This window comes from Dermochelys coriacea, chromosome 3 (assembly GCF_009764565.3).
Source record: "Dermochelys coriacea isolate rDerCor1 chromosome 3, rDerCor1.pri.v4, whole genome shotgun sequence".
Taxonomy (NCBI): domain Eukaryota; kingdom Metazoa; phylum Chordata; order Testudines; family Dermochelyidae; genus Dermochelys; species Dermochelys coriacea.
In genome coordinates, this window is record NC_050070.1 from 15,325,663 (window position 1) to 15,569,854 (window position 244,192).

The following is a 244,192-nucleotide window of genomic DNA, read 5'->3' on the forward strand; positions in this document are numbered from 1 at the left end:
TACCTACATGGGGAACAGACATTTGACAATGGGCTCTTCAACCTAGCAGACAAAGGTATAACAAGATCTAATGGTTGGAAGTTGAAGTTAGGCAAATTTAGACTGGAAATAAGGAGTACATTTTTAACAATGAGGGTAATGAATCACTAGAACAATTTACCAAGGGTCATGGTGGAATCTTTATCGTTGACAACTTTTAAATCAAGATGGGATGTTTTTTTAAGAGATGCTGTAGTTCAAACAGGAAGTATTTCTGGGAAATTCTGTGGCCTGCGTTTAGACAGGAAGTCAGACTAGATGAGCAGAGTAGTTCCTTCTGACCTTGGAATCTATTAATCTGCTCACAAAAACATTCAATTCACAATAATTTGTTCTCAGGTTAGATACTAATGTCCAGGTCCTCAGCTAGTGTAAACTGACATAACTTTCACTGAAGGCAACTGAAATCAATGGAGATACGTAGATTTACACCATCTGAAGATATGACTGAGCATTCTCAGCATACAAACGTTTTCCTATTTAAAAATGTTAAAACTGTGAATTCATTAAAGAACAGAGGAAATGCCAAATCAGAAAAGCCAAATGGTCCATTACTCTGGAGGTGGCTGGTACAGGAAACTAAGTTAATAAAATAAACTTTCATTCTCTGAGTTTACACTGCACTCTGCATGGTCCGTCGGGGTGACACACCCTTGATAATTGGAGAAGACTCCGTAGAAAATCACAAACAATAAAAACCTGTAAATGTACATACAGATTAAGTTTACACAAATTAAGGTCAAAGCAGTGTAAAAGGCCCATAAAGTGGGAATAAATTACATTTGTACTTCATGGAGTGGTGTAAAGGTGCCTTAGTGTAATTACTAATAATACCTAGCTCTTACATAGCACTTTTCATCAGCAATTTACAAAGGAGGTCTGTATCATTATCCCCATTTGGCAGATAGGGAAACAAGCACAGAAAGGGAAGTTACTTGCCCAAGGTTACCCAGGAGCAAACTAGGAATAGAACCAAGGTCAGCAGAGTGCTGGTCCAGTGCACTATCTACTCTCTTACCCTGTAAGAACCTGTCCCCTTGGGATGCATTCTGCTCTGTTATATCGTCAAGAGTAACTTCACTGAGGACATGTAAAACCAGCATGAGATCAGGCCATTTATTAGTCAATCACAAGTTGAAGATATAATACATTTACATTCTGTTTTGTTTGGCAAGTTATTTATGTTCATGAACCTTTACTGAGTTTAATTTTGAGGGTTGGTGTCTGTTCTTTGATACCTTTGAAGCATAAGACTAACACTTTAGGTCAAAATTTTCAAACCTGGGTGTCTTAGAATTGGACACTGAAATCCCTATTTAGGATGACCAATAAAAAAAGGCCTGGTTTTCAGGAGTGCCAAACACTCACCTGGTTTTCAGGAGTGCCATTTTCACTGGAGTCAGTGTGAAATAGTGGGTGCCCAACACCTCTGAAGATCTAGCCATTAATCTCTGGTTTGTATAACCACAGTCTGACAGTGCAGCATTTTGAGGAACTTGTTAACAGTTCCCCATGACAAGGTTTGACACTGATTTTTAAATCCAAATCCATCTTTGGCCTACACAAGTTTGTTTCCTTACTGTAAATAGGGTCGGCTGAACATTTTCCTTCTAAAATCCTCATTAAAGCCTTGTGAGATCAATTCCCATCAACCCCCTCCATGCTGATTTTTCAACCTGGACACAGGCACATCCTCCTCCCCTGGCCAACAGAGGAGAAACTCTTTGAAAGACCCTGCCCCCTGCTCTTGGGCAGGACAGTGGTTGCAGGGTGACTAGGCAGCAGAGGAGGGAGAGGACACCCCAGATAATAGGCCTAACCCTGGACTGGATACCCCCAGGGGCCAGACTAGGAATGTTTTACCTTGAAATGTAACTCTAAGCCACTGCACACCTAGAGTATTTGCAACCCTTCCCTTTTCTGCCAGACCAGATAAATGTCCCTTCACTTAGACGTGTGTCTGAGTGCTTAGTGGGTAGGAGGCAGTGTGGCCTAGTGGATAGTGCAATGGACTGGGATTCAGGAGATCTGGTCCCAGATCTCCCACTCATGTCCTTGGACAAGTTGTTTCACCTCTGTGCCTTAGCTTCCTCACCTGTTAAATGGGGATAGTGATACTGACATCCTTTGCAAAGTGCATTGAGATCTACTCATGAAAAGTGCTATATGAGGGCTAGGTGGTTGTGTTCCTGGAACCTAACTGGGCTAGCACCTCTTGAGGCCTAGCCACTGAAGTGCCTTCTATACTTGCCCCCAGATTGTGGTACATGTGCTGCACTACTGAGAACCTCAAGAGGTTTGGTGCGGGACAGCACTGAGCAGTCAGCAATTCCGCTTGAATGCCACATTGCTCCAAGCATCCACCTGTATTAGCTGGCTAGATCCCTTGCTATCAGACAAAGCCTGTGCAGTCCGGGTACCCATGCTCCGAAAAGGCCACAGTGGTGTTGCCACTGAGTGGAAGGGTGGAGCTGTGGAGAAGTTGCACACTGTGAAGGGGAATGTGGGTGAGTCAGGAAGGTGGCCGGTTGGTCCAGACCCAACTAGATTGTCCGCATAAAGGACTGTGGGAATGGGCCAGCCTGTCCCGCTGACTCCCCCTCAGGGGGGACTCTGGCTGCAGGATTTGGCCTTATGTGTTTTGTTTATCATTCATTTTTTAACAAAATGATAAACATTCCAACTGAGGCCTGGTCTACACATTGTGTAGTAATATCACTATTTTTGGTAAGGATGTGATTTTTTTTTTTAATTATATAGTTATAGCAGTACGACCTGCAGTATGGATACAGTTATACAAGCATAAAAGTGCCCTATACCACATAATTTCATAGAATCATAGAATCATAGAATATCAGGGTTGGAAGGGACCCCAGAAGGTCATCTAGTCCAACCCCCTGCTCAAAGCAGGACCAAGTCCCAGTTAAATCATCCTAGCCAGGGCTTTGTCAAGCCTGACCTTAAAAACCTCTAAGGAAGGAGATTCTACCACCTCCCTAGGTAACGCATTCCAGTGTTTCACCACCCTCTTAGTGAAAAAGTTTTTCCTAATATCCAATCTAAACCTCCCCCATTGCAACTTGAGACCATTACTCCTCGTTCTGTCATCTGCTACCATTGAGAACAGTCTAGAGCCATCCTCTTTGAAACCCCCTTTCAGGTAGTTGAAAGCAGCTATCAAATCCCCCCTCATTCTTCTCTTCTGCAGACTAAACAATCCCAGCTCCCTCAGCCTCTCCTCATAAGTCATGTGCTCTAGACCACTAATCATTTTTGTTGCCCTTCGCTGTACTCTTTCCAATTTATCCACATCCTTCTTGTAGTGTGGGGCCCAAAACTGGACACAGTACTCCAGATGAGGCCTCACCAGTGTCGAATAGAGGGGAACGATCACGTCCCTCGATCTGCTCGCTATGCCCCTACTTATACATCCCAAAATGCCATTGGCCTTCTTGGCAACAAGGGCACACTGCTGACTCATATCCAGCTTCTCGTCCACTGTCACCCCTAGGTCCTTTTCCGCAGAACTGCTGCCGAGCCATTCGGTCCCTAGTCTGTAGCGGTGCAATTTATTCCCCTCCCTCTATGGAATAAGCTATATTGATATAACTGCATCTACGCTTTGGGGTGGCTGCACTGCTTTCACTATGCTGGTATAGCAGTGCAACTTTTGCATGTAGATAAGCTCTGAGGGTAAAAGATTTAAGTGTTTAAAGAAAATAGATGCAGATACTGACAGATGTTACCTGCTTTGGCATTGGGTCCAAAAGAGTAAACTGATATTTATAAAGGAGTATAATAATTAACATGTGAGTCTCCATTAGAGCAAACCACCTGAAAGAAAAAACTTATCCATCGTGATCCTAGCACTGTTTCTGTATAATTATATTCTATTGTATGTTTTTTTTTCCTGGTATCTTTTACCCATTTAAATCCTACTTCCTTTTCCGCACAAAGGGCAGAAGGGATAAGAAAGTTAAAGGTCTAAACAGAGGAGTTTTTTCAGTGTTACCTTAGGTGTTAATTTCAAATGACATGTAGTAGAGGGCTGGTTTTGGTTTAGTTTGTCACTTGGGGAGGGGTTTAAACTAAACTGGAAAAAGCCACCCCTAAGACCAGTATAACCTCCCCTGTGGACACTCAATCTGGTAAACCATAACTGTAAAACTTTCCCATGAAGAAAAGCCCTTAGATTACTGCATTATGCCTTACTCCAAGGGCAGAGAATGTTTTATAGCCACTCCAATGCCATGAGCTCAAACTGGCACATCCTGTATTTGAAATAACCTTCCACTGATGAAAAGACGCTGGGAGAACAGCAGAGCTGGGCTGACTTCTGACTCCTCTTCTGCAGAACCCTTATCTCCTGATCTTCTACGCTGCTTTTCCATCCATCAAAAAACTCATCTCTCTTCCTTTGTGTGCAGTCTTTTAATAGACTGACCTTGGACAGACCCCCAGAAATGGCATGCTACTGATCACTGGTGCAAAAAGAATATGTTATGGAGATAAAAGAGGAGTCTCCTCCAGTGGAGCTATTTTCCACAGAATTAGGAATAAAAAAAACCCAGCTGTTTCACTGACCTTCCTGGACACCAGTGCTTTCCTCTTCCAAATACCAAATAGCTGTTCAAGAAAGCATTCTTCTTTAATGTTGCCTCTTCCCAATGACCCTGTGGGAAGAAAACCATTTTTTTCCAAATAAGCCTTGTATAAATAGTCTTAACTTTATTTCTCCAGGCTAAAAATGACTTAACACAGCTAATCCTTGCATATGAAGCTGTATTGTTGCTGGGGTTTATTTGCAATCTGTTATGAATTCCAGTTCCCTCTCACAAGAGGAGAGGGATGGGTGGTAGCAAGGTCTGACCAATGAATTATTGGGGTATTGCAGTATTTTTCTTCATGAACAAGCAATATAAATTATGTTTTATACTGAGACTGTAGGTTCTTCCAGGGAGTTTACACACTTTACCATTGTTTGCTGGCTTTTCAGCCCTTCACATGGCTCCATTTTTCCAGCCCAGGGCAAAACAGAGCAAAATACATGTCCCAAAATAAACAACTTACAGGCTTAAATATTTCAGGCTCAGGGAAATATTTTGGATTCCTGTGCAACCAATAAGGCAATGCCATCAGCAAGTCACCAGGTGGAATGACAAAATTCTAAATGAGAAACACAAATCCTCAGCAAAGGAATACATAACTGCAAGCTCAATTGGCTACCAGAATGTCTTGTCGAATAAAAATTGTGCGAGGGAGGGAAATCCTGGGATGATGTGCAGAATATTTCATCTTGCTCCACTGAAGCCAAAGGCAAAATTCTCATTGACTTCAGTGGCAGTGGGATCAACCATACATGTTCTTGTTAGTGTTACTATAGTGAAGTGTGGACTAAAGACCATCTGTAAACAGGGCTCAAGTCCTGCTGGAATGCTCCCGAATGCCATTCTGGCACTTCTTGGTGGGGGGGCTGTAACAGTATTGCAGTAGTATCACTTACTGGAAATACCAGAAGTGTGTTCTGGCACTTCTTCTTTTAGGACTGAAGTGTTGCCGACAGGAGACACCCCATCTTAAGTGACTAATTAAAAGTCAAATAAAATAGTACTAGAAAACAAGGGGATTTTTTTAAAGACCTCCTTGACTTAAGGAAAAGTGGACAAATAATTCATGCATCCTCCTGTGTCTTTTGAAATGTGTCCAGTATTTTCATAAAGAACCAGCAATGTGTATTGACTGTTTTATACCCTTTTACGAGTAGACTGTAAACTCTTCCAGGCAGTTTGCACACTTTTGAGGACTTCAATAGTTCAGACATAGGTGAGAGGTTTATCGCAAAAGTGGATAGGTGAGATTCTGTGGCTTGCGTTGTGCAGGAGGTCAGACTAGATGATTATAATGGTCCCTTCTGACCTTAATATCTATGAATCTACTTTACTGCTGTACAGAATCTCAGGCCCCTGGCATACTATACAAATAATACCATCAACATGCTCTCCTTTTGTGTGGTTGACTCACCTTAACAATGAAGCTGATGCTGGTTAGGAGGTATGGAGTAGGTCTGAGGATATAATGAATACAAAAAATATAGAATGTGTGCATCTCGGAGCCATCTTGTTTGTACTTGTCAAGTAACAGCACTTCACACAATGGGATCCTTGATTGGCATTCCTACACGCTACCGTAATTAGAGCTGAGTGAATAAGGGTTTTTTCCATTTGCTGGCAATTCCAAAAATAATTTTGGGGGAGAACTTTTTGAAAAACTAGGAAACAGGGCAGATGAAATTTAATGCTGATAAATACAAAGTAATGTACATTGGAAAACATAATCCCAACTATACATACAAAATGATGGGGTCTAACTAAACTGTTAACACTCAAGAAAGAGATTTTGGGGGTCATTGTGGATACTTCTCTGAAAACATCCACTCCGTGTGCAGCAGCAGTCAAAAAAGCGAACAGAATGTTAGAAACTATCCCTTTCTTAATGGTTCCTATCTTATTATCTATCATAATGCCACTATCTAAAGCCACATCTTGAATACTGCTCGCAGTTCTAGTTGCCCCATCTCAAAAAAGATATATTAGAATTGGAAAAAGGTACAGAGAAGGGCAACAAAAGTGATTATGGGTACGCAACAGTTTCCATATGAGGAGAGATTAAGAAGACTGGGACTGGTCAGATTAGAAAATGGACGACTAAGGGGGGATATGATAGGGCTCTAAAATCATGAATGATGTAGAGAAAGTGAATAAGGAAGTGTTGTTTACCTCTTCACATAACACAAGAACCAGGGTCACTCAACAAAATTAATAGGCAGCAGGTTTAAAACAAATAAAAGGAAGAACTTCACCACACAATGTACAGTCAATCTATGGAACTTGTTGCCAGGGGATATTTTCAAGGCCAAAAATGTAACTGGACTCAAAAAAGAATTAGATAAGTCAGGGAGGATAGGTCCATCAACGACTATTAGCCAAGATGGTCAGGGATGCAACCCCATACTCTTGGTATCCCTAAGCTTCTGACTGCCAGATTCTGGGATTGGATGACAGGCAAGGGATCACTCAATAATTGCCTCATTTTGTTAATTCTCTCTGAAGCATCGGGCACTGGACACTATCAAAAGGCAGGATACTGGGCTAGATGGGCCATTGGTCTGACCTAGTATGGCTGTTCTTATGTTCAGCAAATTGAAAAGTTTGAAAAAAAAAATTGGAGTCAGGTCAAAACAAATTCAAATTTTTGGATTGTTTCACCATGACCCATTTTTGTCAGATTTTTTTTAAACTACAGCAGAGTTTTAAATAATGGGCTTGACAATTTGAATAAACTAGTGACATCTATTTCCAGAAGATTTACAAGAAAATACAAAGTCTATTTAAAATAATACAATACCTGAACTTTTAGTGGCTTCATTGCTTTCCTTATGATTGAACCGGAGGCCACTAGCCGGTAAGCCTTCCAAAATACACTGCTTAATTGATGGAAGTTTCTTAAGGTTGTCTTCAAAGACTTCAATCCAAGCTTCACCTGCTGAAACAAGATGGCATGATACAGATAGACAGTAGTACGTCAGCCTCCTTTCAATTTAGAAAATTGGGGGAATGGAAGTGATTTGAACCCACTTTGTACTCATGGGTGGGGAGAAGGGATATTTCACCTTGGTGCTGAGATCACTTTGCACTGGGGTACCTGGCCCAAACCAGTAATAATGACCCACTGTGGCTATCCCATTCCCTTGTTTGAGTTTAGTACCGCAAGGGTGCTATTAACTTCAGTAAGGCTAATGCTCTCAGAAATCCCTGAAAGTTCATGGAAAAGTCATGGAACAGCACACATGAAAAAAATGTCATTTAGTTGAAGATATTACACAAATATAAAGGCTAAATCATTAGATGCTAAATCCAGAAATATTTACCCTGATTTTACTCAGGCCCAGATTCTGAGAAGTATTTAGGTGCCTCACTCCCATTGAAATCAAGGAAAGTAAGGCACCTAAAGACTCTTCAGGATCTGGGCCTCAAGACCTTATTCAGGCAAACTCCCAAAAAAGCCAGTGGCCAAACACGCATGGACTTCAGTGGGATCAGGCTGAGTAACGATAGAGCAAAAACTGATTGAGGGTTTTGGTCATATGTTAACTGTGGTTTTACTTTCTGTTCCGTACCACTGCAGTCACTTATTTCTGGTTTATTACCTGCTTTGCCATAAACAGAAACTATGTCCTCCATGATGTTCTTGTAAACAGAAGGGTTGGATAGTATAAATGCCAGGGTCCAAAAGGCACCCTACAGAGACAAATTATCTCCGCAATATTAAATTCTGGTAAATTAAAACTAGGTCACTATAATGGATCAGAGCCTGCTTACCTTACTCACATGAGTAATCCCCATCTAGTTAACAGGGCAGGTGAGTAAGTTGGGCAGAGTTGGTAATGCAATTAAATATAACGTTATTGAAAATCTTTTAAAAGAAAGCAGCATAAGTTACGGACCTGGTTTTCAGAGGAGTTGAGAACCCACATCCCCTTTTACCTTCCCCTGGATTAGTGAGAGGCCAGCACCTGTGAAAATCAGGCATTCAGTGTCTACAAATGAGCAAAAGAAGAGGAATTGGCAGCTAGAACGGTGTTTTCACAACAAAGCACCACGTCACTTATCTGGATTCATAAGGTTGAGATGATAAACTATTGCAGAGAACCAGAGCCTGGTTTCAAATGAACCTGGGGTGGGGCAGGGGGCGGTTTATGGAGTATTTCAGTTTTTATGCTTTCAATGTGATATGAGCTGAAATGCAGCAGTTTGCTCTGAACTTTGTGGGCTGCACAAATGCAGAACTCAAAACAGAACTCGAAGTGATGCAAAAGCACAGGCAACAAAACCAAACACGGGGGCCAGATTCTCCAATTTGCTAAAGCTATTTGGGGATGCTCCTCTGACAGGGTTAGCAAGGTTTATGGCTGCTTTGCATTACTGGAATGGTGTAAAGCAGCCAGAGAGTTCTGGTGAATCTATCCCACAACGTTCCCTTGTAACAGAGGGGCTTGGCCCTTTGAGACCTAGAAGCCTGGGGCCAGCCATGCCTGACTACTGAAGAGGCACTGCCAGACATCAGGTGATTCCCCATAAGAGCACCAGGAGCTACAGTGAGTGAGAGAGGCTCCTGCAAGAAAGTCCAAGAATGGAAATTGAGGCTGGAAACTGCAAAGCAACCTCTGTCCATGAGCAGGTGCTCAGGCAGCAGCTGACCCTGTTCCAGCCTTGGGTAAAATGAAACTGCCAAGTTTTTGCACAGATCTGTGGATAGCAAAACTAGGTCCCATTCCTGCTCCCATTGAAATCAATAGCTTTACTGCCACCAGCTTCAACAGGAGCGGTTTATAGGCCCTGAATCCAATTAGGAAAGGCACCTACTCCAACACATTTATTTCAAATGAGAAGATTACTTGTACCTTCCAAAACTACTGATGGGCCTGAACCAAACAGCCCCAAACAAAATCCCAATTCAAGTATGTATTTTCCATATGGCGCCAGTCTTTTTAAGGGGTTTAACCAAAACTGAGAATCCAACCACCACTGAAGGTTGAGCTATTAGAGATATATATCTAATTAGAGTCCAATTAAAGACCCAGTTACAGCCCAGCTCAGAGATGGATCCCCCTTATTTAATTCCTGAGGGTGTGTACACCTAGCAACCAGATGAGAATAGTGTCAACACCTACATAAACAGACACTGATATCAAAAAAGAGAGAATAAGCAGCAACCCTCCCCAACAGGTGCTCAACTATCTACATTCTCTAATCTCCAAGAGACATGGGATGGAAATGTTATGAGCTGGATGAAACTTTGTTAGGGTTTGAATTAAAACCTCATTGAGATTGGTGGATGGAATGTATCCTTCAATTAACGTAAGTAAAAGGCTAAATTAATCACATGCCCCCATGTAAAACAAAAGGATTATATGATGCTGTCCAGAAGTTTTGGATGGTGTGGAGGGTGGGCTTTGGGCTGAATTTTGTTTTGGGAAAGGGCATGCATGCGATGGAGTGCGCCTGAAGAAATCCAAGCAGAAGTCTGTAAGCATGGCATGGCCCTGGAAGAAGCTACAGAGAGAGCTTTTTGGGTCTGGTGCTGGCTAAAAAGACCTGAGTTTGAAGAAGCAAGACCTTATACATTCCTTCAGATAAACAAGATTGTATCTAAGAAAATACCAGACTCCATCATCAATTTTTACTCCCAGCTGGAACATCCGCAGGGCCCGGAACTTTGACTAGTCATTCAGGTCAAAAAAGGGTAACAGAAAAATAGTGGCTGCTTTCAGTGAGGCTTTCACAACACCGACCAATGTGTCATGCGAGAGCGTGAGCATTCACTGAAATATCTTCCATGTGCTGCCAGCTACTAAGCAGGCCACGTTGTGCATTCTTTTTATACCAGCCATTCTGATGGCGGGCAGCATGTTGTTCTGCTCTGTGAGGCACTCTGCATAAGATGCAGAACGAGATTTTCAAGTTCGTGACCTGTGGAGCCACCTGTGATGTGGTGGAAAAATTGTGAGATGCCAGCAGCATCCTCCCTTCCGTGGTGTCAGCACTAACAATGCATTATGCAGTGCTCTTCAGCCATGGGTGGTGGGTATCATAGGCTGAGGGAGGCAGTGCCTCCCCAGACAGCCTGGAGTGGCTCTGCCCACACTCCACCCCTAGGCCCCTTCCTGCAGTTCCTTTCTGCAACTGGGGTTGGGGGCCTGTCTGGAGCTCTGGGGCAGGGGGTGCTCTGGGCTCCTGCAAGAGAGATGGGGCAGAAGAGGATGGCAAGGGTTGGGGCCTTGGGCAGAAGGGGAGGCACCAGAGGCTAGCCTCCCACAACAGTCAGTTCACTGGCCGCCCATCTCATCAGAAGTATTAGCACCATCAAAAGATAGGCCAGTGCTCTTGCCACTTTTTCCCCTGTCTCTTAGCAATAGTAAAGAGTCAGGTCCTGCCTTCACAGCACACAGATTTTCTGTTGCAGCTGTGTCTGGCTGGGGACCAGAGACCTCCTGGGAGATTTCCTTGTTGCCTGTGAGCGAGTTAGACCCTGCTCTACCAGGGGTAGTTGGAGAAGTGCTGAGTGTTTCCTGTGCACAAGCTGCCTGGCAACCTTTACTTCTTTGTACCTGTTACTAGCTGTTGAATGTGGAAGGTGCGAGGAAGAAATACATTTGGGGAAAAAATATTCCTTTTCCTTATCAATACTGAATTTGAATTCCTTTGTATCAGTTGCTGATGCTTGGTCTACACTAGAAAATTAGGTCAGCATAACGACGTCGCTCATGGGTGTGAAAAATCCACAACCCTGAGCAGTGTAGTTAAGCCGACCTAAGTCCCCATGCAGACTGCACTAGGTTGACAGAAGAATTCTTCCATTGACCGAGCTACCGCCTCTCGGGGAGGTTTATTGCTTGCGCTGACAGGAGAATCCCTCCCATCAGGGTAGGTAATGTGTACGCTGAAATGCTGCAGCAGTGCTGCTGTAGTATTTTTTGTGTAGACAAGCCCTCAATCCCTCTGTCGAGTGAACACATTACAAGCTTCTTCACTCCTTAATAAATCTGCCAGATATTGACCGTTATTTTTTCCTGTCTTTTCCCAACAAATCGAAGATGCGAGAAAGCATTTCTCAGCTAATGTACTTACCGAAATAGCATTAACTTGGGAAGCCCAGAACAAGAGCAGCAAATAACTGGAAGCTCCATTTCCATGCAAATTGTCCAGGAGATGCTGTATTAGTGTCTCTCATAAACAAGAGAATGAATATGTATGTTAGTTGTTGTCTAAAAGAATGGTTTGCTAACATACTCTGCCTACAGGATGATCACATTAGTTTATTGAAGAAAAAAGTCCTATTACTTAACAGTCCCGGGTCTGAGGCTAGAACCCTTTTCCCCCTCCCTCCTGTTCGGCTTGAGTTTTGTTACCATTCCAAAAGGTGCTATTTATTAAATCGGAGAGACCACTCACTCCAGGGCATATCCTGCACAATTCTCATTCCCTTTCATGAGTACAGGAATAATAATCAAATCATACAGAAATTCCAACCAAAGCAACAAAACGTGGTAGGTGGAATTACAGGCAAGCAACATTAAATTCATGTAATTGAAGTTGGTCAGAGCTGACTTTTCTCCTATAGAGGTAGCAGAGAATTCTATCCTTTTAAGTTGTCAGACCCTTCGGTCTTACAAAAGTGTCTCAACTTGAGCACCCTAAAATGGAGACACCCAAAATCACTAGTCATTTTTAAAAATTTTGGCCCATGTCCATAACTTAGCCCCTAACTACACCAATGCTAACCTGGCATTTTATAAAAAAAAATCTTTTGGTAGGTTTATCTTAGTGCCACTTTCTGAAGATTTGTCTTTCTTTATGTCTGTTAAAAGAAAAGGAGTACTTGCGGCACCTTAGAGACTAACAAATTTATTAGAGCATAAGCATTTGTGAGCTACAGCTCACTTGTCTACAGCCAAATGCGGTTATATCGTAGAGCTTGGCTGTAGACAAGTCTGCTGTAGCTCACGAAAGCTTATGCTCTAATAAATTTGTTAGTCTCTAAGGTGCCACAAGTACTCCTTTTCTTTTTGCGAATACAGACTAACACGGCTGCTACTCTGAAACCTGTCTTTATGTCTGTTGCAATCCTTTCAAATACATTAAGTAACCAAGTTTTGGATTTACCCCAGTTCCTGTGAGAGGACGAGATAATAAATGGAAATGGATTTTAAATGCACCTTAAGGAACAATTTATGAAGCATAAAACTCACCTTAAAAAAAATTCAGGTATCTGGGACCCGACTTCCAATCCTTCATCATAATTCTGAAAATGCCTTTCAAACTCCTCAGTTGTTGGACAGAAGCTTTTCCCAAACATGGTTTTCATTACTGCTGGATACATGATATGCCTATGAAAACAGAAGGTTAAAAGTCATTCATTCAAGCATTTTTTAAGGCAAGAATGTAATCTTTTTGGTTAGCAGTATAAGAGTATTTATTTAAGAGTGACTCTGGTGAGAAAAGTGACTATGTAAAATGGAATCTTCTCACTCGGCAAATCTGATGCTTGACAATAATAGAATCGGATCTGCTGACATGAAATACATTAACAACTTTTTACTCCTGTAAGGCCTGCAGAACCAACACTGCCATGGGAAAGTGAGCTAGATTCCAGAGGGTCAGCACAGAGGGCCTTGCATCACATCAGTCCCCATTAAGCCCCCAAAATCAGTCTTATGTGGGACTTCAGTGAGAAATAGAATTTTGTGCTGACCCTCAACACAGGTGAATTTCACCCACAATAAATAAATATTTATGTGTTTAATAAACATACTGGATATCTGTGCAATAGAGCTGGATTGTATATCTACGAACCTTATTAGGTCATTGAGATCCTCAGTTCCTTCTTTGCCCAAATGCTCCACGTGCTCATGGAATTCTTTACACAGAGTCTCAGAGAACTGATGCAGGTTAGAGGAACTCAATTGTTGTACCATCAATTTGAAGAACATGCTACAGTTCTGATGAAAGCTTTCTTTGGAGATTGAAACTTAAATAGAAAATATACAGCATGTTTTGGAAACCAGCAAGTTAATTCCCCACCCACCCACCAAAGCAGATGAAGAGGGAAAATGTAAGGAACTCAGCTATTATAGACCAGTCAGCCTAACTTTGATATCTGGAAAGATATTAGAACAAATTATTAAACAATCGATTTGTAAGCACCTAGAAGGCAACAGGGTGATAAGTAACAGTCAACATGAATTATCAAGAACAAATCAGGTCAGATCAACTTAATTTCTTTTTTTCACAGGGTTTACTGGCCTCTTGGATGGGGGAAGCTGATGTGATATATCTTGATGTTAGTAAGGCTTTTGACATAGTCTCACATAATATTCTCATAAGCAAACAAGGGAAATGTGCACCCACCTCACAGCAATTTCCTTTAGACCACAACTGGCTGAAAAATCATACTCTCAGAGTAATTATCAATGATTTACTGTCAAACTGGGAGGATGTATCTAGTGGGATTCCACAGGGGTTTGTCTTGTCTGCCACTAGTCAATATTTTCATGAATGACTTGGATAATGGAACAGAAAATATTGGTTATAAAATTTGTGGATGACACGAAGCTCGGAGGGGCTGCAAGAACTTTGGAGGACAGTATTAGAATTCAAAATGACCTTGACAAATTGGAGAATAGCTCTGAAATGAGCAAGATGAAATTCAATAAAGACAAGTACACAGTACTACATTTAGAAAGGAAAACTCAAAATGAGGAATAACTGGCTGGGTGGTAATACTGCAGAAAAGGATCTGGGGGTTATAGTGGATCACAAATTAAATATGAGTCAATAACATGATGCAGTTGCAAAAAAAGCTAATATCATTCTGCGGTGTATTAACAGGAGTGTCCTATGTAAGACACAGGAGGTAATTGTCCTGCTCTACTAAGCTCTGATGAGGCTTTAGCTGGAGTATTGTGTCCAGTTTTGGGTGCTACACTTTAAGAAAAATATGGACAAATTAGAGTCTAGAAACGCTGACCTACAAGGAAAGGTTAAAAAACACCTGAGCATGTTCCGTCCTGAGAAAACATGACGGGGGGAGAGGGCCTGATAAGTCTTCAAATATGTTAACGGCTGTTATAAAGAGGATGGTGATCAATTGTTCTCCATGTCCACTGAAGATAGGACAAGAAGTAATAGGCTTAATCTGCAGCAAGGGAAATTTAGGTTCGATATTAGGGAAATCTTTTTAGCTATAAGATTAATAAAGTACTGGGATAGTTTGCCAAGAGAGATTGTGGAGTCCCCATCATTGAAGGTTTTTAAGAACAGGTTAGACAAACACCTGTCAATGATGGCATAGGTATATTTGGTCTTGCCTCAGCATGGGAGGTTGGACTAAATGACCTTTTGAGGTTCCGTACATTTCTATGATTCTATAACGAGTGCTCAAAAGGTTAAATCCACTCCATGTAGAGGACCAGAACAAAACTCATTGGCAAACTGTGTCCTCTGTTTTTCAACATCTAACATCAAGGTTACGTCTACACTGCAATAAAAGACCCACAGCATGGCTGCAGCTGGCTACAGGTCAGCAGACTTGGGCTTGCAAGGCTATAAAACATCTACATCTAAAAATGTCTCAGAGTCTGGGCTCCAGCCTGAGCCCAAATGTCTACACTGCAGTTTTATAGCCCCATCAGCAGACCTGCTTTGAGACTCAGTGCTGCAGGTTTTTATCACAGTGTAGATGTACCCCATGAGGCCTTGATTGAGATTTTGGGCACTACTAAAATAATGGGTCAGAAGCCAATGGAGATATGCCAGTTTACATCAGCCAAGGATCTAGCCCAGTATTTTTGTGTACTGGATTCTTCTCCCTAAATTTGTGACTTGACCTTGGATCCAAATAAGCTTCTTAATCTTGATATGTGACTAGATTTGAGGTCTACATAAGAGAATATCCTGTACCCGTGTGTTGGACGGCTTGCTGCCCCACTTCATCCAAAACTGCTTCTTTAGACCTCAGAAATTCAAGAACATCTTCTGTCTCAGTCACAAAGGTGAATCGATTTCCCAGAATGTATACGGTGAACACTGGTCCATACTAGAACAAACAATAATAAAAAATCCTGACAAAAGTTGTTGTAGTATTAGTGTATTTTACAGAAGACCAAGATATTTCCCATAAATTCTGCAGCAATTGCCAATTAATCAAGAGTTAAAACCCACTTTAAATGGACACTGTCAAGACGAAAATTATGAACCTGATTCAGCACTCTGTTATTACAGTTTTACATAATAAAACGTGGTGTTAAAGCATTATGGGGCCAGATATTTTAGAAGTTGGCCTTGTTTTTGTAATTTAGGTCATTTAGATGACTAAACAGCAGACTGCATCCACAGATAATTGAGTGCAAAATAATGTCCACGGAAACATGATAGTGTTAACTCTATTGAATGGAACATTTTGTGTGTGAACATTTTCAGTGGAGTTGCACCAGTGTAAAAGCGGCTTATTCAGGACCGGCTCTAGGCACCAGCAAAGCAAGCACATGCCTGTGGCGGCACGACTCTAGGGGCGCCATTCCGGCCACCTTTTTTTTTTGTTTTTGCTTGGGCTGCATTCCGACCACCTTTTTTGGGGGAGGAGGGGGCAGTTGCGCTCTTGGAGCTTGGGGCGGCAAATTTTTTGCTTGGGACAGCAAAAAACCTAGAGCTGGCCATGGGTTTAATGGAATGGAGAATATTTAAAACCAATTCTTACCCATTAAAACAACAAGGAGTCTGGTGGCACCTTAAAGACTAACAGATTTATTTGGGCATAAGCTTTTGTGGGTAAAAAACCCACTTCTTCAGGTGCATGGAGTGCCTGGAGTTCTTACCCATGTTATTACTAGTAATGGGGTTTTGAATCAGCCCAGAATGCTTTGGGTTTACCTTCTACATTTCCATGGATAATGCAATAAGTCATGCAAGTTTCACTATTTGGTTTTCCTGTACTAGCACAATGCAGTTGTGTTTTGATTTCCAGCACTGGTCAATATGAATTGACCACATTAATACAGAGAAAGACCTCAGTTTTCAAAACATCCTCCTACACTGTGGGCACAATGATGAACTTGCATTTAAACACAGGTGTAAAGCTTTAAGCATAATTAAATTGAACCAGCAGATGTACTCATTTGGAAGCCTACTTAACTGACTGCATCCATAAATCAGAGTTGGGTATCTAAATGGGTCCAATTGTGAGAACAATTTAATTGCACTCAGAATTTTGGGCCAACAATATTTGAGACTTGGGTTGAGGGCTAACTTAAAAAAAAAAGTTTAAAAAGCCAAAATAGCTCAAATTATGCATTGCTACAACTATTAGGATACATTTTCAGCCTGATCTTAACGAGGCCTGTTTTTATGGATACTATTTTGTTTTCACAATTATTTGTAATGCAATCTGCTACTTCGGCCTCTAAATAACCTAAATTGCAAAAACAAGGATGACTTCTAAAAATCTAAAAATCTTCTAAAATTCAGAGTAGCAGCCGTGTTAGTCTATTCGCAAAAAAGAAAAGGAGTACATGTGGCACCTTAGAGACTAACAAATTTATTTGAGCATAAGCTTTTGTGAGCTACAGCTCACTTCATCGGATGCAACTAAAAATCTGGCCTCATAATGTTTTAATAACATCAGGTGTTTTTATTCTATCCATGTATACAGTACTGTAAGGTATGATACTAATACAAATTTGATCTGCTTCTGGGATCTGCTACTTGGACTTTCTGAGACTCCAGATAAGGATGTCAATTAAGAGGATAGTTGTTGTGATTTAAATACTTCTCAGCTAGCTGCTGAATTGCATTAATCCACTCCTTTCACATAAGTTGCTGAATGTAACAATTTTCATTCACTGCATAACTGGGCAGGATTTGACCTGACCCATAAGAACTTCTGTAGACAGATTTCAGAGCAAGAACAGTCTTCACCCAAATCTGCCTGCATTCTTTTGCAGAGTTTAAGAGCTCTGTAGGAGAAGATCCCCTGTCCTGTGGGACTCTGCTGGACATGGAGAGAAACTCTTCTCTTTCTTGTGGTGAGCCTGAGCTCCACAGAAAAGAATCTCTCTTTAACAGAAAAATTCAGTGGCGGGGAGAGGAGGAGTTGTGTCAGCCTACAGAACATTATGTGTGATTATATTATATCCTGCAAAGTTTGGGTGAGGCACAAAGTGGAGCATATAGACGGGATTGTGGTTGGTGGCAAAAGTCCCCAGAGACTTAAGTGCCCCCCCCTCAGATTAGCCTATGAGGTTGGGGAGGGAAAGGGCCTCTGTCCTCCCGCTGCGCCTGTCCCCCGGCATGCTCGGCCCCTATCCCTGGCAGCTGGGCCTGAGTGGGGAATGGAGGGGGCGGGACCAGCCGTTCCTCGTGTTGGTCGCTCTGGGTCGCGGCTCGGTGCAGCACAAGGGCTGCCAGCGGGAACCTCGCTGGGAGCAGCAGGCCGCTCCCTAGCTGGGCCTGGCTGCCAGGGGCCGAGCGAGCCAGAGGTCCCCCCCCCACAGCGTGTTTCCGGCTCGCTTGGCCCGTCCTGGGAGCGGGCCACCGCCAGGCTCTCTCAGGCAGCTGCTGCACTGCACAGAGCAGTGACAGAGCCCCTCCCCCGGAGGTAACGTGGAGTGGGGAAAGCGCGGTGGCAGGCTGGGTGTAGGACAGGAGAGTGGGGTCGCTGGGCGGAGGAGACACGTGGGGCGACCATGTGTCCTCCCCTTTAGAGTGTGTCCCCCCAATATGGAGGGGAACGAGTCATCTATGACTGACCTCCTGACTTCTAGCTAGGCAAATCTAAGGATGTGATGCCACTGGAAGATTTTATAAAGTCTGCCCAAATGGCTTCTAAGCTGGTCAGAAAACAGATTTTCTGTCCAGTGGGAAATTCCAATGTGTTGCAGGGGGAAAAATCATCCCGAATCAGAACAAACAGTTGAAAGCTCAAAATATTTTATGGAATGGAAATTTCAAACTATTTCAGTTTGGAAACATTGCAAAGACCTTATCAAAAGTTTTCATTTTGATAACATCGAAACATGACACTATTAAATATAATATATGCATGTGCCATTTAAATAATTATAATAACATTAAAAATTAAAAAAAAAATTAAAAGTCTAAACGAAATCAGAATTAGAGCTGAACTAAACAAGAATGTCAAAATGAAATGTAAGTCAAAATAAAATACTGTATTCTGATTTTGACGGTTTCAAATGTTTTCTGGTCAAAATGTCAATAAAAATTGACATGTTCCCTCAAAAAAAATTGATGTTGGCAAAACATCATTTTCCAATTGAAATTTTTTCAGCTGAACAGTTTATCAGCTCTACTTCCAACCTATATATCAGTGGTTTTCACCCTTTTTTCATGTGATGACCCCTTAAAAATTTCAAATGGATGTGTGGACCCCTTTGGAAATCTTAGACATAGTTTGCGGACCCCCAAGAGTTTGTGGACCCGAGCTTGAAAACCACTGTTTTATGATAATGACAACCTATTGTGGACCCTTTAGACACAGTCTACAGACTCTGTGGGGTCCGCAGACCACAGGCTGAAAACCACTGCTGTACAGGAAAAGGAAGCTGTTTCAAAGCCTGGTCTGTAAGATCTGCGGGAAGGGGAGCCTTGTATTCTTCTCAGCATTAATAACTATAAGCTTAAAAACAAAGTATAGAAATTAGAATAGAAAAGCTCAGCTAATGGTATAAACTTAAATGGTCAAAAATCAGGAAATGCAAAAATGAAGGTTAAATATTCAACCTGAAGTCTTCTTTCTTTTGCTTATACATTACAATATAATCTTCAGTAACATGGTAAAAAGAAAAGAAGTACTTGTGGCACCTTAGAGACTAACAAATTTATTTGAGCATAAGCTTTTGTGAGCTACAGCTCATGAAGTGAGCTGTAGCTCACGAAAGCTTATGCTCAAATAAATTTGTTAGTCTCTAAGGTGCCACAAGTACTTCTTTTCTTTTTGCAAATACAGACTAACACGGTTACTACTCTGAAAAGTAACATGGTAGTATCCCATTTCTCCAATAAGACATTACTTATTCATACAGTTATGTCTACAAGTTTATTACTTTGATTGTGGCTTGTTCTATAAACTTCAGAGGAGCTTTCCCAAACTGAAATGCAGCTCCAAACCAAGGATCCAACCACGGATAAAAGGTGGGGAATTTGGATTTTTTGGCTGAAACAAAAAATGCATGATAATAAGTCCAAGGACTAAAGACAAGATAGCAATAACATCTATGTCCATTTTCTCCCCAACACCAATGACTGATGATGCAGAGAAATGTTGCTGTTGATTCCAAACTGGTTTCTGCAGCTCCCTTATTGATGTACTGTAGTATTTATATAGTGCACAGGGGTGTACATAGGGCTGTACACAGGGTAAATGTGCTGAATGTATCTGAACTGAAGAACTGTTTTGTATAAGATAAATGAAGAATGGGGTGTGGCTGTTACTTAGCACATGTGATGGAATGGGTGAGTATGTGAAAAATGTTTGTGGCATAAAAGAGAAGGGTTGGTTGATCATTAATTCAGAAATTCTTCTATTTGTAATTGGGTTAGAAGAAGACATAATATTAGATGTGGATGCAGGATGGACATAGCTTGATCCAAAGCTCATTGGTGTCAATGGAGAGATTCCCTTTGAGTTCAATGTGCCTTAGATCAAGTCCAAGGGAGAAGCTAATAGTAGTATGGGTGTAGAAGGAAAAATGAGTAGGTATGTAATGAATTTTGTAGCCTGGGCAATGACGATGAAGAGCTTGGATTTGATGTGGAAGCTGGCGAAGTAAGCTAGAGCAAATAGAGGAAGGATGGCCAGTGGTTAGACTGCCAGCCTAGGAGTTGGAAGAGCCAGGTTCGGTTCCCAGCGCTCTCACAAACTTCCTCTATGACTTTAGGAAAGTTATTCAGTCTCTTTGTGCCTCAATTCCCCATCTCTAGCATGGGAATAATAGCATTTCCCTACCTCACTGGGGAAGGTAAATGTATTGAAGGTAAATGTATTAAAAATGGTGAGGTACTAAGACACAATGGTGATGGAGGCCACATAAGTACCATAAAGAGATAAGGTCAGAATGAGGAAGGTCAGGAGAGGAAGATGATTGTGTCAACCCTGTTTTGGATAGACTAGACTGGGGAGTATAGAAAGGAGGTTATAGCTGTCAACATGAGAGATGAACAGGGATAGAGAATAAAGGACAAATTTTAGATTCATAGATTTTTTTTTTTAAGGCTGGAAGGAACTATTAGATCATCTAATCTGATTTTCTGTATATTACATGCCATAACATTTCACCACATTACCTGTACTGAGCCCTGTATTTAGAGATGTTGACATTGGTAGCAGGGAGTATAAATTAGATAAGAATTTGGCACTATGTGTTTATCACTTTGAGGTGCTTTGGGTTGAGGAGTTTGGGGTTTTTTTTTATCTGTACAAAAGAGAGAAAAATGTCCTTTAGCAAATCTCAGCAAACAAGGTGTCAAATTAACTTTAGTGGGATTGCTATTCAGATAAGTGGAGGCATCTTCAACAGGACAGCAGAGGAGAATCAAAATGAACTCTTACAAGTACATCAAAATACTGTACACAGAGCAACACTTGAGGCGCAGAGTAATGATTACAGTCTACAATAAAACACTGCAAAATACATCACCGCATCCCTTTGACACGAGTAACCTTTTGCTAGTTTTGTTTGGCATTGCAGTGGGATTCAGCTCTCTCTGAAGTCATTTACAAACTCCCAGGGAATTCAGTGAGTGAAGGATTGGGCCAGAGTTTTTAAAACTAATTCCTTTAGTGTATACTCCTTTGAGCAGCAAAAATGTAATATTCACATTACGACTTTTAGCACACTTTTGATCTATGTAAAGCAAGGGGCTTTGCAGAACGTACTGGCGATACAATCTCTGCCCTGAAGCCACCACTGTAGCAAACACTTACGCATGTAAGTAACTTTTCACATGTGAGTAGATCCATTGTGTTCAGTGGGACTACGTGTGTGCAAAGCTCCTAATATATGTAAGTGCATGCAGGAACTGGGTGTAAAGGCAAACCGGCACATTTATTCTTTCTCCCATGCTGCCCCCCACGCTCAGGAGAAGCTCACTGTAAACATCCGTAAAACTTACTCATTGTCCTCCTTCAAAACCCCTTTAACTCTCCTTTGTCATGATCCCTACTAACGGTTAGGCTGCAGGAATGCTGAGATCACAGCCTATCATGCTGGCCAATATTGTCTCACTTGTTTACTTGTACTCCCCAACTGTCTGGATCCATCTGTTGTCTCTGCCTTATACTTAGATTGTAAGCTCTTCAGGACAGGGACTGTCTTTTTGCTCTGTGTGTGTACAGCACCTAGCACAATGGAGTCCTGGTCCATAACTAGGTTCCTAGGCTGGCTGGCTGGGCTACAATAAATACAAATGATAAATAATAATACAATTATTATTCTCCCACTTTGATGTGGAGTAACCTCTTATCCACCCATGTAATTCCAATGATATGAAATACAGGTTCATCATAGTAAGGGATGTAGAAGGAGACTGGTAGGAGCCACACCCTAATGTCATCAGAATGTTTTATTTAATCAAAGGCACGTAATTGCAAAGGGGTGGATTCTCCACAGTGTTTCTATGGCAGAAGAGGATGCAAAGCAAGGAGAACTCAGCTGGGGGCATAGAAAGGGAGAAGCGATTCCATGGCATGCCCCCTTTCTGGCTGGCTCCCTTGTATCATTTCTGCGAGGCAGGGCTGCCCCATTTTGGAGACAGGAAGGGGTGCCAGTGGAACTAGACATTTTATGCTTTCTGTAGCATGCTTACTTCTTGGGAAGCAGCATGGTGAAGTGCGAGGATGTAGTTGTGAGAGTCAGATGCCCTGAGTTGTTTTCCTGGTTCTACTACTGACTTGCTGTGTCACCTTGGGCTATTCACTTACCCTATCTGTGCCTCAGTTTCCCCATCTTTAAAATACAAATAGTAATGCTTACACTTCTGTGTAAAGTACTTTCAGATCTATGGCTGTAAAGTGCCATTTAAATGCAAAGTATGGTTGTTTATTGTTTTGCAGGTCTCCATTATAGAGTTTAGTCCAAGCAGATTGGCAGAGGCCCTGGGGTTTTTTTTTGACTTCCTCTGCAGCGTGGGGCACGGGCCACTTGCTGGAGGATTCTCTGCACCTTGAAGTTTTTAAACCACGATTTGAGGACTTCAATAGCTCAGGCATAGGTTAGGGGTTTGTTACAGGAGTGGGTGGGTGAGATTCTGTGGTCTGCGTTGTGCAGGAGGTCAGACTAGATGATCATAATGGTCCCTTCTGACCTTAAAGTCTATGATTCTATGATTCTAGTGTTGTCAACTCTTGTTAGTTTTTTCATGAGCCTCGCAATTTTGGGTATTTTAATTGAAGCCCCAGCTCCTGGAGCGGGGCGCCATTTAGGGAGGAAGGGGGGACCTGGCCCCCACCCCTAAGTTTTGTACTACATTATAATTTTACAAACAGGGGTGGTGCAAGGAGGGATTTGCAGGGACTATAGCCACCTGAAAATTTGCCTCAGCTCCCATCTATAGCACCCCTCCCAGAGCTGGTTGCCCAGCCAGCAGCCGCCACTCTCCGGCTGCCCAGCTCCCGTCACCCTGGCAGTCTCCTCTGGGAAGCTGATCCATGGCTGGTGCAGCACTGGAGGAGCTCATCCGATGCTAGAGGTGGCCGTGCCTGAGTAGGTCTCCACTGAGTGGGGAGGTGGGGACAGAAGCCTGTCTGTGCAGGTGCCTCTGACTCAGGAGTAGGAGCTGCTGCTGTTGTACTAAACAAGTGTTCAGACTCCTGCATGCTTGGCTTAAAGAGACAGTGTGCTCAGGGCCAGCTCACAACATTTTGGCACCTGAGGCGGGGAGCTCAAATGACGCCCCCATGCTCCCTCGCTTGGGCCAAAACTTTGAAAGGTCTCAATTCTGCCTTCTTCCTGTTCTAATCCTCTTATGGTACTGCACTGCTACCTACCCCAATAAAGGAGAACTAACAACCTAAAATGCTTTGTTCAAAAATGTTAAGTAACACTTAACTTTCAAATGCCTGAACAGCAAATGTAACTTTTCTTGTCTGCATAGTAAACACTGGCATTTTTATCTGTTTGAATAATCAAAGTGGTGCTTTCGGTGCCTTCTTGGTTGCAAAGATTTGAACTGCTTCCTGAAGGTCCACAGTCTGGGCCAGCTCATGCTCTATCGAGATGGTTGCAAGGCCGACCAGCCTCTCCTGTGTCATTGTGGAGCGTAGATGTGTTTTTATTAACTTCAGCTTGGAGAAGCTGCATTCTCCACTGGGAACTGTTACAAGAAGTGTTAGACGTATATGCAGAGCAAAAAAAAGGATTTGGAAAGAGGGTGGTCATCTTATTTGTGCACCTATATTCCAGAACAGCCTTTGGAGTTGATCCTGCTGAAATGTATCTTGAAAGGGTTTTCAGTTCATCACCTAAATCACTCGCATCAATATAGCGCATGTCATCATGGGTCAACACTGTCTCTAGAGCCCTGCATTGCTGGTGTAGGTCTTCTTCAGGGATAGTGAGGAGTTTTGGAATATCATACAACATCCCAAATATACTGCTGTGTTCTTTGAGCTGCATGAAACGTTCCTCAGGTGGCTGTATTGCACAAACTAGCACTTGGTTAAAGAATTCAACTTTGAATTGTTGTTTGGGGTCTCTTAAGGGATTATCACATGCCTCGTAATCAAAATGTCTTCTTCTTCGGTGACTCTTGTATTCTTGAATGGGTGGGAAAATAGCTTCAGTGTGAAGTTCCTCTGCCAACTTCTATGCACTCTTCAGAACGTTTTGAAATCCCTCATCTGACTAGTAAGACTGTAGGTATGACTTTGCTTTGTCCAATTGTTCCATTGCTCCAGATATATCAAGGTCAACACCTTGGAGTTTCTTGCTTACAACATTTATTTCAAACAGTATGTCATGCCATAACACTAAGCCACACAGAAATTTGAAGTTATGTATGTTTCTGGTGATTCCATTTCCCTCTGCCACTGTTCTCTCACAAACAGTTCCTGTCATAGCATTCAGAGTAGCAGCCGTGTTAGTCTGTATTCGCAAAAAGAAAAGGAGTACTTGTGGCACCTTAGAGACTAACAAATTTATTAGAGCATAAGCTTTCGTGAGCTACAGCTCACTTCATCGGAAGTGAGCTGTAGCTCACGAAAGCTTATGCTCTAATAAATTTGTTAGTCTCTAAGGTACCACAAGTACTCCTTTTCTTTTTGTCATAGCATTATCCTCCATAATGGCAACTATGGCATCATCTGTCTTCCCAATTTGTTGTTTAATAGGCTTTATCGCCTCCACTCAACTTTCCATCATGTGACACTCAGTGGTTTCAGTGTCAGAGAGGATGTTCCCAGATGTTGCTTCAAAATTTGCCATCGATGAGTTGATGCAGAGAAAAATACATAGATGCTTTGAATTACATTAAACAATTCAGCAGCCTCTCTAGAAGCCGATGCTGCATCACTGACCACCAAGTTCAATGAATGAGAGCTGCATGGGACAAAAAAACCTCGAGGCTTTAACTCTCGGATCCGAGTCTGCGCTCCTCTGTTCTTTCCTCTCATGTTGACACATTATCGTAGCCCTGACCTCTCATGTCATCTATCGCAATTCCCATATCTTCCAGCTTTTTAAGAAGCACATTTGTCATACCAGCTCCTGTAGTATCATCAATGTCAATAAATTCTAAAAAATGCTTTCTGAGTCACCATTGCAGGGACATTTTCACTAGGTTCTGTTGTTGTTACAAAATGTACCATTAAAGTCATTTGTTCCATATGGCTGAGGTCAGGTGTGCAGTTCAGAATAACAGAGTAATATCTTGCTGACTTCAGATCTGCCACAATCTTCTGTTTGACTTTTGTTGCCAGTAACTGTATGATCCCATTTTGAATTGTTTTTCCAAGGTAGTGGTGTGTGTACATTTCTTGGGTGGTGACTCTTCTTAGATGCTCCTGGAGTACAACATCAAACTCAGCCATCAGCTCCGCAATTTTAAGGAAGTTTCCATTGTTTGGCATATACAGCTGATCTGAAGTGCCACGCAGTGCTAGGTTTTGGGTAGCAAGCATTCTCACAATGGCAATGAGCCTTTTCAGAACATTTTGCCAGTAAAGAGACTCTAATGCAATCTTCTCTTGATGCAGATCATCTACGGTGGCCTTTAACCTTAGTCTCATCTCAAGCTCTTTCCACCTATGGAATGCTCTCTGGTGATTTCCTGCCTTCTCATGACATGCCAGATTTCTAGCCAGATTTTTCCAGTCCTTTGTTCCTGTAGAACTCAATGTGCCTGGAACATTAGACTGGAAGAGTTTGCAACAAAAATAGTATGCAGCATTCTGGGTTTTTGAGTACATAAGCCATGGCCTCTCCACTTTGTCACCATTGGGGATTTCAAGCCAGTAATGTGTTGATGGAAACTTCTATTTTCATTGTCTTTGGGGAACATAACATTTTTCACTTGCTGTGGCCCATGCAGTACAGAGAAGTCCCTCAGGCTACTGCTCAAGTGGGTCCAGAGTCCTGATCATCTAGACTTAAGGAACTAAACTCAGCAGCAGCTGTTTCTTGCGCTTCCATCACATTCTTCTCTGATCTACACTTTTCTGCAGGAATATGCATGGTTATATCCATTTGAGATGGAGATATGGATGCTGCAGTAGCTGCCAGGTCACCTGCACTCTGACTAACTGGACGATCAGACATCTCCTCACCACTCACATCCTCACTGGGGCTGGAAGGCTCACGTTGAACATTTGTGTCTATGTATCTCAGGAGAGCTCCTTCCTGCTTAGATAGAAAAGCTTCCTTTGATTGCTTTCTTTTTCTGAATGCTGCCCCAGAGAGGTGTTTTCTTCTTTCAATCATGACTGCTGTTCTGTGCCAGCAATAGTGGCTCTCAACACTCAGTTGAAGGGGACAAATAAACAGGCTGGTAGTAGGGCCTAAGTGAGGGAAGATATCAGCGTCTTAAGAGCCTAACTCGCTCCTACTACTTCAGTTGACTGCCTGTTCTTCTCAAGTGGGTTCAGGGAAGCAGCAGGAAACAGGAAGCTCCCTGAGAAGCTGGTGTCAAGACTCCTGGGGTGCTAGAGAGGTACTATAAGAGGCTCCTCCTCCTCTCTCTTCCTGCACGTCCTGCTGCTTTCTGTTGTTCCCTCTCACCTTTTTTCCTGCCTGCCTGTTAGATCTCTTGTATTCTCCTTCCTCCAGCACAGCACTCCACCATCTCTGTGCATCTAGAGCAGAAAGAATACATATGCACTAGCAGAAGACACAATATTCTACACTCTGGGTCCTAGTGGTGCCCCCCACCAGTCTGGCACCAGAGGTGGCCACCTCAGTTCACCTCACGGTAAGACCAGCCCTGAGTGTGCTGACACAATCATTCAGCACACACAATCTCACACATACACCCCTTCAGTCTCCCACACACTCTCCCCAACACACACACAATCATATAATAGTATCCTTCTAGAATTTAAATTTAGCTTGTACTCACCTTAGCAGTGCCAGGTTTTTGTTTTTTTTTTAAAAAAAAGCTAAATACAAAACTTTAGGCACTGTGCAGATAAAGGTTGCTTATTTTCAAATTATATTTTTATTATATCTGTAAAATAACTTAAAATTCATATGAAAATAAATGCAGTTCCAAGTCTGATACCAATACTAATAATGGATTCAAATATTAATGAGTCACATATATGATTGTGATCAGTAAACAGAAATGCCAAAATAATTAAACAAATTCCCATTCTTAATTAAAGAGGGGGAAAAAACTTAACTGTGCATGTTAAAATTAAGTAAATATCTTTTTAGTGGAGTGAAAAAACAATTGACTAAAATAGAGTGGATAATGGCAGTAACACAGTGTGTGTCAGAAAAAGTAAGCAGATATTAGGCAAATTTTATTTATTTTTATGTATCTCTACTAAAGGTAGTGTACAAAGTATCAAACTTGTGTTTCTGATATCTGTGCTAAGGCTCCAAAACTGATACAAGATATTTCCAAACCCAAGCATTGAGGTATTATCTCCAGATTGTTCTAAATTTACATATAAACTTAAAATATGACTTTAATTGGTGTTTTTTCTTTCTTTATATAGGAATTAGATACAGTGTTCCAAGCAGTTAATTTCTAACTTATCTACAAAACAAAACAAAAACAAAACAAAACACAACACAACACCTAAAGTTTTCAGGTGCCTAAGTAGCCTCTGAAATCACAGTTAAAATCTGAAATGGCACCCCTGTCCTGGAGTCCTGACTATGTGAGAATCTCAGTTTCATCTCCAAAAAAAAGTTTCTAGCCCTCATGATTCCAGAGCAAAGTTTGAAAACATGAACTCTAATCACTCAAATAACTGAAGGCAAATCTCTCTATCTATCTAGTCTCATTATGTTTAAGTCAATCTCAATATTTTGGGGACCTGTCTCATGATTTTTGAGTATCAGCGATTGGCAATAAATAACTGTGCTTAAAAAACAACTTTCACTACTGCAGGTGACAGGTTTCAGAGTAGCAGCCGTGTTAGTCTGTATTCGCAAAAAGAAAAGGAGGACTTGTGGCACCTTAGACACTAACAAGTGTATTTATTGTGAGAAAGAGATTAGATGAAAGACTACATTTCCCAGAAGCCTCTCTGTAGGACTTAGTTATGTCACTGAGCAGAGACTTTAGAGCCTACTTATCGGGGGACAGTGTGGGGTGAGTGCTCTTTGGTGCGGCTGGAACTTTAGGAAAATGACCTCAGGAGAGTGACTCACTCACTGACTTTTAATTCTTTTGGGTAGGTAGGTGAGTGAGTCTGCTATGTTACAGGCTCAATGCTACCCCCAGGAGGAGAGGAGTTTGCCTTTCCCAGAGAGGTGGCCCCGAGCCAGCAAGTTCACCCTGTCAGCCTGTGCAGCGGCTGTTGCAGAACTAGGTACTAGCCACTATGATTTTATTAGAGGGAAGGGAGTCGTGATTGACTGGGGTGGGAGGAAGGGAAAATACTCAGCCCCATTCCCCCAGCTCTCTGTTCACTGCTGCCTCAACGTTCAACAACTTCCCGGCACAGGGAACTTGTTACACCGGCCTCTCCTCTTTATACTTTTCTGTGTATTGCAGCTTGCAAAATATATTGCATCACATGGTTTCTCCGGGTCTGCAGCTTTGCAAACTTGGTGTTGCTCTGCAGTAGGTATTTCAGTTGTAGGGGCTTGTCTACACTGGCAGTTTACAGCGCTGCAACTTTCTCGCTAAAGGGTGTGAAAAAACACGCCCTGAATGCAGCAAGTTTCAGCACTGTAAAGCACTCATGTAAACAGTGCCCCAGCACTGGGAGCCATGCTCCTTATGGAGGTGGGTTTTTTAGAGCGCTGGGAGAGCTGCGCTGTGACCACACAAGCCATGTTGAAGCACTGCCAGTGTAGACTAGCCCTATATCTTTGCTGTTGAGAACAGTGGGATGCAAGAGTGAACCAAGACAAGTTGTGAGTGATTTAAATGTGCAATGTACTCTTATTTCTGATAGAACACCAAAAAAGAAGAACAATCAGTTGAACTTGACTGTGAGTAATTTGCCTAGAGTAGCGCTCCTCCTTCCCCCCAAAAAGAGATCTAATCTAGTTTCCAATTACAGCAGAACTGTCTTTAGAGACGTGTCAGTGCAACAAAGTGATAGCAGATATTTATGGAAGAGGGAATGCCTATACAATGCTGCACTGTGATAAATAATTTGATATTTTGTAATATCTGTGTAGTATAAACTATTAATTTGTACATGCAAACTTGATGCGATGTCCTAGTGATTTAAGGGTTCTCTTTTGTTTAAAGACAGGTTTCAGAGTAGCAGCCGTGTTAGTCTGTATTCGCAAAAAGAAAAGGAGTACTTGTGGCACCTTAGAGACTAACAAATTTATTAGAGCATAAGCTTTCGCATCCAATGAAGTGAGCTGTAGCTCACGAAAGCTTATGCTCTAATAAATTTGTTAGTCTCTAAGGTGCCACAAGTACTCCTTTTCTTTTGTTTAAAGTTACCCAGTACAAGAAATAATAACTTGTAATATGGGACTATACTGTGACTTTACTGGCATCCCTAAGTATTATTATTAGTGTTGTTTATTATTTATATTACTATAGTGCCTAGGAGCCCTAGTCATGGACCTGAACCCCATTGTGCTAGGCTCTGTACAAACCCAGAACCCAGAGACAGTCTGTACTACACAGAGATTACAATCTAAGTATAAAACAAGAGACAACCGATGGATACAGACAGCCTGGGAAATACAAGGCAGTGTTGGTTAGCAGAGGAAGCGGTGGTCTCAGCACACCAGCAGCCTAGCTGTTCTCAAGTTTTTTTTTTTAATGTAAGGGCAGCGTGTAACTGCACGGCCGCAGAAGCAGCATAGGGAAGGGATTGAGGGACACTTTCTTCCCTGGTTCTGCTTTGTTCCAATGGGGAAAAGTAATCTTCTATTAATCCACGCCAATAGAAGATTGCTTCCCCCTCTGCTCAAAGCAGCTTCCCCACATTGTGGTATGGAGCCAGTCAAACATCTTCCCATTTCATGCTCCCCTGCATGGGGATGGGGAGATTACTGGCTCTGCAGAGTGTGTTTTCCCTCTGGGTACAGACTGGAAATGCAGAGTGGCCACTTGAGAATAAGGGGGTGCCTGACCTGCCCAACTGCTTTGTACACACCAAAGTCTTGGTCACAGAGTATGTAAAAGGGTGGGAGTAACTGACAAGGATTTGACGTGCTCCAGCATCTTCCAGAAACTCCAAATGCTTCTCCAAAGAAACTTCAAAAGCGGGGCAGGTGGTAAGCATTGGATTTGGAAGGGGAAGAACTTGGGACAGAATGAAAGGCGATTTATGTATTTTTGCTATCTTGTCAAAAGGCACCATGAATAATGAGCCTTCTGCCTCAGTGAGGATGAGCACCTGCTAACAGCGCCTGCGGCAAACCAAGTGCTGCCAGCCTGTGTTTCGCAACATGTTCTGCAGGATATATCCTTGTTCAGCTGTGTTCCCTGTTATTTTTTGCTAGTAACCTTTCCCCTGGATCTCACGAAAACGCGGCTGCAGATCCAAGGTGAAGCTGCTGTTTGTCGGTATGGAGCTGCTGCCAGAAGAGCTGTACCCTACCGTGGCATGCTACGTACTGCAACAGGGATTGTTCAAGAGGAAGGCTTACTAAAACTCTGGCAAGGAGCAACACCTGCTGTCTACAGACACATAGGTGATTATCTTCTCCCATAGCAATGAGTCAGAATGCTGCATGCCAGTGGTTTTCAAACTTTTTTTCTGATAACCCAGTTGAAGAAAATTGTTGATGCCCGCGACCCTGCGGAGCTGGGAATGAGGGGGTTGGGGTGTGGGAGGGGCTCAGAGGTGGGGCAGAGGTTGGGGTGAGGGCTGTGGGGTGGAGCTGGGAATGAGGGGTTGAGGGTATGGGAGGGGCCTCTGGGCTGGGATAGGGGGTTGGGGTGTGGGAGGGGGTCATGGCTCTGGGTTGGGGGTGCAGGCTCTGGGGTGCGGCTGGGGTTTTGGGGTGCAGGAGGCGGCTCCAGATCTGGGGGGACTCAGGGCTGGGGCAGGGGATTGGGGTGCAGGGTTAGGGCATAGGCTTACCTCGGGTGGCTTCCGGTCAGTGGCGCATCAGGGGTGCTAAGGCAGGCTTCCTGCCTGTCCTGGCACTGTGGACCACCCTGCGTCCTGGAAGTGGCCAGCAGCAGGTGCAGTTTCTAGGCGGAGGCACGGAAGCGGCTCCATGCAGCGCTCACCTGCAGGTATCATTCCCCCCGCCCTGCTCCCATGGGCCAGTTCATGCCCAATGGGAGTGTGGAGCTGATGCTCAGGGCAGGGGCAGCATGTGGAGCCCCATGGCCCCGCCGCCTAGCAGCCGGACTTGCTGCTGGTTGCTTCCAGGGAGCAGGGTGATGTTGGAACAGGTAGGAACTAGCCTCCCTAGCCAGTCAGCACCACCAACAGGACTTTTAATGGCCCAGTCAGCAGTGCTGATCAGAGCTGCTGCGACCCAGTGCCTTCCATTCCGCAACCCAGCACTGGGTCGCGATCTGCAGTTTGAAAACCACTGCTGTGTGCTATGTCCCACAGCTATACTGTCTTGTGTCATAATCCTGCCATGTCAATTTGTAACTCTTCTGGCAAGTGCCAATGGCAGCATAAAGACTCATTCAATGTGCCTAGAGGTCCTCTTAAACTATAGCTTGAGCCCTCACCCAGAGCCGTATTCTAACTCTGGGAAGTTAAAGTAAAACCTCCCCATTTACCTTTTCAGGTCGTTGTTCCCCACTCACAGGCACTCAGCATCCTTGGGATGGCAGCACTCAGCACCACTGGTTCCTTTTATTTGGCGGGGAAAGAAAAAAAATCCTAAAGCATGATCACTGCATGTATATTTACATGCAACACAACAACCCAAACCCAATTAGTGTGTCAGTTGTTCACTCAACCCTGCAGACTCAAACAGTATAGACCAACTTACTGAGGACCCTTAATCACACAACAGTTCCCACCCACTTGAAACCTCATTCCCAGCTCCAGTTAGGGCTTGTCCGAGGGCTTGTCTATACTGGTACTTTACAGCGCTGCAACTTTCTTGCTCAGGGGTGTGAAAAAATACACTCCTGAATGCTGCAAGTTTCAGCACTGTAAAGTGCCAGTGTAGACAGTGCACCAGCACTGGGAGCCAAGCTTCCAGTGTTGGTAGCTATTCCCCTCATGGAGATGGGTTTTTTATAGTGCTGGGAGAGCTCTCTCCCAGTACTCTGTTGCGATTATACAAGCCATTGCTAGTGAAGACATGCCCTGAATGAGGACACTCAGGAAATTTAATCCAACGGATTTAAAGTAGATTAGTTAAACACTTGAGAGAACGCTCTTATTCAGAATTAAAGTGGTCTCGATTTGATTTAGCTTAATTCACTTTAGAAGTGGTCTCAGACTCAGTTGCTGTCAGGGTGTGGCTCTCCTCCATCTGTCTGCTCCCATCCAGAGAAGTCCTGCTCCATTGTGAAGTACCTAGTTCAGCTGCAAGAAATCAGCTTTTCTGCCACTGAGAACTTACTCAGTTTTGCATCCCTGCGCGGGTCTCACTGAAATGTGAGCTCTGTACCTTGGCTGCCACTGGTCTGGTCAGGCCTTGCCATGATGTCAGTTCTTGCACCTCCACTTGGATTGGTCCTGTTGGACCTCACAGTGTAGTCACTTCCACTGCCAAAAGCTGGTACAGTCGGGCCTTGCTGTGAAGTTAGTTCTTCACCACTGCCAAAGCTGGTCCGGTCAGGCCTTGCTGAGAAATCAGTTCTGCACCCCCCTGCCTCAGCTAGTCTAACTGGATCTCACTGTGAAGTCAGTTCTGCATCCCTGCCACAGCTAAGGTGGTCATTCACACGTCCCCAGAACGCTGGCCATTCCAGTACTTCTGGGTACGGCATGGGTCTTCCCCTCACCCCCACTTGCATGATTCCACCCTCACCAGTGTGACCTCACATTCATGGTGCGTGAGAAGTCATGCCAGCAGAGTGGGGTGGTGTGCTCTTCAAAATGGCATTCCCCATCTATGATACCAGTCAAAACCATGTCCAGTGTTGTCTCAGTACCAGACGGGACACACCATTTAAAAGCAGGGCTATCGGGCTTAACACTGGATGAATGGCCAACCTAACATGGCTTTACTATTAAGTCAGGTCTTGAACCCCTGCCACAGCTGGTTGAGTTGGGTCTCACTGTGAAGTCAGTTCCGCACCCCTGCCCCAGCTGCTCTAGTTGGATCTCCTGTGAAGTCAGTTCACCCTTCCTGCCAAGAATGCCGCTTACACAACCCCAGAAGACGGGACAATCCCCCGCCTGCATATCTCCACCCTCGCCAGAATGACTTGGCCTGCATGGTGCATGGTAGGTGATGCAGGCATGGGTGGGGAAGTGTGCTCTTCAAAATGGCATCCCCTTGCCGTGATACCAGACAAAACCACATCCTGTGTGGTCTCAGTACACAGTAGGAGACAAACAATTTAAAAACAGGGCTGTCTGACCTAAAACTGGATGAATGACCTGCCTAACATGGCTGCGCTGGTTGGGTCTTGCCATGAAGTCAGTTCTGCATCCTCACCGCAGCTTGTCCAGTGGGCCTCACTGTGAAGTCAGTTCTGGCACCCCTGCCACAGCTGGTCTAGTCAGGCCTTGCAGTGTGGCTTCATTGCCGTTGCCACTGCCATCAGTTCAGTCCTACAGAATCACTCTGCACAGGGTTTGGAATTTCCAGGTAGGGAATGGAGGAACACAAGACTCTGAGACAGAGTCATTCATGCTGGCATAAAGCTCCTGGTCTTTAGAGTGGAGTTCTCCCAACCCTACCTTGCTGAACTTGAATTGCATTCCCTAACCAGAGTGTACTACTTGTAATGTCTTACAATCTGTTATCATTCATGCAATCAAAATATAAACTAGTTCCAATACAGTATGTAGAACTATGAGTAAACAAGATTATAATTAAAGCTAAGATTTAGTCCTGGGTATTTTTAGTAAGAGTCAGAGACAGACCATGGGCAATAAACAAAAATTCACGGCCCATGACCTGCCCATGACTTGTACTATAAATACCCCTGACTAAATCTTAGGTGCTCTGGAGTGCACCTGTGGTGCCACTGCTGCTCAGGGGTGGGGAGGGCTCTGGGGCATCACTGCTGCTCAGGGGTACCTCTGCTGCTCTGGAAGGGAGGCAGCCCAGGGCGCTGCTGTTGCTCTGGGGGTTGGGCAGCCCAGTGAGGGGAGGTGCTGCCCCAGTGCTTCGGGGCAGCACCTGGGACTGCTGCTCCTCTGGTGGCTCCAGAGGCCAGCTGTCTGGGGCCACTTGAACAGCAGCCAGTGCAGCAGCAGCTGCTTGGGTGGCCCTGGGGTCAACCGTACTGGAGGAGTCATGGAATTCCCAGAAAGTCACAGAATCCAGGATCTCCATGACAGATTCACAGTCTTAATTATAGCTTCTAGAGGGAGCCAAGTGCTCCACCTCCAAGCCTTTTTGCTGTTACTTACATTCTTGCCTGAGTTGGAATGTGCAGTCAAATCATACAATCAAACATTTTCAATTAAACCCCCTATTTTTCCATTGAGGTCCAGGACTCAAAGGGCTTGTCTACATGGGGACATCCAAGAAAATTAATCCAAATTAACTAAAGGTTGGAATTTTGAAGTGGATAGTTATACAGCACTTTTCATCAGTAGGTCTCAAAGTGCTTTACAAAGGAGGTCAGTATCATTACCCTCAATTCACAGAAGGGAAGTGACTTTTCCCAGGTCACCCAGCAGGTCCATGGTGGGACCAGGACTTGAAACCATGAAATCTGAACTGCAGTCTAGTGCCCCATCCATTATATCACATTCCTTTCTCGTTAGCAGGAAGAGGTTCTCAGAGGTAGCTGGTTTTTATTTTTTTTTTAATTGGAAATACAATGACAGCAGCAAATCTTAAGGGATTGCGCCTGTGGGAGGGAATGCACATAGAGGATTCTTTAATGGCTAGTTTGCTGGAAATGAAGCAAATCTCACAGATTGATGGTGAAATGGCCGGTGAAGTGTCTTAAAGTGCTGAGACACCTTGTATCTGTGACAAGAAATACCACTTAGCAAAGAGATTCCCTTACACTAACAAGTTCATGGCTGGGGCAGATATTCCACTCAGCCTCTTCTTCCTCCCCTTTTGGATTATTTGTTATTACAGTAGCAACCAAATGCCTCAGTCAGAACCCAGGGTCCCATTGTGGTAGGTGTTTTACAATTAATCTCTTGGTTTTCTATTATAGTACAAACAGAGAGAGGGCTGCCCTAAACATTCTCTTGTGGTTTTGTTTTCTATAGTATACTCCGGAGTACGGATGGTTACATATGAGCACCTTCGTGACTCTGTGCTTGGTAGAGCTGAAGACGAGAGCTTTCTTCTTTGGTAAATATGCTGCTGCCTACTGTTGGGGTTATTGTTGTTGCAGCAGTTCTATAGGCCCTGGAAAATTGTCTCTCACAGGTTGTCTACACAAGAAAGCTGCACTGGTTTAACTAAGGTGTGAATTTAAATTGATTTAATTAATCCAGGGCAAACATCTGTGAGGAACTCTTTATTTCAGTTGAAGAGCAGCTTCCCTTGGTTTAAGTCAACTGGGAACAGGTTTGAGCAAAACTGAAATAGGAGTGTCCACACAGGGGTTTCCACTGGTTTGACCAAATTAGTTTAAAAACCTGTGAAACTTTCCTGTGTAAACAAGGGCCTGGAGTGAAATTCATTCATATGTAGTTGGCCAACACAAGGCTTATGCAACATGTAAGTTACTATTTGATCTCTACTTTGAAGATTTAAGTGGTGCATAGTCCTTGCACTGGTTGTTTGCACAGAGTGAATTTCACCCTAAATCACTAACTTGCAAGTCAGTAATTTGCAATGAATCTCCCTATTATTAAAGAGAGTTGGCAGTTTTTCAAAGAGACATTATTGAGGGCACAAGAGCAAACTATCCTACTGCATAGGAAAGATAGGAAGTATGGCAAGAGACAGCCCTGGCTTAACCAGGAGATCTTCAAGGATCTGAAACTCAAAAAAAGAGTCCCACAAAAAGTGGAAACTAGGTTATATTACAGAGGATGAATAGAAACAAACAACACAAGCATGTAGAGACAAAATAAGAAAGGCCAAGGCACAAAATGAGATTAAACTAGCTAGAGACATAAAGAATAACCACATTCTACACATACATTATAAGGAAGAGGAAGACCAAGGACAGGGTAGGCCTGTTACTCAATGGTGGGGAGCGAAGGGGAACAATAACAGAAAATGTGGAAATGGCAGAAGTGCTAAATGACCCCCAGATCCTCTTCTTCAGTACTAGTTGTGGTTTTTGATTTTTTCCTTCCTAAGTGAAGTACTTTGCACTTCTCTTTATTGAATTTCATCTGGTTTAATTCAGATTAATTCTCCTATTTGTCCATTTTCTATTTTAAACCTGTCCAACAAAGTGCTTGCAATCCCTCCCATCTTGGTGTCATCAGCAAATTTTATAAGCATACTCTCTACTTGATTATCCAAGCCATTAATGAAAATATTGAATAGTACCAGACTCAGGACAGACCCTGTATTTAACTCACTTTGTGTGTCCTCACAAGTTGACAGCAAACCACTAAAAACTACTCTTCAAGTATTATCTTCTGAACAGTTGTGCACCTACCTAATAGTAATTTCATCTAGACCACATTTCCTTAGTTTGCTTATGAGAATGTCATATGGAACTGTGTCAAAAGCCTTACTAACATCAAGGTATATCACTTCTACTGCTTCCCCCCATCCACTAGGTCAGTAATCCTATCAGAGAAGGAAATTTAAGTTGGTTTGGCATAATTTATTCTTGACAAATCCACACTGATTATTCCTTATAAACCTATTATGTTCCAGGTACTTAAAAATTGATTGATTAATTTGCTCTAGTATCTTTTCAGGTATTGAAGTTAGGCTGACTGGTCTATAATTCCCTCAGTCCTCCTTTTTCCCCTTTTTAAAGATTGGTACTGTATTATGTTTGCCCTTTTCCAATCTTCTGGGACCTCTTGTGTCCTCCAGGAGTTCTCAAAGATAATTGCTAAAGGCTCTGAGGTTGCTTCAGCTAATTCCGTAAGGATGAATTTCATCAGGCCCTGCTGATTTGAATACATCTAACTTATATAAATATTTTCAACCCATTCTTTTCCTATTTTGGCTTGCATTCCTTCCCAGGCTCAGATTTTGTCATGCATATTTTTAATAAAAGTCACGGATGGGTCATGGGCTTCCATGAATTTTTCTCTATTGCCTGTGACCTGTCAGTGACTTTTACTAAAAATATGCATGACAAAATGGGGAGCTGCAGGCTCCCCCCACCACTCAGGGGTGCCTAGCTTGGAGCTGCAGGGTCCCCACATCACCAGTGGCTCCAAGCTTGAGCCCCCCTGCCACCTGTGGTGGCTCCGTGCTCCCAGGCACCCCCGCCAGCTGCAGGGCCAGGAGCTGCGGAGCGGCCACAGCAGCTGGGAGCTCCCAGGGGCCCCAGTGCCCGCCACAGCCAGGATCTCGCAGAGCAGCCCTGCTGCCTGGGAGCTGCGGGGCACCCCTGCCTCCCTCTGCGGCTGGGAGCTTGGGTCCCATAGTTCCAAGCCATGGCGACCCTACAGCGGGGTGCTCGAGTCATGGAGGTTTCTGGAAGCCACAGATTCCGTGACTATTATGACATCTGTGACAAACTCGTAGCCCTAGTTTTTAGCTCTCCTTCCCTGCGAAGTAGATGACCAACTCTTTCCTTTGTCTTTCTCATGCTCCTAGTGTGTTTAAATGAGCTCTTCCTATTGCCTTTTATGTCCCTTGCCAGGTATAACTCATTTTGTGCCTTAGCGTTTTTGATTTTGTCTCTACATCCTTGTGGAGATTGAAGTGCTCTCCTACTGGTTTTTGAATGTTATAGTTCTTGATGTCTGATTTGTGTCCATTTATTCTTTTGCATAGAGACTGTCCGGTTTGGCCACTTACATGGCAGAGGGGTATTGCTGGCACATAGATTCATAGATATTAAAGTCAGAAGGGACTATTATGATCATCTAGTCTGACCTCCTGCACAATGTAGGCCACCGAATCTCACCCACCCATTCCTGAAATAAACCTCTCACCTATGTCTGAGCTATTGAAGTCCTCAAATCATGGTTTAAAGACTTCAAGGTGCAGAGAATCCTCCAGAACTGCACACGGTATTCCAGGTGAAGTCTCACCAGTGCCTCATATAATGGTACTAACACCTCCTTATATCTACTGGAAATACCTTGCCTGATGCATCCCAAGACCGCATTAGCTTTTTTCACGGCCATATCACATTGGCGGCTCATAGTCATCCTGGGGTCAAACAATAGTTCAAGGTCCTTCTCCTCCTCTGTTACTTCTAATTGATGTGTCCCAGCTTATAACTAAAATTCTTGTTATTAATCCCTAAATGTATAACCTTACACTTCTCACTATTAAATTTCATCCTATTACTATTACTCCAGTTTATAAGGTCATCTAGATCCTCCTGTATGATATCCCGTTCCTTCTCTAAATTGGCAATACCTCCCAGCTTTGTATCATCCACAAACTTTATTAGCACACTCCCACTTTTTGTGCCGAGGTCAGTAATAAAAAGATTAAATAAGATTAGTCCCAAAAACGATCCCTGAGGAACTCCACTGATAACCTCCCTCCAGGCTGACAGTTCACCTCTCAGTATGACCCTCTGTCGTCTCCCCTTTAACCAATTCCTTATCCACCTTTCAGTTTTCATATTGATCCCCATCTTTTCCAATTTAACTAATAATTCCCCATGTGGCACCATATCAAACGCCTTACTGAAATCTAGATAAATTAGAATCGCTGCATTTCCTTTGTTCAAAAAATCTGTTACTTTCTCAAAGAAGGAGATCAGGTTGATTTGGCACGATCTACCTTTTGTAAAACCATGTTGTATTTTGTCCCATTTACCATTGACCTCAATGTCCTTAACTACTTTCTCCTTCAAAATTTTTTCCAAGACCTTGCATACTACAGATGTCAAACTAACAGGCCTGTAGTTACCTGGATCACTTTTTTTTCCTTTCTTAAAAACAGGAACTATGTTAGCAATTCTCCAGTCATACGGTACAACCCCTGATGGCATATATCACATTGATAGATGTGCAGGTGAATGAGCCCCTGATGGCGTGGCTGATGTGGTTAGGTGCTATGATGTGGTTAGGTCCTGGCCATCATGTGCCAGCAATGCCCCTCTGCCATGTACATTGGCCAAACTACAAAAAAATAAATGGACACAAATCAGACATCAAGAATTGTAACATTCAAAAACCAGTAGGAGAGTACTTCAGTCTCCCTGGACACTCAATAACAGACTTAAAAGTGGCAATTCTTCAACAAAAAAAACTTTAATAACAGACTTCACTGAGAAACTGCAGAACTGGAATTAATTTGCAAACTTGACACCGTCAAATTAGGCCTGAATAAAGACTGGGAGTGGCTGGGTCACTACAAAAAGTAATTTGCCCTCTGATATTCACTCCTTGTCAACTGTTGGGAATGGGCCACATCCACCTGGATTAAATTGGCCTTCTTAGCACTGACCCCCAACTTGGTAAGGCAACTCACAGCTTTTCATGTGCTGTATATTTGTACCTGCCTATTGTATTTTTCACTCCATGCATCTGAGGAAGTGAGTTATAGCCCACGAAAGCTTATGCCCAAATAAATTTGTTAGTTTCTAAGGTGCCACAAGGACTCCTCGTTGCTTTCCCTTTGAAATATTAATATGTTGAATACCCCTCCGTCTCACCTGGCTAGTTGCATTACTTGCCTGTGCTCAGACTTCTGGGGGCTACCTCCAAAAATCTCAGAACTTGAGGAGGTGCTACAGATGGTGTAGCCATGAAAGTAACAACTTGGAATGCAATGGGAATAGCAAGAGTTTCCAAGAAGACCATTCTTGAGTCCCACACCCCACTGCTGTGCAAATTCACTTAAAAAAAACCCAACCAAACAAAAAAACAGAAAAAGACTATAAGTCTTTGATACCAATTTCTTCCCAAAAATGAGAAATCACAAAAGGAAAGTGCAATTAAGGGGAAGGGACTAACTTCTGGCTATTTCAATGTTTCCTGAGTGCAACCAGCACATATTGGTAATGTATATTACATATTTTATTTCCAAGTTACCTTTAACACTGTATAAAACTGATAAGAACATTATAGACTATATTAGCCATCTGGAGTTACTACAATCATTGATTAAGCTCTGGCTGTTCACGTGAGAAGTGGTTGTTTAAGATTCCATTTCTGAGTTCATTAGGTCAGGCATTTATTTTCAATGGGGAAACAGGCATTGTGACTTCATAGTTGTTAACATCTTGAATATATTCTGGAGAAAAATGGGAGTTTAGGTCCCACTTTACTTTTGTACAGGAAATCTGTAGTTGGAGGGATGGCAGCTGGTGCCATTGGTCAGTTTTTTGCCAGTCCAACAGATCTGGTGAAAGTGCAGATGCAAATGGAAGGAAAGAGGAGACTAGAAGGGAAACCATTACGGTGAGTTCTCAAGTAAGCTAATTTTAATTGGCATTTTTTTGTTGTTGTCAGTGGTCATTCTGTGGATGTTGACAAGTGCCATGCAGTATGGGACAGATTTTTAGGACTTTGTATGTGCAAAAATATATGCATATATATCCACCTAATTTATACATACCATTACTGCACAAAACCTTGTGGTTTAAGCAAGTATTTTTTTATTTTTTTTTACAGAAGAGAGCTTAAGTGATTAAATGGACACACAGAGCCTAGCTCTTCAGCTGGTGTACTTCAGCATAGCTCCATCAATGGAACTGTGCTTATTTATACCAGCTAAGGATCTGGCTGGAGACTGAACTCCCATCAAATAGTTTCTTGAAGTCATGGTTGAGGCACATTGGCGGGGCAGTGTGGGGAAGTTTGCATTATCACTGCCCTTAATATAAAGGATCTCTTCTGTGGATAAATAGAGGACTTCAGTCTTCAGGGCTGTGAGGTCAATAACCTTTACTAGCATTAAACATTCCTATGAATTTATTTTTTTGAAAATGTGTGCTACAGAAAGCACAAGAAGTCCTCCTGGCATGTGTACAACAGAAGTTTGTCCATCACTGAATTCTCTACTCATTAGCTGTAATGAATGAACGTTTGTAAAGACATATGAGATGCTAGAGAAATGTCAAATGTTATTTATTTCAGATTTCATGGAGTTCACCATGCATTTGTGAAGATCCTGTCTGAAGGGGGAATTCGGGGCCTTTGGGCAGGTTGGGTGCCAAATGTCCAAAGAGCTGCTCTGGTAAACATGGGAGGTAAACATAATAAAGTAGGCCTGAGCTCCTTAAGTGACTCTCTCTTCCTTTGTCCTTCCAGGACCATTGAGATAAGTTGGGTTGTCTTTGCCGTCTTTCCTGAGGTTTTATCTGTAGGATGGAGAGGTCGTCTGGGTTCAGGGATGTTGCCTAAGGAATTCCCTCCATAAGCATGTCCCCCAATGTCCCAATGCTCAGTAGAAGCCTCTTTCTCTGCATCAGTTTACTTTTGACCTTTTGTTATTATTTTGTTGGCCTGTTTCAATTTGCTTAGCAGAATGGCTGGTAATTTCTAGGCCACTGAACCCAAGGCTATTTTAAGTATTTGTTGCTGATGTATATAAATTCCTTTTTAAGATTGATGGGCCAGGGTCAGAGGTGACATAAGTTAGACATCACTAAGGCTAGGGAAAGGATAATAACTAACAAGAAGGTATAAAAGTTAAAGTATCCATTGTCACAGGTGAGACTGGTCCTTTAAGAACGTGTTGGCCTTGTCCACCTGTGACCAACTAATTACCTCTTATTAAGTTTAGAAGGGGGATCATGTGATAGTTATTAGGAAGAAGGAGGCTAGCATGATACTGGAAGGACCAGCAGGTTCGGCCTTGTGAGGGGCACCTGGAATCCCTGAGTGGGGAAAGAAAAGTGATCGGGGCTTAGGGAAGAAGCCTGCCTCTGGTGAAAGCCCTGGGAGGAACCACCTTATGAAGGGAGTCTGGATATACCGTTATTAAGAACTGGCTTTAAGACAGTTTTAAGAAGAAAACCCCAGGAATGGTTGGACTGGAAGAACTCTCTGCGGAAGAATCCACCTGTGATTGTGGGAGTAAGAAGGCAAAATTATGCCAATAAAAAAGACCAGGTTGGTTGTCAGAACAGCTAAAGACTGGTGGAATTCTTGTATAGAAACCCGCGCCTGTGGTTAAACTGAGGAGATTTATGCCTGTGTTGCTGAGGTTGGTCACTGGAGGGTGCTTATGTCTAGGGGTTTTATACACACACACACATACACACACTTTAGTCTTTCCATCTCTCAGAAGAAAAGCTATACCAATTCAGACTCTCTTACATTTAGTTACATCTGTTTACTAACATGTCACGTCTACCACCTTGCACATTTGGCCTGAAAAACACTATAAAGTAGTGTTGTTGATTAATCGCAGTTAACTCATGTGATTAATTCAAAAAAATTAATAGCAGTTTTAATCGCACTGTTAAACAATAGAATACCAATTGAAATTTGTTAAATCTTTTGGATGTTTTTCTATATTTTCATATATATTGTATTCTGTGTTGTAACTGAAATCGGTGTATATTATTTTTTATTACAAATATTTGCACAGTAAAAATGAAAAACTATTTTTCAATTCACCTCATACAAGTTCTGTAGTGCAATCTCTTTGTCAGGAAAGTGCAACTTAAAAATGTACATAACTGCACTCAGAACCAAAACAATGTAAAACTTCATAGCCAGCCCCTGAAATGGTGGTTGAAGCATGAAGGGACATGTGAATCTTTAGCGCATTTGGCACGTAAATATTTTGCGCCAATGCCTGTTCTCACTTTCGGGTGACATTTCAGGTGACGTTGTAAACAAGAAGTGGGCAGCATTATCTCCTGCAAATGTAAACAAACTCGTTTGTCTGAGCGATAGGCTGAAAAAGAAGTAGGACTGAGTGGACTTGTAGGCTCTAAAATTTTACAGAGTTTTATTTTTGAATGCAGATTTTTTTGTACATAATTCTACATTTGTAAGTTCAACTTTCATGATAAAGAGATTGCACTACAGTACTTATATTAGGTGAATTGAAAAATACTATTTTTTTGTTATTTTACAGTGCAAATACTTGTAATCAAAATTAAATATAAAATGAGCACTGTACACTTTGTATTCTGTGTTGTAATTGAAATCAATATATTTGAAAACATAGAACATAGAAAACATCCAAAAATATTTAAATAAATGGTATTCTATTAACAGTGCAAATAATCGCACAATTAATTTTTTTAATTGCACAATTAATTGTGATTAATTTTTTTAATCGCTTGACAGCCCTACTATAAAGTATTAAGGAAGTCAGCATGGTTCTGTAAATAAAGCACCACATTCAAGGTCAGGACACCTGTATTCTATTCCTAAATCTATCATTAATTTTCTAGGAGACTACTGGTCTTCATTTAAATCCTTAGTCACTTTAACTTATACTTCCTTCCAACCCTTTATCAAGTTATCCCAATTTAGACTCCCTTATGTCCTCTATTATCATTTTTGCCATTTGCAAAATGGGGATAACGGTGCCTACACAGAGAAAGAAAAGTGATAGAGAACTGGAAAAAAAATCCTTTTTAGAGTTATATGAATGTTTCCAATTTTGTTTGACAACATTTTTGCCAAATTTCCCCTTGGTAATTTGTTTTCCAAGTTACTGTTTTCATGTTAAACAAGAGGAAAAGTGGGTGGTTTCGGGAAGAGAGAGAGTTCAATTATTCTGTATGCATATTCCAATAATATGTTTTCTGATGGAGGAAGAGCAGAGGGAAAAGCAGAGAGGAGGCTCTAAATGTAGCTGATGGCAGTAGAAAAGGGAAACGGAGTATATGCCAGCCTGGTGCAACTCTTGTAGTCAATGGGTTACACCAGGGATTTATTTAGCACAGGTCTTTATCTCCTAAAATCAATAACAAGGAACCTGAATACCAAGTAACTTCTCATTTATGCTTATTTCCACTAATTACTGTCTTTACAGATCTGACTACTTATGACTCCGTGAAACACTTTTTACTTTTGAACACACCACTTCAGGACAATAGTGTGACTCACAGCATTGCAAGGTGCCTTATTATTTTATTATCCCCTCCCACCTCTCTAAGGAGATAACTTTTAGCCACAAGCTAATCACTCAGTGATGTTATAATTTTCAGGACAGTCACATTGCTGCTTCCCTCTGTCTTCCAATTATTATTTCTTCAGAGGTAGCCGTAACAGGGCACTCAAATGCAACTTGGGAACGTGGGTTCTATTCCCAGTTCTGCCAGTAACTTGCTGTGTAGTCATGGGCAAATCACTTTACTACTTGTTGCTTCATTTACCAGTGCTGTAGCTGGGAATAATGCTACTTACCCAATGTTGCAAAGCACTTTGAGATTGCATATGAAAGTGCTATGTGGTGGTGATAAATTATACACAGTATATTTGGAATTATGTGACTAAGTATTGTATCTGGAGATGGAGCAGACAGAGAATAGACAGTAGCTGACCAGTAACCAAAAAGCAAGAACTGAAAGGGAACTAGTAGAAAGAACATGAGATGCACCTAATGTTGATAGGTGTCTCCTTGGTGAAGAACTTGATCCTAGGCAGAAATAGGCCAGATGTAGAGAACAGGATGGTATACTGCCTATTGAGCACCAAGGCAAATCATATTCCAATAAAGGTGTCAGATATCCTAAAGGATTCTAAGGAGAGAGGAGGGAAGGGATGGACTTGCAATTTAGGCAATGGTCTGGGACTCAGGAGATCACGTTCTCCCCATCTTATTCCATCTGCTCAATGGGAAGAGTATTAAAATCAGACACACTGTAGATGGCAACTCTTCATAATAAGCACATAGCGCTTTATCTCTGGGACGAGCCCCCTCCAGGGCTTAGGAAATTTGTGGTTTCTTTTGCTTATTGTTTTACCCACCTGAAATTCTCCTTGGTGGGGAGTCCTCCCCAGTTCTTACATTCAGTGCTATGGCTGACCTAAGCAGAATTGTGTTATATATGTTTCTGTAATTAATTTGTGACCCAGGTATTAACAGGTTCAGTAGCAGCATGTTCCCCCCAATTATAGAAATTGTGAATGTCATGGAGGTAACTCTCTTTCCAGTTGATTATATTTGGTCCTTAAATCATTTTTTTTTTCAGTCCTGGCATAGTTTAGGTCCTAGAGCAGGGGTGGGCAAACTTTTTGGCCTGAGGGCCACATCGGGGTGTGAAATAGTATAGAGGGCCAGGTAGGGAAGGCTGTGCCTCAGCAAACAGCCTGGCCCCTGCCCCCATCTGCCCTCTCCCACTTCCTGCCCCCTGACAGGACCCCCGACCCATCCACCCCCCCTTCTTGTCCCCGACTGCCCCATCCCTAACTGCCCCCCCAGGATCCCACCCCCTATCCAACCCACCCTGCTCCCTGTCTCTTGACTGTCCCCTGACTGCCCCCCCGGGACCTCCTGCTCCTTATCCAAGCCTCCCTCCCTCCACTCCCTTACCAGGCCGCTCAGAGCGGCAGGACAGGCTTATTGGAAAGCCTGGGAGGTGGGTGGGCGCAAGCTGCACTACCTGAGTGGCTGCAGGGAACGGGGGACAGTGGGAGAGGGGCCGGGGGCTAGCCTCCCCCGTTGGGAGCTCAGGGGCTGGGCAGGACGGTTCCGTGGCCGTAGTTTGGCCACCTCTGTCCCAGGGTCATAGGATCACATCTGCAGTTAGTGCAAACTGGCATAGCTACACTAGTCTATAAGGTGCCACAAGTACTCCTTTTCTTTTTGCGAATACAGACTAACACGGCTGCTACTCTGAAAATTGACTTCAGTGTGGATATGACAATTTAAACCAGCAAAGAATATGGCCCATAACATAAAAAAATGAAAAAAAGACGATCTGTCCCACCATCTCTGACAGTGCAGGATTCTTCCCTTTTCTAGATTTTTTTCTAGTGCTTTGTCCAGTCTAATTTTAAATGTGCCAAACAGTGAGATACAAGAATATCAACCCTAATATGTCAGGATATAAAACAAACACTAACTCCCCGGGACTAGGAAGAAACTTCTGCCTCAGGCATGATATTGCATAATTGTCTGTTATGGTGCTTTTATATTTTCCTCTGAAGTATCTGGCCCTGTCAAAGATTGGCTCCTAAACTAGAAAGACCATTAATCTCGCAGAATATGTTACTTCTGGTGTTTCCAATCACTTCGACTGACAGAATCATAGAAATGTAGGGCTTGAGGGGGGACCTAGAGAGGTCATCTAGTCTATTCCCCCCTCTCCCTGCATTGAGGCAAGCCCAAGTATACAGAGACCATCCCTGACAGGTGTTTATCTAAGCTGTTCTTAAAAACCTCCAATGACAGATTCCGCAACCTCCCTTGGTCACCTATTCCAGTATTTAACTGTCCTTATTAGGGGAACATTTCTAACTATATCTCCCTGGATGCAGATTAAGCTGATTATTTCTTGTCCTACCTTTAGTGGACAGAGAGCATAGTTGATCACTGTTCTCTATGACAGCCCCCTAACATATCTGAAGACTTATCAGGGCCCCCTTCAATCTTCTTTTCTCAAGATTAAACATGCCCAGAGTGTGGTTGTGTTTTTTTCTTTTTAAACCATTCCACATAGGTCAGGTGTTCTAAATCTTGTATGATTTTTGTTGCTCTCCTTCAGAGGCTTTCCAGTTTTTCCACATCTTTCTTAAAGTGTGGTGCCTGAAAGTGGACACAGTATTGCAGATGAGGCCTCATCAATGCTGAGTAGAACAGAACAACTACCTCCTACGTGTCTTACACATGACACTCTATTAATACACTCAGAAAAATATTAACTTGTTTCACAACTGCATCACATTTTTGGCTCATCAGTTTGTGATGCACTGTAATCCCCATGGTTGCCTTAATTTCACTCGTCACACACATCCAAAATTACAAGACTTTAAATGGATTGGGCTTGCATTTTGGGAATTGTTCGTGATGGGCCAGATCCTTCGCTGTTGTAAATCAATATAGCTCCATTAAAGTCAGTGAAGCAATGCTAATTTATACCAGTTACCTTCCATTAGCCCATCCGGTCTTTAATCATTTTTCCTCTGTCCCAGTATAACCTACTGTTCTATTTTGTTGTATTCTTGGCTCCACAGAACTATTATGGTGTGATTCTACAGGACCTACCATACGCTGTATTTTCCCAGAGAGAGTTTCCTGGGGTTTGAGTATTTGTGCATGTAGTTCCCTTAAGAAGGTCCCATACGCCACAAGATTTCCAGCTGTACTTCAAGGACATTTGCCACCTCACAACGACTTGTGCCTTCTGATACTGCTCCCCGCCCAGGCCTGGCTGCCTGAGACAAGGGCTGAGTGAGCTGGAGCCCTCCCTTCCCCATCACATTTCTGGCTTGCTCAGGCCCTGTCCCCGGCAACCTGGCCCAGGTGGGGAGCAGAAGGAGCAAGGCGGGCCACTGTCCTAGCAGCTCTCTCATAGGCAGCTGCTGTGCTGCACAGAGTTGCCGGTCCTGCCATTTCTGCTCTCTGCCCGGGCCTGGCTGCCAGGGACAGGGGCTGACCGTGCCGGGGTGCAGACGCAACAAGAGAAGGGAGCTCCTCTCCCTTCCTCCACCAGACAGGCCAAGCAGAAATCTAGGGGGGGCATCTGACCCCACATATCCCCCTACACATTGCACATGCCTCACATTGTACCAATGAAGCCAGGGAAACTGGTTCTGAGTGGAAATATGTGAGAGCCAGAGCTGAGGCAATGCTTCCCAGCTCTGTCCTAACTGGGAAACCCACATTAAGTTATGAGGCATTAATCATGGTTTAATGACAACAGCCATAAAAATGTCTTTATTATTGAAACTCAGAAGTAGGTGGTTGAATTGGGATGATAAATCTTGATGTGTTTTTTTCTTCAAATAGTGTTTTTTATTGACAGTGTATGTTCTGGCCTGGTAGCTGCTATCCTGGGAACTCCTGCTGATGTCGTCAAAACGCGGATAATGAACCAACCAAGAGATAAACAGGGAAAGTATGGATATTTCTGAGAGGGTATTTTCCAACTTCAGTAGTAATTTGGGATCTGAACTGAGCTCTCAATGAAGTCAATGGAAAGAGTCACATTGATTTCTTCGATACAGCAGGCTTTGGATCTCTAGTCTACTCTTAATCTTTCTGCTTATTGTCTTGGTGTTTGTTTTTGCATATAAAAGCTATTTTTGTAGTAATGGTCCATAACTATATAAAGTTCTTCCTTAGTTTAAAGTATATAGTTTACTTCTGGGGCTGAATTAATCCCTGGTATAGCTTCATTGACTTCAGTGGGTCTATTCCAGGGATCTTGTTTCTAAATGTAACCTTTTATAGGAACTACCCTAATGGAAGATTTGGGGGTGTTATATTGGGTGGGGGTGATGGTGCTGAAACACTTTTATTTCCTACAGTCTACTTGTGTATTTGTAACACCAACTTCTTTTTGTTCTACTTCCTTGTTGTTAGGGGACTGCTGTATAAGTCTTCTACAGACTGCTTGATACAGGCTATACAAGGTGAAGGATTTATATCTCTATACAAAGGCTTTTTACCAACCTGGATGCGAATGGTAAATGACTTTTCCTCTTTTAGTATAAACGCTTTACAACTAAATAATTTGTAATGCAGTGTTGTACAACTACAGGGGTTCCTTCAATGCATTAAGACCCTTATCCTGCCAGGTGCTGAATGCTTTCACTTCCCATTGACTTTTCTGGGAACTGAAGTAAGGAGCGCTTTGTAGGAGGCACTCAGCACCCTGCAGGATTGGGTCCTAAAACAGAATTAGAGAACTACACAGAACATCTTACAGCAATAGTGATATTAAAGTATGTATTTCATAGTCCTTTGTTACATTTACTATATCATTAAACTTGGAAAATATTCATATGAGGTTTTAAAAATGAATTAAATTAGTGTGCATTCTTAGTACACTAGTCATTTAAATCTGGAGGCATGAACCCAAGTATTGCCTCCAGTTACATGGAAAGACTGGTCTCTGTGTTTAAATACCTTCATGATAGGCACTGTAACTCCTTAGCTAGATTAGAGTTCTCATTTGTTTACCTCACCAACCAACCACATTGGCTGACATGACAGTCAGTGTTCGCTCAGAAGAGGTCCCAGGCCTGAAGTAATAGGGATGTTGCAGTTCAAGATTGATGTATACTGATAGAGGTTTGTGTCTCGTTATGTGCCTGCCTTCACTCATCTTGAATTGTCAGGTTCTCAGATCTCATAAGCCACATGCTTATCTACACAGGGAAGTAGACAGGCATAGCTATAGCAGGATAATTATTCTGCTAAAGCTATGTCAGTGTAACTCTCTGTCTGGACACTCTATTCCAAAATTAATGTGACTTTTTTTACTCTGCTTGCCACAGTCTTCTTGTCCAACTACTCTCACCTCCCCCATGCTCCTTGTGCCAGTCTCCCCCTCTTCTGGGTCCTTGACCACTGTCAGTCTTCTACCCACTCACTTATTCTCAATCCCCTGGTTTCTTTTCCCCAGCTACCAGTCTCCTTTGCCAACCAGTCCCACTCCCACTGGCACCAATCTACTCCCTCCACTTCCCTTCCCCCCGGGTCTGATTCTTGTTCTCTGCATTCAAGTCAAGCAGCTTCCTCCTTCAGGGTGCCTGGGCACCAACAAAGAGATCACAGGAAAGAATATCTTTCTGCTCTCAGTTCCTGTGCCTGGTATCACAGCTGCTGGAAAGGAGCTGTTTTATATTTTCCTCTGAAGTATCTGGCCCTGTCAAAGATTGGCTCCTAAACTAGAAAGACCATTAATCTCGCAGAATATGTTACTTCTGGTGTTTCCAATCACTTCGACTGACAGAATCATAGAAATGTAGGGCTTGAGGGGGGACCTAGAGAGGTCATCTAGTCTATTCCCCTCTCTCCCTGCACTGAGGCAAGCCCAAGTATACAGAGACCATCCCTGACAGGTGTATATCTAAGCTGCTCTTAAAAACCTCTAATGACAGATTCCGCAACCTCCCTTGGTCACCTATTCCAGTATTTAACTGTCCTTATTAGGGGAACATTTCTAACTATATCTCCCTGGATGCAGATTAAGCTGATTATTTCTTGTCCTACCTTTAGTGGACAGAGAGCATAGTTGATCACTGTTCTCTATGACAGCCCCCTAACATATCTGAAGACTTATCAGGGCCCCCTTCAATCTTCTTTTCTCAAGATTAAACATGCCCAGAGTGTGGTTGTGTTTTTTTCTTTTTAAACCATTCCACATAGGTCAGGTGTTCTAAATCTTGTATGATTTTTGTTGCTCTCCTTCAGAGGCTTTCCAGTTTTTCCACATCTTTCTTAAAGTGTGGTGCCTGAAAGTGGACACAGTATTGCAGATGAGGCCTCATCAATGCTGAGTAGAACAGAACAACTACCTCCTACGTGTCTTACACATGACACTCTATTAATACACTCAGAAAAATATTAACTTGTTTCACAACTGCATCACATTTTTGGCTCATCAGTTTGTGATGCACTGTAATCCCCATGGTTGCCTTAATTTCACTCGTCACACACATCCAAAATTACAAGACTTTAAATGGATTGGGCTTGCATTTTGGGAATTGTTCGTGATGGGCCAGATCCTTCGCTGTTGTAAATCAATATAGCTCCATTAAAGTCAGTGAAGCAATGCTAATTTATACCAGTTACCTTCCATTAGCCCATCCGGTCTTTAATCATTTTTCCTCTGTCCCAGTATAACCTACTGTTCTATTTTGTTGTATTCTTGGCTCCACAGAACTATTATGGTGTGATTCTACAGGACCTACCATACGCTGTATTTTCCCAGAGAGAGTTTCCTGGGGTTTGAGTATTTGTGCATGTAGTTCCCTTAAGAAGGTCCCATACGCCACAAGATTTCCAGCTGTACTTCAAGGACATTTGCCACCTCACAACGACTTGTGCCTTCTGATACTGCTCCCCGCCCAGGCCTGGCTGCCTGAGACAAGGGCTGAGTGAGCTGGAGCCCTCCCTTCCCCATCACATTTCTGGCTTGCTCAGGCCCTGTCCCCGGCAGCCTGGCCCAGGTGGGGAGCAGAAGGGGCAAGGCGGGCCACTGTCCTAGCCAGCTTTCTCATAGGCAGCTGCTGTGCTGCACAGAGTTGCCGGTCCTGCCATTTCTGCTCTCTGCCCGGGCCTGGCTGCCAGGGACAGGGGCTGACCGTGCCGGGGTGCAGACGCAACAAGAGAAGGGAGTTCCTCTCCCTTCCTCCACCAGGCAGGCCAAGCAGAAATCTGGGGGGGGGGGCATCTGACCCCACATACCCCCCTACACATTGCACATGCCTCACATGCTCCTTGTCCCAACCTCCCTGCTCGGTCAGAGCCAGTCTCCCCCTCTTCTGGGTCCTTGACTACTGTCAGTCTTCTACCCACTCACTTATTCTCAATCCCCGGGTTTCTTTTCCCCAGCTTCCAGTCTCCTTTGCCAACCAGTCCCACTCCCACTGGCACCAATCTACTCCCTCCACTTCCCTTCCCCCCGGGTCTGATTCTTGTTCTCTGCGTTCAAGTCAAGCAGCTTCCTCCTTCAGGGTGCCTGGGCACTGGCAAAGAGATCACAGGAAAGAAAATCTTTCTGCTCTCAGTTCCTGTGCCTGGTATCACAGCTGCTGGAAAGAACAATTGCAAGGAAATTCCTGCTCAGCTACTGCATCTCTGGGCTGGACTATGTCCAGTACAGATGGAATCTTCAGAGAATTTAGCAGCCAAACTCTAACAAGTCTCTACTTAGCATGTGCCAACTGAGATTTTTTTTCAAAGATTTATAATTTGGCCAAATTTTGTGTTTTTTTTCATGGGGGGAAAAAAGCAAAAGCACATCTCTGACACAGACAGGCACCCTGTCAAATTTCAATTCCTTTCTCGAAAGTATGTTGGTACATAGGTGCCGACTTCCGCTCGCGCCAGTGGGTACTTGACCTCCTTCTGCCCCTGGCCTCGCCCTGACTCCGCCCCTGCCCCCATTCCAACTCCTTCCCCAAAGTCCCCGCCCCAACTCCATCCCCTCACTGCCCCTATTCAGACTCCAGCCCCGGAGCACCCATGGAGTCAGCACGTATTGTTGGTATGAGTGTTGCTGATCTAAGCAGTTGTAAGAATTTCTTTAACGTGGGCAAAACTATGTATTTTCCCCTAATTTTATTTTTGGAAACAGCTGAACGATTGTTGCTGAAATTTTCTGAAAATATTCAGCCTGCAGCAGATGCTTCACGTGGAAAATTTCAGCCCAAAGGGTTACGTTTTAGCAAAATAAATTGGAAAAAGGGTCTTATGAGAGAGGTTGGGCAACCTTAACTATAGGCAACATACGACACCCTCCATAAACTTCTTATAATCTAGCTAAGACAAAGACTTAAATATAGTTATGTATTTATCCCTGTTAAACTGGCTAACGAATACTTACTAAAATGTTACCTCTGTTCTAAGTTTGTAATAATCTGTATGGTTACTTTTGCAGGCTCCTTGGTCATTGGTATTCTGGCTTACCTATGAACAAATCAGAAGAATCTGTGGAGTTAGTTCTTTTTGAGATCTTGAAAGCATATACTAATAATCACATAACAAATAAAACAGAGTTGGAAATCCAGTAGATCATCAATAAAACACTCCATCCCTAAGGAAACTGGTTGTTTTAGGAGACTGGCAATAGTCTCTCACATTTAGGTCATCACTTCAAATTCAGTCTGGTTGATAGTGATTTAATATTACCTTCTGATTGCCACTTGACAGATTACAGCACAGTAAAACCTGCCAAGAGTGACCACTCATGGGAATTAGGGGCCACTCTTCAAAGGTTTGCACACGGGAGAGCATTGGCTGCTGGCTCGGTGTCCCGCTTGGCCATTCTTACCAGCAACAGTGCAGAAGTAAGGGTGGCATGGTATGGTACACTAGATCCCTACTGATAAGCCAAAATCAGCTTCTCCTACAGGTTTGTTTTTATACAAAGCTCTGCTGGTCCAAATTAGTCCTCACCTGCTAACATACCACCGGCGTTAGAGTAAGAAAATGTGGTCACTGGTTGCAGATGACAGGTCATTCCTCTTCACAGTTTCTTCGCAGTTAAATTATAGGGGGAAAACTTTCTATGGCCTCTACAAGTAGTCGCTTGTAACGGGGTGGTCTCTCTTTGGAGGTGGTTGCTAAAGCAGTATATAGAATTGGTGGTCTCCATGGCATAAGTGTCCATCACAAAAAGCACAATTCCAACTGGCAATAAGGTCAGCCGTGCTGGAAGATTCAGCAAAGGCAAAACAACTTACTGAGCAAATACACTAAATTACCTTTTTAATCCTAGAGAGGGCTTCTGTAACTAAGGATGAGACTTGATTGAGCTCTAGATAGTGCTATAGAACGTACCTTTTTAATCGTGCATTATACATGTTCTATGGATAAATAAGAGTCAAGTGTAAATTTTGCAGCCTTTCATTAGAATTAGACAAACATACAGATGTACACAATAAAGGAAAATACATCTCCTGTAGTTACCTCTTCATTAGAGGTCTGTCATTTCTTAACAAACCAAGCATTAAGTACTAGGTGCTGTAATAAGTTAATACAGTAGATTCAGCTGTGAAGACTTGGCCGCAGATATGTTTGATGTAAAACATGAAAGGAATTGATAGGTTCAACTTATTTCTCAATGGATGTATACCCTCTTCACACCACCACTAGCTGTTTGAATTATAGAATATCAGGGTTGGAAGGGATCTCAAGAGGTCATCTAGTCCAACCCCCTGCTCAAAGCAGGACCAATCCCCAGCTAAATCATCCCACATGATGTTTGGACGCACTACTGTGCTATTGATGAAATTCACCAGTACAGAGGGAATCATGACTAGAGACTGCAGGTCTTTTGGAATGTCTTTTAAGAACGCCGATGGTACGTTAGCAGGTGCAGACTAATTTGTACCAGCAGAGCTTTGTGTAAAAACATATATAGTACCTGCTCTCAGTTTGCCTAGATCTTACTGGATTCTCTTTCATAACCACAAAATGTTTTCAATCTACAAATTGTTAAATGATGTTATGAACATTTTGAGTATCTTAATGAGGGTGGATGGAAACTGAACAACATCCTGCAATGGGAGGATCAAAACTATAGCCTGTCTAACCAGACACCCTCCAAATGCTGTCTGGATTTCAGAGGAGGGGGAGGATACAACCCGCTGACACTAGCCAGCATTTGGACAGTGTGCTGGAACACAAAGTCCAATCCTGCTCTGAAAAATTGCTCTGTAAAAACGTAGGGTTCCATGTTCATGTCTCAGTGTCTTTGATGTCAAATGTTTTCTGTTCATAAGCAGAATTTTTTTTCTAACTGTCCTGAAAACTCAACCTGAGTTCCTTATTTCTCACACACCATCACAATCAATAATAAGTCTGCGGGCAAAATTCTGCCCTCACCTTCAATGGCCCTGCAAGTCTGGCCACCCAAGTAGACATAACCGTGGATACACATAGGTAGTTATCTTTTCAGATGCTATTTTTACAGTCACTTTTCAGTGTATTACAGCATTTTGATGAAAGACACTGTTTGGCTCTTACTAAAGCTATACCTAGGCAAGAAATATTTAAGGAAGAAACATAGTGCTTAATAAAGTTTAATATTGATGGCAGGAATCTGGCATGCTTTATGTTTACAAATAAAATATAAGTATTAAAAGTTGTAAGTACATTAAGTGCCAAATATACTAATGTACAGTAATAAACACCCATGCCACAAAATTCAAACGTAGGTGCCCAAAATTAGACACTTAAATCCATTAGCCATCTGAATAAATTGTCTGATGTTCAGCAATGTAAAGTGACCATAATTCTTATCGACTTCAGCGGGAAACTAAGCATCTCTGAAAATCAGGCCATTCTTATTTAGGTGCTTTGTTTTAAACACCTATGTTTGATTTTTTTTGGGGGGGTGTACATTTATATGTAAGGCTACGATTTTTTGACAGAGGTCACAGAAGTCATGGAATCCGTGACTTCCATGACTTTAGCCCCTGGCAGCCAGGAGCTGCAGGGTCTCCCTGCCTGCAGGGAGATGCAGGCAGCAGGGGGCCTCCCCAGAACTCTGGGTCGCTGCAGGCAGTGGGGGTATCCCAGAGCTCCTGTTTGGCAGGGGGATCCTGGAGCTCTAAGCCCCTGCAGGAGATTTTTAGTAAAAGTCATGGACAGGTCATGGGCTTCCATTAAGTTTTCCTTATTGCCCATGACTTTTATTAAAAATATCTGTGAAAAAATCTTAACCTTGTTTACAGATATTACTTGGTCAACATTGTCAATTATATAGTGTATCACGTTTCTTGAAACACTACATTTTAAAATGTGTTTAGACCTGCTGGCCTCATTTCTGAGCTGCATTCCCTCTCTATGCCACAGGAATGCAGATAGATCATAGAATCATAGAATATCAGGGTTGGAAGGGACCTCAGGAGGTCATCTAGTCCAACCCCCTGCTCAGAGCAGGAACAATCCCCAATTTTTGCCCCAGATGGCCCCCTCGAGGATTGAACTCACAACCCTGGGTTTAACAGGTCAATGCTCAAACCACTGAGCTATCCCTCCCCGCACTGAGCAGATCATCCTAACTAGAATTCCCCAGGCTAAGGATGACTCCCTGGAGAACCAGGAGTGGTGTAAAACCTTTATACTCATTTGCCCCAGTTCAGCCCTGCTGCAGGGGTGTATCAGGGGCAGCTCTGGGGTACAGATGGTTCTGTGCATTGGCTATTCTGGGATGGTGGAGTGGCCCACAAACAGATGTGGGAAGCTGTTTAAGTTACAGCTGTCCTGCTAATTTGCAAAATTACTTTATGACACCTAATGGCTAATATTAGGAGCTTATTGTCCTGTGGTTTAGGGGAGCTGGGCTTAGCACCCAGTCCTCGGTTTGTGTGCCTTAGAGAAATTTTACATACCAACCATGTGGTCCAGCTAGTAGAGGTGTAACACAGATTGCATCCACACGGAAACATGCTCCCAGCTGTGCACTGCCATCACAACCACTGTTTGAATTGAGCAGCTGGGTGCGGCCCACAGACAATTCCCAGCATGTAACGCCTAACCCTGAGCCCAAACTGCAATTTACAGAGACAGGTCCCAGGGTGAAATGCTTCACCCTGGGCAGTATGTAGTGGCAGGTCCCAGCATCCAACACCTCACCTTGACCTCAAGGAGTCTGTACTCAAGTCCCATAGCTGAATGCTTCACCCTGAGCCTGAAGAGACAGCTCCCAGCACGCAATGCTTGGTCCTCAGCCCAAGTAGCCTGTAAAGGCAGGTCCCTCCCAGCATGCAATGCTCTCCCCCGCTGTCAAGCGGCGTGCAAACAAGTCCCAGCATGCAATGCTCTCCCCCGCTGTCAAGGGCGTGCAAACAAGTCCCAGCATGCAATGCTCTCCCCCGCTGTCAAGGGCGTGCAAACAAGTCCCAGCATGCAATGCTCTCCCTCGCTGTCAAGCGGCGTGCAAACAAGTCCCAGCATGCAATGCTCTCCCCCGCTGTCAAGCGGCGTGCAAACAAGTCCCAGCATGCTCTGCTTCACCCGAGACCAGCGGCCAGCGCCTAAGGGCTCGCCTTGAGCCCCCGTAGCCTGTAGGCGCCGCTCAGGCCTCCACCCACCCATCCCGCCCCAAGGGGCACTGCGGACCCTCACCCCCCCTCCCTTCCCCTCTGAGGGCAAGGGCCGCCCAAGCTGTTCTTACCCCCCCCCCCTCCTGGGCAAAACGGGCGGGACCAATGCGACCCCCCCCCCCTCCGAACACAAACTTCATTCGCTTAACGGACGTTCTTTCCAGGGAGGCCCACGGAGCAGCCGGCGGCGGCGGGAAGGGTCACGTGAGCAAGAAGCGCCGATATCAGTGGAGCCGAGCGGGCCGGCCTCGTGCTGGACAGTTTGGGCGTGGTCACGTGCCTCTATAGCCGCGGAACGGCCGCTAGCTCCCTTGCCAGGGCGCCGTGGGTGGGTCGCTCGCGCGGCGGGATGTGCTCCGTGCAGGGGATCCCCAGTCCCGGCACCACCATCGGCCTGAGGGTCTCCTTCGTGGACGTCCACCCGGAGGTGCCGCTGGTGCGGCTGTGGGGCCTGCCGGGCGAGCGCCGGGAGGAGTATGCCCGCCTGCACCAGGACATCCAGGCCAAGGCCGGTCCGCGCCTGGTCGGCGCCCCGGGAGCCGTCTGGCCAGCGGCGGGGGCCGGGCTGTGCCCGGGGGACCTGTGCCTGGTGGAACTGGGGGACCACTGGCACCGCTGCCGGGTCGTGAGCCGCCAAGGCCCGCACTGCCGAGTCTTCCTGCTGGACGAGGGTCGCACGGTGACGGCCGGCGCCTACTACCTGGCTCGGGGCGGGGACGAATTCTTCCACCTGCCCTCCGAGGTGCTGGGCTGCGTGCTGGCCGACCTGGTGCCGCCGGGCGCCGGGGCGGCCGTGGCGGGCGGCGGGGAGCAGCCGGCCGCCAGCTGGACGGCGGGCGCCCTGGAGTTCCTCGGCTACCTGCAAGCCAAGCAGGTGTCGGGGCTGGTGCGAGAGGTGCTGATGCCGCAGCGCCTGGTCCTGCTCGAGCTGCCTTGGCTGCTGGCCCAGATGCACCATTTGGGCCTGGCCAAGCAGATCACGCCCAGCTGCTTCCGAGCCCTGCTCAAGCGCTGCCTGGCAGCGCCCCGCCTGCACGGCCAGCCCAAGCCGGAGCTCCCCGGCCCTGCTGCAGCTACGCAGTACCCTGTGGCTACCGCTCCCCAGCCGGGCCCGGGCACCCTGGATTTCTTCTACCCACGACTTCAGCTGGGGGTGACTGAGCCGGTGCTGGTGACCCAGATCTCCGACCCGCACCGCGTCTATTGCCAGCTGCAGAGCCTGTCCCAGGAGATCCAGCGCCTCTCGGACTCCTTGCACCAGACGTACGAGACGGCGGCCAGGTGGGAGCAGGATCCGCTACCCGAGCCGGGCTCCCCTTGCGCCGCACGCGGCATAGACGGCCGCTGGTACCGCGCGCTGTTGCTGGAGATCTTCCCCGGGGAGCAGGGTCGGTCGGTGGCCCAGGTGATCTGCGTGGACTACGGCAGGAAGGAATTCGTCACCGGGGCTAACCTGCGCCGCCTGCCCGTGGAGTGTTTCCGCATGCCGGTAGTGACTTACCCGTGCGCCCTGCAGGGCATCTCGGACGGGGGCTGCGGCTGGTCCCGCTCCCAGCTCAGCGGGCTCAAGGCGCTGCTCCTGGGAAAGGCGGTGAGCGCCCGCATCGAAGCCTACAGCCCCTTCGAGCACCTCTACTACGTGAACCTGTACGGAGAGAAGGGCCTCAACTTGAACTGCCTCTATGGGGTGCAGACCCGCTGTCTGGCCCACAGCCTGCTGCAGGGCGGCCAGGGAGCGCACGAGCCGCCGAAAGAGGAGGACGCCGCCCCTCCTAAGGAGCCGGGGCCGCTGCCGCCGGACAGACTCCTTGCAACTGCCGCTCAGAGGGACCCGGCCGCTGCCCACCTGCCGGGCGTGCGGCTGAAGGTGGGAGTGTTTTACGATGCCCAGGTGTCCTTCGTCCGAGACCCGTCCGAGTTCTGGCTGCGGCTGAAGGAGCACCTGCTGCCTTTCAGCCAGCTGATGCGGAGCATGAGCGACTTCTACTCCCCAGCCCAGAAGCTGGACGGCATCGTCCTGGAGCCCCAGCCGAGATCCCTGTGCTGCGCCAAGTGGAAGGAGAACGCCTACTATCGGGCCGTTATCACCAGGGTGCTGCGGAATGGGGTGGAAGTGCACCTGGTGGATAGAGGCAACAGGGAGATCTTGGACTGGTATAAGGTGAAGGAGCTGCTGCCTCAATTCAGGGAGCTGCCTGCTGTAGCTCTGAAGTGCTGTTTGGCAGATGTCTCTCCCCTGGGAGAGACATGGAGTAAAGAGTCTGTGGCTCACTTTAAAAGGACAGTCCAGAGCAAAGAGCTGGTGATCCAGGTGTTGGGTACGCAGGGTGACAAGCATGTGATTGAAGTTCTTGACCACTCTCAAACAGGGGAGAAAAATATAAGCAAAATCTTGTCCCAAGGAGGCTATGCAAAATTCCAGGGGGCTGAGATTCCAGAGACTCTTCAGAAGTTATCTACTCAGTCTCTGGGGCCGGATCCCAAAGAACGTGCTGCAGAGGGGGAGCTAGTGAGTTCAACAGCCAGGAAGAGTGGAATGCGATCCAAAACAATAAGAGACAGTATAGCGCTGAATCCCTCTGTGCCTTTGACTGTCAAAGACCAGCCTACTGCAGAAACTTGCCATTTATCAAGTGACTCAGCTCCTGATGAAAAAAAAATTAAGGGAAACCTAAATCTGCCCTCCTCTCTTACCCAGTACTACTTGGAAATAAAACCAGGATCTCCTTATGAAGGTCAGCTGGAAGTTGGTAGTACAGTTCAGGTGGTAATATCCTATGTTGAAAGTCCTGGTTACTTTTGGTGTCAGTTGAGTAGAAACAACCAAGAACTTAAGACACTAATGGCTGAAATTCAGGATTATTGCAAGACTTCAACACAGCCACATCACTGGGCAAGTCCAGTGTGTTTAGCAAAGTATTCAGAGGATGAGAAATGGTACAGAGCTTTGATTATTAGTGGAGAGCGTTCTACAGAACAGGTAGAAGTGATATATGTTGACTATGGGAACAAGGAGATGGTTTCTGTAAAGAATCTCTGCTCAATTAATGCAAATTTTCTGAAATTAAAGGCTCAGGCTTTCAGATGCAGCCTTTACAATTTAATCCAACCAAATGGTCAGGATCCTTTTATTTGGGATGAAAAAGCAATCCTAGCTTTTCAGGAGTTTGTTGATGAGACAGCAGATCATTTGGAACTGAAGTGTACAATATTTGCTCTGGCTGCCATAAACAATAAAGAGCTGTTTAATGTTGTGGACTTAATTACACCTTTTCAGAGTGTGTGCCATTTTTTAACCGAGAAAGGGTTGGCCAGACCTGTACCACCTCAAAAATCTCTGGCATCCTCTGTTCAGCTACACTCTTATTATTATTCTACACATGACATCAAAATTGGAAGTGAAGAAGAGATTTATGTAACACATGTTGACAATCCATGGAAATTTTACTGCCAACTTGCCAGAAGTGCAAATGTCCTAGAACAGCTCACAAATAACATCGGTCGACTAAGCAAAGTACTGCACAGTTTAAAAATGTCACAGAACCCTGGAAACCTGTATCTTGCAAGGTACACTGACAATCACTGGTACAGAGGAGTAGTTTTGAAAACCAAGCCTAATAAGGAAGTCTTCTTTGTAGACTTTGGGAATATACAGGTGGTAAAGAAAGAAGACTTGATTTCTATACCCAGTGATGCATATGATATCTTGCTTTTGCCAATGCAAGCCATAAAATGTTCACTATCTGATATCTCTAATGTACCAAAAGAAGCTACCACATGGTTTGAAACCGCTGTTTTAGATAAGCCTTTAAAGATGGTAGTGGTAGCAAAAGAATCTGATGGAAAGCTGATAGTTGAACTGTATGATGGCAATATTCAAATTAATGCAAAAATGAAAGAGGGTTTAAGCTTACCAAGAAATAGAGAGTCTAACAAATATGTGGAAAATGAAACTCTACGTTCTAAAAACATAAATGCTAAAGAAGAGGGGAATGAAAACATGAAGTTATCAGCAACATACATGAGAGAGTCTGAGAATAGAACTTGGAGATCTGAAATCCAAGGAGAGGAGTGCAATACCAAAACCAATTTTGTATGCAAGGATGTAAAACACTTCGAACCTGTTGCAAAAAGAGAGTTGTCAACCAGATTTCTAGGATCTGTGGAAAGATTTAACTCTAACAAAGTGTTTCTCCCAGCAAGTACTCCCTTAGTGGGTAAAAAAGTAGGTGAAAATAAATCTTTACCCTTTATAAAAAAAGAGATAAAGTCTGATATTGTCAAACCTGATACTGTTAAAACTAGAAATCAAGGAGAAAATAGTATACTCTTTGCACTTAAAAGCATATGTGACTTGCCTCCAAGGAACTTAATGCCTGGTCTGAAAACTTTAGTATACATTTCTCATGTAAATAACCCTTCAGATTTTTATATTCAATTAGCAAGTGATGAGCCTCAACTTAACAATATTTCAGAAGGATTAAACAATAAAACAGGAACAGAGGGTCTCAGTCAACAACAGTTACAAGTAGGAGACTTAATTTGTGCAGTTTTTTCAGAAGATGGCTTGTGGTATCGAGCTGTAGTAAAACAGAAACTATCTGATGAACGGATCAGTGTACAATATATAGATTATGGCAACACTTCAGTAGTTAATGTTTGTGAAACAAATAGACTCCCTGAAAAATATTCATCAATTCCAATGATGAGTATTCATTCCTCGCTGGCTGGAGTTCAGTCTAAACAGGTTACAGATTGGACACAGGAAGCAGTGAGTTATTTTTCAGAAAGAACAAGTGAAGTTCAAATAAACTGTGAATTTGTAGAGAAACTCAAAGACGGATGGGAAATTGTTCTCTATGATGAGCAAGGTATGATAGCAGTGGATTTGATTAATGAAACCTTTGCAATGAAAGAAGAATCTCAGTCAACAGAAGCACTTAACAAGAGAGAGAGTGGTACTGATACGACAAATCAGTGTGAACCTCTGCCTTTTGATGAGAAAAATAAAGCTTCTAGTATAATGGACACTAAATCATTCTTCTGGAAGACTCCAGAGGTAGCTCAGACTGTAGAAACTTATGTCACTGTTGTAAAGGGCCCAGAATACTTTTGGTGTCAGATGGCTGACCCAGAAAATATAAACCACTTAGAAAAAAAACTACAGGAAATTGGAGAACTTGAAATAAGCAGTGTGGATGATTTCAGATCTAGTATTAGAAGTGGTGATATTTGCATAGCAAAGTATAGTGAAGACGGAAAACTTTACAGAGCAAAAGTTAGCAGCATAAAAGATAACAACCTAACTGTGAGACATGTGGATTATGGATCTGAGGAACTTGTTGGCAGAGAGATGATTAGACAAATTCCTGATCTATTACTTACAATACCTATGCAAGCATTTCCATGCTGTCTGTCTGGATTTAATTCCCCAGAAGGTTCATGGAGTAATGACGCAAAAGACAAGTTCTATGACATGACTGCAGAATATTTACTAGAGGTCACAGTAATAGAAATACAAAAGGATAGCTCTTCTGAAATTCCCTTATCTGTTGTTAAACTGGAATGTAATGGAAAAAACATTAATGAGGAGATGAAATGTTTTTGGAAGCATAACACTGACACGACTGTGGCAAACATTCAGAACGCATTCAGTGAAAAGAATGAGGGTCCAGGGACAGATTATACAAATGCCGTTTGCCTTGAAAAAGCTGCGGGTTCTACTGGAGATGCTGAGCAAGAAAATACTGCTCTGCAGGATGCTTTACTCTGTGCAGAACCATTCCACCTGACAGACAATGGATGTCTAAATACTGCAGAAATTGAAGAAAAAGTGAGTCTCAAAACTGCTGATGAGCATCAGACCAATTTTGAAATACTTAATAAAGTAGGGAATCCTTTATTGGAAAAAGAGAGCAATAGCAAAACAAAAGTATATGCAGAACCAAAAACCACTGAACCACAGCTTCTTGCCAATAGTGAAGCAAAGGACTTAGTTCTTGAGCCATTTGAAGCACAGTTCTTCGAGGATGATGAACTCAAAGCAGAGATGTTAGAATTATCACTTGAAGTACAGTCTTTCCTGGGTGAAGAAAGAAAGGAGCTGTTGGAACTTCCATCAGCTGAGGTGCAGCCTTCCCTGGGTGAGAATGTGAAGCTGTTGGAAATGGAGCAATTACAAACGCACTCTTCACTTGATGAACTGAAAAAGCTCTTACTGGAGCTAGAGTCACTTGAAGGGCTAGAGTCATTCGAAGGGCACCCTTTCTTGGGTGGCAAAACAAAGGAAGAGGTGCTGGAACTGGAGTCACTAGAAATGCAGACTTCCTTAACTGATGAAACAAAGGAAAAATGGTCAGAAGTGGAATCACTCCAAATACAGCTTTTGGGTGATGAAACGGGGGAGCTAATGAAACTGAAATCACTTGAAGTGTCACCTTCATTTAGTAATAGAGAGAATTGGTTGGAAATGGAGTCGTCACTTGAAATACAGCCTGTATGTGGTGGTGGTGAAAGAGGGAAACTATTTGAACTGATACCATCTGAGGTACAGATTTCCTTGGGTGAAGAAACAAAGGAGAGTGTGGATTGGGACTTGGACTTGCTTGAAGTTCATCAAATGAAAGCTGTACCAATTGAGTTTGAAGTGGAGTCTTCCCTAGTAAAAACTTTACTTAGTAATGGAGCCAGAAAGGAGCTGGAACCAGAGACGCACAAAGTACAGTCTCAGCTTGGTGCTGAAAGAAAAGAGGTATTGGAACTGGTGCCATCTGAAGTGCAGGCTTCTCTTGGTGATGAAACAAGGAAGGACACGTTAGAGTTGGAATCATCTATTTTAGAGACTTCTGCAGATAAGTTTTCATTCCCCAAAACTGACTTTAAAAAGCAAGTGTCTACTTGCCCCGTAGAGCTTTGTGATGTAGGACAAGCTGACAGCAGAGGTGAAAAATGTAAGAAATGGCTAACTTTGCAAGAGAAGAGTTGTGCAGAACCAATGAAACCAGACTTGCATGAAGTGTTCAGAGAGTATAAAAATACTCTTATGAGTGGAGAGTCCTTGAGGCATAAGCCCTCAGATGAAGAAGAAATCGAACTAAGAGAAAAGCAGGATGCAACTTTAGCTGGTCGTGGTGCAGGTATGTACCTTTTAATTTATTTTAAAGAGCTATAGACTCATACTGTATAGCACAGTAACATTTTGTTTTAAAAAAATCAACAGTTGCAAATGCAAAATTTAACTTATTTGATCTGGGGTGTGTTTTGGAGAAGAAATTAATTCTAATGTTAAGATTAGACATGTGGGGAGGGGATGGGGAAATGCGGTCTTTGAGGTAAGATGCATAAAAAGTGCAGTTGTTGTTAAAAGAATAATATATGAACAGTGTGTTATGTCATCCATGAGACACTCTTGTAAAACCTTTTAAATTCCTGGATTTTAGTAATGAGTTAGCACTGCAAAGTCTCCTGTAAAATTCGTCCATTACTAACTCTAACAGATAGGAGTAGTTTCTTACCTGCAAACAGAGACAGAAAAGGCAGCAGGCAGAGGCAGTTAAATACACTGACCGTTTTTAATCAAGTCTAAAACTGTTACAGCAAATTTTGGTGACATTTCAAATCTTGTAGAGCAAAGTGAGCATGCCTGTAATCTAGAGGGGTTTGCTGTTGGCTCCAAATGTATGGTGTGGACATGTCTGAAGTGGTGTGAGGCTCGGATTTTGGAGATATCTGATGAAGGCACCAGGGTAAGTAGGACTTCACAGCTCTCTCCATGTGTAGAAAAGATTCCATGTATATTAGAAATGCTTTGGTTGCTCCACGTGCATCCCACAGTCTCCAGACTCTCAGATTACTAGAGAGGTTACAGAGATTAAAATAGCTACAGTAGAACCTCAGAGTTACGAACGCCAGAGTTATGAACTGATCAGTCAACCACACACCTTGTTTGGAACCGGAAGTACACAATCTGGCAGCAGCAAAGACCACCCCCCGACACGCGCACACAAAAAAGGCAGCAAATACAGTGCAGTGGTGGCTTAAATGCAAACTATTAAAAAAAAAAATGGGAAAGCAGCATTTTTCTTTTGCGTAGTAAAGCTTCAAAGCCGTATTAAGTAAATGTTCAGTTGTAAACTTTTGAAAGAACAACCATAACGTTATGTTGGAGGATTGGGCCAAAAGAAATCTAATGAGGTTCAATAAGGATAAGTGCAGGGTCCTGCACTTAGGATGGAAGAATCCAATGCACCGCTACAGACTAGGGACCGAATGGCTCGGCAGCAGTTCTGCGGAAAAGGACCTAGGGGTGACAGTGGACGAGAAGCTGGATATGAGTCAGCAGTGTGCCCTTGTTGCCAAGAAGGCCAATGGCATTTTGGGATGTATAAGTAGGGGCATAGCGAGCAGATCGAGGGACGTGATCGTTCCCCTCTATTCGACACTGGTGAGGCCTCATCTGGAGTACTGTGTCCAGTTTTGGGCCCCACACTACAAGAAGGATGTGGATAAATTGGAAAGAGTACAGCGAAGGGCAACAAAAATGATTAGGGGTCTAGAGCACATGACTTATGAGGAGAGGCTGAGGGAGCTGGGATTGTTTAGTCTGCAGAAGAGAAGAATGAGGGGGGATTTGATAGCTGCTTTCAACTACCTGAAAGGGGGTTTCAAAGAGGATGGCTCTAGACTGTTCTCAATGGTAGCAGATGACAGAACGAGGAGTAATGGTCTCAAGTTGCAATGGGGGAGGTTTAGATTGGATATTAGGAAAAACTTTTTCACTAAGAGGGTGGTGAAACACTGGAATGCGTTACCTAGGGAGGTGGTAGAATCTCCTTCCTTAGAGGTTTTTAAGGTCAGGCTTGACAAAGCCCTGGCTGGGATGATTTAACTGGGACTTGGTCCTGCTTTGAGCAGGGGGTTGGACTAGATGACCTTCTGGGGTCCCTTCCAACCCTGATATTCTATGATTCTATGTTCAGAGATATGAACATTTCAGAGTTACAAACAATCTCCATTCTCAGGGTGTTTGTAACTCTGAGGTTCCACTGTAGTTAGTGTTGCTTGCTGCTTCTGGATTTCTAGAATACATAGTTACAGTTGCCTCTTGTATTGGTAAATAGAGTTACTCAATGGAAATTCACTTGGTAAGTGGATGCCAGGAGATGCCAATGTAAAGGTTTTCAAGAACTCTTCCTATTAAATCTTTGTTTCCTAGTCTGATTTTTTGAATGGTTTTGAAGAGTAGCTGCAGACATCTGATTATACACCTTAGAAGAATAAATGTCTGAACCAGAAACTGAACACTATATACTCTTTTTTTTTTTTTCCTCCCTTCTTTCATTTTACAGGAATTGTATACTTAGTGTTTTACATGATATGCCAGTTGTGGACTTTTTTTCCATTAATGTGTTGTGTAATGTCTATTCTGTATAACTGGTAATGCCTACTAGACTAAGGTTAATGTTTTATCTGTATAGGTTTTGAATCTCTCTAATGGCAATGAGGAGATAGTGAATCCTGAGAATGTTTGGAATGGTATTCCTGAAGTGACTAAGAGTCCATATGAGGTACAGTATTATAGCTCTTGGTAAATATTTGGGGAAACCTAATGGAGATAAAATATCGAGTGTCTGGAATTTTGAGGTGTAATCTTTGTGTGACCATGAGGGATAACACCAACACCCACCCAACCTTTATCTGGAAAATCTTAATGTTCAAGTTTATCAATCTTCCTGATACACTGTAGCTTCTAAGTGACTGCTGTGGCCCTCCTTTTTTAAAACCTGAAGAGTGGAGTATAACTGGCTACCCCTCAGCCAGTTACTTTGATAAGGAATATTATTTTGGGTTGTGTGAAACCCAGTTCCAGAAAACGGATGATATTGAAAGTGAGTAAACACAGTATTAAGCAGAAGGAATATCAGGAAGTGCAGAAAGCTGCTTATTGCTGTCAGACTTGGCAGTTCTGAATAATGCTATTGGTGCATCAATTCTGACAATATAATGCTAACAAAGAACTTAAAGAAACATTGCACAAGGAACAATGTGAAATATTTCATAACTATTTAATAATAGAAATGATCTTAAAGGGGTCTTGCATTTCTGTTTTGCTTTGTGGACAGTGCTGTTATGGCAACACATACGTCCAGGAACCTAATATTGAATTATGCCAGAGTCATTTGTCACAGATGCTGATTATTATGAAGAAGGTGGTGGAATCAATTTTCAGCTTCTTCATTCCTGCAACAGAAGCCTGGCTTGAAGAAATTAGATGGACACAAAGCCAATTCTAGTGGTTGAGATAGGAAAATAATTCTCATACTGATCAAGAGTGAATACCTGAGTGTTAATGTAAAAAACAGTCTACTTTTAAATCAGATGCAGATACAAAAAGTCTTACAGCAGTTGCATTTTTGTCCCTTTCAGCAGAACCTGTTTTTGTTTCTGTTTTAGGGAGAGTTCCATGTGACAGATAACTTGCACTCCTTATCAGTGGAGGGCTCAATGTTGAAAGGTAGTACTTTAAATTTTATTTTCTAAACTCCTGCCATATGAAGAGTTCATTGTTTAGTTGGATGTTAAGTACCTGTCTTATGCTTCAAAAGGCTAAAAGCATGATATTCTAGTATATTATAAACAGAACTTCCAGCTGTGAAATGCGGTTGGACTAACTGGTCACTGTAGAATAATTTTCTGGGTTCTTCACTAGCAGGTACAGCACAGGTAGTAACAGTGCAAGACTCCCCATATTGCCATGTCTGGAAGCACTATATCCCTAAGGGGAAATAATAGTTCTGTTTTCATGCCTGGTCAAATCCTTGGCCTTTCTGCTGAGGGTACCAGTTGAGGCTTATCTCTTGGGTACTTTTCCACCTGGAGAATTGAACCTTGATCACAAGTCAAGTCTTGTAGGCTCCCAAATCTTTGTAAAGTGGTAGTGACTGTCACATGAAAGTCTTTGTATCCATTACTGATCACCTGAGGCATGTGGTCTCTTTGTAGCTTTTCCCTTATTTTTGTTCATTCTTACAAAAAAAAGTACAAGAAACCTTATGTCATTCTGTTTTTTCTCTGAGATGATGGGGTTTAACTTGATACTAGGAATAAAAAGCTTAGCTGGTGATACTTATTTTCTTCCTGACTTTTTACAGTGCCTGAAAAGCTATTAGCTAATGTGCTTTTCTCATTTGAGTCAAAGGTGTATAGACCTTCCGACTACTAGCACCGATTTACTTAAGTTTGTCTGGTGTATTGCCAGGATTCATGTTTTTGTTTTTGTTTTGGTTTTTTTTTTTCCCCCAGTAATGTAAGGTATCCTTGTTACAGAAGTTAGGAAATTGGCTTTTAAAGATATGGACAAGTAAATTCTCTCCTGAGTCTTTTTGTTTGAAAAGGTCACATTGACAATTTATATGATAGACAGGAATGATAGCACTGCCCATTATTATGATTGCCCAACACTTCCTGTTAAGACCCTGTTTTCAGTTGCACCTAACTCTGCAAAACTTGGGCAAAGAAACTGAGACTGGGACAAAAACAAGCATGGGGAAGAGAGAGGGCTGGGATAAGGAGGTGTGCTAGAGGGGACTGGGCAGAAGGGGTGAAGTATGGGGGTGGCATAGGCAGAAGAGTGTGTGACTACTAGAGCACACTCCCCTCCAGAGCCTGGAATGGAACCCAAGATTCCAGAAACTCACTCACTCTCACTGCAGTTAATAAATATTTGTGAAACACTCTGGCAAAGTGTGTGTTTCATTGCCCTTTAGTGCTGGCAACCTACTACTGCAATCAGGAATTCCACTAGTTCAAGTGACTGAGATCTGTGGTGGATCGAAAAGGGATTAAAAGGTTCCACCACTGCTTATTGACACCTAGATGGATCACATGCCATATGAAGGAATTTCTAGGTTTTTTTTTTCCATTTGTTTTCTGAAAACCCAAGAAATTACACACAAAACTACATTGAAAAAATTGAGGCTGCAATGTCAAGCCCTCAGAAGTGAGGAAATGCCACGATTAAGATGCAACCTTAATTTGGCCTCCTGATGCATATCATAGAATCATAGAATCATAGAATATCAGGGTTGGAAGGGACCCCAGAAGGTCATCTAGTCCAACCCCCTGCTCAAAGCAGGACCAAGTCCCAGTTAAATCATCCCAGCCAGGGCTTTGTCAAGCCTGACCTTAAAAACCTCTAAAGAAGGAGATTCTACCACCTCCCTAGGTAACGCATTCCAGTGTTTCACCACCCTCTTAGTGAAAAAGTTTTTCCTAATATCCAATCTAAACCTCCCCCATTGCAACTTGAGACCATTACTCCTCGTTCTGTCATCTGCTACCATTGAGAACAGTCTAGAGCCATCCTCTTTGAAACCCCCTTTCAGGTAGTTGAAAGCAGCTATCAAATCCCCCCTCATTCTTCTCTTCTGCAGACTAAACAATCCCAGCTCCCTCAGCCTCTCCTCATAAGTCATGTGCTCTAGACCCCTAATCATTTTCGTTGCCCTTCGTTGTACTCTTTCCAATTTATCCACATCCTTCCTGTAGTGTGGGGCCCAAAACTGGACACAGTACTCCAGATGAGGCCTCACCAGTGTCGAATAGAGGGGAACGATCACGTCCCTCGATCTGCTCGCTATGCCCCTACTTATACATCCCAAAATGCCATTGGCCTTCTTGGCAACAAGGGCACACTGCTGACTCATATCCAGCTTCTCGTCCACTGTCACCCCTAGGTCCTTTTCCGCAGAACTGCTGCCGAGCCATTCGGTCCCTAGTCTGTAGCGGTGCATTGGATTCTTCCATCCTAAGTGCAGGACCCTGCACTTATCCTTATTGAACCTCATTAGATTTCTTTTGGCCCAATCCTCCAATTTGTCTAGGTCCTTCTGTATCCTATCCCTCCCCTCCAGCGTATCTACCACTCCTCCCAGTTTAGTATCATCCGCAAATTTGCTGAGAGTGCAATCCACACCATCCTCCAGATCATTTATGAAGATATTGAACAAAACGGGCCCCAGGACCGACCCCTGGGGCACTCCACTTGACACCGGCTGCCAACTAGACATGGAGCCATTGATCACTACCCGTTGAGCCCGACAATCTAGCCAGCTTTCTACCCACCTTATAGTGCATTCATCCAGCCCATACTTCCTTAACTTGCTGACAAGAATGCTGTGGGAGACCGTGTCAAAAGCTTTGCTAAAGTCAAGAAACAATACATCCACTGCTTTCCCTTCATCCACAGAACCAGTAATCTCATCATAAAAGGCGATTAGATTAGTCAGGCATGACCTTCCCTTGGTGAATCCATGCTGACTGTTCCTGATCACTTTCCTCTCCTCTAAGTGCTTCAGGATTGATTCTTTGAGGACCTGCTCCATGATTTTTCCAGGGACTGAGGTGAGGCTGACCGGCCTGTAGTTCCCAGGATCCTCCTTCTTCCCTTTTTTAAAGATGGGCACTACATTAGCCTTTTTCCAGTCATCCGGGACTTCCCCCGTTCGCCACGAGTTTTCAAAGATAATGGCCAAGGGCTCTGCAATCACAGCCGCCAATTCCTTCAGCACTCTCGGATGCAATTCGTCCGGCCCCATGGACTTGTGCACGTCCAGCTTTTCTAAATAGTCCCTAACCACCTCTATCTCTATAGAGGGCTGGCCATCTCTTCCCCATTTTGTGTTGCCCAGCACAGCAGTCTGGGAGCTGACCTTGTTAGTGAAAACAGAGGCAAAAAAAGCATTGAGTACATTAGCTTTTTCCACATCCTCTGTCACTAGCTTGCCTCCCTCATTCAGTAAGGGGCCCACACTTTCCTTGGCTTTCTTCTTGTTGCCAACATACCTGAAGAAACCCTTCTTGTTACTCTTGACATCTCTTGCTAGCTGCAGCTCCAGGTGCGATTTGGCCCTCCTGATATCTTTCCTACATGCCCGAGCAATATTTTTATACTCTTCCCTGGTCATATGTCCAACCTTCCACTTCTTGTAAGCTTCTTTTTTATGTTTAAGATCCGCTAGGATTTCACCATTAAGCCAAGCTGGTCGCCTGCCATATTTACTATTCTTTCGACTCATCGGGATGGTTTGTCCCTGTAACCTCAACAGGGATTCCTTGAAATATACATTCCTTGAAATATACATATACATTCTGATGGCCTTTAATTACATGATCACATTATTTTTTCCACAAGTCCTTTGCCTCGTTCAGTGTACAGGGTGGTCTTGCTCTGGGGATGAATTAGGATTGTGTGGTAAAGGAGACTGTTGTCTGTAAGGTCCTGCATTATTTGTTGCAGAAGTTGAAAGGTGTGTAGTGAATGAGGCAGTGCATTGCAGAAAGAGAAAGTGGGTCCGGTGATCCAGGGAAGTGAATGCTACCCTGAAGAACCGGATTCTATCCTTGCCTGTGCCACAGAGTTCCTGTGTGATGCTGGGGTTACACTGGGGTGCTCTTAAACCAAACTTTCCACAGGCAGTTGCTAATTGTGTTCCTCATTTTTTGGATGCCCAAATTGTGGGCATGGTTTCTGATGTGTTGAGCTTTCATATCTTACTGAAATAAATGGGAGCTGTGCTTTGAACTTATAGAGTGCTATATAATGCTAAGTACTCTAAAAAATCCGATCCTAGGTGTCTCAGGGCACCGAAAACTAGCTGATACCTTTGATCTTATTCTCTGTCTCAACTCCCCATATGTAAAATGGGGATATTACCCCCCCCCCCCCGAGAGTGCCATATTGGAATTAATAATCCTGCATTCAGAGCAGGTTATGAATAGTGTGCATTATACAGGGTGTGGAATGAGGATAAAATAAAATATTGAATATCTGATCATTGAGCACCATCCGTCTTGTGCATAGAATGAAGCACGGGTCATGTGGAAACAATAGCATGTGATCATGTAATTAGACCGTTGGCATGCATATGTGCAAGGAGTGCATAGGTAACTGTCATGCTGGCATTTCCTAACTCTTGAGCGTTTGACTTTTTAACTGTAATATTCTATTAACAGTTCTTCTGTGCTTACAAAATATGTGCGTGCCTATGAGAGAGCAAGCGAGATCTAATCAGAATATCTTAGTCAAGTGTGTATAAGTCTGCAAATGGTGGCCGGTTCCCTTTCACTCAATCCTGTTAATGATTGTTTTTTAACTTTAAAAAATCTTCAGATACAAACTCATCTATCCACAGAATGTCACAATATCTGAATGTCTGATACAAACTGTACATGTTGACAGAATCAACATTTTATCAATAAAACACGAAAGAGTCTTAGACTTTAAGGTCAGAAGGGACCATTATGATCGTCTAGTTTGACCTCCTGCACAACGCAGGCCACAGAATCTCACCCACCCACTCCTGTAATAAACCCGTAATTTATGTCTGAGCTACTGAAGTTGTCAAATCATGGTTTAAAGACTTCAAGGTGCAGAGAATCGTCCAGCAAGTGACCCATGCCCCACGCTGCAGAGGAGGGTGAAAAACCTTCAGGGCCTCTGCCAATCTGCCCTGGAAGAAAATTCCTTCCCAACCCCAAATATGGTGATCAGCTAAACCCTGAGCATGTGGGCAAGACTCACCAGCCAGACACCCAGGAAAGAATTCTCTGCAGTAATTCAGATCCCACCCCATCTAACATCCCTTCACAGGCCATTGGGCATATTTACTGCTAATAGTCAAAGATCAATTAATTGCCAAAATTAGGCTATCCCCTCATATCATTCCCTCCATAAACTTATCAAGTTTAGTCTTGAAGCCAGTTATGTCTTTTGCCCCCACTACTCCCCTTGGAAGGCTGTTCCAGAACTTCACTCCTCTGATGGTTAGAAACCTTCATCTAATTTCAAGTCTAAACTTCCTGATGGCCAGTTTATATCCATTTGTTCTTGTGTCCACATTGGTACTGAGCTTAAATAATTCCTCTCCCTCCCTAGTATTTATCCCTCTGATATATTTATAGAGAGCAATCATATCTCCTCTCAGCCTTCTCTTGGTTAGGCTAAACAAGCCAAGCTCTTTGAGCCTCCTTTCATAAGACAGATTTTCCGTTCCTTGGATCATCCTAGTAGCCCTTCTCTGTACCGGTTCCAATTTGAATTCATCTATCTTGCACTACATTTTTAAATATATATTATGACTATTATGTTTGACCTGCAGGTGGAATAGGTTAGCTCTTAAACTGAACAATACAACACAAAACGCGAGACTGTCTTGTAAACATTTCACACTTGCGTCCAGGTGAATCATTTCACCTTTGGCTAAAGTTCCAGCTGCCTTAGTTATTCATTGTACACAATGGTCTTTCAAATGTGTAATCTTTGGGGTAAACTTAGTACAGGACCATGAAGTAGACAAAGTTGGTCTGAAATTGTACTACAATCTTTCAGACTATCAAACATACAGGTCACACTCTTTAATGACTGTTACTGCATAAGTATATTTTTGGATCTTCATGGTCCTATTCTTACCTCTGTCTTTCTCTCCTCTTTTTTCCTAGAAAAAAGGGCCTGTTGTGGCACAGATGTAATGGTTGATCCATATATGTTGTCCAGCAGTCCTGAAAATGCCACCGAGTAAGGCTTCTAGTTCACTAGTGTTGTGTTGGAGAAGCAAAGTCTTATGAACATGTACTTTCCCGAGATATCCGAGTTCTACAATATAGAAGTATTTTGAGCATGGTTTTCAAGAAGCCGAGCAAGTAATATCTAACTCGTATGCCATATTTCTGTAATGTCTTACACAAGTGTGAAAGTGCTAACAAAATGCCTACATGGAATCTACAGATGTTTTGATAGTTCCAGCATGTAGCTTCTTAAAATTGTGCTGCCTTCATTTAAGTGAGAATTTGGGCAGCTCTTGACCAGTGGAGTTTCAGCTATTGAATGTCTTAATCTGTGCACCAATAGTTGTAATAACTAGATTGATGTTTAAACTTTTTTGCATATGTAAATTGCTTAAGTTCTATATTTCTACTGGAACTATACTTGATTTAAGTTTGGGTTTGCTTAAATAAGGTTACTCAGATGTATACAAATAACTGTACATTATGCAACATTGCTTTCTGATGAGCACTGTGAAGATTTCTTTCTAGAATAGCTCTCCTAAAAAATGTGAGGCTATTTTGCACCAGTTACTTTGAATGTTTTGTCCTCCTTTATGGTAAACAATATTTACTTCAGTTTGAACTCTGCATTTATACTACTATACTAACAATAGAACAAGATGGAATAAAGCTGATGCTGGTGCATTGTTATCTGGTCTTGATCTTTTAGATTTCTCCACTACTTTCTTTAGTGTATAAGGAATACTTCCTTCATCTATAATTAATTTACTACAATCTGTTGGATGAACACCCTTTTTAAAAACAGAGCAAATAAGTACAGAGCACCCCAGGAATATTAAACTAAGAGCATAAGAATGGCCATACTGGGTCAGACGAATGGGTCTATCTATACTCCTAAGCCAGTGCTGCACCACTGCGCGCATATAGAATTCATGTCCTCTGCAGATGTCTTTGTTTCCCTGCAGAAAATGACAGGGAAGCCAGAAGAGTGGTCATGAAACCCTCCCCAGCAGTGCGGGCATGTTGTTTCGGGCATCCAGAGCAGTTGGTGGAGAGGTGAATCACTGTGGAGAAGGCACACCCCAGCCGCTGGCTCCTACCCTGTGCTGAGCTCAGCTGCTAGTCCTGGCTGGGCTGCGGGGTCCGGGAAAGGACAGAACTTCCTCTTCCCTTACAAGGAGCTGCTGGGGTCAGGTCAGACCCACCCCCAGAACCCTCCCCTGACTGCAGGAAGCTCTGCACTCCCTCTTGCTGCATGCCCCTATCACTCATCCCACGTGCATCCAGACTCCCCATACTTAGAATCCCCCCACACAGTCCCCTGCACTCAAACGCCCACCCTGCTGATCCTCAGCCCCTGCATCTAGAACCTTCCTGCACCTGAACCTCCCTCTCCCCCCACCAAGCCTCACTCCCCACACCTGCACCCTGCTATCAAGGTCCTCCCCTCTGCATCCAGACCCCCACTCCACTGCGCCCAACCAGCTGCACGCAGGCCTCCACCACACTAAGTCCCACTCCCCCAGCATCCCCTGCAGGTTCCCTTTCCCCTTGCACTCAGAACCCCTCAATGAGCCCCTGTGTATCCAGATCCCCCACCAAACAACCCACACCCAGATTGCCCCGCACAGAACCCTCTCACCCTGCACCTGGATCCCCTTGCACTAAACCCCTCCACACTTGTATCCTGCCGGGCTGAGCCTGCTTGCCCCACACCTGGATCGGGGGCCAGCATTGAGCATGTGTGAGAGACTGTCCCTCTCGCTTAGTATCTTGGTGCACCTGGCATGGATGGACAGGGCTCTGGGGTGTTTATCGGGCAGGCCTTGGCCCCTGCACTGTCAGAGTTGGGTCAGCCTCACTGCCAAGTCCATGTTGGAGATGGGGGGGGGGGGAATGCAGGGTGATCTTCCATGTCTGTGCAGCCAGTGGACACTGCTCCCCACTGCCAGGCTGGAGCCACCATGCTTGTTTATTGAAAAAATAAGCAGAATTTTAAAATTCTGTGCACAGAATTTTTAACTTTTTGGTGCAGAATTTCCTCAGGAGTCCATCTAGCTCAGTATCCTCTTCCAACAGTGGCTGGTGCCAGATGCTGCAGAGGGAGTGAACAGAACAGGGCAATTTGAGTGATTCACCCCCCATTATCCAGTTCCAACATCTGGCACTGTTCTAAACGTTTCCAAACGCTGGAAATGCGTATGCAAAAGTACTGACTTGCTTGTTCTCACTTACAAGTAGGAACAAAACCTTCAAACAGAATTGTAAGCACAGTGAGTAAAATAAACTTTTTCTGTTGCATATATGGAAATTGCTATGGAATAGAGCAAGTTTCATTAGATATTACCATTTTCTCTTAAAGGCAAAGGCTGCTGCCATGCTATGAGTAATATGTCAGAATTCTCACAAGATTTGTAAGATTAAGAATAAAACATGTTTTGTGCCATAATCAGGTAAGGTAGATTCTCCACAAAGCTCTAGGATTTTTCCATGCAATTGTGATTTAGGAACACAAGTCCCATTGACAGCCAGTGAGACTTGTTCCTTAAATACCATGGAAAATCCCACTTGTCACATTTTGTTTGTTTGAATCTCTTTGGTAAATCTTTATGCTGTTGGTAACGGGGCTTATTCTACAGTATGTTAATCAATTCTTAAAAATGGACCTGGAGGGAGGTGGTTTTAATGAAAAAAAAATACTGCTAAATGTATTTCCAAAACTTCATTGCAGGATCTTACAAATGCTAATTCTGCTCTTACAAAATTAAATTGTTGCACTTTATATAAACATTAGAATTAAATGAACTATGGTTAAAGGGGGCAACATTTCGCAAGGTTTATTTTTAAGATTAGGAGTCTTATTAAACTCTTCTTGAAAGTTGACTTAATTTTGCTCCACCTGTAGACAAAACAAGATCTGAGGACCGTGGCTTTGTCCACCAATCTCTCAATGTTGATAATTACTTATGGAGATAGCTTCTTCTGAAGATCAGAGCTGCACAGCTGCTTCTAAATGGTCTATCAAATGCTTTGCCATGCCTACTGTCTCCCCTAGACACGGCAAGTAGCAACACTGGTAATAGCATAAGCAGCATAAGGCTGCTAGTTGTGAGAATGCCTAAGGCTATGTCTACACTACCACTTTTGTCAGTAAAACTTTTGTCTCTCAGAGATGTGGGGGAAAAAAACACACCCCTGACAAACATGAGTTTCACCGGCAAATGTGCTGTGGACAGTGCTATGTCAGCAGGAGAAATTCTCCTGCTCACATAGCTAATGCTGCTTTGTTGGGGGTGGTTTAATTATGCCAGCAAGAGCGCTCTCCAGAACAGTGATTCTATGGGCGGGGAGGAGGTGTTTATTTGGGGGGAGTTAAAAGGGAGAGCTCCTGAGTTCTAACAGACCCAAAATGACCCCTTGTGGGGAAGTAAGCACAATTTTAAGTTGGAGATAATGTAGCTTAGAATGTAGTTTAAAAATAAACTTTTCTATTTCCCTTGTTCAGCAAATTCCAGATCAAGAGCTTGTCTATTGTTGAAAACATAGATTTGTATTGCAATGGTGCACACAATGTCAGAAAACTGCAACTGTCCTGGAACTAGGCTACAGTTTGCTTACATCATGTTAAAAAAACATCCCTAAATGTAATAGTGCATGTCACAATATGTTGAGATGGCATTTGTACAAAGCAGGTAAATGTATTTAAAGACAAAAGAATTACTCTTAAAAATGAAGACTTCATTGCCTTGAGAGTTCAATTTTCTCTCCAGTATTAGCCTCCTCCCCAACTGATGATTACAAAGCAGGCAAAAGCTGGATGGAGAAGGTGCAAAATCCCATTGACTTTTAGGGGACTTGTGCTCCTGTGTCACTTGGGTTGGATTTTCCAAAGCACTTAATGCTCCCTGTGCTTTGTAATCTTGACAAGAAATTCTATTAGTCTTCCATTGTCTGGCATTGAGGGAAAACATTTCAGCTAATTTGTTTGCAGTTTTAGTTTCCTAGAGCATGGCAGGAATGCTTAAGCATGTGCAGTGTGGCTTCTAAAAACCAGAATCAGTTATTAACTACTAAATATACCATATGTGGCACCTACAATCCAAACTGGTTTGAATTTTAGGAGGCAGGACTGTGCTTGAAGTCCCTAGATCCCAACCTGTCCTTGCAATTTTGGTTCTGGGTTAAATCCAAAACTAGAAGGAGCCTTCTTTCAGTTTGCAGTTCACATGGAACTGAAACTGAAACTTCACAAGAAGAGCCAAACTTCCAGAAATCTTACAGGAACTCTCCCAAGAACAACTGCTTTCAAGAGGTTTCAGAGTAGAAGCCGCGTTAGTCTGTATCCGCAAAAAGAAACTATTTGTGGCACCTTAGAGACTAACAAATTTATTTGAGCATAGGCTTTCATGAGCTACAGCTCACTTCATCGAATTCATGCAGTGGAAAATACAGTGGGGAGATTTTATATACAGAGAAAACATGAAACAATGGGTGTTACCATACACACTGTATGCTCTCAAGAGGCTTCCAGCGGTGCTGGTGGCCGGGTGGAAACAGATTTTACAAAATATCTCTATTTGGGATCAGACTCTTAAGAAACTGAATCAGGGCTTCCCATTTGATATTCTTGAAATCAGGCTAACTTAGGTCTAGTAATTTTTTTTCCCCCTCAATACTTTACAGCTGGAGGGCTCAAAGCATCTGATACACTGGTTAGGTATTGTCTTCATGTTAAAGATGGAGATGCTGAAAAGCAGAGAAGATAAACATTTTGCCCAAACTCTTGCCAGAATGAAAGTCTCCTGATGTAAACACTAGGCAACAAGGCTTCTTTCCTAATTTAGAGCCAGACATCCATCTAATAACTGATTTAATATTTAATTCGTAGAAAGCAAAAGTTTTACAGTATTTTCAATAACAAGTTTATAGGCTGGTATGAATTTAAACCCCTGCCAACTCTTTTATTAGCGTGCAATGAGACTGCCTCACAGTCACCTGTCTTGATAAGTCAGAACAAAAAATACGCTGGAGCTGTGGGAAGTAGCTGGCCAGCAATACTAGATTTTTAAGTAAGATCTTGTTGAAGACTTAATACCGTGCACACTAAAGCACTGTTTATCAGTTTCTTCATTCTAGTGATTCAGGCTGAGTTGAGGGTAGATCAATGTTGGTTCCAGGAATGACATTATGGCCTTCGCCATCTACGAGAGCGTTCCACTGATCAAAACCTTTCTCCAGACCTGTGAAACATGGAAGCAAAACAAATGTGACCAAAAACGACGACTGTCTGAAGGAGACAAATGCAAAAATTATTAAAATCAAACTACCAGATGATGAGCTAATTACTTGCCAATTTCATCTTTTAAATCAAACTGGTTTGAAAGATGTTGGAACAAAATAAAGTATGAAGTGGGGAAACTTTAAACTATTTACACATCCCATAAATTAGAAATTAATAAAATGAAGAAAATTTAAATGCTCCTAATTTGAGGCACTTTAACCCGATCTTGCAGCTGGGAGAAACTTTTTACCGTCAAGTTACAAACCCAGAGAAAAGAGTCAACTGTCAAAGTATTCACACATTTTCAGCAAGAGGCTGGTCAGCAGGTACTGAGATAATTCACATTTTATTTTTTGTCCTATAGAAAATAGCGGGTTAGTTTGAGGGGCTGCATAGGAATAAAGAGTTGATTAACTCTTATTCATATCGGTCTTAATGGTCACCTGAGCCTTTTAAACAAAACTACTTTTTAATACTGCTACTTACCTAAATGTTTCTGCAAGAAGGCTAATGAAGCTTTGTTGCTAATATCTATAGCTATGTTTGGGTCTATTTCTCCCTTTAATTTGAAAATCTTTCCAACAAATGTACCAGCCAGGAAGGTAAAATCTGGAAAACTCTGATGTACTGATCCCCTGTAAACAGAAAAGAGACAGTTTTAAATAAGTTCACAGGAAGGCAGTTTTGCAATAAAAGGTAATGCATGTAAATCAAGTAATTTGCAAAGATAATCATGGATTATATACTTAATTGGGATAGGAGACTTGTATTCATCTATTGCTACTGCTGCTTCAGGGCTTGTCCATACTCTGTTATTTGGGAATAGCTTTTGTGTGTTAAATTCAAAGCCTGCCTTAATTGGAATAGCTTTCAAGTGTAGAAAAACCCTAAGGGTAAATTCTGTGTTGAGGTACATGTCTACATTACCAGCCTTGAAGTAAAGGACTGCAGTTTTGTGTACGAATCTGAGATCCTTAGGGCAGCAATAATCCTCTGCCCCTCACAGCTCTTGCCCAGTTGGTTGCGATGTGTTGTCTAGTGGATCCAAATAATCATATTAACTGGATCTGCTCCCCAAAGCCTCCAAATGCCCCTTGAAGGACCCTTGAAACTGTTAATAGAGTCATAGAATCATAGAATATCAGGGTTGGAAGGGACCCCAGAAGGTCATCTAGTCCAACCCCCAAGTCACAGATTTCTGAACCAGAAGGGATCATGGGATCATCCAATCTGACCTCCAGTATAACATAGGCCATAGAACTTCCTCTGCAAAATTCCTAGAGCATATCTTTAGAAAAAACATCCAATTTTGATTTAAATGCTAGTGATGGAGTATCCATGGCCTGGAGTAAATTGTTCCAATGATTAATTACCCTTGTTGAAAATGTATGCCTTATTTCCAGTCCAAATTTGTCTAGGTTCAACTTTCAGTCACTGGATCATGTTGTACCTTTCTCTGCTGGACTGAAGATCCCTTTATCAAATATTTGTTCCACATGTAGATACTTATAGACTGTGATCAAGTTACCTCTTAACCTTTGTTAAGTTAAATAGATTGAGCTCCTTGAGTAGTGGTGGGCAACTTGCGGCCCACAGCTGCATGCAGCCCATCAGGGTAAGATGATTGCGGGCCGCGAGACATTTTGCAGACATTGACCATCTGCAGGCATGGGCCCCCTGCAGCTCCTAGTGGCCATGTTCACTGTTCACGGCCAATGAGAGCTGCAGGGGGCCGTGCCTATGTACAGTCAACATCTGCAAAATGTCTCGCAGCCTGCAATTAGCTTACCCTGATGGGCCACAGGTTGCCCACCACTGTCCTTGAGCCTATCACTATAAAGCATGTTTTCTAATCTAATCAATCTTGTGCTCTTCTCTGAACCTTCTCCAGTTTATCAACATCCTTGTTCTCTGTGTCACTGAAGAAATACACACCCCTTGTATGGGCTTCTTATATTTTTCACCACTCCATCACCTTCAAGGCCATCTATGCCAGTGAATGGGTCAGGTATTTCTCTTAAGTACTGGCTACAGAGGTGTTCTCTGCTTAGGAGAGGTGAAGACCTCAAAAAGGACTTTTTTTTATGGCCTTGGGCAAGTCACATGGCCCAGCTCAACAGAAGTATTTAAGCACCTAACTTCAATTGAAAGGATTTGTGAGTAGGCTGGGGTATGCAGATCCACTGGTCACAAATTCCACCTGGGTGTTGCACAATGGGCTCCAGTTGCTACTCTAGCCCCCATTCTCACAACCAGGTTACACAGATACTATGGTGATGGGCACAGCATAAGAACCTGAATACAATAGAATAGATATCTTGCATCTTTGATTGGAAGTCTGTATTGATTTGGTCCACAAAGCCCTTTGCTATGATGCCAGATTTGTATATGAAGAGATTTGAAAACGAAAATGCCTTGCATGGTAAATACTTCTGATGAGGTTGTAATAACTGGCACTGCTAGATTCCTACAGGTAAACCACCAACTCTCGTTAGAAGCCTGTAATTTTCCTCCTTTAGATTTTACAAGCAAAGAATCCAGTCTCTAGAGAAGAAAACAGGACTATAGTATTGTAATACTTACTTGATAGTGATCATTTTTCTTTCTGTGCCAGCAGAGTAAAGTTTCTTTATCTTTAAAACATTTGAAGCCCACTGGAATTTTTCTGAGTTGATAAACAACAATGGCTGGTGGACCCTGGTATAAACTTCATCATCTAGAGGAAGCATCCATACATCCAGGGCAATGCCACACCTGCAAAAAAGGAGCTATGCGATCATATCACTGACACATAATGGTTCACAGGGTGGCCTCAGTATGCTTTGAGTTACAGTGTACATGGATAAATAGGCTATAAGAATTCCTGAAGGGATAGCATGCTTTCATTGAAGACTGGAAATCCATTTGGTATTGTGCGGAGCAGGCTGATGTTCCACTCAGTCCTGTCCCTGGCCCCGTGAAGCTCTGGCAGAGACACTTCCACAGGGTACCAAGGAATGAGGAAGCATGTGAGTCTGTTTCAGATGTTCTGGCTCCCCAGAGCTCACAGAAGCAGGGGTAAGTAAGGGAAAAATTGTCCCTAGTAAGCAAAGCCGTTTTCTTTACAATTGCTGTAATCATTACAGTTAGTACTAGTTAAATGAGATCTCAGCATAGCCAAGAAAAGCAAAAAGCTTAAATGCAGTTCGATGCTATCCCAAAGCCTGGGACTTGCCTTTGCTTTATGATACTTACTTGAATCTAGCTTCTTTGCTAAGAGCCTCAATGGCTGTGGCAGCACCAAAAGAGTGTCCCATCACAGCTATTTTGTCACTATCAATAGAACCCTGTAAAAGAAATCAAGATGCTGTAAGGAACGTTCCTTTCCCAACTTTTAGTCATTACGGCATATCTATTTTAAAAGCTAGAGACTACTAGAATGGAAACAGAACGATAGCAGCTATAAAAACACAGCTTCAGGATCACATGAGATGAAACGGTTATACAACTAATATGGTTGGTTGATGTGGGGATCACAGAAAGAGAAAACAGATGGGCAGTCAGGCTATTATTAAAAGGAGTCTAGTTTTCTTCACTCACCTTTAAAAGAGTCCAATCGAAGTTTAAAGGTAGTACATTCACTACATGTTTTCCAGAATTAATATCAAGAATGAGATCAAGAGCTTTGATACACTCCTCTGTTCTCTGCTGCAACTAGGCATAGATAAAAAAACAACAATTATCCTTCTGGACAGAAAAAACAAGCTGCCAGGCATTCAGTTAAAACTCTTAGAAAAAAACCTTAGAAACATCTAGGGCTTCAAGTCATTGAGATTACGCTCATGTTCAAAGATAAGCACTTTGCAGAACTGGAGCTTGAATCCATAAATAGAAAAAAATGAAAGGAGCTGTACCAGTTTAAACCAGCAGAGAATTTGGCCCTGAGGTGGCAGTGGCCTTGAGCTCACTCTGCACAAGAGTGAATTTAGCCCCATGAGAGCAACTCCCATGGACTCAGTACTTTTCAGGAGCAGGCTTGTAAGGACTTGGATGAAAGATGTATTTAAAACTTGGTTGGTCCAGATGATCCCTTGTCTCTCTTGTGGGGTTCGCCTGAATGAGCTATCGTGTTACAGTACAACTTGCCCTGTCTATACTGAAGCTTTAAAGTGTATCAATATGCTGTTTGTCTTCATCTAGACAAGCCCTCAGTGGGAACCCGTCGGAGTTTTATAAACCCTTCTTGTTTTATATACGCATTACCTAATGAGGGTTGTGAGATGTTTTTGTATTCCTTTTGATTTTTATAATTTACCAAACAAGAAAAATAATCTCTTTCTTTCTTTCTTTCTTTCTTTGGAACCAGCTTTCTATGTGAGGGTGAAATTCGCCCCACTGCGTATGGCCAGCATGAGGCCTATGTGCCACTGGAATCGTTATGAATCCCTGAAAGAAACACCTGCTGAGCTCCACCAGAGAGATCATTCCAACGGGCAATAACTTGGCAGGTTATTCCCAATGTTTCTCTAACTGGCGTGAATTTAGGCTCACAAATAGGATATTGGATGTATATATGAGAGGTTGTTGCCTCATTGGTGTGCACATTGTCACCAGAGACTCACTAAGGACCTCATCCAAAGCCTATTGAAGTCAATGGAAAGACCTCTACTGACTTAAGTGGGGATTGGAACACAAGAGAAAAACTGCTGGCATGCTTCTGCGGCCAGCTCCACACTTGGAAGGCTGTGTGGGTATAACTATATGGGTATACGATACCTGTTAAGCACTCCTAGTGTGGAGACAGCTTATGTCAGCAAAGCTGCTCTTTTGCTGGGATAGCTTATTCGAGGCCTCCCTCCTTCCCCCACCTCTGAGCAAAATAAGCTATACTGCCAAAAGCACAGTTGTGCTGGTATAACCACATCTATGTTAGGCGCTTTTGCCAGTTCAGCTATGTCGGTCACAAATCATACCTCATCACACTCCTCAGCAACATAGCTATGCTGGTAAAAGTCTGTAGTGTAGACCTGGCCTGAGGTAGGAAGTCTGATGGGTTAATGGCCTGGCAAATATGTCAGCTTTAATCTATCCCTTGGCACCTATTGGGTGCTAGATTGCATCTTCCTCATTTGTTAGATCAGCATTCACAACACATACCTGTTGGTGGCGTAAAGGAAATTCCTGTTCACCTTGGTTTAGTTTTCTGTAGAAGATCCATTCCTCTTCCGGATTTTCTGTAGCCCCTTCTCGTGCTTCAGAAACAGGATTCTCTTTACAGTAATAAGTCGCAGAAGAGGATTTATCTCTATAATACAGAAAAAAAGTTACTTCTGAAGGATAGTTCACACTCATGCCAACAGTACTCAACTCACATGGACTTCAGGGGTGAAATCGTGACTCTAATTAAGTTAATGAGACTAGTGCCACTGATTTCAATGGGGCTAGGATTTCACCCCCTATCAAGAAAGACTGGCTCTTGGCACCAAGAAAATAACTAGAGCAGCATTATAATTGAATTTATATAATAAAATCTAAATGAAAAGAAAACAGACCTTGTTTTGCCAGAATCTAATATTAAACAGCCACAAATAGTGCATTTAAAAAGAATTACATGGACTACTGCCAACTCCCCTCGTCAAAGAATTCAAGTAACTTGCTCTTTGTTTAGATTGAGAGTTGAGCTATGGGACTTACATGGGTTTTGAAGAAAATTAATACTATTTTAGTCTTTTAAAATAAATCTAAGTTATACTGTACAATAAACACGACATTTTTTTTGCATCTTTTAGACTAAAGACGTTGCTGAGAAAAATGATCTCTCCCAGTCAAATAAGTGTTTTTCAAATTTAAAAAGGTCTCAGATTTTGCACACAGCACCTTGCAAGATCAAATAAGCATAGGACTTTGTGAAATAATTGTTCGCCTCTTCTAACCCAAAAAAGCAGATGTACTATACATACCTGTGCTCCACAGCAGCAACTATAAAACCCTGAGACGCCATCTCAATGCAGATAGCAGAATATATAGTCCTGAAATCAAAATAATACACTGCTTAAATACACATAGTTTCAATACCTTGCTGCTGAAATAAAAATAGGCCATACTTGTACTACACCTAATTTAATATTTTACATTGTAGATCAATGCCTCCTTTCTTTCTCAGGTTTTTATGTGATTTTTATGTGGAAGTATGTACAACATTTTCAAAGTCCCACATTAATAATAATTACTAGCTCTGATATGGTGCTTTCATGCATAGAACTCAAAGTGCTTGAGAAAGGAGATGGAGAAACTGAGGCCCAGGGCAGGGAAGTGACTTGCCTAAGGTCACCCAGCAGGCCAGTGGCTCAGCCAGGAATCCCTTCGAGGTCTCTTGAGTCCCAGTCCAGTGCTCTGTCCACTAAGCCATACAGCCTCTCTATCTTTATATCAACACCCATTTTGAAGAGGATTTTTTGAGGAAGAGAAATTAATGATTATATATAATAATACCATGTGCACAATACTTTACATCTTCAAAGTGCTTTACAAACCTTAAATAATTGATTCTCGCAACACTCCTAAGAAGCAAGTATTTTCAAATAGGGAAACATATAAGTAAACCAAAATTGGAGCAGGCCCTCAGTTTTTATAAATTGGCATTTATTTCCATGGAGATATACTACTTTACACCAGCTGAGGATCTGGCCCATTGTTTTTAAAACCAGTTTTAGCTAATGCTGTGATGAATCCAACACAACTTTACTGGAATATGTTCAAAACCATTCTCAAGAACTGTCAACTTCCTGGGCTAAATTCCTCCCTGGCATAACTCCACTGGGCGCAGTGGAGTTACACTGGAGAGTCACTTGTCCCCATGTGGTCTGAGGCCACAAACTGCAGCATTACCGGAAAGCTCCAAGTCCATGGGAAAAAATAATGAGGGGATATTTCTCTCCAGACTTGAAAGCAGCATTCCATTTTGCAGGACATGTCACTGTGCCTAGTTAAAACAGATATCTGCAGTTAGTGTGACTTCTCATGTAACCACTTCTTTGAGACACATTCTGATACCCTCCCTTACCTTGAGTAGCTGCTTTACTCCTCAGCTTGTCCCACTGATTTCAATTAGATTATTTGAGTGAGATACACACGGAGAATAAGAGTAAAGGCCTTAGTTCATATTCTGCACTAAAAAGCCTGATCCTACAGACACTTATTACCCGGCAAAGGGTGAAATTGCCCCCATACAGAGAGCCAGCATAAGGCCTATCTCCCACTTAAATTCTGTAGGGGAAGATTTTCAAGGGCACAAAGGCAGTTAGGCATCCAACTCCTACTGACTTTCAATCAGAGCTGGGCACCTAGCCTCCCCTTTGTGCCTTCAAAAAGATTCCCTACAGGGCTTAAGTGATGGCCCTTTGCTCAAGGATGAATTTTACCCATGAATATGAATGGGATGAATATTCCCAGACACCCATGACAGTGATATTTGGGCACATGGTGCAGTGAAACATACAGTCACAGTCACCTGAATGTTCCTGCCCCATAGGAAGAGGAGGAGAAACAGTTCTGCAAAGGAAATTCCCTTGAGCTCCTGCAGTATTAACACATTCCTCACATAGAGGGACCGTTACTAAACTGACAATAGCACACGTCTCACGGGTAAGGCAATTAGAAATAAACTCATCTTACCAACATAGTACTGCATAAGTGTTTCTCCTAACATCCGGTTCACATTGAGGAAGTCTGAAAGTCCGCGATAATATTCCTTCCTGGGGATCCACTTGGTTTCTTCACTACTTGTGCCATTTTGTGAAGGATAATACAGACGAAAGAAGCTTCCCTGTGATTGAATCAGAAAAAGAAATAAGATTTTCTCACTGAAGCTGCTAAAGAATAAAAATATTTTTACCTAAGAGTTTAACATGTTAAAATGATACCACAAGGTGTAAGAGAGAGTCCAACGAGAAAATTAACAATAAAGGCTCAGCTTTGATTGCCACCAAATGTTACTGTATTTTTCATACCTGGAAACCAAACAGACATGCTCTCTGGCATCCAGCTAAAGTTAAATAACATTCCCTCCCAGGCTAAATTACCATTACAGCATTATTTCAAAATGTACAGTGCAAACTCTTTATTAACTTTAGAGCATTTGCTGCCTCCATTCTCTTATTTCTCCTTCTTCCCTATTCTCTTCCTATTTTCTCCTGCATCATATTTCTTCAGACTTGTTCAGAGCCTGCATTTCCCTCAGACTTGTTTCAGGCAATATGTTCCAGCAGATAGGGCTCAGACTGAGAGTCAGGAGATCTGACCTTTATACACAGCTTAGGCACTGACTTGCTGTGTGCCCATTACTCCTCTGTGCCTCAGTTTCTATGTCTATACTGAGGACAGTGATACTTACCCTCTTTGTAAAGCATTTTGATAGCTACAGATGAAAGTTGCATAAATACAAAATATTACCATTAATAATTTTCTATAGTGTTTCTTCTTTGTTAAGTTTCAGATTATTTTTCCCTCCAAATCAATCTCTTTCAAGATGTTTTCATATCTGCTGTGGTCTCTGTTCCCCTATGCATTTTTTTATTAATAGTATTTTCTCTCTCTCAAACTCTTACCACTGTTCTCTCTCTCCTCTCAATTTCCTTCCTTTGGGGTCCTTTCTTTTCTTGTGAACCATGTACGCCATTGGGTATGTTTTTTCAATAGAATGTTTCTTCTGCAAGGACCACAGGGTGGGACTATGTACAAGTAATTTAATGTAATAAAGAAGGTGTCCGTCAGATAAAAAGTATGTACAGTTTGCATTCTTGCTCTTTACAACAAAAGTGACTTTGGAGCACACTATTCAAAATCGCTCTCTGATTATATTGTGTTTTGGTGAATTAACTGTAGGAGTGCATGCAGAATGCCCCTAAACAACAGGGCAAGATGGCTGTTAAGAACAATACTTATTTTAAACTGGTCTTTTAAAAACAGTGTCAGGTTGCCTGAATATTAAGTTTCTGATCTATTACCCAATGCACATGAAGAGCTTACCTGATTAATCTTCTCTCTATTTACAAATCACACTGTAATGAATGATCATTTCTGACAAAGGCTTATTTAGGAACAGATTGCAAATCCCTGACAATGATGAGGAGTTACTCACCTGAACAGTCCCTATTGCATTACTCAGGTGAATAACTGGTTACCAGTGTGAGTAAATTTCATAATCTAGACTTTAGAGAATGTTAATAATCCAGATCACTTACCTAATAAAGGCATGAAAACTAATTTGAAGCAGTTAAACTCTACCATGTGAACTACCCAATCATTATGTAATTTAGGCACACAATAAATCCTTATACAATTCATAGACAAAAATACCCAAATGATCCCTACTTACCACAATCACTACAAGCAAATTCCACCATACTAGCTTTGCTTGGAGTTTAAAAATGCCATGACAATGCTACAGGAACTACCAACAACAAAGGGCAAGAGTGTTTTAGTAGAAAAATTGTGAGGCTATTGTATCTGAAAATGCAAATCAGCATTGAATAGGCTGAATGGACTGCAGGCCCAATAACTGCTTATAACTTTATCTGCATTTTTGGGAACTTGAGAGATGTAATTGCTTGGTTCTGTTATGGTTCTACACCAATTCTGAAGGCAGTAATTTTTCTTTTTAAATGGGTACAAATTCCATAATTGTTACTTTTTAACACACAGCAGAAATGCTATACATCATCCCTCATTTGCCATGCTAGGGGGACTTTTCTGATGGGGACAGCTGCAGTCATGAGAGACCTTGGTGGTGGGTCTCCATTGGAGCTAAGTTGTCAGGAAGGATGGGGGCAGGTGCCAGGAACCCAGAGGTATGAGGGCTCTGGGTGAATGGTCTTGCATATCTTCCAGGCTCAGGGGCAGGACCTCTGGCTCATTCCATGGGGTGGCAAACCACGTTTCTCACCTTCACTACAGCACATGGAACAATGAGGAAGAGTTTTCCTGCCCCATTCCAAAGAATTCACTATGGTGAGCTGTGAATTCAGTTGGAGTTTGGTGTCTAAATACCTTTGAGTATCTTGGCTAAGGAGCATTGCTTTAACTAGGAAAGCAGGATCAGGCTCTTAAATTGTATTTAGAGATGGGTCCAAGCTACAAAGCTTATATTTAGATAAGGATTCAGTTCTGAACTTCTCCAAAGTTTTGGAGGTTAAATGATGGTGTATATATACAGACATTTTTGCCTGCCAACTTCTGTTTATAAAATCTATATCCTAGTATCTGACAAAATTGACTGATTTACAGTATATTCCTGTCATTACAGCCTTACACTTCTAGCGATACCTGTGCCACAGTAGCCATCCTCTATCATTACTCTTACAGAATTAATTCATATGAAACATTTTGTTCACAAAAAGTAAAATGCCTGGAGGCTTAAGCAGGCTTTGTCCTGCCCCTCTGCCCGGGTGAATTTCCACCTATCAGAACCAGAGGAACTTTTCATTTAATTAATACCTAGTAGTATGACGAAGGCTGCAATGTTGGACTTGTGACTTATGTCAAAATAAAGTAGGAAGTGACAGAAAGGTTTTGGCTATCATACCTGAATCGTGTGATCAGTCATCAGGTCCGTGCAGCCAACAGAGTAAGGCCCCTTCCCCTCAGGGATTCTATAAAACTTTGCAGAGCTCATGCTCCCCAGTTCCTTCTGTGCATTAACAGACAAGCCTGGGGGGAAAAAACAGAACATGAGACTCATACCTGCTGAAAAGGACATAAGGACATTAAAGATTCAGGACTTTGAGATCCAGGGCTGAGCTGACATTCAGGGTGATGAGAAATAGGCACAGGATTCATAGATTTTAAAGCCAGAAAGGGCCATTATGATCTCCTGTGTACCACAGGGCATAGAATTTCACCTGGGCAAGCCACAGACAGCTGGGTGGGAATGATGAGGGGAGGAGATAAGAGAGCCAGGGGCAGGGGTTACCAGAGTGACATGGGGACTAGGAAGCTGGCAGAAACCTGGGATTGCTGGGGGGATGAGCAGTGATATTCGGCCAGGAGCAATGTTCGATGGGGCAGTGTTAGGAGATCCTGGAGCAGCTTGCATGGAGGAGCTTGGTTCAGCCTCCCCCCTTCTACCACTGGTTTCAGAGTAGCATCCGTGTTAGTCTGTATTCGCAAAAAAAAAAAAGGAGTACTTGTGGCATCCGATGAAGTGAGCTGTAGCTCACGAAAGCTTATGTTCAAATAAATTTGTTAGTCTCTAAGGTGCCACAAGTACTCCTTTTCATTCTACCACTGTTACCTTAAAGCTGCCCCACACTCTGCCTTGTCTGCATTAATCTTCTCCACACTGCCCTGTCCCCTTTCAGCTCCTGCTTCATTCTGATCCCCATGCTTCCCCCAACCTTTCCACCCAACACCCATGCTGTCCTCGGCCTATCCCCTGAGACTGTCCCCCTCCTCTGAGTTGGCTTCCCACTTATCTCCTCCCCCAGCCACTCCTCCTCCTCCTGACTCCCTTGCCAACTGGAACCACCTCCTCCTTCCAGCGGCTCCATAATGGTTTGCATCCTGCTGGGGAGCAGGAAAAGCAAGGGAGATGCAGCTTGGGGGTCTGCAATTCTTTCACCATAGCTGTCCCTGGTGGCCAGGGGGAGAAACTCCAGCAGAATCCTTGCAGACTGCTTGATGTGTGACTTGCCAGCAGGACTGCGATCTGCATGACCGGTCTTCTGAATGTGTGCATGTCTCATGTGATATCAGACACGCTACAGCCCAGCCTTCAGCAAAGCCCTGAGGGAGGAGAGTGGTAGTAACATAGCCTACTCTTCCTCTAGATCAATCTTTCTAAGGTGCATAATAATTAGTTGACACAGATAGCACCAGTTGGTACAGTCAGTAGCATTTATAACTCACATTGGGATCCACTGGAAAAATTACTTTGAATGATATCCATTACACTACCAGGGCCAGCCTATTGCTTTTCACCACTGTTTGGCAGAAGTTTCATAGTCACATATAAATAAAAACAGACCAATTACCTTATTCTAATTCACAGGCAGAGTATATGTGCATACTGTAAAACCCCATGGAAATGCATGCCTGTGATCAGTGGCTGCTTTGCAAACCTCTGCATTTTGCCTCCTGTTAAAAGGCTCAAAGGCTAATTGGCCTAGAATTAGGAAATTTTCCTCCTTCGTATTGGAGGATTGCACGGCTCATTTGTGTGAAATTGGATGAATGAAGAGACAGCACAAAGTAAGCCTGATTTTTAAAACTGTGAAGTGTCCACAATTTCCAGTCCTCTGGAATGCTTGATAATGGCATACCCAGCTGAGAAAATGGAACTGGATCAGTGTTTCAGATCATGTTCAGAACTGATGGATATTTCAGGATCAAGAAGAATGTTAAATGTATCTACAGTTATTGTAAGGATGGGCTAATTTTTGGGTCAAGTGTGATAACAATAAAATAATAATACTTTGCAGTTCTATGATGACCTCCATCCTAGGGTCTCAAAGTGCTTTACAAACAGTAATGAACTGAGCTTTAGACCATCCTTACTGGGCCAGATTCTCTATTGCCTTGGCCCTTTTGTAGTCATTTACGTTATGTAAAGGGAGAAACAGCAGGGTTAAAATGCTAGCAGTCTCTTTGCATAGGTGTAGATGATGCCATAAAATGCAAGGCAATAAAGAATCATCTCCATTTCACACATGGGGAAACTGAGGCACAGAGCGGTTAAGTGACCTGTCCAAGGTTACACAAACAGTCTGTGCTAGAGATGGGACTACAAATGAGATCTTCTATCTCCCAGTCCTGTGTTATCGCCACAAGATCATTATTCCTCATAAAATAATGTCCCATTAAATACCCAAAGGCACCAATGGGCCCCAATTCTGCAGCGGCTGCTTGCACGAAACTTCATGCATGGAGGAGTTACTGAATGGGGTGCATAGTGAACTGGTAGTCTGCACATAAATTAAGAGCTTTGAGGTAACGTGCAAAATCACATTTCTCCCCCTTTTTTTGTTTTTTGTTAGTCTCCTACAAATTAATGATAGCTGCAACACTGAAGGATACATTTCTTACCTGCTAATTTAATTTCTCCCAATTTCCCTATGCTAGTCCAGAGCAACCAGTAACGGAAACGGAAAAGTAAATGAAACTTTGAAGATTGCATCTTCTATTCGCGCACTTCTATTCACGAACGTCTTTCAGCTTCATGATCTTTGTCAAAGCAAATAATTTAAAACCATATAAGCAACAAATATTCAAAAGCAATGTAGTTTTTGTTTTCCTTTTAAGGGCGGCATCTGGATTAGCAAAAGATTGGGAGCCTCGTTCCGTGTCCTTGGCCATTCAATCCTTGCTGAGTCTCCCAAGAGAGCCAATTGTGGGGGCTGTTTTTTTTTTGTGATGTGAATTCCTGTTTCACTACAACCTAGACTAAGAGCATCAGCTCTTTTCACACAGCACCCCCACCACAGAGCCATCAGATCATAATTACATTGACTGGTCATTACAGCGCACATTCTGTGCTGTGCCTTACGGGAGCCCATAGAGGTGAGGTAAAGGCAACTATATGCCCCTTTCATGCCTCCTGGATTCTGGGATAAGTTGGGGCCCAATCAGTCTAGAGCATAATTTAAAGCAGTTCCTGGGCAGATTTTTACAGTAGCTTCCCAATGCCCCCTGTTGGTAGGCTTGGCAGAATTCAGCTTTTATTTTTTTATAATTTCAACAGATAATATCAATGTTTATCAGAACATAAGACTGGCCACACTGCGTCAGTCCAATGGTCCATCTAGCCCAGTATCCTGTCTTCCGACAGTGGCCAATGCCAGGTGCTTCACAGGAATGAACAGAACAGGTACTCATCAACTGATCCACCCCGTTGCCCATTCCCAACTTCTGGCAAACGGAGGCTAAGGACACCATCATAAATTCTTAAATATTTTTAAGAATATTTAATTTTCATTGATTTAAATCTCCACAGTTGTGCAAAATGATGGGTTCTCAGGTTTTTTTATTTTAATCTATTTAAATTTTCATAGCTGTGAGACAGTATGGATGGGTGGTCCAGACAATAGTTATTGAATGACAGCAGATGTTCACATTCAAAAAGTTAAAGCTTTATAATATTTAAAACACCAATAGTCAATGTCACATGTAAAAATATACAATGTAAATATCATTAAATCAAACACTAATACGTTCCCAAGCAGCATTTTTCTTACTTTGCCTATCTGGAAATTTTGGTTATTATTAGTGGAAATATCTTTTTATCTGTTTCTGTGTGTGTGATGAAATCGATGTTTACCAATAAAAATCTAATCCTTCCAAGCCCAGAACAGCTGCAGCAGAGAATACCTCAGCCACACACTTTTCCTCCCACATCACCGCTCTTCTGGGCCCTATACCGAGCCCCTACAATGACAGCTGCAAGAGGGAAAAGCCTGTTTTGCTGTCCCTTCACCTCTTTGAGAATCCCCCTGTGCTGGGGGAATCTAGTTGTTTTCTAGACCTTGTGGTCACTGCAACTAAAAATCCACTGAGTCTCAGAGCCCACGTCAGCTGACTTGAGCTCACGTGGCTTGGGCTGCAAGGTTGAAAAATTGCAGCATAGACATTCAAAGTCAGACTGGAACCTGGGCTCTGAGATCCTCCCCTCTCACAAAATCTCAGAACTCAGGCTCCAGCCCAAGCCCAGATTTCTACACTGCAATTTTATAGCCCTGCAGCCTGAGCCCTGTGAGCCTGAATCAGCTGACCTGGACCAACTGCGGCCATGCCACGTCTTTCATTGCAGTGTAGGCATACCCTTAGGGTACATCTTCACAATAGTGAGTCTCAGAGCCTAGGTCAACTGACTGGGCGCAGTTAAACTGGGTGCAGTTAAAAATTGTGGTGATAAAGTTCAGGCTCAGGCTGGAACCCAGGCTCTGAACCTCTGCGAGGGGGAGGAAGCATCTTGGAGCCCTGACTTCATTCCATCTACAGCTATTTTAGTTTCGCAAGCTCCAGTCAGTTGACCTGGGCTCTGAGACTCACTGTCACAGGGTGGGAGGGGTTTCTGTGTAGATGAACCCTTTTGTGTGTAAGGAGTGATGTAAAGAGACTGCAGAGCTGCTGAGAATCAGGGCCATAATCTGAATCCGAAGTGACTGAATCCTCATCTACTCTAGAAAATTAGAGTGGTAGCCAAGTAGAGTTCTATCCCACGAAAGCTTATGCCCAAATAAATGTGTTAGTCTCTAAGGTGCCACAAGGACTCCACATTGTTTTCACTGATACAGACTAGAAAATTAGTTCAGCATAACTATGCAGCCCAGGCATGTGAAAAATCCACACCCCTGAGCAGTGTAGTTAAGCTGACCTGAGTCCCTGTGTTGATACCACTAGGTCAATCGAAGAATTCTTCCATCCACCTAACTACCGCTGCCCAGGAAGGTGGATTACCTATATCGACGGGAGAATCTCTCCCATCAGCATAGGTAGTATTTACACTGAAGCACTACATCAGCACAACTGTGCTGTTGTAGTGTTTTAAGTGTAGACAAGCCCTTATTTTCCAGTTAGCTTGCAGCCACAGCCTACAAATGATTGTGATTTTATGCCAAAAATGACAGTGAAAGAAAATACTGTTAAGTGATAAAGACACTAGTTAAGGAGTCAGGGCACCTGGGTTCTCTTCCTAGCTCTGCAACAGATTTGCTATGCAACCTTGAGCAAGTCACTAGGGCTCAGGTCTGCAAAGGTATATAAGAACCTAAATACTTTGAGGATCTGAACCCAGTTCAGCAAGATATTTAAATATATTTCTAACTTCAAGCATCATTGACTTTGATGGGACTACTCAAAACTGAAAGTTAAATATGTGCTTACTTAAGTACCCTGCTGAATTGGGTCCTTAATCTCTCCAGTCTCAGGTTGAGTCTACACTAGAAAATTAGGTCTGCATAGCTACATTAATTGGGAGCGTGAAAAATCCACTCCCCTGAGTGGGGTAGTTAAGCTGACCTAAATCCCCATGCAGACAGCACTAGGTCAATGGAACAATTCTTGGGGAGGTGGATTATCTACACCAACGGGTGAACGCCTCCTGTCGGCATAGGTAGTGTCTACACCGAAAGGCTACAGCAATGCTGCTGTGCCACTGTAGCGTTTTAAGAATAGACAAGCCCTCAGTCCCGTCTGAAAAACGGGAATAATACTTCCCTAGCTCACAGGGGTGTGTGAGGCTTTGTTCATTATTTGTAAAGTTGTGTAAGAGCCTTGTATGAAAAGCATGACAGCAGCACAAAGTCTGTTCTCTCATAGACATTGAGACCTTTTAAACTGTTATACTTAAGATTCAGTGAATAGGCTACTTGAATCACAAAAGACATACATACCCCTAAACAGAAAAGGAAGCAGGGTAGCAAAAAATAAACCAGGATAGGCTGATTGCAATATTCAAGAAGTTATTTGTGCCAAACAAATATCATTCAGAAAACTGAAACCCAACCTTAGTGAAGACACTTGTATTTTGAATCTCTTAAATTTTTTTGGTTAAGAAATGCTTTTTTCTGCTTGAATTTTTTTAAATGTTTCTCGATACCACACTAGCTGAACGGTGGGTCCTGTAACTTGCTCTGACCTTGCAAAAGAACAAGGGGGGTTTGATAGCTGCTTCCAACTACCTGAGAGGGGGCTCCAAAGAGGATGGATCTAGATTGTTCTCAGTGGTAGCAGATGACAGAATGAGGAGCAATGGTCTCAAGTTGCAGTGGGGGAGATTTAGGTTGGATATTAGGAAAAACTTTTTCACTAGGAGGGTGATGAAGCACTGGAATGGGTTACCTAGGGAGGTGGGTTTCAGAGTAGCAGCTGTGTTAGTCTGTATTCGCAAAAAGAAAAGGAGGACTTGTGGCACCTTAGAGACTAACAAATTTATTTGAGCGTCAGCTTTCGTGAACTACAGCTCACTTCATCGGTTGCATTTGGTGGAAAATACAGAGGGGAGATATACACACACAGAGAACATGAAACAATGGGTTTTATCATACACACTGTAAGGAGAAAGAAAAGGAGGACTTGTGGCACCTTAGAGACTAACAAATTTATTAGAGCATAAGCTTTCGTGAGCTACAGTGCACTTCATCGGATGCATCCGATGAAGTGAGCTGTAGCTCACGAAAGCTTATGCTCTAATAAATTTGCAAAAAGAAAAGGAGTACTTGTGGCACCTTAGAGACTAACAAATTTATTATTTATTCATCTAATAAATTTGTTAGTCTCTAAGGTGCCACAAGTCCTCCTTTTCTTTTTGCGAATACAGACTAACACGGCTGCTACTCTGAAAACTGTAAGGAGAGTGATCACTTAAGATGAGCCATCACTTAGCCGTCATCAGGGAGGTGGTGGAACCTCCTTCCTTTGAGGTTTTTAAGGCCCGGCTTGACAAAGCCCTGGCTGGGATGATTTAGTTGGGGATTGGCCCTACTTCGAGCAGGGGGCTGGACTAGATGAGTCCTGAGGTCCCTTCCAGCCCTGCTATTCTATGATTCTATGAAAACACCCCATGTTCTTTTCGCCGCGTTGTCAGGCTGGCGGCGGCGCCTTTTGCCTTTAACACGCAATTGTCTAAACTCGGAGGGCTCCAGAGATGCTGTCCCTGGGCTCCCCAAGGGCTCTGGGGACCTGAGCTCAGGCTGAGAGGCTTAGAAAGTAACCACGGCTCAGGCCCTAACACAGGTTACAGGCCAGCAGCCCCGCTCCCCCCCCCCCGGCCTCCCAGCCCCTCTGTATCCCATCACGCACCACTGCCCGGTCCGCCACCTTCCCCCCCTCCCCCCTCAAAAGACGCGGCTGGTCTTCTGGCCAATGAGAGCGAAGGGCAGCGGGCTTCCGCCGCCAGCACCGCGAGGCGGAAGTTCCGGTTCCTCCCCCCCCCCCCCCGTCCGCGGCTGCGACTGCGCCTGCGTCCTTCTCCTACTTGCACGCGACAAAGCAGCTCCCGCGTGCCGGCCTCAGACCCGCCGGCAGCTCCCGCACCGGCCTCGCCGCCCCCCCCCCCGCGCGGCAGCTCCCGCAGCGGCCTCGCCGCCCCCCCCCCCCCCCGCGCGGCAGCTCCCGCACCGGCCTCGCCGCCCCCCCCCGCGCGGCAGCTCCCGCACCGGCCTCGCCGCCCCCCCCCCGCGCGGCAGCTCCCGCAGCGGCCTCTCCCCCGCGGCAGGATGGTGCGGAAGCTGAAGTTCCACGAGCAGAAGCTGCTGAAGCGGCTGGACCTGGTGAGCTGGGAGGCGGCCTCGGGGAACCTGGCCGAGCTGCGGGTGCTGCGGCGCTACCGCCTGCAGCGCCGCGAGGACTACACCCGCTACAACCAGCTCAGCCGGGCCGTGCGGGAGCTGGCGCGCCGCATCCGCGACCTGGGCGAGGCCGACGCCGCCTTCCGGGCCCGCTGCACCGCCGCGCTGCTGGAGAAGCTCTACGGGCTGGGGCTGGTGAGCTCCAAGCACTCGCTGGAGCAGTGCGAGCGGGTCTCGGCCAGCGCCTTCTGCCGCCGCCGCCTGCCCTGCCTGCTGCTCCGGCTCCGCATGGCCCAGAAGCTGCGCGACGCCATCACCTTCATCGAGCAGGGACACGTGCGGGTGGGGCCCGAGGTGGTGACCGACCCCGCCTGCCTGGTGACCCGGGCCATGGAGGATTTCATCACCTGGACCGATTCCTCCCGCATCCGCCAGCACGTGCTGAACTACAACCAGGAGAGGGATGACTTCGACCTGGCCTGCTAGGGGAGCAGGGGCCCCGGGGTGCGGCCCTGCTGCCTAATTCACCCCATCAGCCTGGGAAGAGACTCTGGACCCAGATATGCTGCTCCTCAGTGCCACTGGGAGTGGGGCTTGACCTGCATGTGCTGCCCTGGCCCAGTTGTTCTGTGTACCACCTCCCCCTGCAAAGGGATTCCTGGTTCAGATGGATAGTATCAGACAAGGCCCACCTCCTCTGTGAAGAGATTCATAGCCTATATGGACTGAGCCCCAGTACCACCCCCCTCCTCTGCAAAGGGGCTGTTGGCTCAGTTGTGCCACCATGCCTGCTTCCTACCACACCTCCCTGTGAAGGGACTCCTGGCTCAGATGGGCTGAGCCCAATACCAACCCACTTCCTGTAGGAAGGGACTTCTGGCCAGATGGGCTACTAAGCAGACGTCATAAGTCACTCTTCCCCAAGCCTCTGTCTCCTCTGTGACACTGTACCCTCCTGCTGCAAAGACCATTAGCAGAACAGGCAGAACGGTGTTGTTCTGTTGTCCCCATTAGAGGGCCATCTAGAAGGAACTAATAAACAAATGCTCTCCTGGCCGGGAAAACAAGATAGAGGGAAACTGAAGATTTAAATTTTGTTGCTCGGATGTGGTGTTGGAAGAGATACAGGTTTTATACTTGTCAAAGGGTTTCTCTCTCACAATAATCACTCTTTCAAAAAATCAATCAATAGGGATAGTTCTGTTTTCAGAATTCAACTTCACTAGTTATGTTAACATTGTAATCAGCAGCAATACCTAAAATAGTCCTCATGATTTTCTCATGTTTAATAAAACTGAAATTACTTTTCTTAGAGCATTCATTTGATTTCTTTAAAGCAAGAGGTGAGCTGTCTTCCCTGTAGTCCTTTTTTTTTAATTTTTTTTTCTCCTGCCCTAAAGTAATAAAATTGAATGCTATTGTTTCACTTTTGACCTGGAACAGGCACTTAACCAATAATTTAAACCAAACTAAATTTTAAATGGTTCATTATTAATTTTTCTGTGGATTTTCAGGCACTTGGCCTAGGTATGTTCTGTCTTCATCATGGTCACAAGTGTATTTCCTGTTGTCTTTATTGTTGATGTTTTGCTGCATAGTATCTATTACATCTTGTGGATTTATTGTTTGTGGTAGTGCTATTTATATGCTAGGCATTTTGCCCTAAGGAGCTCAGAAAGTTAAATCTTCTCTTAGATAGGTGAAGGCCTTTTCTATACTGAAGAGTTTTGCTGGTATAGCTGTGTTGGTTAGCAGTGTGGAAGAAAAAAAATCGGACATAACTATGCAGACAAACAAGGGCTTTTGTTGGTATAGCTTATTTTGTTTGGGTAACTGGTAGGAACTGGCCTTGTTACTAGGAAGTAGAAATAAACCAGCAGATCTTTTCTAGTGTGGATAAGGCCTTAAACTGAATAACGTGCATGCTTGTGACCTAAGGCACTTGCATGTCCATTACTGTAGTGACTGGGTATCTTTATTTATCCTCAGCTCTGCAGCAAGGTGGGAGAAGTATGAGCATACACGTTTTATGGAAGGGAAACTGAGGCACAGAAGGACTACGGGTCTTTCCTGTCTTCACACAGAAGTCTGTTACAGAGCAGGGAATTGGACCCAGGAGGCCTGAGTTCTAGGCTAGTGCTTCAGGACTGCCCCATGTCGCCGCTCACATATTATCACTTGCAATACAAGTTTCACACATGGATCATGGGATTAGAGTGGAATACTGGCAACACAGTGCTATCGCTGTTCTAGAACTTGAGTTGCAATTCAATACTGGTGTGGTTGGAAAGTTGAGTTTAGGCTTCTGCTGAGGGGGTTAATGCATCAGTAGATGGTGAGGGAATCCAGCTGAACAAAAGCGTACTTTAAAAGTAGGTGGCAGAGTGAATACCGCTCCCACTTTACCAAGTTGAAACTAGTGAATTTCAAACTGAGTTAAAAATATCTTCACTTCGCTCTCCCTGACAATTTTTGTGGCTTATAACCTTAAATAGCTTAAAGACTAAAGGAAATCATAAAGTTGTCTTCAGTACATGCTGTTAAATCCACAACATGAAACTGACACGGGAATTATATTTTCCTTTTATCTTATCAAACAGTAGCACAGGTAGGTGCTACTGTGTATTTTTGTTTTGTTTTTAAAGCTGCTGTCCCTTTAATGATAAAAGGGGGAGTTATTAGATGAGAAATACTATATATATTTTAGTAGCATGGATGTAACTATATTTTTCTGCCAACCCGAGTGTAAGTCATTCATAATTTTCAGAAAATCTTATCTAGGATGGTACTAATACCTATTTTTAAGAGAATAAACCCGAAACAAACTGAGAAGTGCTTTGAAAATCTTAAACCTAACCATGTGAAAAAGAGGTGAGTGGGTAGTTGCCCAGGAAAACTTTGGGTCACTAATACTTTATGCCATGAAGGAATTTTAAACTTTTCCTCTACTGAAGTAGCTATTCTTCCGTGATGCTGGTATACTGGTGGCATGGAGTTTGAGGAAAAGGAGCAAAGCATGTAAAGCAATGACTAAATAGCAAGGTTGTGATCTGTTTTTTGCCTACCAAGCAGGCAAGGAGACGGTGTATGGCAATGGACTAATGATATGACCTCCTTATCTCTGGACAGCAATAACATGCTAAAATGCTGTTAGTTTCATGGCTGTGTGCTCTCCTGATGTTATACAGTGATGTGGTGCCAGGACTCTGACATAGAGGAAAACCTCTCCCAGTTTTGCTGTCTTAACCCTTTGAAAATTAGCTGCTCTCTGTACGTCACACAGGGTCTAGCTAACTAATGTCCTGGGTTTCTTGCTGCTGATGTGGGGTTGTTTAGATAGGGAGGAACTGGGTCTGGTTTCATGCGTGCTCTAAGTCCCTTTCTCCCACCTGCTACCACTTCTGTTTTAAGGAACCTTCCACATTTTACCCTCACTGTCACGCATTGTCCCCTTCTGCTTCAGGTTCAGGAGCCTGCTGCCAACTGGGGAGTTGGTATGCACTGCTATTATAGAGCATGCACAGCACATGTGAGCTCCTCAACAGGACTGTAGGCAGGAGAGGCATCTCCTCAGGAAGGAGGACGTAAGGGCCCTTTGCCAAGGAGAAGAGGGACACAGCCCAAAATCCCTCAGGCCCAACTGGTGAGGATGAACACATGCTTATTGTCCATATGGGTTAAGCCATAAGTAGACTTAAAAAAAATGAAAAACCAACCCTCCATAACTTATAGTAAAGATTAACTGGTGACTGAAGAGAAGTTTGACTTTAGAAGCACTATGAGTTGAAAGAAGAAAAGCAGTACTTGTGGCACCTTAGAGACTAACAAATTTATTGGAGCATAAGCTTTTGTGAGCTACAGCTCACTTCATCGGAGCTGTAGCTCACGAAAGCTTATGCTCTAATAAATTTGTTAGTCTCTAAGATGCCACAAGTACTGCTTTTCTTTTTGCGAATACAGACTAACACGGCTGCTACTCTGAAACCTGTCACTATGAGTTGAGTATCTTTGATATATCCACATATTGAGTATGCTCCAGAGTTGAACCTACAACCCTCCTTTTTTTTTTTTCCCCCACCACTGACTTATGAATGTTGCAAACTGCTGCTTAACCTGGACACTGAAATGAGTAAAGCCGTTGACGACAATTCTAGTCTTAGCAAGATTCTCAGATTAATAATTTAGTTTTTGTAGCTGACCTTATTGAAAAATAAGTTGAATTCAAATTGGCACTAATAAGCTACCCACAGCTTTCAAATAGACTACGAACTGCCTAGTTTCATTTTTCTTTTCCAGAGGGGAACTGAGAAAACCAAAATTAATATGTGAAATTGTAGCCATGCCAGAAAAGGGTACATGTATTTTTGGATATAATAATTGTAAGCCTTTATTTGAAATTTCATAAAGATCATTAAATGTGCCAGCGGACTCTATTCTTTATCTTCCTTCTACAAAAGTTTACAGTGAAACCACAGAGTTAAATTGATGCTAATTTCAATTTATAGAAATATATATGTATATAATAAACATGGTTCTAATAAAGATTTCTATTTTCGAATTCCTTTCTGCACCTTTAACCACGGCTAAAAAGAAGCTGGTGTTGGAGCTGGAGTAAACTTCAAAAAATCCTAACTACTGACCCTGTGCCTGGACACTAGCCTACATCTCTATTCCAGTCCTGCCTATAAATAGAAGGGTTTGCACAAATGTTTTAAGCGGGAAGGGTAGCATGTTTAAACATAGAATCCTAGCATATCAGGGTTTGAATGGATCTCAGGAGTCATCTAGTCCAAGCCCCTGCTCAAAGCAGGACCACTCCCCACCTAAATCATCCCTGCCAGGGGTTTGTCAAGCCTGACCTTAAAAACATTCCCCTCTTATGATGGAAACTTAAACCCAGCAGCACCATGCGAGAGCATGAGAGTCACAAAGTGAAACCTCACAGTCTAATCTTGTTCAAGCTGAGTAGTGTGTGCACTAATTTGAATAAACTACCATAAATGGCAATGGAACAAACTAGATTTTCAAACTTCTTTCCATTTTAATCAAGATATTAGTAAAACAAGGAATTTTTAAAAATCTTAAGTGAAAAATGTATTTTTTAGGATTCCAAAAGAGGTGGGGAAAGTAGGAAGCTGTTGAAAGTATAATAATCTGCTTTAACAAAACTTTTTCCCTAAGAAACTGAAAAATCTCTCCCACGTTGAATGAATGTTGTGATTATTGTAAACAGGGAATTAAAATAGATTTAGGAAGGAATTGGTCTTTCAAAGCCCTTTATAGGGCAGGAATTGTGTTGTCCCTCTGGCTGAGACACCAAGAAGTCTGGATTTTGTATGTCTCAAGTGTGGTTAAAATGCAGCTCTGATCACACTTTACAAATGTATTTGGGGGACTTGAAAAACAAATACCAACACTTGCAGTTCACCTTTAGGTGCATAACACTAATTATACTATTGCTCTAGTGCTCTGTTGTCTTCTATTACTCAGCTGGAGCTAGCCCCTCCTTTTCAATACAAAGAAAAAGCGCCAAAGAATCTTGAGGACCTCCCTGGCTCAAATACAGAAGGCCTGGGCATGCATGACTGAGGTTTGTTCAGGAACACTCATTTATTCGGTGCTGATGAATCACCACTTCTCTTTGTGGTCTTATTGGGATCCAGGAAGTGCTAAAGGATCCCCCGCACAGCCTAAGAGGGGGAGTCCACAAGACCTGGAAAACCAAATAATTATGAGGGACAACTAATGAACAACAGGGACAGGAGTGCAGTCAAAGGGTCAAACAAAGAGAACCGGACAGGAACACCGAGCAGAGAACCCCGGACAGCACCCACTGCTCCTTGAAGGTGTCAAGGGAGTCAGTGGACGCTGCCCACAGGAACTCTGCCCGGATACATAAATGGACAGAGGATCGGAAATAGGTCCCACAGTCACAGGAGACTCCCATCAGCCAACTTCCTCACTCTGGTTTTATAGATGGCCACTTTAGCCGGGGCCAGGAGGAGGCTGACCAGGAGATCCTGTGACTTAGTGGGGCCATGGATAGGGATTGCATAGATAAGGAGGTGAGGGGAAAAGTACAACCAAAATATTTGTGAGGAGCCAGAATAGGGGCTGCAGCTTGTTGCACTCCAGGTATACGTGTGCCAGGGTTTCCCTCACACTGCAAAAGGGGCAGGTGTCCGGGATTGGGGTGAACCGCACCAAGTACGCGCCCGCGCTCACAGCCCCGTGAAGGAGCCGCCAACTGATATCCTCAGCGGGCCTCGGGACCAGGGTGGAATATAGCCCGGCCCACTGGGGCTCCTCACCCTCTAGAGGTGGCAGGAGGTCCCACCACTTTGTGTCAGGGTGGGACGCAAGGGTGAGGATGTGAAGGGTGTGGAGCATGAGCATGTATAGATGTTTCCTTGGAGCAGTCTGGAAACGGACTGGCTGCAGCTCGTGTAGCCGGCTCATGGTGAAGGGGCGGGGGTCCAATAAAAAGATCCAGAGGGTCTGGGGTGGAGGTGGGCGGGGCATGCCCTCTCTTAGGACCCGGTCGAGGTAAACCCGAGCAGTGGGCGGCAAAGCGGCCCTCACCTCCTGAAGTATGTGCAGGGGAGTACGAGGTCTGGAGAGCCCCATGCGCTGAGCGAGCGTCAGGGGATCCAGCAGGTCTCCCCGGTCATAGCCCAGGAGGTCTCCGACTCTGGTGACTTCTGCCAGGACCAACCTCTGGAGCACCGAAGGGGACTCTGCCACCTGCACACGGAGCTGGGGGTTGTGTAGCAGGGGCCCCACGAGGAGATCTTCCCCCATGGAGGCCGCCACGGACCTGGTCACTGTGAACAGTTTCCAGGTCCGGAGGAGGTCCTGGTAGAAGACCGGCAGCCCTGAGAGGTCTCGCAGAAGACCTCTCGGATGGAGATAAAGGAGCTGCCGGTCATATCGGAGCCCTCAGAAGCAGCCCAGGAAGGCGTGCGCCAGTATGCTCCACGCCAGACTACCTGCACCATAAAGGAGCCTCTGCAGGGCCTGGAGGCGGAAGATATGGAACTGAGTGTGGAGACACTTCAAGCCCTGCCCTCCCTCCTCCAGGGGTAGATGGAGAACCCCTGCAGAGACCCAGTGCAGTCCTGACCAGAAGAACTCCAGAATCAATGTCCGCAAGTTGGCCAGGAAACCCGGGGCCAGGACCAGGATGTTGAGCTGGTACAAGCACCAGTGCCCTCCCTCGAAGGGAGAGACACTGGAGTAGTCCTGTCCATCTCCGGAGCTGCTCTACCACCCTGCCCTCTAAACCGTGCCAGTTTTCCGACGGAGACGGATGCGTGGCAGAAAGGTAAACACCAAGATAGAGCAGCAAACCCACATTCCACCGGATGGCCTGAAGCGTGGGTGGGAGGGAGCTCGCCTGCCACCAATCCCGACTACCAAGCCAGAGCTCTTGACCCAGTTGACCCGGGCGGAGGAGGCTGCCGAGTAAACGGCCTGGCAAGCCTCCACCCGCGCCAAGTCGCCCGGGTCCTGGACCATGAGGAGCACATCATCGGCGTACGCTGACAGGACCAGCCGCAGCTCCGGCTCCCGCAGCGTCAACCCCGTCAACCTCCTACGGGGGAGATAGAGGAAGGGCTCGATCGCCAGAGCGTACAGCTGGCCCGAGAGGGGGCACCCCTGCCGTACTCCTCGCCAAAGCTGACCGGTTCGGTCAGGGTCCAGTTGAGCCTGACCAGACACTCTGCAGAGGCATACAGCATCTGGAGAAAACCCACAAACTGGGGTCTGAAGCGCAAAGCTCACGAGATACTCGTGGTCCACCCTGTTGAACGCCTTCTCCTGATCCAGGGACAGGAGGGCGAATGACAGACCGTCCCTACACCCAAGTTCTAAGAGGTCCCGGACCAGATACAGGCTGTCGAAGATGGTGTGGCCCGGGACGGTGTAGGTCTGGTCTGGATGGATCACGTCCGCCAGCACGGACCCTAGCTGCAGCGAGATGGCTTTCGCTATGACCTTGTAGTCCGTGCTGAGGAGCGAGACGGGACGCCAATTTCATAAATCGCGGAGGTCCTCCTTCTTCGGCAATAAGACGAGCACGGCTCGCCTTCACGAAAGAGAGAGGACCCCGCTCTGCAAAGACTCGGCCCAGACAGTGACTACGTCTGGGCCGAGGACGTCCAAGAACACGCGGTAGAACTCCACGGTCAGCCCGTCCATGTCCGGTCGGATTCGGGGAGAAGAGGCCTGCGTAGAAGGCCCTGGCCCTCCCGCACATCTCCGCCGGATCCGTGAGGGACGTGCTGTCCTCTGCTAGAAGGCAGGTGACGTGCTTCTTGGCCCCCCTCTTTTTCTCCAGGGTGTAGAAGAAGCGGGAGCCACGATCCATCTCCCGAAGGAGGTGATGGTCCTCGAGGGCCCGGAGCTCCTCCCGCTTCTCCCGGCACGCCCCGCAGAGGGATGGATCCTTGGGGCTGGCAGCTAGACGCCTCTCCAGCTCTTAGACCTCCTGTTCCAACTGCCCTATCACCGCATCCCTCCGTCGGCTGGCGCCCCAGGTATAGTCACGGCAGAAGAGCCAGGCGCACACCTTCTCCACCACCTTCTCCCACCACCGCCATGCCAAGGGAAAGGCACGCCGCTGCCCTCGCCAGGCCAGCCAGTTCTTTTTGTGGTGGCAGGGAGCTATAGTTGCCAGAACCCTACTTATAGGAGGAAGGGCGCAATTGTGCTATAACATCTACCCGAGCAACTCCTGGTGATGCTCTGGGGAATTGTAGGTGTCTATCTGGAGGGCAGAGTTAAACACTGAAAGATGATGGTGGTACTTCAGTGGTCACAGTAGGTTGTGGGGAGCTTCCCAATCAGCCTGAATCCCACAGGAAAAACCCTCATGTCATCTTCCAACACATTTCTGTGGCGGAGTTAGTAATAAAATGGGGGACTGGAAATCCTTAACTTTGGTGGCATTTGTGAGCACAGTCTGTTTCATTATCATCATACTACTTCTTTGAACCTTTCTTCTAAGCACCCCTGCACTCCTTGCAAATGTGTTACATATTAATCCTATTTTATAGATGGAGAAACTGAGGCAGAGAGACTAAATCCCCAATGCTATAGCCAGTTAAATTAATCTGAGGAGCAATTATTTCTAACTGATTTCCCCAGAAAGATTCAGTGTGATGTGGGAATGGTACTGTGGTCCCTTAGCTGCTGCTTCAGAAAGTAAAGGCCCAATACTGTACTTTGTTTCAGTATATCCTGCCACTTATTTGTGTGTGCTCAGGGCATATACAATGTGTGAGATGTATATGAAAGTAGATGAGCCCCCAACTCTAACTCTTCCTTGGATCAGATATATGGGCATACTATAAAAACTGCACTGTATAAATGTGCTATGAAGAATGTCTTCTAGCTTCCAAAAAAACAACAAACTATGCACAACAACAACATACCAAAATATCAGTTACTAGTCAAAGGAAATGGTAACAAGCAGATAAACTTCAAGCATTGTTTGCAAGGGGTTTTCTGTATGTGAACCAATCATGCTGATACTTAAGTAAAAGGAGAGTAAGTTTGTGGCACTGCAGAAGAGGAGATACATAGTTAAAGGAAGTAAGTGAGCAAAAAAACAACCACCCCGACCTTGATTTGATCAGCAGTGCTTCCTTTCAGTGTATTTAAAGGTGCTAGTCTTTGCATTATGCTGACAGGGGCCTTTCTTTGGCAATGTTTGACTGAAGTGACACTTTGTTATAGGCATCTCCTAGTGTAACGTTCTCTTGCCCACTATTACACGTGGGCCTGAAGTTGGGAGGAACAGTGAGTGTACAGATGTATAATATAGGGCAACATGTCTGCAGCTAAATGCCATGCAGCAGAGCATCGGGTAAGAAGAGGAATTAGTGGAGTAAGTGCAGAAAGGAGAGAGCTGGGGAAAAGTGGGGAGGAATGTCAATTGGCATCAGACACAGGAGGAACCAGAGTGCTGCTTATCACATAATTTTCCATGCTAACCACTCCTGCAATTTCAGTGGTGGCAAACCACTGCCCACCCGTATGGAGGGCCTCAGGGAAATGGTCACAAGAGCCCCTTGGAAAGGAGCAGAGAGAAGTCAGGGAGGCCTCTCCTTTATGTATTCAATACATATACGATGGTAACTATTCATTTCTAAAAAAGAAAAGAAGTACTTGTGGCACCTTAGAGACTAACAAATTTATTAGAGCACAAGCTTTCGAGAGCTACAGCTCACTTCATTGGATGCATTTGGTGTAACTCCCAAGGGCTAGATCCAAAGCTAGAGTGAATCAGCACTGACCAGTGGAGCTGAATCAGCTGAGGGTCTGGCCTCACTTGGCCACTTTAGGCCTCATCTTGTAGTTCTCTCATACGTAAAACTCCCATAGGTTCCAGTGAGAATCACATCTATGTCAGAGGGGCAGGATCAGGCCCTAGATGATTATCATTAGATGCTCCCTTGCCTGTTTATTTCTATTATGTATGCCAGCTACTCAGTTGGTTATGGACAAGAAGGACAATCATCAATATCAGTGAGAGACCCTGACCACAAGGAAGTTTATAAACATAGGCTACAGTGGCACAATGCAATTTAGCGTCTGTGACTGGCCCAGGCACGACATTAACTTGCTCCAAAGTCTGTTACCCAGATGAATGAGTTCCCCAGTCCCTGAGATCTTTAAAGCGTGTGACCCACCTAAAGTGTAGGATGCAAAATAGCGAAGGAAGCTGGAAACAAGAATTTCATTTTGAAACAGTGTATAAGAATGCATGCTGCGCTTTATTACAGCCTGGCATGAGTCAGCACTGCCAATGTCAGGCCTGAGTTAGGATTGCATACATGAAAGATAAAGAAAAGGAGTACTTGTGGCACCTTAGAGACGAACAAATTTATTAGAGCATAAGCTTTCGTGAGCTACAGCTCACTTCATCGGATGCTGTAGCTCACGAAAGCTTATGCTCTAATAAATTTGATAGTCTCTAAGGTGCCACAAGTACTCCTTTTCTTTTTGTGAATACAGACTAACACGGCTGCTACTCTGAAACATGAAAGATAAAGGTAAATGTGGGGCTAAGGTAAGTGACATCTGGGCAAATTAACTTGTGAGCAATCCTCTCCCCACTCCAGTAACTGGAAACCTCTCACGCTTTATCCGGGTAGGATTGGAAAGTTAATGTCTTTAATCAAACTCTGTCAGTTTTTCTGACCTTGGCCCTGCCCATAACCTCCACTCAGGATGTTGTATTATTAGGAAGGCTGACACAGAGGAAGAGTTTAGTCAGAGATTAAATATTTACTCATAGATGAGTGGTGAATAAGACTGAGGGAGCCTGATGACAGAGAATGTCCTTAAACCAAAGGCTTTCGTACTGTGGGGGCCTTGCGCAACTGAGTGAAATACAAAAGGGCTGTTCTAGGCACCAAGTCTGGTAAACAGTAAGACTTTGCACTTCTATAGCAACTTCTAGCTGATGTCTGAAAGCATCTTACACAAAGTGACTAAACTAAGCCTGAATATGTCTTTAGCAGCCGTCACTGGAGCATCAAACTCCACAAGGAAAAGCAAAGAAGTAATGGTATCCCCATTGTACAGCTGGGAATATGGGGCTTCGAAAGGCTGTGATTTGCCCAGGGTCATACTGTAAATGTTTGCCAGAGCCAGGAATTAAACGTGTAATTCTCAGTTGGATGCGTTTACTTAGAAAGCATCTTTCTGCCCCTCGGAAGCAGTTTCTGCCCCTCACCCTTCTTTACAGTTGTAACAAAATATAACTCCTTCTTTGGCACAAGGGTTCCTTACATTAATGCCTCTTTAATAGAAAAATACCCAACTGGCAGCTGGTAGAGAGGCTGGTGAGATACCTGTCTAATCTAATACATTGACTCTAGTATTTCCAAGGCACCTTATGCATGGTTCCTAGTGACCCCTCTCGTCCTTGGGGCAGAATGGCAAACTCTTCACTCCTCACAAAACTGAATAATAATCATCATAATATAAAATAGCTATTGACTCTTCTGCTTGTTTAATGACTAACTTTCCAACACAGATTAAGCTCATAGGTCCAAATGATGTGTTGTAAACAACTCTTACAACTTCTTTCGGCTTTGGAAGCCTAGTAGCCCACGTTTGGGCACTGATGGAAACAAGGAATAAACATAATAATGCACATTAATGCATCTTCAGCTTACCCTCACATGTGCCACGGTTTCAATGTTAATAAGACACAACAGAGGGCCAGATTCTGAGCTGGTGTAAATCAGCCTAGCCCCACAGCCATAAAGCTACATCATTACACTCCAAATTGTTCCTTAAAACTCCCTTTTGCCCTGATGTCTACTGAAATCTGACAATGGCTAGGCAGCTGACTTGCTGACACCACTGTTTATCATGCTGACCAGTATTGTCTCATTGTTTTCTTATGTTTTCCCCCCTGCCAATTTACATCCATCAGCTGTCTCTTGTCTGGAACTTAAATTGGAAGCTTGTATTTTTGTTCTGTGTTTGTACAGTGCCTACCACAACGGGGTCCTGATCCCTGAGTAACGTTCATAGGTACTATGGAAATACAAATAATATTATAACTGCTGTAAATCCAGCTGACACCTTAGCCCCTGTTTCTACCTACAGTTGCTTCCTCAGTAACTGCATGTAAACTGTCCACACGCCAGTGCCATGTGGGGTAGGGTACAGGCTGCTTCGTGCAGAGTTTTGGTGACAATGTAAAGCCCCCTGGATTCCCAGGTTACGTCCCTCTTTATACACCCCAGAACAAAGTCGTTTCCCCTGGCTCTGGGACGCCTTCATCCACTCTTCCTCCAACTCCCTCCGTACACTCACCAGATACAAGCCAAGCCACCTATTCGCCCGCCCAGTCCAACAGGAAGGACTCCCCCTTCCCCCGGCAGGTATGGCACAAGAAATTGGGGTGGCTGAGGGGGAGACGGTGGCCCACTGAACCCAGAGGCCCCAGTGAATCACTAAACGCTCCTGATTTGTGTCTGCTGGACTAGCCCTGTGGGATGTGGCAAGATGCTAGCCTGGGCAGGGGCAGGGAGGGTGAAGGCAGGTCTGGGGGGCATCAGGACGGGGTGAGGAGCTGGGGGACATGCCGCTCCGGGGTAGCAGGGGGTGATGAGGAGCCAGTCTGGAGGAGGCGAGATGACAGTCGGAGCGCGGGGGGGGGGGGGGGGGGGTGCTGGCATAAGACTCAGCCTCTGGGCAGAGGTCGGGGGGGCGGGGGTGTGGGGCTAGGCGGGGGAAGGCTGGGCTGAGAAAGAGGAGCAAGGCAGGGGCACGGCAGCTAGCACCACTGGGCTCAGAACAGAGCCCTTAACAGATCCCCTCCGGCGGCCTCCTCCCGCCCCGCTCTGGGGCTTTTTTCTTCTCCCGCGCCCCTTACCTCCTGCGCGGGGGGCCCGGGCGCGGGGGCAGCCTGGATGCCCGAGACAGCCGGAGCACTAGCAGGGCCGGGCTGCTTTCTGTCGGCCTCGGCCCTCGCTCCCCACAGGAGGGGAGGGACTCGCAACCCTCCTTCCACGGCGGGAGCTTTTCCTTCTGCGCCGCGGGCCGGCCCCCGCGCCCCGCCCGCCGCCGCCGCCGCCGCCGGGGCCGCTGTGGAACTCCGCGCACGCCCCGGGGGCTGGCGCTCACGTGCACGCAGCCAGGCTGGGGCTCATTTCGGCCCCCCTTCTTCAGCCCCGGGGCTGTTTTACAGCTCATCGCAAGGGACCCAGTGCTGCCGTCAGCCCCGGTTGCACCAGGGCAGCTGAGCACAGGTGCTGGAACTAGGGGTGCTGCCCCCCCCCCTCCTCCGCCCCCCCAGGCTTGACGTGGTTGCCATCCTACACGGCTGTGGGTCTCGAACTTCTCCCCCCCCCCCCCCGCGGCTCACTTGAAAATTGCTGGGGGTCTCGGCAGGCCACTTAGTGATCTTTCCAAAGGTTTCAGAGTAGCAGCCGTGTTAGTCTGTATTCGCAAAAAAGAAAAGGAGGACTTGTGGCACCTTGGAGACTAACACATTGATTAGAGCATAAGCTTTCGTGAGCTACAGCTCACTTCATCGGATGCAAAGCGAGCTCTAATCAATGGGTTAGTCTCTAAGGTGCCACAAGTCCTCCTTTTCTTTTTCCAAAGGTTGTTTGTGTCCTTAGCTAACCATTGTAAAGCCCTTTGGATAAAAGCGCTATACAGAAAAACCTTAATAATAATGAAAGTTTGGGGGCTTTTTTTGTTCTACAAATAAAAGCACACAACTCATATTTTCATATCAGTAGTCTGACCTTTCTAATGTGATGGATGTGCCCTCTGTCCCCTGCCGCGGCAGCCCCCCGAGCTGGGGCTGGGAAGGGGGGGGGGGGGTCTATCCTCCGCCACAGGGTGGAGGTTGTGAAGGAGGGGCGTCTTTCCCCCGGCAGCCACAGCCCTGGAGCTGGGAAAAGTCGCCTCTTTCTCTGCCCCCTGCAGCCCTGCACGTCCCAAATTCCCCCCACCCCCTCTTCTCCCCCCACTGTCCCCTCCCAACTACCCCCTATTCCCCCCAAGGCCGCCACCTCACCTTACATGTACATCTTCTCCAGGGTCCAGGCACCTAATTAGTGGTGCCTACATGGCACCACTAATTATGTGGGTGGTCCTTCATTCTCCCCCATACAAATTGTTGCAGGCCAAGCACCCCTGTGTTATACCACACACACGAGTAGGATCTAGCTCTGACACTGAACGCTCCTTGTGGGAGTGACTTTGAGCCAAATTCTGCTCTCAGCTGCAGGGGTGCTGGAACATTGAACCAAACTGCAAACCCTGCATATGATGGAAACCATTTCAAGCCAGGGGGTTTGGCATGTGAGAAGGGGAGAGCGGGAACTCCCCAGAGTGAACTTCATAGATTTCTGAGACTGCTTCCCTCCAGGGTGGAAGAGGATGTGGCTGCCCAACGCATGTGTGAATATCACTAGGTGTGAACTGCACAGAAAGCTGGCTGAAATCTGAAAGACATTTTTGCTTGAAAATGAGAATGAAGTTTGTGAACATTTTCAGGATTCCCCCTCCCCCCTGTTTTCCTTACCAGCTGTAGTCCTAAATGAGGGTTGGATCCAACAGAGCTAATAGTTTGTATGGTAGAATTTAATGTTGGTAAAAGGTCAGCCCTGGAGACTTGTGTTTATTCAAGAAACAGGTTCAGCAAGGACAATAGCAGGGTTGGAGAGGTGGGGGAGGGGAATACAATACATGTGACATCAGTGCTGTGGAAACCCTGAAACCAATAAAAAGAAAAGGAGTACTTGTAGCACCTTAGAGACTAACAAATGTATTTGAGTTAGGGTGCCACAAGTACTCCTTTTCTTTTTGCGGATACAAACTAACATGGCTGCTACTCCGAAACCTGAAACTAATGACACTTTTGTGACTTCCTATGGCAACAACATATGACTTTTTTTAGATGCACCCTAAATACCTAGATCTTATCTAGCACTTTTCATCAGTAGTTCTCAAAGTATTTTACAAAGGCGGTCAGTATCATTATCCCCATTTTATATATGGGGAAACTGGGGCACAAAACATCATATGAAGGAACCACATGGATACAGTGCAGTCCAAATAACTCTGTTGACTCACTTTCTACAACATGCGCAGCCTAGCTACATAAATACACACTGCTCTGACAAGGTTCTGGTCGCTTCTGAAACACAGAAGACAACAAAGGCCATTAAATAAGTGGTTCTCAATCTTTTTGAGCTCAGAACCCATTTGTAAACCTCGATGGCCTGTTGTGACCCAGAGACCCTCCAAGATGCCCCCAGCCTGATTTCCCCCTGCACCCTCATCTTAGCTGGGAGCTAAGATTCCAGATGCTCTGGCCAGATGTGAACAGCTGGGTAACCCTTCACTGGCAGTTGGGGGGGACATGACAGTGAACTGAGAAACCCCCCCCAATACACAGCCCCCCATATGATCCATGGGGGTCACAGGGTAAGGGTGAAGTGGGGATATGGGGCCTAATCTTGTTGACTTTGGTTTTACCATCACCTTTTCTCTGTCCCTTTCAGTTGGTGAAAGCTCGGCTAAGCTGTGAAAGTCTGCTCATATCAGGGATTGTTATCAGAAAGACTATTAGCCTATAAAAGATATTACCTCACCAACCTCGCCTCTCTAATTAGCAGGGCGGGGGGAGGCGGGGTGCAGGAGGGCCATTTGGCCTGGGCCTCAAGCTCAAAGGGGGCCTCAAATTTAGATACTTGTTAATTTTTTGGCATTTGATAAGTTTCGCAACTTGTTTTTATGCGCATCCCTACTGGACCAAAATGTGACACACTCTCTCAGCTTAGAGCTGCAAATTTAAGCAAATAAGAGATGTGTTTTGGTAAAAGACATAATTTTTTTGTTAACTGATATAGATTTTGTCCTATTAAAGAGTTCAAAATGTTCATAAATATTAATAAAAAGGTATCAGTTCTGATGGCACAAGATTAGATTGTGATGAACATGTCCTCTCAGATCAGCTGATTATATAAACAAACCCGTTCTAGTGGCTGGTGCTGGATCAAGTGTATGTTGAAAGGTTCAGAATTGTTACATTTTAGTGTCTTTATAGTTTTACATCTAGTTGACTAAGGAATTATTTATGTTTGAGAATTCCTCATTATTATCTTCATATTGTAGCTAAAAGAGGTGACTGGTTGGTTGGTTGAACCCTAACTTGGTCATCATCATAGGCTTTCATAGTCTGTAGGCCCAGATTCAAGCTGAAATTTGTGAGGACGATCTTGTACAGTGAGTTTCATGAGGACACGTTTGAAATTTTTGTACATTATCCCTCTCTCTGTATCTGTGTCTGTGTTCACTATATATATATATATGTCATCCCTTTGTCTTCAGCGCAGCCTGTTATATTATACCTTGCATGCTTGAGTTTTGATTCAGTGATAAGGATAATAACCTGTCTGTTTCATTTTGTGTTCTTAATTAGTATTCCTTCATTTTAAGTCTTTTCAGCATTTGTGTACCATTCAGCATTTGTATGCATGTTTACAGTAGAAGATTTCAAGTGTAGATAAGCTACTTATTTACAGCAGAATATTTCAAGGGTGGATAGGCTACATATTGGCCAGACAGATCACTATGAAGAGGAGATCTGAAAGTGGTGCAAGCAAGAGACAGCAAAAACAACTGAGTGAAGTGGCAGCTAAGAGCTTAAAGCCAATAACTTCATTTCTCAAACCACTGGAAAACACACCTTACCCAACAAACAATGCTACAGATAATGAAAACTCCGCAACTGCAACAGGTGATATTTCAGTGCCAATACCTGAACATGAGGACAGTAGTCGAGAAGGAGATGTGCCAACAGTAACAGATGCAGCAGAAGATCCTGTGTAGAATCAAGAAACTCAACAGCAACAGAAAGATGTAGATCTTACACAGCAAGAGCAATTCATGAGTACTACAGGTTTGATTGTGACTGACATTGGAATTATTGACAAGAACAATGCTGCCCAAATGCAATCTTTTCTTCAAATTAGTTGTTTTGAAATTCCAAGTAAGAGTCCACGAGATGCTGATAATCATGCTTTCCCTGCTCGTCTGCTGACAAAAACTCTTCCAAATGGTGAGATCACCAAGACATTAGAGACTAGAGACTGGTTATGCTGGAATATGGAAAAACAATCTCTGCACTGTGCACCCTGCTTCATTTTGAACAAAAGTGCTGCAAATGCATCAGTTCTCTCTGATCAATCAGGATGGAGCATCAACAGAGATTGGAGGAAGTTGAAAGACCGAATACCATCAAATGAAAGTTCAACATCACAGAAAGAAAACTATGTTGCATGGAAATCAGCCAGTAGGGCAGTATAAGCTGAAAGTTCAGTTGAGAATTTACTCTTGACTGAACTCTCTACAGAAACTAATAACTGGAAAAAACTTCTTGAGCATATTCTGAATGTCATCCTTTTTCTTTCTGTGTGGGGATTGGCTTTCTTTGGTTCCAGTCAATGTATTGGTGATCGTGCAAACGGAAACTTTCTAGGCATAGTTGAGCTCCTCAGCAAATATGACCCCCTTTTATCAGAGCATGTTAAACATGTTCAAGAATCGCAAGAGAGTCAAAAGTGCATGCAAGTCCATTATCTCTCCACATGCATACGCGTTTATTGAGCTATTTGGGTCATTCGAAAAAACAACAATTCTTGATGAGATTTGAAATGCCAAGTATTTTTCAGGTTTCAGAGTAGCAGCCGTGTTAGTCTGTATACGCAAAAAGAAAAGGAGTACTTGTGGCACCTTAGAGACTAACAAATTTATTAGAGCATAAGCTTTCGTGAGCTACAGCTCACTTCATCGGATGCATCCACCAAATGCATCCGATGAAATGAGCTGTAGCTCACGAAAGCTTATGCTCTAATAAATTTGTTAGTCTCTAAGGTGCCACAAGTACTCCTTTTCTTTTTAAGTATTTTTCAGTCATTGTCAATGCCACTCCAGATTGTTCTCACAAGGAACAGATATAACTATTCGATATGTTAAGATTGTAGACAGCTCAAAATTTTCAATTGAAGAAAGGTTTATTTTGTTTGATAATTTCACGAGAAAAACTGGAAAAGAAATTGCTGCTCCAGTACTAGTAGTTCTAGAAGGTTTTAAGTTAGATTTTCAAGTCTGCATTGGTCAAGCCTATGACAGTGGATCTAATATGGCTGGGAAGTACAAAGGTGTACAAGCAGTTCTGCGTGAGCATAATTCAGACTGTATTTTCTCCAGCTGTGGAAACCACACACTAAACCTTGTAGGTGCTGACTGTGCTCAATCATACAAGGAGGCAATTACTTACTTTGGAACTGTTCAGCAAATGTATAATCTCTCCAGAAGCCGTCCACAAAGGTGGAAAATTCTGAAGCAATATCTTCCTGTTTCACTGCATGGGATGTCCAAAACTAGATGGTCTGCACGGATTGATGGTGTTCAACCAGTTGCACAGCGTTTGAATTCAGTGAGAAAGGCTTTAAATAGCTTGAATCTCTCAATCTCACTGCACAGGCTCAAACTGAACTTCAGTCTATTCAGGAGCACATGTCCAATTTGAATGCATTCTGATGTCATCTTTGTGGATGAAGCTACTTACAATGATCCACCAAACTAATCTAGTAATTGAAGCATGCAATGCTACACTTGATGTTGAGAGGGATAACACTGAAAGTCTTATCAATGAGATTCAACAGATTCGTGACAATGGGATGCGATCCTGACTGAGTCCAAATTAGTAGCACAGAATATTGCCATTTCATCTGAGTTCTCCACCAATCGCAACTTACCTACCGAATCTGATGCCAAGCAGCATTATAGGGTCAATGTCTTCCTTGTCATCATTGACTCTATTCAATCTGGTCTTACACGTCAGTTTGAGTCACTGCAACTAATTTGTACCCTTCTTTGCGGTTCAACAGACTGAGTAATGAAGATCTATTTTCTGCAGCTGAACAATTTCAGCAACAACAAAGAAATCTCAAAAGATTTCAGTGATGAGGTCATCTTCCTCAGACGAATATATTCCATGAACTTTAAACTGGATTGCAAGACAAAGGAATTGCTTCAAGAATTTGCATTTGAACTTGGACTCTCTGGGGGGTTTCCTAATATCACAATTGCATTGCATATTTTTGTCAGTTTGCCTGCATCAGTGGCTTGAGTTGAATGCACCTTCAACATGTTGAGGCAGGTAAAGAACTATCACCGTCCAACTATGGGACAAGAGTGTTTGAATGGGCTCGCCATGCTTAGTATCAACTGTGACACTGCACGAAAGCTAGCTTTTCCCTCAATAATTAGTGCATTTGCACAGAAAAAGGCTAGAAAAGCATTTGTTAAATAAAAAAAATATTCAAATTATGTCTCACTCTTTTTTGGCGCCTTATTTTGTTTTCATGTGTTGTCATTTTTTAATTTTTATTATGGCTAGGGGCCTCAAAAGCTGGAAGTGGCCCAGGCCTCTCTGGACCTCTGAAAGGGCCTGCTAATTAGCCCCTTCTGTCGGTTCTCTGACCGTGGAACCAATCCTTCTATGGCTGTGGAGGAGCGTGTGTGCTCCCTCCCAGCAGTGGGGTGGTCCATGCACAACAGTGCTGAGTGAATTGGACCTTTTGGCCAACAATTCTTTCTCGGGCTGATGCCAGAGATCCCCTGACAACTCATCTCCCGCTTTGCAATTTACATCCCCCTGTTACCTCATGCCCCAGCTGCCTTGGTCTGTCCCACTGACTGGTTCCCTCCCCACTGGCTTTGCTCTGTGAAGTGTGTGTGTGGAAGGGGGGCAGTGATGGGGAGTGGGGGTGGATACACATTGTATCTCAGCTGTCCAGCTCGTGTTCTTTCTGTGCCTGCCTGGACTAGCTGCCTCACTCAGCTCAACTGGCTCTTCTCCCTCTTGAGGCTTTGTGTCAGGAGGGTGAATGTCACCCTTTGCATTAAAGGAGATGATCCCTTTACCCCTTCTGCTTGGGCTATGCTTGTAGACCCTGTGCATCTATTATAGTAAAACCTGCATCAATATCCCAAGCCTGGCTTCTAGCTCCCCTGGTTGGTAAGAGATGAGTACTACATGCTGCACTTGGAAGAAGGGAGAGCTTTCCTTCGCAATGATCCTTCCAGCTGGGTACATCACTGGAGGAAATACCCCGTGTTCCTAGAAGAGCTAGTTTTGTTTTCTGGGAATGCACATAATTTGTCAGCAAAGCAGCCACGAAGTGACCACCTAACACAAGGGGGGACCCATTGCACAGGCCTCACAACCAACTGGATCCATAGGACGGTGCCTATGCTGTGGAGTAGCCTCAAGGCTCCTGGACAAATGCAGAGCATGCCCCACGGGGGAGGACAGCATTGTGTTTTTTTATAAGCAGTGTGGTGTGTCAAGATCTGCCCAGAATAACATGGGAAATATCTGATCTTTTAAAAAAAAATCTATATAATAAGCCTGCAGCTTTAACAAGGGAGGAGCCAGTTTCCATGGCAAATAAGTAACAACAGACTTGGAGGTCAACGTGTGTTGTGAGCTGGCAGATCTTCAGCGACATCTTTGAGACTTGCACTATGGTTTTATCTTTGGTTTTCTTTACTTACTGAGTCGCACTTTGTAACAGATTTCCCTGAACTCGGAGACTAAATACCTAGCAAACATCACCAGCAGACTGTAATCAGTGACTGGTTTAGGTTCAATTAACTGTGGATGTTAATTTTCTTTCTTTCTTTCTTTTTGTCTCTCTGCCTTTCTTGTTTTGGCCTTCGATAAAATCTTGATACAGATGGTTAATGTCTGAATTTTTAATGTGGACACTGCCTAATCCATTCAAATTGTCTCTTGAATGGAGGCTTTTCTGAGCCACAGTTACTGAAAACTGCTATATAAAGCATGTGCATGAAGTTGTTTTGTTGTTCTTTGTACCGGGGTTGTCAGAACTGTGCAACATGACAGAGCTTCATGAAGCTGTAGCTCTGGGTGATTATGATTTAGTGAATGAGCTTCTGAAAAAAGGGCTTTGTGATGTGAATTACAAAGATACGGATTGGAATGACAGGACACCACTGCACTGGGCTGCTGCTAAAGGTAAGAAGGCCCTGTATTCAGTAGCCCATGTACATGCTGACACTAAAGTTATAGAAGATAGTGCTGCTTATTATTATATTACACTATGCAGCATAGGTGCTGGAACTAGCGATGCTGGGGGTGCTGCCGCACCCCCTGGCTTGAAGTAGTTTCCATCATATACAGAGTTTGCAGTTTGGTGACTCTCTGCACCCTCACTATACAAATTGTTCCAGCACCCCTGCTGTGCAGGCTATTAATGGGGTTATGCAGCATACCGATAATTACAGTGAGAGGTTCTGATTCTGCTGTCCTTGCCCAAACAGACAAAATATTGAAGTAAAAGGGAATTTTGCCTGTTAAAGAACATGTGGGATTGGACCCCAAATGATCATTTCTTGTTTATATAAAGTTTGATTATTTTAAAGGGATACTGTGTAATTTTTACACATTGTATATATATATAAGGGCCCTATTTCTTTCCTCACTTTGATTTCATACTAGAATAGCTGCATTGACTTTAGTGGAGTTATTCCTGATTTACACCTGTGTGAAAGGGGAATCAATGTGTAGACACAATTGGCATTTAGGAAAAACAGATTGAGCACGGTAACTACACAGTGGTTTAAAATCCTCCCACCTTTATTTTTAATGTTGAATTTTTCAAATCAGCAACGCAGGACTGATCCCGCCTGCCGCTGACATTTTGTGTTTTAGCATCAGAACTATTTATTAAGGTCCAACCAGGTCCGACCCCTAGAAGGCAGTGGGTGGAACCGTGCGGATGTAACAAAGGACTTAATTTTAAAAGAAAATGGTTTGCATGGGGGTCTCTGAGAGCTTAATTTAGCCTGCAGAATCTTTATAACAGATGATAGTGCATGAGAAGGAAAGAATCCAGCTTGACCCTCAGATCCCAGTTGAATTTCCAGGGCAATTAGTGAGGGGGGAAACAAACATCTTTTTACTTGCATAGGAACTGAAATCACCAGACAGGATTAGACTCAAAGTCCATCTAGTCCAGTATTCTGTCTCTGACAGTGACTGGTACCAGATGCTTCAGAGGAAGGTGAAAGAACCTCTCAGTAGGCAGATGTGGGATAATCTGTCCCTCACATCTGTCTCATGCTGATCTCTAATAGAGATTGGCTTAAACCAGAGGTGGGCAAACTACGGCCTGCAGGCCACATCCGGCCCATGGGACCATCCTGCCCCACAGCGAAGCTGCCGCGTGGGCAGTGCTCTGGCTCCAGCTGGGCGGAGGGGCTGCAAGCTCCTGCCGCTCTGAGCAGCATGGTAAAGGAGCCGGGGAAAGAGGGAGGTGTTTGGATAAGGGGCAGGGAATCCCGGGGGCAGTCAGGGGACAGGGAGCAGGGGGGGTTGGATGGGTTGGGGATTCTTGGGGGGACGGTCAGGGGACAGGGAACGGGGGGGTTGATAGGCATGGGAGTCCCGGGGGGCCTGTGAAGGGGCAGGGGTGTGGACAAGGGGCAGGGCAGTCAGGGAGTGGGGAGGGTTGGATAAGGGGGAGGTCCCGGGGGGCAGTTAGGGGCAGGGGGTCCCAGGAGGGGGCAGTCAGGAGGCAAGGAGCAGCGGGGGGTTGGATGGGTCAGGGGTTGTGACAAGGGCAGTCAGGGGGTGGGAAGTGGGAGCGGGCGGATGGGGATGGGGGCCAGGCTGTTTGGGGAGGCACAGCCTTCCCTATCTGGCCTCTGTACAGTTTTATAACCCCAATGTGGCCCTCGGGCCAAAAAGTCTGCCCACCCCTGGCTTAAACCCTGAACACATTTTATTCACCAAGTACATATGGTCTGTAGGGCACTGAGACACAAGAAACAGACCATCTCACTACCTTTCGAATCACTTTGCCATCCTTTGGGGAAGAGCCACATTATAATGCATTAACATTTGTAAAGAGCTTTGAGATCCTTGAGGATCCTATAGAAGGACAAAGAAATTCTTACCTTATTCAGTGACTTTTGTTGTTTCAATCATTATTAATTCATTTTTCATTGCCGCTGGACTTTCCCCTGAGGTGTTGTTCCCAGAAGGGATGAAATGAAATACTACACATTCAGAATAAATAATTATCTTATTACGGGGGCTATGAGCCTGATCTAAAGCCCTTTGAAATGCAGGAAAAAGGCTTCCCTTGACTTCAGTGGCCCTTGGATCAGTGACCCTTGGCCCTTATAAAAGTTAGGAAGCTTGGGGAAGTGCCAACAAACACTTATGCAAGGGGTGATAAGATTAAACTTATATTAATTGGGGTGCACTAAAAATACACTGCACAAAAGCAGTGACAAGTTCAGGTTGCTCGAAGCACCCTCGGTTCCAGTTTATGTGATATCCCTTTGTAAGACATGTAATGAGTTTTCTCTCTGCTGGTAACTCCCTAATTACCTGCCTAAGAGCCTTACAAGTGATGTGCAGAGAGTGCCAGCTGTCAGTAGCATCCATCAGTGTGGTCTCTAGTTTATGTAAGCGATGCCTACTCCATGTGGGACTCTGTTCCCCTCTAGTGGTAGCTAGAGCAGCTAGAGACTGATCAGCTCTACTGCTACCTCCTTGGCTCCGAGATCTGGGTTTTTTAGCTCAGGCAGTAGAGCCTTATGTGTTAAGATCCAGAGGTCTGATCCCTGCTGCTGACAACCCACCCTGGAGCATCAGCGTTACACTTACATTCTAAGGGCCTGATCCTACAAGTTGCTGAGCATCTCCTGCAGTTACCTAGTGCCCGAAACTCCCATTAACTTCAGCAGGGATTGAGGGCACCCAACACCTTGCCGGGAGTGCTCAGTACACTGCAGGATTGGGACCTAAATTAGAAGATGTGATGATATGAAACCCTGGGATTGGGGGTAGTTGAGGAGGACAAGTGATGAAAGGTTAAATGAAGGGTGGGAAACAAAGCCATATATCACACTGTGGTAGGTTAATGATAGTTGGGTATAAAAGGTATGAGTTAAGTTATTGATATTGGGCCGGTACTCAGCTAATGTAAACTGGCATAGCTCCATTGACTTCAATAGAGGCTCCGAGCCATTGTGTATTGTATTGTGTCACAATAGTATAAAAATGCTAATCCCTTGCAACCAGCACACAAAATCTAAACACCATACATCCAGCTCTTCAAAGCATTAAATATAAATATCAAATGTACATTTTCCCTCAATATTTTGTACTGACCTGGATGAATAGTTTCACACTCTGTGCAGACCAGGGCTGTGCTTTGTATTAATGTCCGAACTCAGCCAGGTTTTCTCCCTCTCCCTCAGCATTTCAGGGAAAGAAATCATGTGTAAGCGTGGATGGAATACAAAGCTGAGAACAAGCTGGAAGGACAGGTTTTTGCACAGAAAAATCTATATCTTTCCAACTCCCACCCAAGCCTCCCTCCCTCCCCAAACTAAAAAAATCTGTGAGTCAAATCCTGAGGTCTTTACTCTGTTCTTACTCAGCCTTCAGTCTGGCAAAACTCCCTTTGGAATCAATGATATAACGAGTAAGGACCTAAGTATTTATCTCTATGCTAGATCCATATTTGGTAGGCTTCGCAGACTTGCACTTCTATCCCCCATAACCTGTCTCCAATGTCTTTTTGCCTTCCTCATTGCCTTTCAGTGCCCTGTCTCCTCTCCATTTTGCTTTTTTCTCTTCCTCTCGCTTGTCTGTCTTTGTGTAGCATCTCTCTGCACTGCTTTCTGGTCAGCCTCTAGGGAACTCTAGGAATTGAGTGAAACTCTCAGCAGTTTCTTTCTTCCCATGATCACAGCTGCAGAGGATATTGCTGAGAGATGTAGTTTCTTCTGTGATTGACTAATGTCACCTGGGATGGATGAAGGCTCAGTGAAATATAAAGAGTTAATGACTACAACACAGTGGTCTGTGGTTAAATATTCTGCAGTTGAGCAGGGTCCTGACTGAGAGGCAAGTTAACATAGCACAGAGGTGGTATCTAAGGGCTATTGTGGGTGAATTCTGAACTTGGTGTTTTACTTATCTGTGCTGCTGTGTTTATTATACTGGGCTGATCAAAACCGTGTGTGTATCTCCAGGTAAGGTCATAGAACGTGGGCGTCCTTTCAGAAGGTAAGTCTCAAAGGGTATATTTACACAGCAGAAAAAAAAATGTGTCAGCAAATCTCAGAGCTGAGATCAACCTGCTCAGGTCACGGGGCTTGTGCTGTGATGTTAAACAGAGCAGTGCAGCTGGTTGGACTTGGGCTGGAGCATGGACTCCAAGCCCCTTCCTCCTTGCTGGGTTCCAGAGCCCAGGCTCCAGCCTGAATCTGAATGTCTCCACTGCTATTTTTAGCCTCACAGTTGACCCAGGCCAGCCACGGCAGTGCCATGGGTCATTTATCCCTGTGTAGAGATACCCTGACACTCTTTGCTGAGGGTCTTTTTTTGTACCCTGATTGGCTTATCCATCTCCCAGGCCATGAGGTCTGGACAAAGAGACTGGGATCTAGTTATTTTTAAAAAGGTATTAAACATATAGATTTTAATTATGCTCATGTGAGTCCCTAATGATTTTAAAAGAATATCCATGCCCTGAAAAGAAAATCAGAGGACTCAGATTTGCAAGTGCTGGAAACATGGCTATGACCAATCCACAGCCATAACCCATGGCCATCCTGGTCCCCAGCTGAAGCTCGTACACTTGGCACTGCATTTATAGCTGCTGAGATTTGAATTCCTGTAACCCAGATGCTTGAGGTCAAGCGCTGCCTAACTAGAGGGAGTATGTAATATACCAAAAAGAAAAGGAGTACTTGTGGCACCTTAGAGACTAGCAAATTTATTTGAGCATAAGCTTTCGTGAGCTACAGCTCACTTCACTGAATGCATCCGATGAAGTGAGCTGTAGCTCACGAAAGCTTATGCTCAAATAAATTTGTTAGTCTCTGAGGCGCCACAAGTACTCCTTTTCTTTTTGGAAACACAGACTAACACGGCTGCTACTCTGAAATATATAATATACCGTATATCATATGTGTGGCTATGAACCTCAGAACCATTGTCTGGATGGAAGGTCAGACCTAATCAGCTGATTGTGACTATTTTCTGTCTACAGAGGGTATAAGACCAAACACTAGTTCAGCTAGCAGAGCATCAGCACAAGTGGTAGAGGCTTGTGTGTGTTGGGACTGGAGTTCCTAAGTATGTGCTGTTTAGCTGGTGACATCACTGCAGCGCTTGTTGTCCGTGGACACACATTCTTTGCACTGCCATATAGTTTTATAGAACATCTTGAATATTTCACCTTTGAACCATTTTTTTTTCTCCCTGTGTTTTCTGCATATCTACAAGGACAATCGGAGATGGTAAAGCTACTTGTGCAGCATGGCGCTCGCCTTTGCTTGAGAACTGACGTGGGTTGGACTCCAGCTCATTTTGCTGCTGAGTCAGGAAGACTGGGCATTCTAAGGACTCTTCATTTTTTGCATGCTGCCATTGATACAGCAGATCTCTATGGGGACACTCCGAAAAGGATTGCAGAAATCTACGGACACAAAGACTGCGTGAAGTTCTTAGAAATGTGAGTATTGACAGAGTTCTGCAAACAACCGCAGGAAATGAAGTGGAAGCCAGTGAAGGTGAAATTCACTCCTGTACAGAGGGCCAACGCAATGGCCTCTGCACGACTTGCATTTCAACCTAAACCCTGTGTAAGACCTAGGGTTTAAGTGGCATATAAATGTGCTTAGGCTTTCTGCTAGGCTTCTGGACGGGCATGAGCAAATGGAAAGAACTTTGTTGATTTCATTGAATCCACTGAGCCAATTATCTTAAGTGGCTTGCTGCCTCTGAACAGCACTTCATCATTTTCCATCTTTTCAAAGTATTCTGGCTATAGGTCCAGGTCTCCAAAAGAGCTAAGCACCCAGAAGCTCCCCTTAAGGCACATAAACAAGTGTCTTGAATTTTAAATGTTCAATGACTACTTAAGCTCTGAAATAAAGTGGCCAGATTTTTCAAGAGAGAATAAAACAGGAGCTTCTGGGTACCAAGCCCTTGTGAAAATCTGGCCGCTTCACAGAGGTGCTTACAGGGGAGCTGAGCTCTTCAGAAAACTCTGGGTACGTCTCCACTGCAATAAAACACCCGCCGCCTGCCTGTGTCAGCTGACGCGGGCTTGCAGGGCAATTACATTGCAGTGTCGATGTCCAGGCTCAGGATGGAGCCCACAGTCTGGGTTCCCGAGAGAGGGAGCATCCCAAAGCCCGGTTTCCTGCCCGAGTCCAAATGTCTGCATGGCAATTTCATAGCCCCGCAGCTAGGTCCTGTGGATCCCCCTTCTAGGCTGGGGGGGGGATCCTTTAGCAGTGCCCGTCCACCTCCTGGATCCCAAAAGGAGCTTGAGGCCGCATCAGCTGACGCAGGCCAGCTGTGAGTGCTTTAGTGCAGTGGAGACACATGCACGGTTCCCACTTTTAGGCTGATGAGCTACAGCTGTCTCTTGGCTCTACCTTTTTTTTTTTTTCAGTCTTATTGGGATCCGGGAAGTGGGCGGGCGAAGCCCGTCCACTGCTAAAGGATCCCCCCCAGCCTAAGAGGGGGATCCACAGGACCTAGATGCCCAAAAAATTCCGGGGGACAACTAATAAAATAACAGGGATAGGAGTGCGGTCAAAGGATCAAACAAAGGGAACCGGACGGGGACACTGAGCAGAGAACCCCGGACAACGCCCACGGCTCCTCAAAGGCATCAAGGGAGTCAGAGGACGCCACCCAGAGGAACTCCGCCTGGATACGTGAACGGACTGAGGATCGGAAATAGGCCCCACAGTCACAGGAGACTCCATCGGCCAACCTCCTCACTCTGGTTTTGTAGATGGCCATTTTAGCTAGGGCCAGGAGGAGGTTGACCAGGAGATCCTGTGACTTTGTGGGGCCACGGATAGGGAGTGCATAAATGAGAAGGTGAGGGGAGAAGTGCGACCAAAACCGTAATAAAATATTGGTGAGGAGCCGGAATAGGGGCTGCAGCCTGGCACACTCCAGGTAGACATGTGCCAGGGTATCCCTCACGCCGCAAAAGGGGCAGGTGTCTGGGATTGAGGTGAACCGCGCCAAGTTCACGCCCGGGCTCACGGCTCCGTGAAGGAGCCGCCGACTGACATCCCCGGCGGGCCTTGGGACTAAGGTGGAATATAGGCTGGCCCACCGGGCTCTACCATGGGAGAAACAGACAACAGCCTAACCAGCGTTCGTCAGCTGCTGCTGTCACGGCTGCCCGGTTTCCCTGTGGGTGAAGAGTAGGACTGTGAGGGTTTTATGTTTCTTTTTGCAACACAGCAGAATACTCCAGGCAGTACAAGTGGCACAAACTAGTTCCAGCCAGGGCCGGCGAGTTGTATACACTCGTGGTGCCCGGGCTCCAGCAATATTCAAGGCCCGGCTCCACCAATGTCTGGGGCTGGGTCTCTCCCCCCGGCCCCCACTTGCTGCCTGCTCTCTGCTCCCCTGGCCCCAGAGTCTGCAGCTGGTGCTGACTCCGCTCTGCCGGCTGCCCGCATCAACTGCTGCGGTAGGGTCCTAGTGCCCCCCCTTCGCCCATGGCAGGGCGGGCTGCCCTTATCCTGCCCTTCCGCCCTAGCCCTGAGCCTCTCCAACGCCGCGGAGCCCTCATCCCCCCGCACCCCAATCCTCTATCTCGGCCCTGAGCCCCCTCCCGCACCACAAACCTCTCATCCACAGCCCTCACCCCTGCACCCCCTCCTGTCCCCAAACTCCCTCCCAGAGCCTGCACCCCTCACCCCCTCCCACACTCCCACCCCCAGCCCAGAGCCTGCACCCAAACCCTGTCCCAGAGCCTGCCCCCCCACCTCTTGCCCCAGCCCAGAGCCTGCACCCAAACTCCATCCCAGAGCCTGCACCCCTCCTTCACCCTAATCCCCAGCCCAGGGCCTGTGCCCCAAACCACCTCCCACCACCCAAACTCCCTTCCAGAGCCTGCACCCCTCATCCCCTCCTGCACCCCCTGTCCCAACCCGGAGCCTACACCCAGCACCCAAACTCCCTCCCAGAGCCTTAGGCAGGTGGGGGGTGGAGTTTGGGGGAGGGCACGTTCTGGGCACCACCAAAATTTCTACAAACCTGCCACCCCTGGTTCCAGCTTTCTGGGTCTAAACCTAAGAAATCCCAGCTGCTGCCTTGGAAGGTAGAAGGGAGAGTTAACTCATGTGTGGAGCTGGCCAAAGAGTGACAATTCAATTCTGCAAAGACTCTTGAGATTTCGAAGTTTCGTGTCTTTCCACATTTCCAATGAAAAAACATTTTGTGGAAAATGTTCCAACTGGCTCTATTGTCTCATAAGTACCTCAGGCATTTAGCATTGCATCTGTAAGGCTTCTTCTCACGAGCAAGTCTTTGAATTCTGAATGGGTAGCCAAGCCCCTTTCCCTTCACTCTTCACAAACATTCATGTCATTGGGATTGTGTTTCCACAGATATTTGGGGGGATTGGTTGTTTGTCATATGACACCCATATTCACATGCAAAAAGGGGGTATTCGTGCATAAAGAGGACTACTTGTTATTCACTCTTCACCATTTCCTAGTTTTATTTTTTTAAAAGCCTCAGACATCCATTGAGGAAGCTGAAAGAACACAGTGTGACTTAGGTGACAAATTGCACAGCATGACCACTGAATAGGTAAAGTGAACAGCCCTTTGGCAGAACACTGTTCATTCAAGTTAACTGGTTAATCAGAAATAACAGTTACTCTGGTAGAAATCAGGATTAGTTCACAAATAATTTGCAAAAGAAGGGATAAATCAAAGAAATTCTTTATTCAGAATAAAAACAGTTCTACTTCTAATTGCAGGAAAAAACTATGTTCAAGAAACATGTTCCACCACCACCATTGCACTAACTATATGTAACTATGAAATTAGAGCACATGTGCTTAATTTTTTTCCTGCTTAATAGTCAAATGAAAATGTACCCATTCAAATGTAGCTAGATTTGTAAAGTCAGTATACTATTATGTAATGTTGAAAGTTTTCACTGTTTCTCACCTTTTGAAATACAAATTTTTTACACTGTTAAAAGCTATCATTTAGAATTGCACATGTGATTTCCACACTCAACTGACCGAACAGGCCATTTGTATGTTTGGTTTGTTGATCATTTGTGTTTCCTTGTGGAACTGTGGTAACTGCACATGCAAATTATACACATGCAAATTTTATGTAAGCTCTTCTAGAACAGGAGGTCAGATGCTCAGCTGATAAAAGTTAGTGTTGAATTCAGTGGAGTTATGTCTATTTACACTAGCTGCTAGAAATGCCTCAGTCTTTAATAAGGTTAAAGAGATCTTGGGGATAATGGTAGCATGACAAATGGGAATGAGGATATAGAGGTAGATATTACCATATCTGAGGTAGAAGCAAAACTGAAACAGCTTAATGGGACTAAATCGGGGGCCCAGATAATCTTCATCCAAGAATATTAAAGGAATTGGCACCTGAAATTGCAAGCCCATTAGCAAGAATTTTTAATGAATCTGTAAACTCAGGAGTAGTACCGAATGATTGGAGAATTGCTAATATAGTTCCTATTTATAAGAAAGGAAAAAAAGTGATCCGGGTAACTACAGGCCAGTTAGTTTGACATGTGTAGTATGCAAGGTCCTGGAAAAAATTTTGAAGGAGAAATTAGTTAAGGACATTGAAGTCAATGGTAAATGGGACAAAATACAACATGGTTTTACAAAAGGTAGATCGTGCCAAACCAACCTAATCTCCTTTTTTGAAAAAGTAACAGATTTTTTAGATAAAGGAAATGCAGTGGATCTAATTTACCTAGATTTCAGTAAGGCATTTGATACCGTGCCACATGGGGAATTATTAGTTAAATTGGAGAAGATGGGGATCAATATGAACATCAAAAGGTGGATAAGGAATTGGTTAAAGGGGAGACTGCAACGGGTCCCACTGAAAGGCGAACTGTCAGGTTCTGGAGGGAGGTTACCGGTGGAGTTCCTCAGGGATCGGTTTTGGGACCAATCTTATTTAATCTTTTTATTACTGACCTTGGCACAAAAAGTGGGAGTGTGCTAATAAAGTTTGCAGATGATACAAAGCTGGGAGGTATTGCCAATTCGGAGAAGGATCGGGATATTATACAGGAGTATCTGGATGACCTTGTAAACTGGAGTAATAGTAATAGGATGAAATTTAATAGTGAGAAGTGTAAGGTTATGCATTTAGGGATTAATAACAAGAATTTTAGTTATAAGTTGGGGACGCATCAATTAGAAGTAACAGAAGAGGAGAAGGACCTTGGAGTATTGGTTGATCATAGGATGACTATGAGCTGCCAATGTGAGATGGCTGTGAAAAAAGCTAATACAGTTTTGGGATGCATCAGGAGAGGCATTTCCAGTAGGGATAAGGAGGTTTTAGTACCGTTATACAAGGCACTGGTGAGACCTCACCTAGAATACTGTGTGCAGTTCTGGTCTCCCATGTTTAAAAAGGATGAATTCAAACTGGAGCAGGTACAGAGAAGGGCTTCTAGGATGATCCGAGGAATGGAAAACTTGTCTTATGAAAGGAGACTTAAGGAGCTTGGCTTGTTTAGCCTAACTAAAGAAGGTTGAGGGGAGATATGATTGCTCTCTATAAATATATCAGAGGGATAAATACAGGAGAGGGAGAGGAATTATTTAAGCTCAGCACCAATGTGGACACAAGAACAAATGGGTATAAAATGGCCACCAGGAAGTTTAGACTTGAAATCAGACGAAGATTTTTAACCATCAGAGGAGTGAAGTTTTGGATAACCTTCCAAGGGAAGCAGTGGGGGCTAAAGATCTATCTGGTTTTAAGATTCTACTTGATAAGTTTATGGAGGAGATGGTATGATGGGATAATGGGATTTTGGTAAGTAATTGATCTTTAAATATTCAGGGTAAATAGGCCAAATCCCCTGAGATGGGATATTAGATGGATGGGATCTGAGTTACTATAGAAAATTCTTTCCTGGGTATCTGGCTGGTGAATCTTGCCCATATGCTCAGGGTTTAGCTGATTGCCATATTTGGGGTCGGGAAGGAATTTTTCTCCAGGGCAGATTGGAGAGGCCCTGGCGGTTTTTCGCCTTCCTCTGTAGCATGGGGCATGGTTGACTTGAGGGAGGCTTCTCTGCTCCTTGAAGTCTTTGAACCATGATTTAAGGACTTCAATAGCTCAGACATGGGTGAGGTTTTTCATAGGAGTGGGTGGATAAGATTCTGTGGCCTGCGCTGTGCGGGAGGTCGGACTAGATGATCAGAATGGTCCCTTCTGACCTTAGTATCTATGAATCTATGAAAATGGACCATGATTCTAACTGGGATCTGAGCAAAAAAATTTCTATGACTTTACTAGCTTAGTTAGATCTCAGAGATCCAAATACAGTTGTATTGTAATAGCTGATTTCACCCAAAGTGTATCCCAAAATGAGATGAAGAGCCAGTGATACTACTAAAGGGAGGATATGTATCTGGCTGTCGCAGACCGCTGGTCTGTTCCAGTAGTGCAGGTTCCGTGTTGTGAAACTAGCTGCCAAACTTTCTGATCTGATTTTCAGGTACACTAAGGGCCCTTTCCACTCCAGAGTGGTGTAAAGGGGATTTAGAGTAAATGAAAGCAAGGAACTCCATATTTAATTCAGTTTACCGGAGTAAAATTTTTAATAAATGACACCATTATTAATAGTCAAAGAACATTAACATGAGTTATGAAGCAAAGTAAGCGTTGCAAATTATACCTGATAGGTCATGCGCAGTTTGAGTCTAGGCTGAGGCACACGAACAAAGTCCACAACTCCAGAGTTCCCAAAGATATTAAGTTTATTACGCTTGAGCGTGGTGCCCCACTGCTAGTCAGAAGGGGACCCCGAATGCAGGTTATACAAAGATTATATACCTTTTAGCAAAACATGCTGCCCTCATGCACTGGAAACCTTAGCCAATAGACAAACCCTTCCCTTATCTACCACCTATCCCTGCTAGGTGCATTTTCTGTGCTAAACTATTACTTCAACTACACAACATGGTCCTAAAGCAATGCATCAGTAACCATTCTTATCAGGATGGGAGGCCCACATCACAAAGCCAGGAGGCAGGGAGTTAGGAACAGACAAAGAACAGAAAACAGAAGTCGAGACAGGCTGTAAACGAGGGGGAGGGCTTTCACAGGAATGCAGTATCTAAGGAACACTCCTCCTGGTGCATGATGTGCTTGCTTTTAGACAATGGTGGGCCCCAAACCAAAATGGAGTCACATATACTAACTTTTCCTTAACAGTAACATATCATGTAACACCCAGGAGCCTTCTGACAAATAAAACATGTTATGATGGCAAAAACAATTCTGAAACAAAATGTTTTTAAAAATAAAACCCTTTGGGCTAGATCACATGCTGGTGATTAAGGACAGATAATGGAGCTGATGAGTGCCAAGGCCTTCTCTGGTGATGCAACATCCACCCTCTCAAGCTGGCGTATAGGGTGACAACAGCAACTGCAGTTTCAGCTCCAGTTTCGTGAGACAGCCAGGCAGCTGAAGCAGACCCCAAGCAGTTTTAATGTAGGTCCTGAGAACCAGCTACATTTCACTGGTGTGAGAGGAAAACCCAGGCCTAGATTTTTGATTAAATACATATTTTAAAAGAAAAATTTACTTTCCAATTCACAGCCCACCAGTTTGTCCTCTGCTCCCTCTCTTGCTCTCAGGAACCGCAGCGTTTTCTCCCTGACTCAGCCCTCTGGCCAGGTGTGATGATGCGGCCCGTGGGAGCCAGCTGAGGTCACTCAATCAGGGTGAACTGCAAACAGAACGGGGCAGACAAACCCCGAACGCTGGTGGATATTCCAATACTTAGATTTAACAACCCAGCACAAAACAGCTTCTATAGCATCCCCCTGGTTACTCAGAAGTCCAAATAATGCACTTCCCTTAAAGTCCCCAGCCTCAGGCCTCCATCCAGACACACGTGTCAGATAGGATAATGATTACTGAAAATCTTATCTCCTCATATACAAGAAAAGGTTCTCCTGATCCCAAAGGACCAAGCCCCAGACGCACATCAAATGATAACTTAGATCTTACCCATAATACACGCTTATCGCCAAATTTATTTAAAAAGAAAAGAGTGTTGGTTAAAAGATCAATATACAGACAGACTTGAATTCAATTCTTGAGGTTCAGATACATAGCAAAGATGAGTCTGTAATTGCCAAAAGTCTTTTTAGAAATAGTCCATAGGTTATAGTCCAATGTCCATAGTCAGGGTGACTCCAGTCAGTGACTGGGGATCTCAATTCTTATGGCTCAGGGTTTCCCCTTCTTGAAACCCAAAGCAGATCTGAGACGACGAAGGATCAAGTCCCAGGGTATTTATACATTTCTAGCAGCTTTTTGGCCAGAGAAAACGATAGGCATAACTTTCCTTCTCCTAAACATCATGGCAATTAGCACAGGGTAATTTATCCATTAAACAGTTCAGATACAGGTTACCACAACCTTCAAAGAGACATATAGACAATAATACTATTTCACTCAAGAGTCTTCCTAAATATTAATATTCCTTTTTTGATCTTTGAATCAAAGCCATAGTAATAGACAAGACTTGTTTGCTTACATCACAAGATTTGAGCAAACATCTACCCTTCTATCTCTAACAATGCAGGCTTGCATTTCAAAACTCTAAAGACTTGTTAGGAAGATATGTAAATGAATAAAGTTCTTCCATGGGTCAGGTCAGTATGAAAGTTAATTAACTCTTTCTGGCCCTATGTCACCTTTCAATGAGATATTCTATTACACTCATAACGTCACACCAGGTCACTAGTGTGGTTTCCCCTTAGGTTCCTGCTCTCCAGCCATCTCAGGCAGTCTTCTGCTTCACTGCCTCACAGTGCCACTCCCACTGTGGCTGGCAGGGGGACATGGGCCCACTCTCTACTCTGGGTTCCAGCTCATGGACCCTCTACACAGCAGCTAAGATCCTTTCCCTGCACCTTGCTGCCTTTCCCTGAGCTGCTTCCATACTTCTTGGCCTTCCCCACTCCTTTGGATTTGCCAGTCTCCATCCTCCCTGGGAATAACTCAACCCAAACACTCCTCCTTTCCTGCAGGGAGTGACTGCATCTTTCTCCCTGCTGCCCCCTCTGCTTCCAGTTTCCTGGTCTTTTGTAGCAGCCCTGCCTGTCTCTTGCAGGTAAGCTTCTCTCTAGTTAGCTGCCTCCAGCCTAAAGCTCCCCTGTTTGCAGCCTAATTAGCTGATTGGGCCCTCCTGACCTAACCCAGCTCACACCCCATCACAGAAGGACATTATGCTTTTCACTTCATGAATGTGGGCCTTTGTGCTTCGGCTTCTGAAACTGGCTTACCTGTTTTGCATGTGCCAGGTATGACTCCAGAGAGAAGATGAGGAAGAGGGGAGAAATGATGAATGTGGCAAAAGCCACAGAAAATCCAATGCCACGGAAAAGAAAAACAAATTTGTCTCCAAGATCAAGTCTTTCATAGTGTTATTTTCGGAGAAACTGGGAACAGAATAATTACACTGCATTTTGTAGATGTCACAGAAGAAAGGTTTCAGAGTAGCAGCCGTGTTAGTCTGTATTCGCAAAAAGAAAAGGAGTACTTGTAGCACCTTAGAGACTAACAAATTTATTAGAGCATAAGCTTTCGTGAGCTACAGCTCACTTCATCGGATGCATTTGGTGGAAAAAACAGAGGAGAGATTTATATACACACACACAGAGAACATGAAACAATGGGTTTATCATACACACTGTAAGGAGAGTGATCACTTAAGATAAGCCATCACCCACAGCAGGGGGGGGAAAGGAGGAAAACCTTCCATGGTGACAAGCAGGTAGGCTAATTCCAGCAGTTAACAAGAATATCAGAGGAACAGTGGGGGGTGGGGTGGGGGGGAGAAATACCATGGGGAAATAGTTTTACTTTGTGTAATGACTCATCCATTCCCAGTCTCTATTCAAGCCTAAGTTAATTGTATCCAGTTTGCAAATTAATTCCAATTCAGCAGTCTCTCGTTGGAGACTCGTTGGAGTCACTCGATCCATTGTCTACAGCCAAGCGCTACGATATAACCGCATTTGCTCCAACCCCTCAGACAGAGACAAACACCTACAAGATCTCTATCATGCATTCCTACAACTACAATACCCACCTGCTGAAGTGAAGAAACAGATTGACAGAGCCAGAAGAGTACCCAGAAGTCACCTACTACAGGACAGGCCCAACAAAGAAAACAACAGAACGCCACTAGCCATCACCTTCAGCCCCCAACTAAAACCTCTCCAACGCATCATCAAGGATCTACAACCTATCCTGAAGGACGAGCCATCGCTCTCTCAGATCTTGGGAGATAGACCAGTCCTTGCTTACAGACAGCCCCCCAATCTGAAGCAAATACTCACCAGCAACCACACACCACACAACAGAACCACTAACCCAGGAACCTATCCTTGCAACAAAGCCCGTTGCCAACTCTGTCCACATATCTATTCAGGGGATACCATCATAGGGCCTAATCACATCAGCCACACTATCAGAGGCTCGTTTACCTGCGCATCTACCAATGTGATATATGCCATCATGTGCCAGCAATGCCCTCTGCCATGTACATTGGCCAAACTGGACATTCTCTACGTAAAAGAATGAATGGACACAAATCAGACGTCAAGAATTATAACATTCAAAACCAGTTGGAGAACACTTCAATCTCTCTGGTCACTCGATCACAGACCTAAGAGTGGCTATACTTCAACAAAAAAGCTTCAAAAACAGACTCCAACGAGAGACTGCTGAATTGGAATTAATTTGCAAACTGGATACAATTAACTTAGGCTTGAATAGAGACTGGGAATGGATGAGTCATTACACAAAGTAAAACTATTTCCCCATGGTATTTCTCCCCCCCACCCCACCCCCCACTGTTCCTCTGATATTCTTGTTAACTGCTGGAATTAGCCTACCTGCTTGTCACCATGGAAGGTTTTCCTCCTTTCCCCCCCCTGCTGTGGGTGATGGCTTATCTTAAGTGATCACTCTCCTTACAGTGTGTATGATAAACCCATTGTTTCATGTTCTCTGTGTGTGTGTATATAAATCTCTCCTCTGTTTTTTCCACCAAATGCATCCGATGAAGTGAGCTGTAGCTCACGAAAGCTTATGCTCTAATAAATTTGTTAGTCTCTAAGGTGCCACAAGTACTCCTTTTCTTTTTGCGAATACAGACTAACACGGCTGCTACTCTGAAACCTGTCATTATGCAAGGCACTGAATTTAGCCGTATAGAGTGGAAATCTGTCAACTTCATGAAAAAACTCGCACAGATACAGACAGACATCATCTTCCTCTCCAAATGCAAACAGATGGACATCATACCGAAAGGACTGAAGGTAAAAAATCCATTACAATCCACATACCACACAGACTATGCTGACAGCTTGTGCCACACACTCTCAAGGAAACTGCGGAACCACCTGATTAACATCCTCTACAGCAAACAGGGAAAGATTAAGAATGAGCTCTCAAAACTGGATACTCTCATAAAGAACCAACCTTCCACACAAACTTCCTCGTGGCTGGACTTTACAAAAACTAGACAAGCCATTTACAAAACACACTTTGATTCTCTACAAAAGAAAAAGGACACTAAGCTATCTAAACTACTATATGCCACAAGGGGCCACAACAATGGTTCCCGTAACCCACCCAGCAATATTGTTAATCTATCCAACTATACTCTAAGCCCAGCGGAAGAATCTGTCCTATCTCGGGGCCTCTCCTTTTGCCCCTCCACCCCCACGAACATGATACAGTTCTGTGGTGACCTAGAATCCTATTTTTGACGTCTCAGACTCAAGGAATATTTCCAACACACCTCTGACCAACATATTAACCCACAGAGACCTTCCTGCCAACACTACAAAAAGAAGGATTCTGGGTGGACTCCTCCTGAAGGTCGAAACAGCAGCCTGGATTTCTACATAGAGTGCTTCCGCCGACGTGCACGAGCTGAAATTGTGGAAAAGCAGCATCGCTTACCCCATAACCTCAGCCATGCAGAACACAGTGCCATCCACAGCCTCAGAAACAACTCTGACATCATAATCAAAAAGGCTGACAAAGGAGGTGCTGTCGTCATCATGAATAGGTCGGAGTATGAACAAGAGGCTACTAGGCAGCTCTCCAACACCACTTTCTACAAGCCATTACCCTCTGATCCCACTGAGAGTTACCAAAAGAAACTACAGCATTTGCTCAAGAAACTCCCTGAAAAAGCACAAGAACAAATCCGCACAGACACACCCCTGGAGCCCCGACCTGGGGTATTCTATCTGCTACCCAAGATCCATAAACCTGGAAATCCTGGACGCCCCATCATCTCAGGCATTGGCACCCTGACAGCAGGATTGTCTGGCTATGTAGACTCCCTCCTCAGGCCCTTCGTTACCAGCACTCCCAGCTATCTTCGAGTCACCACCGATTTCCTGAGGAAACTACAGTCCATTGGTGATCTTCCTAAAAACACCATCCTAGCCACTATGGATGTAGAAGCCCTCTACACCAACATTCCACACAAAGATGGACTACAAGCCGTCAGGAACAGTATCCCCGATACTGTCACGGCTAACCTGGTGGCAGAACTTTGTGACTTTGTCCTGACCCATAACTATTTCACATTTGGTGACAATGTATACCTTCAAATCAGCGGCACTGCGATGGGTACCCGCATGGCCCCACAGTATGCCAACATTTTTATGGCTGACTTAGAACAACGCTTCCTCAGCTCTCGTCCCCTAATGCCCCTACTCTACTTGCGCTACATTGATGACATCTTCATCATCTGGACCCATGGAAAAGAAGCTCTTGAGGAATTCCACCATGATTTCAACAATTTCCATCCCACCATCAACCTCAGCCTGGACCAGTCCACACAAGAGATCCACTTCCTGGACACTACGGTGCTAATAAGCGATGGTCACATAAACACCACCCTATATCGGAAACCTACTGACCGCTATTCCTACCTACATGCCTCTAGCTTTCATCCAGATCATACCACTCGATCCATTGTCTACAGCCAAGCGCTACGATATAACCGCATTTGCTCCAACCCCTCAGACAGAGACAAACACCTACAAGATCTCTATCATGCATTCCTACAACTACAATACCCACCTGCTGAAGTGAAGAAACAGATTGACAGAGCCAGAAGAGTACCCAGAAGTCACCTACTACAGGACAGGCCCAACAAAGAAAACAACAGAACGCCACTAGCCATCACCTTCAGCCCCCAACTAAAACCTCTCCAACGCATCATCAAGGATCTACAACCTATCCTGAAGGACGAGCCATCGCTCTCTCAGATCTTGGGAGATAGACCAGTCCTTGCTTACAGACAGCCCCCCAGTCTGAAGCAAATACTCACCAGCAACCACACACCACACAACAGAACCACTAACCCAGGAACCTATCCTTGCAACAAAGCCCGTTGCCAACTCTGTCCACATATCTATTCAGGGGATACCATCATAGGGCCTAATCACATCAGCCACACTATCAGAGGCTCGTTTACCTGCGCATCTACCAATGTGATATATGCCATCATGTGCCAGCAATGCCCCTCTGCCATGTACATTGGCCAAACTGGACAGTCTCTACGTAAAAGAATGAATGGACACAAATCAGACGTCAAGAATTATAACATTCAAAAACCAGTTGGAGAACACTTCAATCTCTCTGGTCACTCGATCACAGACCTAAGAGTGGCTATACTTCAACAAAAAAGCTTCAAAAACAGACTCCAACGAGAGACTGCTGAATTGGAATTAATTTGCAAACTGGATACAATTAACTTAGGCTTGAATAGAGACTGGGAATGGATGAGTCATTACACAAAGTAAAACTATTTCCCCATGGTATTTCTCCCCCCCACCCCACCCCCCACTGTTCCTCTGATATTCTTGTTAACTGCTGGAATTAGCCTACCTGCTTGTCACCATGGAAGGTTTTCCTCCTTTTCCCCCCCCTGCTGTGGGTGATGGCTTATCTTAAGTGATCACTCTCCTTACAGTGTGTATGATAAACCCATTGTTTCATGTTCTCTGTGTGTGTGTATATAAATCTCTCCTCTGTTTTTTCCACCAAATGCATCCGATGAAGTGAGCTGTAGCTCACGAAAGCTTATGCTCTAATAAATTTGTTAGTCTCTAAGGTGCCACAAGTACAGAAGAAAGGGATGCTGTTGACTAAGGATAAAAACAGAGGCATAAGGCACCACCAGGCTCTCAGCTTGGAGATTCTCAGGTGTAGATGGATGAAGAAAGGGGGCTGAAATCTCCAATTCTGACATGGTAAATGACATATAAACAGGCCGCCAACCTGAGGATGAGAGACCTTGGAAATCAGCTGACAGCTGTGAATGCTCGCTTTGCTTTGTTCCTAGGATAGAAGCTAGCAGAGAATGCCATATAGAAAACCCTTAGCATTGCTGTGCACAAGAAGCAAAACCTGGAGATCCCCAGAATGGTCAAGATCTTATCATCTGAGTTCAGGCCTCTCTTCTTTGACATCCACAATGAATTTACCCCAAAGCCAACAACTGCCTCGCCTCTTAGGAATGCCAGGAAACTGACAGCAGATGGGGGAAAGTTAGAGCTTTGGGAACATTACAGCTGTTGCTTCCCATTGTTTAAGATGTACACAAGTTCTGTCCCAGAGGTCAAAGGTCTTCATGCAGCGCTCTGTTAGAATCTGGGCAACAGATGCACTGCCCTTCTCTCTGTAGGTCACACATTCAGAACATGGCTTAATATATATACTTAAATGGAATTGTTCCTGCTATACTAGGCATGTAAATGTGGGATGTATTCTGTTACTGAGAGTCAGTGTCACTCCCTGATATTTGCCTGTCGCGTGGAGAGTTGTGTACAGAGTTAAAAACAATGCTTGTGTCAGACGCCTGGAGTTTTTTCAAGAACAACAAAAACACAATTTACATCAGTTTTGGTCTGCAGCAGAAATTCCCCATCTTGGGTTCTTTTACACCCACTTTGCACTGGTACCAATGGCTAACCAAGGTGCAAGGAAGCAGAGTGCCTGGCTCTCTAGTGTGTTTCCATCTCATTTTCAGAGTGCTTAATGTTGAAGCCACATTTGCTGTTCTAGGAGGCCCCTTCATGGTCAAGTTGTCTTCTTTCAACCCTGATGGGCCCCATCCAGAATGGTGTCCAGAATCCACAGTATCTATTGAAATCAAGGGGAGTTGCAATCATCAGCAAATGTCAGGAGCTGGACCTTATTATTCTCAGTCTTTTGTTATGTATCTAGGCTTTGTCCATGGAAAATCATCAATCCTTTTCTTAAAGATGGATTAATGGTTTAACCGTCAAGTCTAAACTCTCAGGAACTTAAAGGATACTTCCTGCAGGGTAGAGATAGCTCTTCAGTAGCCTCACTTATTGTGATTGCCAGGAAAATTATATCAGATACAATAGCCTTACCTCCATTTTGAACATTACAACTATTGGCTCTCATTCTTGAAGATGTACAGAAGTTCTGTCCCAGAAGAACCACTCTCCTTGCTATGTTTGGCTACTGGAGTCTGGTTGACATATGCACTACCCTGTGTCTGCATCCCATATGCACACAACTTTGAATAGTTGAACAAAATAAAACAAGTGGATATGTTTCTCTTCCTAATTAATCACCTGATTAATGAGGAATGTACATGGCAAGAATATCAGTGTCGCTCATGGATATTTGCACTTGCATCCAAAGAGCAATGCACAGAAATAAAATAAATTTTTAAATCTTCTTGTAGAAGGACTGATGTTCATGACAGTGCAATAAAGCTAAATGTAAGAAATGCCATAGATCCTGCCTGCATACTATGGTAATTTTTCTTTAATTTTCTAGCTTAAAACGTGAACTTCTACAACACAGCTTTATTTTTATAGCATCTTTCTTGCAAACTGTATCCCACAATGTTATACAGAGTTGCATTAGTGAATAAAGCAGAACAATATATTTCTAAGAAGATGTGGGCTTGAGTTGCCAAGTTTAGATCTGGATTTGGATGCAAAATTAAGTTTAGGGTTATTAAATTAGGGTTTGGTTCAGACCACTTTAGAGACACCACCAGCTGCAAAGTGTAGATTGGGACTGAAACTTCTTCAGATTTTTCTTGCTGTTCTGATCTGGTGTTTTGGTTCTGAACCATCTCTAGTTCTACATAATAAGCGATAGCAGAAAGAGTGGAAATGAAGAGGCTTAGGCTGGTTATTTTTAACTGAATTTTTGTGTATGACCAGTTTGCAATGTTTTAGTCTGTTTCATTGAATGGAAAGTCCACAGCAGTCCTACAAGCATGGTTGGACTGTGCAGTGTGCAATGATTAAGGCAATGTTTTTTCTTTCTTCTATAGAGCTGAGGTGGAATGCAGGGAGTACCGTTTGGTGGCAGTATTGAAAGGGATTCAACTGGACCAGACAGATGAAGACTGGGAACTCAACAAAGAAGAGCTTGAGAAAAATACACCCTGTGTTCAAGCAAAATCTACACTCTCTACTCAAAAGAAAAACAGAGGAAAGAATGTGAAACAGTAGAGTCTTCAGATTCCTTTGAACTAGGGAAAGACATAGAGAGCTAGTCAAAGACACTAAAAGACCCCAGATACATCTGGAGTATGAAACATACACTAAGTGCTTGTCTACATGGTGCTTTAGTCCATGTCAGAGGTGTAAATTTTAGTCTGCACTAGCATGGTGTGTGCTAACTGGCTTGTGTGCACCCTGCTGGAGTGCACCGAAATTCTCTAGTGTGCATTACTGTAGCCCTGTTTTAGACAGGCCTATGTTAATGTGGGAACTTTTAGTATGCACCACTAGGGTCCATGTAGGTCAGTTAGTGCATGACACATTAGTGGGGACTAAATTTGACACCCCTCTGGTGTGAATTAAAGAACTGTGTAGAGAAAACCTAAGAGAAAAAGCATATGGTCTGTGTGGTGGGTTGTACATATGGCTATTAATGGGAAATGGCTAGAAGTAGTGGATCTAGCTATTGTGACAAAGTCAGTCCTGACAGACAGAGTGGTAGAGGGCAGACATATCAATCCTTGAATGGTGAAGGCCCTGTTCCCTATGAGCTGAAAAAAGGTTACCTCAGGTTAAGGCCAGTTAAGGGCTGTCAGTGACCTTACAAGCCCTCCTTCTGGCGAGAGTGAGGAGGGGAGAGAGATGAGAGACAGACTGCAACAGGGTAGTGGCACCACCAGAAAGGAAAGACTTGGTGGAAGGCTGTCTCTCCTCCCAATAGGGAAAGAAACCGAGTTAACAGCTGCTTGGGGGAAGGACTGGAAAGGAGGAACCAGCATAGTTGGGTAACACCCAGGAGAGGGGGCAAGGACAAGTATTTCTGTTTTGAGTTTGGGGATTTTTTTTGTTTTTTGCTTAAGAGAACTTCTTGGGCCTACCCTGAGGCCTACCATGTAAATAAGGAAAAATAAAATCAGAGTGAAGAGAAAAACCCTCCGGAGTCAGATTGATTTACTCCCGGCCCTGCCACCTCTGGAGGGAGAAGTGCTGAGGCCGATGAGGTAAAGGAGGTACCCGGCAATACTGTCTATCTAGGCAAGAGGTTCCAAAATTTGGAGATTTCATGCAATTATTTTAATACTCAAATTCAATGAATATGCATGATCATGTTCACATAAATGACAGGAATGTGCCTCTCCTCTGCCTGGGGGAAACAGCAGAAAAGAACCAGATAGAGACTCCAAATGATAGAAGCAGAAGCAGCCTTGGCAGGAGGGACAGCTGTGGCCATGCCTTCCCTACGTGTGCCCCTAAACCCGGAACTGTGCAGGGAAGACCCCCAACCTTGGGGCTTGGGGACCCACATGGTGCCTGATTCTGAGTAGGAGGATAATTCTCCATTCTGCCCTGGAGTTAGTTGTGAGCGGTTACCACTGTGGGTAAGTTTGTTTCATCAAGCTGGGTTTGTGTTCAATCTCAGTGGGCAGCTCTGGTCAAAAAAGTAACGATGTTAGGACACAGATGGAATGGAAGAGTGAATAATACAGAGAATAGTCTAGTGCCTTTAGGTAAATCAATGGTGTGGCCTCATCTGAAATACTGTGTTTTGTACTGGTCCACCCCATCTGAAATAAGATATTGCAGAACTGATGGGGGTTTGGACATCAGGGATGATGGAGGGCTTGGAAAATCTCTAACATGAAAGAGATTGAAAAGATTGGGATTGTTTACTCTAGAAAATAGAGGAATAAGGTTGGGGAGACATGATAAAAGTATATAAAATAATGACTGTGCTAGAGAAGGGATATCAGGAGCTTCTGTTCTCCATGTCTCATAACACAAGGACAGGGGGACAGTCAATTAAATTAAAAGGTGAGAAATTCCAAACCAACCAAAGGAAATACTTTTCTGCACATCACATGGAACACACAAGCTATGGAACTCATTCCCACAGGAAGTTGTTGAGGCCCAGAACTTAGCAAGACTCAGAAAGGGAGTGGCCATTTATATGAGTATCAAGAATACACAGGGTGATTCTAACTAATGATAATACCAGTGTTGAGGCAGTGATATCGAACCTCATGCTTTAGCCAATCTCTAAATATTGGGGTGTGATTGGACAACGAGAGTGTGATTTCCAACTCAGAAAGAGATGCTCACGCTAGCTCTCATCAAGCTAGCACTAAAACGAGAGTGTAGCCACAGCAGTTTGAGTGGCGGGACAGGCTGACCTTCCCGGGTATGTGCCTGTGGTCTTGGATGGGTGCATACTCAGGGTGGCTCACCCGCTGCACTGCTGCAGCTACATTCTATTTTTAGTGTACTAGCTCATTGAGAGCTGGCTCAGGTATGTCTCCTCCAGCAGGGATTCACACCCCAGCTCCAAATGTAGACATACCTTCCCTCTCACTGGATCCCAGAACCTGGGTACCACCCTGAGCCAGAATGTCTACACAGCAGTTAATCAGCCCCATCGCCTGAGCCCTGCGAGCCCAAGTCAGCTGACATGGGCCAGCTGTGGGTGTTCAATTGCAGTGTAGACATACCCTCAGAGACGAGGGTGAGACCTAATGTGAAGGGCAGATTATCCCACATCTGTCAGCTGCATGGTTATTATACCCTCTATTGAAGCTTCTGGTTCTGGCCTGTGGAGTAGTCCTGAGTATGTATGGCAATTCCGATGTTCCTGAATAAGCACAGTGCTGAAGTTATCGTCAATAAGAAGGCACTTGGAACCTTAAACTTAGCATCCAATCCTGCTGCCCGTTATGTCCCTGGCAAAATTCCTCATAACTTCAAAGGCAGCAGGATGTAGCTCAAAGAATTTTTCTTTTTTTTTGAGAAGTTGCTGTTTTGAGCCTCCTTTAAAATAAATAAGTAAAGAGCGAAATTCTGCTCTTTGAGGCAGATTGCTGTGAATGGGAGCCACAGGGACACTTCCAAGGGCAGCCTTTGGCACTCTGTTTCTCATAGGACCGATATAGTCTTTATCTTAAATTACCCCATCAGCAGAATTTGCACATAGACTTCCAGGGTGGCTACAGAAGCAAGTTAAGCAAGGTAGGGGAGAAGATAAAACGGGAATTCCCTCTACCACTACCCAGGTCCAGAAATGTGCACGGAAAACACTATCTCTCTCTCCGGGGGCTCTAGGACCCAAGCTGTGCCCCTGCCTCAGGGGTTGTCCTTGGGGAAAGAAACTGCTGACTGCCAGAGAATGCAGCTGGCAGAGCAGTGACAGAACAACAGCAGAAGCAGCTTAAAGAGGGATCGGGGGACACTGATGATGCCATCAGAGAGTGTTTACTACAGTTTTGACTGGACATTCCCTCCCCTCTCCCTAGCTTTGTCTTTCCATTTAGCTAATCCCCTCCTCGCTAACCCCACCCACCAAATTAAAATAAAAAACACATGGCTGCCATCACGCTGCTTGTGTCTCCTACCCCTTTCCTCCACCTTGTGTCTGTCTTGTCTATTTAAATTGTAAGCTCTTTGGGGCAGGGACTGTCTGCAATTTTTTACAGCAAAATGGGGTCCTCTCTTGGTTGGTCCCTATTAGTCACTATCATAACAAACATGATTCATGAATCCATGATTCATGACTCCACGCATCTGAAGAAGTGGGGGTTTTAATCTATGAAATCTTCTGCCCAAATAAATCTGTTAGTCTTTAAGGTGCCACTGGACTCCTCATTGTTTTTATGATTCATGAATAACAGACTAGTTGACTATATATGTATTTACGCAGACTTGGAAAGCCACAGAAGGCAGTTAATAAATCGTCTTATAATTATACATCACATACTACTGGGGTGATTTCTGATACTTGTTAGCCAATACATAATGTAAGGCATAAAATACACCCCAGTAAAGGGTATTATGTGCACAGTATTAATACAATGTGTTTGTGTATGTGCTGCGAAATTATGTTAACAATGTATTATGCTCTCTCCCTAATTCTGTTCACCCATGTCAAGTATCCCACAATACTTTGCAAAACTTAAGTCAGCTTTGGTATTAGAAAATAGGAAGCCTGTCAAAGTCAGGATACATGAATAATATGTCCTTGTACAAGTTGGAATGTACCTCTATGCTCAACTGGCTTGAGATGTAGTATCTGAAACAGAAATAAGTACAGAACAAAAGAACAAGTTAAGGAATCTGAGCTAGGTGGGTTGGATTTTAGTGACATGTAAAAAGTTTTGTAACCTGTAAAATCACAGTATAAATACTGCTAGTGAAATGCATATCTTTAGAGCAACCAGCTGTGTAAGGTGAACATGCTGTCAAATAAGAATTGCTTCTTGGAAGGAGGGTAGGTATGTCTCTTTTTGTATTGTACTGCTTTATCTTTTCACAGTAAATTTGGCTAAGTTTTTGGTTATTTGATCTTTTGAACAATTTTTAACAATGAACCACCAGTGTAGGCAAACAATTGGCTAAACCTTTTAGTCAGTACACTTGAACTGCATTTCTAAGAATTTATCTGTCATCACTAGAGCTCATGGAAAATTCCCCATTGGAACTTTTTTTCAGATGAACATTTTTTGGTTCAAATTTTCCATTTTTGATGGAAAAATTCAAAAGAAAAACTTTGTTTTGTTTTAATTTGAAAAAAAAAATCACGTTTTCCTTTTCTCCCCTGGGAACACTTTCTCACTTTCTTCTCCCCTTCCTGTTTTCCAGTGAGGGGAAAAAAGTTAAACTGTTTTTTACCTACTGAAATTAAAAGAAAAGAGAGCCCCTACTCGAAAGAGTTTACAATCTCTTAACTTTTACTTCAGTCCAGCATTGTCAATTTACACCTGTTGGCCCATGACTCATAAGTTCTCTCAGAGCAAAAACTATTCCTTACACACACACACACACACACACACACACACAGAGTTCACAGATCTCAGCAATCTTAACATCATTGAAGTACAGTACAACTTTATTTGGTACACAAACAGCATCCTGAAATGCTTTACAGAGTTAATAACACAATGCCATAAATAATAGCAGAGTGGGACAGCAATTGAAGAGAGATATTTTTCAGCTCAGATATGAAAAGAGATGAAGGCCACTGCTAGAGGCAGGGGATCCATCTAATCAGGCTAGCACTAGTCTATTCCAGTATTCCTATGCTGCACAAACCTCTACATGTAATTGATTTGACTGGAGTAACCCTTCTAATAACTACACTGATAATAATGGTCAAAACACTTTCACATAAATTGTGAATCAATGGAACTTTAATCAGATAACACATAGTCTATAAAGAAATATGGCATGATGCAATAGTAAAAGCCATTATAAAGCAACATATTATTAATGTTGTAATAATAATACCTAACTTTTCCTCAGTGCTTTTCATCCTTAGATCTCAAAGCACTTTACAAAAGAGGTCAGTATCATTATCCCTATTTTACAGATGGAGAAACTGAGGCACAAGGAGTAAAGTGACATGCCCAAGGTCACCCTGCAGGCCAGTGGAAGAGCTGGGAATTGAATAGAAGTATGAACCATGAGGGAGAGGGATAAGTAATGCTTTTCCAAAGACCGATAATGGACCTAAGCTGTGGCCACTTTGCACTTAGCTACTGGTAAAAAGCAGCTAAAGTCTCCATATCCAGTCTCATAGACTTTAAGGCCAGAAGGGCCCATCATCATTATCTAGTCAGACTTCGTGCACATCAGAGACCGCAGAATCTCATCCACCCACTCCTATAATAGACCCCTAACCTCTGATTGAGTTACTGAAGTCCTCAAATCATGGTTTAAAGACTTCAAGTTGCAGAGAATCCACCATTTACACAAGTTTAAACCTGCAAGTGACCTGGGCCCCATGCTGCAGAGGAAGGCAAAAAAAACCCCCAGAGTCTCTGCCAATCTGACCCAAGGGGAAATTCCTTCCTGATCCCAAATATGGTGATCAGTTAGACCCTGAGCATGTGTGCAACCCCCAGCAGCGAGACATCTGGGAAAAAATTCTCTGTAGCCCTCACCATCCAGTGTCCCATCACCAGCCATTGGAGATATTTGGTGCTGGCAGTCGCAGATCAGGCAAATGACATTGTAGGCCGTCCCATCGTATCATCTCCTCCATAAACTTATCAAGCTCAGTCTTGAAGCCAGTTAAGTTTTTTGTTCCCACTGCTCCCTTTGGAAGGCTGTTAAAAACCTTCACTAATTTCAAGCCTATACTTGTTGATGGCCAGTTTATATCCAGTTGTTCGTGTGTCCACATTGGTACTTAACTTAAATAACTCTGCTCCCTCCCTGATATTTAGCCCTCTGATGTATTTATAAAGACCAATTATATCTCCCCTCAGCCTTCTTTTGGTTAGGCTAAACAAGGCACGCTCTTTGAGTCTCCTCTCATCCATTCCTTCTATCATCTTATTAGCTTTTCTTTGCACCTGATTCAGTTTGAAAACATGAGAGACCAGAATGGAACATAGTATTCCAAATGAGGTCTCAATGCATTCACAGAATGATCTCTCAATGCAGCCGGATACTCCACTGGCATAGAGTTATTGTTGCCTGTCCTATGCACACCATCCCTTCCCCGCATAGACAGGTGGCCAGGGAAATGGATGAATGGTTGAAGTGTCTCAGCATTCTGGACACTGCTGCTATAAAGTCCTTTGGGCCATAGGCAGCAAGCATAATTTAAAGCAGACCTTCAACTGCTACAATGCCAGGGAACTGTATCAGCTCAAAGCCAGCCCAGGGGAGTGCAAAGGTATCTTAAAGCTATATTTACAAGGCTAATGAGTTTGTTTTGTGCTTTGCAGACACAACTCAGTATCTGAGCCAGTATCTTTAACAGAGTTTAGTGTTCTCATCTATCTAATTTCTAAGAGAGAAATCTAATGTATAAACCATGTTATCTTCCATTGAGTCTTAAGTGCTTTTTCTGATTGATGCTGAGCAGCTGCATAATTTATAGAAATCGGAGGGATTTGTGGGGTTGCTCAGCACTTCTCAGGAGCTGGCTCTAGTTAATCATCTTTTTCGAGTCATCACTAGACTTTGATGGCATGTAAAATCAATAGCCATGCAACCCAGAGATGGCTGCATTTTTATGGTACTTTATGTAGTCGTATCGCTAGGATCCTACTAAATTCACAGCCATGAAATCTGGTCTCCCCCCATGAAATCTGGTCTTTTGTGTGCTTTTACCCTATATGATTTCACAGTGTGAGAAGGCCCAGCTTGACAAAGCCCTGGCTGGGATGATTTAGTTGGGGTTGGTCCTGCTTTGAGCAGGGGGTTGTACTAGATGATCTCCTGAGGTCTCTTCCAACCCTAATCTTCTATGATTCTATGAGACTGGTATTTCTCAAATTGGGGTCCTGACCTGAAATGAAGTTGCAGGCAGTGGGGGGGCACAAGGTTATTTTAGGGGGCCAGAGAGCAGCAGCTGTTGGCTGGGCAGCCAGCTCTGAAGGCAAGCCCCCACTAGCGGCAATGCCGAAGTAAGGGTAGCAGAACCACAACCCAGCCTACAATAACCTTGTGACCCCCCCACCACCACACAACTCTTCTTGGATCAGGACCCTTACAATTACAACACTGGGGAATTTCAGATTTAGATGGCTGAAATCATGAAATTTATGATTTTTTAAATCCTATGACCGCGAAATTGACCAAAATGGACAGTGTGTGTTTTAATTACAATGGAATAAATGTGCCCAGGGAACCAAAGGTGTGAACATGGTCCTGTCACTGTACAACACTAAACAGCCAAACATGGTTTGGGGTTTTGAGTACAGAGATCTTGCCCTGCTTAATCCCATAGCAACAATCATCATAAAAAAACCCACCTTTAAAACACTTGATCAAAGATACAAAAAAAAAGAAAAACAAGGAAAGCATGTGAAATGTAAAGTATTAAGTGAGGCTTCTATTTGACCAACATCCCTTATTTCCATTTCCTTAGGAACTAGGCCTGTCTAATTGTCTTTTAGATGGTACTAAAGATGGCAGTAACTGCCCCTTTGGGGGAAAAGTGATGTTAGTTGAGATGGGCTGGAGCTGTTGTCGTTACTGTTGCTAAAATCTGATCCTGTTTCCCTGAAGACAAAACAAGAACAACAGATACAAAGGGTAAAAGGCAAGATCAGCACAGATAGAAAATGCAGCGTCTGTCTCTGGTGCTGCTTCTTACCTGCAGCCTTGCTGATGGAGAAACACAGCCCCCCAGGACATGATCTGATCAGCCACTCCAAGACTTGTCAAACTTGTATCAGCCATCAGACTGTTTTGGGCATTGTTTTAGTTGCCTCTCTGGTCATGGGCCCACAGCAGCATAGGAAGAGAAGGTCTTGGCTGGGTAAGCCAGACTCTTTCTAGACAGAAGGCAAAAGGAAGGAGAAGAAAAAAAGGCGGGGGAAGGAAAGGGACACATGAATGGGAGGTTGGTGAGAGCAGGAACCAAAGTCTTACACTTCAGGTGGTGTTTGGGGTTTAGCTGGAGCTGGTTGAAGTACTGATGCCATCTGGATCTCTCTTTCTGGCCAGGACTGGGCAGGACGTCTCTCTGGATCAAGGCAGTGAAGGTCCAAAGGTGTCACAATGGATCCCAGAAGATAGTGGGGAAGCTCATTCCCAGCCAGCTAACTTGATTCTTACCCTGAAGTCTTTTTTAAGGACCCCAAAAGGGAGTGACAGGTGAAATATCCTATCCCCTCATTATTTTCTCCACCATTTAGGTCAAATTTCCAGCATACCAGTTTTGGTCCATTAATTTCTAGTCCTACACTGCTCTGGTTCATGAGAAATGATCTCAGCACAGTCCTTGGGTGGTCTTTTTGTCTTAAATTTTTGCTGATTTTTATAAATAATTTTATGTAATAGGCTGAGCTGGACTTTTCTTACATTGGACAATTTAGAGCACAGGCCTGTACACAGCAAAAGCATTTAAGTTTCATTGGATCAAAGGTGCTTAATAAATACAAGATAATGTGGAAATACTAAGTACATGAGATGAACAAAATTAAGTGGCCTTTGATCACAGGATCATAAAGATATACAAATTAGCGATGGAAAAGCCTTATTAAGTCACTTAGTCTAGCTCCTGACAATGCTTCATTGTTTTCTGTGATATATTTTCTAGTGAGTTGTCGAGTCCAGTTTTAAATGCTTCAAATCAATGGGGCTTCCCCCATTTCTCTTGGGATACTTTCAGTGATATATCACTGGTACTTGCAGTCTTTTAGACAGGAGATTATCCTGTAAGAAGTCAAAAATATATTTCCTTAATGAACTCAGAAGCAGTCCCGTATCTCCATGGAAATTCAAGGTACCATCAGCTGAAGTGAGAAACAACAAAATTATCTTCTGGAAAAATTAATTTTTACATCCAGATTTCTCCATTGAGCTAGAAGTCTTTTCAAAACACCAAAACAAAACACATATCAAGAGACATATTAAAATAGGTTCCTAAATTATCCTCTCATTTACACTGGTTTTACATCACTGCAGCTTGATTGCTTTCAATGAAGTTTCTTCTAAATTATAGTGATTTGGGAGAACAATTGAGATGAAAGACACATGAATCTGTGGCATTTCACACCAGCAGAGAATTTAGACTCTAGATTAAATTATTTTTTTTTTATTAGAAAAGCTTGAATTTCTTCTAATGGATTCCATATGAAGGACAAAAGTAGATTTTATGATGTTCCTTCTCCCACTCATCCCTAGCACTTTGCATAATGCAGAACTTTAATCAATTTTTTTTTCAGTTTGGGATTGCTCAGAATCAAGATAATGAAATGTACTGATGGACAAGCATCTACAATGATTGTACAGGCAATGCTCACAGCAGATATTTCTTGGTATATATTTGTCAACAAGATCAGCAAAGCTATAAAGTTAACAATATTGATGAGGAAGAAAGACATGATAGCTATCATTGCTTGAATGTGGGCCTCCACGCAGGGGCTCCTGACACCGCTTGAGTTGTTTTGCATCTGCCGGGTGTGTTTCCAGAGAGAGAACAACAACAGAGAGGCTGAAATGATGAATATGGTGAATGCCATGGAAAATCCAATGCCACAGTTAAAAAGTACGTGAGACATAGATGTTTCCACTGTGACATGTTTTGCATTGTAACGTCTTTTGAGGCTGGAATTGAAGTCATTACACTCTATTTTGTAAATAGTATTAAGGAAAGGGAGGCTGCTGAACAAGGATAAAAGCACAGAACCCAGGAGCAACCATGGTACCAGCCTGGAGATTTTAAATTTTAGACAGATGAAGAGGGGGTGGCTGAAGTTTGCAATTTTCACAAAGTAAAATACATGCAAGCAGGCAGCGTACCATTGATTGGAAAAGTTCAAAAACCGGGTAACAGCTCTGAATGATTGGAACATGGAGTTCTGGTAATAGATCTCTGGGAAAAATGTTGAGCAAAAAGTCTGTAATGTTGTTTTGAGCAAGAAGCAAAATCTCGAGAATGCCAGGACAGCCAAGATATTATCACTTAAGGACAGGCACCTGTGCTTGACACGCTCAACACAATTCATGGCCACAATGAAAGAATTTATCCACATCCCAACAAAAGCCTCAGATACTAAGATTATCAGAACAATTATTCTTGATTCAGTGATGTCAGCCTCTTTTACAAAGTTACAATTATTGTCTCCCATTCTTTAAGAAAGTTCTGTCTCTGAAACAAACATTCGTCATGCATCATTTTACTGTTGGAATGTGGTTGACAGATGCACTATCCTCTTGTCTGTATCACCTATAGACAACAAAGCTTTATATAGTTGGAAAAACAAACTCTTCGGAGATGTCTCTTCATAATGAAGCATCTGCTTGACCAGGAATGTAAATGTGTGGCATATTCTCTTACAATGTATCAGTATCACTCATTAATATTTGCATTTTCATTCTGAAGAGCTGTGTACAGAGTAAAAACAATTTTAAAATGATCTTTTGGGATGCCTTCTGTTTATGCCAGAATAATACAAACTAAATAAAACATATACCACATAACCCACTAGACTACTACATTTGTGTACATTACTTTTCTAGTCTGAAATTTGAATTACTTCAATACATTTACACAGCTGAAAAATAAAGATGTGCATTACCGGAGAAACCAGAGGAATAAGTGCATTGCTATTATGAAACAGAGATGGGCCTGAGTTGCCAAATTCAGATCTGGATTTGGATGTCAACATTCCTAAAAGTTCAAGAGCATTTGAATCCAGGCCTTGGTTCAGCCTATTTAAAAGACAGCTGTCAGCTGCAAAGTCCAGATCTGGATCCCAACTTTTCCAGATTTCAGTGGTGTTCTGATCCGGTGATTTGGTTTTGAACCACCTCTAGTACTAAATAATAGCAGAAAGAGAGGAAACTGCACAGGTCAGATTTTATTATTTTAAAGTAAAATACTCCACATGGTCAGTCTGCAATGTGTTTAGTCTAATGCAAGGAATTAAAAGTTCACCAGGCCTGGCTGGCTTCCCATCGAACATTGAAACAAGTGCAAGGTCTTGGTCCCTATCTTCAAGGTGCTCAAAGTCCTGAACCTCGGCATATCTAAAAGATTACCTAAGGCTCCGGTGTGAGGACTATGGTTGACAACTCCACTCTCCTTAACCTGCCTGCTCGAACACAGAGCAGTACGTATTAAAAAATCCCTACCAAAACCTTTCAAGGCACACACCGTTTCCCTCGGTAGGATGAAGATGAGAGAAAGTAGGAACCACACGTGACACATGTTACTTAATTAGCTGAATGCACAATTGGAAGGTGCTTAGATACTACAATGATATGGAAAAAGAAAAGGAGTACTTGTGGCACCTTAGAGACTAACAAATTTATTAGAGCATAAGCTTTCGTGAGCTACAGCTCACTTCATCGGATGCATTGAATGCATGAATGCATCCGATGAAGTGAGCTGTAGCTCACGAAAGCTTATGCTCTAATAAATTTGTTAGTCTCTAAGGTGCCACAAGTACTCCTTTTCTTTTTGCGAATACAGACTAACACGGCTGCTACTCTGAAACCTGTACAATGATATGGCTGGCCCATAAACCTATACAGCATTCAATGGCAACAAACTACAATTAATGCAGAGCGAAGGAGGCCTGGGACAATGTTGTCCCCTTGCAAAAGGCTGAGTTGAGTAAAACTCAGATTTTGAACACCAGGAAGTGACTAGGTAACCTTAGCTCTTCCCTCTTTCAGCAATGCCCCAAATATGCCCAGTAACACACACCCCTTTACTCTGCCAACCTCACAGTTGCTGAAATGTACAAATTCTTCACCTCCTTTTCCAGCCCATTTATTCTCACCCACAGGATTCCCTCAAACACTATTAAAGAACAAAGCCGCAGAAGCCACCTCAACAATATGCCCATGCCACCTACCCTCTGTTCTCCTGGAGTTGGCAGTAGCCAGTAGGAATTATTTGCATACACGCCAGGTGCAGTCAGTGTGTTAGGTGTGTCTTCACTAGAAGGTGGAGGCAGTGGTTGGCAGAGACAACTCATACCTGCTGATACGGGGGGACACAAAATGTAAAGGGGGGGGCACATGACTGCTCCATGTGTCGCCTCTGGAAGGAACCTTCCAGCCCCACCTCCCTGGGCCAGGGCTGGGGCCACAGGAGTGGGGAACGCATTTTTCTTGACCAGATCAGGGAGACCCGCCGTGCCCCAGTGTCTCCCCGGAGCTCCTGCACCCTCACAGACACCTGAGAAATGCCCTGGACTGAGCAGAGGGAACCCACTCCTGGTGCCTTCCCCAGTGACACTCTCCCCCTTCCCAGCCCTACTTGCGGGGGGTGGGGTGGCGGGCTCTGTCCTTCTCCTCTGTGCCTCTCCCCAGCATGTTTCTGGCTTGCTCGGCCCCACTCCCTGGTAGCCAGGCCTGGGCAGGAAGCGGAGGGGGTGGGCCACTGCTACCTCCCCAGCCGGGCTTTTCCAGGCAGATGCTGCGCTACACGGAGGCAGCAACCTGGATTGGCCACCCTTCCCTTGCTGAAGCCACAAGGCCCTTCCACCCCTAATACCACTCTCCTACCAAAAAAGCATTCACATGCTTCATTCCCCCACCAATACTTTGGTTACATTCCCCCCGGAGTAAATTACCACACATGACTCTCAAATTGCAGCAGCCTCCAGTCACTTGGCTCAAAACCCCTTTGGTCCTCGGTGGGGTGGGGGCTTATGATGAATGTATTCTTAGATGTAGAATCATAGAATCGTAGGACTGGAAGGGACCTTGAGAGATCACCTAGTCCAGTCCCCTGCACTCATACCAGGACTACGTATTCTCTAGACCTCCCACAACATCCCTAGGCAATTTATTCCAGTGCCTTACCACCCTGACAGATAAGAAGTTTTTGCTAATGTCCAACCTAAACCTCCCTGGCTGCAATTTAAGCCCATTTCTTCTTGACCTATCCCTCAAGGGTTAATGAGAACAATTCACCTTCCCTCTTTCTTGTAACTACCTTTTAGGTACTTGAAAATGGTTATCATGTCCCCCTTCAATCTTCTCTTCTCCAGACTAAACAAACCCAATTTTTTCAATCTTCCCTCATAGGTCATGTTTTCTAGATCTTTAACCTTTTATGTTGCTCTTCTCTGGACTTTCTCCAATTTGTCCACATCTTTCCTGAAATGTGGTACCCAGAACTGGACACAATACTCCAGCTGAGGCCTAACCAGCATGGAGTAGAGCAGAAGAATTACTTTTCATGTCTTACTTACAACACTCTTGATAATACGTCCCAGAATGATGTTTGCTTTTTTTGCAACAGTGTTACACTGACTTTTATTTAGCTTGTGATCCATTGTGACCCCCAGATCCCTTTCTTCAGTACTCCTCCCTAGGCAGTCATTTCCCATTTTGTATGTGTGCAACTGATTGTTCCTTCCTAAGTGGAGTACTTTGCATTTGTCCTTATTGAATTTCATCCTATTTGCTTTAGACCATTTCTCCAGATCATGCTGAATTTTAATCCTATCCTCCAGAGCACGTGCAACCCCTCCCAGTGTGGAATCATCCACAAACTTTGCAAGTGTACTCTCTATGCCATTATCTAAAGCACTGATGAAGATATTGAACAGAACCAGACCCAGAACTGATCCCTGTGGGACCCCACTTAATATGTCCTTCCAGCTTGACTTATGATTATTCTTTGGGAACAGTTTTCCAACCAGTTATGCACCTACCTTATAGTAGCTCCATCTAGGTTGTATTTCTGTAATTTGTTTATGAGAAGGTCATGCAAGATAGTATCAAAAGCCTTACTAAAGTCAAGATATACCACATCTACCACTTCCACCCCTTCAAATCCCACCTCCTCCTCCCCCCCCCCCCCATTTCAAGGCTTGTTACCCTGTCAAAAAACTATCAGGTTGGTTTGACAATTTATTCTTGACAAATCCATGCTGGCTGTTACTTATCACCTTATTATCTTCTAGGTTTTTACAAAGTGATTGCTTATTTATTTGCTCCATTATCTTTCCAGGTACAGAAGTTAAGCTGACTGGTCTGTAATTCCCCGGGTTGTTCTTATTTCCCTTTTTATAGCTTGGCACTACATTTGCCCTTTTCCAATCCTCTGGAATCTCCCCCATCTGCCATAACTTTTCAAAGATAATCGCTAATGGCTCAGATACCTCCTGAGTCAGCTCCTTGAGTATTCTAGGATGTACTTCATCAAGCCTTTCCCTATCTTAGCCTGTGATCCTACCTCATTTTCACTGGCATTCACTATGTTAGATGTCCAGTCGTAACTAAACTGGTGAAACTGAAACAAAAAAGTCATTTAGCACTTCTGCCATTTCCACATTTTCAGTCATAGTTTTCCCCCACAAATTGAGTAACAGGGCTACCATGTCCTTGGTCTTTCTCTTGCTTCTAATGTATTTGTAGAATGTTTTCTTGTTACCCTCTATGTCTCTAGCTAGTTTAATCTCATTTTATGCCTTGGCCTTTCTAATTTTGTTCCTACATACTTTGTTATTTGTTTATATTCATTCTTTGTAATTTGACCTAGTTTTCACTTTTTGTATGACTCTTTTTTGAGTTTCAGATAATTGAAAATCTCCTGGTTAAGTCAGCAAGTTCTCTTGCCATACTTCTTATCTTTCCTACACAGTTGGATAGTTTGCTCCTTTGCCCTTAATAATGTCTCTTTGAAAAACTGCCATCTCTCTTGAACTATTTTTCCCCTTAGACTTGCTTCCCATGAGATCTTACCTATCAGCTCCCTGAGTTTGCTAAGGTCTGCCTTCTTGAAATCCATTGTCTTTATTTGGCTGTATTCCCTCCTACCATTCCTTAGAATCATGAACGCTGCCATTTCATGATCACTCTCACCTCAGCTGCTTTCCACTTTCAAATTCTCAACCAGTTCCTCCCTGTTTGTCAAAACCAAATCTAAAACAGCCTCTCCCCTAGTAGCTTTCTCCACCTTCTGAAATAAAAAAAATGGTCTCTAATACATTCCAAGAACTTGTTGGATAATCTGTGCCCTGCTGGATTATTTTCCCAACAGATGTCATAGTTAGTTTTAAGTCCCCCATCACCATCAAGTCCTTTGCTTTGGGTGATTTTGTTTTTTAAAAATCCTCATCCACCTCTTCCTCCTGGTTAGTAGCCTGTAATAGACCCTAACCATGACATCACCCTTGTTTTGTACCCCTTTTATCCTTATCCAGAGACTTGCAACACATCTGTCTCCTATTTCCATCTCAGCCACAGTCCAAGTGTATACATTTTTGATATATAAGGCAATAGTTATCTGAGGGGTGAATTCACAGCCAGCAGGAAGTCTGCAGTTCATGCAGTCTTCAGTGTCTCTAACAGTACAAGGCAGCAGAAGGAAACCAGTTTTTTGAGTGGGGCCTGTAACTTGGGAGCCCTTAGGTCAAAAGAGCCAAAATGTGATTGGATGCTACCCCTCGTCCCCGCCCCGCCTCAAATTAAAAAAAAAAATCTGAGTAATCATTTAGATTTTAGAGCACTCTACAGGAGTTCAGTTTAAAACCTATAAAATGGTGGGAATGGAAACCCTCTAGCTGTTTTTCTGTGTTGGTTTCTACACAGTGTAAAAATGTACTTTTTCTCAAATACCATTCTTCCTTAGGGTCCCCCAAATATGTAATGGGTGCCATGCACTACCTTGGGTAAAACTCAACAGATTGAAACTATTTGACCCACTAATAAATAGTTTGAGTTTTAGCTTTTGCCTTAGAAATCCCACTTAGAAACTTTTTTTAAGATGACTTTTTTTCAGGGCTTAAATCTGCAGAACCCCTTGCTCAAATGACTCCAAATGTGGATCTCTGACCTTACCTTGCCTCCAGATTTCAAAGGAATCCATTGAAGCATGTAGATTTTAGGGGACTTAGAATTGTTGTCCTTTAAACAGATATCATGATACAACTGTAGCTATAACGTGTTTCCACTGCACCACTAGAATAGAATAGAATGAGACCTGGTGTGACATATTGTATCTGCAATGTGTAACAGGGTTGTGTAACAACATTGTTGTGTGACTTATTGTATCTACAATGTGTCACAAGGCTGAAGGAGGATGTCTGGAAGGCCAGTTACCTGATTCCAGGCACCTGGGGCAGAAGATGGACATTGGGTGAGAGGGAAATGGTCTTAGGCCATAGTTAGTGACTGGGAGGGAAAGTAGTAGGAAAACCCAGGCCATTGTTCCTGCAAAGAGGGCAGAGCAATGTTCCCTCTCTCCCAGCTGGCCCCAACAGGTGTTTGAGGTTATTAGACCCACCTGAGAAATGATGACTGGGTGGGTGAATCAGAAAGAAAAGTCCAAACCCAGCCAAGGAAAGCATGCCAAGAGGAAGAATTCAGCCAGAAGGAGAGTTGAGAAAACCCTGCACTGAAGGGGAGAGTTTGTAGGGTGGACAGGCCAGGTTGAACTCACCCAGTCCCAAGAAGGACTTTGGAGCCCTAATGTAAGGGAACCAAATTTCTTTAATAAATTAGACTGTAGGTGAGGGAAGCATTGTTTAAAGACTTTGGATATGAGTAGATTATTCCTAACACTTGGAAGGACAACAGAGTCAGGGAATTACAGTTGTATGCCATGCCAAAGGGGGTGGGCTCACTGCATCCCTCTTGGACATGCTCAACGCAAGATGTTTTCTTTCTTCTCCAAAGCTGAGGTTGAGTGCAGGAGCTGCAGACCACAGCCTGGCAGCAGGATGGAAGGAATTTTGATTGAACCAGACAGGTAGAGACTGAGAACTCAATAGAAAGATTGTGAAAAATACAGTTTGTACTCAATAGAAAAACACAAAGTGTTCTTCAGAATTCTTAGAACCAAGGAATGTCAAGAGGAACTGGTAAAGCAGGAAATTCTAACAGACCTCAGGTGCATCTTGAGTGTGAAAGCACATGGCTTTACCCTGAGTGTTTTGTGATGTGCTGTGTACAGGGCTTTCAATGGAAAGTGGTTAGGAGGGATGTATCATCTATTTCTTTATCTTTTAATCTAATCTCATGTGCCTAGAATGGGGTATCTAAACTCTGTAAAAGTTTTAAAAGTACAGTGCAGACTGCTAATGTGTGTGACTGGATCACTTATACCCACCAATAGCTAAATTAGGAGCAGGTTGGAGACCCAGCATCACACAGAAAAGTAAAAAGAGACCTGACCTGATCTTAAACAGAGACCTGAACTAGTCAGGTCAGTGATCTATTTAAGCTTCTAATGCTTGATGTGAGGATTGGGGTGCACCTATTGTTAGCCTTTAAGGCAAAATAAAGGCTGGCATAGTCTAGAGGAGAGTGTTAGAGTGGCTAGAAGGCTGTTGGGGTCAGGAATTAGATCACCCAGCTAAGCACAAACAACACTCCCTCATGCTGGAGGCAGGGAGTAACAAATGTGACTCACAGTCCTGTGATAGTTCTTGGGGGTATTATCCTCTCCTTAACAGCAGTTTTACACTGGTGTAGTTTAATTATTTCAACAATGTTACTCCTGATTAAGGATGCAAGTGTCACAGAGGTCACAGAAATCACAGGACCTCTGTGACATCTGCAGAGGCCAGTGCAGCTGGCCTAGGGGCTGCCTGAGCAGCTCAAGCAGCACCTGGCTGCTGCTGGGGCAGTCTTGGGCCACTGCACGCCCCCAGCACCAGCAGGGGTTCTGGGCTGTGCCCCTGAGCCACCCCCTACCCCAGAACACCCACAGTGCCCCCGAGCCACCCCCTGCCCTAGAGCACCCAAGATTTAGTCAGGGGTATATCGTACAAGTCATAGACAGGTCATGGGCCGTGAATTTTTGCTTATTGCCCATCACCTGTCCATGACTTTTACTAAAAATACCTGTGGCTAAAATGTAGCCTTACTCCTGATTTGCATTGGTCTGAGAGAAGAGCCAAGAAGTAGGGTCAATGGAAATGAGCCAGTTTGCACTAGCAGAGTGTGGGCAACTATATTCCAATAATCTATTCAAGAGAAAAGTTACTTTTCAATGGCTCCCATTTGAAAGACAGAGGTAGGTTTTGTTAAGTTCCTTCTCCCAAATAACCCCAGCCCCTTGCATGGTGTAGACCCCTAGTCAATGCCTTTTTCAGTGTGTGGCAGCTCAGAATCAAGATAATGGACTGTCTCAACAGCCAAGCATCTACAATGATTAAACAGAGAAGATTCATGTAGTTTTTGTGCATGATTAGCATATGTTCAGCATAACATTGATGATGGTGAAGGACATTTATACTTTTTACTGCCAGAACATGGGCTCCATGCTGGGGTTTGTGAAATGCTATAAACTATTTAGTGTCTGTCAGGTGTGTCTTGAGAGAGAGAGAGAAGAGTGAGAGGCTGCAATGGTGGATATGGTGAAAGCCAGGGAAAACCTCCAAACAGAGGGGGAAAAAATGTAGCTCCAGTGTAAGTTTTTCCTCAGTTTTAATTCCTGAGAGGTTAGAAAGAACTATTATATTGTATTTTATAGATATCACCAAAAAAAGAATTAAAGTACAGAAGCGAGGAACCACCGTGGCATCAGACTGGAGATTTTTAATTTTAGGCTGAAGTTCACAGTCCTCACACAGTAAAAAACAGACAGGCAGTGAATCAGGGGACAGTTCTGAGTGTTTGGTATGTAGAGTTCACTTAACAGATCCAAGGAAAGATGGTCACACAGAAAATCTGTACTATTGCTATGCAGAAGAAGCAAAACCTGGAGAAGCCCAGAATGGCTCTTGAGGACAGGCATCTCAGTTTGACCTAGTCAATGCAATTCATGAATTTCTGAATGAAAGCATGTACCTGAATTCCAACAGCAGCCTCAATTAGTAGGATCACCAGGCCAACTGTAGTGGATACTAATTTTTTGAAAGATTTATACCAGTGGCTCTAATTCTTGAATATGTACAGAAGTTCTGTCCCAGAGCAGCAGATCTTCTTGCAGTGCTGTACCATTAGACTCAAATGGACAGATGAACTACACTGCTTTCTGTTTAACACATGGAAAACACAGATTTATATCATTGGGGGAAAAAAGCCCCTCAGAGATGTCTCTTCAGAACAAAGCACCTGCTTTCTAGTGGCTGTGAGGAGTATCCGCTTACTAAATATCAATATTACTCATGGATATTTGCATTGTTAACTCAGTACCCAGCTCTTCTGCAGAATAATGTTTAAATTACCTTATAGGAGGCTTGAAGTTCATGCCTGCGCAATAAAAAATAGTTAACAAATGTCCCACTAAATTGCTGTGGGTGACTTTTAATTAAGCTCTAGTTTGAGCATTACACTGCAGCAAAACAGTTACACTTTCTATGACATCTTTCCTAAAAATTTGTATCCCACAGTGCTTCACAGTGGGAAAGAATATAGATTTGGTGAATAAACCATGTAGTCAATATCTGGGTTGCCAAGTTTAGATCTGAATTTGGATGCAATCATTCCCAAAAGTTATGGGGCATTTGGAGCCAAGATTTTGGATCAGCCTGTGCTGTGCTCTGTGATGATGATAGCTATTTAAATAGAAAATCCAGAATAATCCTGAAGAATTGGGTGTGACATTCCCCAGAGTGTAACCTTGAACTGCTATGTCCCCTTAACTCTTCATCCCAGCACCTTTTACACTGATTTACTGTCAGAACAGCCACTCTCGGCCTGCTCATGCACAGCCATTAGCGTGCAAAGTCACTCCCAGCTGAGTACACAAATGCTACACCTAGCCACCCATGAATGGATACAGGACAACACCCGCATATCCCTCAGTTCCAGTCTTGCGCCTCCCCTCCCCCAAAATGTGTCTTGGCCCATTCACTAGTCCACTAGCCTGTACAAGCTCATAATTAGTTCTTCATTCCAACAAAGTGTAATGAATATGGTAATGAATATGCACCAGCCTTGTTGTCTCAAATGGAAGCTTCCCAAACACTTCAATCAAACACACTGGTTTAGATAAAACAAACAAGTTTATTAATAAGAGAAAGGTAGATTTTAAGTGATAGTCATAAGTCAGAGTTGGTTACAAAAGAAATAAAAAGAAACACACAAGCTAATTCCTAAACTTTACCAAGGCTAAGAAGCAAAAAGGTTTCTCTCACCCAAAAGCTTTCCACAGTCTGTACTGGCTGGAAAACCTGCAGACCAAGACCTCTCACCCCAGTTCAATAGTGCACCTTTGTCTTTCAATTGCTGGTGTGAGTAGAGATGTGGGGAGAGGAGAGAGGTGGTGAGGAGGTCACTGCCTGTCCTTTCTATTCTCTGACCCTTTGTACTGGAAAAGTCTTTGCTGGGTCATGGGGTCAGCATACTGCTATGCAAGCCGTCCTTCAGGTGAATTATAAATACTTTGTTTAACCCTTTCCCCCCTTGCTGGTGAATGTCTGATTTAGCTGACAAGCCAGCGTGCCTTTGTTGTTGAGAGAGTGGTCTGAGGGTCTTTGTTGTTGAGAAAGTGGTCTGTACCCAGAACCACAGCATATTTAGGTAACGATCATATAGCAAGATCTCATAGCTCCATATACAATGTTGATGCGCACATTTTAACAGGACAATGATGTTCAGCAGATTGAGTTTTCAAATGATGCCTCACAAGACACACGTAGTACAAATTATATCACAACCATATAAAAGTGGTGAATAGGGTGTATCACATGGGGTACAGGGTGTCACTGGTACGACTTTACTGTACTTGCAGTGGTTAGAGTGACATTTTGTCTTTTTTCTCTAGAGCCAAGGTGATGTGCAGGAACAAGCGTCTGTTAGAGAGCTTGGGTTAGACCAGACAGATAAAAAGTGGGAACTCAAGAAAAGAGAACTTAAGAAAAATAAATCCTGTTCTCAAGTGAATAAATACAAGAGTGAGTATGAAACAAGATGGCCTCAGGTTCTTTAGAAATAATCAAAAGTCAGGAAAGAACTGGTCCAACAGGGAGGTGCTATCAGACCAGACACATCCAGGTTATGAAGGATACGTTAAGAGAAGCCAAGGGCTTTTTTAGAATGAATGTTTTGTGACTGCTATACACAGTGCTATAAATAACAAGTGTTTAGGAGTGGTGTGTCATCTTTTTATCTCTTAATCTTATCTAATTTACTTATCACCCTGGTAGCTAAACATTGTTTATGTTTTAAAAAACACAGTGAGACCTGCCAGTGAGTTTGGCTTCCTGCCCAGGCCCCTGATTTGGAGTGTCATGATATTTCTCCATCTAGCTCCAGGTTAGGTCCTGGACTGTTATTACTGCACCTGCCATCACCTTGGTTTCCTCTTTTGTAGGTTTGATTTCTGTAGTCTTTTCTGACTAGTCTTTTCTCTGTCTCTCTTGCCCCCAAAATCCCAGATACTGTAAGAAATTAGCTGAAAAGCGCCAGTTGGTTAGTGCTTTATCAACTAATTCACCTGCAGTATTGTCTATGCTGCTACTGGATTCACCTGACAGCTGCTTATCCCACCTCCTGGGAAAAGCAGCCAGACAGAGCTGCTGCCTGCAGCAGGCACAGTGTTCCCTTATCTAAAACCTTCTTTCAGTTCCTGAGGTAGGGGAGGTAGAAGGAAGGAACAGAAAGAGTCCAGCCGCTCAGGGTCTCTATACTCCCTCATTCCCACCCCTCCCCATCTGATCAGGTGAAAAAATGCAAAAAGAAAAGGAGTACTTGTGGCACCTTAGAGACTAAGAAATTTATTTGAGCACAAGTACTCCTTTTCTTTTTGCGAATACAGACTAACACGACTGCTACTCTAAAACCTGTCATTATGCAAGGCTAGTGAAAAAATGAGCAGTCTGCCCTTTCCCCCTGCCTGCCTCAGACCCCCACATGACAGATATGGCTACTTCCTGCAATATCTTTGAAAACCCATATTGAATTAAATGTCAGTATCTTTGGAGTCCATTGTATTAAATGCAAAGGTTGTGTTATGGTGGGTCTAGCTGAGCAAAGGACTATAATAAATGCTGTGGTGGATAAGAATGGTCCTTTTGGGACAATACATGTGAAATGGATTTCCTGGGAAATATCTAAAGGAGGTGAATGCAAATTCCCCACCCCTCATTCTCCAAGACCCAAACCTTTTGATGTTATGGTCTGAGGCATTGGCCATTGTCTGCTGATCATCTGTTCCCAGAATCTGAAGATCAAAAGCCCAATCCGCATAAATTAAAGACTGGACTATTCCCGGTGCTTCTGATTCTGAGCTAAGACTGTTCTGAATTTAGAACAGAAAAGCCCCTTTGTGGGGTATGAAGGACTGACTCCTACCAGAGCCCTGGCTGTGATGGGGCATAAACCCACGCTGGGGATGAAGGGGCTAAAAATCTGCTGTGGGCAAGGCTGACCCCACCCCTCAGGCATTGTCAATCATGGACGGGTGGAATAAGGGCTTAAAAGGAAGCAGTTCCCAGTAGTTGCTGTACAGCTCCCAAAGGAGACTCCAGGAAGCCTGGAGCAGAACTGCCCTCTTGAAGGCCACTTATCACACACCGCACCCCACCTCTCTAAAAGGAGACAATGACCTTGGTATACTAGCTGGGTAGAATAGGTTTGGCCAGCCTTAAGGTGAGTCATTAGGCAGTGTGTACCACTAACCTATACCCATTTAGGGGTTAGGGAATATGGGGCCATACAAAAGCTACTAAGGGAATGGGAGCCAAGAACCCCATCTCCTTCAGCAGCCTGAGAAGTGTGACAGGGGCACAGAGACACGCTTTGGGGTGTGTGTAAGGGGCAGTTGGAGATGCAAGGGGTTGGGGAGGGAAAGAGAGAAAGGGATGCAGGAAGTGTGCATAGGAGAGAGAAGTGCAGAAAGGGTCAGAGCCCCATCCCTCTGGTGGAGAGGAGAAGAGTTCTCTAATAAATCAGCTATTGACCCCTTTGAATCATATTGGCTCTGGCCTTCCTCTCCCACAAATAGTCATTTCTCCCTCATCTCATTGAGACTCACTTGGTTCCTTTTTTGTTCCACCTCCCCCGTCTTTGGCAGCTCTCCCTGGTCTTCATCTCCCTTTTTCTTACTCCCTTCTGAATCTCTCTCTTAACCCCTCCTCCATCTTCACTGGCAATTATGCAATATATTTTGCACAATATTAGAGGGGGCAAAAATTATGCAAATTTTAGATCTGCTAGTTATTGTTCTGATGATGTTGCCCTATATGCTACCATAATAATTTTAATGTGGATGCCACGAACAGGCTTGAGTTCATTATGTTTTTGAATTAGCATGGTACAGAAGTTGTAGAATGCCAATGAATAACAAAGATTGTGGAATCTTATGCCATTCTGCTGCCACTAGTGTCAATGATAAAACTCCTATTAACTTCAGTGGGAGCAGATTCTGGCTCAAAAGTTTTATTTTATTTTTTTTAATATAAAAAAAATAAAATTCAAGGTTACTTTGAAAAAAGAAATGAAAAGGTTAGGAGCCAAGTTGACAGCACTGTGCCTTCAAGAGCACAATGTGACCATGAGGGTGCAAACATACTTTTCAAGAGCAGAATAGGTTGCTATAAGGGTGAAGGTCCATTGACTTAAAAGGATCTGGCCCTGTGTGTCTAATAAGGCCAATATCCTTTTCATCTTTTGTCTGCATCTGAATTTTTTTTTCAGAGGTTTGCAAACAAAGATGATCATGGCAGACTGGTGATGCCAAATGAATTCCTGCAGCCCTGGAACTCCACAAGACCCAGCTAATATGTACCTACTTATAACTACATAGGTGGGTGATTTCAGACAATTGAACTGCTTTCCTAAGAACATACGTGTCATCCCATACGACAGTCTATGGGATCAGAACAAGCAGGTGAGTGTCAGGCACTGATGGCACTAACACTTGAAGTACAAGAAGGGTAAATGGTGAATGACAACCTATTACATGGTGCTGGGACATGGCACCTCCTGCTGGTCAGTCTCAGAGCGCCCTCTGCTGCCAGTGTCTCACCTGCCGCAGGCCCCCTGTTCCTCCCGGACCCTGGTGCCCTCTCACCCTGTGGTACTGCCTCACAGCAGTGCCCCCACACTCTGGGTCTTTCCTCACAGGGGAACCCAAGCCCCGATACCCACCTTGCCTCAGTGGCTGCTGCCAGCCATCATCTAGCATCCTACCATCTCTTACAGTCACATAGAATTGTGCATACACTGGCATGGTGATTTGCATGTCAAATGACCTGCCTAACTAATTGCATATGCAATTACAATGTCAACCTGCACAGCTGTTACTGCACATGCAAATTATGTGTAGATTTTTTGTACACTGTTATAAAAATATGGGCTCAGGTTTTTAGTGGTTATAAATCAGCATTGCTCCGCTAAGGTCATTGAGTCTCTGGCCCCTGGTCCTAAGAGTGCACTGAGCAGAGATTATTCCTTTATTTTATGTAGAGTTCACAGACCACAGAAATCCCTTAACATTGATATAACCCCATCCAGCTTTGCATGCCAGATAAACAGTATCCTGAAATGACTTACAGTGTTAACGATACAACTCCATAAATAATAGCAGAGGGAAAGAGCAGGTAAGATGCAAGAGGCATGTTTCTAGCTGAGATCTGAAAAGAGACAAAGAGATGCCAAGGCCATGGCTAGAGGAGCTATCCCATAATGCCCCACACTGACAATACAGTCGATACAGGCACTCCTGGTGAAGATGCACACCGCTGACACAAGAAACTGAGCGTGCACACACAAGCGATTTAATAACTGCGGTGGCTGTATGCTGATGTAAGTTAGATTGACACGATTTTGTCATGTAGACATGGCCTTTGTAATACTCCATCCCTGAGTTGCACTTTGTGCTCTTCAGATGCAACCAATGATCTGGGAGCTCTGTGAAGCTTGAAAGTGTGTACCCTCCACTAACAGAAGTTGGTCCAATAAAAGCTATTACCTCACCTGCCTTGTCTCGTGTCACATCCAGGATGTTCAAGTCTAAAGCCAAGTTTTCTGCTTTAATTTCTGAGAGAGAACTAATTTTTTAATCAAGTTATTTTCTCCTTATTCTCTTTGGGCCTGATCCAAAGAGGTGCTGAGCATCTTCACCATCTACTGAAATAACAGTGAGCTTTGGGACTGATCACTGCCTCTTGGGAATAAGCCCTAATTACTCGCTGCTTCTGGGGTCATTTGTAGACTTGAGGACATTGAAAATCACCAGTTGTTTTTTGAAAGAAGGAATTGATCTAAGCCTCTAGTTTGAAATACGAATCTGGTCAATGCTGGGCAGGATTGAGAGAGCATTTAATCCATTCAAGATGATACACTGAGTTCCATGCTGTTTACTGTCTGTTTGGTGGTCCGAGTGGATGTTAATGAAGGAGTGTATTTCAGTGTCCTTGGACAACTTGCATAGATTGCAACATTATGTTAACATGAATAAGGCCATTGTGTGTAATCCTATACCCAGAGGCAGCTGCTTTTCAGTGGTACTGTATGTAGTGGTATTATTCTTTGCCCTAGTTTGTGAAGAATAGATGTTCCATTGGGTTGGAAGGTGCTTTATAAATGCAAGATAATAATAAAGCAGACAATTCTACTCTGTAATAGATCTCTCTCATAAGCCTCTTTTCATGATATTTCATGTTCCATTTACTGCCTATTTGAGTAGAGACTTACTCTTTAAGGGATAAAAAAGGTATGACAATGATGAATTCATAACTAAACCATGTCTTCCAAAACCAGTATTTTTTGGCAGGAAGATAGTATTCTGCAGAAATTCAGGTTTGTTGTCCAGATTTCTCCCTTAATACTAAGTAAACAGCTAGTAGCAGGTCAAAATAGCAAACCAAAGCACCTACCACTAGAAAGCTAAAATAGGGGCCCAATTCTCTCTTTACAGCAGGTGATTATGGGTACAGCACCACTGAAATCAGTAGAACTACTCCTGATTGTCACTGCTGTGACAGAAAAATCAACACTTAGGGTTCTGGATTACATGAATCTTTTAATTTCTCTTTGCCTCCATTTGAATGACAGAAGGAAGTTTTAAGAAAATTCCTTCTCCTAACAAATCCCCTGCACCTTAGATAATTCAGAGCCCTAGTTTAGGATTACCCAAAATCAAGATAGTAGAATGTATCAAAGGACAAACCTTGACCATTTGAGCTGCTTTGCATCTTCCCGCTGTGTCTCCAGAGAGAGAGCAGGAAAAGGAAGGCTGAAATGATGAATATAGTGAAAACAATCGAAAATCCAATGCAACAGGAAAAAAGACATATAAACAAATCTGTTTTCAGAGTAATGTATTTCATTATGACAGGTTTCAGAGTAGCAGCCATGTTAGTCTGTATTCGCAAAAAGAAAAGGATGACTTGTGGCACCTTAGAGACTAACAAATTTATTTGAGGATAAGCTTTTGTGAGCTACAGCTCACTTCATCGGATGCATTCAGTGGATCCACTGAATGCATCCGATGAAGTGAGCTGTAGCTCACGAAAGCTTATGCTCAAATAAATTTGTTAGTCTCTAAGGTGCCACAAGTACTCTTTTTATGTATTTCATTGTCTTATTTCCTGAGAGGCTGGAAATGGAACTGTTACAGTGTATTCTGTAAATATGCATGAAAGGAAGGCAGTTTGTGAAAGATGAAAACACAGAAGTCAGGAGCAGCCATGTCATCAGCCTGGAGATTCTCGGGTTTCAGGTAATTGAAGGGATGGCTGAATTTTGCAATCTGCACACAGTAATGATGAATATAGTAAAAACAAGACAGGCAGCAGAACAGAAGTTGTAAGAAATTAGAAACCAGAAGCCACCTCTGAATGCTTTGTATACATAGTTCTTGTGATACATCCTAGGGTAGTACGACATACAGAAAAGATGTCGCAGAAATGTGCACAATAGTATAAACCTGGAGAAGCCTTTACTGGCCAAGATCTTATCACTTGTGGTCAAGCATCTGTTTTTTGACCCACTCAATGCAATTCATGACCACAATGAAAGCATATATACAAATCGCTACAACAGCCTCAGTTGCCAAGACGATCACAGAAGTTACAACTGATGGGGTAGAGTTATCTACTTTTGGAATTTTGCAACCCTCAATTCTCATTTTTCAAGGTATACAAAAGTTCTGTACCAAAGGAACAAGGCTCTGTGAGAGTCCGGATGACAGATGCGTAGCTGTCTGTATAGCGCATATGAAAGGCACAGCTTTATACGTTTTTAAAAAAAAAACAGTGGGGAGGTTTCTCTTCCCAATAAAGCCTCTGCTTTAGGAGGTATGTAAATGTGACTATTCTCCTACTGAGTATGCAGTGATATTTGCATGTTGTCTGAAGAGCTGTGAAGGGGGTTAATTTTTTCAACTGTTCTTGTAGGTGGCTTGAAGCTTATGCTGCCACAATTAAAACCATTTTACATTTGTAACCCAACACCAGCCAAAATTGTTCACTTTGGCAACACAGTTCTGTCTACTGAATACCTGGGCAAAATAGATGTGTTTAAGCAAATACAGTCTGGTCCTGAAGTCTTTCCCCCCAGTTTATCACTAGATGTCAGGGGAGAGTGCATTCAGAAACTGCTTACACATTGGATTTAGTTTCCATTAGAAAGTTTCCTTCACCGTGCTGTACATTCCAGATAAACACAATAAAAAAGTATAATCTGATCCCTGAGACCCATTAAATCAAATGTCTACCCTCTTCAGAACAACAAATGAGCTCATACTCACCTAGCATTTTGGAGGTTGACAGTCAGGGAAGCCTTTCTTCCAAGTTTCTCCCATGCCGCTTTCTCCATCTCCCCTTATGTTGTTCCAGTTATTTGCCACCAACTCCACTGAAGTTGATGGAACTGAACTGACATTAAACTGGAGTAATGCATAGTGAATCATACCTAAGTCTCCATTTGGCATAGCTATTATGGGTAATATTCTCATTTATGCTAAGACCCATTTATACTGCTCTGGATGTAAATATAAATAGAATAAAATGAGAATCGGCCTCTTAGGTGCAGGTATAGCCCAGTTAAACCATTAGGTTCTCAGTGACTCCTGGACTATTTCCAAGCCTAGCTATCTCAGTACCAGCTCTTTCAGATATAACTGTGTTGGGTTATGCAAATTCCTATTGATGCAGAAGCATGGGCGGTGGGTAGCATGGGCAGGGGAAGGCAGTATCTCCCCAAATAGCCCCACATAGCCCTGCTCACACTCCGCCCCAAGGCCCCCCTCTTACTTACCACTAGTTGGTCCCAGCCCAGGCAGGCCAATCTTCTTCTGGGAAACTTGCTGGGGCTGGGGCTAGGGCAGCTGGGACTTGAGGGTGTGTGACTTTATTGACATAATCTGTAACTGTACAGATCACTGTTGTAACCACTGTTATACATTTGCAGCACATATTGTATAAAGTTTGTCGTGTAAGGGGTCTATGGAGAGATTATGATTTGCTGGTTATGATTATGCTGTCTATAGGTGTGTATCGTTTTGTAGTTGAAGTTATGAATATTGGCTCTATACTGTCTGAATGTCAAACTTCTGCTATGCTTCTGGGTAGACCCCAGACAAGTTGGTGTCAGCTCTGCCTAGCCTGCTTGGTGGCCCATTAAGGACCATCGGCTATACAACTGACCCATTGAGAGAAGGCAGACACAACTTGTGACTCCGCAAGGTATGCAGGGACATTTCTATGGACAGAACTCTCAGGTTTTTCCATGCCATGTGATGGACACTTGTCTTTGGGACAAAGAAAGAAAGACCACATGGCAAGAGACTATGGCCTTTTGATGTGGTTTGTGTTTCCCAGATTAACAGGATTTAGGTGGGAAGGCTATGACAGATATGGAGGAAGCAATGGGAGTGACTCATGTAGTGAAAGACACAATGAGGATGACTGGATGTGGAAGCTGCAGTATGTACATGATCCTGGAACGGGGACCTGGTAAGAGTTTTTTCTGCATGAAATGCCGTCTGATAGAGCGGATGGAGGAAAAGATCCAAGGTTTGGAAATGCAGGTGGAAAGTCTGGTTGAGTTTAGAAAGGAGTTTGAGCAGATGATGGAGCAAAGACGTAAGGTATCTGAAGGAAAAAGCTCAGACTTACAGAAGGAAGCAGGGCTGGGGAATTCTGAGGGGAGACTGGGTGAGGAAAGTGGTCAGTGGAAGCATGTGACTAGAAGAACCAGGCAGAGGAAAAGACGGGCTAGTGAAAGGGAAATAGAGCTTAGGAACAGGTTTGCAGAGTTGGAAAATGAAGAAGGGGCTCAGCAGGTAGTCGCTGAAGGTGGAAGGGCAAGGAAGAAGAGAAGAGCAGCTAGTCCTATAGGAAAAGGGGAAGAGTCATTGGAGACTACACCAAATATGAGCCCCAGGAGGATACAGGATGGCTTGAAGAGGATTATAAGGGAGAATAGGAATGGAAAGAACTTGCAGCCAGAGGGAACGGGGAGAGACTGGAGAATAGCACTGTCACCAGGAAAAGGCAGGTCTATGTGATCAGGGACTCTTTATTGAGAAGAATAGACAGGCCTGTAACTAGAGCTGATCCTGAGAATAGAAGGGTGTGCTGTCTTCCGGGTGCTAAGATACGGGATGTAGACCTGAGGTTGAAAAGGATCCTAAAGGGAGCAGGAAAGAATCCCCTAATTATCCTTCATGTGGGAGCAAATGATACGGCTAGATTCTTGCTGGAAAGTATTAAGGGAGACTATGATAGACTGGGGAAGACACTTAAGGAAATTGAGGCTCAAGTGATCTTTAGTGGGATTCTGCCTGTTCCTAGAGAAGGGCAACAAAGGTGTGACAAGATTATGACTATCAACAGATGGCTTAGGCAGTGGTGCTATAAGGAGGGCTTTGGGATGTATGGCCACTGGGAGGCATTCATGGACAGAGGACAGTTATCTTGGGATGGACTTCATCTGAGTAGGGAAGGAAATAGACTTCTAGGATGGAGGTTGGCACAACTGATAAAGAGAGCTTTAAACTAGGAATTTGGGGGAGATGGTTGGGAGATGTCCAGGTAATCTCCACGCTGGATTTTAGCACTGAGAGGGAAGAAGACGAAGTAAGAAAGAATACAGCCGTGGGTAAGAGAATGTATATAATGAGGAAGGGCAGTGTGGATACCAGTTTAATAGGTTATACTGGCTGTAGAATGACTGTGCCTAATAGGGTACAGAATGTGAACGAGGCCAAACAGCAAAAATTAAGATGTTTGTAAACCAATGCGAGGAGCCTAGGTAGCAAAATGGAGGAACTAGAGCTACTGGTGCAGGAAGTGAAACCAGATATTTTAGGGATAACAGAAACATGGTGGACTACAGGTATTGAAGGGTATGTGCTCTTTAGGAAAGACAGAAACAAAGGTAAAGGGGGTGGAGTAGCATTGTATATCAATGATGAGGTAGAATGTAAAGAAATAAGAAGCGATGAAATGGATAAGACAGAGTCCGTCTGGGCAAAAATTACACTGGGGAAGAAAACTAGTAGAGCCTTCCCTATGATAGTGCTTGGGGTGTGCTATAGACCACCGAGATCTAATTTGGATATGGATAGAGCCCTCTTTAATGTTTTTAATAAAGTAAATACTAATGGAAACTGCATGATCATGGGAGACTTTAACTTCCCAGATATAGACTGGAGGACCAGTGCTAGTAATAATAATAGGGCTCAGATTTTCCTAGATGCGAAAGCTGATGGATTCTTTCATCAAGTAGTTGCTGAACCGACTAGAGGGGATGCCATTTTAGATTTGGTTTTGGTGAGTAGTGAGGACCTCATAGGAGAAATGGTTGTAGGGGATAATCTTGGTTTAAGTGATCATGAGCTAATTCAGTTCAAACTGAATGGAAGGATTAACAAAAATAAATCCACAACTAGGGTTTTTGATTTCAAAAGGGCTGACTTTCAAAAATTAAGGAAATTAGTTAGGGAAGTGGATTGGACTGAAGAATTTATGGATCTAAAGGTAGAGGAGGCCTGGGATTACTTTAAAACAAAGCTGCAGAAGCTATCGGAAGCCTGTATCCCAAGAAAGGGGAAAAAATTCATAGGCAGGAGTTGTAGACCAAGCTGGATGAGCAAGCATCTCAGAGAGGTGATTAAGAAGAAGCAGAAAGCATACAGGGAGTGGAAGATGGGAGGGATCAGCAAGGAAAACTACCTTATTGAGATCAGAACATGTAGGGATAAAGTGAGACAGGCTAAAAGTCAAGTAGAGTTGGACCTTGCAAAGGGAATTAAAACCAACAGTAAGAGGTTCTATAGCCATATAAATAAGAAGAAAACTAAGAAAGAAGAAGTGGGGCCTCTAAACACTGAGGATGGAGTGGAGGTTGAGGATAATCTAGGCATGGCCTAATATCTAAACAAATACTTTGCCTCAGTCTTTAATAAGGCTAAAGAGGATCTTAGGGATAATGGTAGCATGACAAATGGGAATGAGGATATGGAGGTAGATATTACCATATCTGAGGTAGAAGTGAAACTGAAACAGCTTAATGGGACTAAATCGGGGGGCCCAGATAATCTTCATCCAAGAATATAAAAGGAATTGGCACCTGAAATTGCAAGCCCATTAGCAAGAATTTTTAATGAATCTGTAAACTCAGGAGTTGTACTGTATGATTGGAGAATTGCTAATATAGTTCCTATTTTTAAGAAAGGGAAAAAAAGTGATCCGGGTAACTACAGGCCTGTTAGTTTCATATCTGTAGTATGCAAGGTCCTGGAAAAAATTTTGAAGGAAAAAGTAGTTAAGGACATTGAAGTCAATGCTAAATGGGACAAAATACAACATGGTTTTACAAAAGGTAGATTGTGCCAAACCAACCTAATCTCCTTTTTTGAGAAAGTAACAGATTTTTTAGACAAAGGAAACACAGTGGATCTAATTTACCTAGATTTCAGTAAAGCTTTTGATACCATGCCACATGGGGAATTATTAGTTAAATTGGAAAAGATGGGGATCAATATGAACATCGAAAGGTGGATAAGGAATTGGTTAAAGGGGAGACTACAATGGGTCTTACTGAAAGGTGAACTGTCAGGCTGGAGGGAGGTTACCAGTGGAGTTCCTCAGGGATCAGTTTTGGGACCAATCTTATTTAATCTTTTTATTACTGACCTCAGCACAAAAAGTGGGAGTGTGCTAATAAAGTTTGCAGATGATACAAAGCTGGGAGGTATTGCCAATTCAGAGAAGGATTGGGATATCATACAGGAGGATCTGGATGACCTTGTAAACTGGAGTAATAGTAATAGGATGAAATTTAATAGTGAGAAGTGTAAGGTTATGCATTTAGGGATTAATAACAAGAATTTTAGTTATAAATTGGGGACTCATCATTTAGAAGTAACGGAAGAGGAGAAGGACCTTGGACTATTGGTTGATCATAGGATGACTATGAGCTGCCAATGTGATATGGCTGTGAAAAAAGCTAATGCAGTTTTGGGATGCATCAGGAGAGGTATTTCCAGTAGGGATAAGGAGGTTTTAGTACCGTTATACAAGGCACTGGTGAGACCTCACCTAGAATACTGTGTGCAGTTCTGGTCTCCCATGTTTAAAAAGGATGAATTCAAACTGGAACAGGTACAGAAAAGCGCTACTAGGATGTTCTGAGGAATGGAAAACTTGTCTTATGAAAGGAGACTCAAGGAGCTTGGCTTGTTTAGCCTAACTAAAAGAAGGTTGAGGGGAGATATGATTGCTCTCTATAAATATATCAGAGGGTTAAATACCAGAGAGGGAGAGGAATTATTTAAGCTCAGTACCAATGTGGACACAAGATCAAATGGGTATAAACTGGCCACCAGGAAGTTTAGACTTGAAATTATATGAAGGTTTCTAACCATCAGAGGAGTGAAGTTTTGGAATAGCCTTCCAAGGGAAGCAGTGGGGGCAAAAGATCTATCTGGCTTTAAGATTAAATTCGATAAGTTTATGGAGGAGATGGTATGATGAGATAATGTGATTTTGGTAATTAATTGATCTTTAAATATTCATGGCAAATAGGCTTAGTCCCCTGAGATGGGATATTAGATCGGTGGGATCTGAGTTACCCAGGAAAGACTTTTCTGTAGTATCTGGCTGGTGAATCTTGCCCATATGCTCAGGGTTTAGCTGATCACCATATTTGGGGTCGGAAGGAATTTTCCTCCAGGGCAGATTGGAGAGGCCCTGGAGGTTTTTCGCCTTCCTTTGTAGCATGGGTCACGGGTCACCTGAGGGACGATTCTCTGCTCCTTGAAGTCTTTAAACCATATTTGAGGACTTCAATAGCTCAGGCATAGGTGAGGTTTTTCGTAGGAGTGGGTGGATGAGATTCTGTGGCCTGCATTGTGCAGGAGGTCAGACTAGATGATCAGAATGGTCCCTTCTGACCTTAGTATCTATGCATCTATGAAAAGCTGCTGCAGCTTCTCCATCATGTCTTCAATCCTGCTTCATACATCTGGAGAAACTTTGCTACACTGAGCATTGAATCAAGGACTGAAAGACCCATCCCAGCTGTGGATGTACTTCAGAGACTTGATTTAAACCTGCAATCTATTCCATCACTGCTACAAGTCTGAACCAAGAACTTTGCCATTACGGTATGTAATTGATTCCATTTAACCAATTCTAGCTCTTATCTATATCTTTTTCCTTTTATGAATAAACCTTTAGAGTTTAGATTCTAAAGGATTGGCAACAGCATGATTTGTGGGTAAGATCTGATTTGTATATTGACCTGGATCTGGGGCTTGGTCCTTTGGGATTGAGAGAACCATTTTCTTTTACTGAGGTATTGGTTTTCATAACCATTTGTCCCCATAATGAGTGGTACTGGTGGTGATACTGGGAAACTGGAGTGTCTAAGGGAATTGCTTGTGTGACTTGTGGTTAAACAGTGGGGTTAAAGCCATGGGGGGATGACTTTGGGCTTCCATGGGGGAAGTGGGCAGGAGGCACGGGACTTCAGGGGGAAGGGGTGGGCTGGGCCAGGAGCTAGCCTCCCCGAGCCTGTGGTTCATCCACCACCCATGCACAGAAGACTGTGCTAAGAGAATTGTTCCCACTGGAGATGGATGTAACAGAGAATAAGGAATTTGTTAGGAGCTATGTACCAATTCTACCTCTTTTCTTAGCTGGAATAACCAACTAACATGCCTTGAAATCAACACACTTCGCAGTTTCTCCAAGATACAAGGTCCTAATGCATTGCAATACCTACGGATGTCGTATACAGCCACCATTTTAAATGACCTCCATTTTTGATTGCACACATCATTTATTCCAGACACAGGCACATTTATACAAGATTTCTGTTGAACTTCTGTCAGTACACTTACAACAAATTACAGTAAAACTGCTTGATCTCAACTGCCATGTGAAAGAGGGAGGCATCTGGCTCAGACAATGAAGAGCTTTACAGATCACAACCTACATCTAGCACTGTACCCAGATATCTACTGGAAGCCAATATCATCTGTGGGGCACAGGTATAATGTGCTCCCTCTGAGAGCTGTATTCTTTCCCAGCTAATGCTTCCAGGCTGGCCTCATGTAGAGGGCACCAAGACAATCTTAGAGATAACAGAGGCATGGATCTTGCGCGGAGGGGGGGATAGTGCCTGTGCTGCTTTGCATTCTCTCTCTACAATGAAAATATTTACAGAACTGTGGAAGAAGGGTTGACGGGTGGCATGTGGTAAATGCTTGGACTCCCACAGTTCTGTGGTGAACAGAGGCCTTCTCTCCCCAGTGCTGCCAGTCTGACCATTTTGTGGATTATAGAGCTGGTTGAAAATAGTCCATCAAAACTTCTTTTTTTTTAATGAAAAATTTTATTTGTAATGAAACAAATGTTCACAGAAGGTGTCTGCTTCCCTCTGGTTTTTTTTTCCAACTAAAACCTGTAAACTGAGGATTTGGGTTTGGGCAGTTTGCAGTTTTGGTTGCCAAAAGTGAAACAATTTTTGTTTTTTTGAAGAAAAGGTGATACTTTACTCTGAAAATTTTGATGAAAATAAAAATGTTTGGTCTTATCAAAATGCTCCCAGGGAAAAATACCCATTTTCTCACCCTCTCTAGTGATCTATCCATTCAAGCTGCAGACCTGTGAGCATCCAATCGGTGATGCCTTCATTCTTAGCAGCTAAGTTTTTCCTTATGCCAGAATGGGGACTGGAGAGTACGTGGAATGGAAAAAAAGAGTGAGCTTATCCTGAAGAATTTGGAGCACTATTAAATAACCCTCTTTGGCTCTGATTACTACAAAGGGTAATAAAATTTGGGATGGTTATGAAATGAGAAGGCAGCTTAACCAGTAAGTTGGTTTATGGCTGCATCTGATACAACAAGAACCCAATTTTCTGTACAAAGTGCAGTACTTTTGATGTTTACTAGTGTTTTCTGAGACCATCATTGACAGCGGGGTATACCAGCATATGCAAAACCAGCTGATCTTTTACAATGGATCCCTTTAGGCTGGTGTGTCTGGCAGTTGTGGCTACCTGCACCTCCAGCTTTATGGTATTCTTATCCTTTTGTCTATTTTCAGGCTCAAGGTCAGGGCAAGATTTCACTGTTGTCCGTGATTTTGAAATTGACTTTGTATGTTGCAGATCAGAAACTTCACAGAAGATAAGGGTAATAATGAAATGGTTATGAACCTAGGCCTAAAGGAAAATGGTTAAGTTTTACTTTCTAGGCTGAGAGTAGTGCAAGCAGTATCATTCTGCAAAGGTTCACTGACATCTTGATAGTAACATGCATATGTTGATTCATTTGATAATTTGCAACACAACTGAAAAGCAATATCCCAGAAATAAATGCAGGTAAGCAAAAAAGAGGGGGAAATAAAAATAATACGGCAATGTGATGAAAACTAACATTAGATCAGAGCTTGCTTTTGGGACCTGCAAAACCTGCAGCCAGGAGGAGGACAGACAGCTCCTGCAGTATGTTGGAAAATCCCACATGTAACACAGATGAAGTAGGTCCTGCAAAGGAGATGAAAATGTGTGCGATGTTTATTGGCTACTTCCGTGGAGAAAGGAGAAGATCTGACCTTTCAGTCATGGTGAAGGAGAGCCAGTAAGGATAATGTAGAGCTAGGAGAAGAGGAGGAAGGAGAGGTTGAGAGGGAGATGTTGGTTTAAAAGGCAATCGGAAGCCCTCCAAGGATAACCACGCAGGAAGCCCATCACATCATACTGTTTGCTTCTCTAAGAGTATTCCTGGGCAATTAGTCGTCTGCAGAGCCTGTTCATAGATATCCACAGAATGAAACCGCAGCTTGAGGATTGGAGAAATAGTCATGTGGGTAGTCCAAGCAAGGGATCTGTTCTAAAGTGTCCTGCAGAATGAAATTGTAGGGGAACCTCGGGGGGTGAATCTAATTTAACATCTATTTAGTTCATGAATTTTACACTTACATGTATGTTAAGTAAGTTACTTTGTATTGGACTCTCCTTTGACAGAGATAGAGGCATGAATCTTTCTGCAGCTTAAATATCTTCAGCCCTGCTCACACTTTGCTCACACTCTTATTGTGAGAGAGATTTTCCATTTCCTGCCATTGCTTGCTATCTATCTTTTGTGGTGTGCCTGGCTTCCTTACTGATGGAGGATGTTGTGCTAGTTCTTACTGTCCTCTCTGGTGATATTTTGTTTATCAGTGTGAACATTTTAAAAGTAGGGCTGTTAACTAAGAACATAAGAACGTAAGAATGGCCATACTGGGTCAGACCAAAGGTCCATCCAGCCTAGTATCCTGTCTACCGACAGTGGCCAATGCCAGGTGCCCCACAGGGAGTGAACCTAACAGGTAATGATCAAATGATCAGACAGCTGCAGCGGCACAGGAGCTAGCAAACAGAGCTCTAAACAGGGGAGTTTGAGTGGGAGTTTGAAAGGGGAGTTTGTATTGTGGTGTTTGTTTGGGGTTTGCTTTTGCTGGGGGGGGTGGTCTTTTTGGTGTGGCTTGTATTTCCCAGATTAACAGGATTTAGGTGGGAAGGCGATGACAGATACAGAGGCAGCTGTGGGAGTGACTCCTGTAGTGGAAGACACATTGAGGATGACTGGATGTGGAAGCTGTGGTATGTACATGATCCTGGAACGGGGACCTGGTAAGAGTTTTTTCTGCATGAAATGCCGTCTGATAGAGCGGATGGAGGAAAAGATCCGAGGTTTGGAGATGCAGGTGGAAAGTCTGGTTGAGTTTAGGAAGGGATTTGAGCAGATGATGGAGCAAAGATATGAGGTATCTGAAGAGAAAAGCTCAGACTCACAGATGGAAGCAGGGCTGGGGAATTCTGAGGAGAGACTGGATGAGGAAAGTGGTCAGTGGAAACATGTGACTCAAAGAACCAGGCAGAGAAAAAGACGGGCTAGTGAAGGAGAAATAGAGCTTAGGAACAGGTTTGCAGAGTTGGAAAATGAAGAAGGGGCTCAGCAGGTACTTGTTGAAGGTGGAAGGGTAAGGAAGAAGAGAAGAGAGGCTAGTCCTATAGAAAAAGGGGAAGAGTCAAGGGAGACTACACCAAATATGAGCCCCAGGAGGATATAGGATGAGTTGAAGAAGATTGTAAGGGAAAATAGGAATGGAAAGAACTTGCAGCCAGAGGGAACAGGGGAGAGACTGGAGAATAGCACTGTCACCAGGAAAAGGCAGGTCTATGTGATCAGGGACTCTTTATTGAGAAGAATAGACAGGCCTGTAACTAGAGCTGATCCTGAGAATAGAAGGGTGTGCTGTCTTCCGGGTGCTAAGATACGGGATGTAGACCTGAGGTTGAAAAGGATCCTCAAGGGAGCGGGAAAGAATCCCCTAATTATCCTTCATGTGGGAACAAATGATACGGCTAGATTCTCGCTGGAAAGTATTAAGGGAGACTATGCTAGGCTGGGGAAGATGCTTAAGGAAATTGAGGCTCAGGTGATCTTTAGCGGGATCTTTCCTGTTCCTAGAGAAGGGCAACAAAGGTCTGACAAGATTATGACTGTCAACAGATGGCTTAGGCAGTGGTGCTATAAGGAGGGCTTTGGGATATTTGGCCACTGGGAGGCATTCACGGACAGAGGTCAGTTCTCTCGGGATGGACTTCATCTGAGTAGGGAAGGAAATAGACTTCTAGGATCGAGGCTGGCACAACTGATAAAGAGAGCTTTAAACTAGGAATTGGGGGGAGATGGATGGGAGATGTCCAGAAAATCTCCACACCAGATTTTAGCATTGAGAGGGAAGAAGATGAAATAAGAAAGGATACAGCCGTGGGTAGGAGAATGTATATAAGGAGCGAGGGCAGTGTGGATACTAGTCTAATAGGTTATACTGGCTGTAGAATGGCTGTGCCTAATAGGGTACAAAATGTGAGCAAGGCCAAACAGCAAAAATTAAGATGTTTGTACACCAATGCGAGGAGTCTAGGTAACAAAATGGAGGAACTAGAGCTACTGGTGCAGGAAGTGAAACCAGATATTATAGGGATAACAGAAACATGGTGGAATAGTAGTTATGACTGGACTACAGGTATTGAAGGGTATGTGCTCTTTAGGAAAGACAGAAACAAAGGTAAAGGGGGTGGAGTAGCATTGTATATCAATGATGAGGTAGAATGTAAAGAAATAAGAAGCGATGCAATGGATAAGACAGAGTCCGTCTGGGCAAAAATTACATTGGGGAAGAAAACTAGTAAAGCCTCTCCTACGATAGTGCTTGGGGTGTGCTATAGACCTCCGGGATCTAATTTGGATATGGATAGAGCCCTTTTTAATGTCTTTAATCAAGTAAATACTAATGGAAACTGCATGATCATGGGAGACTTTAACTTCCCAGATATAGACTGGAGGACCAGTGCTAGTAATAATAATAGGGCTCAGATTTTCCTAGATGCGATAGCTGATGGATTCCTTCATCAAGTAGTTGCTGAACCGACTAGAGGGGATGCCATTTTAGATTTAATTTTGGTGAGTAGCGAGGACCTCATAGAAGAAATGGTTGTAGGGGACAATCTTGGCTCAAGTGATCATGAGCTAATTCAGTTCAAACTAAATGGAAGGATTAACAAAAATAAATCTGCAACTAGCGTTTTTGATTTCAAAAGGGCTGACTTTCAAAAATTAAGGAAATTAGTTAGGGAAGTGGATTGGATTGAAGAACTTATGGATCTAAAGGTAGAGGAGGCCTGGGATTACTTTAAATCAAAGCTGCAGAAGCTATCAGAAGCCTGTATCCCAAGAAAGGGGAAAAAATTCATAGGAAGGAGTTGTAGACCAAGCTGGATGAGCAAGCATCTTAGAGAGGTGATTAAGAAGAAGCAGAAAGCATACAGGGAGTGGAAGAGGGGAGGGATCAGCAAGGAAAGCTACCTTATTGAGGTCAGAACATGTAGGGATCAAGTGAGACAGGCTAAAAGTCGAGTAGAGTTGGACCTTGCAAAGGGAATTAAAACCAATAGTAAAAGGTTCTATAGCCATATAAATAAGAAGAAAACTAAGAAGGAAGAAGTGGGGCCGCTTAACACTGAGGATGGAGTGGAGGTTAAAGATAATCTAGGCATGGCCCAATATCTAAACAAATACTTTGCCTCAGTCTTTAATAAGGCTAAAGAGGATCTTAGGGATAATGGTAGCCTGACAAATGGGAAAGAGGATATAGAGGTAGATATTACCATATCAGAGGTAGAAACGAAACTGAAACAGCTTAATGGGACTAAATCGGGGGGCCCAGATAATCTTCATCCAAGAATATTAAAGGAATTGGCACCTGAAATTGCAAGCCCTTTAGCAAGAATTTTTAATGAATCTGTAAACTCAGGAATAGTACTGAATGATTGGAGAATTGCTAATATAGTTCCTATTTTTAAGAAAGGAAAAAAAAGTGATCCGGGTAACTACAGGCCAGTTAGTTTGACATGTGTAGTATGCAAGGTCCTGGAAAAAATTTTGAAGGAGAAATTAGTTAAGGACATTGAAGTCAATGGTAAATGGGACAAAATACAACATGGTTTTACAAAAGGTAGATTGTGCCAAACCAACTTAATCTCCTTTTTTGAAAAAGTAACAGATTTTTTAGATAAAGGAAATGCAGTGGATCTAATTTACCTAGATTTCAGTAAGGCATTTGATACCGTGCCACATGGGGAATTATTAGTTAAATTGGAGAAGATGGGGATCAATATGAACATCAAAAGGTGGATAAGGAATAGGTTAAAGGGGAGACTGCAACGGGTCCTACTGAAAGGCGAACTGTCAGGTTGGAGGGAGGTTACCTGTGGAGTTCCTCAGGGATCGGTTTTGGGACCAATCTTATTTAATCTTTTTATTACTGACCTTGGCACAAAAAGTGGGAGTGTGCTAATAAAGTTTGCAGATGATACAAAGCTGGGAGGTATTACCAATTCGGAGAAGGATCGGGATATTATACAGGAGGATCTGGATGACCTTGTAAACTGGAGTAATAGTAATAGGATGAAATTTAATAGTGAGAAGTGTAAGGTTATGCATTTAGGGATTAATAACAAGAATTTTAGCTATAAGTTGGGGACGCATCAATTAGAAATAACGGAAGAGGAGAAGGACCTTGGAGTATTGGTTGATCATAGGATGACTATGAGCTGCCAATGTGAGATGGCTGTGAAAAAAGCTAATGCGGTTTTGGGATGCATCAGGAGAGGCATTTCCAGTAGGGATAAGGAGGTTTTAGTACCGTTATACAGGCACTGGTGAGACCTCACCTAGAATACTGTGTGCAGTTCTGGTCTCCCATGTTTAAGAAGGATGAATTCAAACTGGAGCAGGTACAGAGAAGGGCTACTAGGATGATCCGAGGAATGGAAAACTTGTCTTATGAAAGGAGACTTAAGGAGCTTGGCTTGTTTAGCCTAACTAAAAGAAGGTTGAGGGGATTTATGATTGCTCTCTATAAATATATCAGAGGGATAAATACAGGAGAGGGAGAAGAATTATTTAAGCTCAGCACCAATGTGGACACAAGAACAAATGGGTATAAACTGGCCACCAGGAAGTTTAGACTTGAAATCAGACGAAGGTTTTTAACCATCAGAGGAGTGAAGTTTTGGAATAGCCTTCCAAGGGAAGCAGTGGGGGCAAAATATCTATCTGGTTTTAAGATTCTACTCGATAAGTTTATGGAGGAGATGGTATGATGGGATAATGGGATTTTGGTAAGTAATTGATCTTTAAATATTCAGGGTAAATAGGCCAAATCCCGTGAGATGGGATATTAGATGGATGGGATCTGAGTTACTATAGAAAATTCTTTCCTGGGTATCTGGCTGGTGAATCTTGCCCATATGCTCAGGGTTTAGCTGATTGCCATATTTGGGGTCGGGAAGGAATTTTCCTCCAGGGCAGATTGGAGAGGCCCTGGAGGTTTTTCGCCTTCCTCTCTAGCATGGGGCATGGTTGACTTGAGAGAGGCTTCTCTGCTCCTTGAAGTCTTTGAACCATGATTTAAGGACTTCAATAGCTCAGACATGGGTGAGGTTTTTCATAGGAGTGGGTGGGTGAGATTCTGTGGCCTGCGCTGTGCAGGAGGTCGGACTAGATGATCAGAATGGTCCCTTCTGACCTTAGCACCTATGAATCTAAGTGATCTCTCTCCTGCCATCCATTTCCACTCTCTGACAAACAGAGGCTAGGGACACCATTCCTTACCCATCCTGGCTAATAGCCATTAATGGACTTAACCTCCATGAATTTATCCAGTTCTCTTTTAAACCCTGTTATAGTCCTAGCCTTCACAACCTCCTCAGGCAAGGAGTTCCATAGGCTGAATGTGTGCTGTGTGAAGAAGAACTTCCTTTTATTTGTTTTAAACCTGCTACCCATTAATTTCATTTGGTGGCCCCTAGTTCTTATATTATGGGAACAAGAAAATAACTTTTCCTTATTCACTTTCTCCACACCACTCATGATTTTATATACCTCTATCATATCCCCCCCTTAGTCTCCTCTTTTCCAAGCTGAAAAGTTCTAGCCTCTTTAATCTCTCCTCATATGGGACCCATTCCAAACCACTAATCATTTTAGTTGCCCTTTTCTGAACCTTTTCTAATGCCAGTATATCTTTTTTTTTGAGATGAGGGGACCACATCTGTAAGCAGTATTCAAGATGTGGGTGTACCCTGGATTTATATAAGGGCAATAAGATATACTCCATCTTATTCTCTATCCCCTTCTTAATGATTCCTAACATCCTGTTTGCTTTTTTTACTGCTGCCGCACACTGCGTGGACGTCTTCAGAGAACTATCCACGATGACTCCAAGATTTTTCTCTTGATTAGTTGTAGCTAAATTAGCCCCCATCATATTGTATGTATAGTTGGGGTTATTTTTTCTAATGTACATTACTTTACATTTATCCACATTAAATTTCATTTGCCACTTGGTTGCCCAATCACTTAGTTTTGTGAGATCTTTTTGAAGTTCTTCACAGTCTGCTTTGGTCTTAACTTTCTTGAGCAGTTTAGTATCATCTGAAAACTTTGCCACCTCGCAGTTTACCCCTTTCTCCAGATCATTTATGAATAAGTTGAATAGGATTGGTCCTAGGACTGACTGTTTGGGAACACCACTAGGTACCCTGCTCCATTCTGAAAATTTACCCTTTATTTCTACCCTGTGTTCCCTGTCTTTTAACCAGTTCTCAATCCATGAAAGGATCTTCCCTCTTATCCTATGACAACTTAATTTATATAAGAGCCTTTGATGAGGAACCTTGTCAAAGGCTTTCTGGAAATCTGAGTACACTATGTCCACTGGATCCCCCTTGTCCACATGTTTGTTGACCCCTTCAAAGAACTCTAATAAATTAGTAAGACTAAGACATTATTTCCCTTTACAGAAACCATGCTGACTTTTGCCCAACTATTTATGTTCTTCTATGTGTCTGACAATTTTATTCTTTATTATTGTTTTAACTAATTTGCCCGATACTGACGTTAGACTTACCGGTCGGTAATTGCTGGGGTCACCTCTAGAGCCCTTTTTAAATATTGGCATTTCATTAGCTATCTTCCAGTCAGTTGGTACAGAAGCTGATTTAAAGGACAGGTTACAAACCATAGTTAATAGTTACGCAATTTCACATTTGAGTTCTTTCAGAACTCTTGGGTGAATGCCATCTGGTCCCGGTGACTTGTTACTGTTAAGTTTCTCAATTAATTCCAAAACCTCCTCTAGTGACACTTCAATCTCTGACAATTCCTCAGATTTGTCACCTACAAAAGATGGTTCAGGTTGAGGAATCTCCCTAACATCCTCAGCCGTGAAGACTGAAGCAAAGAATTCATTTAGTTTCTCTGCGATGACTTTATCGTCTTTAAGTGCTCCTTTTGTATCTCGATCGTCCAGGAGCTCCACTGGTTGTTTAGCAGGCTTCCTGCTTCTGATGTACTTAAAAAACATTTTGTTATTACCTTTTGAGTTTTTGGCTAGCTGTTCTTCAAACTCCTTTTTGGCTTTTCTTATTACATTTTTACACTTAATTTGGCAGTGTTTATGCTCCTTTCTATTTACCTCACTAGGATTTGACTTCCACTTTTAAAAAGGTGCCTTTTTATCTCTCACTGCTTCTTTTACATGGTTGTTAAGCCACGGTGCCTCTTATTTAGTTCCTTTACTGTGTTTTTTAATTTGGGGTATACATTTAAGTTGAGCCTATTATGATGTCTTTGAAAAGTGGCCATGTAGCTTGCAGGGATTTCACTCTAGTCACTGTACCTTTTAATTTCTGTTTAACTAACCTCCTTATTTTTGCATAGTTCCCCTTTCTGAAATTAAATGCCACAGTTTTGGGCAGTTGAGGTGTTCTTCCCACCACAGGAATGTTAACTGTTATTATATTATGGTCACTATTTCCAAGAGGTCCTGTTATAGTTACCTCTTGGACCAGATCCTGTGCTCCACTCAGGACTAAATCGAGAGTTGCCTCTCCCCTTGTGGGTTCATGTACCAGCTGCTCCAAGAAGCAGTCATTTAAAGTATTGAGAAATTTTGTCTCTGCATTTCGTCCTGAGGTGACATGTACCCAGTCAATATGGGGATAATTGAAATCCCCCACTATTCTTGAGTTCTTTATTTTGATAGCCTCTCTAATCTCCCTTAGCATTTCATCATCACTATCACTGTCCTGGTCAGGTGCTCAATAATAGATGTTATACTTATAAGAAGCACATGGGATCTTTATAGGGGAGAAGGCAGCATGCTGCATTTATTGAGAATACAACAGTTAGCATATGCTTTTGAATCACACACACACACACACGCACACGCACACACACACCATGCACACAGTCCTGCCAATTGATGTTTATAGTTTCTGGATCAATCTAATGGCCAGCCAGAATGGTCGCAGCGGGGAGCAGGGCTCTGAAAGTCACGATCCGATGCTCCTGGAGTGTGGCAAGACGAACCCAAAGTCCCACGGCCAAGCACCCTGTTCTTATAGTCTTTTTTCTCTGTTGAAGTCTATGGATTTTGCTGTGTCGGTTTGTGACGGGTTACTTCTTAATTGGTGTTTCTTTTGATGTTAACATTCCAAAACACCTCTGAGAGGGTCATCCTGTCCTGGTTTCGATTTAATCAATTGTCTTGTCTTTAGAGGTGCCAGCCTGCACCTCAGGGTCATCAATCTGCCCTTCCTTGCATGTTGATGGTTCTCTGATGTCAAGTCTCCTCACTCCTTCTTCCTTGACCATTTGGCTATAACAATGACCTTTACACCTTATCTTTTCCTGATGCATGCATTCCTCATTCACACAAACAGTCTTTTACAGAGACCTTTGAGAATACAAACAGTGTCAGTTTATATTGAGCAAAAGAAATTGTAAATTAAGCCTTCCTAAATCTTATAATCAAAACTATTCACACTGGGGCCCAGGCCTTCAACGTTCCTCTAATCTCCTTAATATAGACACAATACAAGATTCTGTCTCTTACTTACTAAACCTTAAAACAAAGTAATGTATATTTAACTAGAGTGCCTAATTTATAATACATATAGGAAACCATAGTAGACATTATAACTTATCCTAAAACAAAAGGGTGACCATAATCAGTCATAAGGATTGTTCTGATCTGTCCCTGCCTTAATATCAGTACAGACACTGGCAGTCTGTCAGAAGCGTTTCTACCAGTGTCCCAGAGGGTCATTCCTTTCTGCTATTCAAAAAAGGTGGCTGGCAGGATGATCAAATCATACATTAATTCTTATAGTACAAATATAAAATCCTGCTCCTATATATATCCCTACTGTTATATTCTTATTAGAACATGGAATTACTATCCATAGAGATTCTATGGAACATGTGGATTCATGTAAGATTTGTATTTCATTTGATTCTACATTTTCTTTCACATATAGTGCCACTCCCCCTGCACGACCTGTTCTATCCTTTCAATATATTTTGTACCCCGGAATGATTGTGTCCCATTGATTGGCCTCATTCCACCAGGTTTCTGTGATGCCTATTATATCAATATCCTCCTTTAACACGAGGCCCTCTAGTTCACCCATCTTATGATTTAGGCTTCTAGCATTTGGATACAAGCACTTTAAAAACTTGTCACTGTTTATTTGTTTGCCGTTTTCTGATGTGTCAGATTCTTTTTTATGTGAATGTTTCTCATCTGATCTGGCCCATACTTTATCCTCTTCCATCTTCTCCTCCTGATTAAAACCTAGAGAATCTCTATCAATAGACTCTCCTCTAAGAGAAGTCTCTGTCCGATCCACGTGCACCTCTGCAGCAACCGGCATTCCCCCATCTCTTAGTTTAAAAACTGCTCTGCAACCTTTTTAATGTTAAGTGCCAGCAGTCTGGATCCACTTTGGTTTAGGTGGAGCCCATCCTTCCTGTATAGGCTCCCCCTATCCCAAAAGTTTCCCAGTTCCTAATAAATCTAAACCCCTCCTCTCTACGCCATCGTCTCATCCACGCATTGAGACTCTGAAGCTCTGCCAGCCTACCTGGCCCTGTGGGTGGAACTGGAAGCATTTCTGAGAATGCCACCATAGAGGTCCTGGATTTCAGTCTCTTTCCTTGCAACCTAAATTTGGCTGCCAGGACGTCTCTTCTATCCTTCCCTATGTCATTGGTACCTACATGTACCATGATCACTGGCTCCTCCCCAGCATTATACATAAGTCTATCTAGATGCCTCAAGAGATCCACAACCTTCACACCAGGCAGGCAAGTTACTATACAGTTCTCCCTATCATCACGAACCCAGCTATCTATGTTTCTAATGATCCAATCTTCCATTACTAACACCTGCCTTTTCCTAATGACTGGAGTTCCCTCCCCCAGAGAGGTAACCTCCATGCGAGAGGATACCCCAACATCATCTGGACTCATCTGATTAACTTAAAAAAATTAATTGCTATTTAAAAAATTAATCACGATTAATCGCTGTTTTAATTGCATTATTAAACAATAGAATACCAATTGAAATTTATTCAATATTTTGGATATTTTTCTAAATTTTCAAATATATTGATTTCAATTACAACACAGAATAGAAAATATACAGTACTCACTTTATATTATTTTTATTACAAATATTTGCACTGTAAAAATGATAAACAAAAGAAATAGTATTTTTCAATTCACCTCATACAAGTATTGTAGTGAAATCTCTTTATCGTGAAAGTGCAACTTACAAATGTAGATTTTTTTGTCACATAACTGCACTCAAAAACAAAACAATGCAAAACTTTAGAACCTACAAGTCCACTCAGTCCGACTTCTTGTTCAGCCAATCGCTAAAAGAAACAAGTTTGTTTACATTTTTGGGAGATAATGCTGCCCGCTTCTTATTTACAATGTCACCTGAACGTGAGAACAGACATTATCATGGCATTTTTATAACCAGCATTGCAAGGTATTTACGTGCTAGATATGCTAAACATTCGTATGTCCTTTCATGCTTTGGCCACCATTCCAGAGGACACGCTTCCATGCTGATGACTCTTGTTAAAAAAACAATGTGTTAATTAAACTTGTGACTGAACTCCTTGTGGGAGAATTGTATGTCTCCTGTTCTGTGTTTTACCTGAATTCTGCCATATATTTCATATTATAGCAGTCTTGGATGATGACCAAGCATGTTGTTCATTTTAAGAACACTTTCACTGCAGATTTGACAAAATGCAAAGAAGGTATCAACGTGAAATTTTGAAAGATAGCTATAGCACTCAACCCAAGGTTTAAGAATCTGAAGTGCCTTCCAAAATCTGAGAGGTATGAGGTGTGGAGCATGCTTTCACAAGTCTTAAAAGAGCAACACTCCAATATGGAAACTACAGAACCCGAACCACCAAAAAAAAAAATCAACCTTCTGCTGGTGGCATCTGACTCAGGTGATGAAAATGAGCATTTGTCAGTCCTCACTGCTTTGGATTGTTATTGAGCAGAACCCATCATCAGCATGGATGCATGTCCTCTGGAGTAGTGGTTGAAGCATGAAGGGACATGTGAATCATTAGGGCATTTGGCAGGTAAATATTTTGCAATGCCAGTTACAACAGTGCCATGCAAATGCCTGTTCTCAGTCACTTTTAGGTGACATTATAAACAAAAAATGGCAGCATTATCTCCTGCAAATGTAAACACACTTGTTTGTCTGAGCGATTGGCTGAACAAGAAGTAAGCCTGAGTGGACTTGTAGGCTCTAAAGTTTTACTTTGTGTTATTTTTGAATGCAGTTATTTTTTGTACATAATTTTACATTTGTAAGTTCAATGGTCATGATAAAGAGATTGCACTACAGTACTCGTATGATGTGAATTGAAAAATACTATTTCTTTTATTTTTACAGTGCAAATATTTATAATAAAAATAAATATAAAGTGAGCACTGTACACTTTGTATTCTATGTTGGAATTGAAATTAATATATTTGAAAATGTGGAAAAAAATCCAAAAATATTTATATAAATTACATTCTATTTTTAATTGTGCAATTAAACATGATTAATTTTTTTAATCACTTGACAGCCCTATTTAAAAGCTATCTTAAAAGTCAGTTTGCTGGTGAACATTTCACAGCTTGGATTGTATTTCTGACATTAAATGAAAAAAGAGAGCTTTTAGGAGGCATATCTATAGGGCCAGGTTTTGGACTTCTTAGTAGGCTATCCAGACCTCACACTGGTGGTGCATAAAAGACGCATTTATATGCATAAGTGCTGATCTGAATGACCAGAGAAAAGTGACAATGTCTAAAACAATTAGCTATTTGTATAGTTGACTAGAAAGCAGGGCCGCCTCCAGGCATTCAGAATGGGGTGGCAGTCCGTGTCCCATGGCAGCAGTTTGGCGGCATCTCCGCCTCTCTTCCCACCGCGGTGGCTTTTGGGCGGCAGCTCTGCTGCTTTTCTTAGTGCGGCGGCAATTTGGTGGCAGCTCCACCGCTATTGCGGCCGCGGCAATTCGGCAGCGACCACTTGGGGCGGCAAAATTGGTAGAGCTGCCCCTGCTAGAACGTCTCTAGTTAGATTGGATTGCATAAAAATATATAAAGGATATAAACCCTCCTGCTTCAGGACACAAGCCAATCACTAACACCCTGGAGGTTAGGGAAGAAACTTCCTCTGTGGGCAGGTTCTGTGCAATTGTCTGTTATGGAGATTTTACACCTTCTGTTAAGCATCTGGTATTAGCCATTGCTGAAGACAGCTTACTGCAGTCTGGTGTTACGATTCTTATGTATTATACATTTCTGTACTGTTAGGGTAGGTAGAGAGACGGACCTGAGCTGCAATGGTCAGATCCAGTTTTAAGGTTTATGGGGCACCCACATACAGGGCCTGGGTTTGGTAAAAGTATACTGAAATTCTTGATAAAATGTATTATTGGCCTGGCCTACTGTAAACTGTCATTTATCTCATTTCAGCTACAGGAAGGCAGTTTTTTGAAGGTGATATTATTGTGTCAAAAAATGTAGTTGATCTGATTACGCTTTGGGAAGATTGTGACATGTTTAAAAATGTTAAGTAAATCCACATATTTCTTCTTAACAGCCAGAGAGAAATGCACACTGAAAAACTACTCATGCAGATGGAAATTTCCCATCCTTGCATCCTGAGTGACAGCTTGGGAAACAAGGATCTTTGTGTGGTGGCACTCTACTGTTTGTATTAGATACACTCCATATTTGTGCAGCTTGCATGTGGAATTGATTCAGTTACTGCTGAATTACACAGTATTAATGTTGTTTACACTTCAGATCTTCAGCTGGTATAAATCAATGTTGCTCCATTGAAATAAACATAATAGTCCATCTTATGCCATCCAGGGAAATGATCCCCAGTCTTTTGAAATGAAGTTAAAGAATTAAGCCCACAATACAGGGGGTCCCCAATATACATTGGGGTTGCATTCTTGAAAAGGGTGATGGATACTGAAATGATGGATACTGGGGAATTTTTCCCCATAAGAAATAATGGCCCCAGCTCTTCCTGCCCTCTTCACTCCCGCCCTGCCTCTTCCTGCCTAGTTCTGCCCCCTCCTCCGAGTGTGCCCCATCCCCCTCCCTCCCAGCTCCTGTTGATTTATAACATCTTATTTGAAATGATTTATGGACTGGTCACATTTTGATTTTCCATTCTTTGTCTCTCTGTGTTTGATGTATTTTGGTGTACGTGTATTTGCTTTGTGGCTAGGGTAAAGGACCAGATATCTTGAGCTCACATTTCTACCACAGAATTTATTTGCATCACACAATACAAATAAAGCCAGTGCAGATGGACTAGTCAGGCAAAGCTATTGTTTTTTCTTGATGTTCTTGATAGTTGCTCTTCATTTTATTTTCATCTGGGTTGCAGTTATTGGAGCACTCATTTTTCTCCCTGTGTGGTAATGGGACAGTTGCAATCCGATTCCTCTATGGCACTCATGCTAACAACCCCCATTTATTATAAATTGGAGGCGCTGTCAGCCCGGTGTTCTCAGTGAGTTGACTTGGCTTTGGAATTTAGTTTCCTGTTGGGTTCAACAACATGACTTCAGTACATGTGTCAAGAACCACCTGTGTTCCCAGGTGTGTGCGGGGGAGGCATGATCCAGGGAGGGCTGGGGCAGGAATGACTGCAGGCTGGTGTAGATGATGCTCTTTGGTGTCAGGAAGGGGGTGTAGATCTTCTCACTAAGAGCTATAGGACGACAGTTCTTTGGAAACTTTGTTGTGTTATTTTAGGACTTTTGTGACCAGCCATTTTTAAATGAGGTTCATAGAGTTAGGCACCTAAATCCACACTCAGGCACCCAAATAACTGGCCTGATTGTCAGGGAAGTCCACACCTAGCAGCTCTTACTGAAGACAATGGGAGCTGCAGGGTGGTCAACTCTTCTGAAAATCAGGCCACTTATTTAGGTACCTAGAGACAGAGGACCAGATTGTAGCCTGTTCTGCATGCCCCCATGAGGAGAACAGGAATGTAGGCACTCCTGTGCCAGCCCCATTGCAGGGGAAGCAGCAATGCAGAAACTACAGCTGGTAGGAGCATCTGCAGAAGCAGTCAAAGCAGAATCTGTTGCACGGGGGAGGTGGGGCAGTGCAATGGGGCCCAGTCAGGTCAACCCCTTTCCCCCAGCACTCCTCATGGACCCAGAACTGTACAGGGGAGACTCCCCTGACACTCTGGGAAAACTAGGACCCAGGTTGTTGGTGCTATTTCCTTCCTTCTCACCATCATGTGGCCTGGGGGAAAAACTTAAGAGAGGAGCCAGCCAGAGATGCCAGCCATAGGGGTGGAATCAGCCACAGCAGGGACTGTCACACATGCAGAGAGCTTTCTACAGTTTGGACTGGATTTTCTCTGCCCTGTGCTGACTGGCTGTTTGTTCCAGTGTGTTCCCCTACTCTCACAGTTTCTCTTCACCTCAGCTTCACTCCACACCTGCCATGTTCCCGTTGTTGGCTCCTATTAAAGAAGTTCTGTATTAAAATCACAAATGAGCTTGATTCCCCATAGTTTAAATTCCAGAGTATTACTAATTAAGAGGTCTCTTGGTTTTTGGTACTGTTTCTCTCCCTCTATGTGTGAAACTTGCAAGCTGCTAATTGTGTTAGTACATTCTAAGATAGAGTCTGTTCTCAAAGCAATTCTTTGTAACAACAACTACTCACACAGAGAGAGACTCAAAGCAATACTCTGTAACAACAGAAACAGCACCCAGAGACTCCCCGCCCTTTTGTTGTATTCATCTCGCTTTGTTAACAATTGTGATTAAAATAGAGATAGAGGATGTATGTGGATGGATGCTTGGTGTGGATAATAACTGAATGATCAGGGAGGTGCCAGCCTAAGAATCCAGTGTACATCGGCTGAAGAAGGCGTCAAGTGGAAATAACCAGAGGACCCCCGGAAGGCAGACTGGAATCCACCCAACAGCCTCAAGAATGGGAGAACCAAAGAACAAGATAACATCTGGCAGCATGGAGCCGTCAGGAATGTGCCATCTGCTGATTGATTCAGCAACAGCATGATGAAGCAATTTCCATAGACTGGCATAGGAAGAAATTCCTATAAAAATGGACTCTAGAAAGTGAGAACTTTGGGGTCTGATTCTGCAAACCAACTTCCAGGAGCATCAGATGAGCATCTGACAAGGCCCTGCTCCCTCCTCGTGTCCAGGCCACCTGGCCAGCGGCTTGGCATGAGCAACTCTAAGGTTGCTAACTATGATAACCTTGCAGAACCTGTGTGTGTGTATGAATGAATTTGTGAATAAATATGAAATTGAATGGAATGTTATAGCTATAACTAACTGCTTACTATGATTCTTTCTGTATTCCCAATAAATGTGGTATTTTGCCTTTTCCCCTTTAATAAGATCCTGCTGGTTTTTATTTTATTGGTATAACACCTTTACCCTCCTTCCCTGCCCTTTGCTTTTCATTTAGCTGATTCCCTCCTAAATTAATTCACCCAACCACCACCCGAAAATATTGCGGAATTAGCTTGCCCTTGGCTGCCATCACATTGTTCATTCTGCATGTGTATTTGGCACTTTTCCCCCCACATCTATCTTGTTTACTTAGACCAATGGTTCTCAACCGGAGGTACACGTACCCTTGCGGGGTACAAAGAGGTCTTCCAGGGGGTACTTCATCTCATCTAGATATTTGCTTAGTTTTACGACAAGCTACATAAAAAGCACTAGCGAAGTCAGTACAAACTAAAACTTCAGACAATGACTTGTATATACTGCTCTATATACTAGATACTGTATACTGAAATATAAGTACAATATTTATATTCCAATCAATTTATTTTACAATGATATGGTAAAAATGAGAATGGAAGCAATTTTTCAGTAATACTGTGGCTGTGACAATTTGTGTCTTTATGTGTTATTGTGTAAGCAAGTAGTTTTTAAGTGAAGTGAAACTTCAGGGTATACAAGACAAACCAGACTCCTGAAAGGGGTACAGTAGTTTGGAACGGTTGAGAGCCACTGACTTATTTAGATGATAAGTTCTTCAGGGCAGGGACTATGTCTGTGCCGTGCCTACCACAATGGGTCCCATTCTTGGTTGGTCTTTAGGCATTATTGTAATAAACAATAATAATAATAATGACAGAGTTGCTACTCTCCATCCTATATGGGTGAGTGGGAATTGCACAGAAGGAGGGTGGGTAGAGCCTTGCTCCACCGTCCCCAACACGCCTGCCAGTGCAGGGTAGATACAATGTGCCCGGGCACAGGGAGCTGTCTCCCAGCTCTGGAGCAAGGGGAAAACCAGGAGGCTGATGGTGTCTTTATCTGCTTCCCAGGCTGCTCCTGGGGCAGAGCAACTACATGCTGCTCCATAATCTACAATTGTGCCCAGACGTAGGTGGCTAATGTTAGGCATGCAGTTTTGAGGTGTTTTGCTCTGTGTTTTATCTTACTCTTGAAACTGAGCTAGTACATAAACACAAATAATATAAAGTGTTCAACCATCTGCTAGTAATAACTGCGTCTTTATCCCACAGATGCTGGTCTTATGTGGGTGATCTTCAGAGAGGTCAGACTGTGTCTACTAAAAGAAAAGGAGTACTTATGGCACCTTAGAGACTAACAAATTTATTAGAGCATAAGCTTTCGTGAGCTACAGCTCACTTCATCGGAGCTTATGCTCTAATAAATTTGTTAGTCTCTAAGGTGCCACAAGTACTCCTTTTCTTTTTGCGAATACAGACTAACACGGCTGCTACTCTGAAACCTGTGTCTACTAGTGACCGATGTGATTATAAAGCTATCACGGACCATGAGCTTCTGCATGCCCTGAGACTTTATTCTGAACAGTCGAGGACTGACCATGATGACTACGTTTAGACTGGGTAGGATGAAATCGTTGAAGACAGGCCCGCTGATGGGGGGGGCAAAAGGGGCAATTGCCCAGGAACTCGGGTGATTTAAAAGGGCCCAGGGGGCCCCTGGCCCTTTTAAATAGCCAGGGTGGGCCTCAGGGCTCCTAGGTGTGTGTGAGGTGGTACCAACGGCGGTAATCCCATTGACTGTTCTGCTCTGGGGCCCAGAATTGCTGTCAGCGGGCCTGATTGAAAATCATCTTTACACCCAACTGAATGTTTGTTTCAGTAAGGGAGCTGCTGTTCCTCTCCATGATCCGCAACTCTGGATGGCTGAGCTTCTGCAAATCAGATATTTAATATCCCTGTCTCAGCATCTTCATTTGTGAAATAGGAATGATAGCAGTGGCTCACCAGTTGTGGACATGAACATTAATTAATGTGTGTAAAGAGCTCTGAAGATGTTAAGTGCTAAATTTTATTCTCAGTCTTGCCTAATAATGTGTCTTTTTCTAGGTTGTGCATATGTCTTTGACAAATACAATGACAGTTTCATCTCAGATCTAAATACTTTGTATGATTATGAGTCTGTTTTGCATCATGGCCCTGATTCTTTCAAGATAAACAGCAGCATACTTGCCATTACAACAAACATTCCTGAATTCAATTAGATTATTGGGCAAAGGCTGGATTTGAGCAGGAAAGACTTACAAAGGCTGAATCGCATGTATAACGGCTGTAAGTGCATTTTTTATTTTGAAATTCTGGCTTGTGTGCTATATAACCTGTAGAAAGGTATGTGGCAGGAGCTGTAACGTTGTACCTTTGGGATAATCTAACAATGATAAAAAAGCATGGCCCTCATCCTGCAATGTGCTCTGTGCAGGCAGGCTCCTCTTCCAGGCGTGGAGTCCTGTTGGAATCAGTGGAGGAGTTCAGGGGACCACCAACCCAGGCTTCATTGCAGGATCAGGGCCTGTAATAATAGTTATTAGTCCATTCATGGGGGGCTGCAGTGAGTGTAATACTTCATAATCCATGTGAGGAAGTATGGTCTAGTGATTAGAGTGCTTGCCTTGTAATTAGGAGAAGCAGGTTCAATTCCCAACTCCACCACAGACTTCCTTTATGGCCTTAGGCAAGTCCCATAGTCTTTTTGTGCCTCAGTTTCCCTATCTGTGAACTGGGGGTAATAGCACTTTCCTACCTCATAGTGATGGGTGAAGATAACTATATTAAAGATTTTGAGGTGCTCAGACCCTGCTAGTGAGGTTCAAAAAAGTACGTTCGATAGGTGTAATGAAACAATTTTTTCTTTTAACTAAACCAGTACAATTCCATTGACTTAAATGGAGTTACTCCTGATTTACATCATAAGAGAGGAATCGGGTCCAATGGCCCTGTCGTGAGAAGTTTGCACTCTTATTTAGGCAAATGTGGTCCATGGGATGAACCGTTCAAAGAACAGCACAGGAAGGTATCATGAAATTAGTGGGTTTGAAGGACATATTTTGAAAGAGGAGCGGGAGAGTGTTTGGTATCCGGGGGGTGGGAGGCTGTTTCAAGCATGGCTGGCAAGATGAAGGAAGGTGGGAAATCAAGAGTGGAGAAGGATATGAAGATTGCATTTAGGAGAGTGGAGATGGAGGAGCATAAAGATCGTGTAGCAGTATTAACGTGGATGTGTATGCCATATAGCCTGCTATATTGTTAAAAATGCTCCTACTGAAGGTAACTGCTCTGTGTGCACAGCATGTGAGTTGAACTGACAATTAAAGAGGTCCTGAAATCTTCCCAGCCTCATATACTCTGGACTCTCCTTGAAGATACATGTACACTGTGATATGTGGCTTTCTAAATCCAACAGCTTCCAGCTGGATCAGTGTTCCTTCGATTTTTGCATGGTGCAAAGTGGACAAGCTGATGCTGATGCTGATGTATTGCAACCAATACCTCAATCAAACCAGGGAATGAGGTGCCCTGGACCATACCTCAGTGGGACGCTGTGCTGGTAGGATTTCCCAATACATTTTCTTAGGAGGCAATGATGAAAAAATTGTAACATCCTTTAAGGTGATGTGAAAATGAAGCTGATATATAGGTAAGCGGTAGAGCAGGGTGGCCAAACTGTGGCTCCGGAGCCACATGCAGCTCTTCAGAAGTTAATATGCGGCTCCTTGTATAAGCAACGACTCCAGGGCTGGAGCTACAGGCGCCAACTTTCCAATGTGCCAGGAGGTGCTCACTGCTCAACCCCTGGCTCTGCCACAAGCCCTGTCCCAACTCCACCCCTTCTCGCCCCCTCCCAAGCCTGCCGTGACCTCGCTCCTCTCCCTCCCCTCCAGAGCCTCCTGCACACCACAAAACAGCTGATTGGGAGGTGCGGGGAGGGAGGGGGAGGCGCTAATTGGCAGGGCTGCCGGTGGGTGGGAGGTGCTGGAAGTGGGGGGGGGGAAACTGATGGGGTGGAGGGGGCTGCTGACGTATTACTGTGGCTCTTTGGCAATGTACATGGGAAAATTCTGGCTCCTTCTCAGGCTCAGGTTGGCCACCCCTGCGGTAGAGCTAATGGGAAGATCCAGATTGTATGGTTCAGAGTTACATGAGACATTACACATGCTTGCAGGAGGGCAAGTAAAGTTAATTGTAGAAGACTGTATAAACCAAAGCCTCCTTCTAGATGAACTAGTTGAATATATTTCATAGTAATGCAGACAGAGAGTTAGATCCTTAATTATTGCAAAATGGAATCACACCAGGTGAGGATCGGCTCACTCTCTGTATGCAGTGTTGTTGTAGCCGTGTTCGTCCCAGCATATTAGAGATGCAAGGTGAGTGAAGTAATATCTTTAAATTGGCCCAACTTCTGTTGGTGAGAGAGGCAATTTTTCGAGTTTACACAGAGCTCTTCTTCAGGTCTGGGGACAGATTTTTAGAATAGTGAGTGCCAGTCAGAGCCATTGTAGCCTCTGAGGAGAGATTTTCAAAGGCACAAACGGCAGCAGGGTGCCTAATTCCCACTGATTTTTGCCTTTAAAATCTCCCTTAGTCACGCACGTGCTCCGTTATCCTGTTTGCACCCACAGTCACAGTAATTGCACGTGTAAATTTTGCATACCATTTCCAGAAGCCTGGGTCATTTAATGAGCAGTAGTATAAAAACTGTATTTCAGTGCATTCCAGTTTTAATATTAATTTGTAATTTAGGGAGCATTCTCTTCTGGTTAAAGGCATTTTTACTTTTGAAAAGGCCTCTCTAATTCATTTGGACCCTGGAATTGAGTTGTATGTCATACATTGAAACTTGTGTAGCACTGCGATTTCTTTATTAGAATAATGTATTGTCTTCCTTATTAAAAGAATCTCATAGTATTACTTCCTGTATTTGCTCTTTAAATGTGGGATATTTTGTGCACTTACATACCAAGGCTGGAAATGCAAGGCAGTCAACATTTTTTGAGTCCCATAGCCTTTATCCAAAGAGGGAAGAGAAATGCCTACAATTTTTCTGCACGTTAAATGGGAAGTCCATGAGATAAGCTGGTTACCTGGGTTAAAAAGGATGACACAACTGGAAGTGTTAGGAAAATGTTAAAGCTGCGTCCTATCAAAAGAGAGAGCGCCAGTGAATGAACGGGTTTATTTACATCAAATGAGGATGTTTTCGTGGAGATTTAATCTGCTTTATCTTTACTGTTTTATCAGCACCAGGTGAGCTCCATCTCAGCGCCATCCCTCTGTACTGGCAGGAAGAGGGGCTGGATGGTCTTGCAGGGCTCTCTGTGGAAGATTTAAAAAACATGAAGATAGATTCTTTTCTCAATGACACTGGTGCAAATTGAGATTGACTCCATTTACTTCAATTGAGTAACTCTGGATTTACAGCAGTGTAAATGAAAGCAGAATTTGGCCCAGTGTAGCTTCCTTTGAGTCAGAGAGATCATTAGTTCTTAGGTTACTTTGGGTACTGGCCATTGGATATTCAGAGTTCAAAGGAACCAATCACATGGGGATTGATGAGATCCCAACGTGATTTCTGACTGTGATATATTTTTCTCATTTTTAGAAAAGCTTGTTGCCCCCTTCAGCTGATGGAGAACATTACAGGAAAGTAGCCAATATTTCCTTGAATGTCAAAACCAAATTCTGCTATGCTTTGCAAGGCATAAAAAGAGATCCAGCCAGTTCTGGTGGTGGAATAAGCATCGGAGATGTAAGCCTGACAGACACAAATTGTGCCACCAGTTTCTGGCACATGAGTGACTTCCCTTCCCTTTTTAACAATACCTCAAAAGGGGATTTTATTTTGAGCCCAGTATTCTACAGCTTGGAAGGTTATGGCTCTGCACTGCTGTTTTACCCTCATGAAACAGCCCCCTCTCCTGATGTGACTTACATGGGGATTACTTTCCACCGGCGCAGCTGTCAGAACTATGGCATTCTAGAATGGCCAGCTGGAAACAGACGCTTACCGTTCCAGATCAAGACTCTGACATCACTCTCAGGATGTCTCTGAGCTGAAGCTTCACAACCAACCCTAACTAACTGGTGAACAGTAAGTCTGTGTCTATGAGGTGTAATATAGAACTAAGGGGAGCACTCTAAAAATGAGGAAAGGTGAAGCAAAACCAAGACACTGAGCCAATTTTGGTTAGCTTTAATGTTTTTGCATAACAGGCAGAAATGACATACTTCTATGGGACAAGCCATCTATTACTGGAGATTTTTATCCTTCTGCCGAACCTTCCATAGGCCAAGGCATAGGCTGGAAGTCTTTCCTTACACACAGTGAACAGGACCAGAGGAGATTCCTTGAAAAGATGACATTTTCGTCTTTGCAGATTTTGAAGGTGCAGTATATCATATTATTGGGATACCCTGTTGGGATCCATGGGAACAGAGCCTGTACTAAGTGTGCTGTTACCATGGAGGGCTTAGAACATTTAGGGTGTGTCAAGGCTCCTTCCCCACTCTGAACTCTAGGGTACAGATGTGGGGACCTGCATGAAAACCTCCTAAGCTTATTTTTACCAGCTTAGGTTAAAACTTCCCCAAGGTACAAACTATTTTACCTTTTGTCCCTGGACCTTATTGCTGCCACCACCAAGAGACTAACAGATATGTTACCGGGAAAAAGCCTGCTTGGAAATGTCTTTCCCCCCAAAATCCTCCCCAAACCCTACATCCCCTTTTCTGGGGAAGACTTGATAAAAATCCTTACACCAATTTGGGAACACAGACCCAAAACCTCGGATCTTAAGAACAATGAAAAAGCAATCAGGTTCTTAAAAGAAGAATTTTAATAGAAGAAAAAGTAAAAGAATCACCTCTGTAAAATCAGGATGGTAAATACCTTACAGGGTAATTAGATTCAAAACATAGAGAATCCCTCTAGGCAAAACCTTAAGTTACAAAAAGACACAAAAACAGGAATCTACATTCCATTCAGCACAGCTTATTTTCTCAGCCATTTAAAGAAAACAGAATCTAACGCATCTCTAGCTAGATTACTTACTAAGTTCTAAGATTCCATTCCTGTTCTGTTCCCGGCAAAAGCATCACACAGACAGAGAGAGCCTTAGTTTCTCCCCCTCCTCCAGCTTTGAAAATATCTTCTTTCCTCATTGGTCATTTTGGTCAGGTGCCAGCGAGGTTATCCTAGTTTCTTAACCTTTTACAGGTGAAAGGGTTTTTCCTCTGGCCAGGAGGGATTGAAAGGTGTTTACCCTTCCCTTTATATTTATGACAGGGTCATTAACAAAATAGCTTGAATGCCAGCCAAAGCAGGAACAGGATTTTCAAGTGATTAGTGGTTTGGGGGGCCTTGATTTTTTTGGGTGCCTCTCTCATAACACTTTAAAGGAGACTGAGTTTAAGATCCTTTGGCGAGGTCAGATTTTCAGAAAGTGCTCAGTAACCTCCCTCTGAGAATCAGACCACTTTACAACCCAAACACAGAGGCATCCAAAATCGCATGTCATGTCTGAAAGTCTGTCCTCAAATTAAAATGAAATGGGGTATGAAAATGAAAACGAGTGGGGTATTTACGGGCAATGAAAAAACTGGCATACATGATATGGAAGCTTTTGGCCCTTTTGCACCTTATTTTGGGCTGGGTTCTGCAGCCTATACTCATGCAGGCCCTGGTTCTGCCATCTTGCTACAGGAGAAATCCAATTGAGCTGAATGGGACTTTTCATATAAGAATGTGTTTTGCAGAACTGGGTTCTGTGCTTGGTAGTATCTATTAATGGAAACCAGGTTATACACACAAAAAAATAACCAGTGGGTGTCCTCTCAAGACACATGCATCCCATTATTTGTTTTCTTTCTGATAATTGATCTAAGGTGGGCATCCAAATATTGTAAATACTACTGTTTTCTATCATTTGTGTATGCCCCACTTTCCATAACTGCATGCTACTGAGCACAGACTCCAGTTCCTGATGTATTTGCAGTGAATTTATTTTAAAATGAGTGGAATTTTACCCACATAAAACATAACATTGCTGAGCTAGAGAAAATAAATTAATTAATTAATTAACAAAAGAAAGTCAAAGAAAATATGAGCTGACATTAGGATGAAGCAGGGATTTATTTCCCCTAAACACGAGTAATAACTATTAGCAATAATGCAGGGATTGGAAATCCCTTGTGCTCTGAAGTTTGGAGGAGTTACCAAGATACAATCACTGAACATATTGTATTGGAATGTGTATTTAGCCTTTGTGTTTTGAGAGCCCTGGAAATTGAAGTTCAAAAAGCAGGTAGGAGCAGTTCAGACCTCCCCTCAATGAGTTGCTAAACCTGTTCTGGAAGGACCAACAACTCTTTTCACACAGGCCCCTAAAAAGGAATAACTTTTGATCATTACTGACCTGAGTCATATTCAGACTGCAGTCCTAGACTCAAAAGACTTATATGCTGCTTACTTTTCCCCAGACCCTCCCCATTCATTCCTTCAATTAGTTTTAATAACATCCATAAAACAGTTTAATCACTCAATGCAGCTCATGAATAGAACATTTGGCTGAACATGGCACACTGTGAACATTTTGGCTTTGTTTGTTTCTGGAAAAATGAACATCTAATGAGTTATAAACCTTGGCTGTATTACAGATGGACAGTAGCTAACTGTAGAGCAATAAATCCAAGGGAATGAGAAAAGGGCATTCTGACTAATCCATTCATTAGCCATTTCTCTCAACCTCTTTTAGCTATTTAGTTCTCTTCAGTCAAAGAGCAATATTCATTGCTGGAAGGAACAGCCATACTTCCTCTGACATGCTGGATTGTGCCATTCATGCCAGCAGTGAACCTGACCCTGTCTGTAATGTGAAGCAGGCAATGATGGAAGGATTCAGTCTTATTGCAGTAGTTCAGGAATAAATCCTGAGAGGAATGTTGTTTAAGTTCACACAGTGAGATAGGGCCAGGTCCAAAGGACACACCTGTGACAGTAGATAAAGCAGATTGGGGTGTTTTGTTTTGGCTAAGAATTGGAACTATAAAGATTAAATAACTGATTTTCCCTAATAAATAACCAGGAAGAGTGTTGTTTGCGTCATTTCAGACTGCATTACTGTAGCCAAAATGTGAGTAATCCCATCTTTATCAATGGCAGTATGGGAATTTTGAAGTCAGTGACACAAGTCACATGAGAAAGGGGAGCAGAATCAGGCTCTTGGCTTGTAAACAGTGTCCCTCTTTTCACTTTCTTTGATGTCAGGGATCATTAGTTCTTGCTTTGAGTGATACTCCAGTGCACTAGTTCACATCAACCTAGGAATCTCATCTAGGGTATGAAATTAGATTGCCCATAAATGCACTTACTTGACTCAACAATCACCATCATAGAATATCTGCAGGCCCCAATGCAGTGTAGTCGTAGCCACATCGGCCCCAGGATATGAGAGGTACAAGGTGGGTGAGGTAATAGCTTTTATTGGACCAACTTCTGTGGGTGAAAGAAAGCTTGAAAGCTTGTCTCTCTCTCACCAACAAAAGTTTATCCAATACAAGGTATTACCACAGCCACCTTGTCTCTCCATGCCCCAACTAATTTCTAAGATTGATATGATGTCACTACGAGATGGAGTGCTGGCATTTCACTCAGAGTAAGAATCAAAGACCCATGACTTTAGATTGCCTAATAGAAAATACAAAGGTAAGTTTTACATTCCCAGCGAGTGGAATGCTCCAGCTTTTACCTTGGTTATATGAGGCACTCGATAGTTGTTCCTCCTTTAACAATATCATTTGTGACCTTATTCACTTGCACCAGTCTTTATTGGGAGTAGCTTTATTAAAGCCAGAGGACTTACACTAGTTTGACACTAATGGAAGTGAGCTCAGAATCAGGGCCCTATTGAAAGGCCTAGTCTTCACTAGGAGGGTTTTGCCTATTTAACCATACCAGTTAAACCAGTACAACCCTCTTAATACTCACACCAAGATAAGCACCCTAAACGGATATAACTGTATTGTTTATTCTGGTTCCCCAACCAGCGTAAGCTATACTAATATCAGCACTTTTATACTGATATAACTGTGTTTACATTATAGCTTTTACTGGCATAATTATGCTGGCCAAAAATCACACCCCAACCAACATAGCTCGGCAAAACTTGTGAGTGTAGACCTTCCAATTAAGTTGAAATTTAAGAAATTAACAGCTGTACTAGGAGGACTGGAGTTACTTTCCATTTAGAATCCAATTCAGAGTTTCATTTGTAGACATCAAATGTGCCACCTTCATGAAATGGCCATAGCCTGCATGTGGTTGCTCATATTGGCACCAACGAGCATACACACCCATTTTAGGGATGTGCGTACTCTACTGCTAAGTTCCGAAGGCTTGATCCAGCTCCTCTGGAAGTCAGTGTGAATCTTCCAATTAACATCCATGTGATTGAAATCGGGCCTTAGATGCTGATTAGAGCATCCCATTGAGACATTTGATTACCTTATGTATAGAACTAAACAAATTCATTCCGTAGTTTGCACTTGACTCAGCCTGTTGACAGTTTGCCTGGCACATAGAAGTATTGTATGTATTGCATTCATTTCTTGAAACATCTTTTCTTACAGATCTCATCCCTTGGATGAAATCTGAAGTCCCAGTGTATCCTTGAAATGCACTGACTCTAATCACGAGAGCTGTAAACAAAAAATCATCCACTATAGGCAATATAAACTGTTTAATTTAAACAACATAGACATGAGGAACTTCTCCAAGCAGAACTGTGCCTTCCTCCATGATTCAGTCCTCCCTCTGATCTCCACTGTGCATAATACTGGCGACTTCCTGGAATCCAAACTCCTCCTTCCCCATCTATACATCTGCCTAGCCCTACCCATGCAATATTGCTCCTGCTCAGTACTTCTGCTGAGATTCTCATCCATGGCTTCATTTCCCTTTATCTTGACTATTGCAGATTCCTCTTGGCTAGCTTCCTCTAATCCCAACTCTCCAAAACTTGGTAGATAAAGAATGCTGCTGCCCATCTACTCAAACATACAACCATACTACTCATTTGCTTAAACAACTCACTGGCAGCCCTCCTCTTGACCCTCATCCATTTCAGGACCCAGTTCAACATTGCTGAGATGGTTTAATTTAGGGGGGACTTCTGGTTTTGCTTTTGTAGAAAAGGCAATTATGAATTATAAGATTTCATTAGACTTTGCGGCCAAAGTTACACCTGTACATTGGCTTCAACAGGAGTTAAAATGGAAGGGTGTATTTGACTCTGTCTCTGCTTCCTGAGACATACTATTATTTGGGGATGCAGTTTGTATGAAAAATGCTATACAAAATAAATTGTATTAAGTTAAAACAATGAGGAGTCCTTGTGGCACCTGAGAGACTAACAAATGTATTTAGGCATAAGCTTTCATGGGTTATAACCCACTTCATCAGATGCATGGAGTGAAAAATACAGTAGGCAGGTACAAATATACAGCACATGAAAAGGTGGGAGTTGCCTTCCCAAGTGGGGGGGTCAGTGCTAACGAGGCCAAGTCAATCAGGGTGGATGTGGCCTATTCCCAACAATTGACAAGAAGGGGTGAATATCAACAGAGGGAAAATTACTTTTTGTAGTGTATTAAGTTAGTATACCACCAAGTGGCCATATAAGCACTTTCCTTTATAATCTAAAACGTTAACAGTGCATCTGTGTATCTTTTCAGGATAATTGGTGGTTTTTAAGTTTAGGGGACCTGGCAGCAAGATGCTTTCAATTAATTCACATTGTGTTGTAGGGTTTTTCCTGTTTTTAACATACATTTTCAGTGCTGAATGCATGCAAATCCCCTGTTATGTGTTCATTTTTAAAATTTGCCCATGATTGTCTTTTCTCACACTGTATATGCTGAACCAAATTTGAAACATGTTTCTTTAAACCAAGAGTCCCATGGAAATCTTTTGCTAACAATGGATCCTATCCTGCTAAAGATATCTATTCCCTTCCAAACCATGCAGGCTGCACAAGTACAGGAATACAGGCTTTTAAGTAGGCCTGTCTATAGTTTAGGCGAAAATTCAGTCCATTGGGAAGGGCAAAACCTTCCTTAAAAAAAAAATCCCTGTGTGTTGTGGTCTTGTGAAAACACCAGGATGGGGAACTCATGTAAATAACCTCTCGATCCTTGGTCCATCTAGATTTCTTGTGAGGGCCATTACATTTGTAGATGGACAGGTTTTCCTATTTAAAGAGCAACAACCTGGATTTTGAATTGGATTCACTCTCTTGCCCTGATCACTAACGGCTCCTGCTCACCTCTTTGGCAAGAACTGGGTGAGGTACCCTGTGATCTCTCAGACGCCCCCCACTTTCTCGAGTATTCTCCAGTCACAGGGGGTGTGAAGCTTAGTCTTTGGCTCAGTGGGCTTATCTCTGGCTGGTAGGCACGGAGCTGTTATCCTGGGAGATCCAGATGTCTTCTTGCCTACAGTCCCTTTATAAATCTCCTTTTGCTGATTGCCAGACAGAGAACTCACCTCTCCTATGTGGTGATGTTGGATGGAGTCTGTGATTTCACCAGCTTGCGGGGGGCTATCTATGATAGTCACTGAACCATAGACTTTGCATTTGGAAGCAGCTTTTATTCCTGGTGATCTTCAGAAGCTCATAGAGCTTCCAAGGCTCAGAAGTCCTAGAGAAGCTATTTTGAGCTGGATGGGCCCTTTCTGGTTTGTTCATAAATAAAAACACTTCTGTGCTTTTTTTTTTTTTTTTACTGTTTATAGTTCCTTACATTGTCTGAATTACTTACCTGTTGGTGATTGTAATGTATGTACAGATAGAAGGAACATCATCTACATACCTATTTTTGTTTTCTGTGCTAATATGTTTACTGTGCTCATGATGCACTGGTCTTAGGCAATTCATGCACAACAGATTTCGATTTCACTGTAAAAAGTACACAGAGCAAGAAGTGGCCAGTGTGGCTTCTCCTGGGACCTGCTCCAAGATTTTGTTTGAAATATTTTTTACTGGTTTTCAGTAAAAAGGAAACTTTTAATCAAGTTTAAATAAATGTGTTTGCCAGGCCCTGAGAGAAGTTTGCCAGGCCCTTAAATTCCATAAGAAGTCAACACATAAAGAGAACCTCACGGAACCTGAGTCTCTGTTCACTTACCCCAGTTCTATACCATCTAACACCACTGATTTAAACTGAGTTGTTTTTGGCTCAGTGTGAATGACAGGAGAATCAGAGAAACCTGAAGAAGAGCTCTGTGAAGCTTGGTTCCTTCCACCAACAGAAGTTAGTGCCATAAAAAATATTACCTCACCCACCTGGTCTCCCTTCGTAGAATCAGACACATTTATTTCAATTCACCCTCACTCGGAAATCAGACCTGGAAAAATTCAACTTGGAAGGTTGAAAGCTTCAGAAAGCTGTGAGAAAATGAAAAAGTATTAGAATGTAAACATTTAGGGAACCTTAACTATAGCTATCACTAATTCTTTGGCTATAATAGACACATTAATCGACAAGTACAGAGCAAAGAGTCTGCAAGAAGAAGAAAGAGGTAGCTTGGGAAGCCAACCACTGTTGTACGAAGTTTGAGCCAGGTGCTCATCATACATACATTTTGCACTGTTTGTGTGCAGACTATCTGAAAACAAAGCTGTTGTTGTTATGTTATAGGTATATTATATCATCCTGTGGTAAAACCTATAGGGAGAGACAGAAGGACCAGGAAATGCCACAAAGTTCACCTTGCAGAGTTTATAGTGCATGTTTCTGAGCATAAAGCAAATGGAGTTGATTTGGATTTTTGCTAGAGTAACTGAGATTAGAATTGTCCCATAATGTTGACAGAGTGAACTACAGTCAGCAACGGAGATAACTTCCTTAATCTCTGGGCCAAATTCAGACCTGGAAGCAATACTTGAGGTCGGGGTCAGGCCCTTCAGCTTTTGGAATGAAGACAGGTTTCAGAGTAGCAGCCGTGTTAGTCTGTATTCGCAAAAAGAAAAGGAGTACTTGTGGCACCTTAGAGACTAACAAATTTATTAGAGCATAAGCTGACAGAAAGATATCAGGCTGCTCAGTTATATGTTCTTGCAAATAGCCTTAGGTAAACAATGATCACGATATGATATCATGCAACTGAAAAAATCTTTACTATTTTAATAACTCTCCTGGTAAAAATGATGGGTTCAAAGTTTCTTTCCCGATGATAAGTGCAAAGTTCAAGAAACTGTTCTATAAATTGTAAGCGTTGTAAATTGTAAATGCCCCATTTTCTCTCTCTGCTGCAAGAATGCTTTCCACTTACTTCTTCTCATGCCTATGTCTCTTATTATGCTTTACCTATTGCGTTACATTCTCGGTAAGTCTAACTCTTGTGTTGCCAGATCCTCTCTTTTAGCATGTTATACAACTTCTACCACATGTATTTTGCTCTTTTTCAGGTTAGACACCTTCCGAAGGGAGAAGGTAAGGACTCGGTAAACTATTTCTAGGGTTGAGATATTTTCTTTTATTTTCTGTGGTTGGAGCAGGGAATGTATAATGTTTTCTTCTTAATTTGCTTTTCTTACAGCACGCGATGCTGATGCTGGTGAATTGAGGGAGGACATTCCAGCAATAAACTTAGGTGGGTTGCATTTCTAATTCCCATGCAGTCCTTTTGAGATGGTTGTAAGCAAAATGCTGGTGCAACTTTCTAATATTTAGAAGCTTTAAATTTTTTTTTAGTCTTTTTTTTTTTAAACTGGGTGACATGCTCAGGCAGGGCAGGCAGTCATATCAATGGACATAAACAGACATAATGAAGGCAGTCTGGGACTGACCATCCTCCTGCACCACCAGTATTCCTGAATCTTAGCCCTGCAACAATCCTGCTGTCCAAACCTTGGGCTTCTCCTGCATGAAAACCCGAGGTCATACTGACCTGGGTGGTAATTCGGTGATGTTAATGAACAGCCACTAGGGCTGAGAGCCTTTCTCTCCTGAAGACTCAGAGCTATTGGGCCAGATCTATAGTTGAGGGGAATTTACATTGAAGTGAATGATACTATTCCAATTAACCGTATGACCCAGAGTGGGGTGCCAATTAGGAATTGCTTTAGAAGCCAGTTAGCACTTCCCCCGCTGTCATAACAGCTGTTCTAGAGAGTGGGCAGTAATTTAGTGGCTTTACTGTGTTTCTGTCTGAATTGTATAGAAATTACATGGAAAAACACATAGCAAAATGAACCCACCTCATTTAATTTTCTATATTTTGTAATCTGATTTTGATTATATATATATATATATATATATATATATATATATATATATATAAAATCTATTCTATTCTTATCATTGCAGCAGCTTACCGAAGGACATAGTGGATTCTCAATCATTTAAAGTCTTTATATCAGAACTGATCTCTTTCTAAAAGAGATGCTCTAGCTCAGACACAAGTTCTGGGCTTGATGCAGGAATCATGGGGTGAAATCCTATGGCCAGTGTTATGAAGGAGGTCAGACTTGATGATCGGAATAATTAGAATAGTTTCCTCTAAACTTAAAATCTATGAAGCTTTGATTATAGTGAAGCAAAGACATTGGAGCATAGACAGCCATAAGGCAGAGTAAACCTCTCGTAACATGTTTTTTAGTAACCTGTTGAATCAGGTAGCAGCATCTGCTGTTAATTTAGGGACAGATCCATCACTTCAATGAGACTAGAAACAGGTCCTTCATAATTATCCATAAATGTCACTTGTGGACTTGAAACTTCCACGATTCTATAAACTCAGCATTTTTCAGGATATAACATACAGTATTTAAGATTTCATTTAAATAATCTGTTCCTAAATTGCTTTTCAGCTGCCGGCCTGAACCTCTTTCAGGGGGATATCTTACTGCCAGTAAGTATTTTATAAATGCATGGACGTAATTCGTACTCATCATATTTACAGTACTACTAGTAGCCCTTTTCCCTATTCCAAGGGATGCACCACTGACTGTTAATCTTTCCCCCTTTTTTCAACAGAATAAGCGTAATGCACTGAGAAATGAGAAATACAGATGGAAGTTCCCCATTCCCTATATTCTGGGTGATGACCTCGGTAAAGCAGGCTATATTTTATTCTTCAAATTTTAGGGGCAAATACTGATCTCATTGGAGTTAACATGATACCAGAATTTGACCCTAAGAGAAATGACATTATGACATTCAAAGCTTTTAAAAATACACTAATAAGCATGCCCACCAATTACACTTAAGATCAAAATTCCACAGCATCACAAAGATATAGCAAAAAATGTAATTTAAAGTGTTTGTCTCTGACTGTGATATAGCATAATGCAGTGGCTTTCAAACTGTGGGTCGCGACCCAGTATTGGTTGAGGAATGTAAGGTTCTGGTCAGCTCCGCCGACCAGGCACTTAAAAGTCCCGTTGGCCATGCTGCCCAGCTAAGGGAGGCTAGTTCCTACCTATTCTGACACCGGAAGAGGCCAGCAGCAGGTCCGGCTCTTAGGCAGGAGAGCGATAGGGGGGCTCCACACGCTACTCCCCCCCGAGCACTGGCTCCACGCTCCCATTGGCCAGTTCCTGTGGGCGAGAGCCACGCGGAGCTGCTTGCATGCCTCCGCTTAGGAGCCAGACTTGCTGCTGGCTGCTTCCAGTGCGCAGTGCAGTCCGCGGTGCCAGGACAGACAAGAAGTCTGTCTTTGCACCCCGGCTGTGCTGCTGACTGGGAGCTGCCAGAGGTAACCCTCTGCCCCAACCTCATGCCCCAATCCCCTGTCCCAGCCCTGAGCCCCTCCCCAAACTGAGAGCCCCTTCCTGCACCCCAAACCTCTCATCCATGGCCCCACCCCAGATCCTGCACCCCAACCCAGAGCCCTGACCCCCTCACCCCCTCACCCCCACACCCCCACACCCCAACCCTCTGCCTTAGCCCTGAGCCCCCCCCCATACCCCAGATCCCTCATCCCCAGCTCTGTTAGTTCACGGGCATCAAAAATTTTCTTCTACTGGATAACCAGAAAAAAAGTTTGAAAACCACTGGCATAATGTATGTACAGCATATAGCTTGTCTCCACAGACAAGTGATCTACAATATATTAACAGTACTTTTTGAAATATATTTTCCAGGTCTGAATGCCAAGGGAGTCATACTTGAAGTGTTTGAAATGTTCCGTCTTAAGTCTTGTGTGGATTTCAAGCCATATGAAGGAGAGAGCTCCTATATAAGATTTCAAAAATCTAATGGGCAAGTATTATGATGACCTCCTAGATTCTTGTTTAATTTTCTTTGTGTAGATTTGTTGCACACCCTTAAACAGTCACCACCTTCTTCCCCAAAGGTGTTTCCATTTCAGTGATGGGTGAAGTGATCCCTATGTACACTCCTTACTTATTTTGCAGGGGTGTTGAGAGGCAGAATTTCGGGTTTGAAATCTTTGGAAGAAAAGATGCCATGAAAGCTCAAGTTATTGAAACACAGTTTTTATTTCCTGTGTATAAACTATCCCCAGATCACTGAGTACAAAGGAGGCAGCTAGAAAAAGATAAGAATCTTATCCAGTATATCACTTATGTGTGTTTCTTTTTTCTCAGGGTTTCTTAAAGGCCTTTTCAGAGTCAAAAAGATTATTATAGTTTCCCCTGTCCTCCACTCTGCCTTGGCTCATTTATCCTCCAGACTGAAGAGGCTCTTTCTGGATCCCATCAGGGCCAATTCTGAGTCATCCAGAGAAGTCACCAGTGAATGACATAAAGTGTTCCCTTCCCTTAGATGCTGAGCATGCTGCCTCTGCAACACTCTTAACTCCTGCTGGCCCAGGGCCAAGAAACCGAGCAGGAATCAATAGCAGCATATTATCCCAGCACATTACATATTCCCTCATAAGATGCCTATGTGCTTCTCATCCTAAATCCCACTAGTGACAAATTCTTCTTTAGCACAAGAGGTGGAAGGTTCAGTCTTCACTGATGAGGGCGGTGTCTGTATGTGTATTCCAGTCTGGCCATATGTTTCATGGCAAAATGGCACCCATGATGGGACCATCGGAGGAGAGATTAAAAAGATTCAGACTGTTCATTTTAGGGAGGAGACGACTAAGGGTTGTGTGTGGGGGTATGACAGAGGCCTATACAATCATGAATGGTGTGGAGAAAGTGAATAGGAGAGTGTCATTTACACCTTTACATAACACAAGAACTAGGGGTCACTTGATGAAATTAATAGGCAGTAGCAATAAAACAAACATAAGGAAGTACTTCTTCACAAACACACAGCCAACCTGTGGATCTCATTGCCAGGGGATGTTGTGAAGGCCAAAAGCATAACTGGGTTAAAAAAAGAACTAGATAAATTCATGGAGAATACATCCATCAGTGGGTAGTAGCCAAGGTGGTCAGGGACACAACCCTATTCTCAGGAAGAAAAGGAGTACCCGTGGCACCTTAGAGACTAACAAATTTATTAGAGCATAAGCTTTCGTGAGCTACACCTCACTTCATCGGATGCATTTGGTGGAAAAAACAGAGGAGAGATTTATATACACACACACACACAGAGAACATGAAACAATGGGTTTATCATACACACTGTAAGGAGAGTGATCACTTAAGATAAGCCATCACCAGCAGCAGGGGGGGGAAAGGAGGAAAACCTTTCATGGTGACAAGCAAGGTAGGCTAATTCCAGCAGTTAACAAGAATATCAGAGGAACAGTGGGGGGTGGGGTGGGAGGGAGAAATACCATGGGGAAATAGTTTTACTTTGTGTAATGACTCATCCATTCCCAGTCTCTATTCAAGCCTAAGTTAATTGTATCCAGTTTGCAAATTAATTCCAATTCAGCAGTCTCTCGTTGGAGTCTGTTTTTGAAGCTTTTTTGTTGAAGTATAGCCACTCTTAGGTCTGTGATCGAGTGACCAGAGAGATTGAAGTGTTCTCCAACTGGTTTTTGAATGTTATAATTCTTGACGTCTGATTTGTGTCCATTCATTCTTTTACGTAGAGACTGTCCAGTTTGGCCAATGTACATGGCAGAGGGGCATTGCTGGCACATGATGGCATATATCACATTGGTAGATGCGCAGGTGAACGAGCATCTGATAGTGTGGCTGATGTGATTAGGCCCTATGATGGTATCCCCTGAACAGATATGTGGACAGAGTTGGCTACGGGCTTTGTTGCAAGGATAGGTTCCTGGGTTAGTGGTTCTGTTGTGTGGTGTGTGGTTGCTGGTGAGTATTTGCTTCAGATTGGGGGGCTGTCTGTAAGCAAGGACTGGTCTGTCTCCCAAGATCTGTGAGAGTGATGGGTCGTCCTTCAGGATAGGTTGTAGATCCTTGATGATGCGTTGGAGAGGATTTAGTTGGGGGCTGAAGGTGATGGCTAGTGGCGTTCTGTTGTTTTCTTTCTTGGGCTTGTCCTGTAGTAGGTGACTTCTGGGTACTCTTCTGGCTCTGTCAATCTGTTTCTTCACTTCAGCAGGTGGGTATTGTAGTTGTAGGAATGCATGATAGAGATCTTGCAACAAAGCCCGTTGCCAACTCTGTCCACATATCTATTCAGGGGATACCATCATAGGGCCTAATCACATCAGCCACACTATCAGAGGCTCGTTCACCTGCGCATCTACCAATGTGATATATGCCATCATGTGCCAGCAATGCCTCTCTGCCATGTACATTGGCCAAACTGGACAGTCTCTACGTAAAAGAATGAATGGACACAAATCAGACGTCAAGAATTATAACATTCAAAAACCAGTTGGAGAACACTTCAATCTCTCTGGTCACTCGATCACAGACCTAAGAGTGGCTATACTTCAACAAAAAAGCTTCAAAAACAGACTCCAACGAGAGACTGCTGAATTGGAATTAATTTGCAAACTGGATACAATTAACTTAGGCTTGAATAGAGACTGGGAATGGATGAGTCATTACACAAAGTAAAACTATTTCCCCATGGTATTTCTCCCTCCCACCCCACCCCCCACTGTTCCTCTGATATTCTTGTTAACTGCTGGAATTAGCCTACCTTGCTTGTCACCATGAAAGGTTTTCCTCCTTTCCCCCCCCTGCTGCTGGTGATGGCTTATCTTAAGTGATCACTCTCCTTACAGTGTGTATGATAAACCCATTGTTTCATGTTCTCTGTGTGTGTGTGTGTATATAAATCTCTCCTCTGCTTTTTCCACCAAATGCATCCGATGAAGTGAGGTGTAGCTCACAAAAGCTTATGCTCTAATAAATTTGTTAGTCTCTAAGGTGCCACGGGTACTCCTTTTCTTTTTGCGAATACAGACTAACACGGCTGCTACTCTGAAACCTATTCTCAGGGTGTCCTTAAACTTTCAACTGCTAGAAGCACCTGGCATTGGCCATTATTGGAAGACAGGACACAGGGATAGATGGACCATTGGTCTGACCTAGTATGTCCGTTCTTACGTTTTTAACTCTCGTAGACCTAAGACATTGTGAATGAGCTTGTCTAACAGGCATAACTTGTCATATACTGGCTTCCTGTGATAATGTCTGTTTGTCTTCAGAGCCAGTGACTGCCTTTATTCTGTGTCTTGGTCAACACTGAGCACATTGTCAGCACCGTAACATATAATAAATAATAATATTGGTTATTTAGTTTATTTGAGCATAAGCTTTTGTGAGCTACAGCTCACTTCATCGGATGCATTCAGTGAAGTGAACTGTAGCTCACGAAAGCTTATGCTCAAATAAATTTGTTAGTCTTTAAGGTGCCACAAGTACTCCTTTTCTTTTTGCGGATACAGACTAACACAGCTGCTACTCTGAAACCTGTCATTGGTTATTTAAATATTTATGTGAACATTTTTTCCAACATCATTTTGGATAAAGTAAGTAAATTGAGTCCTTAAATACAGACCTCCAAACTCTTCTCAAGCGACAGCAACAAAAATGATTAAAAGTCCAGAAAACATTACGTGGAGGAAAGATTGAGAAAGTTGGGTTTGTTTAGTCTGGAGGAGAGAAGACTGCAGCGGGACATGATAACAGTTTTCAAGTACATAAAAGGTTGTTACAAGGAGGAGGGTGAAAACTTGTTCTTCTTAACCTCTGAGGATAGGAAAAGAAGCAATGGATTTAAATTGTAGAAAGGGTAGTTTAGGTTGGACATTGTGAAAAACTTCCTAATTGTCATGGTAGTTAAGCACTGGAACAAATTACCCAGGCAGATTATGGAATCTTCATCATTGGAGGTTTTTAAGAGCAGGTTAGACAAACACCTGTCAGGAATGGTCTAGTTATTACTTAGTCCTGCCTTGAGTGCAGGGGACTGGACTAGATGACCTCTTGAGGTGCCTTCCAGTCCTACACTTCTATGGTTATATGACTGTGCACTCTCTCTCTTTCTCAGGTGCTGGTCCATGGTCGGTGATCAGCAGACTGGACAAAACCTTTCCATTGGGCAGCGGTGTGACCATAAAGCTATTGTAGAACACGAGCTCTTACATGCGATGGGATTTTATCATGAACAGTCAAGGACAGATCGGGATGATTACGTGAACATCTGGTGGGATGAAATTCTTCCAGGTCAGTTTTAAATATCAATACAGATTTTGGGAAGTACAGAGAGTATTTTATTTTTCTCACTAATACACTAAGATTTTAAAGCATCCTGACATGGAATTTTAGAGCCAGATGAGAGTCAAGGGTGCAGCATCAGGCATCTCTAAAAGCTGATACTCATGCACGTTTAGATGTAGTAGATAGTCCGACATCATTTTATTTCAGCTCTGCTTTTTTCCCCCCCCTGAGGATAGCACAGATCAGAGAGGCAGCAATGCCTAGTGGCCTCGATGTCAGGAGCCCTGGGTTCTGCTCCTGGCTCTGCCAGTGACCTGCTGTGTGACCTTAAGCAAGTCATTTCACCTCTGCTTTCCCTCTCCCTATTTCTCTGTATTCTCTTTTTGAATTAGAAGCTATTTGGGGCCGGGGCAGTGTTTTACTATGGAGTTATACAGTACTTACAGTACATTGTGGTCCTAGTGCTAGAGGTTAATGTGATATACATAATAATAAGAAAAGGAGAACGCACACATAAAAGTAGAAGAATGGAAGAATTGAGATTCAACAATAATCTGTCCCATGTGACCATGTAACAAATATCACCTCTATTGGCATCCTTATTGCTATTCTCAGCACCAAGACCATGAGCCACTCTTTTACTCTTAGAGGTGGGTCTTTTTGCTCAGTGTTGAGTTTCATTGGTGGGACTGTATAGGGAAGCTTGCGGTATTGTTGCCCATGGTATATGTGATAAACAATGTTCAGGGCTATCCACCCACCACCTTTCACAAGCACTAAATAAATGCAAGACAAACAGAAAGAAAATGTACCAAAATAATTCAGTTATCTAATTAACTGATTGTAAAAATACTCTCTTCTGTCCTCCAAACTGAATAGTTGTCATTTTGTACTAAACGGATAACAGTAGTATATGCTTGCTCACTCAGCTCTGCCCCAACATGTGTCTGACCCATGTGGTGGCAGAAAGGTCTCTAAAAGCGAGAGAGGAGTTGAACATCCATGCCAATTCCTTCCTTAACATCTGTGTTGGGACTGCCAACATGGCATGACTGGGATGGGCAACTCTTGATGGGGGCTTTACATACCGTGTTTTTCATCATTAAACTGAACTAAGAACAACTCACCTCACTTAGGTCACCAAACAGTCATCAGATGGCAATAATTTTCAGTCGCTATTAACTTGAGTTGGATTTGAATATAAAATATAATAATAATATTAAATATAGGGCCTACATGCTTCAGCTGAGTTTGGGGTTCCACTGTGCCAGGTGCTAAACAAATACATAGTAAGAAACAGTTTCTAATCCTTACAATAGACAAGACAGACCAGAAAGTATAATTATCCCCATTTTTTGGATGTGTTGAAAGGCTCCACAACCCATTACCAATAGTCGAATCATAGAAAGGCTGGGCTGGAAGGGACCTTGAGAAGTCCTTTAGTGCAGTCCCCTGTGCTGAGGCAGGACCAGGTCCTAGACCATCCCTGGCAGGTGTTTGTTCAACCTGTTCTTAAACACCGCCAATGATGGGAATTCCACAGCCTCCCTTGGAATTCCACAGCCTCCCTATTCCAAACTGAAATATCCTTATAGTTAGAAAGTTTTTCCTAATATCTAACCTAAATGTTTCTTGGTACAGATTAAGCCCCTTGCTTCTTGTCCTACCATTAGTGAACATGGAGAACAACTGATCACCGTCCTTTTTATAACAGACTTTAACATATTAGAATCTTAGTCTTCTTTTCGCAAGAGTAAACATGCCCAGTTCTTTTAATATTTCCTCATAGGTCAGGTTTTCTAAACCTTTTATCATTTTTGTTGCTCTTCTCTGGATTTGTCCAATTTATCCTCATCTTTCCTAAAGTGTGGCACTCAGGATTGGACCCTACTCCACCTGAGGCCTCACCAGTGCCACATAGAGCAGGACAATTACTTCCCTTGTCTTACATATGACCCTTCTGTTAATAGACCCCAGAATGATATTAGTCTTTTTGGCAACTGCATTACACTGATTCACATTCATAGAATCATAGAACTGTAGAAGATTAGGGTTGGAAGAGACCTCAGGAGGTCATCTAGTACAACCCCCTGCTAAAAGCAATTTGTAATCCACTATAACCCACAGATCCTTTTCAGCAGTACTGACGTCTAGACACCATTTTGTACATGTGCATAACAGTATCCTAGTTATTTCTCATTTTGTAGTTTACATTTGAATTTTCCTTCCTAAGAGTAGTACTTTGCACTTGTCTTTATTGAATTTCATCTTGTTTCATTCAGACCAATTCTCCAATTTGTCAAGGTCATTTTGAATTCTAATCCTGTCCTTCAAAGTGTGTGCAACCCCTCCCATCTTGGTGTCAGCCACAAATTTTATAAGCATACTCTCCACTCCATTATCCAAGTCATTAAAGAAAATATTGAACCATACAGGATCCAGGACTGAATCCTGTGGGACCCCACTAGATATGCCCTCCCAGTCTGACAGCACACCAGGGATAGCTACACTTTGACTATGGTCTTCAACTGGTTGTGCACCCATTTTATGCTATACAATACGAGCATAATCTAGACCACATTTCCCTATTTTGTTTATGAGAATATCATGTGGCATAGTGTCAAAAACCTTACTAAAATCAAGAGATGTCATAACTACTGCTTCCCCCCTATCCACTAGGCCAGTAACCCCATCAAAGAAGGAAATTAGGTTGGTTTGGCATGATTTATTTTTGAAAAATCCATGATGGCTATTCCTTATAACCCTATTCTTCTCCAGGTGCTTACAAATGTATTGATTAATAATTTGTTCCAGTATCTTTCCAGGTATCAAAGTTAGGCTGACTAGTCTATAATTTCCTGGGTCCTCTTTGTTCCCCTTTTTAAAGACAAAAGCTGTGTTTGCCCTTCTCCAGTACTCTGGGACCTCATCCATCTTTCATGAGCTCTTGAAGGTAATTGCTAATGGTTCTGAGATGGCTTCAGCCAATTCCTTAAATACCTTAGGGTGAGTGTCATCAGTCCATGCTTACTTGAATACATCTGATTTATCTGGATATTACTAACCTGTTCTTTCCCTAATTTGGCTTGCATTCCTTCCCTCTTGTTGTCACTATTAATTGTGTTGAGTATCTGATTGCCATTAACCTTTTTAGTGAAGACTGAAGCAAAATAGACATTAAACACATCAGCCTTCTTGATCCCTGGAGCCAGCCAGTCATCAGTTTTCTTTTCTTTTCTTTCTTTTCATATGATCAATAACACCCCTCTCTGCCTCCTCTCAGCCCAAATATGACACATGCAATAAAATGGTAATTGACTGGGAGCATTATAACATTTTCCTGCCTAATGCAAAAAAGGAAAAAATATAGCAAGTGCATGTTAGCGTAACTTTACTGCAGGTACGATGTTCTGCAGGTGTCATTACAAGCTATAGATCCCACTTCCCGCTGGGATAAATCCTGCAGGCCTTACTGAGGGAAAACACCTCTTAAAGTTTATTACGGGAGTTGAGAGACTGCAACTCTAGCTGGGTACTGCATGGGGGATACAGTGGAAGGTTCCACATGCCTTCCTCATATCTTGCATCTGCATAAAGACTGGATAATTTCTGGCTCTGAATCACTGACAATATGTGTCAACAAATGTTGGATTTGTGCAACCTGCCAGCTGCTTCTTCTATTGGCAGCTAGTGCCATGCTCGTCTTAGAACGGATCTTCATCTAAAAGTTATAACTGAGCTTCTGCGTAGACTACCTGCCTCTAAGCTGTAAGAAGCTATAGTGCTACCCTGGGAGGAGTGACATCCTTTCTGATAATGAATCCAGTCAAAGTCTCAATTCCAATCTCTAAAAGGAAATAAACATAAACTTTCAGACAATCCTCAGCCTTGAGTCCCAGACCATTGTGTTGAGCATGTAGCTGCTTACCCCAGTAAACTACACTGGGAAATAGTATAACTGAGGCTATTTAGTAATAATTGTTCATTCAGTGAAGCCACCTGCTATTTCTAACTAAGAAGAATAAGAAATTTCATAGCAGTGAGAAGCAGCCAAAATGTTCACAGTATAGTATGAAATGTTAATTTTTTCCCTCTCTTTCCCTGAAACTCTGCGAGCTTGAAACTGGTCCCTTTTGTGAATTATTTGCACTAAATAGAGGCTATTTTCATAAAAAAAAAATAGGTCTTTCCTTTTTTTATAGCAAAATTGTTTTTAGGAAAATGATGGAAATGTTATGATTTCATGTGCTTCTGCAGCCAAATTAACGTTTTAGTGTCATAGGGATGTGAAAATGGATAAAATTGCAGCAAATGTTATAATATCTAGTGTGGCAAAACTGCGTTTTCACTCAGTTCTAAATGGAAGATGTCATTTGTCCCACAGGCCAGCGGGGGCTGGGAGCACTCTACACACTAAGGATGCATGTTGCATCCATCCCCCTACTGAGCAGAAGTACCCCTGGTTGTTCTACAGTGAACCGAATACCCAGGCAAACATTGCATCAGTAATTAAAGGCTCCAGAATGAGACAAGCTCATCATTCCTTAAGGCTTAATCCTGCGAGGTGCTGAGCACTCTGGCCCCAATTCTTGCAAAGCCTTAAGCTTGGGCTTAACTTTTAAGTGTGTGAGTAGTCTCACTGAGGTCAATAGATTTAGTCACATGAGTAAAATTGAGCAGTTACCTGTATGCTTTGCTGGATTGGAGCCAGAGAGTTTCACACTTTGCAGGATCAAGGCCATAGCTAGAAGAAGACTAACTGTAATGTGAGGCATAAAGGAGGCAGAGAAGGGAAGCAAATGAGACAGAAAAAGGAAAAAACATTCGGAACCACTTTTTCAAAATGTGGCCTTATATATACATGCACCATTTCTGAGCACTGTTACTAGTGCATGCCATCTCATGTGCATAAGTCCAAACTCTGCTCTCACTGATCTAGTTTACATAAGTGTGAGTTAGAGCAGAAGTTGGCTCTTACGATCTATTTATAGGTGCAAGCTGAGTGACCATCAAGCACAAATATAGTTCATGCATGAAAATTCCATCATTTGCCTTCACAAGTGAAAGCTCTCAAAAGCTGCATCTGGCAATTATTTAAATGTGCACAAGCAGAAGACACATGAAATGAAAATTGGGATCTAAAATATGAGGACTTTCTTGTCAAAATTGCTTCATAAACCAATAATGTAAGATTCTAATTCTAACCATATGGTATTTGTCTTTGAATCCACCATATCCATTCTGCATTAATATGTTGTAACTTTTGAGCTTTATTATGTCCATCCCAGGGACATTTTTGCCTTCGGAAAGATTCTGACCATTTTAAGAATGAATCACTCATTTGTTCTTTCACCAGGCCAATCTCACAACTTTGTGAAGTATAACGACATGTTAATCTCCGACCTGAACACCCCCTACGATTATGAATCAGTAATGCATTATGAGCCGTTATCCTTTAACAAAAACGAGAGTGTCCCAACAATCACTGCGAAGATACCAGCATTTAATGACGTTATTGGGCAGCGCTTGGATTTCAGCGCCGTTGACTTAGAAAGACTCAACCGCATGTACAACTGCAGTAAGTCCACACTGAGCCATTGTCAAGTGCTCCACATTTTTGGACTTTAACAGGATTTCTTTGCTCCCCCTTCATTTTTATGTCTAAATAAATAAATAAAAAGATGAGAGAGCCAAATTGGGAGGAATTATAGAAAACTTGTCCTCAGTTTACCTTACTGCGGGGATGAGTGATGTGTGGAGCAGGTTATTTTCCCCATCCCAATCCCTTTCTAGGTCTCTGCTAGCCATTACTGCTTTTGAAGCAGTCCAGCAAGTGAATGAAAGACTTACATTCATCCAATTCTATGCTTCCTTTCATGTGTGCTTTATTCAGGGATCCCCCCCTCAATGAATTAACCTCTTCCTCCTTCAGATCCTTGCAGTTGTGACAACTCCAAGAAATCAGCCAATTGTCAGGTTGTGCATCAGTCAGGGATAGCTGATTTTATTTGCTACCTTCAGGAACCAACAAGTTGTGTAATAGCTCCCTAAGGAATGATTTTGACTACTCAGGGAGGGTAAAGGTTGCAGGATTGTATATGTGCTGTATGATGTGTTGCATAGAAATGTATCCCTCAGGAAAAGCGTACAGAAGGGAAAAATAATTTGAACAGCATTATCCAAGTCTTCCTTAAAACACATTTTATTTACTAGAGTCTTCTTTGGATTTAACTGTATGCATGTTCTTTCAGCTTCAACTCACACCCTTTTGGACCAGTGTGCTTTTGAGTTTGCCAATATCTGTGGCATGGTTCAGGGCACCGGAGATGACGCAGACTGGGTCCATAAGAAGAGCAGCCTCATGGGACAAGAAGACCACACGCTTCTCGGACGCTGCAAAGGTAAAATAAAAAATAAATATGGACCTGAGTAAAAGTTAGGGACCCCAAAGGTCACTTTGTTCATGCCTTAGCATGGGTGACAGCTGTGTTTTACAGACAGCTTCAGACAGATGGTAACATTGCAGCCAACACTTGGAAAAATTTGGCAGCTGATCAAACTGAAAGGTACTTCAAAGCCAGGAAAAGAATGACTATCTTGGAGGATCCTGTTCTAAAGAAGGCTTGTTTGTTATGACCCTGGCCATGCTAGCACCCTTTTCCCTTGTCCCAGCACCTTGGCAATGTGTTTCCTTTTGATAATGAGGAACAAAGGTGCTGATATTACCAGTGCCAAAACAGAACCTTTTTGCAATATACACTGCATTCTCTAGACCAGATCAGCAATATTAAAGAGGACAAAGAACATGTATTATAGTTTAACTAGAGGCATAATAAATATATGCTGGAATGTGACCTACCCTATCTACCTCTGTTTGATTAACAATGATTTTAGCACAACATAAGAGTGAAGAGTTGCACGCAAATCTCTGATAACTGTTACATTTGAAACATAAACGAAGTGTGAGGCGTGTTGAGGCTGGCACAGTCTCAGGTCAATATTTGGTTTCCTAAAGAATCAAACAACAATGATTTTTAAGGTCCTTCTATTCATGTGTTGAATGACAATTTTACACAAAATCCACAGTTTTCTATTTTTCAAACTAGTGGAATCACAAAAAAATGCAAGGTCAGTCCCTAGTATGAGCCAGTCACAGAGCCCGGCAGTGTCAGTCCAGGAAGAATTTGCTCACACATTAAAGTAAAGAAAAATTCTCAAAGGCTTGTTTGACAACTAAGGACCAGATTTTTCATTATGTAGTCAGGCAGAACTCCCTCGGACTTCGGGAAAATATGATTTCAGTGGGAATTTTGCCTGAGTAAGAAGTGCAGGTATAATGACCCTAAGCATGAGCCGCTATCATTTGAGCTAAAGGAGCAATTCCATTTGCTGGCAGCTGTGGTACACTCTTATCCCCTTATGTGGACCAGCCACTAAAGTGAAGAAGACACGGAGACTCACACTCTCTCAGGAATGGTTACACAGGATCAGGTACAATTTAAACTAGGAATGGGAAATGATACTTGGAAGCAATCTAAGGATCGCCAATAGAACAGCCTTCAGGCTTTCTTTGAATTCTTTCCCCTCCTGTGACAATCAAAGTCCAGACACCCCCAGGAGAGAACAGGGGGGTCTGAACCCCAAGGGATAAGCAATTGAATCAGTGGGTTCTACACAATGTTACAGAGTAGAACTGTAGGTTAAGTAAGGTCTTTCATGAAAAGCATGTAATGTCTGAAACTTGATGGTCATTTGGAGATCAGAGAGGAGTCCGTGGCACCTTAAAGACTAAAAGATTTATTTGGGCATAAGCTTTCATGGGTAAAAAACCCACTTCTTCAGATGTGAGAGGGGTAGCCATGTTAGTCTGGATCTGTAAACGCGGCAAAGAGTCCTGTGGCACCTTATTGTTGGATGCATCCAACGAAGTGGGTATTCACCCACGAAAGCTTATGCTCAAATACGTCTGTTAGTCTATGAGGTGCCACAGGACTCTTTGCCACTTCTTCAGATGGTTATGAATGTATGCGTGGAGATATGTGTAGAACATTGTCCTAGTAATGAGGGTGCAGCTGCCGTGTCACCTCCCACCAGGCAGACAGGCAGGGCACCTCCCAGGCTCGCTGTTTACATGAAACTAACTCCAAGATGATGGTTGGTGGACTAAGGGAGCCTGGAGGGAGTTTCCCCACTCTCTGTAACCATGAATTCTCATAGCCTGAAAGGAAGAGGAAAAAACTGCAAACTCACCCAGTTAAAAGGGAAGTTGTTTGAAGTGCAGGCTATGCAGAAACTCAGGGCCAGCATCTAAGCAGGGTGCTGTTCCTTAAAAACTGGATCCCCTCTAGGACAGAGGGCATGCTGGAAAACTGTTCAGTGGCAATAGGTTACTTGTGTTAGAGAAGGGTATTTTGCTAATATTGAAGTGTAAAGTCTGAGGTTGCGTCTCTATGGTTAAGTTCTGTGTAACTTGGTATGTGTTTTCTTTTCCTTGTGATTTCATCTCTGAATCTGTGATTTTTCTATTAAATAAACTTTTTGTTTATTTTTACCCTGAGCAGTTATCTGTCGACTGGGTCAGTTTGCGCTCCTTCTGGGATGATGATCCCAACGGAAAAAGTCCAAGTGTCTGGTAGTTAAGAACTCAGGGGATGGATATAGGGAGAGTCGGGAGCAGAAGAGCTATTGGGGTCACCCTACAAGGAGTAACTAAGTGGGTGGCTGCTGGCATCGGAGCTCTGAGCTATTGCAGCATAGCATTAAGGCACCCAAAGTTATACAGCAGGCAGTGACAGAACCCCTTTCCTGTCTGTGTGATCCCCAAAATGTCACACCCCCATTTTTTATTTCACAGGTGTAACTAAAGGGACTTTGGCTGTTTGACAATACAGTCTAGTGACTAGAGAAAGACTGGGGTCAAGCCCCTGGATACTATTCCTGGGTCTTCTGTGTAGCCTCTCTGTGCTTCAGTTTCCCTATTGGTGACATGGGGATATGAGATAATACCAAAAAGATGATGGGCATTGTTAGGCTTAAGAAAAGCACCACTAACTATACATGCAGCTGTTTCATCTGAACTGTACATACATTTATGCAACCACAAGTCATATGCAGCAGGCAAAAAGATTAAGAAGAGGCAATAATTAATGCTCACTTTCTCTGTAGATGCTGGTTCTTTCATGTACTTCAGCACTAGCTCTGGCCAGGCAGACGATATGGCTCTCCTAGAATCCCGGATCCTTTACCCAAAGAGAACTCAGCAGTGTCTCCAGTTCTTCTATAAGATCTCCGGAAGCCCCTTGGACAAGCTTGTCATCTGGGTTAGAAAGGACAACGGCACCGGGACTGTTAACATGCTGGTTAAAGTCAAAACCTTTCAAGGTATTTTTGAAAATATTAGACTACCAAAAATTGGGGGGGGGGGTAAGGGATACCATAGTGTGTTCAGAAATGAGACAAACTGGTTCAGAAACACAAGAGTTTTCCTAAACCAATCAGGTCAGCATCTTGCTATCCAGGTAGGCATTCTGGTATCTGAGCACAACATACCTACTAGGTAGATGGCTGTATGTAAGCCCTGGATGGTGAAATTTGAATGGTCCCAAACAATTTAGGACACCATTTTAATGCTTTGGGTAAGAGCAAAGCAGGACTGTAAAAGATTTACATTTGCAAGATGGGGGTAATTAATCACTGTTCTCATGTAAATAGGAGCAATGATCCTCGGCATTGTTAATGCAAATAAGACCTTTCATTCCTGACAAGTTGCACATGTATTTGCTTCTAGAGCATTTTCCATGCAGAAAATTCATCAATTCCTTATTGCTTGCCAGTAGAACATGGTTCCAATGATTCACTGAATTTAAGTGGTTTTAGAGTAGCAGCCATGTTAGTCTGTATTCGCAAAAAGAAAAGGAGTGCAGTGAGCTGTAGCTCACGAAAGCTTATGCTCAAATAAATGTGTTAGTCTCTAAGGTGCCACAAGTACTCCTTTTCTTTTTGTGAATTTAAGTGGCACCATCTAATACAAGTGCTTTGACATCAAACTTTAAACTTGTGTCTGAACAGAGAACACTTAGGACATCCTGGGGGCACCATGGAATAATAGGGAAGGGCAAATGGTTAGCTAATGAATGGTCTCAGTATGGACCACACAAAGTCAGAGACCTAATAGTCCATATTCTGACAGTATATCAGTCATACTAACTATAAGTGTGAGTAAAGGTATCAGAATCCGGCTCTCCTACAACAGAAAGGGCAACATTCAGCCCTTGTGTCACTCTAACGACTGCCATAGAGTCACCTCGAGGAAGGATCTGACTCTGATGGTTTATTTTGAGATAACTTTAGACCAAGTTAAAAAAATGCAAACCCAAACATTGATGAGAGTTGCCACTTTTGTGGGTTTGCTCAACAGCACAAACTCAGCTACCGTGAAATGGTATTGTGGTGGCAATACCCAGGGAGTTTGGGGGACCTAGGAATATCCTGCAGGTGGGATTTTCAGGATGAAGGATTTTACCTTGGCAAAATCAGGGTGATATTGGGACAGCTGGTGCCAGCCTCCCTGAGCCTCTTGTTTGTCTCATTGACCTCTTATCTCTTGTCTTTCAAAGTGTAAGCTCTTTGGGTTAGAGACTGCTATTTACTAAATATTTGTATGGCACCTAGCACAATGTGCCCCTGGCCTAGCTGAGCTCTGGTGATACTGAAATATAAATGTACAATAGCAACAACTTGAAATCTCCACCCTTCAGGGTTATGGGGAAATCCACGTCTTAGTATGCGGTTTAAATAAGTGTTTGGAGAACAATAAATGTGCTACTAAAGACTTGTCCACGCTTCAAAATTAAGTCAACTTAAATCACTGTATAGATACCACTGTAATTCACAACCACACTTCTTCTGTCAGTGGTGCGCGTCCTCACCAGGAGCGTCCACTGACTGAAGTGGGGCATTGTGGGACACTGACAGCTGGAGTCTGGCAGTCCCACATGGGGATAATATCTGCACCCTGCCCCCCTGCATCACCTTGGTGCTGACAGCCCAAGCTGTCAGCTGGATGCCAGGCTCACAGCTGGGCCCTCTCCCTCACTCCAGCACTGACAGCTGCCTTGGCGCTGACAGCCCGAGCTGTTAGCCAGGGACCAGGTGAGCCACATGCTTGGATGACAGCTCAGGCTGTCACGCCAGGGTGTGGGAGGAGGCGGCTGACAATTTGGGTGGTCAGTGGTAGGGCGGGGGTGGGGCCCTAACTACATCGATATAAGCGCTATGCCTCTTCTGGAGGTGGAGTCATTATGTTGGCATAGTGGGCTACTTACTTTGGTGGAAGCAGCATTCTAGTGTAGACACTGACATTGTAAAGTCAACGTAAGCCACCTTGTGCTGACCTAACTCTTTAAGGTAGACCACGCCTAAGGTATATTGTTATTAATCGTGTCCCTTGTTCTCGTTTCTTCTGGTAGGAGATAGCGACCACAATTGGAAAATTGCCCATGTGACCCTCAATGTTCAAGAAAAGTTCAGATACGTCTTCCAAGGACTCAGGGGCAATCCTAGCAGCTCATCTGGTGGAATTTTTATTGATGATGTCACCCTAACTGAGACACCGTGCCCCAGTGCTGTGTGGCTCATTCGGAACTTCACCCATATTCTCCAGACTTCTGTTTCAGGCTCTGTGATGCGTAGTCCCCGGTTTTATAGTTCTGAGGGTTATGGTTACGGTATATCTTTGTATCCTCGTGGCACATCTAATTCCTACTATCCAGATTACATCCGCATTTCTTTTCACTTGTGCAGTGGAGAGAATGATGATGTTCTGCAATGGCCTGCTGAGAACAGACAAGCTATTTTAACAGTGCTAGACCAGTACCCTGACATCAGGAACAGGATGTCCTCAAGCAGGAGCTTCACAACAGACAAGAGCCAAGTTTTGACAGGTAAGTGGCTTCTGCATGAAAATGACTGAAGCAGCATGCACAAGAGAAAGGGAGTGTGATTCAGTGGAGAGGGCATGGGACTTGGAGTCAGGAGGCCTAGTTTCCATTCCCAGCTCTTCTGTTACTTGGTCAGGTGACCTTGGGCAAGTTTCTTCCCTTTTCTGCGCCTCAAACTCCTTATCTGTAAAATGGGAATAGTGATATAAGCTCATGTGGGATAAAAATGTGCTCTGTAAGTGTTAAGTGTTTATTAATAATTATTATTTATTATTATAGGGGCAAATGAGCCCAGAGATATATGAGTTTGACTCTAAATATAAAGTTCTTCAAAGCAAAGTCAAGACCCAGAATTCTGCCTGTGTTCTTAGAATGGGCTCAGGGAGATCAGAATACTTCCAAGCTAATGACATGATCTGATGAGTGGTGTGTCAAAATGTGACATTGCAACACCACAAGAGCATCACCTTCCCGTGATGCACCTGACCAACTGAACGTGCAGATTTTGTGGTTTGGCAAACTTGAATACAGACAGCTTGGTTGCATTTAGATTGTCATCCAAAAACTGTCATGCAAAGCATCTAAAGCATTTTATTTAATGAATAAAGTAGTTGGAAATCTGTGGGAGTTCTGAGTTATCATCATCCAGAGCACATCCAGTAATCCCCGCCCCCCCCATCCATATCTCTGTCTCCATCTATTGCCTCTTGCCTTATTCTTAGATTATAAACTCTTTGGGGAAGAGGCAGTCTTTCTGTTCTATGTTTGTACAGAACCCAGCTGGTTCATAACTATAACTCCTATGTGATATTGTAATAAAATTAATAATAAGAACAATAAAGAGTTTGATGGCACAGTAAAACCGCAACAGCTGAGTCCCCATCTCTCCATACCTTTCTCAGTATGATCTTTTCTATATTAATGTTTTTAATTACAAAAATTTTTCACAGAACAATAATGATGGATAAAATCTAGAACCTCTAAACTCTCACACAAGTTTTCAAAATCTGAATCTAACTTTGTGGCATGACTTCACCACTAGTTTTTTAATGCAGAAAAAGTCCTTGTAATGTTTTAACATCTATCACTGAATAACATTTGGTTCTAGGCTTTTTGCTGATTAAAAACAAGTCATGAATAATCCTATTATTTTTCAGATAAAAATGATACTTCAATATGGGATAAACCATCTGTTGTTGGAACATTCGACCCTTCATGCAACTGTAATAGAAGCGTAGACTGGGGGTGGAATAATTTCATCTCTCACAAACATCTGAGACAGAGGAATTTCCTGAAAAATGATGACCTCATTATTTTTGCAGAATTTAAAGGTGCAGATTCTTTTCTTTCTCTTCATAGAATCACAGAAGATTAGGGTTGGAAGAGACCTCAGGAGGTTATTTAGTCCAACCCCCTGCTCAAAGTAGGACCAACCCCAACTAAATCAAACTGAACAGGCTTTTCCTTCAATGTCAGTTCAGATGGGTATTCCAATAATGATTGTCATCAATCTCTGAGCCCCTTCTATTTTGCAGGGCCAGATTTTTAAAGGTGTTTAGGTACCTAAAGATGCAGGTAGGCACCTTGTGTGATTTTTGAAGAGCTCCTAGGTGTCTAACTCCCATTGATTTCAATAAGAGTTAGGCACCTAGGCATTTTTGAAAATCCCAGTGGGTGCTTATCTGCATCTTTAGGTCCCTAGATACCTTTAAAAATCTGGCCTGTGGCGTCTGTTTGGAAAAGGATGTCTGGAATTGAACACAGTATTCCAAGTAAGGATGTATAATTGATTGATATAATGAGCTAGTATATTTTCAATAATCACCCCTGCTCCTAATTTCCATCTTATGTCTTGATTGCTTGTTTTTGGCTTGGGTGTCCATTTTTGGAAGGATATCTCTTTGATTGAATAACCTCTTGAACCTTGCCATTTAATCTTCTGGGGTAACATTTTCAGAAGAGCTTAAGTGATTTAGGAGTCTAAATTTCATTTTCAAAAGTGACGGCATTTTAGATCCAAAGTCCCATTGACTTTCAACGGAAAGGAAATCAAAATCCTTAGAAGACAAAATAATTGACTTTCAATGGGACTTAGGCTCCTAGGCCCCAGATCCTCAAAGGTATTTAGGCACCTAATGCCTACTGATTTCTGTGGGAGTTGGGTGTCTAAATGCATTTGAGGATCTGGGCCCAAGAGTTCTAATTTTCTTGAAAATGGGACTTAGTCTCATATTTTGCTTGGACACTTGAAAATTTCATCCCCAATCTTCTCTTACATGCCTGCATGCTTCCTTTTCTGTTGGGGGTATGCTTTCCTTCTGGGATACTCTGCACAGGTTGCTTGAATAGCCTCCATCAGGAGTCTAAAGATTTTAATTTCCATTCTTTTGTCTTGGGGGTCAGCTAACTTCTTTACCCATCTCCAGTGTATTACTAAGGGCTTGTCTACACTTGAATGCTACAGCAGCACAGCTACAGTGCTGCAGGTGTACTGCTGCAGTTTTAAGTGTAGACACACCCTAAGATGAGACTAGCCTGTCCTCCTCTGTTCTTGTCCATTCTCTTTCCAAGAAGCAATCATTTAATGTGTCGAGAAATTGCCACTCTAAACCTTGTTCCATCAGGACACTTGATCTGTTTATACCCAGCTAACTGAAATCACCATTGATTACTGTTTCTTAGAATTCATTGCTTCTTTGACCTCCCTCAGCATTGTGCACTCAATTATAACCTTTCCCTGATCTGGAAGCTGGTAGAACAACCCTATTAATATCTTTCTATTGTTATTACGTGGAACTTGTATCCATACAGATTTGATATTTGTCACTCCACCATGTTTCAGCAAAGCCCTTTATATTCTAATTCACCTATTTCTGCTTTAAGATCTTCCTTTAAATAGTGCCTCCAAACTTCATCAACTTTCTGTGCCAGCAGTCTGGTTACACTTTGGTTAATGTGGAGCCTGAAAATTCCCCAGTGCCTAATAAAATGAAACTCCTCCTGCTTATGCCATCTTGGCATCCATGTATTAAAATCTTGATGTTTCCCCCTTTTAGCTAGCCCCATGTGAGGGCATTTCAGAGAAAGCTACCATAGAAGCCTTGCACTGAAGTCATTTGCCAAGTAATCTCTGTTATTGGTGAAGTGATTCCTATATGTGTTAGTGGTGGGTTCAGACTGTAAAATGTGGATCTGGATTTCAAGCATCCCAGGCTGTAAGGTTTTAATTTGATCCATTCTATTTTATATATATAGAAAGTATACGTATGTATACATGGAGATATATATAGGTATAGATATAGATATAGAGAGAGATACAAATATACATATAGAAAGTATATGTATATATACATGGATATATTATATGTATCAATGTATATAGCAGGGGCATGTTCTCCTCTTTTTGTACATGCAGAGCTTCCTCCAATACGAGTGTGGAGCAAGGAGAGAAAATATGTCATTGTTGAGATCCTTTCGGATGAAAAGAGCAATATATAATAATATCAGTCGCTATTAATCGGTGTCTCTCTTTTTTTCCTTTTCAAAAGATCTCACCAATCTCAAAAAGACTGAAGTCCCTATTAAATCTGCCCAATCCATCACCAAAGACCTTATTCTTGAAAGGCAAAGGAGATCAGCCCTGAACTCTGGCTCCCTTGAAGACTGGCTGTCCCACAAGAGAGATCCGTGTGACCCAAATCCTTGCCAAAATGATGGCGTCTGTGTGAATGTGAAAGGGAAAGCAAGCTGCAGGTACCACAGGCCCCTTTCATGCCAGCCACAGATTTCTCATACACTAGCTGATGCATCTAATAAACATTCAGCTCATGAGAAGATAAGACTCTCCGTTCACTGCTACAGACATTAGTATCAAGTCCTCCACATTGTCAGGCACAGTGACAGGAACACAGCACTCCTTTGCTCAGCTTTTGGGAATTCTCTTACTAGCAGTCCTCAAGGGAGTGCAGGGACTGCTCCCTTTGTGGGTGCTCCCAGGGGACATAAATTACCCTAAAGGAAGTGGGGATGATGTGGGAGACTTGGCCTGAAACCCTCTACTGGGAACTGCCCCATGCAACCCAGCCATTTTGGGGCAGAGGAGACTCCTTGAGCTCCCTCTCCTTCTCAGCTCTGGGATGGGGTGCCCCATAGGACCCTGCTCAAGGTTGGGTCTAGATGGAACATCCTCTCTCAAACCAAACAGTCCTCAGTCCACAGCAGACAGGCCCCTGAATTCTTTCAGGAGTTCTGAATGTAGATGGATGATCTTGCAATGTCCCTGCAGGGCAGGAAAATACACCCCAAGCCTTTACATTTGTTGCCTTTTATTCCCAGGTGTCCCTCAGGCAACACCTTCTTCTATACAGGTGAGAGATGCCAGGCTGCACAGGTCCATGGGAATCTCCTTGGAATGATGGTTGGTGGAGCCGCAGGAACAATAGTATTAATTATCATAATTGTTTCCATGCTAACTAGAAGATAAATGCTTCAGCATAATGTTTTTCCTGGAGCTTGAGAGCGTTTGATTTTTAATTAAAACAGATGCAGGAATAAAATATGTAGAAACTCTCAAGATATGGATATAGAAATGTTCTACTAAAATCTCAGTGACAATGCATTTGCTCTGCAGGGCATAGCATTTAAAGATCCTTCACCTAGAATTTTTGTTTAATAAAGGTTTATAACATGAGAACAACCTGGAGAATCTTTTCTGCGTGTTCTTTTATCAGATTGTTGTTTCTTCTAAGACAAGCAGGAATGAGGAGATCCCATGCATTTGATCTACCCAGCAGAAAATAGCCAATGTTCAAACTCAGGTAAAGTAACTGGAAGAATTTTTTAAATGACTGAGATAAATTCCCTTATGGAAAGAGCCCATAGAATTCAACAGGAACAGACCCAATGGGCTTCTTTAGAAATATAATAAACCTCTATAGCAATTACTCTAAAAACTTATTGGCCTAAATCCTCAACTGATGTAACTCCACTGATTTCTATGAAGCTATGCTGCTTGAGACCAGCTGAGAAGCTAGCAAACAGCATGTAATACAACATAAGTTCCTTTCTATGAATCTTTGAACCATTCTATGGATTCTATATCAGGGATATAATTTTATATTAAATCCTAGTTATCATTTTCTATTAAATTCTATAGGACCCTTCCATATGGAGTTATCAAATATTTCAGTGCTGGTCTGTTCTGTGGGCCTAATCCAATGCCCATTGAAGGCAAAGGAAAACTCTCAATGACTTCAGTGGGCATTGGATCAAGCCTTAACAAGCAAAACACAGCATTAAAACATCAACAGAATGACAATAGGAATGGATTTGGCCTTTCAGCGCTTAGTGCTAAATTCAAATGCACATGGAAATACACAACAAAGTCACTGTCTCATGGAACTCATGGAAGAGGGGTGGGAATGTTTTATAAAGGAGACTGTGGGTCCTGATATTTGGAGGTGCTGAGTGAATCTGGTGAACGCTGAATACCCTTAGTTCCTATTGATGGTGGTAGGAAGTGTTCAGTAACTACTAGGATCATATATTATCAGGCAGGGTTCCAGTTATTTTCCACATCTGAGACTTTATTTCCCAAGTTTCATCCAAGAGCAATTCCATGTAGGCAGAATACAGAAATTTTGAAGATAATGGAAGCTCAGACAATAGCAATCGGAATGACACCACCTAATATTTATCGGACACCTGACCGAGTAACTGTAGCTAAGGGGAAATTTGATAGGGTGTACCTGACCCTTTGAGGACCCCTGCTGGAGACCCCGGTGTGCTGACAGTTCCAGCCCCAGGAAAGGAGTGATGAAGGTGGGTCCTCCGGGCCTGCTTAGAGAGGCTGCATAGAAGCAGCCAATCAGAGCCTAGCAGGCTCAGATAAAAGGAGCTGCAGGGGCTGGGCATGTCAGTTCCTGGCTGGAGCCAGTAGGAGAGGAAGGTGGCTCTGCTCTGGCCAAAGGGTGTTTGATGGGTTGCTACATCTGGGAGCAAGAGGACCTGAGACCTCTAGCCCTAGGGTAGTGGATAGAGGTGAAGAGGCCCAGGGAATGTAGCAGTAATCAAGTAAAGGAAGCAATACGTGGCTGATGTGTATATAGGGTCCCAGAGTTGAGACCTAGACTATTGGGAGGACCTGGGTCCTCCCAGCAGCCAATGCTGGAGTGGCCTAAGCCCCAGAAAGGGAACATGGCTAGATTTAAAAGGGCCCAGAGACAGAGCTGAAGGCTCTGGTGAGGGTAGACTGACAGTTCCAGCGGTACTCTTTACTAAGACCAGAGAAGGGGATAAGTTTCCTTCAGAAGCCTGAGCAGAAGGCTGAACTTAGAGGAGCCCAAGAGTGGCTGAAGAGAGAAGGTGCCCTCAGAAAGGAGGGGCTGAGTCCAGTTTGAGCCAGGAATTGGAAGACTTTTGTTTGTATTTGTTTTGGACTTGACTACCCCAGAAGGGGTTTATCTGCTGTTGTGTGACTTAGCTAGGGAGGTGAGCCACTGAAGACCTGCCTAGTGAGGCTGACAACCTACAGGGGGCTTCACGAGAAAAAAGATTGCAGCACCACACCCAGCCAACAGGTGGTGCTTATGAGAGGTGAGTGTCCGCCATCACAAGCATGCATAACTGTTGTGTGAGCATGCATAAGCTTCTCGTGGACACTCACCTCTCATAAGCACCGCCTGTTGGCTGGGTGTGGTGCTGCAATCTTTTTTCTCGTGGAGCCCCCTGTAGGTTGTCAGCCGCACTAGGCAGGTAAGGGGTGGACCAGTGTAAGGGGTGGACCAGCTTCTACTCTGTTACACTTGCTTTCAATCTGGAGTATACTGCAGTGTAAGAGAGAGCAGAAATTGGTCCTGTACATGAAGACTAGCTACTTAAAGAACCACATGTATATGATTAGGGCATTATCAAGAAGTGAATGGTGGGGAAGACAGCAAGCGTATGTAGAAGTTAAGAGATTAAATATAATCCCTGGTATGAAAAACAGAGATCATGGTTATAAAATGTAATCTCTGTTTATTTTCCCCTATCTATCTTGCTCTCTTGGTTTGGAATTAAATCAAAACAAATATTGTTTTAACAGACTTTTCACCATTGACTATCCAACTAGGCCTGAGATTACACTCTATGTTAATAAATAAATGCAATTAGTATTTGTCAACTCCTCAGGTTAGATGATTGACTCCACCTAGGATAGAGGCAATAAATATTAAGAGCTACTTAAGAAATGACTTGTTATTTCTTTGAATAAAAGGCAAACCCTCAAAGACTGATAAAAATATATAGCATGGCATTGCTAGTAAATCTGTTAGAACTGAAGAGCTCTCTTTAGCCTGCAAATAATGAGAAGCTGTTGCTTTTTAAAACTGCCTGCAAGTATGATGTAAGGAGTTGCCTCTATTTCATTCAGGGCTTGCATCCATTTGAGTGCCCCTTGTGATGTTGCTTTAGGGATCCTCTTCCTCCGCAAAGATCTCTTTTCTCTTGTTGTTCCCTTACTTTCTCCTACCTCCCTGATCAATACACTCAGGTGAAATTCACCCCATGCAGAGAGCCAGCATAAAGGCCTATGAAGTACCACTAGTGATGTTCCACCAAAGTAAGGCCATGAGTATGATTTCATTGGTACCTTGGCCTTATGCTGGGCTTCTACACAGGGAGGAATTTCACCCTCAATCAGTAACAGGCACCAAGTTTCCATATTGGAAAGCACCGTCATTGGCTGATCACACACAGAGGGCATGATGCTGCTGCTAGCTATGGATGGGAGCTGCAGCCTTACAAAAATTAATCCTTTCAAGGATGTTATGTGTACCATAACTTACAAAATTCCCAGTACGATGATGTGACCAAAAGGGCTAATGTGATCATTGGATATACAAACAGGGGAATCACTAGTAGGAGTGGAGAGTTTATTTTACTTCTGTATTTGGCACTGGTGAGACTACTAGTGGAATACTGTGAGTTTTGTTGGCCACAATTCAAGAAGGATGTTGATTAAATTGGAGAGGGTTCAGAGAAGAACCATGAGAATGACTAAAGGGTTGGAAAGCCTGTCTCAGTCATAGACTCAAGAAGCTTAATCTATTTAGCTCATCAAAGAGAAGGTTAAAGGGTGACTTGACCACAGTCTGTAAGTACCTACATGGGAAGAGAAAATTGACAATAGAGGGCTCTTCAATCTAGCAGACAAAGATTCAATGGTTAGTAGTTGAAAGCTAGACAAGAAATAAGCGCAGATTTTTAATAGTGAGGGAAATTAACCATTGAAACAACCTACCGAGGGTTGTGGTGGATTCTCTATCACTGAACATTTTAAAATCAAAATTGGATTTTTTTTAAAGTTATACTCTGGTTCAACCACAGCTATTGGACTTGAAACAGGAATTAATTGGGGGGGGGGGCGCTGTGTTAAACAGGATGTAAGACTAGATGATCACAATGGACCCCTTCTGGCCTTAAAACTCTATGAATCTATGAAAAATGGACTTGTAACTTAGCACTGGCACATAACAATCAGTTACTTTGCTATGATGGGTTAAGTGGGAAACAGTTAACAGGGACTAGTGCATATCAAGTTGTCAATTTCATGCCATCAGCATTCCTGTCGGAACATCCTTTTTTAAAATGAAATTCACGCAGTAGGGCAGAAACTCTCCTGTGGACCATATGGAATTCTATGGCTCCCTCTCTGTATGTACAGGAGGAATTTCAGATCTGTGACTTATTGGTTGACTTAGGGTGAGTTAACTAAACAAAAAATAACCTATGGTGCTGAGCAGCTAGGAATGGGTTCAATAGCCAGAGGAAAAGAAATTAAAGTTGTAGACTAGGGGAAGGAGGGAGGGGGTGAGAACTGCTCTGCCAGTTCGGGGCTAAGGAGCAGTAACATGAGAATTTTGTTTTCAATCCATATAAATTTAGTGCTGTCATGACAGAACTGGAGGCCAAAGTCTTCTACTGAGCCAGAAACTGACTAAAGCAGAAGGGGGGGGCACACTGGTTTTCCCCACAAAGTCCCTGATTTCAGGGACTGCCTCTAGGAAAGAGACTGTAGTTCAGTCTCCAAATACTGATACCTAGTTGTTATATAGTTCTTTTAATCAGTAGATCTCAATGTGTGTTACAAGGGAAGGTCACCATCATTGCCCTCATTTTACAGATGGGAAACTGAGGCACAGAGAGGGAAAGTGACTTGCCCAAGGTCACCCAGCAGAGCAGTGGCCAAGGCAGGAATAGAATCAGGTCTCCTAAGTCCCAGTACAGCGTGCTCATCCCTGCTGAATCTGCCAACAATCGCGCCCAGTCATTGTGGAGGCTTCTGTGATATTGCCATGTGTCCATTGAGAACTGGATGGAGACCATTACGCTGGTTGGAGTTGGAAGGAGGCTGTGCAGCAGGCTTGCTTGCTTGTTTTCTCCGGTATGCAAAGTGTAATTTGAATGGTAACCATAGAAGGAAATGTGAGGCTCCCCTATACTTTGCATTCTGTCCCATTTTCATAAGAGGGGAGGTGAAAGGTGTAGGGTCACGCTCCAGGCCTGCAATACCCTTTGGAATCACTCTGGCAATGCAGAGGAGCTCTAACTTATTCAGCACTGCACCACCCTCTTCCAGGCTCCTCATCTAGGGAGCAAGTGAGGGATATGCTGGGGTGGGAACTTGACCAGAGTGCACTGTGTTCCAGCAGTTCCTTGAGGGCCATTACAAGATGGAGTCAGTTAGAGCAGCCTGTGGAGGGTTTGATTTAAATTACAGATCAATAAGCCATCAGATGACTTGGCTCAATCAGTTTATTAACCCCAAATAGATCAGCACTATACAGAAAGGTGTAATACTTGACCCAATCTGGGAACAGGTTTGCAGCTTACATTTTCACTGTTCCAAAGGTATGAGCTCATTATGGCTCATGTTTATATCCAGATTTCACTGTCTTATTACAGACCTTTATTTTCCTTTCTCTTATCTAGTTCCCCAGTGATTTCTAGAACCTGCACCAATTATTTGTATCCGTTCCTACAGAAACCAGGAACAGAGGTCGTGCACAGTTTACTGTAAGCCTGGCATGCATTCAAAACACACTGGGAGTTTGGTTTATAGTTAGCATAAAGCCTTCTAGAAATGTGGATAACAAGCCCCAAGGATGCTTGTGACATACCAAAGTACAATCCAGATTAATGAGCAGCTGTGTCAACTCCTGCCCTGTAACCTTGGGTGCTTTACAGTGCCTTGCTGAAGTAGCTCCCATCTGGCCTGCTCGCAAATTTTCCAGCATGCCAGCCACACTCTGAGTTCTGTGGGTAATGGCAACTTGCCAGCCACACACAGGTTACACTCTGGTTCTCACCAGCCTTGGTTATACTGCAGGGTGACCCACCCCCAGTCCTAGATTTTCCCCCCAGAAATGTATGTCCTGCAATGCCCAGCCCTCTCCTGGACAGTACAAAATATTTTAAATCTGTTATTCTTTAAAGGGAATAACATGCCATCTTATCTCAAATAATTATTGAGATGCTTCAATTTAAATACACTGATTAGATAAAACAGTAAAACAAGTTTATTAACTACAAAGAAATTTTAAGTGAGTACAAAGAAAAGGAGTACTTGTGGCACCTTAGAGACTAACAAATTTATTAGAGCATAAGCTTTCGTGAGCTACAGCTCACTATCCGATGAAGTGAGCTGTAGCTCACGAAAGCTTATGCTCTAATAAATTTGTTAGTCTCTAAGGTGCCACAAGTATTCCTTTTCTTTTTGCGAATACAGACTAACACGGCTGCTACTCTGAAACCTGTCATTAAGTGAGTACAAGGAATGAGGCCTAAATCAGAAATGATTACAAGAAAAATAAGGACAAGACATTTACTAATACCTAACTTAAACTACAGTGGAGCTGATCCATTTATCTGATCAAATTGGGACCAGGGCCAGATCAGATCATCAAAAATTTGGATAATCAGCAGAATGGGTGGGGCTCAGGCTGTCAGTCTGAGCCCGGCTGCCTGGTTCGGTTAATAGGGAGAGTTGGATAAAGAAGGCTCAGATAAACTAGGTTCTACTGTATATTAGAGTCAAGCAAAGGTTCTCCCCACATGCTTTGAGCAGTCTTACTAACCAAACCCTCTAGGTCAGACCCCGCCCCTAAAGTCCAATACACGCTTCCTTTGTCACGTCACGGGCAGTGAATGTGATGGGCATGGGGCAGGAGGGGGAAGAGGGATACCTGGGGTGCTTGTCCCGCTTTTTTATAGTTTCTTTCCCTCTCTTGGAAAAACATTTCCAGCTGGGCACTAGGAGTCTATGTGGAAGGACATTTCCTGCTGGCTTTCTCTCACCTTTTTGGCTTTTCTTTGTTTCCCTTCATGCTTGATGATTCTGTCTAGTTATTAAATGCCAATAAGCAGAGCGCACATTCCTTTGTTTAGGGCAGACCTGTTTGCCAGCCTCTGTTTGGATGGGGATGTGGGGTTTGGAACGAATATTACTAACGCCAGACATTGGCATGTTATAACTTCACATATAATATTGCCATACATATTTTGCCAGGACAATACCAGCAAATTATGTGTTTTCCAATGATACTTTACAAGGCATACTTTGTACAAAGATTATTATAATAGTGTGTAGGGTGCGGATCCAGGGGTACATTCTGTCACAGTGATCTAATTTATACTGGGGGCCAAATTATCCCCTATATCAGAAAAGCTCATGGGGAGGACAAAAGTGCCATTCAGCCACCTTTGCCACCCCTCTTCAGGTCCTACATCAAGAGCAGCTCAGCCCTACTTGAGGATCAGGACCTGTGCTGTGAACTCTGCCTTTTGCTTCAGCTGCTGAACTGGGAGGCACTTGTTACCATCAACATTCAGAGCCCCAAAGTGAAATGTTTAGTGTGGAGCAATGTGCATGAACTAATAACCATTTGGCTAAGAGCCAGGGCATTTCATGACATTAACCTGCTTTATTCTGGTACCCTTATGTTAATGAATGTATCCATGGACACTCCCTTGAAAAAGGGCCTGGAAATCTATTGAGGAGCCTATAACCAAGGTGATTTGGCCTCTGTTTTCATTCCTTTTAACTGTTTCTTCCACACTGACACAAGTCATGGTAAAGTCAAACGTTTCCCCCCGTTGCTATCAATGGCTCTGCTGCAGTGGGGGAAGCATTTTTATATGCAAGCTTTTTAACCAATATGTCATGTAGTCCTGCTCTGAGGCTTACGATGCCAGTGGTTGACCTTATCATGTTAGTATAATCAGAAAAGAGAAGGACTAGAGCTAAAGTGTTGCTGGGTAGACTGGGAGTTTAATAAACAAATGTATACTTGAAGGATGGTTCTGCCTCAACTCCTCTCCCACGATAAGCAACCAGTTGGGAGGGGTGAAGAGGATGTGGGGGAAGGCATAAGAAACACCAAAAGCCAAAGAAAGGCCAGTCCCTGACCAAAGCACAACCTCATTCGTTACCTCTCCCATGGGATACAAAAGAGGTGGTACCGAAGGACCCAGACTCATGAGCCTCCAAAATGGAGCATGACCATAAATGGTCAGGGGTGGGACCAGGGGCATGCACTACAGGTATAGTTATGCCTGCTAAGAAGGAGGAGGTGGGAACGGGACCCGGGTAAAGACTCTGTGGCATCAGAGCTATGGATAGGCTTGCTTGAAACTAACCCAGTAAACATCGCATTGCCTGCACTTCACAGTTCCAGTCTTCTGATCTCTGTCTGCGTGACAAGAACCAGGGGAGGAGCAAAGGGAAAGCACCTAACAAGGATCTGAGCCCCTGAAGTTTAGGAAGGCTAAGGCAAAAATTAACACACAGGGAAGTGAGACAGAGAACTACTGCTTCGGACCAATAGTTCACCGAGTTGTGGGAAGACACTCTTCAGTAATGTTGCTAAATCTTGTTTAATTGAAATGGTGATGGGAAAAATAAATTCTTGCTGTTACACTATCATCCTTAATAAAGCAGGTGTGATCTATGATAACTTTTAAAACAACATGAAGGAGATAAGCTATGTAGAAAGTTCTACTGTGGACAAAGTCTATGTGATCAGTCACTTTCTGATATCACACATACAGCTGCTGATCAGACAGAATATTTCACGTGGCTCAGAGAGATAGGATCCCAGCTGTAACCTGATTCAGCACCTACTTGGTCTTAGATCATGGCTACACTGCAAATCAAGGCTGGCACGAGTTATATGGGAATATAGCTGCGACTTGGGCACATGCATACTTGGTGGCTTCTGTTGGAATCACATACTCACCAGGTGTCAATTTAAAGCGTGGTGCACCACACGTAGGTATCTCAGTGGGCCACGCACCAGCATCGGGTGTAATACCTTTTGGGACACTTTCACAGTGTTTTATTGGACCGCAACAACTAGGGCCATGAGGATATCTTTGAGGACAGTTTGTTGAGCGGTATAGTGGAAAAACAACTCAAGGTTGTTGTTGGTGTTCACGGAACAGTTGCAGCTGGTTGAGCGCTGCTTCTGGGCCTGAGAAGTGAGCACTGACTGGTAGGCTTGCATCGCAATGCAGGTTTGGGATGACGAGCAGTGGCTGCAGACGTTTCGGATGCGAAAGACCCCATTCCTGGACTTGTGTGTTGAGCTTGCTCCAGCCCTGCATCGCACGGACACCACAATGAGATCTGCATTGATGGGAGAAGTGAGTGGTGACTGCACTCTAGAAGCTTACAATGCCGGATTCCTTCTAGTTAGTGGGAAATCATTTTGGAGTTGGAAGGAAGAGCCATTTTGGGGGCTGTTGTCATGCAAATACGGGGCCATTAATTGACTTCTGCTATGGAAAACTGTGACTCTTGGCAATGGGCAAGTAATAGTGGATGGACTCGCAGCAATGGAGTTCTCATACAGCATTGTGGTGACAGCTGGCACACACCTTTTGGCACCAGCCCACCTTATCATGGAGTAGATTAACAGAAAGGGCTATTTTTCTATGAGAGAGACAAGGTAGGTGAGGTAATACTTTTACTGGACCAACATCTACTGGTGGAAGGTACAAGCTTTGCAACTACACAGAGCTCTTCTTCAGGTCTGGGGAAGGAAGCAGAGTGTCTCTGCTAATGGAAGTAGAGACAGACTGTTAAGCAGAAAGGGTATTACATGTTGGAGGTGGTCAACTGAAACAAAGTGGGCAACTGGGGACAGATTGTTATGCATAAAGGGTTTGAAATGGGTAAATATAGGTAGCAGGCAGTGTGATGTGTTAAATTGTTGTAATGAGCCAGAAAACCAGTGTCTCTGTGAAGTCCATGGGTTTGGTGTTGTGAATTTGTTATGTTATGAATGTAAGTTCCCAGGCTCGCCTTTGAAAGCTGCACAACACCTGTTCTCCCTCCTCTTCCTGCTCCTTGTTGTTCATCCAGGCATTTCTGTCTCAGGCGCCTCCGAGACACTCATGGTGGTCTGCATAGGCAGTTTGTGAGTCTTCCGTTTGGGGAGGCTTACACGCGAGTGCCAGAAGCTCCCTAGAAGTGGGGGGGGGCACCAGTACCTGGACCTTGGCCCCGTCCCTGCTCCGCCTCTTCCCCTGAGACCCCCCCCTGCTGCCGCTCCGCCTCTTCCCCTGAGGTGGAGAGGAGCGAGCGGTGGGTGGAGGGTGCCTCGGGGGAAGATGCCGAGCAGGAGTGGGGCCTCGGGGTGAGCACGGGCGGGGCTGGTATCCTCCTCACTTCTAGGGAGCTTTGCTTCCTGCACTCCAAAGGGAGGTCACACATACATGGATAGGTCGATGTGAGGTACCTTGCATCAATCTAACCTTGTAGTGCTTTGTAGACCAGGTCTTACTTTGTAGTAACTTTGTAGACCAGGCCTTAGTTACAGCCTTTGCTGTTTTCTCACAGTAGCTATTTCTGCATCTACCGGCTCACAGAAGCACAAGTCTGTTCCATCAATCCTTACAGGGGCCAGATTTTCAAGTGCTCAGCACCCACCATTGGGACATGTGTTCAAAAGAGCTAAGCTCCCATTTCAAAACCTAAGCAATGTTCAGCACTTTTGATTGTCTTTCCTGTTCTCTACTTTCATTTTCTCACAAGGTGGCAGTAGAAAGCCACAGCTGAAATATTCAGGTCATGTGTCTGAGCTCCTATACTTGTTCCAGATGCTCTCTGAGATGCTCATCCATCTGGTTTTCACTGCCATGTATTTCTGCACTGCAATATACAGTGAAGAGATATTAACAGGCTGAGACCCTAACCTCTGCCTCTTGCCTAGTTTTCCGTTTTTGTCAGAGTTGACCTGAAATAGGGTGACCAGATGTCCTGGTTTTATAGAGACAGTCCCGATATTTGGGGCTTTTTGTTATATAGGTGCCTATTACCCCTTACACTCTTTTCTGATTTTTCATACATGGTATCTGGGCACCCTAACCTGAAACCACCAGAATCCCACATCCAAACCCCTTTATTATGAAGCATCAGAATTGCCCTAGAGTGCCGGGATCCATTCCTTCTCTCTTCTTCAGCTCAGATCCAAAACTCAGAAGGATTTGATTGTCCAGTTTATTTGAGGGGGAAGAATCTTTTGAGATGTCTGTGCTGTTGAATCTGAACTGCAGCCCTGATTCAGGACACCCAACCTCATTTTAAACCTATTTCAGAGCTGAAAGCTTCCTTTACAGCCCATCTCTAGAGGAAATTGCTCTGTGCAAACTCAGCTGCCCCTCCCCCAATCTGCCAGGCAAGCATTATGGTATTAGCCCAAAAAATTCTGGGGCAGGGTGGTTCTTACGATCCACGCGCTACACCTGCCGTTATGTACACTAGCATCAGTCATTAACCACCCACACTGGAAAGGATCCAACGTGGTCTCAATTTAATATGCCTTTGTCAGAGAGTACAGGAGTGATACAAAGTCTCCAGTAAACAAAGGGTTTACTCTGGCTGCCGTCCCCTTGCTCAGGATCAGGCTGCTGTGGGAGGGAGAGGCAAAATGGCTGTTGGACAGCAGGGCTCCATACACAGGTCCCCCCAGTATGGATTAATCTCAGGCTTGGAAGGGGTTTCTTGGTTATATTTGTCTGGCTTAAGGTAGACCCTGCTGCAAACTGCTGAGTTATCTCATCAGCTTACATCGCTCTGCAGAGCAGGATTTATAGCCTGTCTTTGTAGAGAGACCGATTCAAAGATCTCTGGGTGTTTCCCATCGCTACCTACTAGGATCCTATCTATGCAGCATGAGGAATAGGACTTAAGGCTTCCATCAAACCCCTAGAAAGGGCCCTGAACCAAAACCCTGGATCCAGACTCTCCTGCACTGTATATTTCAGTGTTGTGGACCAAGAATGTTAGACACAATGGTGGAGAATGAGGGCGTTACATGTAGTATTTTTGATAAGGAGCCTATGCCCCTCAGGTTATGTTTCATACACACGTGCCTGAATACCAGGAGTTAAATCAAAGGAAGCTGTTGAGTGAGAAGCCCACCGAAAAGGAAACAATGACACAGATGGGTGTCCTGGAAGAAACAACGGAAGGACAGTTTACTGGGCAATATCCCACATCCAGCTCCACCCAGGCTGGTGTGGTCTGCACTTTCCAAGGCTGAGTTGGGGATCAAAGCACCCTAATTCTACAAAATGCTGGGCTTGGAGAGGAGGAGAGGAAGGTGAGGTATTAGTAAATGAAAGCTGACACCTCCCTTGAAACACGGGGGAGCATGTTGTGAGCAGGAGAGACTGGCTCTCCCAGCTCAGAGACGGGAATAAACTGGACCTCCCTGAGCTATGGATGAGAGAGGCTAAGTACAGGAAAGGAAGTCTGCGTCTAAGCCTTTTCTTGTATTGACCCAGTTTCCTAAATGCTTTGTACCTTTGAGGAATGAATAAATAATGCTTTGGTTTGATTATGTTGTTTCAGTGTCACTGCAAATGGATATCGTTGTGGACTCCTGAAGGGAAACTCTTACAGGGGCCAAAACTGAGTTGGGCCTGGTTCATTAACAGGGTTGGGAAGCAGAGGGGCTGCAGCCCAGAGATCCAGTCTTAGAGTGATTGGACAGTGTGGTTCCACCCAGAGAGAGATACAGGAAGCCAGGTCTGTCACCTATGGGGCACACTCAAGAGGGACTAAAAGGGGTCTAAGGCACAGTTCACCTAGTAGCCCTGACAGCTGTCATCTTTAAATAACACCCACCTTTCCCTGAGTTACAAACATGGGACCAGTGCTTTCCTGACTATAGTTTACATTTTATTTTATGATGCTGAACGTTCCAAGATAACACGCGCTAGTCTCCTTTGAGCTGTATGCAAACAGATTTTATTAACAATTAATAGTGTAAGATATAGATGTGCACAGTAAGCATGCGTGCTTTCGCATTCTTTTACACTTTTGAAATATAAACTGTACACAGTAACTCCTCGCTTAACACTGTAGTTATGTTCCTGAAAAATGCTGCTTTAAGTGAAATGATGTTAAGCGAATCCAATTTCCCCATAAGAATTAATGTAAATGGGGGGGTTAGGTTCCAAGAAAATTTTTTTGCCAGACAAAAGAGTATTCTTTTATATATATATATATACACAGTATAAGTTTTAAACAAACAATTTAATACTGTACACAGCAGTGATGATTGTGAAGCTTGGTTGAGGTGGTGAAGTCAGAGGGTGGGATGAACGAGCCCTCAAGGGTGAACACGTTGTTAATGTAGCCTCACACTCTACAAGGCAGCACGAATGGGGAGAGGGGAGACAGCATGGCAGAGAGAGACAGAGACACACACCCTGTGTGTGAGAGAGACACACATTGCCCCTTTAAGTATGCTGACCCCACTCTAAGTACATTGCCTTTTTAAGTAGAATATCAAATTGAGACAGCAGCTGCTGCCAGCGAGTGCCCTCCGTCCTGAGCCCTGTAGTGTCCTGTCCCCTACCTGCCCTCCGGGGCAGATAAGGTACAGGAGATGGGGATACAGGAATGGGGAGAGAGGGGGACACCCTGACATTAGCACCCCTCTTCATCCTCACTCTGCATAGCAAGCAGGAGGCTCCTGGGAGCAGCTCCAAGGCAGAGGTCAGGAGCAACACATGGCAGTGGGGGGCAGGGACAGCTGAACTGCCGGCAATTGATAGCCTGCTGGGCGGGGAGTTGATGGGGGGCTGCCAGTCCACCCTGGTTCCAAGCCCCACAAGCTAGCGCC

The 244,192-nt window shown here is 43.4% G+C and overlaps 8 protein-coding genes across 14 annotated transcripts; 5 read left to right on the forward strand and 3 right to left on the reverse strand.

Annotated features, from left to right (window-relative positions):
* Positions 1-273: 273 nt before the first annotated feature.
* Positions 274-19,893, reverse strand: LOC122459199 (24-hydroxycholesterol 7-alpha-hydroxylase-like). The gene is given in 16 exon segments (XM_043510146.1): positions 274-709; positions 3,008-3,009; positions 3,786-3,873; positions 4,624-4,712; positions 5,110-5,205; positions 7,444-7,500; positions 7,502-7,578; positions 8,246-8,336; positions 11,727-11,824; positions 12,421-12,444; positions 12,702-12,769; positions 12,848-12,985; positions 13,452-13,626; positions 15,558-15,693; positions 19,715-19,785; positions 19,788-19,893. Coding segments are annotated over 16 exon segments (1,386 nt in total). The 3' UTR covers positions 274-639.
* Positions 19,894-28,417: 8,524 nt separating this feature from the next.
* SLC25A27 (solute carrier family 25 member 27) lies at positions 28,418-53,387 on the forward strand. 2 transcript variants are annotated; one of them, XM_043510144.1, is made up of 9 exons: positions 28,418-28,644; positions 30,755-30,946; positions 35,587-35,671; positions 40,714-40,836; positions 41,515-41,627; positions 44,378-44,462; positions 48,315-48,407; positions 48,875-48,977; positions 52,902-53,387. In XM_043510144.1, the coding sequence occupies exons 1-9, from the start codon at positions 28,530-28,532 to the stop codon at positions 52,971-52,973; spliced, it is 981 nt and encodes a 326-aa protein (XP_043366079.1). In that variant the 5' UTR covers positions 28,418-28,529; the 3' UTR covers positions 52,974-53,387. The 2 variants fall into 2 exon arrangements, with proteins under 2 accessions (XP_043366079.1, XP_043366080.1); XM_043510145.1 differs by having other exon boundaries at positions 28,431-28,599.
* Positions 53,388-56,996: 3,609 nt separating this feature from the next.
* On the forward strand, positions 56,997-74,328 carry TDRD6 (tudor domain containing 6). 2 transcript variants are annotated; one of them, XM_038397097.2, is made up of 5 exons: positions 56,997-64,211; positions 64,672-64,820; positions 66,552-66,641; positions 67,528-67,588; positions 73,573-74,328. In XM_038397097.2, exons 1-5 carry the CDS (start codon positions 57,425-57,427, stop codon positions 73,650-73,652), a joined length of 7,167 nt encoding a protein of 2,388 aa, XP_038253025.1. In that variant the 5' UTR covers positions 56,997-57,424; the 3' UTR covers positions 73,653-74,328. The 2 variants fall into 2 exon arrangements, with proteins under 2 accessions (XP_038253025.1, XP_038253026.1); XM_038397098.2 differs by having other exon boundaries at positions 56,999-64,211; positions 64,702-64,820.
* A 3,975-nt stretch (positions 74,329-78,303) lies between these two features.
* On the reverse strand, positions 78,304-122,050 carry PLA2G7 (phospholipase A2 group VII). 4 transcript variants are annotated; one of them, XM_038395515.2, is made up of 12 exons: positions 121,946-122,050; positions 91,979-92,116; positions 89,481-89,605; positions 86,573-86,723; positions 85,787-85,880; positions 84,859-84,927; positions 84,056-84,203; positions 82,499-82,612; positions 82,154-82,245; positions 81,503-81,673; positions 79,406-79,554; positions 78,304-78,878 (listed from the first exon to the last, which is right to left on the reverse strand). In XM_038395515.2, exons 2-12 carry the CDS (start codon positions 92,067-92,069, stop codon positions 78,766-78,768), a joined length of 1,317 nt encoding a protein of 438 aa, XP_038251443.1. In that variant the 5' UTR covers positions 92,070-92,116; positions 121,946-122,050; the 3' UTR covers positions 78,304-78,765. The 4 variants fall into 4 exon arrangements, with proteins under 4 accessions (XP_038251443.1, XP_038251442.1, XP_038251445.1 ...); XM_038395514.2 differs by lacking the exon at positions 121,946-122,050 and adding an exon at positions 110,582-110,758; XM_038395517.2 differs by lacking the exons at positions 91,979-92,116; positions 121,946-122,050 and adding an exon at positions 110,582-110,757.
* IMP3 (IMP U3 small nucleolar ribonucleoprotein 3) lies at positions 97,017-98,493 on the forward strand. The gene is made up of 2 exons (XM_043510148.1): positions 97,017-97,758; positions 97,791-98,493. The coding sequence occupies exon 1, from the start codon at positions 97,108-97,110 to the stop codon at positions 97,663-97,665; it is 558 nt and encodes a 185-aa protein (XP_043366083.1). The 5' UTR covers positions 97,017-97,107; the 3' UTR covers positions 97,666-97,758; positions 97,791-98,493.
* On the forward strand, positions 118,081-141,777 carry ANKRD66 (ankyrin repeat domain 66). 2 transcript variants are annotated; one of them, XM_043510149.1, is made up of 4 exons: positions 118,081-118,382; positions 118,617-118,777; positions 124,073-124,301; positions 140,225-141,777. In XM_043510149.1, exons 2-4 carry the CDS (start codon positions 118,639-118,641, stop codon positions 140,403-140,405), a joined length of 549 nt encoding a protein of 182 aa, XP_043366084.1. In that variant the 5' UTR covers positions 118,081-118,382; positions 118,617-118,638; the 3' UTR covers positions 140,406-141,777. The 2 variants fall into 2 exon arrangements, with proteins under 2 accessions (XP_043366084.1, XP_038251449.1); XM_038395521.2 differs by having other exon boundaries at positions 118,083-118,777; positions 140,225-141,776.
* Positions 141,778-150,022: 8,245 nt separating this feature from the next.
* LOC119853581 (taste receptor type 2 member 40-like) lies at positions 150,023-150,973 on the reverse strand. The gene has a single exon (XM_038396809.1). The coding sequence runs from the start codon at positions 150,971-150,973 to the stop codon at positions 150,023-150,025; it is 951 nt and encodes a 316-aa protein (XP_038252737.1).
* Positions 150,974-206,710: 55,737 nt separating this feature from the next.
* Positions 206,711-230,721, forward strand: MEP1A (meprin A subunit alpha). The gene is made up of 14 exons (XM_043510150.1): positions 206,711-206,888; positions 206,971-206,995; positions 207,102-207,155; positions 208,375-208,415; positions 208,541-208,616; positions 209,650-209,767; positions 213,908-214,083; positions 219,434-219,655; positions 220,329-220,478; positions 223,243-223,458; positions 225,546-226,019; positions 227,174-227,347; positions 229,565-229,769; positions 230,352-230,721. The coding sequence occupies exons 1-14, from the start codon at positions 206,820-206,822 to the stop codon at positions 230,497-230,499; spliced, it is 2,148 nt and encodes a 715-aa protein (XP_043366085.1). The 5' UTR covers positions 206,711-206,819; the 3' UTR covers positions 230,500-230,721.
* Positions 230,722-244,192: the final 13,471 nt, after the last annotated feature.

Bases quoted from the DNA above. Each gene is read 5' to 3' on its own strand.
- SLC25A27 (XM_043510144.1), top strand. From the start codon at position 28,530: ATGTTACAGGCTCAATGCTACCCCCAGGAGGAGAGGAGTTTGCCTTTC. The intron at 44,463-48,314 runs GTGCCTTATTAT...TTTTATTGACAG, and splicing joins GTGACTCACAGCATTGCAAG to TGTATGTTCTGGCCTGGTAG. The intron at 48,978-52,901 runs GTAAATGACTTT...TTACTTTTGCAG, and splicing joins TACCAACCTGGATGCGAATG to GCTCCTTGGTCATTGGTATT.
- TDRD6 (XM_038397097.2), top strand. From the start codon at position 57,425: ATGTGCTCCGTGCAGGGGATCCCCAGTCCCGGCACCACCATCGGCCTG. The intron at 64,821-66,551 runs GTAAGTAGGACT...TTATCTGTATAG, and splicing joins TATCTGATGAAGGCACCAGG to GTTTTGAATCTCTCTAATGG. The intron at 67,589-73,572 runs GTAGTACTTTAA...CTTTTTTCCTAG, and splicing joins GGAGGGCTCAATGTTGAAAG to AAAAAAGGGCCTGTTGTGGC.
- PLA2G7 (XM_043510147.1), bottom strand. From the start codon at position 90,639: ATGAGACATGCACACATTCAGAAGACCGGTCATGCAGATCGCAGTCCT. The intron at 86,724-89,480 runs GTATGATAGCCA...ATTCAATCACAG, and splicing joins TGACTGATCACACGATTCAG to GGAAGCTTCTTTCGTCTGTA. The intron at 78,879-79,405 runs GTAAGTAGCAGT...CATGTTTCACAG, and splicing joins CTTCTTGCAGAAACATTTAG to GTCTGGAGAAAGGTTTTGAT.
- IMP3 (XM_043510148.1), top strand. From the start codon at position 97,108: ATGGTGCGGAAGCTGAAGTTCCACGAGCAGAAGCTGCTGAAGCGGCTG.
- ANKRD66 (XM_043510149.1), top strand. From the start codon at position 118,639: ATGACAGAGCTTCATGAAGCTGTAGCTCTGGGTGATTATGATTTAGTG. The intron at 118,778-124,072 runs GTAAGAAGGCCC...CATATCTACAAG, and splicing joins GCACTGGGCTGCTGCTAAAG to GACAATCGGAGATGGTAAAG. The intron at 124,302-140,224 runs GTGAGTATTGAC...TTTCTTCTATAG, and splicing joins TGCGTGAAGTTCTTAGAAAT to AGCTGAGGTGGAATGCAGGG.
- LOC119853581 (XM_038396809.1), bottom strand. From the start codon at position 150,973: ATGGGAGACAATAATTGTAACTTTGTAAAAGAGGCTGACATCACTGAA.
- MEP1A (XM_043510150.1), top strand. From the start codon at position 206,820: ATGCTTTCCACTTACTTCTTCTCATGCCTATGTCTCTTATTATGCTTT. The intron at 208,416-208,540 runs GTAAGTATTTTA...TTTTTTCAACAG, and splicing joins AGGGGGATATCTTACTGCCA to AATAAGCGTAATGCACTGAG. The intron at 223,459-225,545 runs GTATTTTTGAAA...TTCTTCTGGTAG, and splicing joins TAAAGTCAAAACCTTTCAAG to GAGATAGCGACCACAATTGG.